Raw genomic sequence first — 288,358 nt, forward strand, 5'->3', positions numbered from 1 at the left:
TCTGCACCACAGCATAAACAATCTTCATGTCCCCACTTCTCCCACTCTGCAAGTCAGCTAGTTGGGAGACTTTAGATGTCTGGCTGCAGCACTGCAGAGGAAAGGATGTGAGGCCACCAGTATATCATAAATGTTAGTGGCTCCAGGATCCTGCCTGCCCTACCTAAACAACCCCAAATCCTTTCTGTGAGGTCACTTTTCTGTCTTCAGAGAAGTAGCTGGCTTGCTTTTTTCTATAACAGCAGCCAGGAGCTAGAGATCTCAGCTTGGAGTCCTACCTCCTAAATTGGCACTCTCTTCCAACACTGGATCTCAGAATCTGAAGAATCCTCTGGCTCCCTAGACACTGTCTAGGGTCATTCTGTTTGTGTTTTCCTCCAATTCAACTGACCTCCCATCTCCGTAAGTCCAGTGAAGATCGGAGAGTTCAAAGACATAATGTGGGTGCTGCTATCGGAAACATGGTGGTTCTCCAGATAGTTTCAGGATCTGAAATATCCTTATAGTTTTAGTTATTCTGAAATATCACTGCCAAATAGCCATAGCTTGAAACTAGTAAAAATACTTCTGAAATCCAGTGTGGCCAGATTCAGGGTGCTTTCAGGCATTTTATGGGGTTGCAGTTCCATATAATGGTGTCTTCTGCTCAAAATCCTCCTGCATTTTCCTAAAGTTTCATGTATCTCCCCTCTTTTTCACTCATTGCAGAAGGCCTGTTAAGGAGAAAAAGATGGAATGGCTGTATGATGCCTTCCACCTGGAAGCTCCTGATTTTGCGAACACCATGTAACACCAAGATTTCACACTGAATGTAGCACACATGTTCCAGCATAATAGCATTATGTATATTTAGATGCTGGATTAAAATAGTACACACACACACGAGAGAGAGAGAGAGAGAGAGAGAGAGAGAGAGAGAGAGAGAGAGGAGAATAAAATGCATTTCTTAACTCTTGTAAAACTTTTGAGAAGCACATTGAGGCCTAGAAAAATGGCTCTGGGGGGCCACATATGACTTCTGGAGAGTAATTTACCTACCCCTGAATTTACCTAAAATCGAGAATCTGAGCATTGCATTTCATAGTCAAGCTAGCATTTTCTCAGTCTGACCACCACACCTGCAATGGGAGGAAATAATATTGGCCTTCCTTAGAAAGATGTTATGAGGATTGAAATTGTGAGTGTGATCTTGATCATTTTTATGAGTGCTTAACTGAAGCACACATACGAAGCCTGAATTGTGGGACTTCTGCTCCTCCACACATATCGCACTTATTTTGATTACTGTATGATCTAGAACAACCCCTTTTTAAAAAAGCTAGGAGCTTCAGGACTCAGAACATAAGGTAAGGAGATGCCTATCTAGTATGTTGTCATATGCACACACCTAGGTCTTGCTTTTGCTGCTTGAAAGAGGAGGAAATGAACAGAGAGCAACCAGAACATTTCAGTGTGTGGGCTAACTCAACTCAGATCCTGATTTGGTGCTTTAGAAAATCGTTATGTACTTCTATTTGAACAGATTTGCAGGCTGTTTCAATGCAGATACCAAACCCAAGTTGGGATTCAGAGGTCTGAGTTGTGCCTCCCATTGACTAATTCAAGATATCAAGGAATGGCTATAACTTTTTTGGGACTTTTTCCCCTTAACATGACAACGTAGTGGTAGCCCTAAGAAAACGGGTAAGTTTTAACAGTATAGGCGCAGCAACTCATGTGGAAAGGATTTTCTCAATTGCTTTTGGCGGGTACAAAGCAATTTGCTTCTTGGTATTTGAATGAAAATTTGCCCATATCTTAGAAGTAGCCAAGCCTTGCTGCAAGCAAAGTTTCAAAAGGACAGATTCAGGGACTAAGGAGTTATGATTCAAAATCAGTGTAAAACGTTTTTCATAAGGAAAGCTGGTGGTGTATCTTGTGGTCCCTTCCTTGCCCTTCTTCAAGTCAGTGATTCCAGCACTAAATGCATCCCAGGACTAGAATATGGATCTCTCAGTCACTTAACTTCACCCTCTTCCACCCACATCATTACTGTTTTGGAAATGAAACCAAAAGTCACTATCTGGGGAGAAGGCAGAAGGTTCATGTGTCTGAACTTGAACAACAGCAGCTTTGTTCTGGCCCAGTGTTGCTTTTTGTGGCCATGGAGGAAAGCCTGCTTTGCCTTGGAAAGCACCAGAAATTATAAAAAGGAGCTAAATTCCACTCACTGTATCCGAATCTGATGCACATTCCTAGTATATGTTTACGGATGGATGCTTTCTGCAAAATGCCAGGGTAGCTATTGCACCATGACCGTGTAAGTCAACTGTGCCAACCCATGAACAGCATATAGACTTATACTGGTTCAGGGACAAAGGAGTTTGAAAAGAGGGGAGGATTCTATAAAGAAACAGAACTCCAAATGGGGATGGGACAGTAAGAACTTGCTATTCCCAAATATGTGCTGTGACCACCATCACCTCCAAAGATATAAAATAAGCTTTCAGAAAGCACCAGATTAGTTGTTTCATCCTGTTCCCCCACTCCCATCCTAATCTTTGTTAGGGAGCCTTGTGCTAATGGGCTCAAAGGACCACACTGTTAGTTTCAAACAACTGGAGCAAAGGCATTATAGAAAAGCAAGATCTTGCTCTCATTGTTTATGGAGAAAATTTATTGTTTTGGCATTATTTGTACTGGGCCACACTGAAGGGGCCTGTAAATCCATACAAGACCTTGGGAACTGCCAGGGTATTTGTAGTTTAGTCCAGGAGACAGCTTTGCCTACACACCCTAAAATCATATGTCATTGTTTTTCAGAAAGTCAAGGTTAAGGTTATGGAAAAGTCAGTTATTTTCCAAAAATCTGCAATACATCATGGCAGGCAAGTGATAATTACCTACCATCACTGCAAATACTAGCAAGTGAAGCTCTTCTTTCCATCAACCTCAATCACCTGCAGGAAGACACAGGTACTCAAGAGGTATTTGGGCACTTCAGTCTCCACCAGGCTGCAAAATGCTGTTTAGGCAGTCACACATTCAGAAAAAGTGGTAATGCAGCCTCTCCCCACCACACACACACACTGCATGCAAAATGCAAGAGGGATGCATTTCGATGCCTTCTGTGAACTTGAACTAGAACTGTGCCATTTTAGACTTCAGGTGGAGGTTGCTGTAGCATTTGGTCTGATCTAGCATGGTGATTCTGATGTCCTTAAAAAAGTAAGGCAATTTAGAAGTCTATTTACATTTTCTAGTGGGCTTTCTTTGGGTGTGACAGCTGCAAAAAGTGACACACAGCAATGGGTGAACATATGACCCTCATAAAAAGGCCAGGGGGGGGGGTCACCACACAGAGCTTTCAGCTCCTCTGACACCATCAATGTATTGACAACACAATTGTTCCACTTCAATCCTTCTATGGATCAAACTTCAGGTTAACAGACATACCAAGATGCAGGTACAAAGAAATTTAAGTACACACTTGGGGCGGGGGGGGCAGGGGTGAGAGTCATTAGGGTTCCATGAAGAAAACCTCAAATGGATAGAGTCTACAAATAAAAATGGGCATTTATGTTATCAGTACAATACACAAATGCAATCCACTAATTAAAGGTCACATTGGATGTAGTCCTGGTGGTGAGAATAATCTGTGTTCAGGATGGGTCAGGTAAGTTCCCTTTATTTTTTCCTCACTTTTTTGGAGTTTGCTGGACTTGATGCTAAACTGGGGAAGGGTCCTGAAGTCTGTCCCAAGACACAACTTGTGCCTCTAGAAGCTTTGAAACAGCATTCTCAGGATTCCACGTTGTCTTTTGCCTAACAGTGTCCTCCTCGCCTTCTTTTCCTTCCTCCCAGTTTCCAAGCCCAAGGGTATAGCTTCTTTCCCCATCTGGGAAGTATGGGTTCACCCTTGGTGTACTCTTGTAGCCTATAGAATGGCTGCTACTTCTTCTTTAGCTTGACTCCTCTCAGCAACATTCCCTCTTTCCCATTTGGCTTGACTCCTTTTTATCTCTGTGCTGCCTTGGTTTTTTCCCTGGTCTCACTAAATGGTTTCATCTGTATTTCTGGAGCTGGTTCCTTGCCAGTTCACTTTTCCATTTCCTCTCTTCAGCTTGTTTAGTTGACTTCTGGATCAGCTGGTGCCTTTCCAGGCAGCATAATTGATTCTGGTGACCTCTAGGAGCAGCCAATTCATGAGAGTTTTCTTTTTCCACAATCAAATGGAGGCATCAATCACAAGTCTTGATGGTGGCAATGATGATAGTAGTGTTAAAAACATCCTTCACCGATCTTAAAGAAGGTGACAGGAATGGTAATGGATGCTGTATTGACAATATAGTCAAGTAACTTACAGGGTCCAAGCTGCTGTAATGAGATAAATTATGAGCTGGCTTTGAGAGTTGGCCCACTAATGTTCTGTACCAGCTGTGAGAATTGGTAAATAAGATAGGAAATATGTACAATTATTATCACCCAAACCAGCACAACAGGCTGGGACCTACTAAGAGCTGTAAATCTTTCTTCTGTTTAAATTTCCTTAGAATGGCACCCTTAAAAGTTTCAGTAAGCATTGCTCAAGGATTCTGCAATCTTAAACAGGCTGAAAATGGTCTTGTTGACTTTGCCAGTAGCTTGACATATACTTGGAGTGAGTGCAAGATATACGTGAATTGATATGGTAAATAAATATATGGCAAACATGTAGTGGAAGAGAACACATTCTCAAACATCTGAATTAGTTGTACCATGTACATAGCAATGCACTTCTCCACACCTCAGATAAAAGACTGCCTTCATTGGATGCCGAATTGACACTTAAGAGCACATTAACACAGAGACTTGAATCAAACTGTATTTTACTTTTGCTGGATTCTTAGTTAAAGGGACATGTGTGTGCCTGCTTTCCTCTCTTCCAGCCAAAGCAAATGTGGCAGAGTGCACATGCAAATATTAGGATCTATTTAATGTTAAAAACCAAGCAAGACATCATAAGCGCAAAGTATATATTTATATCATGTAAAACAAAAAAGCAATGGAAAAATGTATTACATAAGAAAATAATGTAACAGAATTTTATTATGGTACCTAACAGAGGCATGCTCTTACATCTAAAGAAAATATAACATTCATAACAATATATATATTTGAAAAAGTTGTGTTTCGGAGTTCTCTAATAGAAAACATTTTAAAATATGGAGGCTTTTCAGCTAAAGGGAAAAAGTGTCACTTCTGACAGACATACACACCTGCCTGTGGTACAAAAACATCCCATGATTGCTAGTGAAGTTGTTTTAATATGGATTTTCCAGATGTGCAAAAGCTAGGTTACCTTTAATCACTCAAATTGTCTCTCCATCTCTTGCATTGCTTGAGTTCCAACACTGATTGGTACAATTTTTGATCCATACAATTTATAGAAATGGTACATATTCCAAAGCAGTTATGCTTCCAGACATACACAAGAATTCATAAGTTTCAATTGCATCCTGAACACACTAAACTTAAAAAAAACCCTAGAAACTATAAAGTTAGGACTGTAATCTGTTTAAATATATACACCAATCAATATAAAATACTACCCATAACACTTTGCTTTTTTACGTTTCAATAGAAAAAACATTAAGCCACTTTGTCAAGTGATAGATCTGAACAAAAACTTCCAATCAGCCTGGTTTGTTTTTCTTTTGCCAACAGTACAAGTAAACTCTAAGGCACATTTCCATCAAGTGAAGAGGCTTAAAAAGTAACTCGAATTAAGTACTGCATAAACAGCTTCGTGTTAAGAGAAATTCAAGAATTCCCAGTTTAATGTCAGTACCTCTCGAGCAGTGCTGCTTGAATATTGTATAAGCTGTGTAGTTTATGTACATCAAGGCAAAACCTAAAATAGGTTCCAACTTTGAAGCAAAAACCAAGAAAAACAAACAATGTTTCTATGCACCTCCATGCAATACCCAGAATAGGAATTCAGCAGTTCCTACCTGATGTTCAAATAGGTACAAATGGTCCTCCAGTATCAAACAGAAATGGGTAAACCAAAATGCAGGAACTTCAAATCTCTCACCTTACTTCATTTATAGATATGTATTTATTTAATAACTGTATGTACTGCACAACTGGCAGGTGTTGTTGCACCCGTTTGTATGACTTATCAAGTCTATTCATACTTAGTGTCAGTTCTGGGAAAAGGGTGGGAAGACAAAGAACAGAGAATACTCAGCAGGAGTGTGATCTGATGGGAGCTGTAGGCCAAAATATCTGGATGGCCACAAGCTGTCCATCCTTGTATTTGGCTGTGGCTTAATGGCACAGGCAAAGCTCTGGGTCTTATCTGTTAATTTCACTTTCTACATCAAGTAGAAATGGCCAAATAACTTCAACATTTTTTAAAAAAAATCTTTCCTAGGCTGAACATACCATGTTTCAACCTGAAAAGTTGTTTGAAGGCCATATTACAAACCCTTGAAAATAAGGACAACAAATTAATGGGAATGTTGACAGATTCTTAAGGTACTTACTGGTGCCAATGTATTTAAAGAATAATAGTAATAAAAAGTCATAGCTTATACTGAAACATTGATTCATGCTCATTTTGTTCACTTAAAAAATACTCTTTGGAAAAAAACATAATTCATTTCCTGTTAAAAATAATGGTATCGAGATGTACTTACTCCTCAACTGCAGAACTAATCTCTACAACTAAAATGCACTACCACTTGCTCGTGTCACCATCTAACACATATCTTTACAGTCTTCTATATGCACCATGGGCTTCTTTGTTAGTGATTCTGATGCACTGTAGCTTTAGTGTTTGCATTACTAGCATTGTAAACTCAGATGACAGTGCAGACGAATACCAGAAAACTAACAATAGGAAAGCTTCCATTTTCATCCATCAGGGACTGCAGAATTTCAAGCTATCAGTTTCATCAAAATTTAAAAGCTTCCCCAGGAGCTGTCCCTTGATGAAGACTCATAATGTATTGTTCGCTCCATTTAAAACATCATAAAAGCCATATGGCTTTTGACCACCTTTAAGTGACAATCCTAAAAACGCTTTAGGTGGATGCAGTTCTTTTGAAAAAAAGTGAGATTAGTGTTCATATAGGTGCATTTAGGAATAGGGTTCAGTAAGAGTTACACATTGTAAAGTTTGCCCTAAGAGAATCTTTGCTTCCAATTCTGGCACAGGTGTGAAAGATAAGCCGGCAATCCTTTAGTCTAATGAATACATTCAAAGCTATCTTTTTAAAAGTTACAAGCAAAATATAGAACTATAGCTATTCACTGGCTACACTAGTTAGGTATAAAAAAGTCAACCATCTCAGACTTAAATAAGACTAGTTGAAATCAGGAAATTTAGATTTCACTATTTAAAAATACAAAAACAAAAAAGACAAAACCAAAAACAGTTAAATTCCTAAACTACTGCTATAATAAAAAAATCTAAAATTTGAAAAGAAAAGCTAGAATAAGAGGCAATGATCAAGACTCATAATGTGTTTTATGTAAAAGGACTACTTTATGGTGCCATTAAATGTCAACAAGATAATTGAGAGAACTAGCCAGCAGCTAACAATGGACAGAACCCAACAGACATCACTGCCTAGTGTTTTTCATTTATTTCCATGTTGATCAAGCAGCCATGGTGTCTGGTAGATTGTGCCCAACAATAAAAGGTTTCCAGCCTCCTTTCGATACTTATCTCCAAATCAGTACTGACTTTTTTGCCTCAGATGTATTAGTTTTGGCTTGCTAGACCAGTATGTGTTTTTTGCTGCTTGCCATGGGCAACAGAGCAAACAACAAGCAGTCAGCTACAAGTGGGAACGTGCAGAGTTAAACTCTTCAAAATCCATATTAGTAGATGAAAGAATATGAGACAGGTAGCAGGATCAAAAGGAATGGCAGTCATCATCCAAAACTAAGACTGGGCTATCTTTCTTGCCACTTCCCCATCCTCTCCTTCTCCATTACCACCCTGGTGAACAGTAGTTGCAACAGCAAAAATTAAAAAAAAGATAATAAAACAAATCATCTAATTCTTCAGAGTCAACTGTGAAAGAGGTCAGCAGTATAACAGCAGCGATTGGACAAGGAAGAACAAAACATAGATGAAAAGAATCTGGAGTATTTTGTTCATTTACTTTTGTTCCTCTCTGATCATAAGCCAAGAAGCCTTTGCCGCACAGGCTTGTTCTCAACATCAGGTATGTGTCTTATCTCCTTAGATCCTTCAAAGATTTCAAACTCCATCTCCCTGAGGCCCCTATAACCAGGTAAGAAAGCTTTCTTTATCTAGCTTGGTGGCTGCCAATACGGATTCCATGTCATTAAGGATATCGGAACTCAAAGCTTCTTGTAGGCTTGGCATCAGTTCCTCTCCTTCTATATTCATCGCATCTCCTTCCAGCGTTCCAAGGTCCACATTAGTCCCTGGAATGGCTTCAAGGTAGTCTGGAAAACGGTTCTGATGGGAGGGGATATTGCTTTGGTTGATACTGTCACCTAGATACAATATGAATGTAAAAGCAAGAATGTTAAATATATCAAAAGCACCACATAGCATGTTATCTAGATATACTGAGGAGCTGGTCCCATACTAGCCAATGAGTGGAATATATCATGTTTCCCAAGCCAGTTTTGCCTGATCATTCTCTTCATTAACCTTTGTACCCTTCTGTGGTTTTTCATATACGTGGCCTTCAGCAGTACCACAGTTGTGGTCAACATTTTTGGCAAATGTGCCACAAGATGAAAATATGGACACGGTACATGCACGCATCACATTGCATTTATATTCCTCCCTTTTTCTTCTTGCAAAGAACCCATGGTGGTTTACATGGTTCTCTTCCTATTTTGTCCGAACAACAATCTTGTGAGGTAGGTTAGGTTGAGAGGCAGTGACTGGCCCATAGTCAGCAGTGGACTTCATGGCTGAGTAATAACTAGCACTCGGTTCTCCTGAGTCCAAGCCCAGCACTATACCACAATGACAACCTGGGGCATGCCACAAGTTTTGACTATATTTCACATTAACCTTAGCAACTCAGTTTATGTGAGTTCCCATCTAAAACATACAAAAGGTATCACGTTGCTTGTTCGACCTATGCCTTACTATCCCCACTGCCTCAGTAATCTACCAAGTACTAAGAAGTGAGCATATAGGTGCAACTATACTACAGCCAGGCCACAGAGCTTCCTGTTCCTGTCCAAGAATACCCCAAATCATTACTGCCCGTGCTAGGTGTGGCATCATGCTACAGGTTAAGCACCCATGAAGCACAAGTGTGCAGAATACAGGCATTCCTCACAGCAATAGTGGGAGCTCCCGTAGCCAATCATCATATTGAATAATAGAACCCATCACTTTACCAATCAAAACTTCCTATCACCCTCAGCAACCCTGTAAATAGCTGATATACATTTTAATGAAGGGTGGTATAACGATATTTTAAAATAAAAATACAATTTTAAAAACAAAATGCACAGGTAGCTTTTAATGTATTTAATGTATACCATATTTTCTACACTCTACTCCCGTTAACTGGAACTCCTACAACTGGAATACCACTTGCAAATCACGTGCTTGCAAAACCATGGACAGAGGCCACCAGAGCCAAGTGCCTCTGAAGGCAGCAGTGGACAGCAAGACAAATGCCATTTCTGCTATGTTTGCAGTTGCCTTGCTGGACTCGGCCTATTACAGAGACCATCCAAGCCAATTCTCCAGGGAAGGAGGGAAGGCCAAGATGAAGATCATGTTTTAGAGGTGCAATCAGCCTGTGTCAGCAGACCTATCTTAGTTGTCTTTAATTAAAAACCAGTGCCCATGTTGCATTTGTTCATCCTCCCTCCCTCCCTCCCTTTTCTTTTAGTGCTCTGTATAAACTTATAAATTTGAAGGCAAATTATACTGTATTGTTGTAAACTGCTAAGAAGCGTTTTCTATTAAAGAGACAGATAAAAATGTTTTAAATAAATTAAATAACCTTGTTTTTCCTGTTTATTACAGCTGCAATTTGGTATTTAGCTGTAGAATCATCTTGGCAACAGGCTCCACACAGGCATAGAGCCTGTATGCGTGATGCATAGAGACCACAAAGAAGAACTTATATTTTCAGATCAGGCTATAAATGCATTTTACCAAGGTTGAAAAGTCATAAGAATTCACACCAAAGCAGTCAGATAAAAAATTCCACACTTGGGGTGGGGACGGTGACAGCAAACATTATACAGCCCAGAAAAGGATAAAAAGAGATGATTTCACAAAGACAGAGTTGGGAGGGGTTTAGTAGGGCATTTTGGATGCAAGGCAGGGCAGAGTGTTGCCCATTGAACTAGTCCAACATTGCTAATGATGAATTGGAAGGGAGTACCTTTCTACTTGCCATTAGACACATGCTTCTAATGTTCAACTGAAATTTACCTTCCTGAAACTTAAAACAAATATATTCTTGCCTCTGGGAAAGAGCTGGGGCAACAGCATGAAATAATCTTGGCATTACTCCTCCTCTTCATTAATAGTTAGCCAGACTATGAGAGGCATCCAATAAGAGTTCAATGCGAAGGAAATGAAACAAACCTGTATCCATTTCATCAACACTGTTGAGGAAATCGTCTGGAGTTCTGGGGACACTGTAACTGCTCATGCTGAGGCCGCTATCTGTGCTCTCATCTCTTGAGTGGTAAGTTCCACTATAAGGAAAAAAAAGTTTTTAAAACATTTTTTGAAGAAACACTGCAGACCTCATTATCTAATGCATTAGGTTGTACCAAGGAAAGGTGAATTCTGTTCCCACCATAAAGTTATGCAATCTAAAACATGAAGATGGACAAAGTTTCTTTGGCTGTGTTCATAAAACCCTGAAAGAGAAGTGCATAACACTACAGAGATCCACCGGACCATCAAAAAGGTATCAGAATTGTGGAACAGAATAAATGCAATTCCATCTGTTATAATAGACTTCCCTGGAAATGGATAGAAGAGAAAAAGCATCTTCCTTTCCTATAATTTTTGGGTTGGAAATGAAGCTGGGCCATCAGAAGTGGATTTAGAATTTAGTTATTAAACTCATTCTGGGAAAGAAACCCTTAATCAAAAACTAAGTGAAGAATAGATCAGAAATGGGAACTTCATAGGATGCTTACAGTCTGTTTATCCTTGAAAACATTCTCTCCTCAAAAATACTGAATAGTTATATACAGTGAAGCTGCATGGTATTTATGACTGAGGTATATAGTTGGAAAAGTTGAAACTTAACCCATAATGTTATATACTTGACTTAAGAAAAAATCAGAGAACTTTACAAGTCTATCAATAGGTTTTAGATGATGCTTGAGTATAGAGATTTCCTGTTTCAAGCTTATCTGTACAACAATGTGGTCTAGAAACTTTTATAAAAAAATCAAAACTAGATTAATAGCATTATTAAAAAGAATCCACAGGCCACAGAAGTGAATGCCCGAAAAGGCTTGTGTATAAGCCTTGTAATATGATATGTAAAATCTTATCACTGTTTCCTGTGTCAATGCTACAGAGGATAAAAATAGAACCAGGAATGCTGCAGAAACTCCTTAAATAGAGCCCCACAGTAAACTTCATTGCTAGCTTTTGAAAAGCTTTTCCGAGTCAGTAATTCTAAATGGCCGTGCATCAATTGACTTGTGCCTGGGCAAACATGTTATGACTTTGAAGACTAACCCTTCCTACAAGTCTGAACAGTTGACTTCCTCCCACAGGAGACAGCTTTTAATCCTCAGCTTTAAAAAAAAGAAAGAAAGAAATCTGGACTTGCCATTTAAGGCAAGAGCCGTATACAGCTTGTTCTTAGAACAGACAGATCTTCAAAACAAACTGTTACATGCACCAAACAGACTCTGAAAATCATCATCTCTGGCAAAACAAAGCCACTAGTAACTATCCCTACTAACCTGTTAAGAAAAGGGTCTGAACTATTTGTAGTCATTGTTCTCAGTTCTTGAGACATTCCAGGAGATGATACTGGATTCTGAGAGCCATCTTGTTCCATACTGGGAAGCTGACTGCGAAGAACCAGTTCCTGCCGACCAAGAAATTTACAGTCATGAATCCACACAGTACTTGTAATTCATAATCAGCACTGAAGGACAAGCAAGTTTATGGCCACACAGGCACTATGTTAAACAAAAATGATTGTTCAGTCTCATACATTTTGCACTTACTCCCAATATACCTGCAGATTGCACAATACTCCATGCTGGGAAACATGCCTAGTAGGATGCTGCAGCGTTCTGTGCGTAGGGTTCCCATAAGTATCTATCCCACTTACAACTGTAGGAACTGAATGCTGAACCAAATAGGCCTTTGGCCTCATCCAGCACAACTTCTTCTATGCTCTTATTTCATTTCAGCTTTGCATCACATTATATCCAAACTTTTACATGTTTCATATACATGCATATTTCTTTTTCCATAACTTGATACTATGTCTTAAAGCTGTCTTTGCATAATCATAATAGCCACATGTACACATTCCAATAAATTTTATGTAATTGGCGGGCAGAAAGTCAGGGTGAATAATCCTCAAGTGAGATTGCAAAATCAACAGGTTCTTGAGAGATAGTCAACGGTTCAGTTTTGCAACTGAAATTAAATGGTTTCTGCAGGCAATGGATACATAAATTTACTGTTAGAAAATGAAACTACTCCACATAATGCAGCAAAATGCCAAAAGGTCTATCTGCATCAATTGCCCCTGAAGCTTGTACAGTTAAAAGGAATGATATTTTTGGATGAATGAGGCTTCTGAAAGATGCAAGGCATGAACACAGTTAAGAGTGTATCAGGCTTTGGCTTGAGAAAATTTTAAATTTTAGATTCATTTATGCTGTAAAGTCACTGAGGCCCTATTTGAGTTTCAGTTATCTTTCTGAAAACTAGAAAGAACACTGATCTTAAGAGGAGTTGTCTGTAGATGATTGCACAAAAACTGTAAGGCATTTTGCAAATGAAAGTGCTCAGTTCACAAATTACTAGTACTAAAATGATAGCTGGCCACCCTTAAGTGAGTTGAGGCATGCTAGGACAGTAGCCAAAGGGCCCTTGGCCTAGTTATGATGTCATGATCAGGCAAGCATTCATGTCTTCTCTATATTGAACTTCCATCTACTCTTTGACTTAGACTAAGCTAAAAATGCTCCAAGGAATAGAAAGAGAAGATGCACAATGTGAAGAGTTGTTGAAAACAAATAGTTTTATCTGTCTGCCACAATAGTCATAAGACCAAAAAGCAAAAGTTGGCCCAGAAATAACTCCGGAAGAGTGATCTTGTGGGCCCCAGTAGCGAACTACAGGGTTCCTTGGGTTCCCAGATTCAGGAGCATAAAAAAGCTCTGACCGCAGATATGGGGATCAGTGCTCACAACCCTGTTTGCTACCCTTGCACTCAGTATAGAAAGAACTGTGCTTGCTCTGTCTCCAAAGTCATAACAGTAATCCTGGAGAACGGGTACAAAGGGTGTTCAAAGGAGGGGGTGAGAGAAGGAGACAGAGTCTGCCAGGGTATTGTGTACCTTGGAAACAGCTCCAACATCTTTCCCTCCTTATCCAAAGCTCCACACCTAGATGGTCAGGACAGACCATAAGGTTAAGATAACCGAAATCTTGTCTTGCACTGCTGTCAATTGAAGGGCTGCCAATTACCAGGGTGATCTTTGGACTGAAGAGTTCATTATCATACGTGCAGAAGGGACAAGAGTTACTGGGCACCATTTTGATACTTACATTATGAGTCTTGCTTTGTTTCCCAACATAAATGACACACTTCAGGAACGCAGGCCCCCAAATGGGCATGTGAATAACAGAATGCTCCCCGCATTAAAACATGAAAATGAAAACACTAATCCAAAGGAGAAGCATAGAGAAGAAAAAGGTAAGAATCTCAATTAAGCACAATGTAGCGCAAGACCAGAAACTTCCCTCACAAGGCAACTATTACAGTAATCAAAGAGAGACTGGAGGAATTAGGTGGGAATCCAGTAGGACTTGTGCACTGGAATAGTGCGGGTTCTCATGAAAAGTTCCTCATCAATTAAAGTTTCCCAAGTTGAGGTTCGGAACAGGCACAGATGTGCAGAGTGTGCTGCAGAGACCATAGTGAAGAACAGAACTAATTAAAAATGGTGACAGGAGTTTTAGTTGAGAGCAGATGGGTATGAGCTTCTATGAGTGAGAAATACATATTTTGACTTGCTGCTGCTGTACCAGGTGACAAGACACAATATGAATCAAGAGACCAGTTTAAGTAAAAAATAGCCTAGCATTCATCACTATGTGTCCGTCCAACTGTACAACAGAGCACAGAGGTCTGAAGAAGAGGGGGGCCTTTGAGGCTTAAGAATTTAAAATGGGAAAAGTCCTGCTAATCCACTGCTAAAGACTTGCTAGGTCCAGGCAAACTACCATAGGATGCTCTACTAGTTATAAAGGAAGTTGCCTGGCATAACAGCAGAAAGTGTTATAAATGGGCATAGTCTGGCAGTTTAACAGGCACTACAGTAGTTTTCTCCTCTTCAAACCCTTCCCAAATACTACACTCTTTCCCCTCCCCTGTAGACTACATCTTCCTCCTTAGTCTATACTACATCTACCAAACTAATGCAGCATATCTAAATCCACAAATTCAGTAAATTCCATGAAGATACTGGAATCCATGAGCTGTCTCTAGAAGCTCAGGTGACGGCGGTGGTGGGGAGCGCCTTCCTTCAGCTTCGGCTGATACATCAGCTGCGTCCCTTCCTGGAGAACGATTGCCTGGCGACAGTGACACACACGCTGGTAACTTCCTGATTAGATTTCTGTAACACGCTCTACGTGGGGCTACCCTTGAAGACGGTCCGGATACTTTAATTGGTGCAGAATAGAGCTGCCAGGTTGCTGATGGGGACTGGGCGTTGTTCTCATATAACCCTAGTTCTCCGTCAGCTCCACTGGCTCCCGATTGAAGTCCGGGCCCAATTCAAGGTGTTGGTTATGACCTATAAAGCCCTAAATGGCTTGGGACCTGGAATATCTAAAGGAACACTTGTGCCCATATATGCCTTCCCACCCCTTGAGATCAGCAACAGATGCCCTTCTCCGGGAACCCTCTGTGAATGATATTAGGAGGGTGAGTACCCGGAGGAGGGCTTTCTCTGCGGTGGCGCCCCATCTATGGAATGCGCTCCCCAGAGAGGTCCGCCTGGTGCCGTCGTTATTTGTTTTTTGGCGCCAGGCTAAGACCTTTTTATTTAAAACTTATTTTAATTGTTAAATTATTTGGATTAATAGGATTTTAAAATTTTTAGCCGAGAATGCACCGGGGGTTTTTAAACAATTTTTAAAATTGTTACATTGTTATTATTTATGTATTTATGTATCCTTTGTGAACCACCCCGAGGCTTTGTTGCGATGGGGGTGGCATAGAAATGCTATAAATAAATAAATAAATAAATAAATAAATAACATAAACAATAACATAGATACTAACACATACTTTAAAAAATGAAGATAGAAAAAGCAGGGATAAAAGTAACTTACAAATTACTAATACTCACATTCTAAATGCATAGAAAGTTCACTATTTTCAAGCCGGGGTTGTGGGGGAGAACAGCTTATAAGCTACCACTCCTAAGTTTCTATTTCATCAATCAGAAGGTTTTTTTTTGGGGGGGGGGGTGCAGAATTTGGTCCAAGTATTAAAAATACATACTGTTCCATATGTTTCTAAAGTCTAAAACACTGACTTAGAAGTAAAACCATTTAATTACTTTTTAAAAAGTCAAACTTTTCTAATGGCCCTTGGGAAAATAAAGCTTAACACCCATTGGTAGTACAAACTTCTAATTCTGGATATTGCAAAGTGAGCCAAAACGACCTGTCAGCCTCTTGGAGAAGCTACTATAAAAATGAGGTTAGGTTTTTGAAAGCTATCCAATTGCTTTCTTACAGCTATTTAGGTTATGTGCACATGTGCATTTGTGTTTTAAGTTTGTATGTCTAAAAAACTTTACGGTTTGCCTCGAGATGCTCAATCCTTAAAATAGCAAAAGAACAAAACATCAACCAACATTCCCCTTGCCTACACTTGAAATTTAATTCTCATGTGGTATAGTTCTGACTTCTTGTGTGTGTGTGTTTGTGTGTGTGTGTGTGTGTGTGTATTACAGTAACGTGAATTTGCACAAAGGTCAGAGTAAAATATTTTTCAAATTCAAATCTCCATGCTTTAGGAAAGAATAGCCAGCCAATCAGCAAGTATTAGGCAGTGGAAGACACTGCGATGGGCTAATGCTAGGGAGCAATCTGGTGAAAAAGTCATCTCAGCCCCACCAAGAACCCAACTTGATGTTGGGATGTTCTCCACAAGTCCAAGAAAGTAGAGGGCAAGTCTAAGAAAGTAGATTTTGCTGGGTCCCCCCACCCCAATTTTAAAGATGACACTATGTATTACACTACAAAATATGACATTCTAGTGAAATTTGTTTCCAAGACACACCCTGGTAATTAAAAGATGCAATTTCATGCATCAATTATGCTTTTTATATATTTGACAAGAGGGGACAGAAGTCAACACTGCTGACATTTCTAGCCTCAGAATATATATCACCCCAATTCCTGTCATGAGCAGAGCCGGCTGGAGCTGGGAGTCAGACTAGATGGCCTGGGAGGCTCCTCCTGACTCGCTCTGTTTCTATGTTCTATGTTTCTATAACCTATACGGGTTTGATGGTTCTAACTTACCAATTCTATTATATTTCTATACTGAATTTCTCTTTAAGTCTAACACAGGCATGACATTAACTGTTTTTCCCGTATCTGCTCAGAAATCTCATTTCCTAAATCCTTGCTGTAAGGGTAACCAATTTCCATTGATTTTTCACAACAAACAGTTCTTTATTTGGAAATGAATCTCATTTTCTAGAATACAAAGCACTGCAGCTGAAAATACTGAAATAATTGTTTAGACAATTGAATAGTTTTGATAAATGAAATCCCTAAGATGAAAAAAAAATCTGAAGAAGTATATCTAATTGCATATATTACAGAAAGTGTCTATTCTCCAAAGCTATTTCTTGGGATCAGGGTGAACAGAAACTGAATACAAATGGCTTACAGTACAGCAACAGCCAAAAGACAATCCATGTTTGGATTACCAGGAAAGGGACTGAAGCTGAATTGCCCTCTTGCGTTCTCACACCTGACTCTTCATCTGTCAGAGCCACTCTGGACCCCTACCTGACAGAATGTTATTTTCTGGAATATAGGCACTTTTTTGCCCTTATGTTTATGGGAGAGTGTGTTAAAGAGTGTGATCATGTGGATGTTACTGTGTGAGAGTGCTTGATTTATGTTTATGTTAAGTGTTTTCCCATTTATCATGATTGAGAGAACCGTGAAGACTTGAGTGGGTAAACTGTCCCTTTTTGAAGTAGCTCACTGTATTTATGATCATTTTAATCAAATTGAATCCAATTTAATTTACCTTTGAATCCTTTACCACTGAGTTTATTGATATAGTATGGGTGTAAGAGCCAGGGGGATTTGAGCCTTTTATCTATTAGATAATTCTTCAAAGATAATAGCAAAATCTTCATTGCAGCAAGGTAAGGAACCAGAGGCATTGCTATCGAATGGGATGAATTTTCTAACCCTAAGGACTCAGAATCTGCCCCATCCTTAACCAGGGTTGATGAGCCAAAAGTCCCTGTCATTGCATCACACCTTCAAGATATAAGTGAAGATCCTTGGTAATACACCCTCACTGCTGGATTAGAGCTAATGACCCAAAATGAAACTCAGCGCATACTGGAATTAACCCTAAAATGGGATTTGGTTTTAAATTGCCAGAAGTTAGTCTTTTTGAACTTTCCCAAGCCAAAAGTTATGTTCCCACAGCCAGAATGTAAAACTAACTTTATGCAATTAAGTGCTGACATAACCCCTCATATACTTAACCATGATGTTCTATTAAATATTGAATATAGTTTATGATGATCATACAAGCTCTGTGGTGATATTATGGTTCTGGCAGACAGCAAAGAAGGTATATGATAAAAAAGACAACCTTTTAAAAATCAGTCTGGTGATTAGATTTTTTTTGAAGATTAGAACATTATTGCTCTATTTTGCAAGACTTTGGACCCTGTTCACAAAGACTGTAGAGTTATTCATTTGGAAGACCCCTCAGACTAGACCCATGGCCACCCTTTTGCCTAAAGAACAAGAGTTGATGGGAAGTTTTGATGGACTTCCAGTGCAAGAACAACAGTCAAATCCGAATGAAATTACCTACTTTGAAGAAACCATTAATGGAGAGATTCAATTAGAGTATGAGATCAGTAAACACATACACTTTGTGATCCCCTAGAATGAGGAGAACTTACATTAGATGAGGAAGGAAAAATCTTAGAAAAGGAACTATTTTGAGCAGAGGAACAGACGACCAAAAGTAATTTAGGAAACAATCTTGAAAATGTACAATCTTGTTAGAAAGATTTCACCAAATTACCCTATCTTAAAACCTTCAAGTATTTCTAAATTCCCTTCTGTAAAAGACTTGGATTTAGTACAGTTGAGCTACTTTCAGAATGAAAGTGTTGTAGCAGAAGTTAATTCATTACTCTCACCTTCTAGACATATAGTAAGAAATAAGCCCATTATAACTGAAGGGAGCCATAGAAGTGAAGGCAGTGCTGTTCAATGGGTTGGAAAAATAGCCCCTAAACCTGTGGGTGAGATATCAAGTAAGGTAGGAAAGGATTGACTCCCCCGCCCCCATTCCAAAAATCTCCTACTGATTTAAGATCTTGTCCTGGAATGTAGTGAGATGGCTCTCTAAGCTAACTGATGAGAATTTTAAAGACTTTTGTGCTCAGTTTCAAATTATCCTCATTCAAGAAATGTGGACTACCTCTCTCCCTGGGTATGTGCCATATTCATCACCAGTAATAAAATCAGATAATAGAGACTGGCCAAGCGATGATTCAGCAACCTTGATTTCAGTTGACTACAACCCAAATGGTGTATTGGTTGATATAGGAAGGACTAACAATATTGTAACCCTTCAAATTTTCTGGCCTTCAAATATAAAATCTTTTTGATCAATGTGTTTTGTCCCCATGTAATACAAAGGATGAGAGTTCTTCAGTCTGGTCTGATCCAGATTATGTTCTTACCTTTTTATTCAATACCTATGCAAACCCTTTAATTTTAATAGCTAGGGACATGAATGCCAGAATTTGGCAAAACAATGACAAAACTGGAGATAAATTGGTTTTAACCCCAAAATAACTAAGTTTCCTGTCCATTAGAATCTCTAAAGACTTAAGGGTCAATAAGATGGGTTAGTCTCTCTATATCCCCATTGTTAAGATCCATTTATATAACAGATAGAGATCCTGTATCAGATTTATACACATATATAGGATCAAGGGGTAAGAGTGTTATAGACTTTATGATTCTCTTTCACTCAGTTGTTGTACTCCCCTTGGCAGTTTTGGAGAGACGGTACAAAAAGATTCCCTGGTTAGAGTGCCTTTGCCCCTGTGGTATGGAACAGATAGAAACTACAGAGCACGTCCTGTTGAGATGCACATTCTACAGGGATATTCGCACTGCACTCATTTCCCCACTGATGAATCGCTTCCCGGGCCGTACGGAACAACAGTATATCTTTATATTGCTGTCTGACACTAACACAACAATAACATACAACAATACGTTAACAATAACAACAACTCCTACTTATCGCTGCAGGACCAGCCCTTCCTTCAGTTGCTCTATCAGAGAATTAAGACTGCCCTAGCACATTGGGATGGGAAAACCCAGGAGGAAATAAACTTATTCTTAATGCCCCCTAAAAAGTTACTCCTACGGGACCAACTCCTGACCTCATAAGATCCCTTGGAAAACTTTGACAAATTCGTTGATGCAGTTAGGCCTTTCATGGCTACCCCTAAAGACATTAATCAAACTCCTAAAAAGAGTCTGGTCTGATGCACAGTGTGCCACCTAAAGAAAATCAATAAAGAAACTGAGATGTGAGGATAATTGGGAAATTTTTAATTCTTATTTACATCTTGGAAGAGAGTAAAACAAATTATTGTGTCACAAATTAAAAAGAATGAGCATATGCAACATATATGGAGAGAGTTGGGCTTGACATTCCTAGAAAATGACTCATTTAGATTCTGGGCCCAGGTAGAAAAAGGAATACTAGCCCTATTGACAATCCAATTAGATCATCACAGTGGCACAGTTATTTTTCTTTACTTTTTAACAAGTGGGACCATTACAGACTTCCCTAATAAAATTGATTTCTTGATACTTTCCTCTTGTCCTTGTCCTACATTTATTCCTCAGATAAAATAAATGTTTTAATTAATTCCTGACCTGGCAACTCCCTCCCCCTCGTTGGATATGCTACCAGGTGACCTGTTTACAGCAAAACCTAGTTGATAATGCCTCATTCTTTATATGCCTAAATCATCATAGGAGAGCTCCTCAGGGTTGGGGAGTAAGCACTGTTTTGCCAAGTCATAAGAAAGGTTCAAACACTGAATCATCATTTTTTCATCCAGTTAGTTTGTTTAGTGTTATCTCCCCACTGTATTTTGAGTATTTACTACACAGATTAAAGTCCTGGGCCACTGAAAACTCAATTACTGCTTAGAAATAGGCTGGATTTGTTAAGGGCAAGTCTACATCAGACCAATGTTTTCTTGTTCATTAGTGAAGGATGGGAGAAAAGAGTTCACACAATTATAGAATTATACAGTTGGAAGGAGCCTAGAAGGTTATCGGATCCAACTGCCTGCTCAATGTAAGACTCAAATCTTCCATCCAGATTCTAAGTAGGTCTGACCATGCTTAGCTTCCAAGATTAGGTAGGATCACACACTTCAGGATATGTCTCTTTTGCACATTTTGATTCTGCCTTTATCTAACAGAAAGGGGATGCCTATGACAAAAGTTAGCTGCCACAAAGGCTTTTTCCAATATGAATGCTTCACACTAACATCTCTCTCAAGGTCAGACTTGGGACAAATAGCCTCCTCTCAGAACTAAAGGAGGTGCTTACCAGGTTGTCTTCTGGGCAACCCTTTTCTTGTTGATTTCTATGCTGCTTAAGAGCTGAGTGGCCTGGATTTCCCCCCAGTATCAATTCTAAATGTCAAGCTCTCTTATCTTTTATATGCTAATAATATTATCTCTATTGCACTGATTGGGATGAAGTGGCTATCTCTACAGTGCTGACTGGGAGGAGTAAGCTGAGTGAGTTCTGTACACAAGAGTAGCTAACAAATTATACAAAAACAAAAGTAGTTGTCTTTGGGAATAAGAAAAACCCACATCTGCGAATTGGATGATGTACCCATTGAACAACAACACAACCTCAGATACCAAGGACTTAGGGTTTAATGACCACCTCTCATGGACCCCTGAAATCAATACACTCTGATTTGCTTTTCTTAAACATCAAGGTGGGAGGCTGGTTAAACCAGCAGTTGAGGCATTTTTGAAGAAAATATTTCCACAATTTCTGTATGGTTCAGAAATATGGGAGTGCACTAAAGTGTCTATCCTAGAAGTACAGTGGTACCTAGGCTCACGAACACCTCAGTTCATGACCAAATTGGGTTGCGAACAAAAATGTCATAATTTTTTTTGACTCAGGTGGCGAACTCCACACTGGGTGGCGACCGCAATGGCTGCGATCGTGCTGGGGGTGGGAGGGAGATGGCCAGATCGCGCCCATCTTTCCTGCACCAGCGCACCCGTGATTGCACCCATCTTTCCTGCACTAGCGCAACCGTGATCTCGGCCGCCCCCCGAGCACGCTCATGTTTGTGCCAATCTCCCCAACCCACAGTGTGCCCGCGATCATGCCCATCTCCTCCCCCAGCGCACCGGAATGACAGGTGCATCCAGTGATGACGGGCATGATCGCGGTCATGCTGGGGTGGGGGGAGGCAGGGAGATGGCTGCAATCTTTATTGTGCTTTTTCACTTTGCTTCACATTTTTCTAATTAAATAAAAAATAGTTGTCTAGTTAATCATTTTTTTCAAATTGTCAGGTGGTAATGTAATTTGACAAATGCCTGATGTAAATCTTTTAAGTTGTGAGTTTCTGACCATTATTACTAATGTGATTATCACATTCAGTATTATCTACATTTAATTTCCCTCTGACCTCGATTGATATAACCTGTTTCCCAACTACATTTACACGCACTTGCAATTCAGTACATGTCATGCATCTGATGAAGTAGATTGTAGTCCATGAAAGCTTATGCCATAATAAGTGTATTTTTCTTTAAGGCTTCACAAGGTGCTTTCTTGTTCTTGTTGCAAGAGATCAAGAGGGCTAACCTTCTGGAAACAAGTTTGTAAACACACCATCATGACTGTGTTTCCATTTTTTGCTAATTTGCTTTTTACTGATTATAAAGCAACCAACCCTTTTTATCTCACCAATAAGTATAAAGGAACTTTATTAAGGAATACAATTACATAATATGAATGGAATCTCCCAAATTACTTTAAGCAGAACTGTATAAGACTCATAGTTTCCACAGACTTAGAATATTTAAAGTTATGCCAAAATAAATCTAACATGATTGTTGGCCCTAATTATTTTTAGATAGTCTTCTAAGCATGGACCCTAAAAATGATGAAGCAGGTGTTGCATTCCCCACTGACCCCAAGTTTCAGGGTTTGAATGCATTTCAAGCAGACCAGCAAGACTGCAAAATGGATGATTAGATAATTACTTCTGAGAAGCACACATGCAAAGAGTTCTCAAATATCTCCCAACACTTCAAAGAACTACAGAATCCCATCACTGTTGTCATTATCATCTTCACAACAGCTTTACTTTTTCTGAAATAGAACAGCACCAGTCATGACGTGGGTGCCCAAATGAAGTTCAGCACATCTGAAATTCAATTTCAATTGAAGTGCACATCTGATCCCCTAAGACCCACTGATTTCAAGGATAGTATGGTGCTCCTGACTTCTACAGGAATTAAGCTATTTTTTTACCATCATTTCAGTTTTACCATTTCTAAGGAGGCATTAAAAAGAATTCAGAATACTCGTCCATCTGAATATAAATGATAAAACATTACCTGCACAGAACAGCCTACCATATTTTCATTAATTTTGGGATACAGATTTATTGTTCACCATACTATACCACTTCAGAAGTCCAGAAACCACCAGTAGCCAAGAAAGCAAAAATAATAATGCAAATTTGCTTTTACTATGAAAGTTACCCAAACTTAGCAGGTGCAGTGATTAGACTCGCTCATTGCATCAAACCAAACTTAGTTTTGAGAAGCCTAATGCTCCTTTATATTCTTCCAAGCTAAACACACCCTACATGCTCCCTTGAACATGCAGACAAAATAGCAAACCCAGGCTCAGCCCAGGCTGGGGGGGGGGGGTGCTTTTGTGCTGCTCGTACATCCAGTGCTCCTATTGAAGCCCAGGTTACTCTGTAGAATGCACAAGCATGCTTGGTATACTCTTGAAGTGAAGGCATTAATATGCAGGTGACACCCAGTTCTATCTCTCCTTTTCATTAAATCTAGGTGAGGCAGTGACAGTTCTGAATCAGTATGGTAATAGACTGGAAGAGAGCCCACAAACAGACTCAGTCCAGGAAAGACAGAGGCACTGTTGTTGGGTAGCTCACCTGACCAGAGAAGTGATACTGAAATTGTTCTGGAGGAAGTTGCACTCGCCCTAAAGGGCGCACCTGGACCCAACATCATCACTCAAAGCAAAGGTGGACCTAGTGGCAGACAGCAGATTTTATCAGCTTAGGCTGATCTATCAATTCCTTCTTTACCTGGACAGGGAAAGCCCAGTAACAGTCATTCATGTTCTGGTAACCCCTTCTTCTAAGATTATTGCAATGTGTTATCTGTGAAAGTGTATTTCAGAATGATCCAGAAACTTCATCTGGCCTGAAAGAGAGGCACAAGGCTATTAGTGAGGACTGGCTAACACAATCATATCATGTCTATCTGTCCTGGCTGCCAGTCCATATGATGCCAGTCCATCCCATATTAAAGCAACAGCACTGATTCAAAGTGCTGCTATTAACATTCGAAGCCCTAAATGGCTTGGGCCCTGGTTAACTGAAGGACTGTCTGCTCCCGTGTATTTCTGTCCAGAAACAAAGATCTACCACAGTGGTTTTTTATCCCAGGAGCCCCTACCAATGGAGTAAGGCAGGGGACTACTGAAAATGGGACTATGGAATGAGCCTCCCAAAGAGGCTCACCTGGTACCTAAGCTGTGTTCTTTCTGGCACCAAGGAAATATCTTCCTATTTTCTCAGACATGGTAGGCATGTCATGAGAGGAACCAGCTGGAGGTGGAGGTCATACTAGATGGCCCTGGAAACCCCTTCTGACTCATTCTGTTTCTATTTCAGTTTCTGCTTTAAATCTGTTATCTTTGCAATGCTGCTATGCTTTACTTTGGGTTTATATGTTAGCTTTAAACTTTTAAAGTTTATTTTATTGTCCTGTATTTTATAGTTGTAAGTGAACTGCCCAGTAACCTTTGACTCTTGGGGGTTATAAAATAAATAAGGAAAAAGGAAATCACATATTAAAGAAGAGGTTTCACAAAGCTTGCTTATATACAACCAAATTATGGTTTGGTACCAATTCTGAATGAGCTCATTAGCGGGCTGGTTTACCTATATTGAAAGAAAGCTTGCATTAGCATTCCAATTCATGTGAACAGACTAACACAGAACAAGTGACATCCCTTCAATGCAACTAGAAAACATTCTGGAAATAGAGACTCACAAAAATGCTGTGGTCTTAACCAATTAAGAAAATTTGGGGAGGGTGTGTTTATAAGAAGGAACAATACATTCCCATAAATGTTTCTAATGTTCACATACATGGGCCACTCACACAATGAACTTCGCAGAAAGGTTTGCACCTACTCTCAATTGTACAATGTGTACAGGCTTGTGTCAGTCAACATACTTCCTTGAAACTGGTCATACAGGACTTTTACTTCTTGAAAAAGTGTACTTTTTCTTAGGGTTGCTTTAAAACAAGACTAACTGCTTGGTATTCAGTTCCACCAAGCCATGTTTCACCAGTTTGAACGCAATCTAAAAATTGCACCACAACTCAGCACATGCACCATATGCTTCTGAAGTATGGCAAAGGACTGAGCCACACTGGGAAAACACAGATCACCACACATAGACTTATAATCACACATATCTGAATTAAAAGCACTAACAGACAGTGTGCTAGTTAATTCAACACAGAAGAGCTCAGTCTTGCACTGAAGCCCTGAGTGAACACACAGCCTTACTGTTCACAACAGGACACATAACAAACAGAGTGGAAGAGAAATGGGTTTCAAGTCTCCATTTCGGTGCCACATCAGTTCCAATTTAATGATTTTATAAACAGGGCTTAGTCTGCTGGGCCAGTAGGTAAGTATGTGCAAAGGAACAGCACTTCCAGAAAAAAATTAAAGAAATACATTCCAAAACTTTTAACATGCAAGTCTACCGTTCCTGTTCTCACATTATTTCCATCAACCAACTTCAAATATGCAATAGTCTAATCTAGTTCAATTAACCGTTTCAGTGTTAAAGTGCATCAGCTCCTTGAGGTTAACATGCACTGGCTGTGGGGAAGACATGGAAGGTGACAAGCACAGAAGCAACATTTCCTCAATTTTAAAAATTAAATCACAGCATTAGAATGCTACGATCATAGGATCCTTTAGTATCAGAACCAAGCAGAACATTACTTAAACTGATACAGTAGCATCCTTCATGACTAGTATCCGTTCAATCTATGGTAGAATATTAGAATTTTAAACAGTTCAGCTTCCCAAGTAAGTCCTTATTAGTAAACTAGAATATTGGAAAGGAACATATTCCCTTTAAAAGGTAAGCTTTACTAGTAGCTCTTTTATCAAAATCAACACAATACGGGCCAACTTATTATTTCGAAAGAAACACATTATTTTCAAGGCCAACTGAAAGCTATTTCCTGTATTCCAGACATGTGCAAACTACTAAAACCATGGTAGCATGAAAACAGAAGAATATGTTAGGTTTCAGAGGTCCTCCGTTGGAATCTGATCATCACATCATCTTCAGACTTATTTGGGGTAGGGTTTGTTTGTTTTACATAAAAGAAAAGATGTTTCCACAAAAAGTTAAAGAGAAAGGCTAAATGGAATTCCATTTTTTTCCAGGATTTTTACCTGGAATGGATAGAAATGCTGACAACTCTTTTTTGATGATTACAATTCTTTTATCCAGGAAACACTGAACTATTCATAACAAACCCTCTTTTGATGTGCTAATTCTGTACATACAGCAAGTTTTCTACATGGGAGAATGCTTAAAAATGCTGTTCCACACCAGAAGAACAGTCTGAGGACTCTAGCATGTGGTTTTGCTGAATGTGTTATGGTCCTGACACAGGACCATCAGTATTTCCACATAATGCAGCCCATGTGTGTTATGCTCCTGAGCTACCAGAACAGTGACAAGGTACACTAAGTGGGTGCTCAAAAAGGAGGTAACCTGAAACTAAAGGGCAAACAAGACAAGCTAATGCAAATAAGGGTAACACCATTTCCACGTCATTAGCCAAACTAATGTGGGAAAAAGTCTGTTCAGATCTCAAGCAGTAGGGCAAAGAGTTGGCCTCTGCATGGGTTTACTTTAAAGGCCACTTTCATTGGCTGTAAAACCCTACACTGTGATTTCTATGGAAGAAAAAATGTTACTGAGGAACCAAATGCATTCAGTTTCTTTAACTGCAAATCCCACTGCGTTATACAAATGTGCAATGTATATGCTTGTCTGTTTTTATTTGCTTGAGTTGATGTGCACAAGCACAAAAGCTTTAAAAGGAAAACATCTGATTTATTCACATTAATGGCATGCATCAATGTGGGAGGGGAAGTGAATCACTGATTCTATGACATGCAGTATAATGTTTGTAACAGAAATGTTGGGGAAAAGAATTGGTGCTCTAACTCAGCAATGCATTGCCTATCCCACCTTCTTGTCCTTGGGCAGGTTATCTGACTTAGCTAAGCGCTCAGTTCATTCAGTTTTTTCTTTAAAAGCTTCAAAAAAGGTAGTTCTACAACTTTCCTCTTTCAAATTTGAACTGCCACCCCTTGTCCTCTTTTCCCAGTCAAATAGATGAACAGTTATCACCTTTCTTTGTGGTATCTTTATAGATTCTTAAAAAAAAACAAACTTGGTCAGCCTGTTTCCTTAAACTTAGTGTGAATTGGGGAGCAGTATGACATCTCAAGTCTTAAAAAACCATGATCCAGTTAAGAAATTATATGCAGGACTGAGAGAGGCAGGTGAAGGAATTGGACCAACTTTGTGACTCTAGCTAGATAGGGCTAGGACAGAAGAGAGAACAACTAACCAAGTCAAAGGTGGTAGTGTGGGGGGATAATTTATGAATGTTTAGCAACTCTTTCCAGACTCAGAGACCATACACATTATATGGAACATTTAAAAAGAGGGTAATCTGGGTGAGCTGTTTGCCTTAGCTCTGAGACTTCTTAGATCCCATAAAGCTGTTCCCCTGTGGCTTGTTTCTACAATGAACTAGTAATATACAGATGCTTAGATAATCTAGGTATTTCGGTTACAGTATATAGCCCCATGCCCATAGTGGTTGGCTGATGTATCTATGTAATCAGAAAATATTACCAATGTGACACAAAGGTTGGACTTGCATGTAGTAGAAGAGGATGGTTTTGCAGCACCAATCTTACCACAAAGATAATATGGTGACACTGAACTGCATAATGAGCGATTGGTTTATTTATCATGAACCCAAAGCCCCAAAATTCAGTCAACTGTCAAATTGTATTGTACCCCAACTAAACATACTTTATGACAGTTTCAATAAAGGCTACCACATGTCCTGATTCATTCCACAGAGGACATAACCCTAAACAGCAAATCTAAACAGCATAGCTATTCATTTCTTATTTTAAATGAAAAAGATTGGCAGAGGCCTTGAATTTATGGCAAAGCTTGACTCCAACCGCTAGAATGGCCACAGAATGCTGGATTAGATGGACCTTCATCTGAACCAGTTTAACTTTTTATATTCTTATAGTGCTAAAGTTAAAAGACAGCAGGACTAAAAGCCCTCACGATGATGAAGGCACAATAAAGATTTGAAGGTAAACAAGTAACACATGGAGTCATATCATAAGATGGGAGATTAAGTTAGAACCACAAGTAGGTACAGAAGTGATGGTGGAGGTAACATGCAGTATACAAAGGACAAGACTACAAAGAATTTTATAAATCAAAAGCCACCTGAACATTACACTGGACACAGAAAATCACTGAAAGGACCTCAAGCTTTGGTATAGAAACATAAACAAAAAGTTAAATCAGAAACATTTCTGATTTGAGGTCAGACCAATGAGGAACCTTATAGCCCATTGGGATGCATGAAATTTCAGCACTAGAGATAGTTACACATGTGAAATGTATAGGTGATATTGAAAGCAATCAGAGAATGCATCTTCTTTTCAAACAGGATCTATGTATCACCACACAGAGCTGGGAAGCAATTTTTCACATGTGGACTTGCCTACTAATTTATGATGTTATTTGCTTTTTAAAACTGAGAATGTACTTCAATTCTGTATATGCTGACTTTCACTCTGTCCTTATGGCACACTAATAATCTATCATGGACATTTTTTGTATAGTGGGTTGCAAGTCGGTACAAGAAGCTGCACTAGATGACATCTAGGTTCCTTCCATTTTCTGTTTTGTTTAAACCCTTGTGTGTTCCAGCAGGAAATGAAGTTGAGCTTCAGGTCTGAAGTGGGAAGGAAAAGGCAACAGCAAGGCCACAGACTTTAAATCATTTGGACTAATATCTTTGAAAATAGATGATGAATAGGAATCATCATAGAATAATCAGCTGGTATCAGTAGCAGTGAGAACTAGAGCCACAAATAAAAGCAGTATTACAGAAAAGATGGACATCCAACTGGAAGCTAACATTAGACTAGTAAGACAAATGCTCTAATAACTAATAACAGAAGCTGTTTTCCCCTCCGTACTTAACGGTGACTGAAGGAAAAATCACTGACCTTCGTTTCATCTTGGCCCTAAACCCTTCTGATAATACAGTGGGGGAAGACTGTCAGTTCAGAACAAGAACTTATCCTGACTAATTTTATTTAGTCTCAATCTGATAGCTCATGCTGACAAAGCAAATAAAAGCAAGGTGCTAAGAGCATCTCATCCTGGGCAGCACCAACATGGCATTAGCCAATCTTCTAAGATACAAAAGTAATACAAACACAGAAAAACTCTTGATAGATCCTTCACAACTATCCAGAGAAGCTACTGGGCCAGATTTCCATTATGTAGTTATCTTGCTTCTAGAATTATATTATTAAAATGACATGGAATGAGTGAAATAGAATAATGAAATGCTTGAGTTCTCCATCCACTGGTGCACAGCACAGAGACAAATAAAACTTCACTGCTGGACAGCAGATCTGTAAAGCAAGGCCCACAGATGGATGAAAACATGGCAGACTACTGAATTCTAGGACTGTCAAAACAGCACAGCTCCATTCAGGTAGTCAAACTTCTAATTCGCAGAGCTGGAATGACATGAAATGACACAAGCAAAACTACTGGAGTTTTGAATTTGGACCAAGGTTTAACACTGGCTCAGCTACTAAGCAAAGCAAGTGACCTGAGCCAAACTGGTGATTCTCACGCTGACCTAACGTTTCAGAGAAGATAAAAATGGCCAAATAACCCCATGTATCTTGGGTATGTTGAAAGAAAAAAAGGGATGGTAACAATGTGCTGAACACAACAAATCTCATAAGATGTTGTGTCCCTCTACCCCCTGCAGCCTGTAATAATAGTCTGCATGCAAATTCTGGGGGGAAAATGGGTGGGGAGTGGAGAAAAAGAAACATCATCTCTGCTATGGCGAAAGGAAAGGACTTTGAGTTGTACCAGGCCAATGTTACATGGCTGTTTAATATGCTTTTCACTAAACATCCATGCTGTAGGGCAGTCGCACTGGAGCCTTATGTGGAATATCAAATGAGACACACGTATGTAGCAAATCTGAAAGGAGAAAAAGCAGTTAATACCAAAGTGTCCAGTTATAGCTGATTTGATCATTCCAGTTTTATGGCTCTGCTCATGTAGGTCAGCAAGAAGTTCTAATGCTGCTGGAGAAGGAAGGATTGCAAGATTAACTGGGAGAACATCAAGTTTCTGGCACATGGAAAACGGTTGATGCAGTGTAGACTCTTGAAGTCAGAATAGAGATCTTGTCTTTATGGGCCAGCTGGAACATTTTAGGAGTGGTGAAGTCACATGTGCCCAAGAGAGAACTTGACAGAGCTTTCTCTTCAGGCCTATGCCAGCCCATCATTAGCAAATAAGACATGCTATCTGGAAACCACAGCATTACGTTTGAAAAAAACAGAGCAAGTGTAGAGACCTTTTATTTAACAACCTATTCCTTAAAATACCAGAAGCAAGCCTTTGAGTTGCACAGAGCTCCTTTTCAAGCATGCTGGGATTACTAGCAGGTTATAAAACATAAAAGAAGCTTTACGTAGCCCAAGCACCTCACGTAGCTGATCCAAGTAAAAAAAAGTGTTTCTTATTTTGCTGAAATGTTTGTTAGGAGCCTACCTGACGTTTTGGAGAATTTGCTGTGCTGGGATTGATATTCCGCAATGCCTAAGAGTAAAAGAAATAAGATGGATAAACATTACTTTTTGCTGCTCATGGTTGGGATGGGTAGGCTGACTTGAAACATACACCACCCTTTTAGCATTCTGAAGAGGCAAGTTCCTGCGACAGCCAAAGATGACAAAGGATAAGGGAGTTAAAAGCTGACAAAAGCTGCTGCACAATGGAACAAGACGCTTAGAAGTGCTTACAGAGCACATGGGGACATGTTGCTTCACACTTAGGGAATAAAGAGGAGACATCAAGGTAGCGAACGCTGCCTGACCTAACGTTAGTCAACTTCTCAAGAAGAAGTTACTGAAGAAAAGAAATCCAAAATTAGAAGCCTTATCTAAAAGCATGCTGGCATGGCTGCATATGAGTTTGTTTCAGGATTAATAGCAAAGCAGTTACAGGAAAAGCTTAGACATTTCAGCTGAAAAGCCCTTATTTTTTAACTTGCCTGGAGACAATCATAAATGCGTTTTGTTTTAAGGGGTGATACATTCCACAATGATCCAGCTTACACCAAGTAGTTATCCCTATAAATATTCCTTCAGTATAGAAGGTAGAGAGAGAGTTAGACTCCAGAATAAGGGCAGAAAAAGCAAGAGGTGATGAAGACAAAAGCCTGAGGAAGTGATCTCCAAGATTATGAAAATATTGTATGATGCAGGACCCATCACCCAAACAGAAGGGGAAAAGAAGTTTAAAAGGATTTTTTCAAAGAGGTTAGGATGTGTGCAATGCCCCATAACCTCACAAAAAGTGATGCCAGACATCTGAGATGAGGAGCTAATCAATCATTAGCGAAAGATCTAGGAGAGGAAGCACTGATTGAGAGCAACAGTTCTAGATAATAAACTTAATTGTCCCTTTGGTCTAACGCCTCCAGGATTAAAATAATGATGATGATGAAAGCAACAAATCTAGCTACTTTGAACCCTGTAGGAAAAAGTATACACGTTTTAAAAACTGTTTTATTATGCTATTACATTTCTAAATTAAAGTGAAGACACTCAATCCAGTTGCTCTTAAGAAAGCTCTTGAAAATTACCTGCAACAATATTGACATTGCCTAGCATGGTTGAGTTCCCTGTCCCCTCACCCACCACCACCTTCTGTCACATGAATCAGAGGAAGGGTTCATAATGGGATGTGTATATAATTAGCCCATTCACATGCACTCTGCTACAATCATTATCAGCTGTCAAAGGTTAGCAAAATGCTATGGTGACAATCTAACTTTCCCAGCTGCCTACAAGCAAGCAAAAATACTATATATTGTCTTTAAATAGTTCCAGGATTTGTCCAAGATGCCCAAATAAGCCCAGAGAAAGAATACATAATCAGGAATACTCCTGAACAGACTTGGGTTCTTTCAAGCTACAATTCATATTTAACTCACAGAACTAAAAGGATAGTGGCTTAGATGGCTTTTCAAGAGTTAGACAAATTCAGAGGACATTTCTATCAATAGCTGTAGGCTATGAGAACTAAATGGAAACTTCCTATGCAGCAGGATTTTATTTCTGAATACCACAGAGCAGGCATCAAGGCCAGGATCTTCATGGTTTGCTTGTGAGCTGTTAGAAGCACCTGATTATCTTCTGCTAGATACAAAATGATGGACCATATCCTTTTGAAGAACATCTTTGTTTTTATGGACTGTGTGAAAAAAGTATTTAGACCACAAAGGAATAGAGGCTGAAATATAGCAAGGCCAGGTTTCCATGCATGTCAAAGGTGCCTTCCACCAAGAAGCTGAAAAATTTGGTATGAACAGAATTGTCCATGCAGAGCATTAACTGCATAGCAGCCCAGTGGGTTATTGTCCACGTGGAAGTTGTAAGTGAAGAAAAAACTGCCAATGGTAGGGTACATCCCTTATGCCACAGATCACAGGAAACATCCCCTGCCCCCAGCCCCCAGTACTCAAACAGAAATATTCTAACAAAGTCACAGTCCCTGAGATACAGTCATAGCTATGACAGTCTGTTGGCTTGCTTCAGTGGTGCTTGCTTGGGATATTTATCCAAGAGGAAATCTATTTATGTAGAACAAACAAGTCAGAATCTTTATCTTCTACACTAAAGAAGCAAATTGCTGATACTTGCTGGAACTACAATGTTGATGAGCACAAAGTCACACATGCACACACAACAGATTATATTATAGTGGAAGTGTGTTTCTAACCTGTGGCCTCACCTGCCGAAGCAGTTCTTGATGCTTCAGTCGCAATCTCTCTTTTTCCATCTGCAGCTGTTGCAGCCTCATCTGCTGCTGTTGGCTGGAGTTGCCACCCCCCAGAACTCCACCAGGTGGACTTTGGGGGGCTAGTGGAGGTGGCTTCACTGGAGCATTTTGGCTGATTCTCTGGCTCATAGCTGTGGAGGCAAGCAATAGGGCAGACATTTTAAAGCAACTTAAGCCATAATTCAAAAAGATCATTACTAGAACACATTTCCAAGTACATCACCAGATCCCAAGATGCAGAAGCATATGTAATAATTTCATTTCTACATGTGACCTGCCTTATGGATAAAGTTTTGATGAAAGAGATGGCATGTAGCTGCTTAAATATAGACTGTTTTACTTCAAAATGGGTGAAACTTAGAATAGTAAAGTTGGAAGGGGCCAAGAAGGCCGTTGGCCTCATGCTCAATGCAGGCACCTCAAGCTTGTTATTAATTTGTATTTGCTTATCAACAGACCTGCTCAGATTCTGACAATCGGGTTTGAGAAGAATGGCTGCTTTGTTATTTCTTAAAAAATGTTCTAGCCCTCATTACTGTACAGCAGAGTTTGAACATGTTCTGGGAGCATCCACAGTGGCGTCTGAGGGCATAGCATCTGCACCCATCACTTTCTTACATTTTTGTTGTATCTCTGCAGTTCTTCCCAAGATTTCTCAAATTCCAATCGCCTGAAAATAATTGTTGCCAACTATATTTAGCAAATAGTTGATGGAAGTTAGCAAGCTTGTGCAAATATGTATATATTCCCAAGAAGTTTATCCAGCATGCCAAATATGTTTTATCTTAAACATGCAAAACTACCTAAATCCCTGGCTTTCAAACAGAAAGCTTGGCGGCCTTTGAAAGACTGAAAAAAATATTCGTAAGAAGATGCATACTTTCTTTTCCAGAAAGATGGTTCATGATAAATGAACACATCCTACCAACAGAAAACTAAGAATAAAACAAAGAATAAATCACCATGACCCTGTACATGGAAAAAGAAGGGTTACTCAAAATAGCTAAAGTGGTTGCCTTGAAAATGATAAAGACAACTTTTGTGACGAGGACAAGACTTTAATTCAGTTTGAAGTGACCATTCAGGGTTTTTAAGGAACACATGTGAGGACTGCAGCAATCAAGCTATGAAATTTAGTTAAGAGCTCTTAAGTCTTTGCTTAATGTGTTGCAGGTCAAGTTTGCACTTCAGGTTGTTTTATTTATGCTGACCATTTTTGGAGTGATCTAGTGGGCCACTTAAATTCTGTGTTCTTACCTGCATCTCTGTTATATATAATGGAAGTGAAAGCTGACACACCAAACACTAGTACTGTCCACTGCACAAATGAACTATCACCAAAATATCTGTGTCATGGCTGCTCCAAATCCAAACTGTAAGAAGGCTCTAACAAGCCACTAGTACAGTGCATTTACTCACCATGTGTCATGTCAAAATATAGTAGAAAGACTGTTTTCAACTCTAAATGATGTGATTCATACAATCAAGAGTCATCTACAGATGCATCTATACTCACATAATTTGGATCTAAAACTGTTACTTGCTTGTATGCTTTGAACCTGACAGTTTCTCTTCTTAGTACCCACCTCAGTGTAACTAGAAGACTAACATGTTTTTGTCCCTTTGCACATTTTATGATAGTTGAGCAGTTCACATTAAGTTGCTATGCAGAATATTCAGAAGCAGAAGTGGAAAAAGAAACAAAAAACAAAGAAAGCAAATAGTTATAAAATAAGCAAGACATGGAGTTCCTGTTTGTAAATATAAAAGATACTTTTTTGAAAAAAAGGACTTCTTATTGAATGTCAACTAGCTATAAAAAGGCAAATTGTATTAACTGCCTTACACTGGGTTGGCTTTGTGCTGACATTTCCAGCATTCAACACATAGAAGTACTTTAACCAATAAGGGATCATATAACTGAAGTATCCTGTCAGATAATATAAACCAATATCAGGTCAAAGGCTCAGTAAATCTCAAAAACAAAGGCTATGGACTGCTGAACAAGTCACTTTTGAAATTTAGTTGCTCATAATGACCAAGCATAAATTATGTAGAGGACATATACCTGAAATTCAAAGTGCCCAAATATACATGCAACCTTGTTTGAATGAATGAAAAGGAATTTCTCAGATCATGACCATAACATGCACTTTTATTTGGATATGCTAAATAGTCAGTCATCCATCTCTCTCTTTTGCCCAGTGAAACTATCTTCCGATACAGTTTCAACCAGAACAGAAGTGTCTACTAACAGGGGTGAACAAACTGAATTCAGAACTATGACACTGGAGAGAAAGCAGAGCACCGAGATGAGAGCTTCTTTGAAGGGAGACTCACTTCACAATTTGGTTTACATCAAGTCAGTTTAAACTAATGAAGCACTTGGACAGCAAGTCTGCTGTTCCGATTACACATTTTCGCCAACTGGGCTGCGCCTAGGTCATAGAAACAAAATACATTTACGATAAATATAGGCTCAAGTAGAAATTGTGCCAGTTTCCATTTCGGTTGTAAATAGACAACCATCAGCCAGCTCTACTGGGCTGTAGATCAAATCCAGGCTATTTATAGGTATGTGGCAAAAATAACCAAACACTTTCAATTCCTTGAACATATTTCCATCTAGTCCCAAGATGCACAATGATTAACGTTTATGAGCACAATTCCTCCAGGAACATCTCCTACAAAGACAAATAAAAGCACAAGGCACTAGCAAAAAAGTGCTCTCAGCCTAAGCACCTTTGCATTAGAAAAATGGAAGAGTCAAAGGTTTAATATCGTTTTAGGAAAAGGCAAGTACTTTTAGAAATGCAAAAGGGGAGATGTTCACAATGCAATCAGAAAAGTGCATGTGTGTGCATCTGAGATTGCAGTCTTCAGTCTGCAAATGAAGCAGAAGGTAGAAAATTAAGAGATTTTGCACAGGATTAAAAACTCTTTCAAATGGCCAGCCAGAGGTATAGCTTTCAGAAATGTATGTTTGTGCCATAAACTGAACATTCAACCTAGCAAACATTTGGCTGGTGAGAAAGGAAGAATCCATGACTAATTAAAGGAGAGAGTCTAGCACAACAAAAGCTATACAAATAAAGTTTTAGCTCTGTAACTTTCACATGAAGCAAACTTGTACTTTCAATGCCATTCTAAGAGGCTCAAACAAGGCTTTTAATGATGTTTAAATGCTTAGTTCATTTTTAAACACTACCTAAATTGAGGAAAGGAAAGCACAAAAATAACATCCATTACCAGCTACAGCTTGGATTTACCCATTTCCTTTCTTTACTTTCATGGGTATGGGGAAGCATTTAAATATGGGGCTCTACATCCACACACAGGGCAAGTGGCTAAGACCTCACAGGCAGAAAAGCAAGTCTTTTGTTTCTCAGAGGAAAGAGAGGGATTTAAGAGGAAAGAGGGATTTGGAACAAGGGGTGAAGGAAATAGCATTTTTAATACACAGTTCACCTCTCTCATATTTCTTAAAAGAGCTACACATTTTAACATATGCTGACAGAACACTGTCTTGTCAATTTTCTGCTGCATATTTGTATATTGGCTGTAGTGCATTCCATGTTTTAAGCATATTCTATAGTCAGAACCAAAGTACTAGAATGCCTTTCTATTCATATCAAAAGGGAACACAATATATTTTTATTCTGCTTACAGGCAAGAGCCACCAAATGGAAAAAACAAGTCATGAAACGTCTTGCAGAAACATGAGTGCTTGGAAGGCAGACCCACAAAATTCAATGGACATTACTCCTGAGAAACTATACAAAGGATTGCAGGCAAACATAAGAGATAAAGCACTGAGAATTCTCTTGCTCTGGACACTCAAGTTCTTTACTGAACTTGAATGCCAGGGATAAACAGTCTAGAAAGACAAAAGTGAATCTCCAAAGAGAAATTCATAGTGATCACAGGAGTTTGGGTTTACATTACAGTTATCCAGTATTACACCAAGATAGGCAACCTGTTCAAATACCACATGGGACAGGTTTGCACATCACACCAACCCACTCTGCCAATAGAGCAGAGCAGCTTGGCCATTGCAAGAACAAAATTGTACCCAACTGACAATCAGGCTCGACAACTCCCTCCTTCCTTCCTATCCACCAGATGACAATCCAAGAGACTTTGTAGCTCAAGTCACTCTTCCCACCACAATCAGGAACCATTCTGGCTGCCACAGCTTTTCCTCTTCTTTTTTTGCATTCATGCCTGCATATGTTCAGGCAAAGAGGGCCTATTAAAAAGAGCAAGAGTTTTGACAGGTAGCTTTCAGATATACTTGCTCTTGTGAAAAGTGGTGGGCTGCACTTTTGCATCTTCCTGAGTACCTAGAGTTTTGAGAAGGAGTGGAAACACTGGGGAAACTGGAAGCTTTCAAGGGAACATTGAACACTTTTCACAAGCAAAGATCACTTGTGTCTTTGCTTTGAATTGACAGTTCTTCTTTCGACAGTGCTCAACACAAGACCAATTGTAAAAACAAAGTACCAGTTGGGACCTTCACTGGTTGGCAGCTGCTGCATTTTGACAGCAGATATTGCTCAGGCACTTCCCTGGCAAAGTTTCCATTTTGGTACTTGCATAAATGCACCTACAAAATCATACAATTTGCACATTTAGGGCAGTTTTTAAAAAATTCCTTGGGCACTTCAGGACTCTCAGTGGCTGTCAAATTGGGAGAAAACACACACACAAGTTAAAATGGCTCTGAAATGCAACAGAGGACCCCAAGCCAGTTATGGTTACCCTATTATTTATTTATATTTATTTATTTAAAGCATTTTTATCCTGTCCTTTACAAGAGTCTCAGGACAACAATGCAATGTGATAGGGTAAATATACAATAGAATGTAAGCCTAATAAAACCAGTATTAAAATCATAATTAATTCTTAAAATACAGGGTAAATAAAAAGGTTTTGGCGTGGCACCAAAATGGACAGAGTCAGTGCAAGGCGCACCTCTCTGAAAAGCAGGTTCCTGAGCTGGGGAGCCACCACAGAAAAGGCCCTTCTCCAGGTAGCCACCCTTCTAATCTCCTTCAAAGAAGGCTTCTGAAGAACCACCTCAGACCCAGATCTTAGGGGTTGGGCAGGTGTGTAAGGAAGGAGATGCTCCTTCAGATACCTATGCCCTAAATCAGGGGTCTCAAACTCAAGTTACCTGGGGGCCGCTGGAAGTAGAGTCTGGGTGAGGCTGGGCCGCATCAAGTATTCCACCACCACGGTGGTGGTGGGCCGCTCATCCTGCGTCACTCCCGGAGGCCGGCCCGGGCGCTGCTGGCACTTTGAAGGCCACAGGGCCCCTCCCCTGTGCCCCGCTCATCCTGGCAATTGGCCCACGGGCCGCGAGTTTGAGACCCCTGCCCTAAATCATTTAGAACTTTATAAATCATCATTAACACTTGGGTACTGGTGGGGCAGCTGGCTCTGGTGAACTCAGCCAAAGTTTTTTTTGTTACTCTTCCAAAGTGGCTCACTCACCATTGCCCACAACTCACAGTGGGAACAGTCATCCAGGTCTGGATGATATGCCAACCCAACATGAGTGAAACAAATCTTACTATAGACTATGAAATCTCAGGATTGGTTTGTTAGAAAAAAAGCAAGCCAACATGAAGAAAGCAGTCTGGGAGGAACTATATCTCTCTGCACATGCTAGGTTGTTGTGTTGTGCGAACCAGGGCAGTGAATTAGCCCTTTTAGGACTATACAGTTCAGAATACCAACAGAAGAAAACACACATTTGTGAATGTTCCCCTAAATTCTCCCATGTCCAGAAAGAACTAACATGACAGAGAAAAGGATACTATTCCATACTCATACTATAAAGTGCAATATTTAACGCCGTTTATATCAGTAACAATGCAAAATTGGGGACTTTTTTAATTTAATAAGCATTTGATGCAGAGCAGACGTAGGCAGGTTCCAGGAATGTTTGCTTCTTTTACATAAGGCTTTCAGTGTTTGTATAATTCAATTAAGAACTGGTCCCCTTGTATTTGCCACAAAGAACACATCATAGAATTTATGACTAAGCTGTTGAACTTTGCAGCATCAGCACAGTACACCAACTTAGAATGAGTTTTTACAATTTGGCATTACTGTGCAAGAATAGCAGTGGTTTTCACCAACTTAGCTGTCATCTTAACATGTATGTACACCATCAAGTGTAACTAAGATGGAATACATAGCTTTTTACACTGTATTTGTAGAACTGAAACCTACAAATGTTTTGCCCAGTCATTAATGTTGCTTTAAGGTGATATTCCAAGAATATCTTGGTATCTATCAAACATCCCACAGCAGATGTTTGATAGTTAATTGGAATGTGATGTCAAATGGGCCTTGGGAAGTCTGAGCAACAACAAAGCTAGTGGAGGCAACAGTATTCCAGCTGAGCTATTCAAAATCTTAAAAGACGATGCAGTAAAAGTGCTACACTCAATATGCCAGCAAATTTGGAAAGCTCAACAGTGGTCACAGGACTGGAAAAGGTCAGTTTACATTCCCATCCCAAAGAAGGGCAATGCCAAAGAATGTTCAAACTACCGCACCATTGCACTCATTTCACATGCTAGCAAAGTTATGCTCAAAATCCTACAAACTAGGCTCCAGCAGTATGTGGACCGAGAACTACCAGAAGTATAGGCAGGATTTCGAAGAGGCAGAGGAACTAGAGATCAAATTGCCAACATATGCTGGATCATGGAGAAAGCTAGGGGGTTCCAGAAAAACATCTACTTCTGCTTCATTGACTATGCTAAAGCCTTTGATTGTGTGGATCACAACAAATTGTGGCAAGTTCTTAAAGAGATGGGAGTACCAGACCATCTTATTTGTCTCTTGAGAAACCTATACGTGGGTCAAGAAGTAACAGTGAGAACTGGACACAGAACCACTGATTGGTTCAAAATTGAGAAAGGAGTTTGGCAAGGCTGTATTTGCAATCATTTGCTAAACACTGACCCTAGTTTGCAATAAGTAAATCCATACAGGCCTTCATATAACCTATATGCAGGTCAAGAAGCAACAGTGAGAACTGGACACGGAACCACTGATTGGTTCAAAATTGAGAAAGCAGTTCGGCAAGGCTGTATACTGTCACCCAGCCTATTTAACTTATATGCAGAGCACATCATGAGAAAGGCGGGGCTAGATGAATCACCAGTTGGAATTAAGATTGCTGGGAGAAATATCAACAACCTCAGATATGCAGATGATACCACTCTAATGGCAGAAAGTGAAGAGGAACTAAAGAGCCTCTTGATGCGGGTGAAGGAGGAGAGTGCAAAAGTTGGCTTGAAACTCAACATTAAGAAAACTAAGATCATGGCATCTGGTCCTATCACTTCCTGGCAAATAGATGGGGAAGAAATGGAGGTAGTGACAGATCTTATTTTCCTGGGCTCCAAGACCACCGCAGACGGGAGCTGCAGCCAAGAAATTAAAAGACGCTCGTTCCTGGGGAGGAAAGCTATGGCAATCTAGACAACAAACTAAAAAGCAGAGACATCACCCTGCCAACAAAAGTGCCATAGTCAAAGCTATGGTTTTCCCAGTTGCAATTTATGGCTGTGAAAGCTGGACCATAAGGAAGGCTGTGCGCCAAAGGATTGAGGCCTTTGAATTGTGGTGCTGGAGGAGACTCCTGCGAGTCCCTTGGACCTCAAGGCCATCAAACTGGTCAGTCCTAGAGGAGATCAACCCTGACTGCTCTTTAGAAGGCCAGATCCTGAAGATGAAACTCAAATACTTTGGCCACCTAATGAGAAAGAAGGACTCACTGGAGAAGAGCCTAATGCTGGGAACAATAGATGGCAAAAGAAGAAGGGGACGGCAGAGGATGAGGTGGCTAGATGGAATCACTGAAGCAGCTGGTGTGAGCTTGAGTGGACTCCAGGGGATGGTGGAGGACAGGAAGGCCTGGAGAAATGTTGTCCATGGGGTCGCGATGGGTCGGACACAACTTGGCGACTAACAACAACAACAAGTATCTCAGTGCACTACACATTCATTTCTCACAAAATTTTATGCCCCCTAAATTTTATCTATAATAGGAAAAGAGGACGTGTGTCTTTATGTCAGCACCAGAGCTACAAGTCCATGAAACCGAGAAAGTGGTTTGAAGGCTGAAGAGCCATCCTCAATGACTGGGTGACAACCTTCCGTATCCAGTGCATAACTTTGCAGTTGCTACATTGTGAGGCTGTGGCGTAGTTCAAGCTACAGAATAATAAGGCTGCCCCTTGCTCCTGCAGAGCCTGTTGCAGTTACGGATGTGGAAAACTCCCAGCCTTTAACATGAATCCATAGAGGCAACTGACTTTAAGATTACAAAGGTATTCAGAACCTGGGATACTGCTGTTTTAAAAAACATTTTATTTCATCATACCTGCTGCAGCTGCATAATAAGAACAGATTAAGTTGCAAGTCAAAGCTGAGTTTTCTTTCAAGTTGAACAAAGCAGTTATTTATAGCTATAATACTGCAATATAATTATGTATCTATAATTAAGGCTGTGTTTATTCCTATTTTAAAAAATCCAAGCTCTACCCCTAAAATTAGGTAAATTTGCTGTTTGCTCCTGTTATTATTGAATAGAGAACCCTCACCTTTTCACATCCAGAAATCCCGTTTAGAGTCCTTCAAGCTACTGACACATTACTATTCACCATTCACACTTTAAGAATTTGCAGAGTCTTACAGGGTGGGAACTTACTTTTTATATCATACATGAAAGGGAATAAACTCAAGACTCTAAGCTCTACACAAGGTACCAAAATGCCACATTGAATACTTCACAGCATTCAAGTATATTAACAAATAATTATGTTATGGTTCTACAAAATTGCAGGTTATAAAAAGGGATGACCTCTTTGGCACATGCTGCCATCCTGAAATTCCTCAGTATTCTGAAAATGCTACCTTACATACTTCAATATTTAAGCAAAATGCAAAAATCTCATGGTTTCATTTCAGTTTCAAACAATGGATTCTAATTCATTATAATTCAAAATATGTTGCTGATACTACACACGAGGAAGAATGTGTTGGATAAACATAAGGCTTGTTCCTGGTTGTCTACACCAGCCTTCCCCAACCTGGTGGCCTTCAGAGGCATTTGGACTGCAATTCCCAGAATTCCCATCCCACAGGGCCATTGACAGGGAATTCTGGGCACTGCAGTCCAAATGTGTCTGGAAGGCACAAGATTGGGGAAGGGTGCTCTAAATTATGGTTTAGAGAAGATCAGAACACATTACACTGGAACCAGCCTATTGTTTTACAACATCCTCCACAAGCTGTAGTGACACGCAAAACATTATGAGCTACTGAATTCTCCAAATATGAAGAGTAATTCTGGAAACAAGTCAGATTGCTAGACAGAACATATGCACTTATCTGTATATAGCCCTATTCATATGTTGCTAAAGCAGCACATAGCTGCTGGATCCCCAATAGTAATGTTTGAAAGAATGAATTACTTACGATGGCGGCAGACTGACTGTTAGATCTCTGGCATGCCAGCAGAAGCTCATTTGTCTTGGCCACTGCCACTACAGTGGCAAGCATCAGACACATTCCTTCCTTCAAGCACTGAAGGACCACAATGGGATTCAAGGCAAAAGGAATACGCAGGTGCACATCTTTACCAGTAGCAAGTGACCTAGCATCGCTCCATTCATTTTCTTGAAGAGTGACCTGTTATGTCCTAGTTAAACTTGGAGAGGCTCACAAATGCACTTAGAGAGGATTTTTATAAAAATGCATGTTCCATAAAGAAAAGTGGGAAGGGGGGAAGGGGGAGAGAAAGACACCCTGTAACTTTATCCAGTTCAAATATTACAAGTTTATAAAGCAGGCCACTAAATCTCTGCAAACGATTTATATATACCTAGGTACCTGCTTTTAAAATGGCCAGCATTAATTGAAAGCTCTTCTCTAAAAAGCTGAATCAGAAGAACCTGGAATTTGCAAACAAGATGCCTTATTTCATTACCAGTGCTTCCATCCAGAAAGAACAAAACAGGAAAATAAGAACCACTTCTTAATCTTGCTAGCTGGCTATGAAGGAGAATTCCATAACGGCCAATCTCCAATTCATCTGATATCTCCTATTCTTGAACTGTGGAACTTTGCAGCTTACTGCGGTTAAAATCTCCATCTTATGTAGTAGATGTTTTCTAAGGATAGAGGAGTCTAGTTCTGTTAACTTTAACATTAATTCCCCTCCTTTGTTCTTTAATTAAGGAATCAGCTGGGACTGTTTTCAGTGATCACAATGAAAAACTTTCAATTCAGGTGAACAAAATTTTAAATTTCTTCCTAAACTAAAGCTTCTGAATCATTCTATTTTTAACCTAGAGTTGTAATCCTAAACTGTTGGAGGCACAAAGAATTGAAGCCAAATGGGATTAGACTAAGACAGTTTGGTACATCAGAAGGAAAATCAAGCTCCTCCACTACAAAATACAGTGCATGGCTCACCATGAAATTCATCTGCATGCTCTTAACCAAAAGCAATAGTAAATGCACAAGAGCACAGTTGTTCATTATACTGCAGTTGTACAGGAGAACCTTCCAAAATATTGTGGCCTATGCTTCACTCTTTTACCTTTCACTGCATGCATAAGCCACTGACTGAGATGACCACTTTGCCTTGGCCTTATGATAAGGCTGCCCCGGGTAATAAACGCTCTAGGCACAAATACTTTTATCCTAAGTTGTTCTTCCATTCAAGCAAGGGGTAGGCGAACTATGTCTACCATATCCACTAATGTTTCCCCATGCTATGTCCCATAACCCTTCTCAAGGGTCATTACTCCATTGCCACCAGAATTTTCAGGTGGTGCAGGGGAGAAAGGGAGGCACCATAGAAAAGGCCTATTTGTGAACATGAATTCTGTTCTGTTCACGGAAGGTGAGGATCCAAGTCACTAACTTTGGATTTCCATGGTGCACTGCAAATTGTCAGAGGAGATCAGTCAAGAACAGGCTGCAAGCAGAACAGTTTCCTTGGCACAACTATCTGAAAGTGGAAAAGCCACCATTACTGCAATGTACAGTTTCAAGGAAGCCTGCCTTCCATTTACCATCACTCTAGATCAGAAAAGCCCACATGTTTGTGTTTCTCTTTTGCTTTCCCCTTCAGTTGAGCTCTTTGACTGAGAAGGCCTGGAACAGATTAGAAATCCAACCACAAAATAATGCTTAAAAAATCTTTTGGCATTTACTCAAGCTTGTCTCGACTAAGCATACACAGTGGGCCCGAAAAGGGAAACTATGCAGTTCAAAAAACAGAACAGTTGCATGCATCTCTTTTTGTATACTAAGGCTTTTAACTTGAAACAGTGCACCAGATTGAATGCTTAAGACAAGTAGTTGCATCCCTCAGAGAAAGGAGGTATCATTTTTTACAACAAACCCAATATGTGTTTCCAGAATGGAGATGTATCCAGCTTGTGACCTTTGCACTAACTCTAGATAGTCTTTAACAACTGTCAGAAGTAGGAGTAGGAAGGAGGAAGGGAGAGGAAGCAACAACTGCATGGGAAAAAGGAGGAAAGCAAAACAAAACAAAATACAATTTCTTCTCAGATCATCAACACATGGCCAAGATGTAATACTTTGCAGCTTACTGACTCTTTCTTGGGAGAACTGCACTCCCCCATATTGCTTGCTTCCCACAGTAAAGCAGGCATAAGTTGCACATCTAAAAATATTTTAGTAACACGGTCACAGCCATGATATAACTGAATGATTGCTTTCTTTTGCTAAGATCATCCTCTGAAGACCTGTTCTTTTCTTGCCTTTCAAGGCTCAGCAGCGGCTGACTGGAGAAGAAACCTTTTTAGTTTTAGTGCCTCCATCTGTAGTACATTCCACATACAAGGAGTTCTGTCTGACATGTACTCCAATTAACTTTTTGGCACTAGGCAAAGACCCTTTCTTTAACATGCATTTAAAGCAATGGAATTTGGTTTTAATCCCTGCTGGCACTGGTTTCATTTTATTGTTTTGCTTTAATCTACTAATCTTTTAGTTATGGAATTGTTAAAAACTTGTTTCCTTGTTTCAGAGTTTGGCAAACTTTTAGGACAATTTTGGAAATTCATGAAACTGTTCTGGCCACAACCATAAAACGGCTGCCATGGATCGGCATGACTAGTCACAAAGAACACATAAGCTGCCTAGAGGCATTCATGGGAAATTAAGATGGCAGCCAGCAGAGACTCCTCCTCTGGTTTGAAGGAATCCCAGCATATAAAAACATTTGTAAAGTAATAGTTGGAAGGAACAGAATGCCATACACTAGTGTAAGAAGCCCTGAAAAGTGAAATGCTAAAGGCCAGATGATAAGCAATTTAAACATATATACATGTAGGTGTTTGCCTGACGCTGCTAGACAGATGACCAGGTGGTTCCTTAGCACTGCGTAGGTGTTGCAACCCAGGTGGATGAGATGGAATGTGCACCATGAAGTTTAAAAATCCTCTGTTCCTCACTATGAAGAAGTTTCAGCTAGGAGAGGGTGGAAAAGGGGACTCCAGAATTCTCTCAACTCATGCTAAGAATTTAAGAGTTCACATACCAGTCAGCCAGATACAAGTAGTGCATCAATGCAATTGTGTCACCCAGCAACCGGTGGACATAAGGAAACTGCCTCTGATGTGGGGAACATATACCCATCAGAAATAGCAGCCAACCTTGCTAACCTTATCCTATATTATTTTGCCTAGTTCTGGAGGAAGTGATCACACATGCTGGAGGCCCTTCATCCCGGATTTATGGCAATTTCACAGATGTAGTTTTTTCTTCAAGAAGTTCAGAGCTGTTTCCATGAAGCTTTAGGCAATAACCCATCTTCACATGTCTTAAACACATTTCTAGGGCCTACCTGTACACTGCACTGGCAAACCTTCATCTACACACATGCATCTATGATTTGTTTCCTTTAATCTTTATTAGTTAAGAGTAAAAAAGAAATTCATACTTATGTATGCAGGCAGGGATTAAATCTACAGTGGGATACACAATCCTACAATATTTCATAGCAAAACTATGAGTCCAAAATTTCCATGTAGGCCAAAATGCACATGTGCCCATTTTCAATAGAAATCTCTGTCTACCTGTCTGAATTCCAACCATATTACAACTATGAACATACTTAATTGTAAGCCCCAAAAAACAAAGTAGAACTTTTATCTGAATAAGCATGCACAGGGTGCAATGAACATGAAATTAAGAAGCCTACAAACCATTCATCTATCACTGGGAGGAACTGATAGATTCCCACAACTTTTCTAACAGTTACAAATCTGTTTTATATTAACTAAAATTAAAGAAAAGTAAACCAAAAGGATCGAGTACAGGCTTATAGGTAAACACATATTAAATTATAAAATTGGTTGCCAAAAAAGTAAGTTACAACTTAACATTTCATTGTGGTAAAATAATCCTTTATTTTTTAAAGGTATATTTGAATATATTCCACAGTTGAATAGTTACCATTTACTGCAATGGGGTTTGCCTGGATCTCTCATACATGCTACATATAAAAAGCAGCAACAATTGTGTGGCATTAGTGGTTGCCAGATTTCAAACAAACAAACAAACAGACAAGTAAAAAGTAGTGGAAAGAAAGTTCTTCATTGTAAAGCACTGTCAAGTGTGTCCCAAGCTTTATTCATTATATATTTCTTAATGAATTATTCTATATATATTTATAGAAAATACAAGATTATCTATGTTGCTTTTTTAAAAACAAATGTTCACCACAATTTTATATTAATGTGACCAATTATATCACATTAATATGCCCTCTAAAATCCTGCATCTTGGTATTACCTGATTGCTGACTGTTCATCAATTCTACATGCCAACCATTGGCTAAGCTCCTGAAAAGTTACAGAATGTTCACAATGATCTTAAGGAAGGACAGTCAAATGTTTGCTAGTGTAACTGCTGGGCAAGAAATGGAAAATCAGCCAAGAGAGAGGAAAGGCATGTACTCAGTAGTGACAGGGATGAAATCAGAGTTGTCTGGGAGACAAAGTACTAGAAATTACTTGGAAGACCAAGGGAAGCTGAAATCTGACAGGTTGGTGGAAAGAAGGCACACACATACTGATCAACTGCCCCTATTTCCATCACAGTATAGAGTAGCATAGACACCAAACCAGGAACTAAGAAATTCCTTGTTCACATGTTGTATTTATCCTAAACTCACCATGTACCTTTAGCTAAACAGTCATGAAATATCCCAAGACCTCTATCTAAAACAGGAAGGTAATGCTGCCTTTATCTTACAGAGTCAATGTAATAATTGACAACATAGGTAAGCAAGTCCAACACTTTATAAATTCTAAGTATTATTAGAATGGCCTGCAAAATATGAATCTGAGGTTGGGATGCAAGGAGGCAATGGACAGATGATGATGCCTGTGTAGAGGTACCTGGGGAGAGATTATACCCACTATAGATATAGGTTGGTTATGTGCTGTTAGCATAAGCGGGCAGAGGCACAAGTCAACTGGGGAGACATGAGATAAAGGTGAGTGGGTGGGGTTCCATGAGTTAGTTTTAAGTAGTCAGCCAAGTCTTGGGGCTACAGGCCTCCAGTTTAAAAAGATTATATTTATCTAAGTACAAAAGTGTCTTAAGTAAAAAAATAAGAGGAAAAAAAGAATCTTAAGCGAGAGGAACTTTTACCAAAGCGTGGGTCAAGCCTTGGATCTAGCCAAGATGTGGTCTTGTTCTTATGGTTTATGTAGTAAATTTCTCCATCCTGGGTCATGGCTTGTTCCCATCCATCAGGGAGCGGGCCTGTAACACAGAAGGAAGCAATTCATAGTAGGCTCTGGTTTGCTCCTGCTGAAAAAGTTAGCTTAATTTTAAAAAAATTAAAAAAAAGAAAAGAAACCTGAACTAATTTACATAGAACACAGCACATGTGAAACTACTAGTTTCAGTCTTTAATTGTTCTGACAGTTTGGGAGAAAGAGAGAAAAGCTGTGTTACAGAAAGTACTTCACATATCTGGAGGGAAAAATCTCAAAGAACCCTGTAAGTCACCTCATCCTTTATTTTCTTTATTCCAGGAGCTTATAGGCAGTGGTAACTGCCCACTGCAGGAGACAACTCATGTGTTGACAGCCTCATAATCAAATATTTCCATCTTTGTTTCTCCCTTATTTTATTTCAGAAAATCTTAATGTCTATTGCTGGTTCCCTGTCAAGTTTTCAGGGCCAATCCTACCAAAAGACAGAGCAAGGTAAATGCCTCAAGCAGCACTAGTATCCTGCCATTCTTCCTCAGCCTCCAGGCAATTCCCCCATTAGTGGACACCAACTAGTTAGTGCAGAACTAACTAATGAGTGCTACACAGCCTGTCCAGAAATCTCTATATTGACCTGCTATGGTAATAAACACTGCCCCATTACAAGTGGTGGGCATGTCGTGAGCGGAGCTGGCTGGAGCCGGGGCTCAGAATAGATGGCCTGGGAGACCCCTTCTGAGTCACACTGTTTCTATGTTTCTAAGTGTTGATGGAAAATTCAACGGCTGGTCAAGCTCACTTCCATATGCAGAACTGGGAATATGTAGGGAACCTTTTTATCCTTTGCCTCAGGCAGCAAAATGTCTTGGACCAACCCTGTTAGGTTTTCTCAAGTATTTGCCATGTTATATATTATTTTTCATTTAATAGTGGGATATAATTTGGAGGGGCTGTATAAACTTATTAGAATGCTCATTAGAATGAGCCTCTACAATCCCATGTGTGATACTGTGTTGGATCAGGGCTAGGAGACAGAGCCATGGTCCATAGCCCTTGACCAATCCTCTTTTCTCACCATCTGGGAAAAGTAATCACCTACTTCTCACAAGGCCGATAAGAGAACTAAGAGAAGTGATGAACTAGAAGATATAGAGTAAGCTCTGCGCTAATTATATAGTCTATTATTCATAGGAACACTTGTTTATTGGCTGGGAAGTACAGTGTTCTATTTTAATGGGCATTGGTAATGTTCAGCACTGAGACATCATAGAAGAACATGCTCTATTTAGTTCCAATGCAAATTCCAAACACTCGCATTAATTATGTAAATGTATGTAGATTATGAAGATGATTAATAAGCTTTCAATTCTGTTCACCCACAGCAGAGAGGGGGAACTCTTTAAGTTAGGAAGACCACCCAAGGGAGAACAAAAGAAAAACAGTGGAGAGGACAGAAGAGAGGAAAGTTTATTTGCAAAATTTTTATACTGACTTCCTATAAAATGCAAAATGGCAAACAGCAAAATAGGTGTTTCAAGTGCTATGACATACAGCCCTGCCCACAAACTTTGCACCTCCAAATGTAATCACTCTTATCAGGTTTCCTTCTTCCTTAACATACTTCTTCCTATTATAACTCACTGCCCTTTACAACTTGAATTCCCTCCCCATATACCCATAAAGTGCCACACATTTCTGTTCAAATTCCTCTTCAAATCTACCTTGAACACAAAGCTCTTAACTTTCCCAGATGTCACCCAGTGCAACAAAATCCATGTAACATTTCTTGTTCACATTAATCTCATACATCTGTCCTCTCTCCCATCCATTCTCTTTGAACTGTCACTTCTCTGATTGTAACCTACTAGGGGCCAAGACCCCATCTTTCTGTTTATGCTACAAAGCGTCCATGGATGACAAAGAATTTTTTTGAAAAAGTAAAATCCCCAATTTGCTTTGGAGAGTTTGACTGCCCCAAGATTACCTACTAGCTGCATAAATAAACAGGAATCAAAATGGATTCTACACTTCAGCAAGGACACCAACTGTTTCATATCAAGGTCCGCCATGTATAAGTACTAACCCACCACCTCAATTTCATAGGCCTGTAATAGAAGGCCATTAAGAATGTAAAGTAGCAGAACAGACTGAACATTGACCCCATCCTCTTATAAAGCAGGATAAGCCACTTGCATGTAAAGAAGGCATGCAGCAAAATTTAAGAAGAAATTGTCCTTTGAGTTTTTAACCTTTTTAAAAACCCAAGTGCATCTGCCTACCATCAGAAGACAGTATAATATAATGCAAGTGAAGTTTTCAAAGGTGGAGGGCTATGCCTGATGTTATAATGCTGCCCATTCTCAGTCACAAGTCATGACAAGTTGAAACAGAACTGACTACATCTCCCAAGTACAATTTCTTAACATTATGCAGTGCAATTACATTGTGCATCACTGTGTCACTGACTACATCTGGGGCCAGAATCGAGTGGTTTGAATTGTTAGATCTTCTGTACCATCCATTCACTTTAATACCCATATCTAGCATTCCTTCCCTACTCATGAGCATCAAAGTTAATTTTCAAGCTTAAAAGAAAAGCTAACTCTAATAGCAAACAACTTGTTAGCAAGGAATTGTCTTTTAAATGACTAATATGCATCAATCTGCATGCACAGAGTACAAGTCTTGCTACTACGAAGCCTTTTCAGAAGTATTACGTCATCCCAAATTCAAGGCTTTAAAAGAAAAAATAATTCTGCTGGTTTCTTTTACAGGATATATTAGTTCAGTAGTTTGCAAAGTGATCTTCTGCTTTGGTTCTGGGTGTGCTCTCACCCCCTTGCAAGCAACCTGAATTTCAAAGATATAAACCTTTCTATTCTAATAGCAGGTCTGTTAAGCAAATTTAATTGCAGCTGTTCTCTGATGTTTCTGCTATTGTCTCTCCCATTTGCTCTAAATCCTCACTATTGAGGGACCACAGCGAGAAAGTTGCAAACATAATCAATGCTTCTGGAAAAACGTTAATTGTATAGGTCATCATTATGTAAAATGCCACACTTCCTGAAAAAAATAAACATCAGAAATTAAATGAGAGTGATGCAAACTACATCTCCATTTTACAAAATGTGACTGAAAAAACCAGTTATGGAATTAGGTATTTCCAGCTACATAATTGGTAATTTACAACTTAAATATGCCCTATGAAAATAGCAGTACAAAAAGGTGAGGTTTGCACATAATGACAACCCAGAATAGGGCTGTGGATTATTCTTTTGATGCTGTTCTTGTTGTTGCTGAATCATGGGTTGTTGTTTTGTGCAAACTCTGCACTATGGCCTAACTTTAGGATATTAACCACAAAGGGAAAAAAAAGTTTTGTTGTAAGGTTTGTGAACTGAACTGTTTGAGACTAACCACCAATAGTTAAATCACAATATAGAATGAACAACCACCCAAGGTTCAACAAAACCTTATGATTCAACCCAAAGCTTCGAAGTCTGGTAGAAAATTACTTATGTGAAAAGCACTACTCAAGAAATATTAGTCTCCATTATTTTTAAAAACTAGATCACTATTTCACACACTGTCATGTCCCAGAAATGGCAAACAGAGAATGAAGAACTCTGTCTTATGGACAAACCTTAACCATTTAGAACAATAATTTGGTTTTGATTACTTATCTCATGAGACTATCATACTAACTCAAGAGTGAAGAAAGTTCATACAAACATATTGACATGTGAATATTTCTTCAAGCAAAGTGGCAGGCATCAAGATGCTATCCAGATGAATTATATTATGTAGGAACTTTTATTTTACATTCAGAGATATAGGTATGCCTTTTCCTATTTCTGTCTGCATGAAGGGAAGGACAAGCTACTTACTACTAACTAGTCCAAGCACTTTTCTTCAAAGCAAGGCAGCTCTTCTCCCCTTGCCCCTCACATCTGTATACAAACCTCACAGCAGGGGAACTACATGGACCATGTGGTATGTCAGGTACAAATATACAAATATTGTTTCCAAATATTTTAATATAACTAGGGGCGCATGCATATGAAGGGCCATATGTCATATTGAACCTCCTCTATATTTTTGAGACCTCTACCTTTGAACTCTGCTTGTGCAAAGATCAACCAATTCAGTCTATGCATTTCATTAACAGTCCAATGAAAGCCATACAATTCCACAGATGTTAGAGGTTCTTCATATGCAGTTGTGTAGCTGAATGATATAGACATTTCTCAGACCAAAATTCATTAGAAAATAAGTGCTCATGCATAATTCAGTGACACAGTACCTTCTGGTCCAGTGTAACTTGTTTAGATAAAACAGGAAACACACACACAAATGAGAAAAGTAGTAGCACAGACATTTGTCTTGTTCTGTCTCTCCAGCAAATGATCATCAGGGCACAAGAGAATCTGTGCTGTCTTTGGGTGTAGCTCACAACAAACTCTTCCACCATTGCTCATCCTCTGACATTCAGACGGTTTAAGGACTAGCATGGGTTGAAGGCAGGGTGGATGAAACAATGATTTTTTTTAACAAATTGATTTCTTAATTTAAATCAGAATTAAATAAAATGATTTTTGAGGAAAAATCAATTTAAAGATAGTTTTCTATTTAAGACATGGGATAGTCCAAAGGTTGTTCATCATGAAATAAGGATTAGTTTTTAATGACGCAGCATGAGGCTGTATATTCACGCAATGTTTGAATTTTGTTGTAAATTAATTCCATTAATCCATTCACAATGTCATGCTCTTTCAGAGGTGCTTGGTTTTACAGTTCTCAGAACTGTGAATTTGTGTGCCTGCAGAATTCACATGCTGCTTCTTAGCAGCAAAAATGTAAAATACACAGAGGTGAGGGGGGAAAACTTAAACCCGCTGCAAATCTATGTACACAGAATCAGCCCCCTTTAAGTGTGAAGTTTCAAAAAATTCAATGACTAGAAGATGATTGTTGGGAGTGGAAAAGATCTGCCCAAGAAGTGAAGTGTCAGGAGGAGGAGGGGCAAGCAGTAAAAATGAAAGTGAAACCTTTTGAGCAGAATACTTCACAAGTCTTTGGATCTTTTTGTGTACAGCCTGAGGTTTATCCTATTTTTCTGTGGAGGAGAAAACCTATAATGGCAGTTGGCTGTAAAAGAGACCCAGTTTGGGAATATTTAAATGAAGTTGGAAAAGCATGTATGTATGGAAAAGCATGACTGAAATCTAGTTTTACTGACTAGTAATTTAAATCATAATTTAAACTGATTTGATTTAAATCAAATCCACCCTAGTTGAAGGCCTACAGCTACATGTACTGGAGTATACTGAATAAGCAAATTCAGTCTCAGAACGCCGCATGTAGACAGTACTTCTTTAAATACTGTTCTAGATTCCTGTGGCACCCATCATGTTATAACCAAGACAACAAACCTGGAAGAATTGAGAACCAATGTGGTGTAGTGGTTAAGAGTGAGGGGCTGGGACTCGTCTATCTGGGTTCTACTCCCTGCTCAGCCATGGAGCCAACTGGGTGACTTTGGGCCAGGCACAGCCTCTCAGCCCAACCTCACAGGTTTGTTGTTGTGGGGATAAGACTGAGAGCTGGAACAGGAGAATGATGTAAGCCACCTTGAGTTCTTTAAAAAAGAAAAAGTCAGGATATAAATCTAATAAATAAAATAACAGGGCAAGATGACTAGACAGTGATCCCTAGGCAGAACAAGTCAATCAGTTTTAAATAAAGGGGATCACATTGCACTGTCATACCATCACTTACCATGCAGAGTCCCATCCTTCTACTTTTAAACATTTGAGTTGCACCAATTTTAAAACTAACCATGGCTAGTTTTGGATTTGGAAATTAGCCATGTCTAGTATTAACCCCAACGTTTCTCAGGGAACCATAGACTTCATTACTTAAGGGAACAGACAATAATATATTGTATAATGTATTGTAGATTTAGGTGGCATGTTTGCTCTTTTGAGAGATTGACTGTCCCTACACTGTTTGAGCCACCTGCCAGAAGTGGCTTGAAGAAAACAAATGCTAATGTTTTCAAAAGATGTATTTCTCAGGAAAAGTTCCTATCAGGAAAATCACTGTGTACGTAACAACCAACAAGATCACATGGGGAGAAATGATCAAGATTTATACTCTGACAGAAGGCAACAAGTAAGGGTTTAATAGGACAAGTGAGAAATCAGAAAAGGGGTAATGTTAACTAACATATAAAACATAAAAACTAGAAACAAACTATGATATAGTATTTAAAAGTAGACAAACATATCTCAAACAAGTTTATTTAAAATTACATGTATCTTACTTTTTACTGAAATTCACATTGTTTTAAATTAAAGTTCTAACTAGTTCGGAAAAACATCCATATATAGCAATCATAGGGAAGAATCTATATAGAACCTATCTTCTATGTGATGGATAATGGCAGACTTCACTTGGGTGATACACAGACTCTATTCAATACCGAAGTGCTTGCAGAAACATCCTTGAAGATTTGCCGATTCCTCCTTACCAGATGCTGAATTCATGATATTCTGTTGTACTGGGGGACTAGTGGGGGCTGTAACATTCATCTGGGAAAGAAGGGCCTTCCTTGGATCCTGCCATGTGGTTGTCTGATCAATGTGACTGAAACAAAACAGAATACAAATTTTAGACAATACACAGTCACAGGGAAGATTATGCTTACACTAGGTGTTCAGAAAATAAGCATTAAACATAAGTCCACAGAAGAACAGGCACCAGAAAACTAACCTTTATAAAGTATGGCCCAAATAACAGCAACAACAACTGTTATTGTTATTACTAAATTCATTTCTATACTATCCACAGTCAAAGCTCTCTGGGTGATTTACAAAATCCATAAAAACAAATGATAAAAATACAATACAAATACCATAAAATCAGAAAAAAGTTTAAAACTCCTAAAACAACTAAAAACAAATAATAAAACCAAACAATACAAAGAATAATAAGAGCAGTGACTCTTCAAACACTTGGGGATCCCTCTCAGGTGCACTGCAGTGAACTCATTTAGAGATTAGCAGAACATAGATTACTCAAGCCAAGCCATCCCCTGTCCAGGTAGGGGTGAAGCTGGGCCACCAGCCGTAGCAGGCAGAAGGTTCTCCTAGCCACTGGAGCCACCTGAGCCTCAAGTGACAAAGATGGTATACTGCCATCATGGCCTAGAATCAAAAGAACTATACAGTTAGTTCAGCATTTCCCTTTGGCTGCTGTAATGTTTCATGAACAGCAGGTCCCCTTGAATTGTTTTAAAATCAAAGGAGCATTTTCAAAAAGTGAGAGATCTGGTGCTCAACTTCAAAAAAGAATCTTCCTGGAAATTGGCAAAAAAATCCATAGGCCCATGATTATTACCTTTCAGGGACTTTGCCATATAATACCCATATGCCATCGAGTTATTAATGTTCCAACTGTTTTGGCTTAAGGGCAAAAGCAGAGGTGACACTTAGCTAAAACTTCAGGAATACATGAGGGAAAAGATGCAGGAGATGGCATTAGCTCTGAATGCAGGGTTGACAATCTTTGACATGCTTTTGTGTTTCCACCAAACCACCTAGGCGCATACTTAGCATTGTTACATAAAAGGATTTTTCATTATATAAATCTTACCATGGAGGGCAGAAAGAAGCATTTAACTGTTTAGCTCAGGGTGGATTTGATTTAAATCATGATTTAAATCACTCGTCAGTAAGACTAGATTTAAATCATGGTGTTCTACATAATTTGCACATATGCCTGCCTTAGCAATACATAGAGGAACTTCATTTAAATCAGGGGTGTCCAACCTGCAGCCCAGGATGGCTATGAATGTGGCCCAACACAAAATCATAAACTTACTTAAAACATTACGAGATTATTTTGCAATTTTCTTGGTAACTTGATTGTGCAGTTCTTGAGTGTGAACTGCGTAGATGACAACATTGTCTTGCAATGCCACGTAAGACAGACACACGTATGCCATTTGTACACATGAATGGCTTCAGTTTTATGGTGTGTGCAGCTTCCAGTGTGTTACCTTCCAAGCGCAGACAAATTGACACCTTCAGACATTACATGTGACTTGGCAAGTGAAACACAGCTATTATTAATACTATTTCGACATATCATTCCAAACAAGGAATATCACAAAAATTATGCACAGATTTTTTTTTCCTCATCAGCTTTCATTAGTGTTTGTGTATTCAATGTGCAGCCCAAGACAATTTTTCTTCTTCCAATGTGGCCCAGAGAAGCCAAAAGATTGGACAACCCGATTTAAATGTTCCTAAACTGGGTCTCTTTTACAACCTACTGCCATTATATGTTTTCTCCTCTACAGAAAGAATAATAGGATAACCTCAGGCTGTACACAAAAAGATCCAAAGAACCATGGAGCATTCTGCTCAAAAGGTTTCACTTTCATTTTTACAGCTTGCCCCTCCTCCTCCTCACACTTCACTTCTTGGGCAGATCTCTTCCACCCCCCACAATCTTCTTCTAGTCATTGAATTTTTTGAAACTTCACACTTAAAAGGAGCTGATTCTGTGTACATAGATTTGCAGTGGGATTAAGTTTTTCCTCCTCAACTCTGTATGTGTATTTTACAACATTTTTGCTGCTAAGAAGCTGCATGTGATTTCTGCAGGCACACAATTCTGCAGGCACACAATTCACAGTTCTGAGAACTGGAAAACCAAACACCTCTGAAAGAGCATGACATTGTGAATGGATTAATGGAATTAATTTACACCAAAACTCAAACATTGCGTGAATATACAGCCTCATGCTACAGAATTAAAAACTAATCCTTATTTCATGATGAACAACCTTTGGACTATAACTTATTTTAAACAGAAAACTATAGATAGAGTTTTTCTCAAACAGCATTTTTATTTAAAAGATTTGATTTAAATTTAAAAATCAATTTTTTATTTTAAATATTGCTTTTTATTCACCTTGGTTTAGATACATGCCTAAAAGGAAGGAACGGTTTCTGATAGCAGAATTTTGTGGAAGAGCAGATGCAAGAGGTGTTTTAACTCAGACATTTAGTTTGTGATCATTTGAGGCATTAACTTTTTATAGGGTATTATCATTCAGATGTCAAAATGCAGTGGAATACTTTATGTATGCTGTAAAAAAGGCCAATTACATTCAAGTTTGCTTCTGATGTTCAAATGACGTTCAGTAACCTTGTTCTTCTAAAGAGGTTCAATTACACTGAATCTGCAACCAGAAAGTGAAGCTAACTGATGCATAAAAAGTTGCTTTCTTTTAAACAATAAAGAACAGAAAGAAGATAATAGCACCAGTGTTACTAGTTTCCTCATTTCCCGTTTGTCAATCTGCTTACTCAAAATTCCAGGAACACTAACAGCAGAGGGGATTAGAGTTCCCATCACTTTAAAAAGCAGTTGTAACATCTGATGCAACACCATCTTCCAAAGAAGAACGACATCACAGGCAAGCCTCCTGAAGGCTGTGCCAAGATATCCAGACACACACTAGTTTTTTACATAGCCAATGGAGCCAACATAGTTTGGTAAACCTCAAAAGAATGGTGAATAAGACAGCACAGTGTACCTTAATCCCCTTGCCCCTGTACTTCAAGATGATCATACCAGTTTGCGGACAAACATATTTATTCATGCAAATGTGCTACAGTGGAGTTTGCTGTGTTAAAACGCAACTGCTTCTGCAATTCAGGGCAGATATAATGAACAGATAAAGTATAAATAACAGAAGTAAAATAAATATACTGACAGCCAGTATAACATAATAGCGATAGTGCTGGACTGGGACTTTGGAAATCCATGTTTTAGTCCCTCCTTAATGACTTGGCCCAGTCACAGTTTCTTAGTCTAACCTACTTTACATGGTTGTTGTAAGGCTAACGAGGAGAAGGATAATGTCTGTCACCTCAGGTTCCTTGTTTAAAAAAAAGTGGGTAAAAAATATAACAGCTAAATAATTAAAAAAACAAACCACTACTGGGCCACTAGGTAGAGGCATTACTGCACTCTTTGCAACACTCATTTATTAGCCAACAGACAGTGCCAAACTGTCATTTTTTATTCTGGTAAAAACTTCCCATTGTTTAAGCTTAACTTCGCCATAATGACTTTGCTGATGACTTAACACATAACACTGGAGCACAGCTCATGCACTGAGTGGTTACTTCCTGATATTCCTTAGTTGAGGCTGTGATAGAAACCTTGCTGATGAACCCACTGACAAGTTACTTGGCATTAGCTGCTTTCAGTCTTTATCACAAAGGGAGCAGCAAGCGGTCTACATGACTTTCCCTGTTCCTTTTTAATAAATACCATTAAAGTAGGAAGGAATCCTCTCCCTCTCTCATTTCAAATACACAATGACTAACTGGAAAAAGTGCCTCAGATACTACCCTTCATCACAATAAGTTTTGGAAAAAAATAGCTAAAAGTCAGAGCAGCTGATGAAACTAATAAACGTTTGTGGAAAACAACAATTTCTCCAAGATCATTCAAAACCAAATTAAATATCTTGGACTAGCTGATTTATGTTGTTTACAAAAACAGCTTCTGCTCTTCAGAGGCCTATGTCTGCCCCCTTAAACAGCTTTTGTCTTGTGTTGCACTTTTCATAACAAATTTCTCTTCAGAGAAAAAAGTAAATACTGGGAAGTAAGCTGTTTCATGACTGGCGAGATAACATGGATAGCTTTAGCTCAGCACACATGAAACAAGGATAGATAGTAGGTCTGAAATACCAGGAAGGCAGAGAATGGATACATTGTGAAGAAAGCTTATTGCAAGAACAGTCTCAAACTTACCACCATTTTTAAGTTACAGCCAGAGTGTCCAAACTTACCTGTAACTATGGCATTTGAGTGGTCGTTTGTGAACTTACACACATGTGGAAAATAATGTGCATGCACAGAACAGTCATAACGAACATTCTAGGGTTGAACGGAGCTTCAGGCCCAGCTCCTTAGAGCATGCTCTATGCATGGTTTCTGCTTGCCTCTTGGATTCAAGTCAGGTGTACTGGAAGAAATAAAAAATGTGAGGCTTCAAAGTGGGGTGGAAGGTAAGATTGCCAGCTCATAGATGACTTTTTGAAGAACCACAACTACAGGTAAGCAGCCTGTGGTCTCTGTGGATGAAGAAAGGCTCGCTCTGTTAAAAGCTGCACAAGCCCAGACATTACTATCAAAACAGTAGTGTATAGAGAATGTGGGTGGCTGAGTCCATATTATCATTCCACAATGTTGTAGAAGTGACATCTCTCTGAGAAAGGTGGAAAAGGAAGCTATGGCTCTTGAAAAGGGACTGGGAGGCAAGCTAATTGATAGCACATGGCTGAGACAACAGATTCTGCAAGATGTTGTGAAGACACCAGTTGACATTTCCCTCAACTAGAGTGGCAGAAAAAGAGATAAGTGTACCTTCAAAAGGATGATGTTCGAAAGATATAGAAGAGTGCCCTCTAAAGAATGATGCTTCACTTATCTCAAGGAGGCAGGCAGCGGAAGGATGATTAGAAAGGGATTATCTAAAGGGAAATTGAGAGACAAGCTTCAGAAGGAAGGTGCAGTCTGAGTGTAAAACTACCCTGCCATTACAAAATATGAGAAGGGGTTGATTGTGATGTGTATGTCATGTGCCAGCAAGTCATCTCTGAATTAGGGAGCTGGGAGTCAGACTGGATGGCCCAGGAGGCTGCTTCTGACTCTCTCTGTTTCTATGTTTATGGAAGCCTTATAAATGAAAGCTCTCTAAAACGTCCTGTCCATGGCAGCTCTGTTCAGCTCTTCCAAGTTCAGAGCTGTGGCTTCCTTTATAGATTCAATCCATCTCACTTTTGGTCATCCCTTTCATCTTCTGCAGTGAGTCATGATATATCCAAAGCATGACAGCCTCAGTTTTGTCATTTTTCCTTCTTGGAAAAGCTTCAGCTTGATTTGAAGTAGGGCCCACTTCTTTGTCTTTCGGTTGGTCCAGGTATTTGCAAAGCTCTACTGCAGCACGTTTCAAATGCATCCATTTTGTTCTTGTCATCTTTCTTTACTGTCTACAACTTCTTCACAACCCATACATTATGATTGGGAATACAACAGTTTGCATGCTCTTGATCTTGGTCTCCAGTAAAACATCCTTATACTTGATCTTTTCTAGTTCCTTCATTGCTGCCCTTCCAAGTTGCAGACTTCCTTCGAACTGGCGACTGAACTGAGGTATGTGAAATCTTTCACAGTTTCAATTTCTTCATCATTAACACTTAAGCTCTAATTCTTCTGTGGGCATGGTTTGTTTTCTTGATTTATTTCATTTCTATACCACCCAATAGCCAAATAGATCTCTGGGCAGTTTACAAAGTTATAAAGGCTTAACAGGTACATAAACAAAGGAACAGAAAAAACCCTAGCACAATAAAACAGCAGGTCAATACAATGACAACAACAACTACATATCCAAACAATTAATCAAGTTGGCACACGGGCACAGCAGCAGTATTCTTGATATTCAGCAGCAGCCCTGCTTCTGCACTTTCTTCCTTCCCTTTCATCACGAATTGTTTTAAGTGACTGTTGCTTATTGCCACTAGTATGGTATCATCTGCATACCTTAAATTAGTGATGCTTCTTCTGCCAATTTTCACTCCTTCCTCCGATTCTAATTCAGCTTTCCTTATGAGACATCCCTGCATATATTGAACAGACAGGGGGATGAAGTACACCTAGTCTGACACCTTTGCCTATGGGAAACCATTCTTTTTCTTTATATTCTGTCTTGCTGCTTTTTGTACGTAACTTGTATCATTGACATCAGAATAATCAAGTGCTGAGGCACACCCATTTCTTTTAGGACCATTCATAGCTTCTCATGAACCACACAGTCAAAGGCTTTGCTATAGTCTACAAAGCATAGACTAATCTTTTCCTGAAATTCTCTAGGGTGCTCCAGTAGCTAACATATATTTGCAATACAATCTCTAGTGCCTCTTCTCTTTCAGAATCCAGTTTAGATGACCGGCATTTCTCACTCCATTTAGAATACTGTTCTTTTTTTACTTCACTTCTAGCATAACTTTGCTTTCAGTGGAGATTAATCAAATTGTCCTATGATTGTTGCATTCTTTTGCTTCTCCTGATTGGGGATGAGAATATATTTGATTTCTTGGATCTTCTGGAACAGGTCTCATTTTTCCTTTTCTGTTGCTCTTTTGTTGAATGTGACATAAAGCACATAATTTAATGACCCTGAATGGTGATGTAATGGCAACAAGACCACTTTCATGGTGAGGAGCTTAAGGTCTGCCATATGCAAAGGTTCAAAGGGCACAGCCATCAGTTAAATTAATACTACCAAAAGGTTCCAAGCTCAGAGAAGCTGGCAGACTGGGGTTAGCAAGACTTTAATAACCCACTTGATCTGAGGGTATGAGAAGACAGAGAATCTCTGAATGGTATGATTAGCTGAGATTACTGCTAGAAGACTCTGAGCCATGAAAAGAATAAATCTTTGGCTTTCAAGGAAAGAAGGAATTCCAAGATTCTTGGTAAATCACAGGGTATCTGGGTCTTGTTGAGTTGGTGCTAAGGTGGTCTGAAAAATCTTTTCCTTGCCAGCGTTTGAGGCCCAAGTAAGAGGCTTGTGTGAAGCTGTCAGAAATTCTAAAACTTGGTTAGATAATCCATAGTGTCAGTTATATTCTGTGCCATGGGATGTAGTGACATTAGGTCCATGTGTGCGGCCCTCCCATTGTTCACTGGAAGGAGCCTGGAAGGAGAGGAAGATGAAGGAAGTATAGCTGAATAAAAGTAAGCTTGCTGAAAATTACATTTGCCTAGGACACCATGGAGTTATTAGGATGTATTAAGCTCCACTGTTACCCATGAAAATTGTGAGCAAAATACATAAGTATAAGTTAGAGTAACCCCTGGGTGGGAGAAGACAACCCCGCAAAATCTTGGCTATGCCCTGGTTCCCTGGAGGAGGAGGGTATTTTGTAGTTAAAGCATTGGTGAATAGATTAACTGTGCAAATACTTCACATGTTGAAAGATTTGTGTGACTTTGGGCAAAGAGTCCCCACATAGCATAAAAGGTTCCCAACTTCTTGAATAAGCTGCCAAGGCTGTTGGGAACTTCCACCAAGTACATGGTAAGTGGAGTAATGCAGTGATTAACATGGGCTCCAAAAGCTAAGGGAAAGACTTAGAAGAGGAAGGCATTTTGTCCAACTTTGTTTATATATGCAGAAGACAAGAGTGGTGTTGTCTGTCAGAGTTTGGATGGTTTGCCCCAAGGCAACAGATATAAATGACCACAGAGGTTTGGCAACAGCAAGAAGTTCAAACTGGTTGATAAACAGTGCTTAGAAATGGGTTGGTATGTAGAGTTTTTATACAAAGTGCATAGCAGCTACATATTAAATGGGGTGATATGTAGCTGTCATGTGCTTTGTAAAATCTCTCAGCACTTCAAAAGGGAGAACCTTGAATTGGAAGAGTTCATTGTTCATAGAGATTCTGAGAAAAAGGGATGAGACAAGGTACACAGTGATGTGGAAGTAGGCATCACAGAGATCCATTCATGCAAACCAGTCTTGACCCAGGAAGGGCCAAAAGGTTCCAAGCACAGTAATTGCAAGCCTTTCTGGATTTAAATAGCAGTTGACATGCCAGCCATCCAATATAGGGTGGACAATGCTGTTCCTTTGGGGAGCTAAGTGCTTGCAAGTGTCGCCGGTAGTTCTCTGGGCAGGGGAGAATTTCCACAGCCCCTCACTCAGTTGGGTTACAGTTATGCTTCAGAAGATCTGAGTAGGAAAGTAGAATAGAAGATCCTCATATGGAGGGTGATCTTCTAATAGCTTCAAGAGGCACAAATCAAAAACAGAGAGGAAAGGAAAAAGCGGAAAAAGATAAAAATAAAAGAGGAACTCTGTTCAGTATCACTAAGCAAGAGAGATTTTCTTTTTAAAGGATATCAGTCATTAAGATTTCCAACTGCTGTCACTCTTAGAAATGAAACAAAAGAAACTAAACCTAGATAGTGGACAAAGGAGATTGTGAAGCAGGGGAGGTCATCTTGCCTGAAGCTCAGTTTAATGCTAGAATGTTCTCATTGACTGTTTTGTGCAGGCACATGATATCCCCCCACATGCAAGTGATAGAGCACATAAAAAAGAGACTGTGGTTTGCAGTTATTGTTCTTTTTCTGCCTTACATACTTCACAGTGGAACATAGAACGGATTGCCAAAAACATGCAGAACTAGTATAAGAACCCAACAATACCCAGAAAACCAGCCATCATTGCTAGGCTATGACTTTAAGTCCAAAAAAGCAAAATGGATATTCTATGTCTACAATATCCTTGTTGGAAATGGAAAAGAACAAATCAAAGTAGCTGAAAACTCTTACTGCTGTTCTTTCCTAGTGGCAGAATACCATAATAGGCAACAACTATGACCTTTAGCTGTTGACATTAAAAAAACCTCCATTTGCCCAAAATGGGAAAACCTCACCACAACCTGAGCATCCCCAGGAACTGGGCAGACCTGATTATAAGGACTTTTAAAGCAAGCAGGGTATCAATGCATTTTTATCATCACCATTTCACTTACACCCTACTCTGGTAAGCTCAGGGAAGCTCATAAAAGATTCCTAAGACGTTTCCCTGCATTGGCAGACTGAGAATTACTTAAATTTTAGTAATCTTAACAGTACCATGTGACCACCATTATTTCGGGATATTGGAGATGGGACAGAAGAGGGAAGCAAGAAGTTGAATTAAGTAGTGCCAATATGATTCCTGGAGTAACACATCTGCATAATTCAAACAGTCCTCCCAGTCATCTTTGAAAGATCAGAACATGGTCAGGACCAGTCTTGGATTAAAACAACTGGAGGCCCTGGGCTAGGAGAGCTTGAGAAGCTCAAACTTGATAGCATATGATCATGAGAAACAAAACCTTGTTCTCTTCTTTATCTACTCAATGAAAGTAGAAATTGCTGAAATCTTAGCACTGATAATGATTGCTTATACATTTGTAACCTTTAATAAGCTTACAAGATTATAGAATTAATGAAGACATTCCCACATAATATCCATAGGGGAAATCAAAGATATGTTACAACATACACTATATACAAAGAACAGTTTCTTTAAAGCTTTTTTGAATGCAAACATGAATTATATAATCAAAATCAGTAAGTTGCAGTTTATCATTTTCTATGCAGAGAATGTTCAGAGCACACAAACTGATCTTGGGACATGGTTGACTATAAATCTATCTTTATGCTTTTTAGTCTACAAAATGATTTTTTGCCTAGGTATGGCCTTGATTTTTATTGTTACAAATAAAATTAATGGCCATTTTATCCTTTTTTTGGGGGGGGGCAGGACTGAGACCCCCCAGGATTATGATGCCTGGGCTGCATCCCACTTGGTGCATATGGAAATCTGGCACTAGTCAGGACCTGAATCCTCCCTCTGTCCCTGGATCTGTTCTTTCATTTCAGTGTTGCTTGAAAAAGCCATGATTTTCAAACTATGAGATACTAGGCATCTGCACCCTCTTGCGCTCCAATCAACACCTGCCAACAATGGCCAATTGCAAGAAAAGAAAAGGGAGGATGGAGAAGATCCTGAACCCTTCAACCACATCTGATAGGATTGTTAAACCATGCTGGTCCAATGCCACCTTTCCACCAATTCATTTAAAAATCCTGAAGAACATGCAAGGCAGAATTTAGATCAGAATAAAGATCTACCACCAAGTTGCAATGCCCCAGAACAGCTCTGCTACCAGATGACAATAAAATAGGACCTGAAGTAAGCCTTTACCATCTTATTCCAAAAAGCAGGAGATTCATGTAGGAAAAAATGTTCCAAAAGACCAAGGCTGTTTGCATTTACTTCACCTTTCATTATTCCCAGAAGAAATAAAAAACAAGAAAATGCAACAATACCAATCTGAGGGGTGGTAAGTGACCTAACAGCCACATGAGCAGTTCTCTTCTGTTTCTGCTGAAGTCATTAAACAGTATTCACGGCTGGCTACATGAAGCCACCTTTTGCAGTTGCTGACCTGAGATTTCCATGGAACAAACCAATGAACCAGTGTGAATGATCACTGCAGGTTAAATAAGCCATGGGGAGTGCCAGTTGCCAAATTACCCACCTGCATGCCACTTATCTCATCAGAACCTGGGCAACATGGCTGGTCTGAGGGGGAAACAAGGAGCTATGATTGGCTAAGCCACTTGACTTCAGACAACATGGCAAGCTGTACCTATCCAAGTAATTAGGCAATTACTATTTAGGAAGAGTTTGTGTAAACCAAACTATGCAAGCCATTGTCATCAAATCTTTGCTCTCCAGCATGGGTGGACAGCTTGTGACATAGGCTGAGGTCCACACCTGTGCACTCACCCTAATACATACTACACACCCACACTTACCTTTAACTTCCTGACCCAGATCACTAGGAGTAGAAGGGGCTGCAGTTTAGTAACAGAGCAGTGCTTTGTATTTAGAAGGCTGCAGGTTTGACCTCTAGCCTCTTTTTAGTAGGAGAGGAAACATTCTTACTTGAAATCCTGGAGAGCCACTGCCAGTCAAGTCTGGTAATACTGGGCTAGATGGACCAATGCAACTTCCTATGTCCCTAACCTCAATTTTTTGATCCAAATCACTTTGCTGGGGTAGGGAGAGGGGAGATTAACCCCTTCCATCATAGTATTCCTGTTTATGACTGCTGGGAGGAGGCATACATTTTCCTCAGTATGCTGTGAACAAAGAATTTAATGAGTAACTTCTTTTGTGCACCCTCTTTTGCAACACAAGCAGATACATTAGGCTGGGACATTGATGTGTAAGGAGAGTCATCCCTGCATCCCCATTTCCCAGAAGAATCGGGTATTTGTCACCCTGCCAAATAGCCGTTTGGCTGGCTGTTCAGAGCCCACTTCTGTCACTAGACAGAACACGTAGGAATATCCTTCTTTGCATGCCCTGTGCAGGAGAGACACAGCTTATGCAGATAGGTTCTGGGACAGGGGAAGGGGGTCGAGTATCCTGCTATCTTGTGGGGTGGGGCAGATGGAATAAGAAAAACACTCTTAGTTCTGGCCACCACTTGAATCCTTTGGTTCCTAGAGGACCAATAAAAACTCTCCATGTTTCAGACTTGGTTCATAAAAAATTGAGACTTAAATCCAGAAGTTGTGTAATATCTTGACCAGTCTTTCCTTTATTTCTCCCTTGTCTAGTTTTTAACCACCATCTAGTTCAGGACTGCCTATAGACAGTTTTCTAACCAAAAAGCTACAACCATTCTCATATCTGTGCAGAATGAAAAATAAAAACAGCTAGATGCTGCCAGAAGGTATTGCCACTGCTATAATCATAGCATTAAGTGTGCAATAGGACATAATTATAGCTATACACAAGTTTGTGCAGTTAATTTATCTGATTAGTGTTATACATTATGGATTTAGAATGGTATTCTTTTCCTTCCCAAATAACTGAACATTGGCAAGCTCCTACCTCTATGCCATTGCAGGATTCAAATTCCCCAATTTCTAATTGATTAATAGAAAAAGCAGGGAAGAAGTACATGCATGAAGAAAAGTAACAAGAGCATTTCTGCAAATCATTATCTGCCCTTCTGCACAGGGAGATCTTCAAAAGGTGGAAAAACATCTCTCCTTTTGCTTGGAATAGGAGATTCTGAGGAAGATTAGGTCACATAATCCCTTCTATAGTCAAAGTTGCATTTCTCTGTCACAGGAGATATGCCACCTGTTACACTCAACCAGTGCTCTTTTTCCTGGCTAGGCCAGTTCCTTATATTACAGGTTTTTGTTTTTAACCTAATGACCCCATTTCTTTTGATGGAAACAAGCAAGCAAGATAAACTACATTCATGGAACAGATGACAAAGAAATTAGTTTAAACAACTGAATGGTGTTCAGCTTAACTCCAACTATTTAATTTTCTCACCAGCATTCAATTCAAAATATTGCAATGGCAGGGCTGGCATTAAAATGCTCAGCAGGCTCACTGCCCAGATTTATGGCCCACTTACCAAGCCTAGGTTTGTTGTGAAATTGTTATTTATAAAGTCACATGCTAGGGCTTGTTCCCAAGCTCGCTAAACCTACACGCTTAATTGACTCTCTGGACAATGCTTTATTGTTGACCAATCTTTCTACAGTTCCTCACACAAAAACGTATGCTCTCGTTTGGGTTACAATGTTTGTACATTTGTTCTTCTCTATTTTCAGAATTGTCAATATGAAGTTCAAACACAAGACACTACAATTAAAGGAATGAACAACTGCCATTACTGATGCTACAGTAAATAAACTGCAAGTCAGTTTTCCAAATACAGTTCATCACTAGTGACTAATCCTACCACACTTTTCAACAGAATACAATATACAATGGAGCAATTCTAGCCTGAAATTTCATTGGCATAATGATAAGTGTACACACATACCTACATCTAAATTTGTGAGCATTTGAAAGCAAAGAATAAGAAACTGCAGTTCAAATATTTACTATCTGGAACCGGAAAGGCATCACTTTTAAAATAGTTTGGAAATCATTAGCCTATTAAACGAGGGTTCACCAGGGCAAACTGAAGAAACTTATCTAATTTTGTGGCACTATTCCAACTAGTTAGGCATTAACAGGTTCTCCTCCCCTTCCAAATACTAATGATTAATGTGGGATATTTATGACTTTTTTAATGGAAAGACAGAAAATAAATTTTCCCATATACAGAACCATGGCAGCAGACAAGCTTTTTCTGAAAAATATTTGGAGTACCAAGGATTTAAACTGCAGGTGCTGCTACATTTTTGCTTTGTTTTTGCATTCCAAGATGTAGGCTCGCAGTCAGAAAGCCTTGAAGCTTACGGTACATTCAACTGCTGCTGGTTCAGGCATGGAATCTTAAATCCAATTCTACCTTCCATGATCTAGATCCCAATGTATTTACACTTGCTGCACACAAGAACATAAATGCTGCTGCAGAGTTAAGCAGAAACAGAAATAGAACTATGACAGGGTACAATAGCCAGGTAATATCAGCTCACAGCAATGGGTTACACTGAGGGAACAAACCAAGAAAACAAGGTGAGAGACAATAAGGTAAGCTGCACAAGTCATCTTGGCCCAGAAGGAAAAAACAAACTCAAAGACACCAGCTCCTGGATCAGAAGAAAAACATACAAGCACCTGGTTTACATTATAAACACAGTCCATTCAAGCTCTCCATCACAGCTTGTCATACAAACCTGGAGAAGGTACCTTGTTCACAACAAGCCATCTTCATTGGGTCCAGACAATGTGTGAAGCCATCAATTACGTAAATTGGGCACAAAGTGGTTGAGCAGGGACTAAGCAGACACCATGGCTTATTAACTCCTTTTGTCTCTTGAAAATCAGCCCAGGGAGGACTGGAAGTTTAAGGCAAGTTTGAGGCAACCACAATACTCAAGTAATTCCTATAGTAAAGGCTGAATCAGGGAATTCTAGTGCCTTAGTATTCCCTCCTTCAGGCTGTCACTGCCCAGAGAGGAAAAAAAAAGATCACCTCCCTCCTACTCTAAGCCAATGTAACCATGGGTTCTTGAGAAGACAAGAAGGCACAAGCATGTGTGTTGATCAGGATTCCATGTGCCCATCTGTTCCCACGGTGATAAACACAGGGTGCTCCAATCCAGGCTTGTTTATTGTGACAGGCAAATCCTAAACTCTGTGTTGTTGGGAGAAAAACAGAGTGAATCCATGCATTTGTTTTGAAGTCAGTCCTACTGGAGTTAAATGGGATTTACTCACAAGTAAGTTCTTTCTCACAACTGTGAAGAACCGATCACACAGAATCCTATGCATAACTAAAGGTATAAGATGCATGCTTTTAAACATGTTAAACTGGAAGTTCGTTAAGCATATTTTAACTTTTAATTACTTTGTTCATTCCCCCCCCACCGCCCCAGCCAGAAACTCTTCTGTAAAACACTGATACACCCCAATATCTACAGACCTATGCCTAAAATCTTTTAAGGACAAAACTAGCAATACCCATGCTTTGTGGATCATTTTCAGCATAAGAAAGCCTCCAAATAAAGATCCAATTGACAGGGAAATACATAAAGGAGAGGGGGTCCTCCAGATATCCTTCAGGGCAAGGATGGAAAACATATGATGCTCCACATGGTAGAATGCAACTATCATCAGCACCAGCCCACATCATCAATAGTGAACAATGAGAGTTATAGTTCAACAGCATCTTGGAGGGCACAGCTTCTCCACACAAGAGCAAGAGGCATCCCTGCAGTAACTCTCAGTGTTCGATAGGCAGTTTTTCACTTAATAGACTATCACTGAAAAAGTGGATGGTAAAAAGGGAAAGCAGGCAATAAACACCCTTATGACTGGTACAATTTTTATTGATTTTTATAGAACTACATATCACTGAGCAGCATGTTTTTTGTATAATAAAGATGTAAACTGCCCATAGAGCCTATGGCTAATCAGGCTGCATATACATCTAACAAATAAGTAAAGACAGCTATGTTTGTGATCTCTTAGATTGCTCTGCCAATTTCGCCTTGAGTATTACATCAGCACATGCTTGAGAGAGGTCACTTTAGGAATATGTTATACTTCTCCAGGCTTGCATTTCACCTATGGATGTACTAGACCAGGGGTCAGCAACCTTTAACACTCAAACAGCCATTTGAAAACACCAGGAGCCGCAAAACCCTTTTGACATCTAAAATGAAGATAATACTGCATATATCATTTTTTACCTTAATGCTATGTATATCTTCATTATGATTTAGCTGCAGCTCTTGTTCAGTCACTAAAAACTGTTATTTTTAATCTTACATTATAAACTAGTAGGATTCCTTTCATATATTTTGAATAGGAGAACAGCTTCCTGCAGAGTCAAAGGCAGTGCTAAAGGGATGCATGCATTAAACAGCAAACCCCATAAGTTTGTCAGCAGTAAAAGCAAATGAATCTACCCACATATCATTAAACGTTTGGTTTTCTTCAGAAACTTTTCTTCGATTTATCCATGGTTGGCCTACCAAGGGGGTGGGGGGGCTCCGTAAATCAGCGGGAGATATAGGTGTGTTTAGTGAGTTTAGTGACTGATTAGCAGATAAACAGTCAAGTGCTGTGAATTGTGACATGTTCCAAGCGCAGCTTTTAACATTCAGATGAAGGAGATTACATTGGGACAAAGAGAATCCTTTCAGCAGTGTTTCCTTTAGTGTAACATGAGAGCCTGCAGGAAACTTGTTTAGCAGAGGAATGTAGCGATTTACTTAACCAGCTGATTTGTTAGTGCTGTGTTCCTGAGTGGAGCTTCTAGCAGATCAGCAGCGACGGAGCCGCAGCAGAGGGTTTCAAGAGCCACGTGTGGCTCCGGAGCCGGGGGTTGCCGACCCCTGTGCTAGACCATTGCCTGTGTGACAAAGGAATGGACGAGGGCTAATTGAGATGTTGCTTGTGGATGGGAAGTGTGCAGCCTTTTCTGGATGAGGATGAATTCTCTGAAAAACATTCTTGGGGTTCTCGTGGAGTAGTCATTGAGGCTCAGCTGGTTCCAGTGGCATGAAGTGTTTTCCACCAGTTTTGCCTACACCCATATCTAGACAAGGATAATCAATGTATGTTGTGGTAACCTCCAAGTTAGATTACTGCAATGTGCTTCACATGGGGCTGGCCATGAAGACAGTTCAGAAGCTACAGCTTGTGAAAAATGTGGTGGGCAGATTGACAGCTGGGAACAGAAAATCTCATCTAAACATCCTAGGCATTTAACAGTTCTTACAGGATATCTTAGCTTTATATCAGGTCCTGACAATTTTAATGTTACTTATTTCACTTTATTTTAAACTGTTTTACATTTCTGAATGTTACAGAACCTTTAACATTATGTTTTATCATGCTCAATTGCCCAGAGAACTTTAGCTGATGGGCAGTACAGGACCGTTATCAAATGAATGCCAATTTGGAATGTTTGTATTTGGTGCTGGGCATTCAGAATACGTTAGGGATTCTGCTGATGTGCTGCCTGCCCTATTGACCGATGCTCTTTTTAAAGTCTTGATCATTTCACGCAACATGAAGTTGACCCAGGAAATTAACCTCACTTTATTTATTGATAGCATTTGTATGCCTCCCAATTGTGCCACAGCACCTCTGGGCGGCTCACAACACGAGATAAAAAACACAAAACATAATAAAAGTCATCACATATTACATATTCAAAACAACAATAAAATACAGGAAAACGTACCAACAGAGGTCTATGGCAATTAGTTATTAAAATGTTTTTTTTAAAGGAAGGTCTTTGTCTGGCACCAAAAAGAGAGTAAGGAAGGTGCCAGGTGAAGTTCCTTGGGGAGAGCGTTCCAAGTATGGGGAGCAGCTGCAGAAAAGGCCCTCCTCCTAGCGGTCAACCTTTTCACCTCCTTAAGGGATGGCTCACACAGGAGGGCCCCCTGCGTAGATCTCAAAGGCCAGGTAGGCACATACGGGTACAGGAACTCCCTAAGATAACCGGGGCCTAAGCCATTTAGGGCTTTATATGCACCATGAATTGGGCCTGGCCCACAATTGGTAACCAGTGGAGATCCTTCAGTATAGGAGTTGTGTGGGACGCTCTAGGGGTTCCCGTCACCAACCGAGTGGCCCTATTCTGTACCAATTATACTTGCCGAACTGTCTTCAAGGGCAGCTCCATGTAGAGTGCATTACAGTAATCTACTTTCAAATATAAAGTCTCCCACAGGAGACCCTAAGTAGTTCAATGCTATGCCTCAAACCTATGGGGAATGAAAGAAAAGTGCAACTGGAAAAAAAACGCATGTTGATTCACCTTACAACTGAGCTTTCCCTATGGTACTGAGGGTGTCAAAGGAGTTCTTTTTCACCTCCACAATGTTACCTGACAGATGATGAAAGTTTTATTATGACCTGACCTTGAAAAGAACTGATCATAGCCTCAAAGCAAAACTCTTTAGTAAAAATCTTGCTTAACTGAATTTCTAAGATATTTTGAAGGCAAACTCTTTCATATCCAGCATCTACTCTACAGTTAATGCAACTCGTACCAATGCAGGAATCCAGAGTTCTATTGGGTCCAGTTGTATTGGATGTGTTCCTGTTGCCGCATCCTGAGAATTTGGACAAGATGCTTGGATAATTTGACCAACCAGTGGCATAGAATCATATAATAGTACAGTTAGAAGGGGCCTGTAAGGCCACTGAGTCCAACCCCCTATCCAATATAGTTCACCAAGTCAAAGCAACCCAGACAGATAGCTGTCTCACTGCTTCTTCAATGCCTCTAATGAGGGAAACATCACGACCTCCCTAGATCATTGGTTCCATTGCCATACTGCTTTAGCAGTCAGGAAGTTTTTCCTGATGTCCAGCCAGCATGCTTGACCCTGTCCCATCTTGGTTTGTCATTTAATACAGGAGGTTATAATTTTCTCCTTGCAACAGGGAGAGCTACCAGCCTCCTAAACAGGCTGTAATTAGACCAGTCTACTGAAGAAATCTTCACTGGAAGTGGAGGACAATTCTTCCTAGACTGCGCTCTAATCCCATTAATAGAACTGCACTAATTACAGCGTCCAAGTCATTCTGGATATGAAAGATTTGGCCTTCAATGTTTCTTGCAAACAAACTGCCCGTATATGCATACTTACCTGAAAACAGCAGCTTAGTGGAAAACTTATTAAATTGTGCTCAGAATGTAATCACATAAATGGCTTCTGTTTTCTAAGTGTATGGCCAACAAATGTAATGTCATAAAAGAAATAAGTCTTTGGCTCAGTAAGACTAAACACAATGAAATTAAATTTTGTCCCTAATTGTGAAGTAATTGTGAAGGGGACATCTGATCAACATATTGTAGTTCTTATACTGCTTTGCACTGCACTTCTGTTTCAGAAAGAGGTGTACCAGTCATATTCATACTCAGAGCATCCATATAAACTGCACATGTGAAGAATGATACATGCTTTTCCATGTGTTTACCAAAACACAGAAATAGCATACACACTAGCATGAATATGGCCCATAACATTCCATTCCTATCCATTCCTGTTGGTTTATGTTCGCTGGGAACGCTATATGTATAAGCTCAGTCCAGATGCTACAACAAGATTGGGAAGAGTTGTAATTTCAATACCCAATAACCTACTCAATGTTCAATTTGTATTAGTGGCCTACAGATGTCAATAACTGATACCTTGAACAGGCTATTCTTGTGTGCTCTCTTGCACTCTCTGATGCGCGCACACACACACACACACACCCACCCCAATCTGCAGGTCTGTTAAACTTAAAACATTTAGCATGTTTTTCATGAAGTTAAAATGGAATGTAAACATTGTATTTTGTTTAGTCTTTCCAGAACAAGAGCAATGTTCATTCACTGAAATAAGCTTCCCTGAAAGTTGAAAAGAAAATATTGCAACCTGCAGGACTGCAAAAACAATTCCCAGCATTCCCTGGGTTAACAGAACCAGTTAGAAGTGGTTTGAAGTCCACTGTTGATGTACTGTACTATATATGATTTGAGTCACAAGCAATATCTTCTGAACTTTGGAGTACTAGTCTTTTCAGAGAAAGATGTTTACTATAGAAGGAATGACCCTGATAGAGTAGAAAGTTAAGAAACGCCTTAAAAATTTAAATGACCAGAGTTTATTATTACTCCAACCAGTGTACCTCCATGTTGAATGTCCCCTTGTCCTCAATTTTATTAATGCCATAAACTATAGCCTCTGGCAAAGACACTAGATTCCTCCCTCACCCCTCCTTAAACATATACACACACACATGTATATTTCAAAATGAATCTCAAGATGAACAGAATTTTACAGGAGTTCAAATCTAGGCCAGTATGGCTGCTGTGTATTAAGTTTCATCCTCCCTCAGGTTACTAGAAGGGGGAAAAAAGCACTTTTCTTAAATCAACCATACCAGATCAACTGAATTCTTTGCTGGAAAACGCACTCCTAAGCTGTGGCTCAAATGAAATGAAAAAACATTCCTCTGAAGTCCTTTGTACAACTTGATATATAATTTTATATGGGGTTATTGTAGCACATGCCTTACCTGACACAAATGTAGAGGGAAAGGGGTTGCTTATGAAGTTGAATTGCTCTATTTTCCCCAATCCTGCCATATGACCTCTTTAGTTATTATTTCAGTTTCGTTAACTAGCTTTGGTAGTTATTAACCTATTCATCTCTACTTTGCATTGTGAAAGCAAAGAGCTGGAAGACATCTTAAGAGAGCAAAGTTTACACAGCAAAGGTTCTGAACTCTTTCTTCAGCAAAGCTGCAGGGTGGAGGAATCAATTAAGTCTGGAAGTCAATCCCCAACTTGTTCAACAACTCTGCATAAACAGAATGCAGGTTGTGGCCCTGAGGGGGGATAATGTAAAAACTTTCAAGGTACTAATTGGCTGTTAACATTAAAAGCCTAAGAAATGTGAACAGTTTTAGAGAATTTAAGCACTGTGCAGATGTTAGAGATACTCACATGACTGAAACATTAACTCAAGCTCTGATCATAAGGCAAAAATGCCAGCTCCCAGTTTTCACCACTCTTTCATCAAAATCTGAAGGCTCTACTATTTGGTCAGGTGAGACAGACATCTTAAATAGCAGTTTTTGGGTGGCACTGTGAGACAGACATAACCCACAAGGCACAAACTACTGAGTATTCTTGAACAAGCTTCATCAGAATGAATGAAAGGCACACAAAAATATACTTTGACCTACATTTTCATCTCGAGAGAGGTTTATGCCAATATAATGAGGGACAGACGTTCCACTATTTGACTTTTCTGCCTCAAGCCTAAACATTATGCAGAGTACACTCAAGCCCAATCCAAGTGGAGTGCTATAAGGTTCTTGCTATTAACACAGAATCAATGACAAATAGGTCAAAATGAAAAAAGAAAAAAATATTGTTTGTGTGCTTTCAGAAGCATTTGATTGGTGACTATGTGAAGCTGCATACAAGATTAGATGGGCCTTTGTTTCTATAAAAAGAGTGCCAATGGATAAGACTCTCGTTCCCCTATGATTCCTTCCCTTGTGTTCTGCTGTGTATCCAAGGGTGCTGGTAACACAGAGAAAGTCATGAATGACCACAGTACTGAGAGAAGGACTTGCACTGCCTATCCTCCACTTCTGAGTGTTGGCTGAAGCTTAAGCAGGCATGTTTTCCAGAGACAGCATGCATTCTGTCAGGTACTTCATGTCCAACAATAGGCATAGGGTTATTTTAGCAGCTTTGTCTGCAGTTTAGACATGCTGTTATTTAAATATAATAATCCACTTTTATTCCCTGAGCTTCTGAGTTATCTTCCCAGGCCCTCCTTACCTAGCATGCAGCTCAGAGTAACTGTACCAAATAAGGTTAACAATGTTTTTGTGGCTTACACAGTATCGGTAACAGACTGTTTCATCTCTTCCCATAAAACATGTAGCTCTTATCAACTAGAAGATCTACAGAGTGTAGCAATTATCCTTACGTAGCAACTTAATAATCTCGCCATTGCAATATTAGCTTGCTTAACCCCTTATGGAGTTTTAATTGCTATAGTTAATTATCTGAAACACCACACATTCTCCAAATTTAAAGATCACATTCAAGTCAATTGCCAAAGGCAAATGGTATGAACTGAACACTGAACAAAAACACTTAATTGTAAATTTGCTGAGCACTCAGACTTTCAAGTTCCAACATCAAATTACCGAAGTCCAAAATTGCTTAATTCCTTAGATATTGTGGGACATGCCAGTCATCTGAAAATGATAACTAGTACAGCATAACAGTCAAGTGTACTGAGTTCGAGGGGTACAGGTTTGAATCACGCTTGTCTTGTGACAGTCTGGTGAAAAATCAAGGGAGAAACTGTTTTTTCAGTTTCCTATATGTACTTTTTTAATCTAATGGGGAAAAACTAGCTAATTTTGGATTATAGTATGTTTTTAGATGCAGAAAGGGTTTAGGACAAGCTGTTCATATATTGCTGCACAGACTTTACTGATAGGCATATCCAGAGATGCCAAGTTATGCTTAATTTCAAAACATGATATTAGAGACACTATTCTGCCTCTTGCATTCTGACAATTTTGGTTTTGTTCTATACAGTCCTGTGTTATCTCATCACAATCACCACAGGTGATATAAAGCAAGATAGCCAGCATGTTGTTCTGTTTCATTCATTTTCAAATAAAATTCCTAATAGAATTTTATTAGGGAATACTGCCTTACCTATAAACCTTTCCTGCTGCCCTCTACATCTAAAAGAAACTCAGTAGCCTATGGGGTAGGCAAAGGAGGGCATGGCTACTAGAGACCACCTTTCAAAGTGAACATTAATTAAGGAGAATCAAATATAGAAAGGAAAACAGTGTTATTCTTAAAAGGTGCTGAGATTATTTAATGCTTGGTTATCATTTCTATTAGGTAAGACAGAATTCCCTAGTTAATAAGGTCACATAAGCTTTTCCTTCAGCACCCCAACAATTTCCTCACAAATAGGAACAGATGCTGCATACCAGTCTTCCTCTACTATAGCTCTTCCTGCTTCTTGATGACTCAAATTTTTCAGGGAATACTTAAGTTCCTAAACTGTATTAAGCATAACTTGTTTTGCTCCTTTAAAAAATCATATGTGGTATATTAAATGCAAAGTATAGTGTATTTCTGTGCTAATTACACATCTATTATGTTTACTGTAGAATTAAAAAATATAGTAAGTTTGTGAACAAAACAAGCTTCAACAACATAAAGATTCATAAACAGCCCTAAAAATTGTATCCTATCTTTCAGTTTCACTTTTTTTCAAGGTGGAAAATGAGGGGGGGTTTCCCCCCTGACAACTTCAAATGCCAGAAATGTTGCATCTCTGGTGTTTCATTTACTTTCTCATGCATATTACAAGGGACAAGAAAATGCTAGAAGGGGGTGGGGACAGAAACCCTTGCATAGGGTAGGGGCAGTGATGTGGGTTTTCCAGAAATTTTGAGTTGGAAAATTTTCCAGTGCAAATTGGATTGATATGTATAGTCTAAGTTACCCACAAAAATATGGAGTGGGTGATAGAAAGTTCTCAATGCAAATCAGGTAATGTGTATAGTTCCAACTAGAAAAGGTTTCAATACCATAATGAAGGAGAGGGGGCATCTGGCTTTCCAGATGTGTTTTGGTCAACAGTTCCTATCCTCCCCTGTCACTAGCTATACTAGCTCGAGCTGACTGGAGGGCTGCAAGCTGACATTCCTGCCCTACAGAAACCAATTTAGCATGTTTCTTTAGTTGCATTTAGTGAACAAGCTAAAAATGTGTCTTATGCTATTTTTTGCCCCAATGCATTCAAAGTAGTTGAGTAAAATCTGAGTAGTTGACACTTAGATTTAACATTTATATAGAATGTTTTACAGGATTTTTTGGGTAAAAAACTAAAGATGTTAGGCAGTGCCCAACACTGCTACTTTGCTATTGACACAACAGTAGCCTAAGTCAGTGGTTTTTAACTGCCAGTCCACAAAACAGCCAATCTGTGCTGGTGTGAATGGGAGTTGTGGGCGGGGCGGGACAGGGCAGGGGAGGTCATTGTGTTTCATTATTTAACATTCTGGATATTATTGTATTAACTTTTTTGATTTTGTACTGCTCTGCTATTAATATTGCATTTGAATTTGTATTTGCTATGACTATAGTATTGCATTTATATTTATTTTGTATTTTGCTATTGCAAATTTTTGATCAAGTATTCTTGAAAAGATGCAGCAGCAGATTTTGCAGCAGCCTTATTTGAATTAAATACTGCTTTCTAAAAAATTCAGTTGTATTTGATTGCATTTGAATTCAATATTTTATTCTTTTATTAGCATTTTTACTGCTTGGTTTCTGGTTATTTTAGATAATTTTATCTTTTTTGGTATTATATTTAAAAACTAATACACAAAATACTATATTATGTATATAATGCTTTTTATTTCTGCCTCAGAGGCCCCTGAAATAATTTTCCTATTTTTCTCAGTCCCCAGCTGTAAAAAGGTTGAAAAGCACTGGTCTAAGGTGACCTCTAGTTCAATGCCAACAGTATATCCACTCTAAATGTTTCAACTTTCTCTAGACACTGTACAATATAAATAATTCTCTACATTCACTGGTCATGCTGGTACACCATTTAAAACCATAATTTACTTCTGTGTTAAAGAATTCCTCAGTTAGAAAGTTCTTCAGTTAGAAATCCTTGAATGCATATATCTGTTGCTATTATATTTTCTGTTATTATCTTTTTATTATCTTACTTAAAAACAGTTTAGCTTATTCTTTTTATTCCTTTACACAGAATAGAACTTCAGCTCTTCTGCTTCTTGGAATGATTCAAATGTTTCACGGACAGATTTGTTTGAAGGTTTGTCATTTTATTATTTCTTAAAATGTATACTGCCCTGGAAACTGAATAGAAATATATTAAATAAAAGTACAAAGTAAGAAGCTCGATAAAGTTTTCTATTTTCAAAAATACCCCAAAAGTTGGACAGTGCTATTATATTTGAGGGGACTACAAAATAAATAAATAAATAAAAAATAAAGAACGAACAGTGAATGAAATGCAGTCTAGCCTAAAGGCAAACAAAATCCTAGGCATGCCTGAACTGCATTCACAGTACGGTCACAGTATAATATTTCAGATGTTTTTTCAATGGAAAAAATGAAAGCCATTGTGAAACAGCCTATACTGCCAAATATGCCTTGCAAAACGAGGTAAATAAATTGACTGATACTCTAATCTTTAGCTACACTAACAGTAGCTTACTGTACTTCCTAGTATCACATATGAAGAGTCTTGGCTGCACTTTTTGTTATGTATGCGTGCTGTAATGTGGGAAGAAATTCCAAAAAGAAACAGAAACAATGCAACCTGCACAAACTTTATATTCACATTAGAAGCATGTTTGAACCTTATGTGTAGAAACACCCTAGCTTATGCTTAAAATCTGCCCTAAGCTCGCTATATATATCCCATCACTACTTCCAAACACTTCGTGTATTTCAGGAGAGATGTTTACATAGCAATTATGGAAAAAACAACCCTGAACCAAACATTATTACTTAAGATATGCAACGCAAACATTTTCTCTCAAACCATCTTGCTGATAGTCAAGAAATAAAGCAATCTCCCTGACTCCATTACCAGACAAGTGCAACAAAAAATCCCAACTGCTTAAGACAGTGAGGAAAGAGATCTTAAGTTAGTCAGTATTTTGAACTCCCTCTTTGGAGAAAATGAAAATTGACATGTTTGTCTAATGTGCTTATTTCTTTTGGTTTATTCAATAGAAACCAAAGTAGGAATTCTTCCTCATTGTTTGGGATGTCTCTCTATAAGCCCAATTCTCAGGGGTATATGTGTATGCATCCACATATGACTACATTCCAGTTCTAAGTTGTAGAGCAGAAGTGGGCACTTTGTGACTCTCCAGATATTTTAGCATACAAATTTCATCAACTCTCACCAGTGTAGCCATGCATTTCCCACCCGTTTTGAGACGAATGTGAGCCAGGGATGTTACAAGCATTCAGGAAGCCGTACTTGCAAAGGCCCATACTTAATGCAGTTGTGTAAGCTGTTACCACCCCCTAGGCAAAGCCACCCCGTAAGAATACTTTGGTGTAAGGGAAAGCAACGTTTGGGTGCTTCAAGGTTCAGGCAGAACATCATTCCCTCGTGCAGGGATGCTGGGACATCCAGCACCCACTACAGTCCCTAGACTAGAATAATTGAACAGCAGAACTGGGAAGGGCCAATAAGGCCATTGGGTTCAAGTCCTACTAAATGCAGGACTCCAAGATAAAGCTCTCCATGTTAAACAACTGGCTTTCCAGCTGCATCTTGAAAACCTCCAGTTTGGGAAAGTCCATGACCACCATGTGCCATGGGTTTCATTGCTGTATTACTCTAACAGTCAGGAGGTTTTTAATGGTGCTCAGTTGAAATGTGGCTTCCTGTAACTTGAGCCCATTATTCCATGTAAACACCTATGCAGAAATATTGCAGGAACCATTATTCCTGGAGTGGTTAATGGGTGGCCATGCCCACTCTGTTCTGGCCCAGCCTAACAAACAGTATGCAGCTCCCTAAAGATTACCTTCAAGTAATTGAAGCCCTTGGCAGAAAACAATTCCCCACTCTTTCCCCAGAGAGAATGTGACACTCTATCCAAGCCTGGAAATACTCAGAATGCTCTACTACATTTCCCTTCCTTTTGCTGCGAAATACATTTCTGGGAAGCTTTGGGGCCACTGAAGGTGCAGACTCTGCACATGCCTGCTTAGAATACTCATGAAGATCCACAAAGTGGGGAGCAAACTGAAACTGCATCTATTGACAGGTAGCATGTTTGAGATAGGTCTGACCAGGTCTGTCTGGTCAGTGATTACTTTGAAGTCTTTAAATGTGTGAATTCATCCAACAGAAAAACTTGCAGCAGTCTGTTTGGAGAGTTTAAGGTCAAAGGATTACGGAGGCAGAGAGCGGACAAGAATCCTCACTTTGCATACATGGCATCAGTAACCTTATTGATGCCATGTACGGAAGATCCAACTCAGTCTCATACATAAATCAGCATGTGAACAGTAACAAAGGAAGGTGTTTGATGGATTTTCCAAACTGAATAATTACCATTCATCCAGAATATATGAATGTATGAAAGGTCCAGACAAGAGCAATTCAAGGCATTCCAGGGTAAAACATTTAACTAAGTAGGCCCATAAATAGGCCACCAGAGACAGGCCAATATAAATAAAGTCAGAAGTAAACTGTCCAGATAACCTAAAGAATAGCAGGGCCTGATTCTATACTACAGGTGGGGCAGACAGGACCAGTGCAAAAACGAGACATTTTATGCTCCTCAAGGAAGGAACAAAGGAGCAATATTACAAAAGTTGTTCCCTTTTCAGTTGTTGGCATTTATACTGGTACTTAGGGGAGGGGAGGGAAGAGTAATAACCTGTGGCTACTGGTACAACCCAAGGGAGCTCCACCTCCAGTTTTGGAAAATCTGGTTCAATGGACACACCTGCCTGAATTCCGGTTCTTCAGAAAACAAGTTCTTGTTATTCCTGAATGATCAAAGAGACTTCCTTTAATAAGATGTTTTAAGCCTTAATTTATTCAAACACTAGCAATTATAGTGACTGCACATTGTGAAAGTGATGCAGATAGGAGAGAACTTAAAAGAGACCTTTTCTACAAGCGTTGATCAGTATCAATGAATAACAATCAATAAAGTATCTGGAAGCTATTCTGATAGATGGGAACAAACAAATTGAAGCTTAATCAAGGTAAGATGGAAGCTTATGTCACTTTCAGAGAGCCTTCAGGTTCCTGTGCTGAAAGCCGGCCAAGAAATACTTTAATAAAATGTAAATAAAAACAAAATAGAAATAGCCATGGATCAGTAGATATGCCAATCTGAATGGAAGTGAGCAACTGATTCTAGACAGGGCTGTACTCCTGAAGTACTACTTACATAGCCTGAGCTTTCTTTTGGACTTAGCGTGGAGGACCCATGTCTTTGCACTTCCCTCCCCAGGCAGGTACGTATGACTTAATCACATTTGCTTATTAAGCATTTGAAACCACTTTTATTTCAGTCTCCCTTTCATTAATTTATTGAACTGAAAGTTTTAACTGCTGCTGGATTTTAAATTTAAATTGTAATTTATAGTATGCATGTTTTGCTACTTATTTTTTCCATAAGGTACCTTGCCTTGTGAGGGCAATGTGCTCTGAAAGGCAAGACAAATGCATTAAAAGCCAAGTTGGTATTTACACTATTAGGATTTCACCTAATAAAATGCAGAGCTGAACAAATCCATTAGCACTGTATGGAACAGCAGCCTGTCAGCTTCAAGAGGTTAAACAAATCTCCAACATAGTTATTTGGCCTCTTCCCAAAACACAGAGAAGGCCCAACACAACACACTGAAGGAAAGAAGCATGTTGTTGGGTAATAGGTCTTGGAAATTAGTTGCGAGGCTAAAGTCAATCCTGTACTATTTTTTCCACAGAAACTCTTCCTCAGTACTCATCGTGCAACATGTATATTTGTTATTTTGTTAGACAGTCTCATCTTATAGCAGCTGATAGCTCTGTCACTCTCAAAAAGGACAAACTCAAACCGGATTTCACCAGTTCTGTGAATGCAAACAGGCAAACTACAATTCAGAAGTAGGCTGGTTCAGTTCTTAGAACAAACAGGCTAAATGAATGGATCCAATCTGCAATTATTTGGGTGTATGAAAACAAACACAATTTAAGACAGAGGTCCTCAACCTTTTTGGACCTATGGGCACATATGGCAAAATGAGAAACCGCCCGCAGCAGATACCACCACAAAATGTATAATCAGTGGATTATGTTTTGGCATCTACTTGTCACATCTATGGTTTTGTGACTATCGCACCCCATCTTTTAATAAAGAATTATCTAATTCTGCAAATTACAAGCAGCGCAATACACCTATACACCTAATGCTCCTTGATTCTTTTGAAGAGGTTACTGCAAAGATATATTTTGCACTTAAAACAGTCTTTAATATTCAGATATACTTTTGAACAATATCTATTTCACTGGAATTAACAGGACGGAAATGGATCCTTTGTGCCCTTTTGACAGCTAAAAACTGGTATTACAAAATGAGAGGAAGAAACACTCACCTCCTATAATGCAATGGATTAATACAACTCCTCTATATATGAATGGTGGCGGGCGGGAGAAATACTTCAAAAGGTATTTATCTAAATATTTTTTAAAATGGAAACAATCAAAACAGTTGCCCATGAGCACCAGTCTGGAGACCCACAACGTAAGGACGAATTTCAAAATTCATAGTATACTTTCTGTTCCTCAAATGTTGAATTTTACTGATACTCAATATGAAGACCTTATGCAAAAACACCATCAAGTATGAGTTAGCAGAGATGAACAGGTTTTCACTACATACTATCAGGAAGTTACATTATTGCCAAATCATGTCTACTTTTAATGAGTCTCAATTGAAAGAAAAATTTCTATCCTTTTCTGAGGTACAAAGTCAGAGCCAATACACATCCAAGACTATCCAAGAGGGACCAGGACAACAGAACTTGAGGCAAGACCTAGTCCAAGTCCAAAAGCAAGGTTTAATGGCAAGTCCAAGTTGTTGCCCTACTCTGTGACTATGTCAGGAACTAGAAGTATACACATGGGCAGAAGAAAGTGCTCATGAATAAGCCAAGGAACAATAACAGGAAGACAAACGGGTACCCCGAGGCAGGAAAACCAGACAGAATATGCAGAATGCAGGACAGACAGGAAGGATCAGGCAAGATGCAGGAGCTGGATCACAGCTTGTAGGAAGCACTGCATTGTTGAGGCAAGGTAGCAAGGCAGGATATATGGTGAGGCAGGATACAAGAGGAACCAAACGCAGCAAGGGTCAGGCAAGGTGCAGGAGCTGAACCATCACAGCCAGCAAGAAGACCCATGCTACAGAGGTGAACCAGAGAGGCAGGATACAAACAGCAAGGAAGAATCTGGATCAGGCAAAATATAGGCACTACAGCAAACAAGGAGACTTATGTTGCTGACGTCAGTTCCGGAAGAAAGAGTTTCTCCTTATATAGCTCTTTCCCAGAGTTCCCAGCTGACATTCATCAAGAGGCTGAAGCTCCAGTAGGGCCTGGGGCTGACACTGAGAAAGTGGTAGTGTTCTGGTTCTGGTACCCAGAACAGCCCTTATCCTGAAAGCTGTAAAGTCAATTAAACTCAGTAGAAGTTAATTCTAAGCAGAAATATACAGGACTGTGCTGCAAGTATCTTTAAAAATAAGTGGCATTCAAAACAAATTAACTTATACTGAAAGTACTTTGCTGTACATGTCTACAAAGTCCCATACAGTTTAATGAAACTTCATTCAGCTATGAAGTATGAATAGCATACTTCATTCTGCTATTATTCTCTTAAAATTAAGGTACAGCAATTAAGCACATTTGCTATGTTCACATGTCTTCATAAACCATAGTTTAATGTGATGGGAACAAGCCTAGCCCTCCCAATCCAGTGCAGTCACAAAGAGGAGCTCTGAAACTTTTGCTTTCTGGCTTGAAATTTTTTTAACTACAGCTGATCATGTTGTCCAAGCTGAAAAACCAAGGTCAATCTTAAACATGCTTTCTTTGAAACAAGCCAAATTAATAGTCAATATCAACCAATATTAGTTGGTTTGGATAACACAAGCCAGAGTTAAATCTAAACCAGAAGTAAAAACTTCTAAAAACAACCATACCAGGGGAGGAGGGCAAGAACAATTCCAGGAGGAAGCAAAGCTAATGTTCCATCATGATAAAGTATGGTTTGTGGTGACATCTGAATACAGTCATTAATTTAAAGAAGTTTTTTAAAAGTAATAAAAGGCAACTGTAGAGAAAATATCCAGCCTTCTCAAGTCTGAGCATTATAAACAACATATCAGGTGCTGCTTTCATTATCACTTCTTATTTGATACAGGATGAGAAAGAATGCTAGAACCCAAGAGATTATATTTCTTATTCATATATAATTGTCTCTGTGTTATGCTCAGTTCACAAATAATTAGAAACATAGAAACAGAGCGAGTCAGAAGGGGCCTCCCGGGCCATCCAGTCTGACCTCTGGCACCAGCCGGTTCTGCTCACGACATGCCCACCATGTGGACGTCCAGCCTATCCTTGAACACCCGCACCGATGGGGCCTCAACGACCTCTCGTGGAAGCCCATTCCACACCCTCGGGGTCCTGACTGTCAGGAAGTGCTTCCTGGCATCCAAATGGAACCTTGGCTCCCTGAGCTTTGCTCCGTTGGAGGCGTCCTGCCTTCCTCTGCACTGGAGAACAGGTCTCTACCCATCTCCATGTGACACCCCCTCACACACCTGTATGTCGCCAACATATCCCCTCTGAGTCTCCTCTTCTCCAGGCTGAAGAGACCCAGTTCCCTCAGTCTCGCCTCATACCCCATCCCCTGCAAACCGGCCACCAACCTTGTGGCCCTACACTGCACTGACTCCAACCTGGCTATATCCTTTCTGTAATGAGGGGCACAAAACTGAACACAATACTCCAATTGCGGGCGCACCAGAGTCGTGTAGAGCGGTAGTAATACCGCTCTTGATCTAGAAGCCACACTTCTGGCTATGCAACCAAGGGTGGCATTCGCCCTCTTGGCCACCGCATCACACTGCTGACTCATGTTTAGCCTGCAGTCAACCAGCACCCCGAGGTCCCTTTCACAAGTGCTGCTCTCCAGCCACTTGTCCCCTAACCTGTACTTATGACACCTATTCCTATGCCCCAAGTGCAAGACCTTGCACTTATCCACATTGAATGCCATTCTGTTGTCTCCTGCCCACTTCCATAGTCTGTCCAGATTCTTTTGGATCTGGAGTACCTGCTCCTCAGTTGTGGCCACTGCTCCAGTTTTAGTGTCGTCTGTGAATTTGATCAGCAGACTGTTCACCCCTTCTTCCATGTCATTAATGAAAAGATTAAACAGGATCGGCCCCAGGACAGAGCCCTGGGGGACCCCACTTGTCACTGGCCACCATCCCAATGATTCCCCGCTAATGGTTACCTTCTGCTTACGGTCAGTCAACCATGCCAATCCACCAGACAGTGCTTTGGTGTATCCCAAAACTCCTCAGTTTCTCCACCAGGATATCATGGGGCACTTTGTCAAAGGCCTTGCTGAAATCCAGGTATACCACATCCACTGCATCCCCTCCATCTAGCCATCTCGAAACCTTCTCATAGAATTCCACAAGGTTTGTCTGGCAGGATCTGTTTTTGCGGAAGCCGTGTTGTGTGGCTGTCAGCCTCCCTTCCCTATCTAGCATCACTAGATCTCTCTCTATTATGAGCCTTTCCATTGTTTTTCCTGCAATGGACGTAAGGCTAACCGGTCTATAATTCCCCATGTCCTTTCTACTACCCTTTTTGAAAATTGGGACCACTGATGCCACCCTCCAGTCCTCTGGAACTTCACCCGTTCTCCACGAGGTCTCAAAAATGGAGGCCAGTGGGTGTGAGAGAACCCCTGCCAACTCTCTAAGTACTCTCGGGTGTAACCCGTCAGGGCCTGGCGCCTTTGTAATGTCCAATGCCCTGAGGAGCCCCTTGACTTCAAGGGGGGTGACTCTAATCAGTGCCCCTAAGTCCCCAGCCTCATCTAATCTCCTATGCGGATATCCCCTATCCTGCTTTGGGGAGAACACAGAGGTAAAATAGTCATTTAGCATCTGTGCCTGTTCCCTCATATCAGTCACTGGATCTCCTTCCTCCTTATTTAGTGGTCCCACCACTTGTCTCCCCTTCCTCTTCCTATTTACATGCTGAAAGAAGCCCTTTTTGTTGCTCTTGATATTCTTGGCAAGTCTCAGCTCGTAATCAGCCTTAGCCTTGTGAAGAATCCTTCTGCAATGGGCCTCCTCCTCCCGGTATACTGTTCTGTCTATTTCCCCCAGTACCCATTTCCTACGGAGGTTCCTCTTTCATCTAATCCCTCTAGCCACCTCCTTTCGCATCCATGGTGGCACTCTCCTCCGCCTCCCCACCTTACTGACTAGAGGTATCGTCAAGGCTTGCACCTCCAAAACCTCCCTTTTGAGTGCTATCCACCCCTCCTCAACTCGCTTACCTTCCAGTAACCTATCCCAGGAGACTTTCCCCAGTCTGGCCTTCAGTTGGGCAAAGTTGGCCCTCTTGAAGTCCCAGCTTCTAGTGCTCGACCTGCTGCATGTTCCCAGTCCCCTGATCTCAAAGCAAAGGATGGAGTGATCACTCGCATCCAGAGCTCCCCTAATCTGTACTTCATCTATCAGCTCCTCCCTATTGGTCAAGACCAAGTCAAGGATGTTTCCCCCCCCTCGTCGCCTCTTGGACCTACTGTGTGAAAAACCCTCCCTCTATAGCTTCTAGGAAGTGACGTGACCTGGCTGTCACCACTGAGTGAGTCTCCCAAGTAATATCCGGGAGATTGAAATCTCCCAGAATTACTGTGTCTCTCGCCAGGTATCCTTAGAATCTGGTCTGTCAGGACATCATCCAGGGTCTCAAGTTGACCTGGAGGGTGATAACATACCCCCACTGTCAGGTCTCTTTCCCTGTCAAAACCCCTAAGTTTCACCCAGACTGCCTCTACCAAATCCCCATCTGTGCTGCATTCTATCTCACTGCATCCTATCCCTTCCCTGACGTATAAAGCCACGCCCCCACCTCTCTTTCCCTTCCTGTCATTTCTAAAAAGGTGATACCCTTCTATGTTCACGTTCCAGACTTGCCTTTCATCCCGCCAAGTTTCTGTGATTCCCACCAGATCATACCCTCCTATTTCCAGGAGAGCTTCAAGCTCTTCCTGCTTATTACCCATGCTCCTAGCATTGGTGTACATGCACCTCAACTCCTTCCCACAGCTTCCTTTCCTTGGAGTTCCCAGCTTCCTTCTTCCTCCCATCCTCCCTGGTACCTGGCCCCTCTCTGTAGGAGTCCTGTCAGTCCCTGCAGTATCTCTAAAACCCTGCTCCCAGAGCCCTGATCCTCCCCCCACACTTGTCCAGTGCAGACATGTTACTGGGGGGTCTGACCCCCCCCCAGCTCAGTTTAAAGTCTTCCGGATGAAGCTCGCTAGAGCATCTCCAAAGGACCTTTCCCCCATCCTCGTGAGGTGTAATCCATCCCTTGCCAGAAGTCCATTGGCAAGAAAACGAGTGCCGTGGTTGAGGAACCCGAAGTGTTCCTTCTGGCACCACACCCTAAGCCAGTCGTTCACCTCGGAGGCCCTCCTGTCCCTTCCTGGCCCAAATCCTCTGACAGGTAAGATTGACGAGAAGGCCACTTGGGCCTTCAGCTCCCTGAGTTTCTTCCCAAAGGCCTCAAAGTCCTTGATGGTCCCAACCACACCCTGCCTGGCCACATCATTTGTGCCCACATGGATCACCAGGAGTGGCTGGTGACCCCCGGAGTGAACAAGATGCTCCACTCTGTCCTTCACATGCCGAATGCGTGTGCCCGGCAGGCAGCAAACCTCCCTTGTCTCCAGGTTGGGGCGGCACACCGCTGCCTCAGTGCCCATCAGCAGGGAGTCCCCAACAACAATCACCCGCCGCCGTACCTTCCCGATGCTGGTGGGCAGCTGTGCCCTGGCCCTCGCCTCTCCCGCAGTGGTCCCCTTGCCGCCTGATGTCCCAGGCTGTGTTGCCTGCTGGTCCTCCGAGGCCTCATCAGCCCCAGCCTCCCCAAGTGGAGAGAACCTGTTTCCCAGCTCCAGATTGGTGCCAGGAGGAGGCCATGCTGGCCTCCTCCTCCTGTGGGTGACATACCTCCATGTCTCCGCAGCTGCTCCTCCCATGGCCTCTCCCTCAACCCTCTGTCCAGAGGGGGGCTGCTCCTGGGGGGCCTGGAGAGCTTTCTCGGCCCTCAGGCACCTCACCTCCTCTTCTAGCAGTGTCACCATCTTGCACCGAGGGCAAGTGTATCCCTGCCTCTCCTGGGGGAGAAGGGCGAACATGTCACAGCTGTCGCAGCAGACAGCAACACCCGTGACTCCTGCCAAGGCCATCTCCTGGTCTGCCATCGGGATCCCTTCCGAGACCTTACCTTGGTCCCCTGACTTGTTTCTCCGGCAGTTCCTCTCACTCGCCCAGTTCTCCCAGACGAAAACCCACTCGCACACACACACAAGGATAAAATAAACTTAAATTTGGAAGAAAAACAAAGCACAGCACAGCACAGCACAAACAAAACAATCAAACCTCTGAGTCTCAGGGAAGGGAGTCTCCGGACAGCCCAGGCCGCAGCTAAGGGACGACACCCCACCCCTCTGCTTCCTCCTGGCCCCTCTAGTCTCTCTGGCCCCGCCCCCTTCCTCTCCGCTGCTCCTGGCCTGCTGCTTCGCTGCCCAGCTCCTACCTTGCCTTCGCCAGTCCCCTGGCCACCCAGCACTCTCTCCCAGCCTGTGCCTCTGCTGCTCTGCCAAGAGACCAGAGCCAAAATAATTATGAATCAACCAAATAGCAAACCTGTCTATTTTCTAGATTTTTACTTTAAAATGCTGTTTTACCTAATTTAATAACCCTCACTTCCAGAAATGTAGCCTTCAAGTAAGTGAACTTGCTTAATATCGCTGTACAGATTAAACAGATGCTTCTTGTCTTTGCGCATAGTTCCACAGCACTGAATCATGTGGGCTGCATCAGCGATAGGTATTGGCTTACACTTTTAAGCTGTAAAGCCTAGGTTTGCAAATCAAAGTACTTTATCAGGGACCTACAGGTTTTGGCTGGCTTTAGTGGCAAAGTCAAAATTTGTAATCACATCCTCTTCCGTCGCTCCAGATTCCACACAGAGAAGAAACATAAGATCAGGGACCATTCCTGCTTCCTTCCTCCAGCTCCAAGTTTGGAACTTGTGAGCAGGCACAAGTAAGGTCCACCTCGTTCTCCCAGGCTTTGGAGAAGCTTAGAAGACAATCTGAAGGGACAATCACCTCCACCTCCCCACTAGCTTTAATATGGAAAGGAAGGGGAGATTTTCTTGATATTTTGGTAGAGGAAAATGCAATACTCACCAGGGTGAACAAAGCAGCACACCGCTGAACTATAGTTAGGCTTCTAAAGTAGGCCTGATTAGTATGAAATTGAAAATTAAACATTTTATTCAGAGATGCTTAATGATTTAAGACCTATCCTGAAAAATCAAAATGCTTAAATGATAAGCATAGGAACCAACCACATTAACTACTCCTCTGTAGTTACATGAAAGGGTTCAATGAAGAAGAAAGAGAGAGGAGGGCAAGAGGTTTGAAGACAAAATGTCATGATTTATAACCAAGTGTCATGCTTTATGACCAACTCTTGTTTGCCTCTTAGAAAGGTCAAGACCTAAGCAATGGCAGCAGTAGAAAGCCTTCTGCTACACTACACTGGCAGCCAGAGACATGAACAAACAGCTTCCTTTCCTTAGAGTAATAACATCCCTTTGCAGAGTTTGAAGTTTTGTTTTTTCTGTACAATGAATCAGCCCTTAGGGCCACAGCAAACAAGATGGTAGCAGACATGTTTGTCCAAATTCAAATCTCCTTCAGTCATCTAAAACTTTAGGTTGGCAGAAAAATACCACATTTTACAACAAACTCTCCCTAAAATGAACATCAGAACTTGGCCTAGGAAAAAAGCTATGTGGGAAGAAGTTCTGCATCCCTCCACCCACATGACCTTTTGGTTCTAAAAATCTGACCTTCCCAGGCACCCTTGTCTGCACTTTATATGATTGGTTTTTTTTTTTAAACTGATGTATGGCTATTGCTTTTTTGTTTGACCTTAAGCCTGGAACCACTACAAATATGCTTTCTGAGAAGGAACTCTGGAAAGACATTACTAAACATGATATGCTAACAAAACACTTTATGCAACTGTTAAGCACTAAAAAGCTTTGAAATGAAGGATTAATGCAATTGGAAAAATAAAAATTAATCTATTCAAGAAAATGCTTGTTTCTTTCAATCAATATAGTAAATCACTTTTCATGGAATTACATGTACAGATTAGAATTCTATAGCTTCTGATTTCAGTCCTTAATAAAACATGTAAGCTTTCCTAGTACATGGTTGAGTAACTTCCTCTCAAAACAGAATTGTACTGACCTGCATGTTACGCTAAGTGCAATCTCAGTTTTCCTTCCCTGAAGAAAAACCTCTCCTGTTTGCAAAAATAAATGATTGTAAAATAACATAGTGTAAGCGGACAAACTTAATCAGGATTTTACGGTGGGCTACTCCCCAAGGTTACAGTCCGGAGCACTATGTTCTTGATTCCACAAAGAAGATTTCAGATTGCTTCCCTCCTTGCCCCAAACATTCTTCCTGTGCTGCATGTCAAACTGCTTCAGAAACACAGCATCAAAAGCTGTTTGCAGAGCAGCATGGGGAACTGCTTGTTGTTGTCAGTCGCAAAGTGTGTCTGATCCATCGCTACCCCATGGACAACATTCCTCCATGCTCTCTTGTCCTCCACCATCCCGCAGAGTCCACTTAAGCTCACACCGACTGCTTCAGTGACTCCATCTAGCCACCTCATCCTCTGCTGTCCCCTTCTTCTTTTGCCATCTATTGTTCCCAGCATTAGACTCTTCTCCAGGAAGTCCTTCTTTCTCATTAGGTGGCCAAAGTATTTGAGTTTCATCTTCAGTATCTGGCCTTCTAAAGAGCAGTCAGGGTTGATCTCCTCTAGGACTGACCAGTTTGATGGCCTAGAGGTCCAAGGGACTCGCAGGAGTCTCCTCCAGCACCACAATTCAAAGGCCTCAATTCTTCGGTGCTCAGTCTTCCTTATGGTCCAACTGCTACTCAAAGTCAAAAGTCCAAATGAACATGCCTAAAGGAGCTCTTTGGAATGTAGACAAAGAATATAATGACAGAAAGCAAAACATGAAACTTCTTCCTCATGGCCATCTACTGCCTACCCCCCCTTTAATAAACATAGTGTATTAAAACAATAATTTCCAAGGCCTATTTAAGCTGACAATGTATAACCTTATTGCCCCAGAGTAGTCATCAGTCACCATGGTCTAATACGTATATGTGCATGTATACAGCTATGTCATGCTTATTATGTTTTACTTTTCATTATCAGTCTTCTTACAAGCCTGTTACCAAGCAGAAAGAGAAGATATTCTTTAAATAAATAAAACAATAGCAAACATTATGTGCAGTACTGATACTAGAAAAATTTCCTAGTATTGCTGTACTTTGAAGTATAATACATTCAGCTTTTATATCCACTCATTTAGTGAAAATCCCTTTATAGTCTTCTCTTTCTAACAGTTATGCCTGCAGCACTAACACTCACTCCAAGGATATTATCAGTGTTTTTAAATGCAGTGTGGTATTTAGCATGTCACTCCTTCCTCCAATGCCCACCCACAGAGATGCCAGGGCTCCCCCCTTTCCTATCTCTGCCTCAAGACTAAAACAACCAAGCAGATTCTCTCCCATCTCCACATACAGGAAAGTTGTTTTGCAAAGCTGCATTTTCAAACCAGCTTTTTCAAAACTGATTTCTTACACCAAACCCAGGAAAAAAGATTAAAGGAAACTCTTTTGCTTTATGTGCAACCAACAAGGATTTTTCAAAACACATATGCAGAATGTTAATTTCAAAACTTATAATTTTGTGAGAACTGTTGTACACCAGCTAGAAGTACTGAATATACAATACCTCCAAGTTAAGTTCTCAGTGTGACAAAAGATCAGACTGATCCAGCCCTTAGTCTAACAAATATCTATGCAGCAGAAATATAATGCAGATAAGGGAAAATCTAGGAAATACCTCTATTTGTTTAACATTAGTAGCCACACAAATTACTTGCTTTCCATGGGAAACTGAAATACCAAATAACCACTTTGCAACTGGGACACATTCCCCAATTTTCTTTTTTTTCCAGTGAGCTCTCTTGGAGGGAGCTCAAGGCATAAAACTTGCCTAGAGCAAGTTTCGCTTTTTTCATCCTAACATACCTCACATGGGTTGTATGCAGTGGAAATAGAATATGCTTATATTGGTAATGCACTTCCTTGGGGGAAAGTGAGATACATATTAGATAGATGAGAGGGCTTCTTCCTGAACAAAGTAGGTTGCTAAATGCCTTCTCACTTTAAGTCTAGGGCAAGAATGGGCAGCTTGTAGCCCTATGGAAATGTGGCCTACAATACTAGTCAGCCCTAGCCAGCAATGAACACTAAAAAAATAGATCAAAACATCTGGAATTACCCACTCCTTATGTAAGATGAGTAGAAGTGGGGAGATATGAACAATCCAACATGATTTAAACTACTCTGAGACAGCATGCATTTAAAACCCACACAAACACTGTGATTTGCCATCAGCATCATGCCACAAGGTGGCAGAGTCAGAAGATAAACATAGTCTATAAGCCACCTAGACTGGCAATCTGATTCTGCACAGACTAGAAATATGTATAGAAAACTAGGAAAGCTAAACAAATTGGACTAAATACTGGGACAGTTCACAGAATACAAAAGCTCCTCATGGTCCAATTTACATATGAGGAGCTTGCTCACTGCCATTATGAATATGCAACCTCCAACTATTTATTTATTTAAAGTTTTTATATGCCGTCCCCTTGCTATATAGCCTCGGGATGGCTCACAGAAATAAATAAATACAAAACAAATAACAATTACAATTAAAACCCGGAAACACACTGGCTGCACAATTAAAACCTATAAATATTAAACATTATTAAAATATTGTTTGAATAAAAAGGTCTTGGCCTGGCGCCGAAAAACAAATAACAATGGCACCAGGAGGACCTCTCTGGGGAGCGCATTCCACTAGGGGTTCTCATGTCATCTGAACCCAGCCAGTAAGGGTTAAACAACCCATTAACTTAACCCTATAATGCACCATGGTTAAGTAAGAGTTATTTAGCCTTCAAATAACCTCTACTGTCCAGGTTTGCAACACAATAACCCCCAACAGATCCCATACTGTCTTATCATCCAATCTGGCTGACTTTCAAGACAAAAGTGGGGGAAATAAGCAACATGCCCAAGATTTGGTCTACTACATGCACAGTATAAAAAAGGATGACCTAAAGCAGGGGTCTCAAACTCAACTTACCTGGGGGCCGCAGGAAGTAGAGTCTGGGTGAGGCTGGGCCACATCAAGTATTCCACCACCGCGGTGGTGGTGGGCCGCTCATCCGGAGGCCGGCCCGAGCGCCACCGGCGCTTTGAAGGCCGCAGGGCTCCTCCCCCGTGCCCCGCCCATCCCAGCAATTGGCCCACGGGCCACGAGTTTGAGACCCCTGACCTAAAGCCAATTTACTACGCATGTACTGAAGAGGTGGTAAGTTCCCAGTATTCCAAAAGCTATATGCAATCTTTAAGAGGCCAATAAACTCAGGAGTAACGTCAGTTTCTAAAAGGCAACATTCATTGATTTCTTTAGGTATTACTTTAAACTAAATGGGATTTGCACCAGGAAATTAATTTTGAGGACCAGACTGAAAAGGATTTGCATCCCATTCCACATCAAGAAACCCAATAAACAGGCTTATTTTGAAACAAGATTTCCATTTCTTCATTTCTCCCATTTTTGCTGTTATGAAGGCTGAATGTACCATAATTATGCATAGGAAGTATAAAGAAACTGAACGCTTCACTTAAATAACTCAGTTTAGTGTAAACTTCCCAGCTAATATGAATGTTGAAGTACTATGTAAGGTTGATAACTTATCATTGAGCTGCTGAATTATATTTGTCATTGTTCTTAAAGCAAAACTTCATCTTGTGGATGAGAAACAAAACAATGCCAAGTTGCAAAACTGCACAACTACATGAACTAAGAAAAAAGCAAATATGAAACCATGCAAATGTGCTTAATTTACATAGGCTGGAGACACAACACAGTCTCATCTGGCACAAGACAGCTTACTTACTATTTGTCTATACAGTGCAGTATTGCCTATTTTGATTGGCTGATTGGCTTTGATTGGCTGCTCAGGGATTCTATCACCGGATCCCTTTTAACTGAGATTCCACAGACTGTTCAGCCACTGAGCTTTGGCCTTCCCACAGAATCATTTACTCTGGTGCAAAATTCTAATCTATACTAATGAGTGCACACTGCCCCCATGACATTCTACTGTCCTTTTATGACACATGACAAATGTAGTTGTGCATTTATTTCATTAAGGTTTTCTGATATAAGCCATTCTGCTTCCTTAAAGGTCAGCTATCTTGCCTGTTGTCCTTGGCTTGCATAATTCATGTACTGAAGGCAGAACACACCTAGCAACCTCATAAAGGAGTCATAACTCTAGGGTTGCGTCAACACCCCCAAGGGCACCCACAGATATCAACTGAAAGCACTTCACAAGTTCGTTTCAGGAAGCTATACAACAGCTCAAAAATAAAATAGGAAGTAATTGACAAACTCTTTGGAAGAATAGTTTCCTGCAGAGAAAGTTAACAACATAAGACAGCTGGGGTGATCAGTAACCACTTCCTCAGCATGGAGCATGATTAAGGGGTATTCCAAGAGTCTGCGCAGAGATTAGATGCATCAGCATATGAATACAAGCCATCAGATTTCTCTGCTCTAGAAAATTTAAGCAAAAGCACACCTGGAAAAAAAGCCTTCCTCTTCAAGACATGGTCTGCAAATCATCTGCTGCCAATTAAAGCTTGCTTTTTGCCTTAAAGGATGAAGCAGAGCTCCCACTACATAGTTCACTGCAATGTCAGCCTACAGCTGGCTAACAGGAAGCATTCTGAAAGGAACACAGATGTCTCTGTTCAGTTTGCCATTTGCATGGTGTGTGTGTGTGTGTGAGAGAGAGAGATTGAGACTGAGATTTTAATGGATTTGCATCTCTCTCAATGTTTGCCCACTAAAGTCACAAACCAACTGTCATACCAATACAAGCCCCATCAAAATTAACTGGAGTTCAGTGATACAGTATTTGGTTGCATTCTTAGCAATCAAATAGATTTCCACAAGCAATAACAAGTCTTTGTTCACTGTTTTGCATTTAATCCTATTGCAGTAAAACAACAAATGCTTGTAGTTCTCCAGAAGATTCACTATAATGAAGGCCAGGCCAAAGCTGTTCTAGGCTCCTTGAATACTTTCTGGGCAAGGTTGGGTCAGTCAACAAAAAGCTCCAGTGCCTTACTCTACCATGGCATTTCACCTGAAATTCAACTTTTCTACACTCCCCCACCCATGGAATATATAAACTTTATTATTTTTAATCCATCCAGAGAACACTGATTATTGAGTGGATTAAAAATATCACAAGTGCAGAAGAACATGAAATAAAATGCAACATTCAAAATTATGTTTCAAAAACAAAAGTTGTATACCTGGTAGCAGTAACTAATGAAAATGTCCGAAAAGGAAAGACATAGATGAGTTTACAGAATTAGGTAGTATGTTCCTTAAAGGCTGACTCTAACTAGAAAGTTTATTACTTCTCACCATGGCCAACCAAGACAAGGGCTCAGAAACGTTGCTTTCTATTTTGTACTTTGTTTCCTTTTCAATCAAGGAGCATAAGACAGTGACTGACTAGTCCTGCCCTGCCTTTAAAGAACCCTTCTACAAATCCAAATCTGCTTATCAGGGGGAAAATATCAAAACCACAAACCTGTAACAGTCTTGGGAAGGCTGCCAATTTGAGCAGAGATATGATGGAGATGCGATCATTTGCATTAGTCCATGAGCAATCAGTGCTTGTCAGGAGTAAGAAGGCAAAGGGCTAACTGCACTGGTGTTCTCAATTTCACTTAAGAGGAAAGGTGACAGTGTTTAGATATATTCTATTTCCCATCCAGGATGAAACTCAAGGCAGCATACACAGGGACTCCAGGAAGGTCTCACGCACTTTTAAGACCTTGCTCCAGGACTAGAACTACTAACGACTTGCAAGGTACAGCCAGATCCCAATAACTTGCAAATGTTACTAGTATGCAGTGGCTGTCATCACCATTATCATCATCACCTAGGATACTGCACTTGCAAACAGCAATATTCTCCATGCTGACCACTCATTTCCTGATGCAGAAAGATCTAGAAAATACAGGGAAGGCTGTCTTTCCAAACAACAATTATTTACTCCATGTTAATATCAGCAATAGCATCGTTTGCTGCTGTAAAGTTTGCACCACCATCACAAATAGTAAATACACTAAAGCTAGTAGGAAGATTAAGATGGTTTGAGCAGCAGAAAGTCCATATTGCACTCAACACTTGGAAATTATTTAAGCACATCTATAAAATTTTCCATTTTGGTTTTTTTTTTTTTTTGATTCAGTAAGCAATCAGAACATTTTTTAAGGTTTAAAGAGAAAAATGTTGCCAACAATGTTTTTGTAAATGTGCAACACAGATTAACTTACTCAGCAAATGCTAGATCTGTATGTCACATATATTTCAAGCTAAGAACAACCAGAGAAATGAATCTATTTCATATCCACTTACACGGGACAACACTGTTTTTGTAAAGAACGTGCTACCCAACAATTTCTTTCCAACAATATAGAACATAAGAAGAGCCATGCTGGATAGAGCAAATGTTGATCCAGTCCAGCTTTTTGAACACACAGTGGCCAAGCAGCTGCCCAAGGGAAACCCACAAACAAGACATGAGTTCAAAAGCACTCTTTCTCCCATGTTCCCAAGCAACTGCTGCACACAGGCATACTGCCTTTGTTATAGTAAGTAGCACACAGTTACAAGGACTAGGAGCCCATGATAGCTATACCCTCCATGAATGTATCCAGTTCCCTTTGACAGCCATCCAAACAAGTGGGCATCAGTGCATCCTATAACTCCTTTTTATCTATGCTGAATCTACCACTTTATCATTCATGGGATGACCCTGGGTTCTAGTATTATAAAAGTGGGAGAAACATGTCTCCCTATTCATTTTTCTCCACACTGTGCACAATGGCAAAACTAGCTGCACACTTATTAATAAACCACTGACCTTCTCTTTCAAGCAACCTATAGAAGCAACAGTGAACCACATGCTAGATTTCCCAGTGGTTGCTTAACACAAAACAACCACTGCTAAAATGTGAATCCTAGCATAAATCGAAATAGTAAACCAATTGTAAAGTATTGGTGTAAAGGCATCAGTTAAGTTTCAACTGCTACGAAGTCCTAATAATTTAAGACCTCCACATAATAAACCACTTCTCCGCTTGCTCAGAGTAGCCTCTTCCCAATCAAGAATAAAGGCCTCTGCAGCTGGAAAGATCCATATAAGCAGCTGTCATAGTATCCCACTGCATTAAGGAAGCTGCAGACATTTTTCTTTCACTTTCTCATTAAGCAAAGAGAAATGAGACATAGAATTACGCACACAGGCCTGTTGCAACACTATGTGATGTTAAAGAACACTGAGTCTGGCGGCTGATTGTTAGCAGAAGTCCACACAGCTCCAAACTGGAATTGGCACTGGAACAGTCTACTGATGGGGAGGGGGGAGGAAGGAGGGAAAAACAAAGGAAGCCCCTGACCGGCATACCTAAAGGGTTGATTTTAAAACTTCAAAATGCTTGCTATACTTTAATGTGAATGAAGAAAAAAAAATTTTTTTCAGCATAGACATGAGGATATAAATATCTTCCATAGAAGAAACATGAGAATGCCATCAGGTGTGTTTCTGTGTTTCAAAAGAAATGTACATCCTACTTTTCAGGTGATTTCAATCTTTTTTTCCTGAAAAAAAACCCAAACTTACAAAGACATGTCTTACCAGTTAGGTAACCCAGGTTACAAAGTAGTAAGAAATAATTATACAAAAATAGAAGGTCTGGTACATCTCCACAACACCAAGAGAATCTATAAGGAGAGTTAATGTTGTTCAGACCTAAGCAGAACTTTCAGAAGTTCTCTGATTCTCTCAAGCTACAGCAGCACCCAAGGAAAAGCAGAAAGAAAAACAACTTATTAAGCTGTTTAAATCTCCCCAGATCAGCATGTGACCCAGCAGGGAGAGGTTCAAAAAAAGTACAGCCTTTATTTTTTCTTCCTAACAACCTGGTTTGTTTCTACTCTTTTTCCCCTTCAAGACACATCCTTCACAGCTAGCAGCTCTTTCAATCATTTACTTTGGATGTCTGCTTGAGAACAAATGATCTTGCTCATGCAGATGAGTTTGCCAGACTTGTGTGTACTTTTCAGTCTCAGGCTTTTTATTGTTCTTACTGAAACCTGACCCTTTGAAATAGATACCAAGAAAAAAAAAGGGGGGGGGGAGAACCTCTCCTTGCAGGAGCAGGGAAAACTTTTTTTGAAGCAATAATAAAACTGTCGAAAATCTGGCCATGATCAAATGCTTTCCCGTTTTCACCAGAACGGGAACTGTTTTAAAAAGCAGCTACAAAAAAGGTCCATTTTTCTCATTTTCTTTATGGAAAAGTTTGTATTGTTTAAAAGAAGTTAGCAGGCTTCCCAAGAAGTTTAAAGGCTAGATGGCAAATCATGTATATTTGATTTGATTTAAATATGAAGACTGCAACTCAGGTGGAAATAAATCCAACTAAAATCACATGAAAACAGGAAGATGCCTTAGACTGAATCAGCCTATTAGTCATTCTAGCTCAGTAATGTCTACATTAACTGGCAGCAATTTTGAGGGGTTTCAGGCAGGGGCATTTCCCAGGAGACCCTGAAGACTGAACATTGGAACTTCAGCTTAAGAGGCATGTGCAGAATCAAAGTCCTTGCCCATAGATCTGAAGTTTTAAATAGTTATCTTCCACCTTTCTGCCCAACAGATTTCCAAGAACTTGGAAAACCAACATCTTTTTTTAAAGGCAACAATGACTGGTGGATGCTCTGGTGGGAAGATGTTGTAAGATGCCTGTGTTATTCTAAATACATCTGGAATTAGCAGATATGCATATGCTATATCCAAGTTCCTACCTATCCTATGGACCAACTTTTCCCCCAAAAGCTATTCTTCACTGCTTAAATACTTGGGGGAAAATGTTGCATTTTTACAAAGAGCTTGCAAAGCAAGCCAGTATTATTCCCATAACATGAGCTGGGTGATACAGGTGAACTTGGGATCCCTACCTCATAGCTCACTATGCTCGCCTATGAGATGGCCTGGTCATTACAATAAGCCATGGGCTATTGTCATGGAAAGGAACAGCAGGGAGCCTTGGGCTCACATAGTCACCCTTTCCTTCCCTGTTCTATAGATTACAAACTTTCACTTCTGCGTCCTTGATTTTTACTGGCAGTTAACTCTGTTGGCCAAACTGAACAAACCTTGATTGATCTTAAATACTATTTGAGAGCATGGGACTTCAAAGCAATCCGATTAAGCCAGAGTTTTCCCTAAATGGAAAAATGACAAAACTGAGGCTGTCATAATTTGGCTTCATCAAAAGACTCACAGGAAAAGACCATCATGCTAGGGAAAGTCAAAGACAGAAGAAAAGGAACATTAAGTATGAGATGGACTGCCTGCATAAAGCAAGTCACAACCTTGAAATTACAAGAGTTCAGCAGGGCTATCATGGATAGGACCTACTGGAGGGCTTTCATTCATAGGATCACCAGAAGTCAGAGATGACCTAATGACACAGAACAAGCAGTTTCAAAGCGTGGGCAACAAAGTGATATGCAAAATGGCTCTGTCTTGTTTAAGGATGAGTTTAGACAATAGTGTACAATTCCCCACAAAAATATGCTGACAAAAATGAGTGTGTACATGCTACCATTTTCTCAGTGTATTGTAACCTGATTGGGTTGCAAAAACTGAGTACTTCTCAGCACCGATGTGGATATTCTGGAAAGTGTTAATTGGAACAATTTTCCAGATTTAAGCTAATCCAAGTAGGATTAGCTTGAAAGCAAAATTTCCACTTTTCAATGTTCTGATGTCCTGAGAGATCTAATTTAGCATTTTTATTATGCTTGTAATTAGTAAATAAAGCTTTAACAACTACTCCTTTTTATCTTTTTGCCCCACTACGCATGCCCTAAATATTTAAGAAAAAAATTAAAGCACTCTCAATATGTTTCAAATGTTCTATTAAGTAGATTTCTTATTGGACTATTGTAAATTTTTTAAAGAACAGCATGCACTTCATTTACACTGTTTAAATTTAAGAAAGAATTGAAGGTGTTGAAAATTGTTGACAAACTAATTAATTTTACCATTCCAAAGTTCAACTCTCTCCCATTAAGGTTGTTTGGGGCACCTGTACTTTTGCTATCACTATTTATTAGTTCTATTCGTTTTTATACCTTTATGTATTTTAACAAGTATGAATTCTCTCATATACATGCTAAGGATAATCACAACCCCCCCCCCCCCAAATTAATTACAACTTTGAAATTGTCAAGCTTTTTTAAAACTGTATTTGAAATAGCCATTCATTCATTTTTACCAATAGACTTAAGAAAGGGGAGATATTCCACAGAAAAATAAAATACTGGGAATTTTCTACCCCATACCACTGCTGCCTGGTGAAATTTAGGAGCACTTAACTCTCTCTGAATCAGTGGAACTGTAATATCTCATAGATTCTATTCATTATTTGCTTCTACTGTGCACACAATGGACATAGATTAAACTGCATTACACCAAGTCAAAGCATTAGCCCATCCAGTCTTTTGTTTTTCCTGACTGAAAATAGCTCTCCGGGATCCTAGGCAGAGAGCTTGCCCATCACCTGCTACTTGATTGTATTAAATGGAGAAGACAAGAATCAAACCAGGGGCCTTCTACATGCAAAGCATTGAGATACTACCTATCTCCCTATAACATGTGAATCAAGTGAGGCTGTGCAAGTCTTGGATCAGTGACTAGACTTGGTGATGGGTTGAATGAGGGCCAATACACTGAAGCCGAATTGGCTAGGGCTAGGTAGAAGCCCTGTAAGCAAGTGGTCCCCAAATCCAGGAGACAGGTTCATTATCTGTTTTAGATGGGGTTACACCTCTTTTGAAAGGAGGTATTCCTACAGGGTACTCCTGTTCCTGTAGCCCATGGCAGCTTGGAGTGCCTTTTCCAGTTTCTCTGCCTCATGCTTCTTCTAGAAAAGGATCACTTGGCTGCAGTGATACAGACATTAGCAAGACTGGATTAATGCAATGCGTTATGTGGGGCTGTCCGTAAGGCTAGTCCAGAAGCTGAAGCTAGTGTAGCATGCTGCAGCAGCTTGGTTGTTGCCAGAAAGTGCCCTTACTCAGCATCTTCTGTTGAATAAGCTGCACTGGCTGCTTATTTACTACCAGGCCAGGTCCCAGGTTTTGCTTGTACCCTGGAACCAGGACACCTGAGAGGGATACTTCTCCCTTATAAACCTGCCCAATCAGTGAGGCTATCGGATGGTGCACTCCTCATGGTTCTGCATGCACATGGCCTGATTTGGAGTTCACTCAGAAAAGACTGTCAGTATGGCGGCCTACTTTCCATGGAACCCCTGACTCTGGAGGCCAAATAGGCACCAACATTGTTGTTTTCAGCATCAAGAAGTCTTCACTGAATGACCAGCCACAGTTTTTATTGTTTTTAAAAGCAACAAATTTTAATATGGTGCTTTGTAACAATCTTTTGTTATTCACCACTCTGGAACCTGTTTAGATATAGGGTGGTTATATAACTGCTATAAATAAAAATATCAACAACTGTAATAAACTGAATGGCCCTGTGTTAACTTTGCTTGGCTAAGTTTTCTGAACAGCCCAGAACTGTTTCAATTTCATTTTGAAGTGTGGCATTCATTGCTGACTATTTTAGTGCAAACTAAACCACTTTAAACTAGTTGAAAATGCATTCAAAGGTCTGCTTACTGTAACAGGACAGACTGGTTGCCTTTCTCCTTTGAATGCTTCTACCTGAAAACAATTTCCCTGAAGTAAAAATAGTCTTGGTGATTCAAATAACAACACAAGTATACAGAGACAGGGTGATATAATGGTTGAAGTTGGTCTGGATGGGGAGAAAAGCATTTAAATGACCATTCTCCCATGAAACTCACTGGAACCCTTTGGCTCAGTCACTCTCTCTCTAGAATACCCTCAGGGGTATTGTGAAGATTAAAAAAGGGACAGTACAAGGAGATTAGAAGAGGAAAAACAGTAGTGGAACACCAGAAACACTTAAACAAGCCTATTTGTTTTATTCCAAGCCAACTAGATATAGGGGCAGTTTACCTGCATCAACAAGCCACCATTTTTAAAATTACCCATGGTATTTGCCACTGCAGCCATGCAAGACACTGTGATGGTGTGCTGTGTCTTGTCACGGCATGTGAACTCAGCCCACCATGTGTTGTTGGCATGGTTAACAAACCATCTACAACTCTAACATTTTAGGGTTGTGGGTGGTTTATGGATCATGCCAACAACCCAGCCTAGCCAGCTTCACAGACAGCAAACCTTACAGCAGTACACCTTTTTAAAATGTTGGTTGGTGCAAAGCAACAAGCCCTGTGGGTAAGTTAACCCGCAGTGGCTTGACCTTACATGAAACTAGGTAATCTATCTGCTCAACATTTGTCTTAAACAAGCAGAGATGGGACACTACTGCCCACCAGCAATTTGTTAGAGTGCTTTCCCTGCAGATTGACATGTGGATGAGCCAATTCTCTCTGTCTTTGATGGACATTCTTTTAAGGACAATTACCTTCTACCTTAGAAAACTCTATAGCATAGAAGCAAAAGAATCCCCAATGAATCGTCTCTCTCTGCTGGCATAAGCAAACAATTGTCTAAAGGAGTGGTGTGGTGAATAGGGGTGTCTTAGTTATTAGTAATCCTACACTCAGGACAATTGGTAGGTATTATAAAAATACAGAGGTTTTATCACTGAGAGTTAAGCAAAGCTACAGCCCCTACGCATGTGTATTTCTATCCATTAAAGATGCATTAAAACGTGGCTTCAACTGTTTTTATGATAACGTAGTTTCTCTGCCTTGAGTGACAGGATTTCTATCATGAACTGTGACCATTGCAAGTACACCAGCACAAAACAGTTTGGAACATCGACAGCCAGCCATTATTAATTACACTGAGCTTTAGAACAGTATATTCTCTCTCCATTGCATGTCACAGATGTTTCACATTACATCCAACTCTTAACAAGACTGGTTAAGGGTACTCCCAAAGTCTGCATTTTCACCGCACAGCCTTCTCCACAAACCATGTTTAGTGGTTACATTTGCGCTGACCACCAGTTTAGGCAGAGTAGTCCTTCCTAGTTTTTGCTCATTGAATTAATCATATTAGATTAGGCCAGAGCTAGGTAGAATGCTTGTACCAGACTAGCCAGATTTAATGGAACTTTCAGGCTCCATATCTTTGAGGTCCCATTCAGTCATATGATTTTATAGGCATAGAAGGGATGTATCACATACCTGCAATCAAATAGGTTCAAAAGCAGGAATGGGCAAACAAAGCCTATGCACTCTTGTTCACATTTAGAGAAGCATGGCTTTAAAAAGTATTGCTATAATACAGAATGAAATTTAAAAAGTGGTGTCAAAAAGTTGAAGATCAGAAACCAAGGAATAATCTGCTTCCTAACTCATGATCCTACAACCACACAACCTATCCTAATGCTAAAGCTCTGTAAATACATGAAATTGCCTTACACAGCCTAACACTACTAGTACTGGCTGGCTGTGCATCAGACAACAAAGAGTAGTAGTGACAGGCACTCTTTCCCATCATGCTACACAAGATGCTTTTTGATGGAGACTGAAAGTGTGGCCTTCTGATTATGGATTCAACAACTGAGCATCAGGTCCATATAACATCACGAGTATTCCAAACCATGAGTGGGTTCATAAGTGATATGCAAATTGCTTAACACACATTCAGTTTATACCATTCTCTGCTAGCTGATTCTTTACCTGATAGTAATTTTCAACATGATCTGCACTGCTGAACAAGGACAATATTGAAGGCATGGTTTTATATGAGCTAGTTAAGCACAAGATGTAAACTCTGCCAGAGAAAAATTTACAGCCCCAAGATTTGTCACCACCACCACTTCCCCTTCCTTGGTTAAATGTACTTACTTCAAAAAATATCTCTGGCCAGACGGTGTCTTTGCCATCTCCCAACCTGGTGGCAGGGGCACATCATCAGGGATTTCAAAAGATGACTGACGGAGATGCTGAGAAGAAGGTGTAGCTCCAGGAACAACACCGGAAGGGGTAAGTGCCCCTGGAGAAACTGTTCCCAACTGCAGCGAGGCTGGAGAGGAGTGAGCACGGACATGCTGAGGAGTCAGGGCTCCTGCTGTCCCTGCATCTGTGCTGGCCTGCAAAGGATTAAGCAATTCCTTAAGATGTAGCGAGATACTCACCGCATGTTAAATAACCACCCCTCTTCAACCTGAGAATGGTGAAAACCTGAATCACTGCTGCTCTCAACCGAAGTGAGTATTAGACTGGTATCGCATTAACAAAGAATTTAATGTTAGTTAAAAATAAGGGTTTTTTTCAAATCCATGTTTATGTGCAGGATTGCAACTGGCCTAATTTTTTTAAAGCAGCAATTCTTCTATGTGAATATGTATCTTAAAAGCTTTCAGGCAACCCTAGTTTTTTTTCCAGTTCCAAGTACAGGTTCTGACTCCTCCTTCCTCTCCCGCTGCTTTCCCTTCCTTTGTCCCACAACTTTATCAAGGACTTCAGAGGCAGCTGTGAAAGCTATTTAAATAGTATTACAAAACGGGACAAATGAGGTCCACATTGCAAACTGTAATACATGTCTGGGTTTGCTGAAATGTGTTCCAGATGACAAAAGATTTGTGGGGCGGGGGAGGAAAAGAAAGCAAGGCATGATTTAAAGCAGGGCAGGGCAGATAACTGTTTTACAAACTTTCCTCTTGTTACTGTATCTCTGAAGCAGAAATTACAAACACTGCCATTTTAGAATCTAGCAGGAAATGTGGTCCCCACACCCCTTTCAGGACAAAATAGCTTTCTACTGTAAACTGTACACTACTCCTTTTCCTAATCAAAAAGATTACTGAAGCCAATGTATTGAAATATTCCCTGCTCATGCCACCTTCCAGGAAATGTCCTGAAGGCAATAAAGGGAAACCTAACAACAATTTCACAAAAGCCCTTGGAAGAATGGCTTTCCTACTTTAAAACTAGGAGGAAAAGTCAGCAACAATACTAAGATTTAGCCTTCTGTGAATGGAAAGACGGCTTGTGTCCATGAAAGTGTCTTCGAACTAGCAGTGAGCTCTACTAACAGAGATGGGGATACAATTTTTAACCAGTTAATCTTTCCCTGTACCATTTTCATACTGTTCTGGTGGGGCTGCTAACCTACTGGAATAGATTGGGGGTGGGCCTACAAGGGGAACTAGTGAATTCTCTCCCCCTTCAAATAGTGGAGATCTTTTAGGATCAAAAATTTGTCTGAGAACAGAACAGTGCAATCAAATTCCCAATCAGTTCAGCAGTCCTTGTTCGCACTTAACCACAATCCAGATTATATTACCGATATTTATGGTTTCAAGTAGGTTACTTTCTAGATGTAGTAACCTACTTAAAGGCAGCACATACAAATCTAGTCAGTTTTCTGAAAAGCCAGTTTCGTAAAGGAGAAAAAAACCCACACAGGCATGTGGCAACAGGGAAGTTAGTAAAAAGAACGATGTGTTAAACATGTCATAAGTGCTAGGTTAACTGGATGGGAAAGAGTGATAAATTGAACTGCTTATCACTTGTGTTACAGTGGCCTTCTCAGCACAGAAGCGCTTAACCTAAGAGATGATCTTATCCCTAAGTCTGGGGCTAAAATTTCTAGTTTCCATTAATTTTCTTTTCAGCTTTCAACCTGTATTGTTCCGTAACAGGAGGCTTAGCACCATTGTGCAGCACACCAGTGTCCTACAGAACTGTTGTGAGGTTAAAGACTCAAGAAAAAAGATATGTTAGTTTCAGTGATCATAGAAGAAAAAGACTGGACAGTAGCAAATTATACCAGCAACAACCAAAACTCCCAAGTATAGTTAAATGTGCGTCTACAGTCCTTCCTCTAGACATTTTGGACTACAACTCTCAGCATTCCTGACCACTGCCCATGCTGAAAGGTCTTATGGGAGCTGAAGTACAAAATTCTGAAGGGCACCACATTGGGGAATGCTGTTTTCTAACATCAAGAGTATTTCTAAGTACAGGACATTTCTGTCATATTAAAGTGTAATTCATTCCATTTTTTCTACATAATATAATTGAATAGAGAAAAGTGTTTCACCATGTTAAGGAGCTCAGACCAGTATACATTGGTTATCCTAAGCAACATCTCAAAATTATTTATTGTTGAGACATGGTGACTTTTGGCTAATCCCTCACTTGAGTTTCATGACAGCTAGGATTCAAAGCCAGCTCTCCACAGTTTAATTCAACATTCTAACCACTGCCACACACCAGCTCCTAAACTCAGGTGAAACTATACAGGAAAAGTGTCAAGTTTTCTCACAAACTTTAGCAGAAACACATTAACAACTGCACAATATACCTTATTGGTTAACCTAAACTCTCAGAAAACATTAGTGATGAAAGCTGCCCACTTGCAACTCAGCGATTAACAGCTTACTCACAGAACAGATACTGACTAGTTTGTACGTATGTTCAGATTGCTTCAAGATCTGAAGAACTCCTCTGTTCACAAAGGTTGCTGAACTTGGGGAAGGAGGAACAGACTCATCCCTCTAAATGTTAAGAAGCAGTGCCAGTTCCCAGTATTATTAAAGTATTAGGCATTAATAATACTAGTATATTATTATTACTACATTGCATTTCTATTGCATCTTTCCCCCACTTTTTGATTGTCTTCTGGTATGTGTACTGATAAAATGTTTTGGAAGTACACCACAGTTTTGATGATAGATGCATAAACATATTCTATGTAAATATATATATTACTAGCAGAACACACACACACACAGAGAGAGGGAGGGAGGGATCAGCACAAGGATGCTTGAACTTCAGTGATAATTTCAGATCAGAAGGTAACACAAAAGCGTCATGGGGGAATTTTCAAAGATAATATCAAGACAAGATGTAGGTAGCTGTACTTGGACCTGAATACAGTGTGTATTTCCTATAGGCAGAGGATCTCCGAGGTCAGTGGCTGGAACTTGGGACACTAGGTCCACCCATATGTACCTACCTGTACTTTAGGATCATCTTCAGAAGTCCTTCTCCAGGAGCCAAAGGATGTAAAGGGGGTGGTGGCCTTTTTGGTAGTGGTGCCTCATTTATGGAATTTCTCCCCAGAGAAATATGCCTGGTGCCAACACTGTACATGTGCCAGCACCAGGCAAAAACTTTATTTCCCCAGCATTTTAAACCATACATTATTAATATCTACAGCCAGGTCTTCATTTTACTTTCTCTTTTGGTTCTCATTTTTATCAGGATTTGGTATTTATTAATTTGTTCAATTATGTTATAAATTGTTTCATTTAGTTTTACTTATTGTTTAAGTGGAAAGGTTTATCAATTGTTAATCTGTTTTTATATATTGTATTATGTTTGGATTTTATGGAGTGTTAACCATTCAGAGAGCCAATACAGCTGAGTGAAATGGGATACAATTTTTAAATAAATAAATAGAGACTGGATTGCATCAGGCAGAAAAATACTGCTGCTTTAACTAGGCCAAGGTCCTAGGCATTTCTACCAGTGCTGCCTGATCTAGACATTTATTACTGAATCACAGAAGTTGATGTTGCACATCCCCTATACTCTTCTGCCCCTGAAGCCAGCTCCAAAGCCCAAGAACATGTAACACAGTTTATTAAGTGATGCTCCAACCTCAGTCTACAAAGCTTCAGTTGACCACCACCCAACCAAAACCAAATTGTTTGAAGGCAATCCCCATCTTGTGTTAATGGACTGTAATGTTTTGAAACACTAAGTTTTTAAATGAACACTCACACAAACACACAGCTTTTGTTCTTTGCACCATGTATGTCTGCACAGCTTTAAATCCCATCATATGTAAATAAGAGCACAGTTCTCTAGTATAATCAGAATATGGAAACTATTTAGGTAAGTATTTTAGCTTTTTCTATGTAGCAAGGGCACACTGATCCTAGAAGTTTTAAATGTTTTCTATACATAGTAATGTTTCTTCCAGATATTGGACCTACATGGAAAGTATGCGATATGTCTGTATTATGTTAAAGTTCAAAGACAGTAAAGCAATAGTCTCTGCTTGTAGCTCTAAGCTTCAAGACTAAGCTTTTTTCATTTTATATCTGACAAGTGAATTAACACTTGGGCTGAAGGCTTGTGGCAACAAGGTTCAAGCTGATTTTTTAAAAAGCCACACATACTGCCATTCCCCTGTTAGAGATGTGCAATAATGGAAAAACTGACATAATTAGAGAAAAATCAGAAGCTGTTATAGAAGAGTCACCCTGTTCTATTTGCTGCATAGATTACATGACAATAACTTCTAGTGGAAAGACTTATTTAACAACACATTTCAATTCTTACATAATGTCTTAGCAGAAAGATGCAACCTCAATTAACTCTTACTTAAGTATTTGCTTAACATCTTATCTGTATCAAGATTTAAATAACCAGGGCCCAGTTCTAAGGGTCTTCTGTTCATGCTTTTGGGTTGCAAACTGTGGCCCTGGCACCCGGAATCAAGTTTAAGAGGCTGTGTACAATTCCTACCATCCCTACCGCAGATGGTACCCAAATGTTAAAAGCACAAAAATGATACCTAAGGTAGTAACCAAGTTCTGGCATCAAGAAGTTGTGCAGAATGCATGCTGGAATGTATGACCATTTTCATTGTGAAGGCACAAGTTTAGCACAACTCTACAACTTAAAAGTTCTTGGCCAATTCCATATCCCTCACACCTTAACAAATCAACCAAGAGTTAATTGTGAAATCAAAGTCTTTTGCTCTTCCAGCTAATTAATTTCCAATACAATTTCAGAGACAATGAACCTCTCTCCTCCAGCAAACACAAGGACTCTTTGACATGACAGTTAAGTATGTTGATGAGGTGAAAATAGGACCTGGAACAGTAGCACAATATCCAAGGTGCCACAGCTTTAATTCTGCATCCAAACTTCAATGAAGTGACAGATTCTCCATACTTTGGGAATAGAAGTAGCCTAGGAATGCCAGAAAACTCATACAAGCAGACAAGAGGGCTAAAGTTCTCCCTACCCTGATATATAACTTCACTACAGAGAGAAGTCAAGGAAGAGCAGGAATTGTCACAAGCATCCTTTATAAACAACTCAGGAAAACTGACAGAATGGAGTAAACCAAGGGTGGAGAAAATGTGCCCTCCAGATATTGGGACTGCAACTCCTATCAGCCTTAGCCAAGACAGTCAGTGGTGAGGGCTGATGGGAGTCGCAGTCCAAAGCATCTGGAGAACCACGTTTCCCGCCCCTGAAGTAGACTCTCTCCCATGACAGAAATTAAAAGGCAGCTCTGAGGAAAAGCAAAATGAGACTACCAGTATTGCTGACCTCCATCAACAGAACCACACATCAAGAGAAGAAATACATGAGATAGAGAATCAAGGCAGGATAAAAGGAAGTTGACCAGAAAGTGTTTAAGGATTTATGAGAGAAAGCAATAAAATAAGAGGAAAAATCAACTACCCCACAAGAAAAGCCGACATGGAAGAAAATGAGGGGGGAAATTTACTTCAGAATGAGGCCTAGAGCATGCATGCTTTCTTATAATTAAGAACTCTGGTGTAAAAGTGGAAGTAACACAGAGGTGTCTACATTTGGCTCCCTTGCTCATCATGTCTCTAAACCCACCTTCCTCCTTGAAACAATAGCACTGTCACCAATGACACCCCATCCTATCCTCACAAAAAACCATGGAAAGAATGGGAAAAGCAGCTGCTTCCTCAAAGTGAGAACCAGAAACGAGGGAAGAATTGCTCCACCCACGCAACCACCAAGGCCAGCCATGCATTCAAGGGTAAAAGGAAAGATTATCTTGCCCTCCAGAGACCCAAAGATGTAAGTGTAGGATTCCATCTTCAACAAGCAAGCAGCAGGTCTGGGGAAGAAAGCAGGATTCTTCATTATCTCTCCTTCTGCCTGCAGAGTGTCAAACTACAACTGAGGTGATTCAGGTTCAAATTCCCACCCAGTCATAATGTTCACTGGGTGACCTTGGGCTAGTCACTGTCACCCTCACCAACTTCAGGAGGAGGGGCATATGCACTAAGCTCCTTCAAGTGTTATGAATAACAATTTTATATTTCTCATAACCAATCACAGACTTCTAGTACAACCCAAGGACAAATCCCTCCCTCCCAGTAAAACTAGGAAAAATCATTTGGGACTACAACTCCCATAAACCCCATGCAACATGATCAAAAGTCAAGAAGGCTGGAAATTGTAATCCAAATAATTTGAAGGGCACCCAGTTGACCAGCCAGAAAGGACTATAAAGTGTTTTGTATGTTAAGATGCACTTGTTGCTTTCTGTATAGGCAATTTCCCAACAGACTAAATAATATACATATGTTTTGCTGCTTTTAAGTGAATGATACACAGGACTAATCTACCAGGAAGTCATACCCTGTGCCCTGGAAATCCTGTTCCTCCAGGCTCAAGACCTATGTAGGAAACATAAAGATACCAACCATTTATACAGCAGTGTCCATTTGGTCACATAAATGGCATCTTTGAAAGGTGCACACATGGAAAAAACAAAAATAGAACTGAATAGCATACAAGTGGTTAACTCTGCATACCACTCATGCTACAAATATACTCACTCCAGGGGCAATAGAAACATAGTGCATGAAGTCCTGGGATTCGGAAAAGTGTGAAAGCCACTTACAGTGCAATGCTACACATATTCAGCCAGAAAATGGGCCTACCACTTCCAGCATGCCCCAGCCAGCCATGCTAGCTAGAGAATTCTGGGTGTGGTAGGCCTTTCATCTACCTAAACATGTGTAGGATTCTTACTGAAAAGAAGTCTAAGAAAGTGCAATTAATTATCAAAGTAATAATAAATCTTACTTATTTGACCATGATTTTTTCCTTGCTGTGTGCCTCTGGTTTGCCTTTCTTCTCACCATCCCACAACTCTAGTTGTCTCCTCCTCTGAACTTTAATACTAAAATTCTCTTGGGCCAGAGGCCTATCTTTTCTTGCTTATGAAACTCTGAAACGTTTTACAAAGTAGTAACACAAATAGAGAGATAACGTGATGAAAAGAGGCTGTTACGGCACACCTCATAAATGCGGTGTTAATATATCCAGCAACTTGGATATAGTAACTCCATGTACCCAACAGACCGCCGCCCTCCAACAAGAGCTCAGCTCAAACTTTTGCTAATAGGACACCGGGGCCTCCCCTGGCCCATAAGTCAGAGAGAAGAAGCTGCCCTTCCGTACCTTCCACCTCAAGCCTTTACCCACCCAGCTGGCTGCACGGAGAAAGCATTTACGAGAGCCTGGCGGGGTAAGCACTGGGCTGGGACTCAGACGATGCAGGCTCTAGTCCCCACTTTGTTGGGCTGGCCACCGATTCTCAACCAAACTGAGAAGAGGATTGTGTCCTCCACCTTGCATTTCTTGCAGGAAGAAAGGTGCGATAAAGATATAATAAATATGCGCCATGTGTGGATGTTTGGGGCACAAGCCCCTGCAAGCTTGGGCAGAGGAAAACTTTTATCACTCCCAGCGTGCAGAGGTCTTTTTTTCGTCTAAACTTGCATAGAACTGTGTTATTTATACCGCCTTTCCCTTGAACGTTCAAAGGCGGTCGACTCTAGATTTTCCAAAGCTGGTATCTGGACGGATGGTCTGGGGGCCAGAGGGAGGGAGGCGAGTCTCGCCAGTTCTCCCGGGCAATCCTTCCCCCACCCCATTCCCTCGGGGGCGCCCCCTAGAGGCGACCGTGACGCCCCTCCTTCCCCCGCTCCCCCTCACCTGGCGGGAGTGGGCCTTGGGCTCCGGCGGCTTGAAGAAGGAGTCGGGCAGCTTGCGGAGCCTCATGGGCAGCGTGTGGGGCACGTTGGCGCCCTTGGGGTTCATGACGGCATTGAAGAGGGCCTCCAGGTCGGTCTCCGAGTCGCCCCGGACGTGGACGATCTGGTGGCCGGCCGGGGGCGGCCCGGACACCGCGCCGCCGCCGGCGGGCTGCGGCTGAGGCGGGGGCGGCTGAGGGGGCTGCCCCGAAGGCTGCTGAGGCGCCGACGGAGGCGGCTGCTGCTGCGGCTGCTGCGAGCTCTGCCCGGCGGCGTCCATGGCTGCTTGGCTGGCTGCCCTCCCTGCTTCAGCCGCTTCTCTTAAGCCTCAGCTCCGGGCGCTCCGTCCTGCATGCCCCGCTTCGACGTCCGCGGCTTGTGGCACTCACTCGCCTCGCTTTACTCCCGCGGCTGCCTCCCCCAGGCAGTAACTCGGGACTCCCCCGCCTGCTGTAGAGTTCGGCCCGGGGGGGGCGGGCTGGCGGCGGGGGGATCGATGCGATCTCGGTAGGGATAAAAAGCGATTCCGCAAAATAAGTCGCACACAAACACTCCCAAACAAAAGTTCGGAGATGCACCCGCCCGAGCCAGCTCCGCCCAGCGCGGGCCCGCCCGCACCAATTTCGACGGGACTTAATTCAGCCCAGCCGGAGCTAGGATCCTCCTCCTCCTCCCCGCTTCCTGTTCGCGCCCGACCGTACTGAATTTAAGCAAGGGCCGAGGACGAGCTTCTCCACGCGGGCGCTCCCAATCTGTTCCTGTCACTCTCCTTGCTTTTCCTCCCAACAGGTAGAATCGCTTCTGTGACGCCTCCAGTTGTTTCCGATTGACTCGTTTCCTAATTCGCAGTACCCGCCCGCTCACTATTCTGTGGTTCTAATAAGTTCGACAACCACTTGTTTTATAGTTATTGCCCCCCTCCTCTCCAAAAAAAAAGTTTTCCAACCCTCCCACAGAAACGAGGAGGAGGAGGAGAAATTGGGACTATTTTGCCTGAACCACACGGAGTGGGGTAGGGGGGAGGAATCGAGACCACAACTCAACCGGCTTCAAAGCCCCACCGGGAAACGGGGCGGGGGGGAGAAGGGAAGGAAGACGCTTCTCCCTTCTCAGTGATAGCAGGGCTTTTATACCCTCAAGCTGTGCTAAGCCGTAGTTAAACGTAGAAGGATCTTTGTAGGATTTTACCCATTGCACACCAGGCTGAGAAAAGGTTCCCAACTCCGTGCCTGCTCGCCCCACAACACGGTGCGGTCCTGTGGCTACTCAGAACTGCTCCTCCTCCTGTGGGCAGCGGAGCTTGCTCTCAGGTAGCATTCGACCTCGCCTTTATGGCCGCCTGGGAGTGGAGACTGGCGGAGGAAGGACTGCAGCTCTTTACCCTACCGGCGAGAGCCCAGAGGGGCAGGACCTCCGGCCCAGAGTCCCAAGTCCAGCTCTCCTGAGTCTGTCTGGCCCTCGTCAGCTCCCCAGATGGCCCCAGCCCGTTTTCCTGGCCGCCCCGGTTTGGTGGTTTCCGATGAATTTGGGCTGAAAGAGGGTCAACACCTCTCGCTAGAGCTTGTCCGACACTGAGATATCAGTAGGCTCCATAAAGCACTTTCTTGCGCGATTACCAGGAGCATAACTGAGAGCTTATCCTAAGAGAGAGCTCCGTAGGCCTAGAGGTATTTTGGGGAAATGATGGTGGGGAGTTGGAGCTGTTGCTTCGCACGTTTCCGCCTTGAAAATGCACCGGGTTGGAAGAATGGATGCGTGCGGTTGGGTGTAAGAGAAAATTTTGGGGGAAATTTAATTGAATAGTAATTAATTTGGGAGAATCGGTCAAATCAAGATTCGGGAAAATTAATGTTAGAGGACTTTTTAGGGGACAATCCTATGGCCCCCAGACAACATCTGAGGGTCCATGGCAAACTTCATACTCCCAGATCTTCGACAACACTGTTAACCATCCCTTCTTCCCAGATGGTACAGAGGGGGCCACAACTCCGGTTCCTTCTGTATTAAAATCCAGGAGGATGGTGAGGCAATGATTATCTCCAGGGCTCCTCCTGCCCTGCATAGGATGAGTGTAGGCTTCCAAATTTTGGGATTCAATGATCTTTGCAATCATAATTGCATCCCTAGAAGTGATTTGGGGAATATTTTCTGTAAGCTGGGTGTTCTGCAGGAAAAGAGAATTGTGGGTTCAAAGGAGTGGTTTTCTGTTTTGTATCTTTGACCCACATCTATCTTATACTCAGTTTTTGGGCAAGTTTATTTCAATTTTTCGTGACAAACCACACCCCAATGCTTCTCAACTTTCAGAATGTGCACAAATTCAGAAAGTTGCAGATCCATGTTAATCTAAGGATAGCAATGAGATAATGCATGCAAAGCACCTAGAAGCATTATACAAATGTTAAGTATTATTATTGAAAATTATAAGGGTAAATTCAGAACTATTGGGATCAGAACTATTATGTATAATGGAAATTGGAGATTTGAACTGGCTTTCTCTGTACACACCCCAATACATAGTTTTGTCAAATGATTAATTGAATATGATTGTATTTTAGATGTTTTAGTATGCTCTTATGTGATAGTAGTGTTTCTTTTGGTTAGGGATTGTTTCACTCTTTGTGCATTAGTAAACTTTTGAATACATAGGTTTAGAATTTGTAACAAATATAGAACACCCTTTGAAATAGATTCTGTAATCTCAAAAGGACTTAGTTCCCATATCTGGGCTAGACACAGAAGTTCAGAAATGCTGCCTTTCTTAGGGAACTGTCCTGTGGCCCCTAAGGCATTATCTGAGGAGCCATTGAATAATGTGGATTCCTAGCTCTATGTCAGAGAATCAGAGTTCTGCCTCCTCACAGCTGGTATAGAAAGAGCCTTGCTGAGCTAGGGAAAGCAACCTCAGAGAAGGGTGAAGGGGGCATTCTTTGTTTTGTAAGCCGCCCCAAGGCTTTTTGCGAATGGGGCGGCATAGAAATGTTCTAAATAAATAAAATTCTGTGGGGAAGGGGAGGTGACTGGAGAGACCAGGATATAAGCCTCCTTCCCTTCCTGTTTGAAATATTGTTCACTAGGTAGCCAAAAAACCGACATCTGACAAAAATGCAAAGCAGAAGAAGTGTGGAAGCAAAGATCACCTCTCCCACTTCTCCCACTCAGCACTGGGTAAGTGTGAATTTTAGAGTTTGAAAGCTTCTGCTCATCTCCATGTTTGTGCCCATGACAGTTAGAAAAACACCTCACACAAAAAATGTATGTATTGAGAACAATACAGGATATTTCCACTGTTCTATAGTTTATTAATTTTTATCATTATTTACAACAAATAAGACATAGTATACTGGCCAATTCAACAACAGTAAACTGTTAAGGTAGTATACTCTACAAATATTGGTATGGACATACCATTTTAAACATTAATACAAATAGTATGCTTGTGAATTAATACATACTCAATGTGTATATGTAACTGAAAAGCATGAACTAATATTTAAAAACAATCAAATATTTTTTATTGATGAAGAGCAGTCAATTACAGAACAAAACTCCACCAAAAGAATGGTACAAAACATAGATATGTCGTTTGAAAGGATTCACAATGAAATAGGCAAAGTTCTGTTCATGGTTATTGCATGAAGGATAACAAAGGCCACGAGCATCCTACAAAAGAAACAAATAGCATTAATATAATGTAACAGTGGGAATATTTCACATAATATTGTGCAGCCTGATTTAAATGGACTTACACACCCTCTTGTTTATGTTCAGACATAATACAGAACCATAGTACATTATTTTGTACATTAGCCTCAAGCCCATGCACTTCCTCCTCCCCTTGTCTGGCACAGCTGCAAGGAAGAAACGGAAAGCATCTGCTTCCATTTACGCTTAATTGTAATGTGCAGTTATGCCCAAACTAGCAAAAACTGTGGTTAGTGTTAACCATGGTTTATTCATGGACTCAAGGAAATGATAGTGATCTTATAGGTCCTCTAGTCCAACTCCCCCTGCTCAATGCAGGATGTTCAGAGCAGGAAACAACTACAGTATCCTGACTGATGGCTGTCCAGCCTCTTCTTAAATACTTCCAAGCAAAGGAGGGCCTACCACCTCCTGAGGCAGGCAGTTTTCAACAGCTCTTACCATTACATCATTTCTCCTAACAGCCAGAATCTGCTTCCTTGCAATTTCAACCTATTGATCCAAGTTCCACCCTCTGAAGCAGAGAACATGCCTTCCATTTTCTGTGCAGCAACATTTTAGATATTTGAAGACCACTGTCATTCTCCCTTTAATGCTCACCTTTCTAGGTTACAAACAGCCCAGGTCTTTCAACCATTCTCCACAGGACTTGGTTACAAGACCCCTTACCATCCTGTTCAATCTGTTCTACGTACGCTTCAGTTTATTGATCCATTTTAAAACATGGTGGCCAGAATTAGACTGAGCACTCCAGATGTAGCCTCACCAGTGCAAAATAGAGGACACCTCTATACTAGCCTAATACTGTATTAGCATTTTTAGTAACCACTCTTCACTAGTTGTCCATGTTCAGCATACGATAAACTAAAGCACACACCTAGAGCCTTTTCCCATGCAATGCTACCAGGACAGAGCTTTAGATTCTTTATACTTTAATGCAGGGCTTCCCTCTGTTGAATTTTATCTTGAGTTTTTTCCCCCATTCCAGGATTCCAGATTGTCAATTGTTTTGAATCTTCATTATGTAATTGGACTAGTTTGTACCCTCAGTATTTCATGTTTAGATATTTTCAGCCCCCTTATTCTTTTTTTCCTCAGAATGTCTAATAACGGCATCATATCCAACTTTTATCTGAGGTCTTTGAAATCAGCTTTCCTAAACTCCAGGATACATGTCTGATTATACTGTTTCTTCATCCTTTGCCATCACAAATTCCAAGATGACAGGATTTACTTTAAAAGCTCTCTTGACCAGGCTTGCAAGACTCCTGGCAAACACATTTTTCCTAGCCTTTGTGAAGTTTATCCGATCTCCTTCTGAGAGTCCATTTTGATAGCACGGGTCATTAAAAAAGCTAACCAAACAGGAGCCAATTTCTCCCACTTAGGACTTAACAGCTAACTATGGTTTAGTTGAAAATGGAAGCATGATTAGTCATTGGCATGAAGGAAATATAATAAAAGAAAGAAAATGTTTAAAAATTAAGTGTATGAACATTTAAAAATAGAAACAGTGAAATCAGAGTGAGCAGTTCTAGTGTGTGCATGAAATACCACGTGAGAAGGGGCTGCACCATTCATTTATTTATCATGCAGTTCCATTGTGTGAGTACAGCAGTCCCAAATGCAGAACTGATTAAGATAGTGCTACTTCTTAAATAAGTTTTATTTGAGAAATTATAATCCTAAAAAAAAAAAAACCCCAAAAAGAAAACTACAAACAACATCCATCATCAAAAACATCGAGCCCTCTGGGTCAGCCCCCACACCCTTCTTTTTCCATTTATGATAACTTAAAAACATATTTAAATCTATGCAAAATCCCATTTCTCTAGCCAGTAATAAAAGATTCCCAAGTTTGATAGAAGATAGTGCTACTTCTGTGGAGCTCCTTGTTACCATCTGAGTATTAAAAAGCTTTGAATCAATACACTACACACCCATCTATAGCCATACTGCAACTTTATAGTCTTAAGTATTTACTTTCCCAAAGGTCCAACTGAGTTCTTACATCTACTTGAATATTCTTATCACTAAAGGAGTTTTCAGATAGTTCAACAATGATACATTCAATATGGAATGCTGGAAATTTTTAGTTGTATGAGAGTTTCTTTTCCATGAAAAACATAAAAAGAGCCCAGATGTGTCAAACTAAATTCTATAGTCCAGTATTCTCTTCTTACAAAAGCCAACTAGATGTCTATGGATATCCACAATATAATCCACGATACAACTGTAGATGCCCTATAGCAGCTCCCACTTGGTACCTCACTGATGTTTTGGATTTCAGCTCTGATCAGTCCCTACCAACATAGCCAGCAGTCATGCATACTGGGAGCCCTATCTACCTACCTACCTACCTATGTTGCCCAATGACAGAGGCTCTGAGTCTAAAACATCTGGAAGTCATCAGGTTAGTAAAGGCTGATCTACAGAATGCTGTGTATCACCACAAAGACTATGGAATACAATCAAAATAATTTTCTTTAACAATTACTATAGCATTTTCATAGCCCAGTTTTGTGCATGTTTGTTTATTTATTTAATTTTTATACCATTCAACAGCTGAAGCTCTCTGGGCGGTTCACAAAAAATATTTGGATGTAATACCAAGGAGATATATCCTGAAGGCATTAGGCATGAAATTACAGCTTCAATGTACAAAATACTTCAGTTATTAGCTTGTCAATGATGCTGTCAAGCTTTAAGTTTTAGAAATAGTAATCCAGCATGCTAAATAGCCTCACAGCATTGCACCAATCTATTCAGTGTTTTCAGAATGGGATTTGTGCAGAATTCCTATGATTACTGTTAAGTCCCACTGTTAGAGCAGTATGGCAATGGAATCAATTACCTAGGGAGGTTGTGGGCTCTCCCACTCTAGAGGCATTCAAGATGCAACTGGACAACCACCTAAGAGTGATGGTTTGGAGTCCTGAATTGAGCAAGGGGTTGGACCTGATGGCCTTCTTGGCCCCTTCCAACTCTTCTATTCTGTGAGTCTATGAATTACTTCATTACTGACTTCCTAGTAAGTGTTCATCAGTGGAAGCTGCCAGTGCTACAAAAACTCATATGTATCTTTATCCTTGCCAAAAGGATATTCTTGTATTCAAAAGAATATTCTTTTATCCAAAAGATAACCAGAATAACAGGCAAGTTTGGCCTTGGAGTACAAAATGAAGCAGGGCATAGGCTGGTAGAATTTTGTCAAGAGAATACGATGGTCATAGCAAACACTACTTTCCAACAACCCAAGAGCCGACTCTACACATGGACATCACTAGACGGTCAACACAGAAATCAGATTGACTATGTGCTCTACAGCCAAAGATGGAGAAGCTTTATACAGTCCGTAAAAACAAGCCCAGGAGCTGACTGTGGCTCAGATCATGAGCTTCTTAAATTGAAGAAAGTAGGGAAAAGCACTAGGCCACTCAGGTATGACCTAAATCTTATCCCTGATTAATATACAGTAGAGGTGACAAATAGATTTAAGGAATTAGATCTGATAGACAGAGTGCAGAGGTTCACAACATTGTACAAGAGATAGCAACTAAAACCATCCCAATGAAAAAGAAATGCAAGAAAGCAAAATGGCTGTCTGAGGAAGCTTTACAAGTAGCTGAGGAAAGAAGGGAAGTGAAAGGCAAGGGAGAAAGAGAAAGATACACCCAATTGAATGCAGAATTCCAGAGAATAGCTAGAAGAGATAAGCATGCCTTCTTAAATGATCAGTGCAAAGAAATAGAAGAAAACAATAGAATAGGGAGGACCAGAGATCTCTTCAAGAAAATTTTGGAGAAATGAAGGAAATGTTTCATGCAAAGATGGGCATGATAAAGGATCAAAATGGCAGGGACCTAACAGAGGCAGAAGAGATTACGAAGAGGTGGCAAGATTACACAGAAGAACTATATGAGAAAGAGCTTAACGTGGTCACTGACCTTGAGCCAGACATCCTGGAATGTGAAGTCAAATGGGCCTTAGGAAGTCTGAGCAACAACGAAGCTAGTGGAGGCGACAGTATCCCAGCTGAGCTATTCAAAATCTTAAAAGACGATGCAGTAAAAGTGCTACGCTCAATATGCCAGCAAATTTGGAAAACTCAGCAGTGGCCACAGGATTGGAAAAGGTCAGTTTACATTCCAATTCCAAAGAAGGGCAATGCCAAAGAATGCGCAAACTACCACACCATTGCACTCATATCTCATGCTAGCAAAGTTATGCTCAAAATCCTACAAGCTAGGCTCCAGCAGTATGTGGACCAAGAACTACCAGAAGTACAGGCAGGATTTCAAAGAGGCAGAGGAACTAGAGATCAAATTGCCAACATACGCTGGATCATGGAGAAAGCTAGGGAGTTCCAGAACTCCCTAGGGTTTCTTGGTCTTGTGAGCCGTCTTGTCTGCCCTATCCTTCTTAGCCTTCTTGTGGCTAGAGGATTTATCCAAGCCGCCATGTTTCCTCTTCTCCCTTTGTTTACAAGGGGGAGAAGAAGGTTGCTGGGCCCCCATAGCCAAAGCACCATCATCCGATGGGCGCAGTGGAGGTGCGGCTGAGGCAGAGGCAGGTTTTACAGCCTGCTGGTCGGACTGCATAAGGGCCTGGTCCCAGAGCAGTTTCCGTAAGCGGTTCTTCCGATCTTACGGGCCTGCTTAGTAAAGGCCTGGCAATGGCCACACTTATCATTTCTGTGCCCCTTGCCTAAGCAAAGGAGACACAGATCGTGCAGGTCCACAGGGGACATGTTAGACCCACACTTGGAACATTTATGAAACGCTGCTCGCTGCGCCATCGGAAAGGGAAATAAGATAGCAAAGAGGGAAAGATAATCTTTCTCTCTCTCTCTCTCTCTCTATATATATATATATATAGAGAGAGAGAGAGAGAGCGCGCGCACGCGCACGCTAAAGAATGAACGAGAGAGATAATCTAACGGGGGAGAAAAACTTGGAGATACAGGAATGATTAACAAGAATAAGGCACAATAGAGAACAATAGTACGAGAGCAAAAAGGCACGAGGCACAGCGAACAGCGGTCACAAAAGACTGAGAAAATGGCGGACACTCCGCTCTATATACAGTATGGAGGGGGAGGGGAGGGGAGTTTCCCACCAAAAACCGTTAGCTTTCTGATCTTTCCAGCCTTAGGCACTGTGCAGGCGCAGCACCCATATGTGTGATGCACAGAGGCCATGGCGAAGAACATCTGCTTCATTGACTATGCTAAAGCCTTTGATTGTGTGGATCACAACAAATTATGGCAAGTTCTTAAAGAGATGGGAGTACCAGACCATCTTCTTTGTCTCTTGAGAAAGCTATATTGGGTCAAGAAGCAACAGTGAGAACTGGACACGAAACCACTGATTGGTTCAAAATTGAGAAAGGAGTTCGGCAAGGCTGTATACTGTCACCCTGCATATTTATATGCAGAGCACATCATGAGAAAGGCAGGGTTAGATGAATCACAAGTTGGAATTAAGATTGCTTGGAGAAATATCAGCAACCTCAGATATGCAGATGATACCACTCTAATGGCAGAAAGTGAACAAAAGAGCCTCTTGGTGCGGGTGAAGGAGGAGAGTGCAAAAGTTGGCTTGAAACTCAACATTAAGAAAACTAAGATCATGGCATCCGGTCCTCTCACTTCCTGGCAAATTGATGGGGAAGAAATGGAGGTAGTGACAGATTTTATTTTCCTGGGCTCCAAGATCACTGCAGATGGTGATAGTAGCCAAGAAATTAAAAGACGCTTGCTCCTTCGGAGGAAAGCTATGGCAAATCTAGACAGCATATTAAAAAAGCAGAGTCATCACCCTGCCAACAAAAGTGCGTATAGTCAAAGCAATGGTTTTTCCAGTTGCAATGTATGGCTGTGAATGTTGGACCATAAGGAAGGCTGAGCGCTGAAGAATTGAGCCCTTTGAATTGTGGTGCTGGAGAAGACTCCTGCAAGTCCCTTGGACTGCAAGATGATCAAATCAGTCAGTCCTAGCGAAGATCAACCCTGACTGCTCTTTAGAAGGCCAGATCCTGAAGATGAAACTCAAATACTTTGGCCACCTAATTAGAAGGAAGGACTCACTGGAGAAGAGCCTAATGCTGGGAACAATTGACGGCAGAAGAAGGGGATGGCAGAGAATGAGGTGGCTAGATGGAGTCACTGAAGCAGTCAGTGTGAGCTTAAGTGGACCCTGGGGGATGGTGGAGGACAGGAAGGCCTGGAGGAATGTTGTCCATGGGGTCGCTATGGGTCGGACACGACTTCGCAACTAACAACAACAATTCAAGTACTAGTCTGTTAATCATAGGCAACAAACAGTTGCATGCAGGCTAGTAAGCAGGTTACCTGTGTACCTAAGCACAGAAATAAATCAGGTTGCTGGAAGAGAGAAGCTCCCTCCCTCTGCACCCAACATAAAAATGCATTGATCTGCTGTAGAAAGAATAGAGCTTTGTAGTTACTAGCAAGCTACCTATTTCTTTCATCTTATTTACAATGCTGAGTATGTGCCATCAATTTCAAAATAGGTTTTCATGGGTAAGAAGTTAAAATTTTCTATTTTCTACTTTCAGGGCATGAAAGGCTATGCCACAATTAATCCAACATCTCCATTCTAATACCTATATTTGAAAAGTTTATTTTTCTGCTTTCACGCATGATGGTGCATTTTTATGAGATGCAAGCTTAACTGAAAATTTGGGACAATTTTTATATGCAGCCCAATGTCCATCCATTCTGTCTCATATTTTAGGACTGTTACACTCTTTTATACTTTGATCATGCCTAACATATCATGCCACATAATATGACAGAGGATCACGAAATCATAAAATAGTAGAGTTGGAAGAGGCCTGTAAGGCCATTGAGTCCTATTTCCTACTCAGCACAAGACACCAACTTAAAGCATCCCTGACAGATGGCTGTCCAAATGCGTCTTGACTGCCTCCAGTGTGGGAGAGCCCATAACCATCCTAGGTAATTGCTGTACTGCTCTAACAGTCAGGAAGTTTTTCCTATTTCTAGCTAGAATCTGATTTCCTGTAACTTAAGCCCATTATTCTATGTCCTGTGCTCTGGGATAACTGAGAAGAGATCTTAGCCCTCCTCAGTGTGACAGCCTTTCAAGTACTTGAAACATGTTGTCATATCTTAGTCTTCTCTTCTACAGGCTAAAGATGTCCAATTCTTTCAATTTCTCCTCACGGGAATTTGTTTCAGTGCTCTCCTCTGAATGTTTCCCAGTTTGTCTGCATCTTTCTTGAAGTGTGGTGCCCAGACTGGACACAATACTCAAGATGGTGCCTAGTTAATGCTTAATACAGTGGAACCAGTACCTCACATGACTTCCAAACTCAATTTCTACTAATGCAACCCAAAATAACATTAGCTTTTCTTGCAGCCATATCACACTGTTGGCTCATATTCAACTAGTAATCAGAACAATTCCAAGATCCTTCCGGCTTGTATTGTCAAGTATTTCCCATCTTGTAACTGTGCATTTGATTCTTTTTTCCTAGGTGTAGAACTTGGCATTTGTCCCTATTTTGTTGCTTTCAGCCCAGCACTCCAGGCTATCAAGATCATTTTGAATTTTCTTTCTTCTATGGTATTAGCTGTCCCACCCAATGTTGTATCATCTGCAAATCTGATCAGTATTCCCCGTACTTCTTTGTCCAAGTTATTAACAAACATATTGAACAGCAATGGGCTCAGGACTGGGCCCTATAGTACCTTGCTTGTTACCTCTCCCCAGTATGAGAAGGTGCCATTGAGAAGCACTTTGAGTCTGATGCTGTAGCCAACTTTGGATCCACCTGATAATTGTTCCATTTAGTCCATATTTAGCTAGTTTGCAGAACAGAATGTTAGGAGCACTTTATCAAAAGCTTTACTGAAGCCAAGGTATATTATGTCCACAGCATTCCCACAGTCCATAAGGGAGGTTACCCAGTGATGAGATCAGATTAGTCTGGCAAGATTTCTTTGAGATAAATCCATGCTGGCTTCCAGTAATTACTGCATTGTCTTCAAAGTGTTTACAAGCTGACTTCTTTATAATCTGCTTCAGAATTTTTCCAGGGATTAAAGTCAGACTAACTAGTTTGCAGTTCCAAGAATCCTCATTTTTGCCCTTTTTGAAGATAGGGACATTAGCCCTTCTCCAGTCATCTAGCACTTTATCTGCACACCATAATTATTCAAAGATAATAGGCAGTGATTCTGGGAGTTCTACCAGCTCTGTTATGACTCTAGAGTGCTGTTCATCTGGCCCTAAAGATTGAACACATTCAAAGAATTTACGTGTTCCTTGCCTATTTGTTTATTAATCTCAAGCTTCAATCTTGACCTTTCAATTTGTACTTTGTTTCTAGCAGTGGGTTTGCAGACCTGCTTTTGGGAAAAGACCCAAAGTAGGAATTTATTCCCTCAGCCTTTTGTTCGTTAGGTGTTATCAATTTTCCCTCCTCACTGAGAAGTTGAACCACCCTTTCCATTTTGTCTTTTACTGTGCATATACCTGAAAAAAAGCTTTTTTAAAAAGCATTCCTTGCTAGATTCAGCTTATTCTCATCTCTGGCTTTCCTGATATCATTCTTGCATTTCTATAGGTTCATTGGGTCTACTGCTGCTATTTTAGCATTGTTTTTATACTGATGTATCATTAATCATTGATTTTAATGTACTGTTTTTACTTGTACAGTTTGATTATGGAGACAGTCCAGAGTCATCTTGACTACTGAGCAGTAGAGAAAATAAATAAATAAAACATTAAGCATTATTTGTGATTTTATTTTAAAATTACATCCAAGCAAATTTGGATACATAATATTCCTGTTGTGGTGAGATACTTACATAAGCATGGACTTTAAAGACAGTAGATACTATATTTATCTCCTTAGTTTCAGGATTCTTTTGAACACTGAAATTAGAAAAATATAAACCAACTGTTAATGAGGACATCTAAACTAGTCAAAATATACATTTTATGGTTTGCAATACTTATCAAAGAAGTGAAAGAAAAATATTTGATTGGCTGAGTGGATTGTTAACTAAACAAATAATAGAATGGTAACTAAACAAATGAGAGAATGCAAGATCAAAGAGGAAACAATAGGATAATAAGTAGAAACATGAAGTACACCAGAAAGGATGAAGAAAAAAGCTACCAAAAGAGAGATTGGAATGCTCAGCAGGGTAAGAAAAACATTAAGAGAACCAAGGATGAATACTGTTCCCCTATGCTATTATACTGGCAAGCTTCTTTTGGGGCCCATGGGGAATCAATTTTATAAGAAGAGAAGGAAAGATAATACTTTTTTATTCAAGGTTATTCCAGAATGGTTCGATTGATTGGAAATCCTTTATTGCTTCCTTTATTGCTCCTACTATTTGTGGGGAAGGTAGAAGAGGAAAGTTACATGTCTGCATACAACAGTACCCACCAGAATGTTATGGATGGGCATCCTCCCTACCTGGGATTTAGTTTCTTACATAATGGATACAGCAAAAAAATGGTCTACGTATTTATGTTCAACTCTACTTAACCCTAGTCATATGCAACATGTGATGCAAAAGTTACAACCTGCCCATAGCATCCCAGTCATGTCAACACAGAAACCATTAATCAATTCATAACTGCCATTGCAGATACTTAAAGTATTTCCAATTGAATAAAAATGCTTTCTTACATACAGAAATATGGCATTGACCCTTTCAATTCAAATACTCTCATAACTGAAATAGATATGCACAGGGACCACATCTCAGCAGCTTAAATTTACTGCACTGACCCACAAGCTAAATTTGGGATACTGGCATTGTCCCAATCCTTTTAGGGCTTTAAAGGCATTTAAGAATTTCCTCTTCCCAGATGAATCTATCTTGTTAATAACATATCCCTCAAGCCTTCGTTTAGATTCCTCTGCCTTCAGAAGTGAGGCTAGCAGTAACCTGTGTTATTGGTTTTTCAATTGTGGCATCCTGACTTCTTTGGAATGTTCTTCCTAGAAAGACTCACATGTTACCAAGTTGCAGTCTTCCCAGTACCAAGTGAATGCCTTTGGCTAAACCTTTTAGATGCTAACTTTTATATCTGTTTTTAACTGGCTTCTTAAACTTTTGTACTACTACTAGTTTTATGTGTTATTGTCTATTTTTTATTTTAAAATTGTTAGCTACTTGTAAGTTGCAGCTTGAACAGCCAGGTAAAATAGCTCTAAGTATTGGTGCAGTCTGTGCACGATAGTTGTGTGACTCCCTGGTTTAGCGATGCTGGAAGTAATAGGACTTCTGCTTAAACATGCATTAAGATTGTGCTCTAAATTGCATTCACATCAGGAACAAATTTACCTCAATAAATCTTTATATAAAGCTTTTGTTGTCTCCAAGTATGGACCAAGTTCATCTTCATATTGACAGAGAGCTCCTCCAAGGCAAAGATGTTTAAAGAGACAAAAAAGAAACTCCTCACGGTCTGAATGGCTGAATAAGTCATAATGGTCTGAGTCTTCTAGAAGAAGTACCTTTCATGAGACATGGACAAACAATGTGATATAGGTTATTTTTCAAATAGTATAAACTCTCTCTCAATATAGGAAGAAAGATTCACATGTATTCCCAATCTTTTGTGTTTATAAATGTACACACACTAGATTTGGTAATGTGGATATAGTTTTATTTTAAAAATATTCTAAAAGACCTTATATAGAGCCACTTGGTTCTAACTCAGAAACAGGGAATCTGGCCCTCCAAATGGGATTCAAGTCCAGTTCTCATCAGCCCCATGCAACTTGGTCAGGAATTTATGAGAACTGTAGTCTATCATCTTCTGGGGTATCCCAGGTTTCCCACCAATCTTCCAACAGATGCAAGTCACCAGGCTAGTGAAATAGATAGCAGGCAACCTGGCTTCATTTTATCAGTGAAATTAATCTGGAATGAGTTTCTACTGGTGAAATAATAAACATAGTTCAGGACACATAGGGTGTTATCACTGAGAGACAAGGAAAAGTATGCTGGGCTGCAGCAGACAATCCAGACCCTAGCCTGACTGCACTGCTCTTGTCTGGTTTGGAACACATGTTAACAAGGCATAGCCTTATTAGCAAGAAAGGGAAAAGCCACTGTTGCTATAAAGAGTTTATTCTGAAAATTAAATGTCCTATGCATTTGATGTTAACATGCTCCCTCAAGGGCAATTAAAGTATAAACCAACTCATTCAACCAATATAGGAAGCTACCTTCCAAGATTGACTCAGAGTCATTATTTTCACATGCTAAGCATTTCCTGAACCTCAACTACAGAGTGCTGTTGCCCTATCAGTCATGCTTTGAGATACAAGTGTTGAAAGAAAGACTCCCTGTGGCTCTGTGATAGATCTGGTTTCAATGGGAGGTACACAATCAATTCTTGAGCTAAAAATGTTAGCAGCAGGTACCAGGGTTGTTGGTGTCATACTGCACTGAGATATGTCGTGGGTTTTACTGCCCCACTTTGGCACAGTCCTGGTATCAAGGAAAGAGACAGAAGGGACCAAAGGAAAAGGAAAAGTGGCTATCAAGGGAAAGTTAGAAAAGTAGAGAAGAGGATAGCAAAACATTCAGGAAGAAAAGCAAAGGCCAGATGATACAAAACTCTGGCTTTGAAGAATGGAACAAAAATAAAATCTGTTGATTCTGCAGAAGTAAACAAGGAACTGAGTGGCTGAGTTTCTGGCTTTGCCCCTTGACTGAGACACTGGTGCCAAAAACATTAATCAAAGGGAGGGGAATGCACACATCATGGCACAAGCACAGAAGCCTTGAGAAAGAACTGCTCATCTCAGGCTTTTACAGTCTATTATACAATGGTTGAAAAATACAGTTATCTGAAACCAAATGCTTGCATAATAATAATAATCATGATATGACAAGCAAAGAATAAATGTTTTTAATTGCTTGTGTACAGAGGACCTTCATAGGCATTAGATCAACCAACAAACATTAACTATGATAACTATGTACAAAGTGCCAAATTCTGAAGCCAAGCAGGCAACATCCTCTTTATATTCTCTGTGAGCTTGCTGAGAAAGTATCAGACAAGCATCAGACTCTGCTGGGGTCACAGAGTACTAGAGTAGATAGATGTTGGTCTGATCCAGTAAGGCAGTCATTATGTTGTCACAGGTGAATAAACATTCACAGGTGGATTAAAAAGCAATTGTGTACTTTGTTTTCTTTCTGCTTGCTTGTGTTAAATACGCTATTTTTGTTTTTAGTTGACAGAAATGAAAGGTCCACACCTTTATCAAGAATGTCGGAACACAACAACTGGATTCATACACTGTTGTATAATCATTTGGTATTGCTAAAACGTCCCACTACTATTACATGAAAAAGCAAGGTGGATTTATAAAGAAAATGTAGAACTCTGAATCATTAATTTTTCTTATTTTAAACACAAAGGAGGAGATAATAAACTACATCCAGTTCCATTTTAATGGACTGTTCTTCATTGATTCTAATGGAAGATGACTTTTTGCCCAGAAATATATTCCTATGTTTTATTATGTTAACTAACAGGTTCTTTTAAAGGAAACCCAAAGTTATTTTATTTGTACTACACTACACCAGTCTTTCCCAGCCTCCTGACTTCCAGTGCCCATGCCAGCTAGAGATAATAGGAACTGTAGTCCATCACATCCAAGATACATCAATTTGGAGAAGATTGTATTACACTAATATTCTAACTGTGAAATAGAAGGTACAAAGAGTAAAGGCAACAACTCCAACATGTAAGCAGATGTTTTTGTAATCCTTTAGAAATGAAACTCAAGCATCAGTGAACTTCTATATGGAAAGAAGGGTGTTACATAGGTAATCCTTCAAAAAGAAACCCTGGTGGTTTTGCAAAGCAAAATTCTACTGCTGAAATACAGCTGAATTTTATTTTCAGTCCTGTCTGTCTGTCTGTCTCTTTGTTTTTGAAGCTGGAAATCCTATTTCTAGTTTGGGAAAAATCAGTAGAAAATATAACAGAATGCTAGAAATAGCCAGGACAGCCCAATGTATGCACATTGGCAAAAGATCAAAATGAAAGAAAACTCCATATTGACCTTTCTTAGCTCATCTGCAATGAGAATCCCATCATGGTATTCATCCAAACACTTTACAATATTTCCACTTTCTCGAACAACTCCTTCACAGTATAATCGGTCAAAAAATGACATTGAAACTTTTGTACATAGAAGAGTCTTGACCTCAACTTTTCTCACATTGGTATCTGCAAGATACAACAGAAACAAAGGAACAGACAATACTTTTCACTTAACTTCCATAGCTACAAAAATGTCCTAAAACTGAAAATATCATTTCTGTGTGTAATATTTTACACTTATAAAATCTATGCCCAACTTAATGTAAATATATTTAAGAAAGACATCTCTGGTCCCAGAGTGTCCTAGTGATTCAGGATTTTTGGATTCCCATTCCTGAAGCTAGATACTCCTACAACTGTGGGGAAAAGAATCTTAGATCTGATCCTTCCCACCTTCCAACCCAACTTGCAATACACTGCTATAAGTATGTGTATATAAGTTGCCCTATATCTGAAGTTTTTAGGGCAACATATACTAAAACCAATACAGTAAAGACTATAATGAAGCCAGCCATATTACTTAAAATAAGAAGCAACAGTAATTTTGAAAGAAAAAGACAAAAATCAAGAGAAAAAAATCTGAGTTTCTAAAAATATAAAGGGCAATTTTAAAATATAGTTTAAAATACTTCTAAATTTCCTAATGTCTAATTCAATGTCCACATTATTATTATTATTATTATTATTATTATTATTATAGCATTTCTATGCCGCCCCTTGCCGAAACCTCGGGGCGGCTTACAACATGATAAAATACATTGAAATACAATAGTACATAATAAATTACCATTAAATATAAAAATACAAAGAATACATTGATTTACAAAAATAAAATTAAAATTATCAGTATAAAATAAAAATATAGGAGGAGAAAGAGAAGGAAGAAGAAGTTGCCCTGGCCAGATCATATGTTTTAACAATTGAAATGATGTTTAAATAAAAAGGTCTTGAGCTGGCGCCGAAAAACCCATAACGACGGTGCCAGGCGGACCTCTTTGGGGAGTGAATTCCATAGGTTGGGCGCCACCGCAGAGAAAGCCCTCCTCCGGGTACTTACTCTCCTAATCTCTTTCATGGAGGGTTCCCGGAGAAGGGACTCTCCCGCAGATCTCAAAGGGCGGTCGGGCATATACGGATGTAAGCGCTCGTTCAGGTAGCCAGGACCCAAGCCGTTTAGGGCTTTGTAGGTCATAATCAACACCTTGAATTGGGCCCGGGCTTCAATGGGAAGCCAGTGAAGCTGACGGAGGACTGGAGTCATGTGAGCATAACACCCCATCCCCGTCAGCAACCTGGCAGCTCTATTTTGCACCAATTGAAGTGTTACTTTTCAATGTGAGGCATACAATGAAGTAGTACGGGATGAAGCAATATAGAATATAGGAATACAGAATAGATAGAATTAGACATTACAAAGTGGTAGAGGGGATTTGGAGATAAATTTGCATCAGTAGTCCCAAGTACTTTCTAAAGTATTCTATCTCAGTGGAGGGCCTTGGATGAGTCACTATCAGCCTATCCACAGGATAAAATGCTGCTGACTTCCTTAACGGGAGGCCTAAGAATAGAATAAATAATATAAACATTAGGCAAAATTCATTAAGAACTTCAGTGAATGCTCCCATTAAATGAAAAGGAAATATGCAAATATTCTCCTGGTGATCATATATATGATTGTTCAAGCTTAACCCTTTTGGAGTGGCTACAGAGCACAAAAAAGGCCAAATTCAGCTTGCAAACAATGTAAATGTATCTATTTGCCTGCTTTGTACCTGCTATGGATGCCATTTTGTTTAAATTTATTTGAATGTACTGAGAGAGGCATGTTAACTACCCTGATATCAACAATAAGAACGCCTTCCCAAGAGAAAGAGTTGACGGGAGAAGAGGGTGCTGTGGTTTTTTTAATGGCTCCTGCTCCTGTTGCTTTAACAATTTCTTCTACATGTATTACCATATTACATATACAGCCTGGAATATCTCCTAGTTAGGAATTATGTGCTACCTGTCATTCACCAGGGTGTACTTTGGTCCCCTAAGGTACGTCCCACTTGGTTTCATCTGGATGACACTGCTGAACAAGGGACAGAGGAAGCTGCCTTATACTGAGTCAAGGTACTGGGCCATCTACCCCAGTATTGTCAATAGTGACTGGCAGTAACTTTCAAGCTTTTCAGGCAATTTTTCCCCCATAGCTACCTGGAGATGTGGAGGACTAACCTTTCCATAAACTGCCCCCTCCAAGAGCAAAGGATAAAATAAAGGTTCCGTAATTGTTAAATTTTGGTAGAATGGAATTTATGTTAGTAACTAATACCTGTTTTGATTCATACTATATGCAGGTAGCAAGGCTTAAAAAACACAACTGCAATTAATGTCACCTAGCAAGAAGATACAAATGTGAATTTTGCTATTCTTAATATGGAAGTAGTAGTTGCAGTAAAAAAGAAAGAGGAGTTAAAAGAGAAGGATATCCAAAATACTCACTACCTAAAGTAGTCCATTGTCCAGAAGCTGAAAGCAATTTCAAATTGCTATTAACATCTGGGTGATTAAAAAAGGCCTACAAATAGAGATGCAACAATGATTTTTAAGTTAAACAGATTCTGTTGTTAAATAAGATTTGATAGAAACATTGTATAAGGGGGATCAGTTTCATTTCTACCTCTAGCCTCTCCAAATGTTTGAAACTGGGATTGCTTTCCAAGTTTGAATTCACATAATTATTCTTGCAAAGCACTCCAATAATGAAGTCTATAATGTAGCAAGAATTTATAACCATATCTATTTATAAAACAGAAAGATCTTCAGAGGCTTCTCAACAAATCAAATCCAGATTTGCAAGTTCACAGAAATAAAATAAGTTTTGTGGTAAAATAATGTAATTATGAGAATAACTTGTAGAAATACTCCTGTGAAAGAGAATCTAATGTGGCAACAGCAACACAGATCTCAAGTAAAAGATGAACTAATATATCGGGGGGACAAATCTGAATGAGCTATTTCAAAGCAGCTAATAAAACCACAGCACTTTTCAAAACAAAAACCTCCCATTCCTGTTATTTTATATATGAGGCTCTGTAATGATGAATCAGATCACTGGTCAATATAGCACAATACTGTGTGGTTTGTCTGGGTCTTGAAGTGCCAAGATGGACATTTTTGCCAAGTCTACTGTCAGAAAAACATGTAAAAGATATCAAGAATAGAAACTTAGGTATGATATATGCAAAGGATACAGTTTATCAGTGAGCTGTGGTCTTCCCAAAAGATAAATTATAAATGGCAGCTTTAAAAAAAGTTATATGCTGGTTTTCTATTCAAGAAGCAAGCATGTAACAGACTAAAAGTACATTTTGAAAAAAATAACATGTTGAGATCTTACATTTATCAGCTGGAAATTACATCCCTTTGAGTTTTTAGAAGTTTTCCTCAATAACTATCTTCTAAAAGGAAGGAGTGATGAAATGTACTGACTTCTTTACAGAGGGAATTACACAACTGAATTATCACTACTAAAAATATATTTCACTGATTTTATCTATTGAGTCAACAGATCCTAGAATAGGGCATCTCCACTAAAGATATGTGGGTGAGGAGGAGATGGTTAATTTTGACTCTGAACACCTTCTTCTGTATGGGTAGAGACAATAAAATTTCAAACAACCTAAACCTGGGAATAAGTCTCAGTGAAGACAACAGAACTTACTGTTGGGCAGCTGTCAAGTTTTAGAATGGTTTTTCCAGTTATTTGGCTTAGGGCACAATCCAATCTGGAAGCCTATAACCTCCCAACTCACAGGACTGGAGGCATCCAAAACAGGGTGGAAGGAATATAAAGGTAAAGGTTACCTCTATGCTTTTCCTGCCTTGCACAACATCGAGATGGCTGAATTTGGCTATCTAAACTGACATCTTGGAACACAAGGGAAGACGGCTGTGTTGTCACCAGGATGCTTCATACAATGCTGGTGTCTGTTTACTCCCATTCCTGCTCTCCAAACCCCCATCTCTTAGGTATATCTTCCAATGTCAGAAATGCAGCCAGAGATCTTTCCACTACAAGATAGGGAGGGCTCCCTGAGGTCAGAGATCCATAGGGTCCAAGTGTTTTTCCAACTTTGTAACTAGGTCTCCAAAATAGCCCATGACATAGATTGTGCTGCCCTGATCAGCTATGTAGACATAGCATTTCAGCTTCATTGTCCGTTAGTGAAAGGAAGGGTGGGGGGGATGATTTCAACCTATCTACCCTCTACTGGCCCCCACTGCTTCAAAATCTGCTCTCCATCATTGAATTCCATCCTAAATTTAAATCCTATATTGTCAAAATATTTATTTTGTTTAAATGAGTCACACTGTGATAAATATAATTTTTACACGGAAGGTAGACTGTATGTAAAATTCCTGGTTGTTATTCTTTTCTATAGATTTTATTTAATGTTTTAACCATTTTCTTGTTTTATTAATACATGGTACACTACTTGACTTTTTTAACAAAATTGAAAAATGTGCTGTTAATCCTTTAAAGTAAGAAATAAAATTTGGGTAATTACCATAAGAAAGTCATCTTTCTGATAGTCTTTGAGAGTCTGATCAAAGCTGAAAGCCTGTGCTGTGATTCTCCCATCCATGGACCTATAAAAGTCAATGTCAGGGTTAGTCTACACATGCAGCATAGTAGGGTAGTCAATATGTAATGCTTCTGTGTTTTCCTACCACTGCTTCCATTTTTTTTCTTCCATATAACATTTATGGAGAAAAAGATGAAATAGTCACACCATACCTTTTTTATTGGTAGTGGTAGCAGCCCCCCATTTGTTTTTATTTGCAAGGGTTCTTTACTCAGCATCCCCCACCTACACCCTCATTCTGCCAAATGATTAAGCCAAGGCTAAAATACCCCCAAAACATTAAACTCAGGAATGATTGTGGTTACAGCAAATGAGTTCTTTTATAATCATATATGAACAAAAATATACAATACACTCATACATACAATCACAGCCTAACCCTATAGCAATCCCACTATGGTTGGTGGGGGTGGGGGGTGGATTACACTCTAGTAAGAACATTGGGAACTGCAGACTTGATTTAAATTAATTTCAGAATTCACTTTCTTACAAATGAGATATGTGTTTCTAAAGTTGGCTTCCTCGGTCCTGGAAATATTATTATTATTATTATATTCAGAGACATAATATTCTTATAATATTCATATGCAGAATATAAATAAGTATAATTGTGAGTGTGTCCCATCTGAAAATTCAGGTGGTGATAATCTGGGAACATGCCTTCTGTATGATAGCCCAGCATTTATGGAACCCTTTCCTCAGTGAAGCTCACGGAGTGCCAGCAGTGTCATCTTTTTGGCATATTTATTTTCCAAAGCACTTGGAGCCATTAGTTTATGTGGGCTGCTTTTGTGATGGCCATTCTAGACTGTTAGGATGGGGAAGGAGAGACAATACTTGAAAAATACGGAGAATGAAAAATTTCTCAGGTTGCATCACACTGATCGTTTAAAATGCTTGTATTGGTTTGGCTCAGGATGTAGTGGTGATTAGCCCACAGACCCGTAAAAACACACCACATATCATAAAACAAGTAAAACATTCTATCGAAACACATAAATAAAACATTCTACACACAAGCCTGTGCATTCCTATACACAACAAAGATGACAACAAACACTGAACCTTTGAAAATGTGTGTGTTTAAATGCTGTTTAAATTCCTAATGTGGGTCATTCATTACTGAGTAATTTCCAGATCTGGGAGGCCCTTTCTGGCCGCCTGTCTCCTAGCAAGATCCTGGTCGTGAAACGCCACTTATCCTCAGAGAATCTCCGAGGTGTCTGCAAGCAGGTACGATTCCAACCCGCAACCTGACAACGAGCCTGAACCCCATTCCCTCAGCGCGGCCTCCCATCCCTGCCCTCCCGACTACAAAGCAGCCCCAGGAGGAATGGCCGGCTCGCCCCACCATTTGAGGAGGCGGTCTCGGGTCTCTCTGCTTTCGAGGGCTGCGAAGGTTTTCTGAGGGAGGGGGCGGAAAGTGCAGCGCAACTCCACGCCTTGGTCCCCGCAGCCGGACATGGCGGCTCCTCCAATATCAGACGCGGCACGGGGTTACCATGGCAACACTCCCTTGTCCGCCGGTTGCTGTCCGGTGTTACACATTTTCCCTTCCGCATGGAACTATCAGTCTGGTGAGAACGGTTCCGTTTCTGTTCCCCAAAAGCAGAAGTTCTCTAGGACAGGGTAGGGACAGGAGGAGGATCCGGCCACAATCCTGTACGATCATACCTGGGAGTAAGTACCATTGGACTCAGTGGGCCTTGCTTATGAGTAAACATTTGTAGGATTGCCTTTGGTGGCCGTTTTTAAAATTTATTTATTAGATTTACATCCCACCTTTTTCTTAAAAAGAACTCAAAGTGGTTTACATCATTCTCCTCCTCCTCCACTTCTCAATCTATCCTCACAACAACAGCCCCGGAGATAGGTTGGGCTGAGAGTCTGTGACTGACCCAAAGTCACCCAGTTGGTCCCAAGGCTGAGTGGGGACTGCAACTCAGATCTCCTGAGTCCACAGCCACACTTTTAATAAGTGCACAACAGAGCTCTTAAGACCTCTTCCGAATTTGTTTGTAAAAGGTCTAAATCTAGTCCCAGATTTCCTTAGTCGCTAAATGTTTCACCATGTTGGGGGTTTGGTTGTGGGTCTGAAAGGCTGTGGATTTTGTCAATCAGCTGCTCCCTCCTGATCCACCTAAACACCTCCAATAGACCTCTTCCTTCTACACCACCTTGGGAAGGAGGTTGCCACAGAAGTTCTTGCAGTGGACAAGAGCAGCTGAACAGTCCGTAAAGTCGGATGAAAGTGGAGAGTCAATGTGGTGCACTGGTTAAGAGCCCAGGTCTGGACTCTCAGATCTGGGTTGCATTCCCCCCTCAACTATGGGCCCAACTGGGCAACTTGGGGTCAGTCACAGACTCTCGGCCCAACCTACTTCAAAGGGTTGTTGTGGGGATAAAATTGAGTGGTGGTGGAGGAAGAGGAGAATGATGTGAGATGCTTTGAATTTTTTTTTTAAAAAGGGGGAAGGCAGAATATAAAATTAATTGATTGACGTAGTAGGCTACGTCAATTGGAAGTAGGCTAAACATGAGTCAACAATGTGATGTAGCCGCCAAAAGGGCAAATGCTATTTTGAGATGCATTAACCGAAATATTACTTTCAAATCACAAGTAGTAGTAGTTCCTCTATACTCCTCACTAGTCAGACCTCACCTGGAATATTGTGTCTACTTCTGGGCACCAACATTTAAAAGGATGTAGGTAAATTAGAAAGGATCCTGAGGAGGGCAACGAAGTCCTGGGTTTGGAAACACTGCCCTATGAGGAGAGACAGAGAATTGGGCATGTTCAGCCTTGAGAAGACTGAGGGGGGACATGAAATCCCTCTATAAGTACTTCAAATGCTGTCACAAAGAGGAAGGTCAAGATCTCTTCTTGCTGATGCCAGAGTGTAGGACATGGAATAATCAATTCAAGTTGCAACAACCCAGATTCAGGCTGGACATCAGGAAAAGCTTCCTCCCTGTCAAAGCAATACAACAGTGGAACAGACTGCCTAGAGAGGTGGTGGGTTCTCCCACACTAGAGACATTCAAAAAGAAACTGGACAGCCATCTGAGTGGGATGGTATAACATGGTGTCTTTCAACAGCAGGGGGTTGGACTCAATGGCCTTCATAGCCCCTTCCAACTCTTCTATTCTATGATTCTAAATAGCCTAATTAAATTTGGTAGACTTTCATCTGAGTACCAGCATTGGATAACTTTGTCTTGGTAGGACAACACTTAAGAATAAATTGATCAGGATAGGGTATTAGTTTTTTCTCTGGAGGTGCTGGCTTTGATGGCCCACATGATCCACCCATCCTGCTCATCATTGTGGATTTAGACATCATCAGGTTGTCACAGGAAGCAGCTCCAGGTATTTTGGTAACACAGGAATCAGCTGTAATAATGGCACATGCACAGAAAAGTGTTTTAGCACTATGGCCAAAAGAAATAATTTAGGAGAGTAAATGTTAAGAGAACCTTGAAGATATGGATCAGCTGCAAGAGACCCACCCACTCAGGCTACTGCAACAGCTGCCAGGTTAGCCAATGTGTAAGGAAGACAATGAAGGTGTCTTCACTTGCCCAACTGGCTGTTCTAGATTTTTAGGAAAGGGCAAAGATGTAGTGAGTGCAAGTGAATTCACACCTGTTACCAAAAAGGTGACTTACACATAGTCACAATGCTCAAATGGGATTCCAGGGAATGACCCCCATCACAAGCAAGATTTTTCTACTTGCTGTTTACCATCTAGGCCAGAGGGTGTTGCCATCCTGTTCCTGGTTCCATTCTCCTCTGCAAGTCTTTCAAAGGGCTGCTACCAGCTAGGTAGCATTCTTTTTTCCTTGCAGGTGACTGAATTAATTGTGATATTTTGGATACTGAAGTTCTCCTAGTAGGCATCTTTGTTAACATGATGCTGTTTTTAATAATCATGGGAGACATGTACAATCCATGGCCTACAAGTGATCCATCAAGGGTGTCTTTCCCTCCATTCTAACCCCACACACAACAGAACCGGTCTCTTGCCAGTCTACCAATCAGCCAAGTCATCTGAGAAACAAGGTGTGCAAGAATGACTCTCCTGACTTGGAAATCCAGTTCTGCTGGGAAACAAGCTATCATCATCATCTGTTTCATTTCTATACTGCCCCATAGCTGAAGCTCTCTGGGCAGGGTGAGGAGTCATCTCCATGTCCTTGCTTCCCAGCAGAATCAGGAAGGGAGGCGGCACAATCTGAGTGTGTAGAAGGAGGGAGGGGAAATTGAAACCTGCCCATCCCTACACTTTGATAGGGGAGAAGAGTGTGTGTGCATAAAGGGAAGAGTGAGTGTATGCGTGCATGCATGTCAGCATATGTGACCCACAACCCATTGTGAGCCAAAACCTGTACACCCTTTTTTTAAAAAAAAAATTTATAAAATGAAAATAGAAAATACTTTTTATATTTCACAAATTTAAATAAAAAACCAGTGAAAGCTAAATATTACAGAAATGCCTACCCAAATCTATCATAAAAATAATAACTAAGTTGTATAACAGAGAAGTGCAAAACCTAATAAAGGATTAAGTCATTTTTTAAAATGATAGTGTGATGCACAAGTTAAATCACAATGACTGAGCTACCAGAAAAAAAACTTGTACCAAATTATATGTAAATCACGTTGTGGCTCACCTGAACTCATCGTACCTGTCAAATAGGCACCTACTGAACCTCCATCACCAGCCATTCCACCTGGCTGCCTCAGAGACAGAAAGCCCCCCTACTTTTGCTTGGCTGGAACCCACTGCTGCTTGGCTCTTCCCCTCCAAGAATTGTCTATATTAGTAAATATTCAACCTAATAAATGAGGGGAACTCAAGAGGAAGTCCTGCGTAAGTTGAAAGTGTACATAAATGGGTTGTGAGGTCCACTGACTATGACAGAGGACACAATGAGCACCAGCAGACATTTGACTGAAGATGGGAGGAATTTAAAAAATTACCAGTAAAATATACATTGGGTAGTTATCAATGGATGTGTATGGCAACTAGATAATACTTGAAACAAGGTAAGTTCTTGAATAGTTTATCATTGCAGAAACTTAAAGCTATCCTTGGGTTATTAATTAATATTGTTGTTTCTCTTGAGACATGACACAGGAAACGGCCTTCTGGAAAACCTATGGCTATTATGATCTTAGTATATATTTCTGCAGTTAGAAATGGGAGCATCAAAGCTAAGATGAAAAATGAATGATTAAACTGGTGGTGTAGTGGTTAAGAACATGGGACTGGGACTCAGAGGATCTGGGTTCGAATCCCCGTTCCGCCATGGAGCCAACTGGGTGGCTTTGGGCCAGTCACAGACTCTCAGCCCAACCTACCTCACAGGGTGGTTGTTGTGGGGATAAGATGGAGGAGGAGAATGATGTAAGCTGCCTTGAGCCCTTTGTAGGAAAAAGGCAGGATACAAATTGAAAAAAAAAAAAAAAGATTTGAACATAACTGATGATCATTTTCTACAACATAGCTTTTACAAATGTAGTAGAAATTTATTAGTAGTTCATGAAAGCCATAAAGTTAGGAGATGAATTCATACATAATTTTAATCAGTAGCAAAATAACTTCTTTTACTTTTAATTAAAATTTACAGTAAATTTACAAACATCACCACTTATTCAAAAGTGAGGTATTTCCATTCTTAAAAAAATACAATACATTTTACAATAAAGTGCATATATTATTTTTGCCCTAAATGTAAACTAGGGAACAAGCAGTCAATACTTGTGTTATTTTTGTTTATTTTAAGGTTTTTAATAGCATTTAAGGCATGTTGCAAATAATTATGTTACAAATATAGCAGCTGATAATATATTAAAATAAATCCAAGTTCAACAGCCTTCATTAGGCCAAGTCAGTATTTTCTGTGCCCTAGGGGATGAGTAGCATCTGTTATGCTCTTGTACCTCTGTGCTGGAGGCATGATGTCCATGTATGAGGGAGCTGCAACCTGGAAGAATAAATAACACGATGAAGAAATGCATTCATCACAACACACCACAAAATATTTTGTCAATAATACATTACCTTCTTTTATAAGCCAAGTACAGCAATGAATTTGTTTCCAGGACAGAACTAATTATGTATTTACACAATGAAATGAAACTGAAATTTGCCAATGCTCACCAATGGCACACACACACTTCAGAATGGTCAATTTCACTAATTTATTTTTCATACTTAGGCACCTTAATTCTTGCCACTGTGTAACATGACTCTAGGCTTAAAAGTCAAACTTATTATGCTTAAGGTGACTCCAGGCTTAAGATTAAGGTCATACAATCATGCGTATACGAGGACATGCAGGACACACTTTCCTTCCTCTTCCTGAGTAGAATATCTGTGTTGCAATCCAGAACAGTGTTCAGGTTGCAGGCAAAAGGGGCAATGGGAGGAGAGGGGGAAAATGGGTGAGGAGAGTAGTTGTTGGGAGCTGGGTTTCCCTCTCAATTCCTTTCAAACAACAGTCTTTTGCTGATCTCATTATTTCCAATATGCAGCTAGCAAACTCCAGAAGAGTCTCTGTGCATGAACAGAGTGATTCATTAAACCCAAACTAGAAATTATTTCCGAGAACCCTTCTTTTCAGTAAACTTGGGCTTCACCCCTCTGGAAAAGGGCTAGCCTCCTAGGTTTACACAAGCTCTTTAACTGGGTTTCTCCTGATGCCTGGCCTCCTCCTACTCCTCTTCCATGTATCCTCCCTGTACTTCCAAACCCTGTCAGTTGTCAAGGTCTGCCTCAACACCTGAGGATGAAGGCCATGAGATAACCTCACCTTCCTCTGTTCACACTCAACTCCCAGCCTTCACAGTCTTCATCTAAGGAGTTGGTGCCATCCTGGCCCTAAAGTTCACTATGCAGCTTTGAGAAGCACTTCAAGAATAACTGCCTCTTTCATTCCCAATAGTAGCCAAGGGTAACTTTTTTAGAGTCCAATTGAGACTATTTAGGTATTTGTAATTGGTGTTTTACATGTCAAATACTCTATGTATTTGTTTACATTTGTAGCCAACTTCATCACGAACGCTTGGTGCAATCAACAAGTCAGTAATGCTAAGGTTCCCACTATCCCTGTTTAACTCCAAGCCCCAAAGATAGCTTAGACAGATAGAACTTATGATTCAGAAAGTAGGCAGCACATGCTCCACTAATGGCCTTATTTTGCAGCCCCTAGTGCCACACCACCAGCAAAATTTACTGACACAGTAAAAAGCCCCACAACAGTTGGATATCAAAATTTGGTGGTATGGTGACAGCAGCAACAAGGGAATTACTTTGCTTTAAAACAAGGTATATGGTGAGTGTGTACTTCGTTTTCAAGAAAAATCGTGTTTCTGAAAGCGTGCAAGTTTTGCTGCCATGCTGCTGAAATTTGGCAGCAGTATCAACACTGCAGTGGCAAATTCAGTGGTGACAAGGAGATGTGTGGTCTCTTGTGCATCCTTGGAGTAGATGAATTGGACCTTAGGCCCATCAAAGCTGACTTCCTTGGTGTAACTACTTGCTTGCAATTGCTGCTTCAAATCACATTTGAAATCTCACTGGAAAGGGATGTGGGGAATTTTGAAGTATACTTTAGCTCACTATAATTTGCCCCAAGTGCCCAGTTGCTATAAAGTATTATAGGATGGATCGAAGTAAAATCTATTCCAACATTCTGGGTCTAACAGTAGCAAGTCAAATGTCTTTGGAAGTTTGCAAATAAAGTCTTGACTTTTGAATGATTACCTTTCTTGACTCTTTATCAGATACAAATCATATGCACACACAACTTGGAAGAGCAAATGTTTATGCTTACCAAAGGGGAGATAGTTTGTAAAACACTTGCAGATGATGGGGTTTGGTTGATGGTTTCACGAACATCTAAAATGGTATAAAATAAGAGTTTATATGGTGGAAGGGAAACGTGATGTACAATCACTAAGTGCATAGTCTCATAAACCTCTGAACTGGGAGGCTCACACTTATCCAGCACAGAGTGGAAGGACTGCCTGATGCAATTTTTGCTTGCCTGCTCGTCATGCTCTATATTTGTGTAATACAAAACAGCCATTTCTAGCAATACCATGTCAGAGGTGAAAGGAAAGAGTCTGGACTGTATCCTGTATCTGTAGCCTTCATCCTATATCCTCACCACCACAGTCTCCTCCCATATCCATCCACTTTACTCCTCCCCAGAGTTCCTTTTGTGCCCTCAGAGATCAACTGTCATGGTTCTATCCATGTTGGCTATGAAGGGCAGAACTCTGAATCCCACCTTTGAGGTTGGAGCATCGTCTTTGAACTTTGAAGCTGTGAATCTGAACTACTCTATGTCATCTCAGATTATGTGCAGGGGCATGGGATCATTCTGGCATCCAAAGCTAGTGTACTCCCTTTGTCTACAGAGGCTGAAACTGCAATAAAGAAGTGCTTACGTATCAAAATATGCTTTATATAGGACACTAGCATGTGTGTCATGGCTGTAAACATTGTACTGGAAAAAATGAATGTAGCTGGTCACATTCCCACATTCTGTACCATAAACCAAAGAAAACAGTCAGGAACAGTCATTCCACTGTTCATAGCTTGGAAACTAACAAAACAAATGTTATATCCGAAACACTTAAGCCCATTGGCCTAGAGACTGTTCATAACAAGCTTTTTATCTGACTGGATAGAATAAAATTAAAACTGAAAAATGTCAACACATTATGAACAGTTGGATTTAATTTTACACAAGCAAAACGCCTTGCCAAATTTCACATCAAGTATGAGTTTTGGGCTTGAACTACTGCAAGGTATTATTTGTTGAAAGGTGGGAGGCAAGACAGTGCGAAGTTTAAAAAAAAGATTATTCTGTCTGAATTATTTGTTTACACTTAGGTGGCTTGACAAACTGATTATTACACTGGTGCAGGTCACAGCATGACCAACCGTACACTTACTCTGCAGCCTTTGATTAATGCGGTCAAGTGACTGAAGAACTTTGTGCTCTTCGAATGACAGGGAAGTCATTCCTTGCCGTGGGGGTCTGTTCAGCACAACAGTCTGTTTGTGCAGTTGGGCCGTGTCCAAACCAGTCAAGATTTCACTTTCAGTAGCTGACATGTTCACTAAGTTTTCAGCTAACAGAAACTGTGTAGTGCTATCTGAAACTAATAACAGGAATGGATTAGCTATTAGGTTCAATGTAGTTTCATAGCCTTCATTTATAGCTCTTGGCCCTGCTAACAACATTTCTTCATGTTATCTCCTGAATCCTATTTATTTACATGGTACCATCATCATGACCGCCCATAAAACAAGCTAACTACAATCCTGGAATCATAAGGGTGGTTTTTTGAGGAGGAGAAAACTGGATACACAGAAAAAATAGAAATGAAATACTTTTCCTATTTTTCTATTAATATTATTAATAAGAAGTGAATTATGCACACTGTATTGTTCATTTTGATACTATGAAGCTGATCTACCTTAATAGTGTTTTTGTAAGAAACAGAAATGCCACCAGAGTAGTACTAGCATGCCTGAGTGTGTGTACTTCAAATGCAGCTTTAATCCTTGCAGAATTCCATGATGTACTACTCATTTTTAAAATAATGAACTAGATATGAAGGATAGAAAAAACTTTGTTACCCTTGTTCTGTGTAAATCCAAAAAGTGCCCTTGATCTTGTGACAACGCTTGTTCTCTCTTACTGTCCCCAACTAGTGTAATATTTTTCTCCTACCATTTGTCTGGTTTCTTACCTTGGCTTATTAAAATGCCCTGTTAAAAACTTGACTCATTATTCTGACCTTCTCCAGCTGATCTGGAAGATTAGAAAGCTAACGGTTTTTGGCGGGAAAAAACTCCGCTCCCTCCCCCCACAGTATAAATAGAGCGGAGCATCTGCCATTTTACTAAGTCTCGAAGACCGACATTCGCCCCCTAATAGAGAATGACAGTACCACAGCAAGCTACATCAGTACCGTAACATTAGTATGGAACCGATATAAAAGAAGTCCACTCACCGACACCATGCGGGGCTGGTGGGTGGGTGGTGTGAATGCACAGATGGCCACTCAAAGAACATCAGTTACAGGTAAGCAACCTGCTTTTCTTCGTTGTGGTCTCTGTGCATCACACATACAGGTGATTAGCAAGCTTACCAGACTCGGAGGAGGGAGGTGTCATCATTGAAGAATGGCAGAAAGCACCGCTCTGCCAAAGGAACAGTCCTGTCTGGCGCGCACATCAAGCCAATAATGCTTGGCAAAAGTACACGGAGCAGCCCAGGTTGCGGCTCTGCAAATATCTTGAAGTGGAACACCTGCCATAAAAGCCAACGAAGTCGCTACTGCTCGTGTAGAATGGCCCCTCGGAAGTGTAGGTAAGTCCATCCGAGCCAACTGGTAGGCCAACACAATGGTCTGCACAATCCATTTAGATAATCGCTGAGATGAGACTGGAGAACCTTTGTCATTATCAGCATATTTAACGAAAAGTCTGTTAGAATTCCGAAAGGATTCTGTATGAGATCTGTAAAAAGCAAGGCAGCGCCGAACATCAAGTGTATGGAGAGAGCGCTCAATCGGAGTCAATGGAGATGGAAAGAATGCAGGCAATGTGATATCCTGATTCAAATGAAATGATGTAGCCACCTTAGGAAGAAATGTTGAGTCCATTCAAAGAACCACGTTTTCTTTGTGGAAGTTCAAAAATGGTGGGTCTATGCGTAGAGTGCAAAGCTCACTGGCCCTTCTGGCTGAAGTAACCGCAACAAGGAAGGCAGTTTTCCATGATACAAGACGTAGATCCACCGTCACCAGAGGTTCAAAGGGTGGCTTTGTTAGCGCTTGGAGTACAACAGAAAGACTCCAAGTCGGCATGACCGGGCGAATTGATGGGTGTAGATTCTGAAAATGACGAATCAGAGGTTGAGAAAAAAACCGATGAGCCTTGTATGGTACCACGGAAATGTGAGATAGCAGCCGTGTAAACCTTTATGGACGAAGGCTTAAGTCCCAAACGGTGAAGTTCGAACAGTTTGAATGGTAAAACGTTCTCAATGGATGCTGATTCAGGAGAAAAGGAATGACGGTCGGCAAAGGAGGAAAATCTTTTCCATTTTGCTGAGTAAGACCGGCGTGTAGTAGTGCAGATTCGAGAATCGCTCTATCAGGATGTAAAAATGTCGAATCCGAGATGGGTACTGTTGATCCCGAAGGAGGAGTCGGTCGCGTATGCAATTGAGGAGAGGGTCCAGTGAATCGAGACAGTAACGGAACCGATAGAGAGACCGAATCTAGCGAATGCTCCACGCTGTCAGTTTGACCAAGGCTAGGTCTGGGTGTTGGATTGTTCCATTGCACTGAGTCAATAGGTGAGGGACCGGTGGAAGTCGATGGAAAACACCTTTGGATTGAAGGAGGAGAGCAGTGAACCAGGGTTGCCTCAGCCACCATGGGGCTATTAAAATCCCTGTAGCATTGTCCTGGACAATCTTCGATACCACCTTCATCAGAAGGGGAATTGGAGGAAACGCGTAGAAAAACAGGTTGCTCCAATCGATCATGAGGGCATTTCCCCTCGAGTTCTGTCTGATACCCGCTCTGGAGCAAAACAGTTTACATACCCTGTTTGTTCGGGTAGTGAACAAGTCTCTGTCCGGGTATCCCCACAACTGGAATAGTTCAGTGCAAATTGTCCGGCCCAACTCCCACTCATGGGTCGTTGACATCTGCCTGCTCAGTGTATCCGCTTCTACGTTGTTGGTCCCTGCAAGGTGCACCGCCAGTAGCATTATGTTCCGTGGGATGCACCAATCCCAGATCTGCATTGACAATCGGGCCAAGAGGGGCGGAGACCTGGTTCTGCCTTGCTTGTTGATGTAGAAGACAGCAGCCATGTTGTTGGACGCAATCTGCACAACTTGGCTGTGTATAACAGTTTCGAAGGATTTGAGAGCGTTGAAAATCGCCAGAAGTTCGAGGAAATTGATGTGTCTCCCCACTTCCTGTCGGTTCCAAGCTCCTTGGACCCGAAGTCCTGCACATGCCGCACCCCATCCGATGAGGGACGCATTGGTGTACCATGTCACAGTTGGATGGGGCTGATGGAACAGAACGCCTGTAGACAGCTTGCGTGTAAAAGTCCACCATATCAGGGAGTGAAGGACCGAGGATGGGATCCGAAGAAGCCTGGTTTATAGGTCCCATTGCGGGTGAAATGATCTGTTGAAGAACAATTGAAGCAGCCGAAGTCTGAGTCTTGCGTAAGGCACAATGGCCACTGAGGCTGCCATGTGCCCCAGTAGTCTTTGTATGGTGACGGCCTGCACTGTCCTTAGTCGTCAGATCCGATGGATGTGGGCACACAGCGTGGCTCCGCGGGATGGAGGAAGAAACGCTCTTTGTAGAATAGAGTTGATACGTGCCCTGATGAAATCGATGACCTGTGTCGGGATAAGTGATGATTTCTTAAGATTAATGCATAGTCGAAGGTATCAAGCAAAGTACAAGTTGCACGGACAGCCGCAAGGAGATTGGCCTTAGTCTGTGACACAATGAGCCAGTCATCTAGGTAGGGGTAGACTTGTATACCCTGAAGCCGTAGGTGGGCGCATACTGGAGCCATGCATTTTGTATAGACTCTCGGTGCCGTAGCTAGACCGAACGGGAGCACACTGAATTCGAAAATATCGGATCCAACAGTAAATCGCAGGAAGCGTCTATGGGAAGGATGGATAGAGATATGAAACCAAGCATCCTTCAAGTCCAATGAGGTGAACCAATCCCCTTTTTTCAGCAACAGAAGGATATTCTGTAAGGTGGTCATCCGGAACTACTTTGGTTTAATGTATCTGTTGACATTCCTGAGATCCAGGATAGGTCGAAGACCACCGTCCTGTTTGGGGACCGTAAAATATCGGGAATAGAATCCGTGAAGCTCATCAGTGCAGGAAAGTTGTTGAATCGCACCTTTACAAAGAAGTTGGTAGACCTCATTGCACAGAACCGAAGATGGTGGCATAAATCGGATAGGGCTCGATGGTGGAACAATGTTGAATTCTATTCTATATCCGAGCTGAATGATGGACAACACCCACCTATCAGATGTAACGGTCTCCCAAATGGGGAGTCGGTTTTGAAGCCAGTTCCCGAAAGGGAGAGGGGAAGGTGGGGAATGGAAAGATGGATTGGTTCGCCAGGACTGTCAACGAGGGCGTTTCTCGGAGTTGAAGTGCCAGTGGCCCTGAGAGAAGCGCTGTTGAGGCTGTTGCCTTCTACGCTGCTGCCTCTGCTGGTAATGTTGGCAGGGTTGGTACTGTTGGCGTCCATAAGGCCTGGACCATGACCACTTATGTTCAGTTTGTGGGAGCTCCATGCGACGCGCTGTCATGCGGGATTCGTGGATGGCTTTGAGTTTTTGATCGGTCTTCGAGTGGAAAAGACCAGTGCCATCAAATGGCATCTCCTCTATCCTCTGCTTCATCTCTTCAGGAAAATTACAATTCCTGAGCCACGCATGCCATCGTAAGGAGATAGCACTGACCATGGCCCAAGAGTCAGTGTCCACGTGATGTCTTGCTGTGGACAACTGCTGTATGGCCACTTGCATCGCCTCTTTTATAAAGACCCTGGCTAGATCTGCCTGTTGGTCCGGAAGGGAGGAGGCAACGTTATCCAGCTTCTGCATTATGAAGTACTGGTAACGTGCCAGAGTCACTTCATAATTCGATATGCGCATGCCGAGTCCTGCAACCGCATAGACCTGATGTGCAATCATATCAACCTTCCTCCCTTCTTTAACTCGGGGTGTTGTATGGCCCCGAGCCTCCCTGCCCTGGGACGACTCGACCACCACAGAGTTGGGCTTCGGGTGGGGCTGCAAGAATGGAATATCTTCCTCTCTGACCCGGTAAATAGACTCGTACCAATGAGATGTTGCTTGCGGTTGTGCCGATTGGTCCCAGGGCTGGACCACTGCCTGGTGGAGCATGGTAATTAGAGGCAAGGCAATGGTTGCGGACTGTTCTCCCCGGACAATATCATAAAATTGGTGCTGGGGCCGGGGCGATGGTAGGCCTCTATTTCCAGCGACTGAACCAGACGAGAGACGAGTTCCGAGAAGGAAACATGAGGCTTGTCTGGGGATCCAGGGTCTTGGGAGGTGATGGCCACATCCGGGGACGTGGAGTCTACTTCTGACTCGTCCGAGTCCTGGTGGTAGCGGTAGTGTTCGCTAGACGAGGAGGTCTCAGGAGAAGGCGGAGGTCTTTGTTCCGCATGGCTGGACATGGACGGCACCTCTCTCGGGATCGACGGTGAACGACGGTCCCGAGGGTAATAGGCATAGGGTGGACAGCCACTCCAGCTGGGAAAACCGCCATAACCCGGCGTAGGCCAGTCATCCCCCTGGCGTTCCAATGAGTAGCTCCTATGCCTAGGCGGCGACTGTGCTCTCTCAGGTGGCCCAGCAGTAGGCATCGGAGTCGGAGAACGCTGTCCTGGTGGGGAATCTCTAATTTCTCTGTCGGAAATGGATGCCTGAAGCGGTGGCTTCGGTGGGGGAGACATGCTCTCAGGCCGAAGCACAGGCCTGGGGGATCCCGGCGGAGTCACCTGCATCGCCATTTGCAGGGCCGGTCCCAAGTGAGTCGGTACCGTAGCGGTGGTCGGTACAGAGAACCCCGACGAACCCGAGCCCCGGTGCTTGGAGCAGTCGAGTTTCTTGCCCTTATGGGCCGCCTTAGCCACCTTGCCTTTCCTCGGCTTCTAATGCATGGAGGATTTGTCCGGTTCCGAGTGCTTACGCTTCTCCTTTTGCTTAGTTGGAGGAGAAGGTAGCTGTTGCACTTCCGTCGAAGCAGCGCCTTCATCTGAAGGACACTGCAGTGGCGCGGCCAATGCAGAGGTGGGGCACTTAGAGGGCGCGGCTAAAGCAGAGGCGGAGCGCTGCGGTGGTACAGCTGAGGAAGGGGTAGGCCTTGGGACCAACTGGTCTGATTGGAGCAAGGCCTGATCCCAAAGCAGCTTACGGAGACGATTCTCCCTATTTTTCCTGGCCTGTTTAGTAAAGGCCAGGCAATGCCCGCACTTGTCGGTCCTATGCCCCTCGCCAAGGCAGAGGAGGCGTAAGTCGTGCGGGTCGGCGGGAGACAATTTGGAACCGCACTCACTGCACTTGCGGAATGCCGCCGCTGTGCCACTGCGAAAAAGAAGAAAGAGATGATAGTACAGAGGGTAAGAATAATATTTTTGTTTTTTTGTTTTAGATAGAAGAAAGAATTACGACGAGGAAGAGGAAAAAGAACTGGGAATATAACGAGGAACGAGGTTAGTAGAAAAAGGTATAACCGTAAGGAGCACAAGGCAAAAAATCTAGCAAGAGACGTTAACAGGCACGAGGCACAGCGAACGGCGGTCGCAGAGACAGTAAAATGGCGGACGCTCCGATCTATTTATACTGTGTGGGGAGGGAGCGGAGTTTTTTCCCGCCAAAAACCATTAGCTTTCTAATCTTCTGGCCTAGGCACTGCACGGGTGCAGCACCCATATGTGTGATGCACAGAGGCCACGACGAAGAAATGACACATACACCAAGCACTGGGCAAGTTCACACATCACACCAACCCATCCTGGCAACAAGTCAAAGTAGGTTGCTTGTTGTCCAGAAAGCCACAGGACAGCCAACAGACAAGCAGGATCACCATGGATTGTTTACCGCCCCTTCCCTGCCATCCTCTAAGTATCCCAGGGAATACCACTGTTGGACTGACATGTCTTCCCTCCCCTTCCCACCATGATCATGAGCCATTTTTGGATCACCATGGTTATTTTGCACATAACTCCTTCTGAGATTCTAGTCCAAGTACACCACCCCCACAACCACTGATTAGCTCAGTGCCTATTTTCAATTTTTGGTAGGGATGCACTTTAGAACTTTCCTAAGCACCAGGAGCTTTGGGGAAAAGTGCAAGCTGTACAGCAGCCTGTGGACTGCTAGGGAGAAAAAAGGTAGAAATGCAAAGAGTATACAATTCACAATACCCCCTTTCAGAAACAAATATCACTCACACCTTTGCATTCTCTTGGAAACTTTCATTTTGACGCATGTCAAGGAAAAGCAAAGGGGGGACATACCTTTAGGGCCTAGGCAAGGGTTGGTATCTGTTGAACAAACTTATTTTTGCACGCTGCACAAAAATTTAAAAAATGATCTGATGACTGTAAAGCCAGCTTTGCAATTTCAGAAAAAAAGGGTAGAGTGCAAGAGTTTTTTGCTGCTCTTGCCAAGCAAGTTGCTAGCCAATCCCTGGGACCTATGATAGGGTTGATTGTCCAGGTTTGAATAATGTGGTATCTCATCATGTGCTCAACAAGATCTAGAACAAGCTATGGGTTGTCCAGTTGGTTTGCTGCCTTCAAACAAGCCACAAGGCAGGAATTGCTCTAGGTTCACATGACACAAAAAACCATCATGAGCAGCCACCCAACACATCAGGGAGTGAGTATACAAGATACAGCAGCATTACCTTCATCAGAATTACTGATAGCACACCTGGCTTGCACTGGCTCATATGCACACTGAGATGGAGCCTGCTTCAAGGCCTGTAATATATTGTATATTAAAAAAGGGATATTTAGCATCAAACAACATCACAATAGTAAGCAAAATGAATTAAATTAAAATTAATAAAATAATACAGGCAAATCACAATCTAGAAGTACTGGAATTATTCTGTAATCTAAAGCAAATAAAAAGGGGGAAAAACAAAAAAAAAGTCTTTAATAATATGCAATTGTATTACAGAGGACAACAGCCTGTAATTGTGGGAAATGATTCAAATTATTAGTAGTACTCAAAAGTTATTTCAGCTATTGACTAAAGAGGACTGTAATGCTTGTACACTAGAAACAACAGAGAAATGTCACCATATTGAGATTTAAAACAGCCTGTTATTGTAAGGGTTATTATGCTTCACTGCCACAATGAAGGTCATATTTGGGAGGGGTGTTTTCTACTTATCATAGGATCATAGAAGTATAGAATACTTATTTATTATTCATTTACAGAATAAATTATTTATTCCCTTTTTATTCAAATTATTAATTCAGTTTACCCTAGATGCTCAGGAAAGTGCAAAAGTGCACGCCCCCCTGTAACACTGCCACCAGGAATTCAATTCCAATCTTATTAACTTCTCCCACTATATTGTGTCCAAGCTATAAGGCTCCTTCCTTGGACTATGTGATCCTGAGGATGAGACACTGCTATTCAAACCTATGATGCTGATTTAACAATAAACAAAATAAAACTTTATTTGTATAATAAGTGTATTGTTTTCAAGATGTTCTGTAACTTATTTTCTTAGTAAATAAAACAGTGTTTAATAACAACTTTTGACAGCGGTATCTCACTCTTTCCCTTTTCTATCTTTCCTCACTCTCAAATCTTCCTTTTTCTCCTGAATGTAAATTTGGCCAGGCTTTATTCAATTTCTCTCAGTTCAATCTTTCCCTTCTGCACACAGGTTTCTGTCAGCGTCTATCGCTCACACCCTTATAATACTTGACAATATTAGGTAATAACTCTCCCTAAGTGCTCATATGTCCTCTAAGTATTCCATTTCCTTTCTTTTCCCTTTGACCTCATGAATCATAAATGCCTTCCAGAGCACTATCTAGGATTCTGAAGAGAAGGCTGCCTCTTCATTTTCTGCAGAAAGCTGACTGATTCCAACTAACTGTGACTGCTGATAGACCACAACCTTGACTGTTAACTTCTGACGGACTGATAGCATTTTTTCCTTCATTCTCATTCCTCACACACTGCCAAGCCCTGCCCACACACTCTCAATCACCAACCAATCCCCTCACTCATTCATCCCCCTCTATTACCCCTCTTCCCCTTTTGAAATTGAGTTTTAACAGTTATCAAAATGTATTTCTCCCCAAAATGGGCTGGAATGCACTTTTGCACTTTTCCCAAGCTCTTTCCCAAGTCTCATGAAAAAGTGCTAAGTATAAAGGATCCTGAGGGCAGTCGAGGCAAGACACAAAAGTGAAAGGGGTGATTTGCCATCCCAGTTTGCAAGAAGAGATGCCTTGTGGCTTTGCCTTTCCTTGTCAGCTCCCCTTTCAACAGCTGTCAAGAAAATCCCTATCTGGAGTTTCTCTCAATCAGTGTCCGTCAGTGCTACATCCTGCACTTTGACAACATCCAAGGACACTGCCAACCTGAAGTGTCCTGTTTTTGTGCTCACAGAATAATAAGCCTGTGTAGTTCCATAAATGCTGCTAAAGTTTTGTTTTTATAGTACAAACATATTTTTATGCATTTAAAAAAAACAGCTTGCCAACCACTGAAATCACCACCTCCAGTGTGCCTCCTGGGCACTCTCAAGGGGCTGCTACTGGCTGTCAGAGCAGAGATCGCAAACACTGGCTGTCAAACCATGTTGTGCAATCTGAGGGGAAAAAAGATAAAGTTGGAAAGAAGCTGCAGTGAGTGAAAGGAGTTCATGACCATAGTAGAGGGCACTCAGCAAGTGACAGTCACCACAAAGTGACACTTGGGCACTTATGGGCAGCTGGCAGTGGCCTGAGCAAGCTTGGCAAGAGAAGCAAAGGTACTGCCGCTTTGGCCAAGACCCTCATTTACTGCTTCTCTTCACCTACAATGGGGATGGCTGCTCCTAGATTTGGAAAATACTATCAGTGAAACATCCCCTACAACCAGCCATGGGATTTCAGAGAGGCTTCTTTCCATTAAGAAAGCAAGTCTATGGAAAGGGTTCAGTTCTGCACACTCAAACAACCCATCATGGTTTATAATCCATAGTGGGCTGACATGTTTTGTGAACTCTGTCTATATTTCAGGTGCAAAATACCCAATCTCCGCATTCTGCCAGGTCAGTGTGGTTGGAACAAGACGTCCAGAGACATCCACAGAATTATTTTACTATTTCTGACAATGTCATTCAATAATTTATTAGCTATACCTTTCCAACATTATTGGGCTTGTGTCCCACAGATGCTGTCACTTGTCTCCTCTGTTCTAAAAGAGCCTTGCGTTTATTTTCATTATTTTCATTACCAAGTTTTCTTCTTGCAAAAGTAACTGTTGCTGAAAGTGATAAAATGCCCACTTTGAACACATGCTAGAAAAGTGGCACATACATTTTTAAAACAAATTAACCATAGAAACATATAATGAACTCAAAGGTACCCAGAAGTAAAACTGAAAAAGAAATGCATAGATTGCTTGAGTCTGCCACTAAATTCAATCAATAATATGGAAGAGGCTGGATGCAAATCTGCCTGTATGTTACCTATATGGTTTGCTTCAGGGGATTCATTTGTAATTTGTAAGGGAGACTCAGATCAGAAAAAAATGCAGGAAGGAAATAAAAGAACTTTACAACTTTGTAAGAACCTGCTTGTGCTTACCCTCCATACATCCATACTTTTCCTTGGTCAGGAAAGATGCCCCAGATTGCATGGTCCTGTATTGCCTTATGAAGCATCTAGTCTGTGTGCCAGGAAAGGAATTCCTCTTCCCATTTAATCCATCCTGTCTGGCATGGGTCTCATCACACAAGGTCTCCTCTAGCAATACTGTAAGGCTCATACGCCAGGTTATCAGAAGGAACATCTCATCTCTTATGTACCTACCTGGACTCTAAGATCATCTTCTGGGGTCCTTCTCTGGGAATCCCCTCAAAGGAAGTAAAGAGGGTGGCCACCAAGGGCCTTTTTGGTTGCGGCATCCCAGCTCTGGAATGAGCTTTCAAAGAGGTGTGCCTGGCACCCAGTCTCTACTCCTTTTTATTTGCCCAGTATTTTAACAGTTAACTTTTTAATTTTAGTTTTTAAACTGTATTTCTGCACTTCTGCTTCTATACCTTTGTCCTGACTGACTGCAACTGCTGTGGTTTTGTTGTTTTAATATTTTATCATTCTATCGTTCTACATGCTATTTTCGTCATTGCATGTTTTTAACTCGTGTTAAATTTCCAGAGAGCCTTGGGCTATTGAGCAGCATAAAAATGAAATAAATAAGTAAATAGGCTTCATCAGACAATACATCAAAATCTGACAATATTTCAGTTATGGAAAAATATTGTCAATACTTCAGAAATTTCCAATATCAAAATGTGACAAAAAGAGAACCTTACTGCTTGGCTGAGAAGAAAAAATTGCATTCACCCTAACACCTGATTTAACTGTGCCCATCAGATTGCCACCATCAATAGTGATGTGAGACAGATTAGGTCTACTGGGTTGTAAGTCGCCGTTGTTTGAATTATTGCAGGGTGTGGCACAATACTGTGAATCTCCTGGAGGAAAGAAAGAACACAAAACAAAATTTTAAATTGTGAAGATTGCTAATACCATCCAACCACAAAAATTAATCTGTGTTTTCCATTTGTGCTTGTTCTTTATCATATACTTCTGTATTAGTTCAGGCCCAAGAAGAACATTTATGCAGTAGTCCTAATTCACCAGCAAAGGCATGGATGAATATCCAAGTTAAAATGTCCATTCAAGATATGCAGTGTTGAGGAACAAAGTACACTGCATAGGACTCTACCAGATGACAACCGAATTACTCAGTCAGTGCAGGAAGCTGTTTCAGAAAGCACTGTCACATCAGTTATCAGTTACTAATATATGAAACTACTCAGCCTGTTTTACCAGTTGTCCTGCACTAGCCAAAGGATTACATGGATAATTCCATGTAATGGCAAAGGGTAAATGTGATAATACTTAACACCTACCAAAGCCCTACCTCCTTCTCATACCAAGAGAACATTTATTGCAATACGGTGGCTTTACAGTTTTACAGATACTTCTCTTTTCCAAGGTACACTCATATGCAATCAATATTACAAAATTTCTATGTGGTAGATTGTGAATAGAAATTATCTCTCTGGGACATGTGCCTTTTGGTTAGTACCAATGATGTTAAACCCACCCTTGCATACACGTCTGGAGAGTTTTGAAATTCTCTTAAAAATGTTTACATTGTTTTTTTAATAAGACAAAGAATGGTGATATAAATGATACATATAGTCTTTTGATTTTGATTTAATAAAAAAGAGGTGGCTGAAGAGGACAGAAGAGGCAAGATGGAGAAATGGACAAATTGTTAATAGTCCCCTGCTGTTGGAGGGTATAGAAATGAAATAAACCAGCATTTGCTTTATGTACAACAATCTTAAAAAACTATGAGCTGTGGCACAACTCTGGGTAAATAACCTTCAGTAACGTCTCTTTTTATATTGTGTCCGACTTCCCTTCTTTAGTATTGAGAGAGAGAGACTGGCCACAACAACAGAATGCATTGAATGGGGGGGGGGGCCCTCTCCTGAAAATGGAGCAGGACTCACAGAAAGCATAAAAAACAGCAGCTAAATTATTATTTGGAACTAGATGTATGGAACACATCTTCACAATCCTGAAAAAGTTGCTCTGCTCCCTGACTATATTTGGACCCAATTTTCTATAATCTTTAAAGCACAGTCTAGTCTAAGTGCCTTAGCACCAGAACACTTCAAAGACCACTTCTTCCTTCATGAATATGCCTGGACATCAGAAGTCCTTCTGCAGTTCCTTTTCCTGTCTAAGATAAGGTGGGAGGGAGTCCAGAATAAGCTTTTCTCAGTTGTGGCTAATTGATTTCTTTTCCACACCACATGACAATCTTTCATCCAGCCAGCCTTTTAAGTCCTTCTGGACCTAAACAACTGGGTTTATTTGGTATTTAAAAAAAATGTATTAGATGGGCATCAGAGGGGGCTGTTGCTGATCTCTCTTTGTTTTTATTACATACATTATTCTTTGTCTCTCTGTTTTAATATTTTTTTAATCTAGCACATTTTACTCTTTTAAAATAGTTTATCTACCATTTTTTCTTATTTTTGTGTTCTTTTTTATTTTATGTTGTACATCATCTTCATATGTGATTTAATGTGGGTAGAAACATATTTTAAATAAACATATAAAACCACTTTCAGAGGCTGGGTACCTGGTCCAGCATCAGGACCCAGCATACTGCAGTGTCTGTCATAGTGGCATTACTGCAGCCCCCATCCTTCTCATCAGGTATGGCCTAACCGCTCCATTTTGCTACTTGAAACATAGAAATAAACGGTATCCCCTCCCATGCAACTCAATGTGCAGTATAACCACACTAAGTTACTGTTGACACATGTTCCAGAAAATCCCAAAGCACTTCCAGCAATGCTGGGCGGTAAATGTACAATACAGTAATACTAAATTAAATAGGAACTATTTACTCCCTTCTCATGAAACCACAGATCTGTTGCTTGAGGCAGCAGACTGCTTTTGCCATCATGGACCCACAGGACAAAAGCAGCTGCTCAGCTCCAACGCATAATAGCTCCAGCGCTGCTGCTAGGTAAACCTGTTTGTAAAGGCATGTGCAAGGCTGACAGCAGCACTAATGCCACCATGAGGGGACACATGTAGCACTGATGGCCTTCCAAACATCACCAATGGCAGTCTGCCCACACCCCCAAAACCTGCACCCAAGCCTTGCTGTTTATACCTAACAATGAATTACAAATGCTGTCCTAAATTCATCCCCACCAGGGATAGCTTTGCTTCAGTTCAACTTCTTAAAATGAAAAGGGAGCTTCCTTTCTCTTGTCAACCAAGAATCCATGGTTTAATACACTGTGACACTATTTCTCAGGGCCAAGAGAGCTAGCCCACCCATACCCCCTTTTAAATGGGCTTCAGTATCTCCAAGATCAGACACTGAATATGATTAGGTATAAGATAATTTGTCTGGAAACAGTTCCTTACCTTGATTTAGAAGGGGAATATGTCCAGCCCTGTCTATTGGTACACCACTTCCTCTTATTATTTCTGAGATTAATATAAGATTAGCACAATGAATTTTATTCTTCCTAAATCCCTCTGAATTGGCTTTTGTATCTTTGATCAAGTATCTTTGATTTTTCATATAATTTTTACTCTATTGATTAAAAAGTTCAAACATACCAGCTGCACCATCCCTTTGACCCAGTGCACGATGTACTCCTTGCCACAAGATTGTGATTTCTTCATCAGTTGGTGTGCGATCTGGACTTAATCCATTTTCTGAGTACATGGAGCCTTTTTTGGTAAAGCTGCTATACTTGCTAATTGATTGAGCACACTTGGTCCTTTTCAAAGGCTCATACATGAATATACTGTAAGAAGGGCTCATAGTGGCCATGTGAGCTGAAGTTGAAGGATTTTCTGTAGAATCGCTTCCTAAATCTTGACTTTCAGGCAAAAGATTCCTTTCATTTAAAAAGTGACTCTTTTCAGTATCTGTGTGAGCCATGCTGTCTGATGGATTTTCATCCAGTCTTTTGCCTGGGGTAGGTTTACATGGAGGGTGAGGCATTATGATTCTTCCCTGAGTTTTCATGACCTTGGTGGCTTCACTAGCAGACTGTGGTCGAATAATAGTACCTTTTCGGTTTTTATTTATTAAAGCTGCTGATGATGAAGCTTTGGCAGATTTTGGACGTTTGATCATTTTTGTTCTACCTTTCCGTGGATTGCTTCTTAAGCTTTTAGGGTCATAATTATATGGAAAGGGTTTAATTTCTTCACCTCTTGGTGCCATCCATGCCTGTTTAGCAACATGATATCCTGCAGATACAAATGCATTCTGTATCCCATTATCTCGTTCTGAGCCAACTGTAGTAAGTTTAGCAGATATTTGAGAATTCTCCTGGTGATCTTCTGAAAAAACAGAATTGATCATACAAGGTGGGATGCTTCTAATATTAGTTCTAGAATTGCTAACTCTAATTTGAAAACTGGGTGGTTGGGGCTGTTTCTGAGGTATTTCCGTTATAGTTTGTTCTGAACATTTCTCATCATAATTTGTTCCCACAACTTCATTAACTTCATCAAACCACCTAAGTTTTTTAGAGTTCTTTTGAATGTTGGCATCTTTTCCTTTTATTTTTGCCAATTCAACACTGTCTCGAGCAGATGACACAGGCTGATTCCCAAATTTGACCCCTCTATTTATAACTATTGCCTTGAAATACCGAGATTCATATTTAGATTCTTTTTTCAAAATGCTTTTTGGCAATTTCACTACTTTTTTCTCACTGGGGGTATTCCTCTGTTGGTCATAGTCAGATAAATTGTCCATGAGGTCTTCATGAGGCACAGATAACATTTCATTCACTTTTTCCTCCCCATTGTCTTTCTGTTGATCACTATTGCTTTTACATGTCTCTTCAATAAAAGGTGTATCAATATTAACATGGTCAAAGTATTTTTCATCTTTAGCACATGTTACATAGTCTAAATCTTCAGTACACCTTGCTGCATGAGCACTTTTCCCCTTCTGCATGCAATTAAGCAAGAAGCTGTCACTGTATGGAACAGTAGTACTCCACTCTCTAACTGGAAAGATTGAAGAGGGTACCGAGTGTTGAGTGGAAGCCTGCACTGATGAGGTTGCATTATTCTGGGGAAATTCAGAATTCTGTTCTTGCACTGAAACCACTGGAGAAGAATCAGGAATAGCCCAAGCTTCGTCTGATTTGAGTACAGGTGTGTCAGTGGTTAAAGGGTATTCTGCACCAACTATTCCTGGAGATGGATTTTTCAACAGAAAGCTTTTGTCTTCTCTCTTAAATTCTGCAAAAGTTAGATTATCATCAGAAGCACACGTCTCAGTCTCTCTTTGTTCGGCTGTACTTGAACCAGATGATTTCTGATCAGGATTGCATGTATCCTCATCAGAAGGTACAACATTGTATTTAATTAAAATATCACGAAAAGGGGAAGTTGTCTGAAAATCTGAGGTATTTAAATTTATGAGCCAGTTATTTACATGCTGATTTTTAGAAAAAGTGATGTCAGTTTCATCAGAGAAATGTTTATTTCTAATCTGTGATCTCTGTGAATTGTGGAGTGAAGAATCCTGCTGTGCAGTCAAAGAAGATGTTTCACTGGGCGTTGTACAACTTTCATTTGGTTCTCCAGCCTCAAGACTGTCCACACTGCAAACACTTTCTGAATGGACTATTTCATTCACTTCTTGATGAAACTCCTGAGACAGAAAAGTAAGCAATCTATGAATATACTAAAACAGACTTATTTATTCATGTTTGAAATTCAGTCACACTTTTGGAGAAAATTGGGAAAGTACCATATTTTCCCGTGTACAAGATGATACTTTTTCTTAAAAATATTTACCTAAAAATGGAGGGGTGTCTTATACACGGGGGCTTGCGGCAGCGATTGCGGACGCACTCGGGGGGGGGGAGACTGGCGCAATTGTGGGCGCATGTGCACAGGGAGGTGGCAGGTGCATGCACGCAGCAAGTCAGCAGCTTGCTCATGGGGGGCGTCCTATACATGGGGCGTCTTACAGATGGAAAAATACGGTACTCTATTTTGTGAAAAAGAGATTTTCAAATGTGCAATTCAAAGGAATAAGATGCTCTTAGAGAAATGTTTCACTATATCTATTAATATATGTTTCAATACTAAAAACAAAGTAATGGGAATAATTTCATAAGAAACAATAGGTTTCTTCAATAGCTGTATTTATACAGTCGTTTTTTGAGTATCTAGGACACAAAATGCCATCTTGTATACAGCAACAAGTGTGTTAAAACTGCCATGAAAAGTTAATATCCCTAACTGGAGACTGTACTTGGTCACCGAATTCAGGGTGATTTTTTTAAAGTTCTCTAACACCACAAAGCTTCATTTTAGGTTCTGCACAGAGCCAAGCACAAAATTTACTTTTCTAGGTGCTGATTTATTAGATTACTAGGCAAAAGCATGGACACAATATTTATACCTTTAGTGTTTATAGCTTTAAGAAGTTCCCCCTCCAAAAATGCACTTCTAGATGGATTCTGCAAGCTTAGACAGATTACTTATGCAATCTCCTGAGACAGACACAAGCTGATAAGTGTGGCACTTGGCAGTTTCAGATATATTGATTTTTGGAAATAAGCATTAAAACATGAAGAATGCTTTCCTTTGCTATTTTAATTTCAGCCTTTAAAAATATTTTATCTCCCTCTGATTACTTAGAAATGAGAGCTAAACTTATTTATCTAGAACAAAAATATTAGCTGATACCACTTCAATAACTGCATGCTGTGAAAACTGAATTGTATTTAAAGAGTTAAAAGATACAACAGAAAAACACTTTAAAATAGCAAAATCACAAATATGTAAATACATATATTGCTACAATATTCAAGATCAGAAAAGAAAGTAGAATTATTTTTTAGAGATATAAATAGTGAAACTATTTGTACTAGTGACAGGACCTGTATTGGTTCTTTTATAGACCTTAAATGAAAGGAATTTTAGGAATCTTTATAATCCTACTGGGCCTGTAAAACAGCAAAATAAGAGGTCAAAGGGCCTCAATATATAATCACAGAAATGTGGCATATAATCTGTGCTTTGCATTTCTCCGTGCAACTGTTATGTGCAGTTAACTGAAAACAACAGAAATTAAAAGCAAAAAGTCTATTTGTGTTACAGTTTGCATTTTCAACAACAGGATCATAAAATCAGTTTCTTACCACTCATACCTATGTAATTAAAAATGGAACCAGGAGTTTTTAGCTGCAAAATAAAAGCACCGCGGGCTGAAATACTATCAGTAATTACTCTGTTGTATTTCCAGTTGTCTTTCTGTATGTTTGCATTAATAATAAGAAGGGAAGGGTCCTAAACACTGTAATTCTGATTTGTAAAACTACTGATTCAGTAGAAAAGCCTCAGCGGCCCCTAGTGGCAATTTAATTATATAAAACTAATATAAATTGTAGTATTACTTGTTATTGAAGCAGGATTCCTGATTCAATCTAAAAGAATGCATTGAATGCACTATAAGACTTTCATTGATAGAAGTACAGTAGCATTACTACTGCCTAACAAGAACAATTTTCTCATCAAAAATACTTACATCACCAGAATAATGCTAAGGCCTTTAAAGTCACAATACTATGCAAATTTAGACAGAAAAAAGTCCTACAACTCCCAATATTCTTCTGTCAGAATGGGATTTTAAAAAATTGATTCAGTAAGTGGGTGACTTTTGGCTAGTCACAGACTCTCAGCCCAGCCTACCTCACAGGGGTTGTTGTGTGGATAAACTGAGAGCAGGAAGAGGAGAATTATAAGTTGCTTTGAGTTCTTTGCAAGAAAAAAGGGGGGTATAAATTTAATAAATAAATGTGCAACTGGAATTTTTTTAGCCATCTTTATCAAATACACACTTAAGCTATCCAGTATGAGAACTGACAAGATAAGATTTGCCTATCACATAATTTCTCAAGGAGGACGTAGGGGAGAATAAAACTGTGGGAAAGGAGGGATCCAGTAGGACAATTCAAAGGCACCAAAAACTACAGGGGAGTCCAAAGGGCAAGTACATCAAAAGAAGGGAATAGGAAATGTATTAAATATCTCCCCTTTGGTGCCCACCACCTTTTCAACACCTCCCTGAACACACTGTCCAGCTACTAACTCTCAGACCTGTTTTTTGCACTTCCTTTTCAGAGCAGTTACTGTGTTCCCTCAGGTTTTTAAAAAGTGCAGAAATATACATAGATTTAATGGCCAGAAAGTAAATAGAAGGGGAATTTGCACATCTTCATGAACTGCTACATTACTGCAGGTGCACTAATTTCTCCTCCATCTACTTCCCAGTTATTATATTTCTATATATTAGTCTTCCATTTACTCCCAGCTCTAAAAACCCTCAAATATTCCCAACAGTTAAAACAAAAGTACCCATAGAAGGTGGAAGAATGGGACAGAACAGACTGTCCACACCAGCAGTACACACACCTCCAACCACAATGGATCCCCAAGGAGCTGTGAAAAGTGGGGTGAGGGGAGTTAATATTTCCCCTTTCTGGCACTGCTGGAGAGCCACCAAAATGCTGAAAATCTGAAAGACACTGAGATGTGTCAGTTCAAACCAAAAGGATCACATCCCAGGCTGCCTTGGTTGCCCTGTGCTGGGAGAGAGACAAAGGGAGCACAAACGTTTATCTTCGTGGACCTCTCGGTGGTTTTTGATACCATCGACCACGGTATCTTTCGGGAGAGGCTGGCTGGGTTGGAAGTTGATGATACGACTGTGGTGGTTGGTGGATGGTGGCTCTGCTTCTACCTGGCTGGCTGTCTATAATTGGTGGAGCTGGGGGATCGTTGTTCTGTCCCATGGCACTTGTGCCATAGAGTTCTGCAGGGCTTCATTTTGTCCCCTATGTTCTTTAACATCTACATGAAACTGCTGGGAGATTTGGGCTGAACCAATATGCTCTACCTCTTGTTCTCATCTAATCCAGGTGAGGCAGTGAATGTTCTAAACCAGTGCCTTGGCTTAGTAATGGACTAGATGAGGGCCAGTAAGCTGAGGCTCGATCTAGACAAAACGGAGGTGCTGCTGCTGGGCAGTCCATCCATCCAACTGGGAAATTTTTAACCTGTCCTGGACAGGGTTGCACTCCCCCTAAAGGGCGAGGTTCATAGCTTCTGGATGCTCTTTGACCTGAGTTGTTGCTTGTCTCACAAATGACCTCAGTGGCCAGAAGTACCTTCTATTAGCTTAGGCTGATCTTTCAGCTACGCTCCTACTTGAAAAAGTAGACAGTTATCCATTCGCTGGTAACCTCTTGCCTGGATTACTGTAATGTGCACAACATGGGCCTGCCTTTGAAAATGGTCTGGGCACTCTAGCTAATTCAAAACAGAGCACTGTGGTGGCTAATGAGAACCAGTCCTAGAGAGAACATTTATTTATTTTAATTTTTATTTATTTATTTTTCGATTTCTATCCTGCCTTTTTCCTCCAAATGGCTCAAGGCAGCTTACATCATTCTCCTCCTCCATCTTATCCCCACAACAACAACCCTGTGAGGTAGGTTGGGCTGAGAGTCTGTGACTGGCCCAAAGTCACCCAGTTGGCTCCATGGCTGAGCGGGGACTAGAACCCAGATCGTCTGAGTCCCAGTCCCATGCTCTTAACCACTACCCCACACTGGCTCTCTCCCATATCACAGCTGTCCGCCACCAGCTGCATTGGCTGGCTGTTGTCGCTAACATACAGAGCCTTAAACAACTTGGGGTTGGGATATCTGAAGGAACGCCTATCTCCATATATCCCTACCAGACCTCTAAAAGTCTTCCACAGAGACTCTCCTTTGCAATCCCCCTTAAGTAAGGGGGGGAAATGGCAAGGAAAAGGGCCCTTTATATCTTCCCAAGGAAGTACGACTGGCACCTTCACTACTCAGTTTCCAACACCAAGTAAATACTTTTTTATTTACTGTTTTTAGTAAAATTCCTGATCCTATTTTACTTATTTCTGCTTACTTTTATCAATCTGTGCACTTGTTCTCCTGTTCTGTATTTTATATTGATTGGATTTTATGCTGTGCTGGATGTAATAGTTTTAATATTTTTATTCTTTTATGGTTTATGCTGCTGTTTGCTGTTTTTCTGAGCTGTCCAGAGAGTCCTTGAGCTATGGGGCAGCATCCAAATGTAATAAACAAACAAACAAACTCCTTTGGCTCTTCCAGCCAGCCCTTTTCCATGCTCCTGACTTACACTACCTGATCTCCTTTCTCTTTTATTTTTCCCCTCATATTTTGCTACTGTGCACAAATTAGCCAACACAAAACTCTGTCTTCTCAATTTCCTTGCACACTGCCTTCTGCTTCCCTTTGTTAGCTGAAAGATACATATTGACCAGCAGGACTATTCATACTGGAAAGCTGTAAGAGTACACTTACAAAAGACTGTCTAAAATAAAATTACAGGGGCACTCTGCACATTTTAGTCACTGAAAAGCAAGGTAGGGAACCAAAAATGATTAGCAATCAGAATGGGGAAGGGGCTTGAACAAGGAAACAAGACAGGTTCTGCTGCAAACTGTCCCGGGATATATGCCAGAGCTAGCTGGATGACTGGAGAGGAAGGAGAAGCAGAACAAGCCACAGCAAGCCCAATTTTCTGTTGTTTATTCACAGAGTGGCTTGGGCACGACCAGCTATAAGTAGCATGTGAAAGCCTGGTAAGGAGGTGGTTTCTGGGAGCAGCAACATTGGGACAGCAATGACACCTCCTTGCGAATACTGGAAAATGCTTGCGCTGACACTGAAGCTGGTATACTCCCATTAAAGGCAGTGGGCCTAGGCATTCCTGCTTAGCTGGTTTATGAGCTTCGCTTTAAAAAAAAGAAAAAGAAGTTTCTTGCCAGGTTACCTGAAGGTTGTCAAAATGCTGTTCTTGCAGCTGCTGTTGCATTTCATCCAGGTTTTGTTGGAAAAGAAACTGGTCACTATCCAGATTTGTCCTACAGTTTTCATGTGTTACTCTATCAAAACCAGCTTTTTCTGAGCTCTGTTTCCAATGAAAAGGAACATTTCTGGTAGCTGAGGAAGTGGCATCAGTTGTTCTTGTGGGGAAGAAACATCATAGTTACTACCAGCTTTTTTTTTTAACTTTCATGGCTAAGGTTTCACATTAATCACGTTTAAAATAAACTGCCATATCTAGAATGTAGCATTTGGCACATCAAAACTATCTAATAGCTATACAATATTATACATGGTATTAGTAAGAAATGTATTATAATGAAAAGTTTGTCTCAAGCTATGAATAAAACCAGAGAAATATTATTATATTGTTGTTGTTATATATGACTGCATTGTTATATTTGATTGCATTATTGAATACTTTTGAAGAATTTTTTTTCTGTTGACCAAACAACAAGCGTCAGTTACTTAGTGTTCTATCAGAGGGTTGAAAATGTAAAATAAACCTCTGTCAAGGTCCGAATTTGTGTAGATAAACCTGGAGGCAGATGTTTTGACACCAGATGTCTTAAAAAGAAGTGTAGGTCAAGATAATCATGCACAAAAGTAACCATTTTTTTCTGTTATGATGTTTTCTGTTACTAACCAGTGCCCAAAGCTAAACATATAAATTCACTATGCATGATGACTGTGGCAGCTGGTCCTGACGGGAGAAGGGCTCACACTCTATACTGTTAGTGTGCACCTACAATAAAGAGTCTTTTAAAATATAAACCACTTGCTGGTATTGCCTGTCAGTCTTGCAGTCAGACAATGAACAAGAGGGACTTTTTCCCCCTCAGCACTTTGGTAAGACTCTACTTAAAGACTCAAATCACAGCTGTGAAAGGAAGTCTAACTGCTGTGGAGCAGGGCTTGTCTGTGTGGAAACTTTGTGTCATGCACAGTTTGTGTGATGTGCATCTGTTTGTGTTTGTGCATGAGAACTTGTGTACATGTCTGAATGCATGAATGTGTGAATGCGGGAAGTGCCTCTCTGAATGTATATGAACGGCTCTACTGGCATATGTGCCTCTCTCACAAAGATTACCCAGGAGGGAATGCAGCTACCAGGGTGAAAAAGATTATCTAACCCTGCTCTATGTCAATGGAGCATAAACATGGGTGTTTATATATATTTTATTTATTTATTTATTTATTTATTTATTTATTTATTTATTAAAGCATTTTTATGCTGCCCCATTCACCGAAGCCTCGGGGCGGCTTACAACAATAAATAAAATGATTATAATATTACATCCAAAATAGAAACATTCAAAATATAAAAATCCAAAATATAACATTAAATTAAAAATACAAAAATACGATATAAAATAAGCCGCCCTGGCCAGATAAAATCCAGTAATATTAACAGTTAAAATGCCGCTTAAATAAAAAGGTCTTTGCCTGGCGCCGAAAAACAAATAACAAATATATATATATGCACAGAGATTTTGGAGGGGAACAAAGTCCTCCCTTCTTTATTTTGGGCAAAGAAAGCTCTCTGAAGAACAGCAAAAAGTGAGAATAAAAGAAGGAATTCAGTGATGATACTGTACAAGGAAAACTAAGAGATAAGGACTGTGCAATAAGTACACTGAGTGCTGTCTTGAAATGGAGAGGTTGGGAAATGTATGTCCGATATGACTAGTATACTTGCAAAAGAGAAGAAAAAAAGGCAACCAGGCCAAAAACGTTAAAGGTGGCTCCATAAGAAAGATACATTAAAAGGCATTTAGAACTTATAAATCTATCTAAATGGAAGGAATAGTCTTATGAAAGGAATGAAATTTAATGAGTAATTTCAAGTTATCAAAACAGCGTAGTATGAAGAAGGGAACTCAGAACATATTCTAAACACAGTAACCAAAATATCCACAAAAGCAATTTTAGAGGAAGGGGATGCAATATTTGAGACAATTGCAAATAAATCATACGTATAAACATGCAGATTTCCAAACCTAACTAATCACCATGGTCAGATTTTTAAAATGAAAAAACAACAACTCCCCCCCCACCCCAAAATATGTTATTCAAAGTACTTTCCTTTCTGAAGTCTTATGTTGTATCTTTGTGTCACATATTTTACCAGTAAATCCCCCAAACTGACATTCAAGTTTTCCTACAATGACTTGCATGCTTGAATTAAACAGAATATATACCTCACAGTGACTCTGGTTGATGGCAATGGTAATCCTGCTCCCTGAATTTTCTGAAGAGCCTCATCCAATTTAAGTTCTGGTTTTCTTTGCACTAGAAGTTAAAAATAGGGATATTGTAAAATGTTGAGTTTTTAACATAAAATTTTGTTAACTGCCCAGAGAGCAGGTAGTGTGAACATGAAATAAATAAAGCCACAGGGATCACTTTCCCTCCCCCACATGCAGTTCTAAAAGCTGTGCCCATGCCATACTCTTCTACTCAGCATTTGTTTCCTGCTTCACTTACCTTGACAACACAGCTTTGTGAGTTTTACAGCTCATTGTATCTTGCTTAAAGACACACTTAAGGTACACTTAAATCCTGCTATTTTTCTGCTGTTCTATCAATTTTTAAGGCAGCCAGTAATTATGGTATTTTTATAAATAAATCCATAAATCCATGACACTGATAGTGGGCAATGAAAAAGAAGAAGAAAGGGAAAGACAATCATGACTTATGCTTGTGGGATTGAAAAATAGCAAGGAGCCTGTTACATATGACACAAAGGTACAATCTAGGGCAGAGTAGTGGTTAGAATCCTGGACTGGGACTCAAGAGATTCACTTAATCATGAAGCTGCCTGGGTAATTTGGGCCATTGTATAGGGCCTGTGCTGTAAAGTCCAGGTCTTGGTTTCTGGCTTCTTAAGTATAGAACTTGCTTAGCATGTGTAAAGTGCTGCACTCTAGTTACCTTGTTTAGCTTAATTAACTGGAATTTTAGTTATTTTTTTCAGGCCCCAAAAAAGATGCCCAAAGAAGAAGCACATACTATGCTCTGCCTGGGATTCCACCTTATCAGACCAGTTAACAAGCTTATGCTTTGTCATACGATTAGCTTAATGAACTCATGATACTACCTCCTATCATTTTGGCACATGGAGGGGGAATATCTTGAGCAGCCAGGATGGGAAATATTCACTGTTATGTCTTGTGGCATGCTAATGAGGATGGAAAACTTCATGTGTTATAGAGCCCATGATGGGAAGCTGCATATAGTATACATTTTGGCTTGCTGTCAAGGTAAACAAATAGATTCAAACTGCTTAGGTCACAGCACCTGTGTAACAGCCATTGCTTTTCTCACAGTTAATCTATATAAGTTGGCCATTTTCCTTTGTGTTTTGTTTGGATGTCAACATCCTTGAGGGCGCTTTGCTGATTGTATGTTCCAGCTGATTGAAGCATGCCTTGTAGGCTAGTCCAGGCTGAGCATTGTAAATGACTTGCTACTAAACCCTTTGAAAAGCTAGCTACTAATTTGACTATTGCAACAATTAAGCCTCCTTGTAAGCAAATCTGATACAGCATATCAATTCCTTGGGATCTCTCAATCCTTTAGCCCACAATTGGGGCAACACAGGCAGTTACAGCCTAACTAACTTACCTAAGATGGTTGCTATGAAAATAACATGGAAAGGAGGAGAAGGATTGTGTAAGCTATTCTGGGTTCCTTGCTGGAAAAAGACAGGTTATAAATAGAATGAATGAATGAATGAATGAATGAATGAATGAATGAATGAATGAATGTAGAAGCAGCAGCTCCAGTTCATTTCAGTAGGCCTGTAAAAGAACTTCCTGGGGGACTGAACCATTAGACATTTATTGACAGACAGGAAATAAAAAGTTCTGACAACAACTGGGTAAGATCAGTGCTCATGAGAAATGACAATATTCTTCATTTTAAAAGTCATGCTTCCTTAAATAACATTCACGGTGTCTTGGTGTGCAATCCTATGGGAGTGCTACCTGAACAACAGAAGCCTCCACATTCAGAGGCTTCCAAGTAACTAATACCCCACCAGACTTTTGCCAATGAGGCAGGAGGACCAATGGAGCACCCCTCTTGACTGCATTTCTTTGTTAGATGGGCCTCTGAACCTGTCCAGCTGAATTGAGCTGCTGGAGGTTAAGATGGGAACTCAACAGCTTCTGACTTCACAGCTCCTCCACTTCCACCTATTTGCCCACCCTCAACACAGCCATTTCCTCTCCTTGAAAGTCACAACTCCACCCTTAAAAGAGGAAGCTGCCCTGGAGCTTTCCATGGCAAGTGGGAAGTATAGAGTGTGTGTACTGGGAAAATCACCATTCAGATTTTACCCTGTAGTGTTGTAGTGTCTACTAAGCCTCAGACGGAAAATCTCCAGCTCTTAGTGGCCCCTCAGATTCCATGTAGAGGACATAGGATTGTGCATTTAATAATTTATCATAATACTGGTTGTATCCAAGCTATCTCTTTTTGGATGCACACAAGCGGTGAGGGGGATTAAGGCTGTCAGAGATGATAAGAGCAATGCTATCAGAAGGCCAGACTCTCTCACTAGTCTGGTCTCCTGGCAGGATCACCAAAGATGGAATGGTCAAAGCTATGACACCAGACTACCCTCCTGAGTCCCTCCTGAGTAACTGTAACATCAGCACCGAAGGGCAGCTACTAGGCTGCAGTCATAGCAAAAGATGACACAGGTGGAGGATATTTCACAATCAATAATAGTGATGTTCAAGCTAGTTTTGGTTAGTACTGTAAGGAAGGCAATAGTAAACCACTTCTGAATATTTCTTACCTTGGAAAACCTGTGATGAAACAATCCAAAATGAAAGAAGAGATAGTGCCAGAAGGTGAGACTCCCAGGTCAGAAGCCACTCAACCAGCTACTAGGGAAGAGCAAAGGACAAGAACCAATAGCTAATGACACAACAGCTCAAAGCTGAAAGAAGTCTAGTGGCTGACATGCACAAAGGCAAAAGGAAGGACTGAAGCTAAACAACACATACAGTTCGAATATGGAACATGAGAAGTATGAATCAAGGTAACCTTGAAACCATAAAGCAAGAAATGGAATGATCAAACATCACAGTTCTTAGTATATGTGAAGTAAAGTTGACTGAAATGGGACATCTTCACGAAGACAAATTCAAAGTGCTTTACTCCAGAAATGACAAACTCAGAAGAAATGGAGTGGTTCTAATACTGAAGCAAGATGTAGCACAGGCAGTAAGGAGCTATAATGCAAAGTATAGCTGAGTAATATCACTCAGAATTTGAGGAAATCCTATCACCATAACCATCATTCAAAGTCTATGCTCCAACAACAGACAAAGCTGAAGAGGAATCCAAAACTTATATGCAAGCAACCAAGAAGAAACTGATAACACATCAAAAAAGGACCTACAGATAATACTAGGCAATTGAAATACAAAAGTAGAAAACAAAGCAGAATCCAGCATTGTAGGAAAACTTGGCCTAGGGATCAGAAAAGAAGTAAGAGAATGTCCCAAAGAATTCTGTGAAGCCAACCATCCGTTAATTGCAAATATATACTTCAGACAACAGCAGACTATATACATGGATAACACCAGATGGTCAATATAGAAATCAAATAGACTGTACAACTGGAAGTAGGAGATGGAGAATCTGGACAGTCACTGGCAAAACAATGTTAACAATTACTACAGACAGCTGAGAAACAAAAGCAAAAGATAACAGAAAAAATACAACTTTACAGCCACTATCATTTAAGACAGAAAAAACTATTATAATGACCAGTGCAAAGAAATGAAAGAGAACAATAAAGGTGGGAGGGACAGGAGACCTCTTGCAGAAGATCCAATAAATTAAAGGAAAATTCATACCTAGGCTAGGAATGTTGAAAGACCAACAGGGAAGGATACTCTTTGACCAGAAGAAAATAAAAAGTGGAAATAATATGTGGAAGAACTATACAGAAAAAAGATGGCATACTTCTTTGAAAAGAATCCTATGAGGAAGAGCCTGCAATATTAGAAAGTGAACTGAAAGCTACTTTGAAAGCAGTAGGAAGGAATAAAACAACAGGAGTAGTTAGGGCACCAATCAAACAATTCTAAGCTGCAGAGACTGGATGAGTCCAAATCCTACATTCAACAGATATTCCAATCACCAAGAAAGGGGATGCAAAGGAATGCAGCAACTATAGGACTACTGAATTAATTTCCCATATATGCAAAGTAATGTTCATGGTGTTGCAACAAAGAATTTTACTGTATATAGAGTTAGAAATGCCTCACAGTTAATTTGGATTCCGAAAAAGGTATGTAAAAACGTATCAGAAATATAGGAAAGCCACAGGAGCACACCAAAGAATGTCAAAAGATCATTCTATTGCATTATAAACTACAGCAAAATATTTGACTGTGTAGATCACAAGAAGCTATGGAGGATTCTGAAAAAAATGAGGATAGGATATAGAGAAACAGATTGTTTTCCTATTGGCAAAGGTGTCAGACAAGGGTGTCTTTTATCTCTCTCTTCCATCTGTACACAGAACATATCATAAAGGGGATAAGGAACAGAGGAAGGAGTGAAAACTGGTAAAAGACACATCAATAATTTAAGATATGCAGATGATGCCATACTGTTGGCAGCAATAACTTGAAATGACTTCTGATTAAATTCAAAGAAAAGAGTGCAAAAGCAGAGGACTGCAGCTGAATATTAAGAAAACAAAAATCATGACCAGAGAAGGATTGTACAAATTTAAAGAAAACAATGAAGAAATTGAAATAATGAACAATTTTGCATACCCTGGCTCAATCATTAATTCTAATGGATACTGCAGCCAAGAAACCTTTAGAAGTCTGAGATTTGGAAGGAATGCAAATTCCTTCCAAACTAGAAAAGATCATCAGGTGTGGAAAGCAAGGTCAAGATCATTCACACTAGTGTATTCCTGATCATTATGTATGGGTGTGAATGCTGGTCATTGAAGAAAGCAGACAGGAAGAGAATTAATGCATTCTAACCATGGTGCTGAGGAAGAACTTTGCAAATACCCTTTGACTGACAGGCAGATATATAAGTGGGTCCAAGATCAAATCAACCCAGAACTAGCCCTGGAAGCAAAAATGATGGAACTGAGGCTTGGCTACTGCCCCTGGACATGTCTCGCTGCTTTGGTTCAAGGAAGGAGAAAAAAGGAACAGCAGTAATTTGTGCCCTGTGGAGGTATACCTCTGCAGCCAAGGTATAAACAGAGCCCCTGCTTTAGGAAAAGTCTTGTTGCTACCAAGATCTCCCTAAAGCCAGCAGCCCTCCCTGGTGAAATGTAGTAAATGGAAATGTTTTCTGCCAGAAATCCAGTAAGAATATATTTATGTATTTGGAAAACATGTATAATATATTCAGTAACTGAAAAAGGAGCCAATAATCTGAAACTTTCTTATAGGGGTTAGGTCAGTCTGCCTGAATGAGTGTCCTCCAGATGTTTTGGACTTGAAAGTGTATCACCCCAATCAACATGGCCAATGCCAGATATTCTTGGAGTTGCATTCCAAAACAATTGGGGAGTGCCAGATTGCTGAACTTAAAGAATTAATTCAGGTATGAATGTCCATGAGCCATTCTAAAGGAGAAGCCAAAAGGCAGTTGGACTTAGCTATGTCAGTGAAAGGGAACTTGCTTACCATTTTACCTCTCTTTCTGTTGCTACAGATCTCTCTTAAGAGATTTTCATTTTTCAATATATATTGTCTGATTATAGAATAATACTTTTGCTTATCAAAAGATTTCTTTTAAAAAGATTATTACTTACTGTGGGTTCATGTGTTTTGGGTAATTTTAAGTAAAATAATAAGTATTATACTAAGTATATTGTAAACAAGTAACCAAGAAATTGTGACTCCATCCTCCCTGTCTCCTCACAAATTTGTGGTGAGATCAAAATGCTATATTAACTTTTCTTTCTTTCTTTCTTTCTTTCTTTCTTTCTTTCTTTCTTTCTTTCACTTCATTCATTTGATGGAGGGACAGAAAATATTACTTCACATCTGGAGCTGATGCACTTATGACTGTGAGACTGGAGAATATTTAAGTGAAGTACCACATTTCACAGTTTCAGCCTTTTGACAAGACTGTTCTAGCACTGTTATATGTGCATTACAGTATGCACTCACTCCAATTAGAGACTGGAACAAAACTAAAGGGACAGAAAGTGCTGGAAAATACACAATGGTTCAACTGTGGAATTACCGAAACCTAGCAGTTTAAAAGCAGATTCCTGTACTTAAATAAAAACAGCACTGAAATATACACTTTTATTGTATTTCATTGGGCTGTCCAGTGACTAAGATAAAAAATTAACTTTGCTCACATACAAAGCCAACGTCAATGAGATATATTTGAGATTAAATAGCTGTAACAACTTGCACCCTAGAAGCCACTCACAGTTAAGGCTTAGCATCTTTTCAACCCTCTTCCCACCTCACCCATCCAGCAAAGAACCCCTATTTTCAAAACAACAATCACAGACTAACAGGGAAAAGGCATTGGTTAATACTTGACAATGAAATAAATAGTGTAATGCCTTTTGAAAAGAGGTACCAGCCTGGACTCGCCCTGAGTAAAATCATAACTATCTAAACCTAACAGTGGTAACCATGGTTAGGTTAGCACAAGGTGCAAAGCCTTTTCAAAGCACTGACTCCCCATTTCTCCTTCTTCAAATATTGGTGATGTGCTGTTGTCTCCTTCCCAACCAAAGGTACAATCAATACTGTCAGTCTGGATAATACTAATCTTCAAGCTATCCATGTAATTTACAAACCTCCTACTCTCTTGCGCTGTGAAGATGAAAGATGGCCACGCTGGAACCTTTCAGTTGCTTCCTGAAGTTTCAGTTTCCTTTGCAGCAAAACCTGTTCTCTAAATTTTCGTTCTTTTTCTTCATCCTCTTTCCATTTTTCTTCAAGTGCTCTGTTTAAAAACAACTATACCTTTTAGTAAAAATAACTTCCATGACACTGCATTAGCTCAGTACTGCTCCATATTAAGATGTTAGACTTATCTGGGAACAAGTTTTAAACAAAAAAGTGTTGTACAAGTGACAACATTGTGAATCTAGTATATATTTTAAAAGATACCAATGTTGCTGAGTTTGTTTTTAAAACAAAACCTACTACACGGATAAACACCTAGTTCCCACAAAGTTTAGGCATACCTTGGTGTAGGGTGGGAAAGGGCAACTGCTAGCCCTCCAAATGCTTTGACCAACAATTGTCATCAGTCCCAGCTAACACAAGCAATGGTGGATTATGGGAATTGAACGCTAAATATCTGGAGGGCCACCCATTGCCCTTCCTAGTTTTAAGTGCTGCATAGCCCATATGGCATGCAAAAGCTGTTAGTGTGCACTGATATGGAATGTTACTATTCCCAGCCAGCAACTACAAGCCTGTGGCACTACTGAAATAGCCCTGCCCCAATCACAGGTACTATAAGTAGTTGCCAAATAGCCACAGCACCACACAGTAGCACAATTTCTCAGGTATATTTGGGATTTCATAGTGGTTAGCCTTCAGGAGTTATATCAGGAAAGCAGAATTATGGATCATGTCCATAGATCTACTTGTGGAGCTTATTTAAGCTATATTTATGGTGTAATCCTATGCATGTTTAGATGAGAAAGTAACACCTTCCCCAGCCAACATGGTAGACATTGTAGGTCAACAGGCACATAAATAAAACACAAGTTGCTTCATCTAAATAGCCAGTGGCAGGGGGAGGAATTTAATTCCAATTTGTGTGCTTGACTAAAAAGGAACACATTTTGTAGAGGCTTAAACTGATAAAAGCAATATTCTGGAAAAGTTAATTTCTAATACTCAAGTGTTTGTATTAATTATGGTAGGAGAAGAGGGATTAATGTTAATTTTAGAAGTGTTCCACTTTTTACTTGCTTGAGGTCAAAACCTATGAAGTCTAAGTTCCAGTAGACTGTAATAAAAATATCTGAAAAATATTGTTATATGTCTCTTTCCATATGAAAAAGAGAATATCTAACTTCTCTCACTGTTTTGCACAACCAAAGGAATTTAATCTTTAGCTAATAGGAAAATCTATTGTATCCATCTGGTTTCAGGGTCAAATGTAGCTCAAGACAGCCATCAAAATAAAATAACTGGGAAACAGAGTTTATCTTGACACAATTGGCAAGTGCCCCTTCCACCAACGAACTGCAATACACTCTCGTTGTTTATGGGTTAAACAACCCAGAGTGTCCAGGTTTGTACATCAGACAACAACCTACAAACTGGATGTTCTTAGATTATAGCGTGAACCAAAGCAGCCTGCTCATTCCATGCATCCATGGAAAATCATGGATTGAGTAATGCCACTGTGATAGAACTCTGTCAATGTCTTGGACTTCTGAGAAAAGATAAATCTTTAGTTTTCAAGTTAAGGATAACAAAAATATTAAGTGTGCAGCCTGATCCTGTCTTTATTTGAAGGTAAGACCTAATAAGCTTGACAGGAACTGGAACATTAATGGAGTATTGTTTTGATATGCTATGACTTGGGAACTCAAAGCAAAACTCAGGCATATTTGCTCAGAAATAAGTCCTGCTTTGTTTCATGGATCTTGTGTCCATGATTGTGCTGTGCATTCCACTCCACGTATAAAAGTACTTAATATGATCACATAATACTAGCAATAAATGCCATTAAAAATATTCTTGAAGAAATCAGATTCTTAATTCCTAGCACTGCAGCAATGTAATTTCTGAAAGCCATACATTTTAAGTATTCTCCATCCAACTGATCTAACAAATAGGTGACTATTATTCAACCATCATCCTGGTAAGTGTGGTTATTTTTCACCTTGCTGGAAGGGATCTTGGATGGTACGTGGTAAGTATGGTGCATAGGTAAGCCTCTGAGGGCACAATCCTATGCATGTTTGGACAGCATAGGGCAGACAGGCGGTCTATGGAATGTTGGGAGTTGTAGGCCTTTCTTCCAACTAAATGTGCACAGGGTTGCACCTGAAGGCTTCGCTGGCATGGGCCAATATCTCTCTTCCCAACATCTATCTTTTTCCCTTCCCAGCAGATCAGGACAAGAGGCTTCTAACTGCAGTATCATATTAAAGCTGGCCAGCCAGGAATGGTTTTTTGATGCAAAGAGATTTAGTTCAAAAAACATTTCAAGAGGCATCCAGCAAGTTAAAACCTTCTAATTATGGATTTAGTTTTGTCCATACCAGATGATTCCTCTTGTCCCTTCTCCCCCAAATATAGTTGGTTCCATCTTTGGGGAGATTTATGCTGCCTAAGTGCCAAACAGCAGGAATGCCAGATGCTACTAAACTGGTCTGCTCCTTTTATTTATTATTATATTTTTACCCCACTCTTGACTTGACATTGGATCCTGGGCCTGAGAATTCACAGCTCTCCTCCTCTGACTCTCCCTATTCCAGTTTCTCCTCCTTCCCCAACCAGAGGTGGTACTGTTCTCACCACTCATTTGGCTTATCTCAAAGACTGTTAACCCTGGCATCTCAGCTAAGCATTTTGATTCTACCTGTTCTTCCAGATCCGATTCAGAGTCTGAAATATCCACTTTGGAATCCTATGTTTTGGGAGAAATGGGCCCAATCCTTACATTCACTCCTATGCATTACTTAAGAGTAAACCCCCATGGACATAAATGGATTTATTTTAAAGTATAACCTATACCTTTTTAATACCCTTTCTGAGTCTTTCTTTTACTAAGGCATTTGAGCCATGAGTAATTGCTCCCACTTTAGTGGTTTTAACTTGTTAAATGCTATGAGGTTAAATTATTACTCATACCTATTTTTATTTTTTCTCTTTTTACTTTGCTGTTATAGTGTTTCACATTAGCTTCCAATGGATTAGTGTTATTGTATGATTCTTTTAAACATTCTTATTGTTTTAATTGATTGCTATTTGCTACCTCAAGCTCCTTTAATGAAAAACAGACTATAAGTAGATAAAATACCCCTTGCATCATCCCCTCTCCAAACCTGTGATTTTTCACACATTTCTGCTTGTTGACACCCGTAAACACAATATCTTTTGTACTGCAGTGAGTGTAACATACAAAAGGAATACCAGCAGTCATTTACCAGTGCATTACAGAGACAGCTCACCTACTCACTGAATCTATTGTTACATGAAGTATTCGATTTCACTTCGTGCAGACTGATGAGTGCTATACAGGTCTAGATTGCAGTGGGGTAAAGCAGTAGCAAGTGAATAAAAGATACCTTATCTTCAAGCTATGATTTAGTGTTTATCTCAAAAGGTCACCAATGTATTAGGCTTGATCACTGTTATTTTAACCAACTACATTGGATCCAGACTTAAGGTGTATGGTTGGCTGAAGCATGCTGGGACTTGTACATCATTTTTCTGTCTAAACATCCTTACGGTTACACCTTTAATCATATATAGAACAGACCTATTTAAATCACTGGCACTTAAGGCTAGCATGACTAATCCAAGTTCCATTGATTCAACAGGTCTATCCAAAGTATGACTCAGTCTAGATCCAAACCATTGCCCATGTAAGGAACTGAAATACTTGACTATTACTGTATAAATATGGAACATTACTTGTATATTTCAGGACACACTTGAAATTCACCATAAGTAAAGAACCACAATTGTTTTTATGAACTTGAAGTCCAAATGTATATTTGAATAAATACGTATTTTAAAATATCAAAGCATACTCTATATTTGCATACCTCCTCCTTTTATTTGTTTCTATAGAATGTTTTCGTGCTCGGTTATGAAATAGTCTTTGATCCTTTAGCAACTCATGGCGCTCTTTTGATAAATCTCTCTCAAGAAGAACCTTTAGATTTCTGATCAAGGCATTAAAGATAATGGAATCTGTAGCAAAAATCCTAGAAACCAGATCAAGTGCTTGATTATGATTAGACTCTAAGTCATCTAGATTCTGTTAATTACATGGAACCTTTTATAGAAAGCAAGCTTTTTTGGTTTTAGCCCTGATGTAACATTATGTTACACAATAGTTACTTAACCAAGATTGTAAACCTATGGTCTCTAGAAGAGTGTCCCAAAGGCTTGGGTTTTTTGGATTCCCTTTCCTGAAGTCATAAACATTCCTATGACTTTGGGAAGTAGACTTCATGATGTTATTTATTTTTTGATTTATATCCTTACTTTTTCCTACAAAGGGCTCAAGGCAGCATATATCTCCTCCTCCATCTTATCCCCACAACAACAACCCTGTGAGGTGGGTTGGGCTGGGAGTCTGTGACTAGCCCAAAGTCACCCAGTTGGCTCCACGGCTGAGTGGGGACTCAAACCCAGATCGTCTGAGTCCCAGTCCCATGCTCTTAACCACTACACCACACTGGCTCTCTATCAATCCTTCCTCCTCCTTCTCCCCCAGTAGTGTCCAAAAAGAGGGCATTCCAGTGGGTGGGGAATAAAGAGGCAGGGATCCATAGAATGGCCTCTCCAGCCCTGACCCTGCAATTCTTCTGGTCAAGTTCAGAGGTCCACTGAGAGAAAAAACTAAAAAGATGAGGACAGACAGACAACTAGTGGGCAGCCACGCAGTAGGGCTGCACTCAAAAACATTCATGTTCCATTCATGTTAATTTACTATTAAAATACTACTTTATATGCCCCATAGTACACTTCTTTGGAAATAATTCTCACAGCTATTAACAAGATTTCCCTGTAATTCCATGCAGCTACAGTGATCTGTTGTGCAAAGTAACAGATGCCTAGCTTTAGTCTCCTGTCCCAGTTCAGCTGCATTTAACAGCCTTCAACTGCATCTTTCTGTACGTGTGAAAATAAACCTCTCAAGTAGTAACAAAGAATGGGTCTAAGACTGCAGACTTATGCCCACTTATTTGGAACTAGCCCTATTGAACTCAGTGGCACATATATGAGAATAAATATGTATAAGATTGCACCAATGTTAAAAAAAACTGGATGTTAGTAAAGCTATAGTAATGTAATAAGTAAAAACAGTAATGCTGAGCCAAACTAGCAGTACAACATTCTGTTTTCTGTGAACAAAAATTATTCTGGCACAAAGATAAGGTGCTAATTACCAGTATGGCATACTTCCAGGAAAATGTGGACAGAATTGCAGTCTATGCTTCCTAACTATTTGAGTCAGGTGCCTCAAGGTGGTATAATCACACCAGAAAAGATTAATCCTTCTATTCTCCCCTCTCAACATACAGTAATTTAGGGTTAAAAACTTAAAGCCTGCATGTTTAGACAGAAAAAAGTGCTACAATTCCCATGGTGGACTGAGGAATGCTGGAAATTGTAGGATTTTTCTGCCTAAACATACACAATTATGTCCTTAATATACTAGAGAAGGGTTCTGCAGCTATGGGTTAAACCTGACCATTCAGCAGTTTGAAATGCACTTCAGGGAGAAAGACAGGATTATCATCATAGAAAGGAGAGGCTGGTGACTCCTATGTCCATGGGGCTGCTTATCAATTGCAACTTTCATTCTGAGTCTTGATAAAAGCTGTAAACTGCCTAGAGTTTGGACTACTGTGTGGTATAGAAATAAAATAAATTATTATTATCATCATTGTAATTATTGTAGTAGTATCCATGGTGCTCCATGGTAGTGAACCTACTGGGGCAGGGAGGTTCAGTCCCATGGATAGCTCCTCTAAAGCTCAAAATGAAAGCTGCAACGGATAACACAGGAGTCAACAGTCTCCCCATGTTTTTACTAAAAGATGTATTTAATTAATCCAGCTGGTAAATAACTATCGACCACCCAGGGCCTCGCAGCTCTTTCCCACCCCTTCCCTGTCACATGGAGTCCACCCGTCTCAGGCCCGGAGGCCCGACTGCTGTGAGGATACGTGCAGGGGGGGCCAAAGGCGTTCAAGGAGCGGCGTCCCAGGCCCCGCGGCGGGGCGCTTTCCGAGAGCCCCTTCCTCCAGCACGGGGCGCCGGGGCCGACCTCACCCACCCCGCCTGCGGTGGCTTCGGTGTGGCTCCCGCTCCCTCGTCCGTAGCCGGAGTAGTAGCTGTTGCCGCCGCCGCCGCCGAGCTCCATCCGCCCCTTCAGCCCCCCGCCGCCATCCTCTTCCTCATCCTCACACAGGCCCGCTCCGTCCACAGCGCCCGCCCGCGGGGAAGTCGGCGTCTGTTTCCGCGCGTTCGATCGCGCCCGCTCGCCGCCCGGATCTCACTCAGCGCCCAGCGGGGGGGCTCCGCGGAGCCCTCGCCGCCGACCCCGCAGCGCCCGCGGCGGCCCCTCGCCTGACTCCCGGGCGCCGCCGTCGCGACGCCATCTTAGCAACCGGGGACGCCGCTTCCTTCGCGACGGAAACCAAGGGCGACGCCGCGGCGGCGGCGGGCCAGGAGGCGGGGAAAGGGCAGCGCCTCGCGACGGAGGCGCGAGCGAGGAGGCCGCCCGGGCTGCGCGTGTGGGGGCGTACGCGGCGCAGTCCCGCGGCTCCTGCTCGCGCGCCGGGGCTGCCTCGTGGCGAGGCTTCGGCAGCCTGTTTATCTGAGGGCCGCGTTGCGTTGAGAATGTAGGGCCTGTGAAATGCATCAGCCTCAAATGCGGGATTGTTAGGCATCCCGACTTTCTGCACAAACGCTCCTATGACGGTTTTAAAAACAGCGTATATTTCCAAGGGAGTTTGGTGACTCCCAGGTCAGTGGGGCTGCTTATCCGCTGCTGCTTTTATTCTGAGCTTTGTAGGATTATAATCGTAGGGGTTCATCTATTTTGGGGATGGAGCTCAGAGCCACGGACAGTTCCTCCAAAGCTCAAAATAAACCTCTTCGAGAGCTTTGGGTATGGGGCCGGAGGAACTGAAATAAAATTAACTTTAATAAGGCGTTAATAATGGAACAGTCTATAAAAGCTTTAAATAAATAAGTAAGCTTTAAATAAATAAGCTTTAAATAAATAAGCCCCGGTGACCTAGTAGCCAAGCAGCCAACTCTGACAGATAGAGATATATAGATGAAATGAAAGTAGGAGTGTCCCTAATTTAAAGGCTCCACTAATTTCCAGTTGCTGCTCACCTAACCTTGGGAAACAGAGATACCCAGTGCAGAGCATGTGATGGAAGTTTTAAAGTTTTGACTATGTGGTGGTGTAGAAATGTAATACAGTAATTATACCAAAGCTATCTGTCCCATCCTTGAGTGCTGCAGCCCCCTCATCACCAGCCAAACCTGTGCCCAGATGGTGGTTAAACTTAGGAGAAATTTGCATTTTAATTAAGAAGCTTATTCGCCAGGCAGTCGTTCTCCGGTAGGGACGCAGCTGGTGAATCAGCCGAAGCTGAAAGAAAGTGCTCCTCACCTCCTCGCCACCGCTGTTGCTTGAGCTTCCAGCGAAAACTCTGGATCGAGGAGCACTCCCAAGCTGCGGACCTTGTCCTTCAGAGGGAGTGTAATCCCATTCAGGACAAGGTCAAGGTTCCCTTCCCCAAAGCCCGAACCGCCTACCAACAAGACCTCCATCTTGTCTGGATTGAGCTTCAGTTTATTGGCCCTCATCCAGTCCATTACCTGGGCCAGGCACCGGTTCAGTACAGTCACTGCCTCACCTGGATTGGTGGAGAACGAGAGGTAGAGCTGGGTATCATCAGCGTACTGATGATTTCGCAGCCCACACCTCCTAATGACCTCTCCCAGTGGTTTCATGTAGATGTTTAATAGCAAGGGGGACAAAATGGACCCCTGCGGAACTCCATGGCATAACTGCCATGGCGCAGAGCCATAGTCCCCCAGCACCACCTTCTGGAATCGGCCATTGAGATAGGAGCGGAACCACTGCAAAGCAGTGCTTCCAACCCCCAGTCTCGCTAGCCTATCCAGAAGGATACCATGGTCGATGGTATCAAAAGCCGCTGAGAGGTCCAGGAGAACCAACAGGGACGCACTCCCCCTGTCTTTCTCCCTGCACAGGTCATCGTACAGGGCGACCAAGGCAGATTCAGTGCCATACCCGGGTCTGAAGCCGGACTGAAATGGGTCCAGATAATCAGTTTCATCCAAGAGTGCTTGGAGTTGTCCCGCCACCACCCGCTCCAACACCTTGCCCAAAAACGGGATGTTGGCCACTGGTTTGTAACTGGAGGCCATCTCTGGATCCAGGGATGCTTCTTTAGGACTGGTCGGACTTCCGCCTCCTTTAAAGGGACAGGTACCCGGCCATCCCTCAGAGAGCCGTTGACAACCTCCAGGATCCAGGTTCCTATCCCGTGCTTGGTGTTGTTTAGCCAAGATGGGCAAGGGTCCAATAGGCAGGTGGTGGGACGTACTTGTCCAAGCACCTTGTCCACATCATCAGGCCACAATAACTAAGTTTCTACCCTCTGAACTCCCTTAGTGCACTAATAGGGAGTGTAGCATGAAAGCACTAGCCTTTTGAAGCAGAGGGAAGGCTGCAATCTTTCCTTCCACAAGTCACTCACTGTGCATTAAGCAGAAAGACCAACATGGCCTACTGCCACCATCACTGGACTTTCTTGGAGTGAGCCTGACTCAGCAAAGATTGTCCAGCCAGTTGATAGTGGACAATTGCACTTGTTCCATGGAACATTATAGGCTTTGAGGCCCTGAGAAGAGGGCCACTCAGGTATCCGTGCCAGAGCCCTTCCTCGTCTGTTGCATCCCCAAGCTTTCCTAGGCCCCTTAACCTTGGGGAGAAATAAAAGTGACCATGCTTGCAAGACACTCCTTAATACACAGAAATGTCTATACTAGGGGCAAGATAATGTATAATTGTACAGTTTGCTGGATTGCTTGAATGTGTCTGGACCTCCTTGGCTCTGTACTAATCAATTTGGGGCACATTTAAAACTTACTAAGGTTCAATGGGGCCTTTGTGATTATGCCACAGCTTCTTATGCCATAGGAAGAGCTTCCTCCCTGACCAAGGCAGTATGGGGATGAATCCCTATAATTGCATTTTTATGCTGGAAGCCCCCAAGGAGCCCCTAACCTTTCATTAGAAATAAACTACTGGAGGACCATATAGGAAAATGCACCTGCTTCCAAATGTATCTATATGTAGCACTGCATGCATGTATGCCCAGAAAACATCTGGGTTGAGATTGTGTAATAATTCATTTTTATTGTACAGCCAACATTTGACCAAGAAACTTATAATTACATTATATAATAGAAGTCTTACTGTGATCCGTGGCACTTTATTGTGTAAGTTCCTGTGTACTGGACTTTAGATTACTTCCAGATGATCAGTTAGTGAAATCAGCAGGTCAGATTGGTGCTGTTTAGTTAACAAGAACAAATGCCTCTGAGCTAGAATAGGGATTGGTAACTGTCATTCTGTAAACTGAATGTGTTTCCAGATGCCAACCCTCTCTTTCCTTGTCTTCAACACTTCTTGAAACAGCTCAGAAGGGAAAAAGCAAGTTCTGAGCACGTAAGAGGAGAAACATTTCTTATGCAGATATGTTCAGCTTACTTCAAAAGAAGGTAAAAGAGAGGATGGTCTTCTAAACAATGGTAATCCAGGAAAAAGAGGATCCCTACCTACTTAACTGGCAGACTCCCTTCCCCAACTCTACTTCAGGTAATAGAAAGGTCTTGGAGGCAAACCACTCTATCAGGAGGGGTCTCTGCAAGCACACCTCTCAAAGTGGTTCATTCCAGAGGTCTGGAGGTTATGGACAGAGCATGGTTTTGATGATAGCTGGCAATTATCCTTGTTTATTTTTTTTTAAAATCCTCATAGTTTATTCGGGAAAACATTGGCACTGACCCCAAGCTGTCAAAGTAGTTATTTTCACTTTTTAATTACATGGCAACTGTTCTACCTTAGTAATATTTGCTTTCAGGATCCGATCATTTTATGGTTTATAATTACTTTGTGGATCAAACCATATATGGATTACATGAAAGCAAACTTGTGTATATTTTCTGAAATCCAGACATAAAAGGGTTGGCTTGCTGGCTAATGTTTCTGCTGTACACATTCCTGAATTCCTAAGTGAAGACTTCATCAGTTAGTAGACAGTCTTTTCCGAGGCAGTTTGAAACCTTCCGAAACCTTTTCATTTCTTGAAATCAAAGATGATCTATCTCAGTGCATCCTCACTGATCTTCCTAAATATAATATTTTTCATTGGGGCTGATACTGTGTTTGCTTATGTCAAGCCATGTTCTGCAATGGTAAGGTTTGCAATGTATTGCCTTGATAAATTATGGAATCATAGACTCAAGACAGCCAAGTCTGTTTCAACATTATTTGTCTGGGAGGGCTATTGCATATATGAAGTGGTTGAGATCCTGATGGAAAAACCCTGCTAAAACTGTGCTAAAGAAATTTGTAAAGCAAATAGTAGATTAAAGGCTCCACTCAGGTTTTGCTGTTGACATCTGTGAGGACAGGGCTTTTTACCAGGTCATTAATCAAAGTGGCACAGAAAGACCTACCTTTTAATGAATAATATATGGATTTTGTAATCTTTAGATTAGCTTCTAGACACATTCACACAAGTGAAAAACCAAAATTAAATATATGTGCACATTTTACTTGTGTAATAATGGGGGGAAATATCCTGATCCTTTTAATCTGATATGGTTTTACAGTAAATATACAGTAAATCTGGAAGTTGAAATGGGTTGTGATATTTTATTGTGTGATACTTTATTGTGATATTTTATTTTTTATTATTTTGTAGACACAATTGCATTTCATTGTTATAAATTTCTGGCAATTATGTTTTAACTAAAGCTTTGGAAGCTTTGGAAGATATGGAATAGGGTCTGGGTACTTTATTACCTTTTTATATGCCTGAAGAGTCACTTAAATCTGTTAGAATGGTTGCTTTCAGCAGTTTCTGATCCACAACAGCTTTATCCTTTCAGGAGTATGTCATATAGAGTATTACATATACAGTGTTAGGATGTGAGCAATGCCAGAAGTAGAAGATAAAACAATGAATTTCTATAAAAAGAAAACAACAGAATTGACCATGTGTGTCCATGTTCATTCTAATCCTGCACAAATACACTGTACAGCATTCAATGAGCATTAATTCCTACTAAGGATGTTTAGGCTTGTGGCCTTAAAACACTAAAGGCAAAATCATATGCATGTTTAAACAAAAAATTCCTACAACTCCCAGCATGCTAGCTGGGGCATGTTGAGTTCTTCCTCTAAACATGTGTGGGATTGCACATTAAATCTTGTCTTAAATGGGAGAAAAGAAAAACCCAAGGCATAGAATCTGTTACTGACTTTGAAAACATTTCTTTATATGGGAAAGGAAAAGAATTCAAGGAAATATTTGGAAAGCCAGCAACATTTTTTTTTGTGTGCTTTGGGAAACTGACGAGTTCAAGTGTTCAGATTTTAACTCTTTCTCTGAATTTTCAACTTTGATGCTAAAAAGGAAAGTTTAACAGTAGTCATCACCAGCATTTAAATTCTAAACTGAAATAGCTGGGTGCAAAGCCATACTCTAAATGCTACATATTGTGCCTTAGCACGCTATGGCTCTAACCCAACACATCCAGGGTCTGCGCTTGCCTTTGACATTCTGAGCAACCATTGTGCATAATGTGCTCCGCAGCTGAACCCTGGCATCCTAGACAGACTGTAGAGGTCCCCAGGCTCAAAGCAAGTTTTAGGACTTGCCAGTTTGGGGAGGCTAGAGTTTTGCTGGCTTGTACTCCTTAGCCCTGACAATCTAATGATGCATTAAATGAGCATAAACTTATTTATTCATCTTTTCTCAGGCTTTGACTTGTATGAATTTGACAGTGGTCAAGGCATATTACATGACTGGTAAACTAAATATATTTCAAATATGACTGGACAGTCCATTGCTTTCTTGATAGATTTCTAATCATGTTTGAGTACTGTACATGTGCAGGTTCCTAAATCTTGTAATCCTTACGTCTCAGCATGGTCTGGGCACAAGATATTTAAAGTCCACCAACCACAAATGCACAGACATAGGATTGTATGTGAATAATCACTATATAAATGGAAAATCGAATATGGTAAACATAGGTCAGAGTGGCTGTGACCTTGTTTTCCTTCTCTGTGTTGAATTAATCTGTGTGATCGGAACATCAGTGTATTAACATGGTGTCTTCTAGACAATATTCATATGGTAGCAGGAACAATTTTTTAAATGCACAAAAATTTATTTAATATTTGGAATATTTCTAAGCCCCTCTTAAGCAAAGACGCTCAGGGTATCTGATAATCACAAATCTGGATAGTAACAAATATTCTGACACTACCATGTTTTCCCCCAGATAATAATTTCATTTTCACACTGATTTATTAAACAAATTTTTCTCGTGCAATTTTCAATTTATTTATTATATTCTTAATCCACCCAATAGCAAACATTCTCTCAGTAGATTACAATCTATTAAAAGAATAAAACATAATATATATAATTAAAAGACTACAATGCCAATATGTAAAATAGAGAGTTGTCATGACTAATGGGTGGTATAGAAATTAAGTAAGTAAAACAATGCAATTAAGTATAAAATGGCAAGCATTCCATTAATAGACAGATATAAATAGCTGCCATATCATCTAAAAAGCAATAACATGTTTGAGAAGAAAAGAAACACCTTTATGTCTCAAAAAATTAACAGTGTAGGCACTAGGTGGGCCTTCTTGAAAAGTTCATTCCATAAGTGGGGTGCTACAACAAAGAAGACCCTTCTTTATTTCAGCCAACTGTCTATTTTCCTTCAACTGGAGAACCTGGAGAAAGGCCTCTAAAGAAAATATGAAGGTCCAGGCAGGTACACATAATCTTGATTGCCTATGTTCCAATACTGCGAGATACTACAGACTCAGTTAATTGTACCAAAACAATTGACTTTCCCTTTAGCGATCGCATAAAATTTCCCTGTAGGGAATGCAACCATTGACCTGTCTCGACCAGTACTGTCTGTTGCTCCAGCACCAGTTCTGCAGTCACACTTTTTACAGCCCTGCTACCTGGCCTGTTGCTGCTAGAGGACTCCTCTAAGAAAGAGCATCTAGAGCTACCGGAAATGGTTGCCAATGGCCCATCCACACCTGAAGAGCAGGAGCAAGACACTGAGCAAGCTTGCAGCTCCTGGGGGTGTCATCACCCCAAGCAGCCGGCTATTGTGCCTCCTGGGAGAAGGAGTACCTGCTTGCAGAAAAGGACTGCTCAAGAGAAAGGAACTCCTCTAACCAGAGAGTTCTAATACACTTAGCTGAGTTTTCAGTGGGGTTCAGAAGACTGGTATTAAAAGTCTTGAGTAGCTGTCTAGTCAGCACGGGAAACAACAGTTTCAGTGTTTTCTGCCCTGGTTCCCTGGACCTTACCTTGATGATAGATACTTTGTGCTGCTGACCCTTGGACCTCTGCCTGACTCTGCTTCTGGGCTATGTAATCTATCAGTTTAACCGTGCTGTAACCTCTGCATCTACTTTGATGAGTCCTGCCTGCAGGCTCTCTTCCTGGACTGAACTCTCAGTGCTTGGCAGTCTGCTTGTGTTGTGACCTTGCCTGTTGGATTGCCATTTTGGTCAAAGCAGGATAGCACTTGAGTTTCCTTTTTTAACTGGCAATCTCATGCATTGAATTGCCAAAGTATAGCTCATTAAGTTATAGCTGTAACTCTTCTCTTTATAGAAGTGGCTTTGCACAGTGGACTGGTTCACACCTTACTGGAACCCATTTTCCCCATGAGTTCATTCATTCATTCATTCATTCATTCATTCATTCATTCATTCAATGTTTCATTTGATTTATACCCTGCCTTTTTCTTTCATAGAATTCAAAGTGGCTTACATCATTCTCCTCCTGCTCTTCTCAATCTTATCCCTTTGAGGTAGGTTGGGCTGAGAGGCTGTGACTGGCTCAGAGGCATGTGAGGAGTGAGGACCAGACCCAGGTTGCACAAGTCCCAGACCTGCGCTCTTAGCCACTACACCACACTGGTCCTCTCACTGAATGAATCCTAGATTGCATTTTCCCTTCATGACTGCAGTGAGGGAATCAGAAGTCTTTGCTGTAACAAACCACAGTTCCCTCTGATGTCCAAATTCAGGGGACTGCAGTTTGTTTAAAAACTAGTGAGAACAAATGAGTATCAAATTCAACAGATCAATTCTTGTATAAGAAAAGTGTTTGCAAAACTGTGTTTCTCGCAGGTACAGCGTTTTGCAATGTTTTGCAATGGTTTACATGTTTTACAATGACTAATGTTTTACAATGACTGTTTACATGTTTTACAATTGAAAAACAGAAAGTGTGAAGTATCCCTTTTATTTGCGTTTTATTTTATTTTTTGTTTGTTTTATAAAACCACAATCCGCAGTCCCAAATGAGACTCATCATTTCAGTGATGCTAGTTCTTTCTTTCATTTTGCACACTGTTTTAAATTTTCTTTTGTTTGATATTGCAGGGTAATTTCACAGCAAATACTGTGGAAGAGCCAACCAATGCAGGGGGAAAAAACCTCTCAGCACTTAATTCTCAGGAGAAGAAAAAATGCAATGTGCCCTGTGATTTTCAAGCTAAAATGTTAAGAGAAGAAAAGCATTATATGTGTCGTATGTACATTTTTAATTTAGCAGCTCTTCCCTGTTATTCGCTGTTACAAACCAACTTATATAATATCCCTAGGATCACACTATCATACTTATTTGATGGTGTTCACATACCTGTTCATTATGCACTGATTATGAAGTACAGTAATGACTTGTATATGTGAATAAGTGATTACCTATTAATCTCTGTAGCTAAAACTTTCATATTACTCTCTCATACCACTCAAGTTAAGTACTTTTTAGTGGACAAAGTTCAAATATTAGGCCAGGAATTGTATGTTTATATACAAAACTGTCCTTAGGAATAGCTCCTGGAGGAGGAGGAAGAGGAGGAGAGCTTCAAATATACTATCCCAGGGATCCTTATATTAAATCTGTAACATAGCTCAATACTTCTAGGACTATATTTAAGATGGGGAAAGAAATTGGGGCTGAGAGCACAGTGATTTATGGCTGATTTGTGGTTTTTTATTACAAAAATCAATTTGTTTAAATTGTATATCTGAAACACTTCTGAGTGGCAATACCCTGCAGACTTACTAACTAAAGCAGGCTTAATACAACCTTCCATTTAACGGCAATATTTTATTCCACATTTTTAACTCATATCTACTTATTTCTGAACCTCACTAGTTTGCCTTGTGGGAAATGGGTATTTTGTGATGGGTGATGCTCACCATAGCAACCATTTTGTGAGGGTCCACAACACTACCAAAATTTTAAATGTGCCCACCATACCAAAGAGCTTGGGAATTCCTGGTGTGAACTAAATGCATTGTGAGAACTTTTTCATGGCATGTAACATGTAGTGGCCCAGCACAAGTGGAACCAATCAGAGAAGACTTTCCTGCAGAATTTTCATCCTTGTAGACACTGTAGGAAAGAAGGTGTGATTGTCCTCCTCCACAAGGTTATGACCTGTTAAAAATTCCAGCAGCTCTGTGGAGGCACCCACAGAAGAGTAATACTTGAGCCACTGCTGTAATTTGTAAAAGCACCTAAGATGTGTACTTCCCCTGGCCCCAAGAGAGTGACTTTTACAACTTGGTAGCCACATGGAATTGTTTTTCTGAAAGCTTCAATCACATTTTAGACCAACCTATGCAGGGGTCTACTGTGTGGTGGCTTTGTAGTCAGGCACCTTTGGCAACTTAACTCATGTGGGTTCCATACTACCTTGAAAGCCATTAGACAAAGAGAAGAAAGAAGACATAAACCCATAATAGAGATACTCATGTGGGAGTGAGAAAGGAAGCTACACACACTTAGGATAATATAGATGACTTAATATTACTGGCAGTGTACAGGAACCATTTTAAAGGCTTGAAACAAGCAAATATGTGCCTCCAAGCTTGCTTTTTTGATCATCCCATCACCAGCACTGAATACCAGAGAACATGATTCAAACCCCACAAACCACCCAAATCCCAGTCTACCAAAGAAGCCAGCTGGCTCCACTTGATCCATTTTCATGCAGTGCTAAAGAAAACTCCTTGGTGTCCTATTTCATTATTTAAATAACCTCAAAATAATTGACAATCTGTGTTTTTAAAGGAAATTTGCAGAATTCTCTGATTGAATATGCAAGAAGTACCAAAAAAATGATACGGAATATGATGGATGATCACCAGTCTTCTCTGGATTATCTTTCCAATCAGGTACCATTTATTACTATTGACAGAATACATTTCTTTCTGTAGAAGGCTAATATTACTGAAAAATCTTCTTCAGCTCAGCTAAATGTCAAAACCTGGCTTACTGAATGTCTTGCATCAAAACATCTTGTACCACAGGCCTTCAGCAGTTGGTACTTGTTCTCTACTCTGTGCAAAGCAAACTACTGTTCTCTTTCTCAGTGTTAAAGAGAAACAAAACAAAACCAAGTTGTGCAAATAGATATCCAGATTAGTAGTGATTCAGAAGAGAGCCTCTGAGAGCTTTGCCCAGAATACCCAGAACTAGTCTGAAATGTTTATCCTGTATGACCATGGGTAGTTCGGGATTTTGAAGCTAATATCCTTTAAAATATGGAGTTTAAGTTATGCACATGATCCAGCCAGAATTAAGCACTCCTTGGTCACCTTAATTTTATTACAAGAGATGAAAGGCTGAACTGCTAGTGGCATTATTAATGCAATATATTAATAAGGCAGCATTACTAATGTGGTATACAGGATTAAAGAAATGGCATGGGTTGTGTAGGGATTTAAGGTTTTGCATCTCTGCTGGTCCCAATCAGAACTGCCCCATGCTGTGTGTTTGTTCTTCATGATGAAAGAAAAGGTCCCATTGGTGCCAAAGGTACTTTCCCACCATCAGTAGGCTTGTGGGGGTAGGTGGGTGTCAGATGCTGACTGGGACCACTTTAAAAATCTTTTTAAAAAGCCCCTTCCCTCACAATACAGTTCCAGTCCTTTTAGGAAGGTGATGTGTCCTCCTTTACAGAGGACAATCCTCTATTCAAAGGAATCATCTGTTTGAAAGTCTGCCCAGTTCAGAACTGGTTTAAGGATGGAAAAACCTAAGAAGGGGGAGCAGCAGAAGACATGAAGGTGCTCATCAGCAGTTAGTCCCTGGACTTCGGACTGAACAGACAGGCACATGCTTCTTCCTCAGCATGAAATGGCCTTTATTGCTACATTTTAATAATTCTATATTTGCATGTATTACATGTACTCTTTTGCTCTCCTTTTTGTGACTGCTAAGAAGCCACCCTACACACAGTACAAGTTGTTTGCCTATAAAGGGTGCTCACTAAATTTGTAAATGATTTAGATTTATAGAACAAGTACACGTGGCCAAACCTTGTTGGCCTGTAGTTTGGGCGATGGGACACCATCTAGTGGGGGTTTCTACTGAATAAACATGTGTAGGCACATCTTTCTCTCATTAAGATCAACGGGACATGCAGCCTCATGATCTGTATCTTGATGCAGAATTAAGTCCTGCTTAGTTCAGTGGTGCTTAATTGCAAATGCATCAGACTAGGAATACAGACTTAGACATACTTTGGTTGGATCATGTCCCATGTTAATATTTTGAGGCCCTGAGTCTGATGATTTAAACATTCCTCTTCTTGTAAAACACACAGGTCAATGAACTTATGAGTCGGGTAATGCTTTTAAACGCAGAAATGTCTAGAAAACCAATTGAAGTATTTCCTCATCGAGCTGTTCAGTCTCACGGTAAAGACATTTTCTCCCTAACATTTACAGTTTCTCTTTTAGCTCTCTAACACTTCTGGAAAAGCAATGGAAAGATAATAAAACTGTAAGATGTTAAAGATAATAAAACTGTAAGATGTTAAAGATAATAAAACTGTAAGAACAACGGCAAACTTTGTACCCACCTCCCCACCATCGATATATTATGACATTGCTCATGTATATTACTGAGCATAGTCAAGTTTGGTTTGTAAGGGCTAATTCTCTGAGCTAGGAATTTCCTTCTTCCTAACATCTACTTACATAGCCCCTTAGAATTGTTGTAGAATTAGTACTAATAATTTCTATAGCATTCATAACATGTTCATTCCGTCTTAAATCTTACTGTGTCCAGTGCTTTGTAATCTTTGGTTTATAGCTTGATTTACTTATTTTGTATTGTTCTTATGCATTGCATTTTAATTCTTTATTCCTTTATTAATTTATGTAAACTACTCTGGAATTGAATTCAAAGAAGGACTGTATAAATGTCTAAAAGAAAGATATAGATCCTCATAGTGCACTGGAATCTAACTTTCCAGACTCCCCAGAAGCAACGGATTGGCCAAGCCTTAGACTTAAAGCACTTGTTTGACTCAGGAGTATTGAACTAGCCCCAAGCTAGTCCAGCTCATTAGTGGTCCCAATTCAGCCTTCCAAATCATCACACCCCCTTCCCCAGCATCCACCCCCTTTCTCCCAATCATCAATTGTTTTGCACATTTTTCAACATTCTAAAAGTGTGAAATGCTTCTTCACAGACTTAGTCACTGGCAACAAGGAGCCATACCTTAAAATATGTGGATAATTTGGCCCTGCCCGTTTTGCCTTGGGTACCACCCACCACTGGAACATGGCATCCGAGAACTCTGAAATCAAATCCAATCATCAAGCATAAAGAAATTCAACTTCAATAGTTTAAAACACTCCATATATTCCTTTCCTATGGTAAGATTAGCAAAAAAGGGTCACTGGTGCTGAGGGGCAGTGAAAGTGAGCTCCCCTGGCCTTCATCTTTATGAATTTTCTTGAGAGATAAAGCCTTTTCTGAGAATTCTCTGAGAAAAACATGTTCTAATCCTGAAGAAGCAGTTGGGTGCTTACTGACCACTTGCTATGTGTGAAATTAGTAGCAAACAATGCTATTTGGAATAGTGCAAGGATCTGCTGGCCAAATGACACATTACACAATGCAGCTGTGCTTGACACTAGCTTTCAGAGAGGCCACATAGCCCAGCCTGCCACAAACTGGTGTTCTCTAGATGCAGCTCCCATAATTCCCAGCAATGGGGGTAGGGAATTAAAGGAACTGCAGTCCAACATTTCCAGAGAACTCCAGATTGTGGCAGGCTGAGGAAAGCTGGGTGAACCTTTTCCCATCCAGCCACTTTCTTCAGAAGTTTCCTCCTCACCCAGTCACCTCTTTATATCATATGCATGGATCTGTTAGGGGATCACAGTTAAGGGTAGGATCAATGGAAAAGTTACTGTCAGAGAAATGGCTAATTCATACTTCAGTTTATATTTACTTGCCTGGGAGTAAGCCCCATTGAAAATGATGGAATTTTGGTGCAAAAGGGTATTGGGTTGTGCTTTCAGTGTTTCCTGTTGGCATTTTTAAAAATAAAGTTGAAGCTGAACTTCACTGGATAACATTGCCCTGCAGGTTTGGATTGCAGCGATATTAAGGATACTATTGGCTCTGTTACAAAAACGCCAAGTGGTCTCTACATAATCCATCCAGAAGGATCAAGTTACCCCTTTGAGGTAATATGGATTTTTCCTGTTGATTACTTGGTTGGGAGGTCTTTTCCTTTTCCTTTCCTTTCCTTTCCCTTCCCTTCCCTTCTCCCTTTTTCCCCGTTTCTTTCATCAACATTAAAGCAATCCCAGTTTCCATAGCAGTGGAATAGCACTTCTTATACTGCTTTGCTCCTTCAAACCTGTTCTCCACTCTACATTATAGAAACTTGGTGGTAACTCATCCAGCCCACATGCCTGCTGCCTCTACATGTAGTGGGTCTATTAAACCTATGAGAAAAACAGAGTTTTAATAAGTGCCTTTGCTTCTTCACTACATTGTGATATTGCAGCCAGCAGGGCCTTTCACAGCCATGCACACAATACTTGCACCAGAGATCAAAACTCCCTCTTGGGTTCAGTTCAGCATTGTTGTTTTTGCCAGATCAGCCTTGTGTGACTAATAAAGACCAAGAAAATGTGTTTTTAATACAAAAGTTCAGATCTTTAGAATAAGGACTGAGCAGAGGGAGAACATGAAATTAAAGTTGAGTTGGTGCTTGCAAACTAAATGGGTACTTTAGCTGCCAATGTTCTGAAATGATAAACAATCTGCTTTTGAAAGGTGCACAATTAATTGAACCTTTAAAAGGCCACTTTATAATAGCTCCAGCCAACTGCTTATTGGTATGATAAGTGGAATAGAAATCCTGCCATAAACACAGGAGGATTGTTTTCCTCTGTCTCGATCACAGTGGCATAGGGTACCCAATTAGGTGTTACCAAAAAAGGACAAAAGGGATTACCGATTTGCATAAAATTTGCACAAGCTAATTGACATGAATCAGTGAGAAGTTAGAAAAATATAATTTAAATAGACGTAAACATTCGTAGTGGGGAAGACTGTCACCAGGTGATCTGTGTACATTTCTGGTAAGTTTGCTATCTGGGTGCTAGATGTTGATGGGCAACATAAAGGCCCTTGATCTCCTTCCTCCCTCTTTAAACTGGAGTTGTATTGGAGAGCCTTCAGTTCTTCAAAGAGAGGGCAGCCTTCTGCGAGCTCTTTCAATGCTAGACACTCACCTTTAAAGGGGGACCCAGGGCCACCCTATAAGAAGTTACTGCATCATCTTGAAACAAAGACATGCATTGAATGAGAAGGCAAGTAGCCTCTGCTAGAAACTGTGAGGGACTGGGGTGGGTGGATCTGTCAGTTTTGCTTTCTGCTGCAATCGGCATTTTATTTCTCAAGTTCTTTCTATCCCAGATAGGAAGGACTTTGTTAATTTTGGTAAATTCTTTGAAAATGAGCTGAAAAGAAACTTTCTCTTCACCCATCTAAACTATCCAAGTTAGGTAGCTGCTCTTATTCTCAGCATAGAGAGGAATATAATTACCTTGCATTCCGTAGAGCCGTTAAAGACGCCTGCAAGAAAAAAAGAAGTGGTCCTAATTATGGATGAACACACAGAGATTTGATCCAGGCTTTTAAGATCAAAGTACTCAAAGCCATGGATCTAAGATGGATAAATTTGTTTTAGCTTTCGCCTACACTTGATTTTTGAAATAACAAAGATGATAATTTAAGGTCAGTTTTTCCTCTTTTAAAAAAGTTTCCAACATTTAGGAATTAGTGCCAATGTCTACAGAAGCTGAAGTCATCAAATAAGTTTGCTTATGTTTGCTTGTAGCACTGGCTGGAGATCAAGAACCAAAGGGAAAAGGAAAAACATGGTTATATAATGTGCAATAATAACCAAGATGGAGGAGTTAACACTGAAAAGAAAATTGGGTAACATTTCTGATTTAAAAGTGTCTAGGGAAGGAAAATCAGATACAGTTATGTCCAAAAGCCCAAGAAATGGGTGCGCCTGAGGAATAAAAGGATGTGGTGGGAAGCTGGGATTGGGAAATGCTCACATGAACAGAGCCTCCACAATTAAATTTTTATGGAAGGCAGCAGGAGGAGAAGGACATTTGGGCAGCAAGTCAGATTGTCCTTGGGGATCGAATGCAACTTTTATTCCAGCAAGTGCCCATGGACAGCAGTGTGCTGGGGCAGATGACAGACGGGTTTGGGGCACCAGTCATACTGGAAAACCTCTCAACCCCACCTCTGATGCCAGTGCAAGCTTGTAGAATTCAGAGAACAGGGCACAGGGAAAATTGGCTATTAGTCCCTACAGAAATGAAATTAACAACAGTTGTGACTGACACACATGGGTGAAGGAAAAAACAGCATTCCAGAGATATTCAAATAGGGCCTCCTCTTGAAAAAAGTGATATATGCATGCTCAAAAGAGCAAATGGTTAAAATGTTTTACTTGAACAATAAATTAAGCTTGCAGATTGCTTTACCTACCCAATGAATCTATTTATGCTATCATTTATCCTGACATAGCAATCCATAGCAATCCACTTCAGTACTTGGATTTGTTTTCATTGGCAGTTTGATAATGATCAGGATTCCTCATAACAATAACCCATCAGTTTAAAAACTTGCAGGTCTACTGAGTACCATGTGCCTGTCTCTCCTGCTTTAGCATACAACCCATGTTTAGCTTCTTTGTAGGCTGTGCAGCAAGACATGCAAACCCTGACCACTGGGTTGCTGTAGGGCTAAATAACCCAATGGTTAACCTATACTTGGTTTTTAATCCAATCGGTTGCCATTGCATACAAACATAACCAGTCTAAAATAAGAGAGATTCCAAACAAAACCTGGAAATGTTACAATGGCCCTCTTTGATTAATATGCAGTATTGGTTTTGTCACTTGATTGAATGTTCAAACCCTAATGATGGCTGGAATATTGACTAGTTTTAGATGTTAGTTGGCACTCATATATGCTGCTTGGCACATTAAACAACATTTTTATGCTCAGTCTGTGCATTTCTGACACAGATAGAGCTCATCTAACCAAAATCTTAGGTTTGGCACTTGTAGCTATTCCTGTCATGCCCAAATTTAGAGATGCTATTAATCCATAAGTTTTAATCCAACTCAACTTTTGAGTTGATGATAATTGATTCTAAGAACCATATAATCCTTCATTTCTGGAACCCATATTTGACTTTTTATTTCATAATGCTCCCCTAAAAACCACGGACACAGTTATGGTGTGATCTAAACTGACACCTCCATCAGAACTGATGACTCGTGCAGTGATGTCCAGAGATCTGGAGATTTTGTGACATTCTACCCATTTAAAAAAATCCACCGCTGGCTCTGGCTGTGTGAGTCTTAGAGAAGAGTCTGGGAATTGGGTATACCCTGCAGTAATTTTCTTCTTGGAGTTGATAAAACAGCCATGTGATGCTTGGAGCACAAATGCCACAGTAGCTGAAGGTGATGGCTTTGCTGAACCAACTGAGAATTCCAGATCCAAATTAAAAGCAATTGTTCCACTATATCCCCTTCTGAATAGATCTGACGATGCTGCCTTTTCTGGGGTGGTGACCTCTCACTTGAATAAACCATTCCAAGATTTCTTTAAGCTAGGAAAGTTCTTTTCCTTTAAATCTATATTTTATATACAAATGTCAGTATTTATTTTGCATCATGGGTGCACAGTGTGGATGGAAGAAAACCATATTCCAGCTTTATTATTAACTGTTCTTATCCAAGAGTTTTCCCCGCCTTTATTCATTTTAGGTATTGTGTGAGATGGATTTTAGAGGAGGAGGATGGACAGTGATTCAAAAGAGAACCGAAGGGATGGTTGGATTTCAAAGGACCTGGTCTGACTATTTGGATGGATTTGGTGACCTTGCAGGTACAAATTACATGTATGGGTGCACACGTACACATAGTCGTCTTTTTTGTAGTCACCCCAACCTAGCTAAGTTGGACTCAGGAATGTGGTCTGCAGGCAAGGGCCGAGCCCAGTCCAGCAACTGGAGGTGGCATGTTGCTTATTTATCATTGCTACATCTGTGTCACACACTTTCATTCAAAGAGCCCAGGGCAGTATGCATCATCTCCCCCCCCCCCCACTGTATCTGCACAACAGCTCTTCGAGGTAGGCGATACTGAGCGTCAGAGGCCGGCCCAGAGTCCCCCAATGGCCTTCAAGGCTGAGGAAGGGCTACAACCTGGATCTCTGGAGTTTACACTGCATTGGTTATGACCTTGAGAAGAATGGTGTGACTGTTCTGAATGTCTGAATCTCTACTTTCTGAAAGGTGGGACCTGAAGAGGGTATTGGAGGGTAATGCCAGAAAGATATTAAAAGTGGGGAAGTGTTGGAAATAGTTCATCCAGTGCACACATTTCCTGTCCGTGAAATTGAATGTTCTTTTACCTCATTCAATTACATGGTCAGAGCATATCTATGTCACTTTTAAGAAGAAATCCATGGAATAAACCTCACTGATGTTTCCTACTGCATCCATGGAGCATTTCCCATTGTTGCTGTCTTCAGGGGCAGGTTTTCATTCAGCTGAACCAGCACTCAGAGTATCAGAATATTAGGGTGTTTTTTGGTGGAGTGTTTTGTGGCAAAGTGACCAAGGGTAACTTAGAAGGAGAGAAGGCTTAGTTTCTGATCTTTGAAAGTTTATTTAAATTCTGTTTACAGGGGAATTTTGGCTTGGGCTCCGAAAGATTTTCCACATAACAAATCAGAAAACTGCCAGCTTCATGCTCTATGTGGGCGTGGAGTCTGAAGATGATTCGTATGCATATGCATCATATGACAGCTTTTGGTTAGAGGATGAAGCCTGCTCCTTTAAAATCCATTTAGGACGTTATTCTGGAAATGCTGGTAAGACTTAGATATTCAAAGCAGGTTCTGAAAATGGGAAAAGGAGGTGACAAAGACATTCTATGTGCATTGCATATTCTAAAAGGGCGTTGCAAAGAAATGACCTTTGGAAGCCATAGCAATGTAAGAACCCAACATAGAACACAAGTTTGTTTCCCTAACTTCTCCATCTTTGTTTTGTAATGGCCAAATTATATGCTGTTTATGTTTTCTGATATTACAGTCCAATGGTCAAAACAGATGTGATGCCATTCACACAGCTAGTTTGGTAGGTGGGCGTTGTTGTTGTTATGGTTTTTTGTTCTTGTTTTTTTGTTATTTGTATGCTGTCCAGAGACTTTTTAGTAATGGGGCAGCATAGAAAAACTTCAAATAAATATATAAATTCCACTAACCATTGGCTGACTCACCCAATCAGCAATCCCATTAGTTGCCTTTTGAGGTAAATTGCAAGAGAGGGGACCTAACCTGGACTGAGAGCCTTAGATGGAGGAGGCTGTAAATCTTGTCTCCCTAACTGTGGCCCCAATTCAGATCAGGGTTCTTTTCTTTGCTGTTTGCATTGGAAAAAGCTCACACTGAAGAACATGGGAGCTTTCTCTAGCAACGCATATAATATGGTCAATGTTCCCCAGTCCAGGTTGTGGGGGACCAAGATTTATAGTGTACTTCCATCCCCATGTGAATGGCCCAATCTAGATTAGGTCCCCAGTCAAAAGGGTCCAGAGATTCCATTTTCCCTTCCATTTGTGAACTTTCCATGAAGCAGGTGAATAATTTTTACGAGCATATAATCAATGAATATGAATGCTGTTCCAGTACATCTGTGTGTCATAACCTTTCCCTCAAAAGAAGCAACTGATGAACATTGCCAAAACTGTTTTTTTTTAAATATTAGCTGTTTAATAGTTAGCTGAATTAGACAAGTGCTTATGAAAGAGAGGTTGCAACAGGCATAACAGATACAAAAGGAAAGTCTTTGCTGAATAAGATGCAGCCTGAGGTCCAAATTCCCAAATATCCCACAGGTTCAAAAAGGGTTGGGGACCCTGGAATGGACACCTGAGATTGTCATGATAATGTAAAGCTGGGTTGTAAGGCCAATACTTAGGCCAGCTAGTTTGGAATAATCTTCATCAGAAACTTTACATGCAGAATAGTGCAAAGGCAGAAAATGAAGGAAAAGATCACTAAACGCTCTGTTAAAGGCTCCAGAAATGGAATCCTGACCATTCTGTGATGGTTCCTTTCTTCATTTCCCTATCACAGAGCAGCCAGTATAATTCTTCTCAAAGTCCACACTTGGTCTGTTGCTTTTCACCACAAGACAGCTCAAGCATTAACATTCTTGCAGCAATTCTGTCAAAGTTCCTGTTCAAGCTGTTCTGTTCCAGAAGAGAATGCTGGGGTTGCCATCGGGAACACATATGGGTCAACTGTTATCACAAAATTTGGCACATGGTTAGCACAACTAACAGAAGCCTCTTGGTCATTGTTTCATTTCTCCCATTTCACTGTGTGATTTGCAAGGATTTGGGGTGCCAAATATTCACAAAACAACTGCTCGAGTATGTCAAGCCCAAGTTAATTAAACCAAGAGCTTGAACTGTAATAATTTCTCCTTCTTTTTGTACCTACAATTTAGGTGATGCATTTCGGGGATACAGAAAAGAAGACAACCAGAATACATTACCCTTCAGTACTTTCGATGCTGACAATGATGGTTGCAATCCAGTTTGCTTACTTCAAGAACAGCCTGTAAAGAGCTGCAGTAACTTTAGTGAGCAGACAGGCTGGTGGTTCAGCCAATGTGGTCTTGCAAACCTCAATGGCATTCATCGGCTCACAAGGAGGAAGCTGAAAACGGGGATTCGGTGGGACACCTGGACAGAGAATGACAAACCTGTCAAAATTAAATCTGTTTCAATGAAAATCAGAAGAACATATTTCAGATAACTGGATGATGTCATTGAAATATATATCTTCCGGAAATCAGGCTAAGAGCTCAGACTAAAATGCACAAAATTTTAGCTTACCCATCCATTCGTAGAAATGTTGGAGACATTTTGCACATTGTATTACTTTGCAATTCTGGGTTCCGCGTACTTATAAATTCTCCATGATGTAGCTGCATTGGCAATATTCTCCCTTCACTGCTGGATGTCACCAGTGGTTTATCACTTTAGCACTTTTATTACATGGACGGGTAAGCCAGAAGCACGATCGCTACAATTTCGATTTTTTCAAATTTTCTCTTTTTTACCTTTATGGTGGGTCAGCAGATCTGGAAAATGGCTATAGTGGCACTAATTTTAAAAAATAGAGGGGACTTTCACACAGTCAGTATTGGACAGCAGTTGCAGAAGGTATCTCAGTAAATCCCCGGGCATGTAGGAAACAAAGCTGTGCAGCAATTCTATTGTGAACAAGGACTCTTTCCCTGAAGAAGGAAAACAGCCACCTTTTTATTTATGTACAGGCACAGCCTTAGCAAGGGCACAGGTGCAGTCACTGGCCATCATTCCAAGGACAGCCAACAAGTGGAGGAACGCTTAACCCATCTGCCAAAGATGAGTAATTGGCAAAGTGCGGGGAAAATGCTCCATAAAGAGGCGCACCATGCATCTCCATGCACAGAGGTTATGCCGGCTAATTTCAGTGGTCTAAACTGCCATAGCATATTAAAATAATTTGAGATTTCATCCTGATCAACAAGGACTGCAAACCTGAACAACTTCTGGAGGTGCCACCTGTACCTGTGTCTCCCTTCATCTCAGAAACCCCAGCAACAGTTTGTCAACATATATTCTGTATGACAGGAGAGTATAACATCAGGCCAGGGGGCCAATGCATCCCACTTGTGCTCCAATCCAGGGCCACACCCAATTGTTCCTAATTGCCCATCATTTGGTGGTTTTCAGGGGGTTTTTGGTGCAGTTTGCCCCCTCACATTCTAAAGGGTTGCAATTACTCTCCTACGGCTTAATTATTGCAAGAGCTTTAGCTCAGATATGCTGGTATTTTGGTCTTTCTCCCCAGTCTGCCCCTGGAATATGGCGCCTAAGAGCATCTCTCAAATCAAGATTAGCCCTGCTGCAAGGCAAGACCATTCCCCACCACCCTTCACTCTAATTGGCAAGCTAGGTACCCTCCCTGGAACTCTATGGAAATGCCACCAATATATCCTTGGAATACAGGTGTGGTCATTTGCACTTGGGGAGCCAGCCTTGAAGGGAACATTCTCAGGAACATGACCTAATTTTGTGTTCTTAGTTGAAGGTAATATGAGCTAATTTTTCCCTAGCAATGAGGCTGTAGGGAGACTATGGCATAAACCAGATTCGAAATAAAAACACATGTCTTGCAAGACAGTATATTTGGGGTATGCATATCATTCCACAGAAAAATACTCTGTTTGTGATACTCACAGTTTTGTCATCTGGCCAGATAGACACAGAATGCACGAAAATGTACTTTAAGTGTACTTCACCTCCCAGAAGTGCTAAAACAGGGAAAGGGGAAGAATTCATGGGCTGGGGGGAGGGGAGAGAGAAAATAGAGGTTTCTGTTCTTCAATTTCAGTGATTCATGGGCTGAAATTGATACATTTTTCTGAGTATGGAAATAGAGCTAGAGTATTTGATGGTTTAATAATCTTGGCTTTGCACTTTGTCTACAAATTCAAGTTGTTGAGTGAGCTGCAGTAGGTATCACTGATCTGTTTAGAATCTAGCTGCTAAGATGTATGCATAAAATATGCATTTTTTATCACCAGAGTTAAGAGTACATCCAGATGCTGGTATGAAGAATACTGTTACATTATTTTATTTCAGAAAAGTATGTTAAATAATAGGAATTGCTTTTTGCACTGTTAGTTTCTAAAGCATGAAACCATTTTTTCCTCTGTCTGCTTTAACTAGATATTTTCCTGTACTAAAGAATATTAACGATATTCCCAATCCCTTAAAAATAATCATTTTATCTGTAGTTGCTTTGTATTTTCAATATGTGGAAATCTTAATTAAAGAAAAATGATACAGCATGAGTCCTGCCTGTTTTTTTTCTTTTTTATGTATTTTCTTGTGTTGTAAGCCACCCCGAGGTTTCAGCAAGGGGTGGCATAGAAATGTTATAATAATAATAATATATTAGTAGTGCTAATGACTGAATCCACATTTGGGGGAACTTTCTGAATCCACATTTGTGGGGAATTTTCTTTGTTTGCTTAGAATAAATGTTGAGATGTGATTTCCTAACTGTTCTGTTTAGCTGCTGTTCTAGCACTGGTGAAGCCTGGGGTACAGAGTTCTATGACTGATCCAGGATTTACTGATCTGGGAGTTGTTGGAGGGAAGATTGGCTTTAGAAGGCAATTAGACCTTCATGGATGATAAGGCTGTCAATGACTACCAGTCATGTTGTCTACATATCACCTTCCAATACTGGAGAGAGTATACCTTTATATTGTCCACCAGTTGCTGGGGAACATGGGTGGGAGGGTGCTATTGCACTCTTGCTCTGCTTGTGCATTTTCTGAGGGCAGTTGATTGACCACTGTGGAAAAGGAAAGCTAGACCAGCTGGATTCTTTGTTTGATCCAGTACAGCTCTTCTTATTTTCTTAGAATCTTGTTTGGAGGAACATTGAGACATGGGGATGTCCAAGAAAGTGGGGAACTTACCTATATCAGTCTTCCTCAGCCTGTTCCCCTCCAGATGTTTTGGACTTCCATTAGTCTTAGCAAGCATGGCCAATGCACAGGTATGCAGGGAATTATGCTCTAAAACATCTGGAGGGAAGCAGGTTGGAGATGGCAGGAAAGGTCACTTTCTATCTGCTCCCAAATATGTAGCATAATGTATAGTGTGCAATTTAAAAATTGCCCTCGAAAGGTCAAAAGAATTTACAGATTTGCATAAAATTTGCACATGCTTATTCATATGCCTTTTGTGCATTTAGATTTTTAAAAAATAATTTAAGTAGAAGTACAGTATACTCCCCATATAGCAGCAGGCTGTGACATGGTGTCTCCACCTGCCCTGTCCAGGTGCTAACTTGATAGGTGATGCTTCAGACAGTTCTTTAAATCAAAATTGGACAGGGCAGCTGTTGCAATAGAGGATACCTTCAAGAAAACAATCCTCAGTCCATCAAATAGAGAACTGTCCTATGTCTAAATATGAATAATAAATGGAGATATAGCCACATTTTCCATTTCCACAGAGTTCGTCATGTACTTTTTATAGGTGCTTGCACATATTATAACAAAAACATAAGTGAACAGTCTCAAATACAAGATGTCTTTTAGTGCCACCAAGCAGCTGAAAAAAATGTTTCTGCCGCAGTTGGGAAAGTGTACGGCCAGACTGCATCTGACGTGGCAGCAGACACTCTGTCTTTTAAACATCTGGAAAGAACAGAGCATTTCAGTCCAAAAAGTTTCCTTTTTCTCTGAAAAGCCTTTCATCTGGGTTTGCAGTCTCTGCAAATGTACTTAGATGACTAGCATCGGTGTCCATTTGCATTTCTTAAATACAGTTCACTGAATCCTCAATAAAGTTTATGTATATATTATCATTAATTGCTCAGTGCAATGTACTTGCACCATTCTGGATTAAGGAGCAGATTTTTAATATGGTGCAATGCAATATTAGAAATGAGGATGACTTTTATTTTGCAAGAATTTCCAAAACTATGGATTAATGTGCAACTGGGGTGCAGAAGTGCTGTTGCAGTAGGAAACTGCACTGTCGTTTGGGAGACTCCTGCTCTTAAACTAAGCAGGCAGGTATACTGCAAGCATCTGCCCCAGTTAGACCTCTACAGGTTGATAAAACAAAAGTATTCTGCTTTCGATGAGGTGCTGTGAATTCTCTCTGAAAGCCATCACTCCCCACTTCAGTGCCCTGCTTCATCCTAGAACTACAGTTCCCAGATCTCTCGGGTTATAAGGAAGGAAAACAAAAACAGAAATAAAAGACCACCAACTAAAAGTCATTAAAAGCATCTCAGATATCATTAAGGTGCAGTAGAACACATAGTACTCCACCCAGACTCCAAAAGACAATGAAGATCACATCAAGTGAACATATCCAATGATAGTGCCATTATTTGGATACCAAAAGGCTCCCTTCATAGTTGCAAACCTAAACTCAGAAGGTTTTATGTTCTTTATTGTGCATTGCCATGGACAAATTTTTGTAGAAAAGTGGCTAGTGCAATTTAAATAATAAAGTCTAGTGACTTCTTAAAGTCTAACTAATGTAATATTGCAGAAGGTGATGAAATGAGCCTTACTCCCAAGATTTGTGTTAAAATAGATGTGCTAGTTTCCAGGGTGCCAGCAGATTGTTGCTTTGGCTGCAATCAATTCGAAATGCTGGCCAAGTTCTCCCAAGCCAAGCTTGCAAATGAGCGTTGGGGGGTTATAGGAATCCTCTCCAAGGAGAGATGAGTTTTAAAACTCTGAGCTGGAAAAGAAATCCTGGCTGCTCCCACTTCTTTCCAAAATCTTCTCAGCTGCCAAAAGCTCCTTTAGACCCCCCACTTCATAAAAGTGGCAGAGGCAGCAGCAAGACAACAGGTAGGAGATGTTGGAGATTTTGCTAAATGGCATTTCCTGTGCTGCACTTAGTGTAATGGAAAGGTCCAAGAAAAGGGGAAAATGTGCCGCCATGTTTTTGTCATACATTCTGAAGCCAGCTTTCCTTTTCAGGTGTGGCAGCTACATTTCTGGAAGAGAGGGGTTGTTTGGGAGGGAATTCACAGAGCACCAAGCAACCTACCTATTCAGTGGACGAGAATATGTGTGAGCCAGGCCAGGGGAAGGGATGGGCAGTGACCCCCTTCCTCATGAAGAGAGTGTGTTAATTTATATAGGCCATGGAGAAGACAAGTTGAGAGAAAATTCTCGATAAGCACCAAGCATTAAATGACTGGCATATTTTTGCTTCGTAAGAAAAAAGGATAGGAGACCTCATCCTGCATCATGGAGTGACTGGCATGCCCCTAGCTCATGTTCTTTACTGTAATTTACACATAAGTAATCCTACTGTTTTGTCTTTCTAGGACATTACTGCAACGTACCTTGTCTAAAACGTCCCTAGCTTTCAGCCCCCTGTCTTATGACGTTTTTCCTCTAAACCAAACATGCCCAGTTCCCCAGAATCTCCATAGGAATAATTTTATAGGGTACTTTTATGCCTCAAAGTATAGGCCCCCAAAGACGGAACAAAAAGTGGATCAATACAAATAATCTTGGGCTCTTCTTGGCTAACCCCTCCATCAACCAGAATTAAAACCTATTGAGAGAAATATGATCTTTAAAATTTAATAGGCCATAGATGAGTGCCATGCAGAGAAAAGGTCAATGGGCCAAGTATTGCTATGCAGTTTTCTTTGTTTTGTATAGCCTTAGGGTGGATTAAACCTGAAATTATCTGCACTAGCCAATATCTAAAAGCCATTCATATGTTAACTGAAGCCTCCTGGGAGGAAATTTCAGCTAGAAATGTGCAGCAATTTTCTTGCCTGAGGCATTTGGCCTGGGGTCAAAAATGACCCCAAATGCTACTAATGCTAGTTTCTTTCTGAGGCCAGAAGAGTAGACAAAGAGATATTGTAAGATATAAAACAAACCAAGTATCTGGCCATCTAGATAAAGTGTAAGGAAAAGGAAGGCAAGGAATTTGGGATGTTGATAGGTAATGGTGTAAGTCTTTGGCCCCAACCTACCCCTACTCCATGGTATGCCCGTTTTCTCCCCTTTAAAGTGTATTCAAATCTATGGAAAGAAAGTTGACATTTTTTCCCCACACCAGCTGTGATAGGGGCACGGAAGGAGCCCAGTCTTGGCATTTCCAGCTTCAAGATCACAGGATATTGGGGCAGGGACTTTGTATTTTCCTCCCCCTTCCCCCCCCCCAACCCAATGTCAGGCCATAGGATTACACTCTAAGATTGTGGAGTTTGTTTGGTTAAATATTCAGTTTTAGTCATGCATCAAAATCAACACCAAATGGAAGAACCATAACCAAAACAACTTCTTAAGAGCACACATTAACTGCAACCCTAGTCAAGCATTGAGGACAATATGCATAACTTTCCTGTTGAAGTCAATGAGGCCGAGCCCTTAACACTGTGAAATACTTACTGCGTAACAGATTTCATTTTGTAAACTTTTTGCAGAAAGAGAAAAATGTGTAGCACCTAAAACTCATGCTTTAGAACAATTGCAGCATCCATTTCCTCCTAGAATTAAAGTAATGTTCTTAATGCGGAGGGTTATGTGGACACCCTCAATGGATGCACCCTAAGCCGTTGGAGATTCATAGGATTTATTTTTTCCTGCCCAGAAACCATGAAGAAGCCTCATCCTGTGTTGCATATACTGGGAAAATCAGAAATTGGGACTGACTTTCAGCCTAGGTGGCCTGCCAGCCAGCTAACTGTAGCATGCAGAGCAGTGCTTCTAGTCCCCCTCGGCTGTTTTCATTCTTTGTCATCAAGTACTGAAGAAAAAGAAGAAAAAATAGCCATTGTGATTAGAGTGAGGGCCGTATAAGAGCAAAAGGTAATTTAGATCTTTTTCAGAATATCTCTCTATTTCACCCTTTAGCAAGACTCACCCATTCCTGGTGTACTCATCTGAGTCACTTCAGAATAAACAAACTTGTATTTCTTACTGCAGGTGAGCAAACCTGCTTCATTATTATTATTATTATTATTATTATTGTTATTATTATTATTATTATTATTATTATTATTATTATTATGGATACCACCAAAGAAATAGAAAGGAGAGTGAAGAAAAGTCCAAGAGCCTGTTGTACTGAGTTTTAATATTTAACTTCTCCGTCCAGTCCTCCGTCAGCTTCACTGGCACCCCATTGAAGTCCGGGCCCAATTCAAGGTGCTGGTTATCACCTATAAAGCCCTTAACGACTTGGGTCCTGGTTACCTAAAGGAGCACTTACGTCCATACGTGCCCTCCCACCCCTTGAGATCAGCGGCAGAAGCCCTTCTCCGGGAGCCCTCCATGAAGGACATTAGGAGGGTGAGTACCCGGAGGAGGGCTTTCTCTGCGGTGGCGCCCAACCTATGGAATGTGCTCCTCAGAGAGGTTCGCCTGGTGCCGTTGTTATTTGCTTTTCGGCGCCAGGCCAAGACCTTTTCATTTAAACGTCATTTTAATTGTTGATTTTATTTATTGATTTTAACAACTTTGGCCAGGATGTCTCCAACTGTATTTTATTGTACTGATGATATTTATTTATTTGTAAGCCGCCCCAAGGCTTAGGCAAATGGGGCGGCATATAAGTCTGCTAAATAAATAAATAAAATAAACTCAAGGGTTTTGTTAGGCTGTATTTTCAGGATTACTGATTGGGAGACTGTGATCATGGAACATTTATCCTAACGCAGAGGAAGTCTTGAGTGAGCAGACCTTTGTGGTATCTTCCACATGAAGCTTTTCTCATGTACTTGCCCTGTCTTGTTCCATGGATGTTTCAGGAAGCCCAATTCCTAAATCACACCTGTTCTTTTCAGAAGCTGGAATTCTGTAAGGGCAGCATCCTATGGCTGCTAGGATAATGTGGAGTCCTGGCATCCAACTTCAGAAAGGTCAGAGGTGCAAGCTCAGAGCTGGGATGCTGAACTCGGTATTCAATCTTCACCTCCACGCTTTTCCATCGTGAGAGGATGCTCGTAATCCTTTGAGTTCAGAGGGTTCAGAGGGCAGCCACACTGAATCATGCTGACCGCAGAGGAGGTCATTGTCATGTGGAAAATTAAAATGGCAGTTTCTCAAACCAGCCTCCTCAGGAAACAAAGTGAAGCTGTAGGGTGCGGTGTGGGGGAATGATTTGCCCCACCCGGGCTACAGCGCTGATGTCAGTCAGGGCCAGCCCGAACATTAGAGTTAAGTGGCTGCGTCATTCCCTCTAATGGGAGGGCAGGCCCAAACAGCCATCATTTTGATCGTGAAAGGACAGCAAATTGTTAGCTGTTCAGTTGGCTATTACTATAATTTCGCTGGGAAGAGGTGCTCAAGTGATTTTCATTTTATTTATTAATTTATTAAGGGCATTTCTAACCTGTCCATTACTATACATCTCTGGACAGCTTACAATAAATTATCCAATAAATACAACATTATAGGTACATCATAACAACCCATACCTGAGGATAAAAGCATAATTTGAACTTTAAAATACCGGGTAAATAAAAAGGTCTTGAGCTGGCACCGAAAAGCATCTAATGTCAGCGCCAGGTGAACCTCTCTCTTGGCTTCATGCATCACCTGGCTGGGTTTGGGTTGCCTGCATCATGACTTGGCCATGTGTGGCATGACTTACTACTTCACCTGACGCAGCCAAATGCCTTGGGCTGGCCTTGCTGACCATCCCAATGTGACTGGTTCCAGAATGGTTTCTATTCTTGTCCCAGAGCTTCATGCTCACCTTGAATTTACTAGGCTATCACCCAGTTTCTCCCTCATCCCACCCCCCCCACACTGCCCAAGCCACTCAGAGGGCTAAGAAAAATCACTATCCCATCCCCACCACCCTTCCTTGTCCCCAAATCCCCCCACTCTCAAGGAAATCCACAGTGGTAGAGTAAAAGAAACCTATCTCTATTCTGGCAGTGTTAGAGAGGGGGAAAGGCTGTGGGGGATGATGCCCTTGGGAACAAGGCAAGGCAGTATGAAATGTCACCATGTGGCCACTAGCTACTAATGGTAGTCCATGCTTTGGAGCTTCTTAAAGTTAGTGTAGCTTTATGTGCCAGTAGCTGGTAATAATCAAGTCAGTAGATGGCAGCACAAGCAAAGGAACTGAGTGTTTTGATTATGGGTGCTTTCACATTTGTCTCACATGAGTTTTAATGGGGGGGGGCAGGGGAACAAATATGGATGATAATCAAGGCATAGCACAGCATGAGATATTAATAGCAGTTTCATGTTATTAAAAGTTAATCCACTTTGTTTTTTTAAGAAGAGCCTTCCATTGTTTCACAGTAACTGCTATCTAGTTTGATGCTGTAACTAGGAGAATTATAATCAATGTGAATGATTGGTTTATCATCTATTCTTGACCAATAATTGACTGGCTAGTGGAACAGATCTGTTCTGACTGGTCAAATGCACATCTTTGAACTGGGACCTGCAATTAAAGTGCTGCAGTATATCCTTCTTCCTAGTAGGATTGTCCAGCCAGCCATTTCCTCCAAGAAGGGCTTCCTTCTACCCCTCATCCTCCATGGCATGTTTTAATTTCCTAGTTGTAACTCTACATCCTAGTGAGTGTGTTCATTCTTCATCAGGCTGTATTTTTTGTCTTACTGCGGGTGTGTTTTGCTCCCTGAGGGGTATTTCTTTCTGGTTTCCTTCAGCCAACCTCAGGGTTCCTTTCCTCCAGCATGCTAGTTTCTTTTCTTTTTCTCCTTTCTCAGTGAGCCTGTTTCACCTGCCCTCCTTTTATCACTCCTCACTTGAGTTTGCTATCAGAAGTAGTGATAATTCAGAAATGTCCATCAGTATATGGATGGAAAAGGGCCAGTGACAAAACCAATATGATTCATGGACCTGTTGGAGTGGGGGAAAATAATATGGTCTTGATCATTACGCTACAAAAATTATTTGCTTTTGAGGACCAGAGTGTGAAGCTTCAGCCCAGTACCTCTACAGAGGTGCCTCAGGAAGCTGTCGGATCTGATTCTGATGAGAAGGAGGAGAAAGTTGGCTGAGAAGGCCACAGCTGATGGAGTTAGGTGGGGATATTTTGGATAGCCTTGATGACCATTCTGAAACTCTGGGGACAAAGCTGCTCAAGGAAGAAGGTCTAATGCTAGAAACCCCAGAGTTAGGTATCAAATGAAGAGGGGGAACAATGAAAACTTGCTCCTGAGTCCAAATGATTTGCTGCCCAAGAGACAACCCAATAAAACATCCACCCCAATAGCTGGACATGGTTGGCCCAGTTGGCCTGCACAAGGGAGCTGTAACCATTTCCCATGAATCTGGTATGAACTTATACCAGTCTGTTTCTTTTATAGCTGTTGCTTGTAAAGCAGCCTATTGCTTAGCATGAAGCAAGCCTGGATCATTTGTATTGTTTTTGCATAAATAAAGTCGGCTACTTCAAATCATGACTCAGAGACTTGTCTGTAGTGAGAAGCAAAGCAACGGCCCTTGGCACAACAGTGACAAGTAGGACTTTGCAACACTCTTGCCCCTGGGGGAAGCAAGTGGAAGCAGGCATCTCAGAGATCAACAGCTGAATGGAAAGTGGAGGTCAACAGCTGAATGGAAAGTTGAGGTCAACAGCTGAAGATGCCACTCTCTTGCCATCCACAAACTAGAAGCATTTGTGGAGCCAAAATCAGAAGGGGGGTGTGTGGGGGGAGTGTGGCCGGGTAGGGAAGTGGTGAGTTGCTAGAAGGGAACACTGGGGACTGGTTGGGCAGGGTGTGTAAAGTGGGATGGTACTGACGGGAAGAATGGCATATGTGTTTCAAGGAACCAGTTATGCTCTTCAGTAGAACAGGAACTGGTGGGAGATAGTCAGATGTTTGGGGGAAGTTAGTCATACCTTTTATCGGTCACTCTGCCTCATTACTCTCTCAATCAGCAGTATTCTGGGGATTTGTGTTATAGCTCCCAGATTTTGAAAGTCTTGCCGCTGAATGCCAGGCTGGTTCATGGAGAGATGTCTTTGTTCCAGGATTTCATCTGGCAACTCCAGCAGACAAGATGACTCAAGTGGCATGGTCGAAGTCTTGTGATAATAGGAACAGACTAAAGCTCATTTTGAAGGCTCTTCTGCAGTGGTGACAGCACTATCTGTCTGGTTTGGTTCAAGGTTTCCAGGTAGATGACCTGAAGCAGATGCACATATGGAAAGGACAAGACAAAATTGAGCCTGTTGAAGCAGAAAAGCAAAACAAAGCCAGTTCAGTCAGGACCCTGGACAGATCTATTTGGCTGCAGCTTGCTCAGGAAGAACTGTTGTCCCAGCAACATGCAGAAGTCTTCTGAGAAAGGCTTTATGAAGGCTGGCTGATCCAAGCCTGCTGTTACCCCACTCCCTCTGAGGAACTGTCTATCCCATAAAAGGCCATCGTTTGATTCTGGAATGGCCCTCATGTTTGAAATAGGCTATTGTAAGACCAGAGTTGGTCAGCTGGGATAGGAATTTCCTTACTCCCACTGTACTAGAGGATTTCCAGCTAGTCTCTCATATTTCATTCTTGGGAAAGAGGTTCAAGACCAGGATGCCTTTTCAAGTCCATTTTTTCTAAATGGAAGATTACCAAGATCCATTCAATCTGGCTTTAGGGAAAGAGTTTTAGAGCAGAAATAGCTTTGATCACCTTAGTGGATAGCCTGTCCTGGGAATTGAGTACAAAATCTTGCAGCATGAATTCTCCTGTTCAGGGTACCAGACAGAACCTTTCTCTTCCATTCCATTCTTTCTCTCCTTGGTTTTCCTTTTCCTATCCAGTCAGTTCTCATTCTGAGTCATTCAACTTGTTCAATCCTTTGGGACTGTGTTTGGTCCCTCCACCTTATTTTGTCCCCAAAACTTTCTTTTCATCCTTTTACAAACCTTGGGGATAGAGCTAGAAGCAACAGCAAGGCCTTCCCACCCCTTGTCAAAATCTACTCATACTGGAATTCTCTGAACAGGATTACTGTCTGAAGGCTAAACTACATGCTACATTAAATGTATAATGTATGGCTTTTTTCCATTGATCTCATAGGGTAATTCTGATTATCTTATTCTTGTAAGCCATGCTGGACAAGTTGGACCTTGGTCTTATTTACAAGTGCTTCATGTGCAAAAACACACACCAGATTTAAATATTTACTGGTGAGCTGATAAATGCTGAGAATTTCAGTGAAACGTTAAGAAAAATGGCTAGTTGTAAGAGCTGTATAGTAGGGCATGCAGCCCAAGAGGCACTGGTCTCTTCTTAGCTGGAGGTACTTAGGCAGAAGTTGGATTCACATCACTTGGGAATCTCACAGGATTATCCTGCTTTGCAGATCTTGCAGTGAGCAGGGGTTGAGGGGTTGGACTAGAAGACCTCCAAGGTCCTTCACATGCTGAATTTATGAAGTTTCCTGACTGTAAGATTTGCATTTGCTTTGGACTTTTAAGAGATGTTAGTGGACCATGGGTGTTTGCCTAAAAAAAAAGAAAAAAAGAAAAAGCTTCAAGTGCAGTTTGGGTACCATTCTTACAGTTAATACGGCCAACTATCTTGCTATGTCCCATTATTCCCCTTTTTAAAAAATTCTAACCTTTGTAACCCATAATTTTTTATATTTATTTCTAACCTTTGTAACTCATAATTTTTTTATATTTATTTCTAACCTTTGTAACTCATAATTTGTAACCCATAATGACTCTGAAAGCTGCATATTTTTGTGAGCCGCCCCGAGGCTTTGTTGCAATGGGGGCAGCATAGAAATGTTTTAAATAAATAAATAAATTAAATTACAATCAATAAACCCTCCATGTGAAAATTTCATTATTCAGTTAAAAAAAAACAAGCTTTAGGAAATGCATACACTTCAAGTACAAAAAACTCTTTAAATGAAAAAAAGCAGAAAACAGGACAAAATGGACTTCTATTGAACATATACAAAACTGGAACAGACCAGAATCAGATCCATCCTAGACTTGATGCAGCCCTATGTTTTCCTATCATAGAGTTGGGCTTTAAAATTTCACCTTTGTTCTAAATGAAATGCTCTAGAAGCAAGCATTCCAACTTCCTGGAACCATTTCAATGAAGCCTCAGTAATTCAATGGTATAGCTATATTGCATTCCCCTGCATGTTTACTTGGCAGTAATTCTCTCTTTTAATGGGGCATGCTTCCTAGGATTGCAGCCTCACTTCTAGCTGAGGCATGAACTAAGGAATCCAGAATGAATTTCAAGATGTTAAAAACAACATGGAAGCTATTTACAGAATGCTAGAAATAGAAATATGTTTCTCAAGTTGCCATTTTGGATTATATCAAGAGGTAGAAATCTTTACATCTTAATTCAAGTCAGGAGTTTAGATATTTTTATTCTCCAAAGTTCATGTAGACAGGGAAAATATTAAGTCTACTTAGATTTGATTCTGAAAAAGTTCAAAAGGGCAAATGCTGGGAATTGTAGGGCTTTTGTTTGTCTAAACATGCATAGATTCATGGTCAGTTTCTCTTATGCAGAGATGCAGTCAAGTTTTTTTAAATGGGGAGAGCCTGATAAAAGTATCCCTGATTTTCTGCCATAAATATAGACACATGATTAAACAAAAAGACCTCAAGGCTAGAAGCACAAATGGGCAAGAAGTGAAGACACTAGGGAATTCATTTGTTTTCCCAGCTAATTAGCAGAGCTGTGCTGTCACATTCATAATGAGGAAAGGTGTCCATAGCAAGAGACAGGACACAGTTATGGCAATATGGTGTCAGAGAGGTCTTAAACTTCTGAAAACAGCATGAACAGTGCTGATGTTCCAGAGAAGCAAATGAAACTAGGTTGACTGAGTTCACCTGACCTTTTCAATCATCATGGAAAGGGTAGATTGCAGCCTTCATGTGCATTAAATAGAGGGTGATCATGAATTTTGGGGTGTCCTGCACTGCCACCCCATTCAAAAGATCAATTTTAGCTGCTCTTCTCTAGAAAGAGCAAGCTATGGTGACTTGCAAAGATGCAAGACACTCAGTAATTAGGGTTCTCCTTTGGTGGGGCAGCTGGCTAACTTTAGGCTTACTGGGCTTTAGACACACATATTATATTTTGAACTGATTAAAAAATACACTGAGCATATGCAGTTCTGCATTTTACACTCCCTTAAATCATAGCACCAGCAGGCCTACAGGAAAAAAATGAAATTTGCACCTGCTGTCTTGGCCACATTTAGCTGGAAATAAGGACCATTTTGTTGCCAAATACATTTCTACAGTAAAAGCAATAAAATGAGGAACTGGAACCTTGGACAAGGCCATGCCGGTCCATTCATGGATGCCAGGACTGTGCGTTCTGGCATCTATCACCTGCTACTGAATGATCAATCATTTGGCACCATTCCCAGCTCTGCATCCCGGAGCTTTGGCTTCCGTGTCTAACCCTCACTGCATTCCTTCTCCCTCTTATACGGAGAGCTCCAGAGTGAGCATGTGAAGGGCCCATTGCCTTCCCGACTGGCAGAAATGAGAGAACTGAGGAGGACTCTAGTTGAAGGATGTGAGAATCAGCCACACTCAAGCTTGCCAAAGTTATCTGAATTCTGTCTTGAAGCTTGTTTCAAACATGAGTCCCTTCTCAACTGCCTATTTTTCTAAATGTATACATCACTTGTAGACATCTTTGAAATGTACTCATTTTCTCCCACATATTTGTGCACACATTTAAAGAGTATGTGTTTTCCATGCACATTTCTCAAAGGTATCCATGCTGTTGAATATGTGACTCACAGTGCAAGCTCAGAAGCTCATGGACTTCGACCACAGATTACATCTGAGTCCATGGGTCTATGCAGCACCGTTTGTAAGGGTGTTGCTTAGGGTTCCTCCAAGAGCTTGGAACCTGGATCTGTACTCACAGTCCAACCATCGTGACATCACTGCTCAGGCCTGATTCTGCCTATCTATCTATCTAGAGATAAAATTTCACATTCCCACGCCTAGGACTACCTTAAATCCAATTTATCAAATTTGGCTTAAAAACGAACTTAAAAAGCCACGGTTCATGAAGCCCTTCATTCTGGTAACATAAAAGGGACTGTATCCCAGGGGCCTGGGTGGCCCAGCATGCTGTTCCTACAGTGACAAGCCGAGATGCCCATGGCAAGCCCTCTGACAGATGATGACTATGATAGCACTCGTGTTCATGCACAACTGGTACAGAGACACACTGCCTCTTACAGTGGATGCAACAGGTAGCCATCATAACTGGTAGTCAATTGTAGCCTGATCCTCCAAAATCCCCTTTCAGAATTGGTTGTCGTCCCTACATGTGCAAGTGAATTTTATAGTTTTGCTATGTGTTGTATATGCCTACTTGGACCCTAACAGCATCTATAGAGGGCCTTCTCTGGGATCCACCCTTAAAAGATCCAAGGAAGGTGGCTACAAGGGGAAAGGCCTTTTCAGTTGTGGTGCCCCAACGGTGGAATCTGAGAGGTGTGCCTGGTGCTGACTCTTTATGCATCTGGCACCAAGCTAATACTTTTTTATTTTCTCAGTATTTATATTATTTTATACTGGTTTTTATTCATGTTGTTCTTGGTGCCACTGTATTATTTTGGCAATGATGATGATGATTATATATGTGCTAATTGATGTTTGTTATCTATTTAATTTGAGTGGATACTGTTGGTATCTTATTTGATATTAAATGTATTGATCTTCTTTTGGTGTACACCAAAAGCTGATGAAATGGTATATGAATTTAAATTAATAAATTGTAATCTGCTTAGAAAGCCATTGGACTAATACATTGGAATTTAAGTTTAATAATAGATATAGATAGACAGACAGACAGATAATAAAATACAATAGAAAATAAAATAAAATAATAAAATGTTTATCAACTTTCAGATTCCCTGGATGATCAAAACATCTCCCTACTGACTTCCCCTATACTATACAATGAGTTATATGCCCCTTTCATGTCCCCTTACTTGCCTTTTTCTGACACCAAAATACATTAATAGTGTAACTTTCCTCATAAGGGAACTGCTGCAGCCCCTTAATCATTTTATTTGCCATTTTCTGCACTTTTCCCATTCTATGTTATCTTTTTCTGAGTTGTGGTGGTAAGTAACATATGTTTATGACTCTGATGGATACACAAATTACATCTTCTCTTTGGCTCGTCAAAATCAAGGCTAGATATGTTGCTTATCTGCCTTTTATTTTCTCCTCCTTATTTCCTGTCAGACTGAAGCCATCTAGTCTCCCAGCGACCTTCTCCATTCTCTTCTTCAAAGTATAAACTAAAGAACTAGGCAGGCCAGAGCCCGAAGGTTGATAATGTGTTGAAATCACAGCTCCATAATTATGCACAGAAAGGACCTTCAAGAGGTTTACAAATACTGTGTCTGGAACATTAATCATCCTGACTTATGACACACAGTTTGTATGTCTCGACGAGGGAATTTGAGGAGTTCAGCCTTATTATGAAAGACCAACAAACATATTTAGCAAGTTTTCACCAAGGCCAGTTTAATATTCCTTCTCCCCCAACCCAATCCCAAAATAACTGGGCAAAGGAAAAGAATAAATGTGTAGATCATTTGCATTTCAGGTCACGTCTAAAATGATGCACAGACTCATTCTTTTGCCAGAATAAGGGGACGACAACAGTCTGTCTACCTTTCTATCCACCTTTGCATCCACGCATGCATCCACACATCCGTTCATCTAAATAGCATGCATGCGTGGCTCCAGGCCTAAGGTGCTACCTGGGTCATGCTGGGAGGTGCAACTCGTTTTTCTGTCTAAACTTACACACAGTTGTGCCTTTAGTCATGTTCAGAGTTTTCCAAAGGTGCTTCTGCATAGTCATTCTTTCTCCATTGTTCTAAACTTTTTCATGTTTCTGACTTTATGGTATTTCATTGCATTTATTGTTTTCTTTTATGGATTGTTGTAAACTGCCAGAGAACTTCAGCTATGGGACTGCACAGAAATTGTTCTAGTAATAATAATAATAGAGTAGTTCCATCAGATAGAAATATATTTACACAGAGTTTGCATCCAGACTCGAGCCAGTTTAAGGCAGATCCATTGGAAAAAAATGAGGCTCAAGTTAGTCAAGCCTAACTTGTCCCCTTGTTTTTGATGGGTCTACTTTATCTTACACGGACTTCTAAAGATCAGGACAGAAGATGCCTGCCTAATATTAATACGGAGCGCCTCCCATGGAGGTGGATGCTGCTGCATTATATGCCCTGCTTGCAGGTACCCATCCAAGAAGCTGCCCTTAAACTGAGCCAGGCCATTTCTGTCTGGCATAGGAAGGGCAGCAGCTGGCATGAATGGGCAGCAGCTCTAGGCAGATGTTTTTCCAGGCCTGGAAAGCAGGTGCTTTACCATGAAGCCACAGTCCCTCCGTGCTCTATGATGTTATATTTTGCCAATAAAGACCGTGTAGACAGCAGTGATAAAGCCTTTGCTAGAGAATTAAAAGCAACTATTATCACTTGTATGCAGCATCTGATCATGCGGAGATCACAATACAGGTTGGGTAAGACATCTCCTCCTTGCTCCACCATGTGCAAATAAAGGCATTGTAGCACTAAAGGCATTGTAGTTAGTTGTTTTTCTCTTGACAGAAGCTCTCTCCCTGGCCTGCGTTAGTGATGTCAGATGACAGGATTACATTGCAGGATTGTTGGAAGCCAATTTTCATTTTTAACCCTCCCCATCTGCAAGACTCAACAATAGCAATACCTAAATGCTCCCCACTTGAGCTCAGTAAGTTGCACTCCCATGTTTGAGAACGTAGCATAGCCCAAATCCTTAGGTTGCTGAAAAAGTATGCTGGGGTTGGCAGCCAGAGCTCATGAACTTGGCCTTGGTTCCTGCTCACAAATGCCTGGTGTGCGTGTACTCCCAGGCAGCCACTCCCAAATTACTTTCTTAGTCTATGTTTGTCTACCCGATCCACAATCCGCAAGACCTTTTTATTTAAACGCTATTTTAACTGTTAATGGTTTATTTTAAATTGACCAGGCTGTGTCCACTATTTTATTTTATGTATTTTAATTATTTGATGATTTTTTTTTGTATTTTATGCAGGATTTTATGATTGTAAGCCGCCCCGAGGCTCATGCAATGGGGTGGCATATAAGTTGTTTAAATAAGTAAATAAATAAATAAATAAATCCTGTGACTAGCTTTGGGCGGGGATACTGTGGCCAAGTGTCTTCTTTTACAGAACTCTGTTCTCCCTTTCATGGTGTCCTTTACTTGAAGGGCTGTCCTGCTCACATCCAGTTCAAAGATACGGAACCAGCAGAGGTGAAGCAGGAGACCTAAAGCTGCCAACCTGCAGTTAGCAACTGGACAGAAGAGAGAATACGGGGCACTCGAGTGTCCCCGTCCCCCACCCCCCCAGCCACAAACCTCCCACTGGGAATGGGTCTTGCTATTCATGTTATAATAATTATTTATAAATTTGCATCCATAAGCAACCTCCATATTGAGATATGCAGTGGTATATACTCTTTGTAAATAAGATAAGATAAATATGCAAATTAGCCGATGCACATTCTAGGACACCTCTTTCGTCCTCTCTTTTACGGATGCATTTCCCCTGTTTTGAGGAAGGATCAGTGGGGCTCAGCGGTCTGAGGAAAAACCAAGTCATGCCTGAGGGCTGCCCCCCCTGCCTCAGATTTCCCTCACTGCTGCCACCCCCCAGCGCACATATCACACCCCACCCGTGCATACGCACTTTTCGACTGTGGCGTTATGGTTCCCAATGCCGGCAACCTGCCAATGAAGGGCCAGCGCCAGCTCTGCATTTTGGAGTGTGCTCGGGCCCCTCCCTCACCGGGCCTGCCTTCTCCCCTTTTTAGCCACCAGCCGCACTTGCTCCTTCACCTTTTAATCTTCATCGCTTGCTTGGCCTTTGCAGGTGCCTGAGTATGTCTGTCTTTAGTGCAGCCATGTTAAGGGCGCAATTCTTGGCACGTTTAGACTGAAAGTCCTATAATTCCCAGCATTCCTAGCTGCCTGGGGAATGCAGGAGTCGGTGTGCCCTTTTCTGCCTATGTATAGGATTATGCCCTTCCAACATGGCATTCTAGGGATGCCAATTCAATCCTGGGAGATGGACCGTCCTGCCATCCTGCCAAGGCAAGACTCCATTATTTGGGTGGGAAGGGGAGAAATTGCACTCCTGGCTCTGGAAAGATATAACTAAGAATAAACCCCCATTAAAAGAGTTATCTTGAAAGGCAGCTTTAGCAATGCTTAGTGGAAAATTTGTTATCACAAGCCATGACAAATGTACTGCCTTAATAAACAGGCCTTATCCAGCCCTGTGGTGTACCAACTGCATGATTTTGTATGTTGAAGGATATTAATCTCCTTTGTTTTTAACACAGAGATTGCCATGGCTAAAATTATCCATGCTGGGAAAATTCATGTTTCTTATTTAGCTCTGAGCAGCTAAGATGTTTCCTGTGTAACTGGCCCATCTTTTTCCCATGCGCTACTCTGACCCTTACCACATGTTTTTGTATAAGGTTGAATGAGGGTAGATATACAATTTAAGAACAAACAAATAAAGGAAGGACCATGGGAATAAAATATTAATATTATCTGTTTTGGTATATGTTACAAAGCAAAACCATATATTTTGCAATATTTGTCATGGCAAAGTCCTTTCAAATCATGCCTCAGTAGTTTATTATTGTCCCCAGTTTTCCCCTAACCCCTTTATTGTGCTCTTCATCATGGATCTCTGAAAACTCAAAAATATAGTATTTTAAACATGAAAACAAAAACAGTTTTTCTTGGTACGGAACATTTTTTCTCTCTGTCTCTCTTCCTGGCATGGAGCGAACACAAGGCTGTCTATCATCTCACTGAAGGGATAAGGAATGCTCAGTGAAATAGGAACTGCAGTTCTCCTGGGATTCAAGGAATAAGTGATGTTTTGGTAAGCCATCAACTTGTATCTCAGAAAGCCCTTATGATGAACATATACCAGAAAAGTAGGGGCTAACCTGGATATCAGCAGACTGATGTCAGATGATGCAAGTTTACAGAGTTGTGAACATAAGGAATGCATTTCCTCTTTTCACAAAAGCTGAATCATAGAAACTTCAAAGGAGACTAGCATGTGCATAATGGGAATTTTTCTCCCCCTCAATTCCTATGTCATGTGTGGGTTGTCTTCTCATGGACATATTTCCCTTGATGATAAACTGAAAACATCAGCACGTACCATTCTCCAGATTCTATTTAAGGAGGTTCTCAGGAATAAAGGTCACAGGTTTTGAAAGAGGAAGCAGAGAGGCATGCTGTGGGAAATGGATATTTTAAAAATATCAACATACCATTAGAATAATTAGGAATGCACTGCAAAACACACAAGATTGTTCTAGCCATCAAACAAGTGAAGCTTTTTGATAGACCAGATAAAAGAACATACTTATTCATTCAGGGCAATAATTAATAACATGAGGAATTCATTGCCACTGCCTTTGCCACTTTGAGTACCATTATTCTTTCTACAAATAAAATTAAAGGATAGCAAATAAATAAGAAGTGCTGATAGACACCCTTGGATGGATTTAGAAGGTAATTGACAAATTCATGAAAGTGCTAAGGTTGGTCAAGATTAACCTTCAGGATCACTCCCTATTCTCTAATTTTAGACTGTAAAATTTCTGAGGGCTGAACTATTTTTGGGACTGTGACCTGGTTTCCACAACACAACAACCTATGCTGCTTTGTCAACCTTGATTGCTTCGGAGTATTTTGTTGTGTTGTATAAACCAGGCAAATAGCCTAAGCCTGGGTTGTTGATGACATACAAGCTGCCCTGAGAACTCATGGCTTATTGTTGGCTTGTTTGGAGTGGCTTGTTTTCAGAATGGCTTGTCATGATGGCATAACAGCTTGTGCATTGTTTTTCTGAAAGGGTGACAGCGGTGCCTGGAAAGAGGGACAAGAAGTCCATCCACTTCTCCAGTGCTTCATTTGAGACTGAATGGCTTCATCTCCTTTTAAGTGGAATTAGCATCATGATTGGCTTAACTCTGGGTAATTGCAGTTTGGGGTCATGATGTTTGGAGAGGGGGATTTTACCTTCCCCTCTCCTGTTATCAATCTGAAAATGTCCCCTCCCCCACTGGAGGGGAGAGTCAAAAAGAAAAAGAAGCTCATTTTTTAATCCTCCTTGTGGGGAGGGGATTCTGCATGAAGCACAAGGGAGGGGGGCTTACCTTCCCTCTTCACTCTGGTCCTGAATTTGACCATCTTGTCCTAAAATGTAAGGCAAGGCCCCTCAGCTCCAAAGGTATGGCATTAGAAGGCCGAGGAAGGGCCTTTTCAAGGCAAAACAGTGGTGGCAGGAGGCACCTCAAGGTGCTCAGCAAAGGCCCCTGAGGTAAGTGGTGGGAGCAGGCCAGGCAAGCCAGCCAGCGTTCAAAGGTTTGTGGGCAGGGCAGCAGCGTGGCTCATCGGGCAAACAACCGACCCAGCGTGGCTTGATTACATCCCGGCCGGCCCTGCGAAGTCAAGCAGCTGAGGAGCTTCTTAGTGACAAAAGACTGATGACAGCCCATAATATTCAGGAGATGTGTCTCAACAGCAGCTATATAAATACAGTTCATCTTTCTTTTGCATTCGGTCTTTTATGTTTCTTCTGCAATCAGGCCTTTTGAAACCTCAATTTCTCTTTTCTGCCAGATGTGACATCAGGGAATTTTGTTAAGTTCTTACATAAAACAAGCCGAATGGAATCCTCACCCACGGACATCAGCCTCATCCAATAGGCACAGCTACTCCACCATGGAAAGGGCTGTGTTGCCTCTTTCTGCCATGCAGCTGTTAAAATAAAGCTGTCAAAAGCAAAGCAAAGCAAAAAAAGCAACCCTATTCTGGGATCTACTTTGCATTTTGGGCAGTTATCTATAAAGCTGAAGTGGGGGAGGGGATCTTGAATTTGAACCAGAACCCATCTGCAATGCAAATGCAGTATAGTTGACTCCCCAGATTTGTGGGGGATTAGGGGCTCAGGACTCCCCATGAAAATGGAATGACTGTGAATAACTGAGAATCACTCTAGGCCAATATTGATGGCTAATTCATGAATAATCCAATCTGTGAAAGTTAAACCTGCAAAAATAAAGGTTCATCTGTAAGCAGTGCAATAAAGTTCTCATATCCTCAACTTTCTGGAATTGTGTGGCTTGGTTCCTTTGCTTAAGACATAAGAAAATGTTTGCCCTCCATGCTTGTTCATACATAGCTCCTGCTCTCTTCTTCCAGATCCCTGTGCTATAGATTGTTTTAGGCAACAATTGCAGGGAAAGGTCTGGTAGGTAATCAAGTCTGCTGTGTGTCAGTGAACAAATTAGCAGTGAATAGAGGGGTCTTTGGTCTGCTTCATCTCAGTGGTTTGTCCTCCCAGGCGTCCTTTAAGCCAGGAAGATATTGTTCTATTTTCCAACTTGGGAACTAAAATGGAAAGGACAAGAATACTGAACAATATATATTTTATCTATTTATCTCTTTATTTATACGGTGACTTTTCCTTTCAAGGGAGTCAAGGCAGCTTATAAAATCCTCCTTCTCCTTTCAACTTCAGAACAATAACCTTGTGAGGAAGATTGGACTGAGAGTCTATGACTGCCCCAAAGACATACAGTGAGCTCCAAGGCTGAAGGGGAATAAAACCCAGATTTTCTGAATCCCAGCCCTGCATTCTCAACCATTAGATTGCACCACATTTGCCCTTTTTTCAGTTGAGCCCTTCTATGTTTTTGTGACAATGTAGAGGAGAGGCATTTGTAGCACAAATAAGTATTCTCCCTAATGCTATGCAGCTTCGCAGAGCATTTCTACATGAGACATTTATTGCGCACTCATCATTCATTACACATAATTCTTTACAGGTTTCTTGGACAATGCCATGGCTCATCCAGTTTCATTTCTGTTTTTAAGCAGTCTTTCTATGAAAGCCTTTTTAGAGAAGGGAAGATGTGATATTATTAACGGAAGTGAAAGAACACACAGTCTGCAATCATGCTATTCTGTTAGTCTACAGTGCCACCTAAAGGTTACATAGTGGAACAGCAAGAAAAGAAACACTGTGATGCTTGGATCTCAACTTTGCAACAACATTTATGTAGATACAGTGGATTAACATCCTCATGTCTGTGTAAAAGTTCTTTCAGGACTAGCTAATCCTGGTCCTCAAAGGCTTATTACCAGTCCTGAGATCTGAGCACAGAAATGCACAGCCAGGCCCAGCATCAGTACCTGGCATGGTTGGGTACCTGCTGGGCTCAGAAGGACCCTTCCTTGAGACTGACGCATCCTGTTGCAAGGATTTCTGCCACAGTTGTGACACAGTTGCTGCTTGACACAGCACCCTCTTAACTTTCCACATGCCCATTTCCCCAGCAGGTGGTTGTGTGTGTTTCTGAGTAAGAGCTAAGCTTGGCCAATGCTCATTTTAGCTCCATGCCAGCCACTTAGCACTTTAATGTTGAAATATGCAACAAGAAGATGTCAACTCTGCAGGGAGGATTTTTTTTGTATACTGATTGCCCATTGGAGGATTCAAACAGGCTTTTATGACAAAGTGAAAAAGCAAACCTCTTTCTGTAGTCAGGAATGAACCACTTGATTGCAGCAAGGGAGGGAATGTTGGAGGTAGCCTAGCAACAAAGTAGAATTCCATTCTATTTCTCCCTGCTTGACACATGCTTGGTTTAGCAAGGGCCTTGTCCAGCTGTTTTCCTTTCCTCACAGCTTAAGTTCCATTTAAAAAACTGCACTCAAAAAGTCTGTAACCATCAAGAATATATTACCTAAGAAACCATTTTCTACTCTTGACTTTCAAAAGCGTCTACTTAGAAACAAACCCAGGTGTTCATGAGTGTGTTGGATGGACTCCATTGCTGTTATTGTACTCCACATTAATGTCAGGTTGCATTTTATTAATTGCATTTTAGGGAACTCAACATGGCGAATGGCCACTGCACCAGATGAGCAGCGGCCTGGACAGCTTACATTCAAGCAACACCACTACTGCCATCTGCTGGAGGAATTTGAAAATAAGTGCCTGGCAGTGGGATAGTGGGAGCAACCACAGCACAGAAGCAGAGTTCCAGCTGGTGGAGGAGCAGGGGAGCCTCGGAATTCGGTGCACGACTCGGACCCACTGGCAGCACTATGCCAAGGACCCTTTGGAGTCTGATGTTGGCCCTGCACAGAAAGCTGTGATATGCCAGGTCTAACTAAAAGGCCACCAATCCCTATCGATCTCAGATGGGAGTCTTTCAAGGTCCTGCGGCTTGAAATGCTTTTAATTGGAACTGAACTGGGAATCTTTTCAGTGCACGTGTGCTCTGCTGCTGAGTTCTGGCACCCTCCCAGGACTGAGCATTACGGAGCTCCAGTCTCCTCCTCTAGACTTCCAGATCCCTTCCACAACACACAAGAGCAATTCCCTGCCAAGCCCAAGTGCAAATTGGCCACTCCTGGCTCACACTGATCCTGCATCTTAGGTGCATCAACCCAGCTGACCCTGCCACCTCCTTGCCATTATTTTCTTAGGTTTAATGCTTCACAGTCTGCTAGTTTCTTCCTTCCTTTGCCGCCAAGAACAAAGCAGAATTGTTGATGCTTCCGTAAAGGAATAGGCCGGCTGCATGAACAGTCAGGGTAATTAATAAGGAGCTACTCTCTGTTGAGCTGCCGGCAGTATCATTCAGTGCCAACATATTAGCCTATTGATTTTTCACTGCATGAATCTCTGGGGGGCACGGAATGAGTCACCACTTACATGGCAAGCAGCAAGCAGCTGGAAGCCATCCCACCAAAGCGAGACCGAGTTGATTCTTAGCATCTTGACATTTGAAACTCTTCAATATACTGATAAACATTTGAGCCGAGAGAGGCAGCACATAGTTTACACTGTCATCAAAAAAATAAACCCGCCTTCCTCAGCTGCCAAATATGCTGTGATCAAACAGAATGTTATTTGGAACATCTTACTTTTGTAGGATGCCAAATATAGGCTTATATAAAACTCCAGCTCTTCCTCCTCCTGCATCACTGTTTCAGGCTCCCAATAATTCTGTAAACAAAAAAAAAAAAAAAGGTCCCTGGCTTCAAGGAGCTTGCAATTTAAATGGTTACAACCTTGCATTTTACAAGTGCAGGGAGCAAGGCTGTCCTCAGGGGCTGGCACAGCTGAGCACCTACTGAGGTTCATATCCTAGCAAGGAAACTAGATCCCTTGGCCATATTGCAGCTCATTCTGGCTAAAACTGCCCATCCATTCATTCCCTTCAATGATGCTGCAGCCAGTGCTCAGCCCTGGGGCCAAATACACAGCTCAGGGGTCCCAAATGACCACCCAGAGAGCAGCGGACAATCAGAGCATTAGCTGCAAATGCCTGTACCATGAATAAAAGGCATAACATTCCATTATTATTATTATTATTATTATTATTATTATTATTATTATTATTATTATAAGATTTCTATGCCGCCCCTTGCCGAAACCTCGGGGCGGCTTACAACATGATCCCCGTATTCCTGCAGTCATGACGATACTATAAGTGAGCTTAAAATGCAAAACTGCACATGACTTTAAAGAAAAAGAAAAGAAAGCTGGCTTTGGCAGGCTGTAATGCACCAGAAATATACACACAGTTTGAAAGCATGGACTGGTGTCTGACAGGATGGGGCAGAGGGTGGGGAAGAGACATGTTAGCTGCATGCATCACAAGCAAAACAATATTTTGGAGCGCCTAAGGGAGAGCTCCCTACAACCCTCCTAGGATTAGCAGTGAATGGGACCAAGAAAAAGAGGAGCTGCTTCTTCCCACTAGACTGTATTTGTGCAGCCAGTGAGGGGAAGTGCTCCAGGGACCCCCCAAGCTCTGACGACAGTGCTGGCAGGGAAAGCAATGGAGACATGAAAAGGACATGACAATGCTAGCAAAAGATGTATGTATGTATGTATATGAATAAATGCAATTACTTCCACTCAGGCTTCAGCAAAACCTTTTTGGAGGTGGAGCAGAGAGCCTGGGATTGTATCGGATGGGCCACCCTGGAAGGATACTAAGGAGTTCGTCAAGGTTCCGCAGGTAACACAGGGAACATTCTCAGTGTCCAAAAGCCAGGATAGCTTCTTGAAGCCAAGCCAAAGCCCTTGGCTTATTAAGAAGAACACCAGAGACAGTGGCCTTGAGGCTGCTTTTCTACCCATCCCCTCCTTCCCCAGAAAGCAGAGTCAGAGCCTGGATGTGCTGACAGCTTCCGAAGCAGAGAGAGAGGAACTCTCCGAAATCCCTATTAAGGGGTGTTGTCTTTTGTTCTTGGCTTGGGGAATGGAAAGGGAAGCTCAGACCCATGCAGCATCCCCTGGCCTATTCAGGAACCCATCTTGCCACAGATAAGGGGAGCTTAAGCTTTCTTTCAATTGTTTATGTTGCTGGGTGGACCAAAAAAGCACAAGTAAAGCATTCTGTTTAGGGAAATTAGAAACTATCAGAATAGAGTAGCTAGAAATCACTAAGAAAGAATGTGCTAATTCCTTAGGTAACATTCACAGTAATATTAGTTTTAACTAGTTTAGTCTTAGGCTGAACCTTGCTTGTTTCCATATATCTCCACCCAGCGAGAAGCAGATGTTGCGTGATTAAAACTCTTTAAGCAGACCTTATGCCCAAGTGCCTTTTTGCAACCTCTTGCAGCCTACTTACTGTATATGCTTGTACTCCTGTATGTGAATAGACTGTCTCAGTCACTTTGCTACTGGCTAGTCGGCTCCTGTGTTTCCCTCCTGGCTCCCCAGGCAGAGGTTTTCTAAAGATCATGGGTTGAAAAACCTTGACACCCACATATTTAGTTATTTATTTATTTAAAGTGCCTATATGCCACCCAATACTAAAGTCTCTGGATGGCTTACAAAAAACAAAACAGCTACAAACAATACACAACACACTGCATCCAACCATTCATGATAAAATTTTGGGAAAAGAGAAAGGTCTTCACCTGAAGCCGAAAAGAATAAGGAGATGGCGCCAGGTCATCATCCCTGGGATGATATTTCATCATTGTATTCAATAAACTGTATATAATCTTTGATACAGGTGCTTTTGTTTCTTCCTAAATATCCTTCAATCTAAAGTGAAGTACTTTTGAAGGATCAGCCCCTGGGATTAAGGCAAGAAGGGAGAACAGAGCGCTCTGCTCTGTAACATTCGGTTGCAGCGCCAGCTTTTCTGTTCTCTTATCATTCTCCCTTCACTCCTGTATTAACATTGTTGCTGATGCATTGTCCCGTTATTCCCCACACCATTTGTTGAATGTTGGCAATTTCCCTTGTACACGGCGTATTTTCCTTTCGCAGCTGCCAACCTGCTCATCCAGTCATTCCTGCATTTACTCTACAAATGTATCTCACCTTTTCTAAAAATAGACCAAGGTGGTCCAAGAGGTACAATAAAATAATAGAAATGAAATTATCTGCACACAAAAGAATCAGTTGGGGCAGCATAAAAACAATGAAGTAAAACATTGTGCATAAATAATATGCATAAAATATGTTCCATAAAAGCAGTGGTAGGAACGGCAAAATGTGCGGCATGAACATAATTTACAGATGTCACATGGCTTATCCAAAGGCATTTCATAACTGAAAATAGTAGAAGGCCATCCAAGAGTGGACAAGATGCGTCTCCCGTGTGATTCCTGTGTGCCAGAGACTTTGCACATTTATTTATTTAGAATATTTATATGCCATCCTTTCGTAGAGCCTCAGGATGGCTTACATAAATAAATAAGAATAGTAGTGTAATACATGATACAAATAAATTCCAGATCCACCCTGGCTGCAGATTAAAACATAATATAGCTAATATTAAAAGTTATTAAAATATTGTTGAAATAAAAAGGTCTTAGCCTGTCGCTGAAAAACAAATAATGACGGCGCCAGGCAAACCTCTCTGGGGAATCACTTTTATCACTTCCAAGAAGGCAGATGATCAGGATCAGTGATGAATGGCTTTGCTATATACCCTTAGTAAGTGCCAGGATCTGAGCTGTTCTACTGGCCAGAACCAGAACAGCCACCGTTGTATCCACAGAATCGATCGCAGGCCCTGCTGGAGCTCTCAGCCCCCTAATGAGTGCCAGCTGGGAGACTTGGGGGACAAAGTACCTCCAGGGCTGTCCCCAGTAAGATGGGTCTTCTCGCTGGCTGTGAGGTGGTTCAGCTCCTGTCCCCTGCCTGACCTTTGCTGCATTTGGTTCCAGTTCTGTTGCGCAGTCCTGGAGCCTCTGTCTGGTCTCCTGCTGTCCATGTGCCGGCACTGGAACCTGGCAAGAGAAGGCAGAGCGCCAAGAAGGAAGAGTTTTCTAATGGGGCAATTCCAGTGCTTCTGCCCAGGTATTGTTGCAAACAGGATGCACACCAAAAATACATGCAAAGCAAGCTGGTACAAGCTCAGCCTTGAATGCGTGCAAGAAAAGTCTTTGGTCCTCAAGGTCCTGTCACCATTACAGCCTCTTTTCAAATATGGCCCGGCCTGATTGAAATATAGGCTACCCTCCCACTACCCCATTAATGCTATTTTGAGTGATATATCATTGAGCTTGAAAGAGACACTGTGGTTTATTGCAACTTGGTAACATGGGCTGTTAAAAAAAAAAAAAAGCAAAAGGCTGTAGAATTAAATTGTACATCAAGAATGTGTATAACTGGACACAAATATATACTAGACTTTGGCTATATTAAGTGGGAACACATGTCCCAGCCTTAAGGAACTTTACTAGCCATGCTGCAAGGCCTGCAGGCCATGGCTGGTGAGAGCTTACATTGGGTTTGGTCAGTGCTTTTTTTGTAAAAAAAAAAAAAAAGGGGGTGCCGGAACTCACGTCTTGGGTCGCACTTTTACACAATGGTCGCCGCCAGCAGTAAGCACTCAGCGTGCCACCACACGACCGATCCCAAGCCGAGCAGCATCCCAAGCTGAGCAGCACCCTCACAATCAGTGCCGACAATCAGCGCCGACACACAAGCAGCCTACAGGCACTAGGTTAATAATTTTTGCCCCAACCTGCGACGCCCGACAGGGCGATTCACAATCACTTGGAAAAATCTGTCAAAAAAAGGTGCCGGAACGCTGTTCTGGTGTGTTTTGTGACAAAAAAAGCCCTGGGTTTGGTTAACTAAACATCGTTGGACTTCTGTCCTGAAACCATTTACTGCAAGGTTGTTTTGCTGCAGGCAACAAGGTTTGAAGCTTGTGCTGTAGCTAGAAAAAGGGGCACAAAGATTGAAGACCTTCTTGAAAGCCATCTGATTTGAGGCACGAGGGCAACCAGCTGCATGACATTAAGTGCCAGTAATAATGCTGCATGTACTATTAATTTCTGAGAATGGAGGGAGAAAAAATGGTTTATTTATTTAAAGTTTTTCTATACTGCCATTCATTACAAATCTCATGACAGTTTCCAAATGTAAAAAAAAATAAAATCCAAGAATGAAACAATTAAACTCCCTTGTGCCAGTACTTGATGCTAAAATAATTAAAATACCATTTAAAAATTTAAAAACCTTGGTAAATAAAAAGGTTTTGGCCTGGCACCAGAATGAATCAAGTGATGGTCCCAGGTGCACGTTCTCTGAGGAGCAAACTCCATAATTAGGCAATATAACAGAAAAGGTCCCCCTCCTCATAGCAGCCCTGCTCACCTCTTTCAGGCCTCCGCAGATTATCTTAAGGTAAGGACTGGCTCATCTGGAAGGAGACGTTCCCTTAGATAATCAGGACCTAAACCATTTAGGGCTTCATCTGTCATCATTATCAGCTTAGATCAGGCCTGGGCTTCAGTTGGTGGCTGCTGTAGCTGATACAGGACCAGCATAAGGTGTTTATTTATATGCTGTCCTATTCACAAAAAGCCTCAGGATGGCTTATGGCATAAAAGAAAATATAACATAAATAAAATTCCCAACCCACACTGGCTGCAGTTAAAAACATAGAAAAACAATGTTAAAACTTATTAAAATATAAAAATAAATATAAAAATATCTTAACCTGGTGCTGAAAAACAAAATAACGATGGCACCAGGCAGGCCTCTCTGGGGAGCGCATTCCATAAGTGGGGCGCCACCGCAGAGAAAGCCCTCCTCTGGGTACTTTGCCTCCTAATATCTATCACAAAGGGTTCCTGGAGGAGGGCCTCTGCTGCCGATCTCAAGGGGTGGGAGGGCAAATGTGGAAGAAGGCGTTCCTTCAGGTATCCAGGTCCCAAGCCATTTTATAGGTAATAACCAGCACCTTGAATTGAGCCCAGACTTCGATGGGAAGCCAGTGAAGCTGGTAGAGGACTGGGGTTATATGAGAATAACGCCCAGTCCCCGTCAGCAACCTGGCCGCTCTGTTTTGCACCATCTGAAGTATCTGGACTGTCTTCAGGGGCAGCCCCACATACAGCGCATTACAGAAATCCAACTGGGAAGTAACCAATGCATGTGTCACTGTCGCTAGGCAGTCTTCCTCCAGGTAGGGACGCAGCTGATAGATTAGCCGAAGCTGAAGGAAAGCACTCCTCGCCACCGCAATCACTTGAACTCATCTACTGGTGTTCTCATCTACCGGTCCCAGTGAGCAATCTGGCAGCTCTGTTTTGAACCAATTGCAACATCTGGCTAGTCTTCAAGGGCAGCCCCATGGTAAGTGCATTGCAGTACTCCAAATGGGAGGCTACCAGTGCATGAGTTACTGTTAACAGGGCCTGCCTGTCCAGGTAAGGACACAGCTGATGGACCAGCCCCAGCTGAAGGAAAGCACTCCTGGCCACAGAACCTACCTGGGATTCTAGTTCTGTGCTATGGTGTACGAAGAGGAAATATTACTTATTTTGCTTGAGACTGCTGCAGCTAAAAAGATAAGAGCAAGATAATGTGATTTGCCAGAAAAAATATGCATAATACAGCCTGTAGCTGTGCAATTCTAAACATGGCTACTTAGAAATAAGTCTCATTATTCAGTTCAATGAAGTTTACTATTGAAGCCTGTGAATGGCAGCTTTTATACTGCAAATAAATGGCATGAGTAACTTGATATCAATATAATTTTATGTGACATTATGTATTTCACTAGAAAGAACTGATCTGAAATCAAAGATTTCTAAAGATCTTTAAATGTTAAAGATTTAACATTTATACTCACCAAATGAAAACCTAAAGTTCTTTTTCTTTTATTCACTTTCACTTCACCCATACACTTCCAGAAATGCAAGAAATGTAAATATTGTGGTACTTTGATGTAGGAAATAGAGTTCTCAGTGGAATAAACTAACCCTTAACTTCTTTTATGTTCCTTACAAAAGACAAAACATTCCCTTAACAAGACTCTTCTTGTAATCAGTGTTGCCAGATCCTGTCTCCAACATGCTGATGGTATTTATATAGCTAAACTGAGAGAAGGAAGCTGTTTTTTGTGCTGTCAAGTTGTCTTTGGCTTATGGCGACTCTATGAATGAAAGCCCTCCAAAATATCCTGTCCATGACATCCTGGCTTTTAAATTACCTGTTCTAAATTCAAGGCTGTGGCTTCCTTTACGGAGTCGACCCATCTCTTGTTGGGTCTTCCTTTTCTTCTTCTGCCTTCGACATTCCTGAGCACGATTGCCTTCTTCGTGGAGACGCCTTCTCATGATGTGCCCAAAGTATGTCAGCCTCAGGCTGTGGTTTTGCTTTTCGGGAAAGTGCTGGCTTGACCAGATCTAGGATCCACTTGGCTGTCTTTCTGTTGGTCCAGGGTTTTTTGCAAAGCTGTCCTCCAGCACCATGTTTCAAATGCATCAACTTCCTCCTGTTAGCTTTCTTCACTGTTCACTTTTCACACCCAGATGTTGTGGATTAATTAATTTATTTATGCTATTTACTCCCTGCTTCCTTAAATGGGTTTTCCAAATATCAGTAGGGAAGAGGACAGCAGGGGAAACATGAGTAGCAGGCCTGTATCACAAATCCTGACTTGCAAATCCTTCCTTTTTTACACGTATATCTTAGCTTTCTTCCACAAGGGTTGAAACGGGATACATATTTCATGCCCATTTTGTCCTGACAACAACCTTCTAAAAATGTGAAGGTCACCTAGCATTATTTTATTTGTTTGCTTAACTATTTTATCAGCTATCTTGGACTTATCCAATACTCACGTTGGCTAGCAACCATGAACACCAACCCAGAAGGACAATCCCTCACCACCCCGCCTACAAGGCAATTAAAGCAAAAACAGACATGTCAGAGGCTTTGGATAAAAACAAAAGCCTTCCTAAACAGGAGGATTTTTGCCATACTGCATATACAGTACCTCAAGAGAGCAGGCCAACAGATGCTCCCAGGGCAATGTAGGTGCAGCCATGGAGAAGGTCCTTTTCTCTACTGGCCCAGCATTCACCATAGCTGGGCTGCAAAAACTAGCCTTTCCATCAGAAATGAGGTTGAGGGCAAGTTCTCATGGGAGAAGGCAATCACTAAGATATTGTGGACCTAAGACACTTAGGGCTTTGAAGGTCATCACCAATCTTCAGGAGGTCCTATAGAGTTCATCTCTTGGAAAGGCTGCCAGAGAACTGTTCTCTGGTTGAAAGTATCTTCTGTTTGAAGGGCTGTCCAGCCAAGGTCAAAAAGCAGAAATAAGTACACGGGCAGAAGAAGGAAGTGTAAGAACATCCTCAGTCAGGATCAAGACAACACAGACATCCAGGTCTCAAGATTGACTCCATAAAGGAAGTCACAGCCTTGAATTTAGAACAGCTAAGCAGAGATGTCTAGGATAGAACATTCTTAGGGTCACCATAAGTCAGAGATGACTGTATATAACACCAATTAATGAAAGGCCTTGAAGAGAGCACTGAAAGTAGCTGTGAAGAACACACAGGCGCCAAAGAATGGATCCTTTTTTGCAGATTTGTTCCCTTCCATGTCCACATGGAAGTGTCATCACATGCAGAAAAGGGCCCTAGGTCTTCACCTACCGCCTTAGCCTTGAGGTCCAGGTGCCCAATGGCCCTTCCTTGACATTTTAAGTGTAATGCACATAACTCAGAGATCTTGATCCATGCCTAAGAAATGGCCACTGGGGGGCAGGAGCAGGTGAAATAAAACACCATATCAGTGATGTGTCCCCATAATGCCTTTCTACATATGACAGTCCTCCACATACCAAGGGGCTACTGTCTGAACATGCATCAATAAACATCTTCTGTCAATAGGACTGAACTTTTGCCTGTAAGAGCCTGCTCCCACTTGGTCTTTTCCTTACTGCCTGGGTATGATGGAAGTTGTAGTCCAAAACATTTGAAGGGAGCCAATTTGGGGAACGCGGTCCAATGAGACAGCTACTTTTAAAGCAAAAATCATGTCTCTGATTTTATATTGAAGATAAGAAAATAAATCTGAGGTGAATCATTGAATGGATTTGCCAGGAAAGGGGCATGTCTGATTTTCTCGGTCTTGAAAGAATATGAAAAGGATTCTGGGTTGTTCCTCAAAATTCATAATGCAGGAGTAAAGTCCTTGATCCTCAGTGCTTGATAAAAACTGGTTTGCGTGGAAGGCAGAGTGCTCAGCTCTGGAAACAAAATTAAAGGAGTGAAGAGTTCAAGAGAGGAAGGATAACAAATGAAGAGGAAAAGTTCAATTTGGCCAGATCTGATGAGAAATTCTTCAGGCACACGATGCAGACAAAGTCAAGCATTTCTGAGTGCCATTGATGGCAGCAGCAAAGAATTCTGTTTCAGCCTCCCCTGGAAATAAATTGGAATTTAATAGTGCAATCCTATCCATGCCTACTGAGAAGTACATCACACTGAGTTCAACAGGTATCAGATTGTAGACAATCTAATTTCTGGACCCTGTTTCCTCCCTCTTTTAGTGTTTGTGGGATTACATTAAAGTGCTTATTCAGTCGGGTGCTTCTCCCCACAGTTAAATCTGTTGGAGATCTTGTTTCCCATATCTTTCTAAGTTGCTTATTTGGGGGCTGGAGGCTTTGCTAGCTACTTTGAGCCCGGCATTCCCTCCCATGCACGCATCCCACTGCTGCATGAACCCCAGTCACATGCTTTTGACCCAGCCCCCCCTTCCCCCCACTCCCAAGGGCCACACACAGTTCCTGGTAGGGAAAATAGGCTACATATAGGAAAAGGAAGAGTTGGGATGGTTTTAGCTCTTCCTTGGAAAGAAAAGGGTGGTTGTGTAGACATTATCAAAGAACTAAGCATAGAAGAGGGTGAAATAGCAAAGGAAGGAAGAACCAAGGCTAGTAGAAGCTGTTTGTCTACTAACAGTGAAGGTTTATTTTAGATTTGCCACTGTTTCTAGGGGAGTAATACATTTGGACAGCCATGTGCATATCAAGGAAACAAAGGAAAAACATCAGCAAAAAGGAGGATTACGATTTGCGTAAAAACTGCAGATGCAAAATTTTTACATAGATGGAAATACAGGAAAAGGTATAATTAAAAGAGAAATGCAACGCTTCCACCATACAGTGTCCTGGCTCGGTTTGTTGTCTAGGTACTCACCAGGAATGGGAAGCTTCACAGCCTTGATTTCCCTTCTTAGGGTTCTTTATTTATAACCATGATTCGGTCCAGAAAGACTTTCGAGCAGCCAGTTTCGTCCAATCAAGGATTGTCTTCTGTTCATTAGGACACACAACCATCCCTACATTGTGTATACAGACTTTTCACTGAGGATGCGCAACAAAGGTGACTGTTCAAATGGTTAAATTCTGGCTGATTTCAGATCCATTATAACTGCAGACCATTCAGCCCACTTCTTTCAATAGCTGGTGGCACTGAAGGCAAATTTGAGTGTGCTCTGCAACCCCAGCTGCACAGTCGGTCTTTGCAGCTTGAAGAAACGTGCATGCTACACACATCTGTGTATTGTGTTTTGCTCTGCGGGGTTAATCACTCTGTGTCATGCAGCAGCTGAAAACGCAAAGGCACCTTCCAAAGACTTTACAGTCTAATAAAACATGGCACTGGGCAGAACGGAGCCTTATACAAAATGCTGGGAGTGGAGCAATTCTAAAGGAAATACGCATGTGAGTAATGATTTAGTAAAAAAGTGGCTGTAAAAATGTCCCTTGGAAATATAAGTATGCATTTGCACAAATATAAGCTTTGTATATACCCTCATAGAGAAAATGGAGTTGGAGAGCCTAAATGGGCTTTCTTTGAAGTAAGCCTATTCAGTTCCATAGTGATCTTTCTTATTTCTGATCTTATGCTTCCTTGGTTCTAAGTAAACACACTTAGAATTGTGCCGTGAGCTATTAGCATGCGCCTAAAGATCTTTTAAAATGATTTAAACTAACAAATTATTAATGGACTGTTTAACATGGTAAATCAATTTATATCCCTTGCCCGTCTGTCAAAAAAATGGCACGCAAGGTTGGTAACAATAACATTTTTATGAAGGTGTAGTCTAAGAACAAACACGGTAAGAGCAGGCAATGAAAGACATGCAGAGTACTCACGCATTAAAACTAACTCAAATTAGACCAGCAATACGGATTATGGGTTATCACTGGCCTCCTATAGACTTCACTTCTTTCTCTAATGGGGCTGCCCTCATGGCACTTCATTTCCCCTTCACTACTCTTACGCAGAAATCTACAATTTCTTTACTTTTTCTCCTGGCCCTGTTAAAGGCAGTAGAACTGCCCTGGAGTTCGCAGGTTGCAGATTTCAGCTTAAGACAATGCACATGTAAGTCTCAGAATGATTTGCCAGCTTCTCTAACAGTTTCTCTTGTTAAGAACACTAACCAGTTACCTTACAAGGACAGAATTCCTCAAGCTGTCTTGGGGCCTGTATTGTCTCACTTCCATCAAATGGCTTGATTGTCTGAGCGCCAAACCCAGGATGCGTTAAGTCTTACTCTCTTTCGGGAATAGAAATCCTCATTGCTTGCCTCCTGGAAGTTAATTACTCTTTGGCTACCATCCACAAACATTTAGGCCAAATAATTCATATTTAAACCCACAAGGAGCCAGGCCCTGAAATGTGCAAATGAGCGATTATGCATGTAATGCTGTTGCTAGCGCATTTGACAAAATGCTCATGGCTCAGAGAAAGTGGAGACACCATGGCGTGATTGCTTCAGGAATAATAGCATTTGTCTCCTAACAGAAGAAGAACACTGATGTTTCTTTCGCGTCAGGCTCCAGACACGACCTCCTGCTTTGCCATTGGCTATTTGCCCTCTTGCTCACATCTTAAAAACAATATAAAGCAACGAGTGAGTCTGTAACAAAAGGCTGAGGTGGATCTTCCCCTTCTGCTCCTGTTTAGGGCACCAGCCAGCCATTCCCTCCTCTTGGATACTCTGGTCCAGCCCATCTGAATCACCATCTTTCTTTTCCGATCGACAGTTAATGTACTGGACTGCTAAGCATCCTCAGTGGTCTGTTTTGGGAGGGGTTTTCTTCCACAAGGCCTTTTTTGTTCTTCTGTTTTCATGCTTATGGATACTTCTGTTATTGTTATGCACAGTCAAGTCATCTCTGACCCTGTGAATGACTGCCTGCTAAAATGTCCTGGCCTTGACAGTCCTGTTCAGTTCTTGTAACTGCAAGGCTATGGCTTCCTTTATGGAATTGGCTGTTTTCCTAGCTGGCCTTCCTCTTCCTTCCTGCCTTGGGCTTCCCCTAGCCTGACTGTCTTCTCCAGTGACTCTTGCCTTCGTACGCTGTGCTCAGAGTATGACAGATTCCATTCTGTCTTTTTTTAAAAACTTTATATCCACTGGTACTCACCACCTGGGTTCGTTATTAGAGGAAATGATAGCACAGTCAATGAAGCTAGAATTTTTATGGCCAACACGTTGACTGCAGAGGATAACAGAGAGCTGAATGTAGTGTACATACCGTGTTCCCCCGAAAATAAGACCTACCCCGAAAATAAGACCTAGTACTATTTTTGTCACTTGCTAAGATATAAGACCTACCCCGAAAATAAGACCTAGCTGTGTTTATTCCCAGGGCCAGTGGGGAACATAAAGAGCCTTTTTAAACTTTATTTTTTAAACTTAACTTTAACTTAATGCACTGTGTGGAGGAAACATGCTGATGCAGCTCTGCCCCCTCTGCTCCCTGCGGAGGAAGCAGAGCCGCATAAGCCGATGCTTCCTCTATAGCGCCAGCTCCTGTCACAGGTGGAGTGATACCAAATGTACATGTATTCATGCTGTTGTACATGAGTAAATGTGGATTGTTGTACACATTAAAAAATAAAATAAAAAATAAGACCTACCCCCAAAATAAGACCTAGTATGTTTTTGTGAGCCATATATATAAAAAACAGTGTCTTATTTTTGGGGAAACACGGTAGTACTCATTTCAGTATTAAGAGCAATTGCCAAACTAAATGGAATTATAAACGCTGTTCCCCAGAGTTCAATTTCATATTCCTTTTAAGGTTTCTGCTCTGCATGCTGACTGTGGTATTTTTCCCTCTCCCTCTGAAAAATCTTTTGATACAAATGATTTACTTTTATGCAGTTGGATAACTTATTGTGTGTATGTGTGTGCTTTTAAGCAAAATGAGTATTTTATGATCAAAACAACCCCCAATCATGGATATTTAATATGTGTTAAATAGGACCAATACCATTTTATAAGCAAATACTGCTGCATTGAGAACCAGTGTGGTATAATGGTTAAGAGCATGGAACTGGGACTCAAACAACCTAGGTTCTAGTCTGTGCTGGCCATGGAGCCGACTTGGTGACTTTGGACCAGTCACAGACATTCAGCCCAACCTACCTCACAGGGCTGTTGTTGTGGGGATAAGATTGAAAGCAGGAGGAAGAGAATGATGTAAGCTGCTTTGAGTTAGTAAGAAAAAAGGGTGATGTAAATCTAAGAAATAAATTAAATAGTCTGGAAATGCAGTGGCAAAGAAAGCTTTGTAAACAATGTTAACATAATGTCACTTTGGAATTGGTAGCAGCTTTCTGTCCAAGAGGTGTACCTCTCTTCTCACAGGATACTGAAGGACTTGGGTGGCTCCAGGTACTGAAAAGATCCAAGACTCAGGGCCATGGGACAAAACCCCTTCCAAGAATTGCATATGTTAATTTACTGTTGGGAGTGAGAGAGATGGTTGCTTTGGGCACTTGTTTTCAAGGACTGCTGGCTGGACTTCAGAAGAATCAGATTCAGAATGTGAAGCAGGACTGCAGGGAGCCTGGGATTGTGGGCCAAGCCAAGACACGGAGATGAGAGAAGCGGAGATGAGAGAAGTGGAGATGCTTATCTCAAGGCCAGGCTCCCCAGGTGGGCAGACAGCCTGTGGGAATAACCAAGATGTACAACACACAAGAGAGGCCTTTAGTCTCAGCCAACAAACCCAGATCTAATATTACACCCTATATTTCTATGCCTTCTACCTGATTAGCTTTCAGACCATGGTCCAGAAGGTGAACAAAGACAGATTTGCTGGCCTTACAAGAAAGTATTCCCAAAACAACACACTGATCCCTGGCTTGTCATGGCATCTTCATATGGCAACCTTTGAATGTCAGAAACGGACCATCCCAAAAATTATGTGGCAAAGACTTGAAGATTCATTTCTGCAAGCTCGTGCCTTTTGTTTTTGTTTTCAGTATAAATGCAGTTCTGATTGTCCATGTGATTACACAGTAGATGATAAATCTCTTTTTATGCACTGGCAATACAATGTCTTCCCTATTAGGCAAGCAGCCATGGTTTAATTAAATCATCCTGGTGTTTACGCCATGATATGGAAAGGAAACACACAAGAAGCTGTGATTCAATCAATTCTTCTCAAAATCAGCATAGCTGTATTGTATGGTTGGAGAGCTGGCCTTTGCTTTTTATTATTTTTTAAACAATAACTTTCTTCATTTAAATATATGTTGTTTCCTGTCTTAAAGGTCAATATTGAGACATAAGTCCTGGAGTTCAGAGCTAGATGTACCTGGTAAATATGTTGAGGATTGCAGCATCGCTCATCTCTCTTTCATCCCAGGCTACATGGTCAAGTCACCAGCAGAGGGATGATCATTCCTGGCATTCAGCAGTGGGGGAACACACAGTTCCCTGGAGAAGTAGAGTGACCTGCAAGTGACCCAGCACTGAGCCAGATTGGTTATTATGTGGATGATCAATAGAGGGGTTGCCGAAGGTGTTCAGTTCTGTTCAGAGCAGGGTTTGGGTAGTGCACAGGCAAAGAATTACCATTATATGAGCTGCAAAGCTCCAAGGTGATGCAGCCAGCATTCACTCAGGTGAAGAGAAGACGCAAACATCTTACGTTGCACTCCTAGGCACGTGTAGACAGAAAAATGTCCTGCAATTCCTAGCATTCTTCGGCCATCATGGGGAAAATGGAACCTGTTGAGCAACTGGTCTGGCAGTTCTTCAGTATCATCCTTCAAAACCATTGAAAGATATTTTTTGAATCTGGCATCCTCCTCCACAGCTCATTGCCCCTGGCCCAGCATTTGTTCCCCAGTGGAGAACCAGGAAGCCAGGCCTGTGGCTAGAGTCCCTGGCTCCTTATCATCAGATCTTATGAGCTCCTCATAGGGTGCCCAGCTGTGGTACCAGACAAAAAGAATTGCGTCATCAAAAGAGAGGACAGTGATAAGGTCTGCACATGCATATTCATGTACATATGCATAAGTTTAGAAATAATTATTATGATTTAAATAGAGATTACAGTACATCTCACCAGAGAACATCTGGACCTTGATCCTGTCCATCAACAGCTCAACAGCAGCCTGAACAGGCAAACAGACAAGTCCCCATTACGGTTTTGATAGGACTTGCTCTCTGATGCCCCAGTGGGCAGAATTAGATCTAATGTGCTTAAGTGCAGTTTTCAGTTGAGAGTTAGGAGAAAGTATGCCGTTTAAAATCACGACTGAAGAAGAATTACAGAACTTTACTGTCAACAATGCCAAAATCAAAATTGTGAAAGGTTTTGTATACCTTGACTCAGTTATCAATTCAAATGGAGACTGTAGCCAAGAAATCCAAAGATGATTGAGACTGGGAAGGCTAGCAATGAAGGAACTAGAAAAGCTCATCAAATGTAAGGAACGATGGGAAAGATGGATAATGAAGAAAGCTGACAGAGAGAAAATTGATCCATTTGAAACATGGCGCTGGAGCAGAGCTTTGCAAATACCTTGGACCAACAGAAAGGCAAACAAATGGGTCCTACTTCAAATCAAGCCAAAGCTTCCCTGGAAACAAAACTGAGGCTGCCATATTTCAGACACATCATGAGAAGGCAAGAGTCACTTGAGAAGACAATCAAACTAAGGAAAATCAAAGGCAGAAGAAAAGGAAGACCAAATCTAGATGGATTGAATCTATACAGGAAGCCTTAGCCTTGGACTGAGATGATCTGAGCAGGGCTGTCAAGGGCAGGCCATTTTGGAGGCCTTTCATTCTTAGGGTTGCATAAGTGTGAGGCAACTTGATGGCACATAACAGCAGCCATGCACTTCAAGAGTGGAGCTAATTGCCTGGAGAGACAGTGGCATCTCTCTCACTGAGGGCCTTCCAGCCAACTCTTGGAGATGCTATAATTACAGATGTCCTGCCTCAAGTGGGACAGAACTACTAAGAACCTACTAAGAGAGGGTCTGTACCATGGTGGTAGAGCATCTGCTTTTCATGCAGGAAGTCCACAGTAGAAAACTAAGAAAGAATCCCACCTAAAACCCTGGGCAACCAGTCAATTCTGCGATAGATGGACTGATAGAGCAACATCCTGCTTCAGTACTAGGTTTAGGCAAATCAGCCAAGCTTGATCGCACTGAGGTTCTTTTTTCCCAGTAGAAATATGGTTCTGCCCTCGTTCCATTATAGTTTTCATTTCCACCCTGTACAAATGTGTAGCTCCCATCTTGTGCTATTTTTCAGTTGTGCACAGTTTTGAACATACACCCTTGTTGACTAACCTGCATTTGTGCAGGTTTTAGACATGTGTACATTTTTCCTTGTGAATTCTGCCATGTGTGCATGTTATCAAACACATTTGGTTTAGGTTGGGTTGATCTGGCCTTGCAGAACGCATTACAAGGTCAGAAATGTGCCAATTTCCAACTAAAACTGTTTCAGTCTACATTGCATTCTGGGAGGTGCAAGCTGAGTAACCTCCTGTTAAAACGCAAACCGAACAAATTGTTCATTGGCCCCTTGATGGGACCTCAGGGCCCATGAGGCATTCTTCAGTTCTGTGCTTCCAAAGGTTGGTTGCAGTAGACGGGGCATCTCCAGTGTGGTGCCATTCAGACACTGTCCAGACTCGACTGCTTTGCTACAGTAAGACTGTGTGCCTGTAGAGCAGGGATGGGCAATACACAGGCCAATACACAGCCCATGAGGTTTTTTTTTGGGGGGGGGGGGTTGTCTCTCCTGCTTACCGCTGCTGCTGATGCAGCTCCTGATTTTGCTGTGGGGATTTTCCAAGAAAACACGGGGCATGGAGAGCATTCCCAGAAGCTTCCAAGAGGAAGATTGTTCAATACTGGAGGCTCATACAATTAGCGGCGAGTCTTCAAAGGATGAGTTCTCATAAATCAATGCCATTTCCCTACGAGTGTTTTTCATTTTTGGAAACCTTGCAAACGTTTGGCACATAGCTATTTAATAATCAGCAGTACACAGTTCATTTTCTGGGATATCATTTACAGAGGGAAGAGATATGACCACAGTACAGGGAGACTGAATAGAAAATGGGACCATGAACATGAGTCTGGGATATTTGACCTGCAGCATGCATTCATGAAACAGAGCAATTCAGAAGGGGCCTCCCAGACCATCTAGTCTGACCCCAAGTCCTAGCCATCTCTGCTCATGACATGCCTACCATGTGCATGTCCAGCCTATCCTTGAACACCCTCAGCGATGGGGCCTCAACGACCTCCCATGGAAGCCCATTCCATTCCCTCGGGGTCCTGACTGTCAGGAAGTGCTTCCTGGCATCCAAATTGAACCTTGGTTCCTTGAGCTTGGCTCCATTGGAGCACATCCTACCCTCCTCTGCAGGGAAGAAGAGTTCATAGATGTACATTATTACACATGTAATTGTATGCATGTTTACACCAAAAAAAGCCCTACGACTTCCAGCATTCCTCAGTCCAGGAGCTCTAGGGCCTTGTCCATGTCTAATGATACCTTGGGTGCTACTACAGAAAGATTTCCCCGCCTTCTTTAATTAGTGGAATCAGCAACAAGCGATCGACATAATGGCCTAAGAGGTTAATTAGAATTGCAAATCAAAATCTTGGCCTGAACTGTCCCAAACTTTGGCATAATCAGGTTGGAGAGGAAAGGAAGAACAGATGGAGAGGGAGCTCAACTGGTCTGTTGAAAGATTAAACTATTCATTTGAACTGAATGAGGTGTTCACTGCTTCTCTCGCATTTGACAAGCCGGTGGACAAGATCTTGCTACACACTAGTGTCCCTCTCAGAAACAGAACGCAGGACAGGATGAGGCATATGAAGAGCTGGTTCTATCTATTATTCTTATTAGCTATACTGCCTTATAGCCAAAGCTTTCTGGGTGATTTACAACAACACAAACATTTGCAATGGAAAATGCAAACAACATTGGATTACCACACAAAAATGTAAAACCAAATTTAAAACGCATATAAAGTTTCTGTAATAGTTTAAACAAATTAAATCGTAAGACCTGTTTAAACAGCTAACAAAGCCCCAATACACTAATTGAATAGGGGACAATCTTAACTTTAAGGCACAGAGTTGATTCTTGGAGGCTGGAATCATGTGGGGCAGGAAACAAGTTTAGCACCCCTTTGCGGTATTCTGGGCCACCAAACTAAACTAAACACAAATAGTGGAGCTGTACATGATAGTGTTTACTGACCCATACATATGTACTGCCCATATTCAAACTGGAACAGATAGGAACATGACAGATGATTTTAGCTTTCCCTCTTCACTGAGAAAGAGAGATAGAGAGAGAGGGGAGCGGGGAGAGAATATACTTTCACTTGAATCAATTAAGCATTTTCTTTTTCATCTCTGTTCCCACCGCAGGGTTGGACAAGTGGAACTTCTTGGAAAAAATGGGTAAGGAAAAGGTTCTCTCCCACTTTTCCAGAGCACCATTATTTTGATCCAAACTGGGGCTGCAGAGGCTTCCAGGATGATAGATAAAGCTAGGCAGCCAAAGCTTTCTGGGAGAGCTCCACTGCGCATCCTTTGACCAATGCTTGCTTTTTCCCCAAACACACCCCTTAACTTTCAGTGCTATAACAAGAAGCTCATCACTGGTGCCAGTTGCTACACTTGGAAATGCCGATGCAAGGAGCACTAAGGCCGTCCTCTTCTCTCCTTGGCCCTGGATGAGTGCACTATTGCTGACAGTGATTCTGTGTGTGTAAGGGAGGGAGGGAGACCTTTTACCTGCCAGTTTAACACATCTTTTGCTTCAGGATCCTGTGCTGGATTGCAAGTGGATGCTTGGCACATGGTGTTTTAGCCCCTGGGCCTGCCTGGTCTGGCCAAGTCACCTCAGTTCAGATCCAAGGGTACTTAGGAAGAAATTAAACCCCATGTGTCAAGGATGATACAGAGTTTATTGAACACAGTGATGAACCATGGATGCAAAAAGCTTGCACTCCCTGTTTCTGTGGTCTTATTGGTTCCTTGAATAGGCCAGGGATGCTCCATCAACCCCAAAGGTACCTGAGTAAGCTATTATCATTTTTCCCACCTGCTGAGAACCAAAGAAACATATTTGCAATGGATTTTATTTCAGAGGCTCTACCACTTCCTGGTATATGAGCGGGTGGGGAAGCTGATTCTGGAAGGCAAAGGTATCCTTATCTACAGATTCGGAAGGCAGTTATCTCTGGCCCTCTTCCAAAAGTATTTGGCATGACTTCAAGAAACTATCTTGGCTTCTACATTACCTGGGGAACCTTAATAACTTTCTTGATATTTTTCTGTAGAACACATTCAATACACAGCTTTCAATACACAAAGGCATGCCTGACTCTTTGTGACCCCATGGACAACATTCCTCCAGGTTCTCATGTCCTCCACCATACCCCTGAGTACACCGAACCCCAGACCCAGCTCCAGTGACCCCATCCAGCCACCTCAACCTCTGCCACCCCCTTCTCCTTTTGCCTTCAATCATACCCAGCATCTGGGTCTTTTCAGATGAGTCATCCTTCTCATTAGGTAGCCAGAGTATTTGAGCTTCAGCTTTATTACCTGACCTTCTAAAGAGCAGTCAGAGTTGATTTCCTTTAGGATTGACTGATTTAATTTCCTTGCAGTCCAAGGGACTCTCAGGAGTCTCCTCCAGCACCACAATTCAAAGACCTCAATTCTTCAGCGCTCAGCCTTCCTTATGGTCCAGCTTTCACACTTTTGGCAGGGTGATGTCTTTGCTTTTTAGTATGCTGTCTAGATTTGCCATAGCTTTCCTCCCCAGGAGCAGGCATCTTTTAATTTCTTGCCTGCAGTCACCATCTGCAGTGATCTTGGGGCCCAAGACATTAAATTCTGTCATTACCTCCATTTCTTCCCCATCTATTTGCCAGGAAGTGAGAGGACCGGATGCCATGATCTTAATTCTCTTAATGTTGAATTACAAGCCAACTTTCACCCTCATCAAGAGGCCCCTCAGTTTCATCACCCTCATCAATTTCCATGGTTTACCCAGAAAAAAATCCTCCAGCTCCACACATGACTAGCACGGGCATGCTGAGGGTTATATGTTTTTTTGCTGTTTAAACAGCCATAAGATTGCACCATTAACATACCCATTTGGTAGTGCTGGGTGGGAAATAACATCTCTATCTTCTAGGATGGAATTGTTCCTAACATTTTGCTGTATTCAACATTACTGAACCTGAGAGTCTTAGGTAAGATTTGGAGTTTTCCGCTGATTTCGTGAGGGGGTGCAGGCCTCAAATTCAGGGTGCAGATTATTACAGAGATTATGTTGCTGCTTAACATGTGTCCGTTCTCAAATATTCAGGCAAGCTACAAACTATGCCTACAACATGCACAGCATGATCTTCATCTGCAGTTATTAATCTTCATTACAATTAATATAAATGATACGCAATCTGATCTCTCATTATGAACACAAAATACTGTATGATATAACAATACACTAAAGCATCTGAGTTAATTGGTTAAAGAGGGTAATTATTTTATTAAGGCAGGTTTGCTAATATATGCAGAAATCATATTTCTATAGCTATCCTGTCATTACTTCAGGCATTGCAAAGATTGTCATGAAAAATTCACACCTCGAACAAAGAGATGTGCAGCCTTTTCATTTACTAAAAGAAATGACCATTTTTTAATCTATAAAATACAGACACCACTCTGTTTCTAACAAGATTCCCGAGCAGTGAACAGTAACAAGAGAAAAAGACTCCATGTGCAATAAAAATCATGTTATGCCAATAAAACCAATAAAACTGGGGCTGGTGATTCAGGAAAAGCTTGCTTAAATAAAAATGTCTTTAGCCAGTACTTAAAAACAACGCATCCGCAGGCAGGGAATTCCATGGAAAGGGAATAGATATACTGAAAGCGCCACTCTGAGTGGAATCTAAACAAACCAGAATTCCAGGCAGAACAACCAGATAGCCTTATTAGGCTGCATTTTTCAAATACATTCAGAATTACCACCAATAACTCACTCAGTTTACAAATTTTATACATCAAAATATTAAAAAGTAATTCTTCTATAAATTCATAGCTTTACAAAATTTAAAGATTAAATTGTTTAAAATATTTGTTATAAAATCATGCACACAAACATTTTAAAAAAGGAAATATTTCCATATAGAACACCATCTTCAGTCACAAATTGGAATCTGTTACTTAATGGCAGAATATTCCTGGCATTTATTTATGTATTTGTTTAGGAGGGATCTTCCCATTTCAACAATGTAAAAGCAATCATATTCCAAATACTCAGTTTTATATATAGCAGCCTGAACTGTACATTCTGTCTTACCATCCACACTGACAGGGCATTCCCCGTGTCCAGCATTTCATTGATATAAGAAACCTTTGCAAAGGGAGACTTGTTGAACTGCAGTTGCTCACACTGTGTACTAATGAAAAGACAGGTGGTTAAAGATATGATTCAGAAAGCTGTTGGGGCCTCCCAGAGTAATTACGTGGAAGAACGCAAGGAAAAGGCAGCAAAACTGGCAAAGAATCCAGATAGTCACCAGTCAGCAAGGGTGTACTGGAGGGGCCCTCAGGGGTCAGAGCCCTCCCCCCGCCTATTTTTGAAGGGAATCACTGGATCCTTGAAGCCGGGGTCATTCTCTCCCCCCACCCCCCACCTCTCAAGAGGCTTGATTTTGCTAGTTAGTGGCCGGCAGCTGCCACTGTGTTGGAGTCCCACATTTAATGGGTCAAGAAGAGGTCTCTCTCCTTCTGTCCCTCCTGGAATGCTCTATCTGGAGAGGTCTGCAGGCATGCACAGGTGACCCCACTTCTAAATTTGCCACTGTACCACCGCCAGCCAGACTGAGCATCTACCTGTGCCATTCGCCAGGCTAAAGGAAACCATTTTGGCTGTGAGCACATTTGGCAATTTGAGAAACTGTTCTGGGCACCACCAGAAAATGGCTGCCATGGGAGGCATGGCAGATGACAAGTGACCTGCTCAAGAAAGCAGCAACTGAGGGGTAAGACTTGGACCCGGAGACATGAAACAGCTCCTTTGAAACTGCAGTTTTCCCCACCATCAGAAACCCCCTGGGGAGCATGACCCCAAGATACTCTCGATGGAGCTTTTGGCCTTCATCACAGAACAGGGATTTGGCACAATGCTATTTAAATATTCTAATTACAGTCACCCAGGTCATGACTATGTATTATCCCTAGGCTACTCAATGAAGCACAGACTTTGGATCTCATATCCATCACACATCATCTCCAAAGGGAAAAGAACATAGCAAGTCAGCACAACACCAGCAAAACTTCAGGCATTTAATGTTGGCAGTTTTGATGATTTTAATCTGATTTATTATGTTGGACACATTTAAACTTTTCTTTGGAAATGTATGATGGATAGGACTGCCACATTTGGTCATTTTCATTGACTGTAGTGAGTGATGTATAGTAATAAAAATGTCTTCATTCCAATATAAGAATCTTTAGATAAGAAGATTTGTTACAGACTGACTTTTTGTTATATATTTTTAGTTGGGTCTAAATACTATATTTTCTGGTTTTTATTGATTTCTTAATAATCCGCAGCATAGAGTTCGCCTGTTTTGTGAAACGCTGATTTCAAGATGGAATGAATGAGCTTTTTTCCACAATGCATGTATTGGTTTCTTACTCACACTTGTTTGTGGGTTCTGTAGATGTGATCCTCCAGTTTTGCTTCTGTTTTATAATGTTATAATTATATTTTTTTCTAATTTTAGAGTGAGGAACATGGAGTTGTTATTTTCTCAAGTGAAAGAAAATGGCTGGGTTCACATGTCAAGGCAAATAATCCAGCTGCTTCCAAAGGGCACTGATTTTTGCCTCAATTTAGACAGTTCCATGGTTCCCTGGGCAATGCGATTTCCCCTCTCTCCACTCCATCTTTCTGCTTTCACCATACATCCCCTGTGAGTGAACTATCTTTCCTTACACTATTGCTTCGCATGAACTTCAGCAGTCTCATCCTGATCAGCTCACTAAAGTTTTGAAGGTGCTTCTCCATTTTCCCACTCCCGAGTGTACCTGCATCTCTGCAATGCAGAAAAAACTTGGGGTTTTCATTGACATTGCCACCACAATCCCACAACTCTTTCTTGCTTACTCTCTGCCAGCTCAGATCCCATCAATGAGCTTTCTGTCAAAGCACAAAAGGAGCAAGGTGGACATCAAGGGTAGGCATGGTTGGGCACCTGTTGAATGGCTGCACCCCAGCAGGGCCTACTGCCAAGAACCCTTTGACTGTGGCCTACAACCCCAGAGTATGGGGTTGCTATGGCAACCTGCTTGTTCACCTACCTCTCAGTATGGCCAAGACATCATTGGTGAGAGAAGCAGTAGATGCTACAGCCTGCATGCTCATTGGCTCCCTGCTTGCCAAGCACAAAAGCAGTAGCAATGATGAGAAAGAGGAGAAGGAGCAATAGAAACTGGTGACAGTGGTGGTGAGAAGGTACACTCAGTGAGGGAAGGGGTCCATGTATGTTGTCCCCAAACTGTGTCCCCAAACCTGGAGCCAGGACAGGCAAAAAAATTCTGGGCTAGTTTAAATTTGGTCTGTCCAGCTGGGCTCTTCATATGTTCATATGATCACATGCAGATATGAAAGGTTTCTGCAGTCCTACATGCATTGGATCAAGTCACAAATTATGATGAGGATATGGTTGGAGTATGCCAGCATTCATGTTCTTCTGACCCATGAATGGATCAGCTGTTTGTGGCAGTGGATAAACAGGCTCCATGTGCATGTGGATCCAGAACTTTTCAGGTCCTTCCTCACATTTGGTTTGAGTGTTGCCTGTATTATGTTAAAAACACCATCTTTTAGTAACTCTTTAGGTCATTCAGCAAAACTGCTTACTGACTGAACCAGTTGGGGATGTTCTTGACAAAAAGTCTTGCTCCATTTGCTGTGATACTAGAAATGGGTTTAGCAGATATCAGATGTTGCTTCTGTTTATGAGAACATAATGTAATGTTGCATGGTGATGTGTAATTCAGATTTTTTTTATTATATTGCTGATAATACCGAGAGTCATCCTAGACATAGACTTTGGGCAACAAACACAGCAATGTTGAACCAGTTACATAAGTTATCCTTCTATTATTATCTGTTCTGAAACTTGGATCACAACACCATTTTTAGAAGAGAAAAATGATGAATAAGAAGCAGGAAATAAATACAAATAAATGGAATAATATTGCAATAAAATAAAGATGCATTAAAACACCTTGGCTAATCAAAATAAAGAAAAGTCATAGAGCAAACAATTAGACAAGCCATCTACACTTTTGTCAACAACCACAGTTTTGGAAACAAGTTTTTGATTTCACTCATAATGATGAGATGTGTTAGTATTTCAGGGATAAACTGTTGTGTCCCCTGTTAGATATGTGCTTAACTTAAAGATGTTGTGCCTTCCTGAATGCAAAATAGTAAGGTATGCACTCCACATATATTTGGACATGAAAGTTTAATGTGTGTATTCTGACTATTTCTCCCTGCCATATAGGATGATGTCACATTTGTACCCCACCACCTACGGAGGATCTCAGACTACCTGCCACAGTACTACCTACCTACATACCTACTCAGAACTACCTACCACAGCCTTCTGCATCATTGGGGCATCAACTCCCACGACCCCGGCCACTATAGCAAAGAGGGCTGGGAGCAGTAGTCCAGAAAGCACCAGACTGGGAAAGGCCAGCCTAGTATAAGTGGTTGCTTTCATTTTGTCTCAATAAACCCTTGCAAAGAAGGATTGGCTGGGAGACAAAGTGATTGACCTTATGGGCATTGTGGGTGCTTCTGAATTTGCATTCAGGTTCCTTCTCCCTCCTAGCCAAGTCCACCACTGTGGTCCACTAAAGACGTGATGTTCCTGCTCTCTTGACTGTGGCTGAACACATAAAGATATGTGGTTGTCTTAGAATCAACCCAGTAGTATTACTCAGGGAGGTAAGCCACTCTTCGGAGACAGGAGGCAGTAGGAAACTGGGACATGCTGTGAGCTCACATTTCTCCACCCCTTCCTCTCTCCTCTCCTTTGAGTCCTTGTTGTGTTACATCATCTGCTGTTAACCTGGGTTAACGTTAACCAGAGCTAGTCCCATACCCAGAGTTTGAAAAGTGTGGCATTTCTTTCAAACTTGTTTTTGAAGAGATCTAGCAAGTGCTGACCCATTGTCAGTACTAATTCAGACATGATGCTACACTGGAGTTAAAATCAAGCAAGGAATGTGTATGGGGGATGGGAACAGGAAGGGATGCCTGAGCATGTGGTATCTTCGGCATTCCCTGGTCAGGCACAGGGGATTCAGAATGTTCCCCCTGTACTAGGATTCTAAGGCAAAACCCACAGTACTCTAAATATGTATCTAACAGCATTTTTTCATCTGTACTCTAGCATAGGTACAGGGGCCTTGGGATCCTAGCATGGAGGCCAGGGGAGTCTTTCATATCTGGATCAGACCTCGTGCACCTACTGTACAGTAGAAATGAACAAAATGCACAGATAGTGATATAAAGTCACCTCCCCCACTGTGGAGACTCTCATTTCAATACTCATGTCATCCTAAAAGGATGCATCTTCTCCAAGGACATCCAAAATACTTGCAGTTTTAATCACTACTTTATTTACTGCATTCCCATTGTAAAAATACTAGTGCATTCATTCAGGCTATATACACTGAGTCTACACTGGCAATTAGTAGTTGGCCACATTTGCTTCAAAAACTGTTTTGAAAATCAGTTATATTGTTCGAGCATGAATAGGGTACTAATGAGCAACACAAATTGGTGAGGCACAATCCGCCCCCCCTCTCTCTCACACACACACACAGTTGTTATAAGATCTATCTGGTCCAGCATTCTGTTCAGACAGTGACCATCCAGCTGCTTATGGGAAATCTACAAGTAGGACATGAATAAAATAGCACTGCCCAGTTGTGTTCTCCAGCAGCTAGAGTACAAAGACATACCATCTCTGAAATTGAAGATAGCATATAGCTATCAAGACTGGTAGTCATTAATAACCTTCTGCTCCATGAAGGCTATTAATGACTCCAATCTCCTTCTAAAGCCATCCAAACTGGTGACCATCACAACATTTTGAGGTAGTCGATTTCATACTATAACTACACACTATGTGAAGAAACAATTTAATCTGTCCTACATTTTCCCATGAAAAGGTAGGACTCTCTGAAGAAGACAATGATGCTAGGAAAAGTTGAAGGCAGAAGAAGAAAAGGAAGTCCCAGTAAGAGAGGGACTGAATCTATACAGGAAGCCACAACCTTGAATTTAGAACAGCTAAGCAGGATTGTCACGAGTAGGACATTCTGGAGGGCTTTAATTCTGAGGGTCACCATAAGACAGAGATGACTTACAACACATAAATAACTTTGAGCGTATCATCTCAAGCTGTGTTCCATATTCCACTGCTTTTGAGGTTGGCTAGACAGGACTTTTTAGCTGCAGCATCTAGGATGCGGATCTGATCCTCCTTGTTTCTATTGTCATTTTATATGTGCATTTTTATATTCATAGCTACAGAAGAACTACAGAACTATACCATCAACAATGAAGAAATTGAATAGTGAAAATCTTGCACACCTTGACTCAGTCATCTATCCAAAGGAGACTGCAACCCAGAAATTCAAAGAAGACTGAGATATGAAAGGGAACCAATGAAGGGAATAGAAAAGTTCATCAAGTGTAGAGATGTTTCACTGGAGGCCAAGGTCAAGATCATCCCCATGATGGCAGCACTGATTACTGTGTATGGGTATGAAAGTTGGGCAGTGAAGAAAGCTGACAAGAAGAAAATTGATGCATTTGAAACATGGTGCTGGAAGAGAACTTGGTGAACACCCTGGACTGACACAAAGATGAACCTGGGAGTCCAAGAACAAATCAAGCCAGAAGTTTCCTAGAAGCCAAAATGACAAAACTGAAGCATTCTTATACTGGGCACATAATGAGAGGCAAGACTCCCTGGGGAAGACAACCATGCTAGGATAAGCTGAAGTCAGAAGCTGAAAAGGAAGGCCAAATATTCAGCCTGTTCTGGATAGGATTGCAAGTCAAGATTCGTAGTTTGAGGACCCAGAGTTGTCACTTGGTGCACATAAACTTGGTAGCATGGAGCATATTTCATCAGCTTAAGCTCCATACCAACCACAACCCTATCTGGACAGAGAGAGCCTAGCTACTCTTCTCCATGCTCTGGTAACCAGCCTCTCAACTGGATTACTGCAATGTGCTATATGTGGGTCTGCCTTTGAAAATGGTCTGGAAACTTCATCTGATCCAAAACAGGGCAGCAAGCTAGCAAATTGGTACTGATTTATGAGAACATATTACGCCAATGTTCCTGCCATTGGAAGTCCAGGCCCAATCCAAAGTTCTAATACTAAAATCCAAAGCCCTAAATCGCTTTGGGCCAGGTGATCTGAGGGATTGCCCCATCCCATATGTACCCACCTGAATCTATGGAAATCTTCAGTGGTCCTTTCTGGGAGCCCTTTCCAAAGGAAGTGAGTTGGAGGGCTACCAAGAGGAGGGCCTTTTTGGTTGTGGCACCCTGGTTGTGGAATGAGCTCCCCAAAGAGGTGCTCCCAGCTCCCACTTGTATTCTTTTTGTTGCTGGGTAAATATCTTTTTATTTTTCCAGCATTTTAATAGTTTTAACTTTTTAACCATATTTCTAATATTGCATTTTATTCTGTACCAATGCTTTGCTTCTATGCTGATTCAGTTGCAACTGCTGAATTTTATTGTTTTAAGTTAATTTTTGTTTGTGCGTGTGTTTTAACTTTTGTTAACTGCCCAGAGAGCTACTGCGCAGTATAATAGATGAATGAATGAATAACTATGAGAAGGGTTGATTCCATAAAAGAAGCCATATATGCAAGAGCTGACCAGGGCTGTCAAGGACAGGAGATTTTATAGGACGTTCCTTCATAGGTTCCCCATAAGTTGGGGACAACTTGGCAGCACAAAACAACAATAAAAATTTGTATCGAAAAATGTTTTGGGGTTTTGAGGGCCAAAATGTTGGGTTGAAATGATTTAGAAAGGAATGTGTGATTGTGTTGCTGCTGTTGTTGATGCAATGTGCTCTGTTGCAGAGGTCCATGTGTGTATCAACACACATGTGGATCTCTTGCAATCTTCCCTTTTAATTGGAGGTCAGAGAGGAGAGTTGCTTTCTTCAGTAAAATTTATGCCCACTGAGAAATAGCTGGAAGGGCTCTGTTCCTCCTGCCTCCCATGAACTGGCTAAGACCTTAGGTCTATGTTTATTTTTATAATAAATTGTCTGAGATATGTGCCTCAGGCTGGATTGATGCCTTCCTCCCATTTCCCCTACAATCTAGGTTACTGACAGTAGGCTGAAAATCATAGGATCAAAACTAATTTCCTGTTTCTGCCTTTGCTGTTCATTAACTTAACTTTACACTGTCCATTGAGGAAGGAGAATTGCTGCAAAAAACCTGCCCACTTTTATAGCTCACCATATTTTTCCTACACAGATCCATTTGGAACTGGGGGGCAGATGTGCCATCTTGAGAGAGAATGGCAACCTCAGATTTCTGAAATAGAAAGAGGCCTGCGTCAAGTGTCAAGCTATCAGTGCTGAAGTGCTCATCCAGAAATACTCTTCTGTACGACAACGGATGTACTGATGTTCAGTGTTCCATTCACAGCATTACCGAAAGCAGAGTTCTCGATCTGTAAACACATAACATGAAGATGTTATATAAAAAGTGATGCTTTGCTCTCCTTCCACCCCTCACCACCATCCTATCCTTTTAAAACTTTGGAATAAAATATACCGCAAGTATTGAATGTATGAGAACTATGGAACTGAGTAAGAACTTTGAAATGAGAAAGCACACGTCTGACTAGTTTCCGTTCTCTTGAAGTTTTCAGATATTTCTTTTTGTGTTGCTGATATTCCTCTGCTTTAGTCTTAAATTCAATCAACTGTGCATGCTGGGTCAAATTTGTCTTAGAATCTGAAGACTTTTCCATGATCCAGCTGTGATCCTCTTCGGTTTGGTGAATAATTCTTCAGTTTATGCCTGCACATGGACACACACATGCCTGCACCAGGAAGTGCTTCCACCTGCATCCAGAACAAGAAATATAGGCATGCCAAGATTGGGCATCTCAGGTCACTGAACTACACTACAAAATTACACTGATTTTATACCAGTTTAACTACAACAGCTCCCCCCAAAGGAATTTGGGAAGAGTGGTTTTGCTTCTGTTAGATTTCCTAGCCCTTTTCTTGGCCCTACAGTACATGCTGTCACAGACTGGAATTAGGGTTGATTAAAAAAAAGATATTTGGAACCATGCATACAGCATAGCTTTGGATACTGTAAATATTTTCTTCAAACTTCTTCTCTTCCTTCCTTTCAACTTCTCCAATATATAACGTTAAAGGGAGGACGAAGGAACCAAGCCAGTAGCGAGAACACATACCAGTTAACATAATCCATTCTCCAACTGCTGGGTAGAACAATTCTGTGGTCCAAGCCAGCATTTAGCAGGGCACGATTCTTTGCCTTCTCAGGCTGAAAAGTAGGAACAGTTCCTCAGAGCTGCAAATCTTTGCTCCAAACCCCCTTCCTGCCTGGAGCTGGCACAAAAGGAATCACAGCAGCTGCTTCTCTGAGGTCATAAGAACAACCTTGGAGAAGGAGTAAAGGGGGTATTCTGTGGGGTAGAGAGGAGGCCAGGACCATGGGGTTGCAAGACACCCAGATGGCCCTTCAGCCTCTTTCCTTCCCCATGTGAGAAGCTGCACCAAGCAACCAAAACCAGGTGTCTATCTGACTTTCAGGACAAGAGGAGTGGGAAGGCAGAGAATGCATCTGGAGGCTGATAGGCATCCTCATTGGCTTGGGTCCTAATTACATACAAAATAGTATTTAAAAACCCACTAAAATAGATATAGAACAAAATAAATAAATCCTGGGCCATGGCTCCCTAGCTCCAATCACTCCTAAAGCCCTGCACTGCCAGGTATCCAATGTAGAATGCAGTATTCTCCTTGTTTTCAAGGGGAAGAGTTCTCTTTTTAACTTTTGGGCTCCTGTGATTTAATTTAAGAAAACTTTGTTACACAATGTAGATTACCCACTTGTGCCACAGCATTTCCTCTATATTAGTCTGTTTTTGTTTTGTGTGTTTGGATTTTTGAAGGGTATTAGCCTTGCTGATCTCTACCATGGATTTAAAATAAAGCGGAAGAGATACAGAATACCTACACTGAAAACTCCCTGAATTATTGGTATGATAACTAGTAACCTGAGCTCTATAATTATTAACTATTGGTATTATTATTTAAATATATAATTTGGTATCCATGTAGCTCATCATAGACGGACAGACAGATGGACAGACTGACAATAATAAGATAAATAATATAATAAATAATAATATAAATAATAATATGGGAAACAAAGCAGAGGTGGAGGATCCAGAGAGAAGGCTGTGGGATTTGAAAGCAGTGTGACAAGGATGCTCCATGTGAGACTTCAGAGGATCTCCTAACAAAAGTTTAAAATGTGTTTAGTCACAAGGCCATGCCTGAATGCTTCAAAAGTTCAGCCCTGTCCACTGTGGCATAATGTTTCACGTGTTGGACTGGGACTTGGGAAATCTAATCCGGGTTCTAATTTTCACTTGGCCATGGAGTTCACTGAGTGATTTTAAGCTCATCCTAACCCACATCACAAGGTGGTTGTGAGGATAAAGGGAGAGCAGGATCCTTGTTTTCCTTGAAATAAAAGCAGAAAATACATATAACACACACATACATAAATACAGTTAAGGATAAATTTATTATGATACAGGATGCGTGGAATACTCACAAACCTGGTTTAAAATTGCCATCACACTGTATGAATAATTCTCCACTGTTTTCTTTTTCAAACCCTGTTTTGAATAGTAATATGGAAATAGTCTTAGATGAATTACTCACAGATGGTTAACATATAATCCCATAAAAGCTGTTTTCATAAACTCATTGCTATGTCACTCTGGAACATGCTTGAATGTTGCTGAAAGATGTGTGCAGACAATCTTGGGTAATAATAGCGAAAGACTCAATTTCACTGCTTCTATTCATCAAAAGCTGCAGAGGGCTAAATTTATGGCATAAACAGTAGATACGGCACTGCAGTTACAGCAACCCTTGTTTTGAAAGCTGGGTTAAAAATAATTTAGAGCAGCTATGGACATCCAGATAAACCAACCTCCATACAATATAAAAAGAACACGTAAACAAGGGTGAGTGGCAGAAAGAATGCAACCCAGAGCCCAGCTGTCAGCTGGATTTGAAGCTTCCCCAGATGCAGTATCGGCCTTTATCTAAGTGACAAAACCAGTTAATTAACGAGAACTGATCAAGCAAGTCCATCCCATTCTCAGGCTAGGTGGCCCCTCGTGCACCACCAAAAGAGAAAATGCATCATGAAAAAGACAGCAAAGATGTTCATTTAATTTCATATATTACATTTCTTGACAAATCAATATCCAGAGTTCATGAAATGGGCACACACTAATTTATATACATCATGTACTAATGAAAATTTAGAAATAATTATTATAATTCTGGTAGATATACAGTTAAATCATGTGGGAATGACTTTGGCCAGTTAAGCTTAGTCTGTTTTCTGAAGTTGTTGATGGGCAATTTCAAGGTCTCTTCACCCTCTTTGAAGGGTTATTTTTCTGTATGCCATATAAGTAGAAGGGTGCAATTCAATGCAAGTTTAGACAGAATAAAAGGCCTACAATTCCCAGCATACCCCAGCCAGCCACTGAAGATGTTTTTGATGCCTAAATTTGAATAGGATTGTACTTAAAGTGATTTATAGTCCTGTGGTTATGGGCACATTTCAAATGTCATGATCTCATAAGCCATAGTTTATTAACCCCCGGGTGGGTTGTGTGGCTTCAGTCCTAGTCTTCCCCTCTTCCTCTCTCATGCCTGGATTTAGTATCTTTATCCCAGCTTTGTTAAAACATTTTCCTGTGCCATCCAAACCAGGAAATTGTGGTTTAAGTGCATTATATGAAAGGCTCAGGGTGGGAACACAGCTTGTTCTCAATCCAATAAACCATGTTTGATTGCTACACGGGGATAACAACATTGGTTGTCATAAAGATTACTGAGACAGTGCACATTAATTACGCAAAATGTTCTGTATCCTTGAAGTGCGCTAGACAAATGTTATATAGGGAGCTGCAAGAAAATGTTGCAGTGCAACATTCTCTCTCTCTCTCTCTCTCTCTCTCCAGGATGCCATGCACTTCATTCAATTCTCCTCCTTCAGGTTTTCTCCCTGCACCTTAACCGTCAGTCTGCAGTCCATGATCACTGAACATGCTTAGACTTCACTAGATTCTTCTGGGCTTTTCCCCCTCCTTGAGGTCATCTTTTGAAATACTCTGGTATGCCTTCATGTTCCCTCAAGTCTTCTGATACTTCCCACCTGTCCATGGGTGGAGATGTTTTGGCCACATACAGATAGATACTTGGAGAACGGAGATTTCTAGTAGGAAATGCAAAACTGTTGCCCCAGTCCAAAGAGGGAGAACCTTACTTGGAGGCAGTGCACATCAAGAACCACTAGAATAAGCCATGAGTCCATCTGAATATGTATCTCAATGCAAAATGTGTTCTGCCTTAGCGCTTTCACTTTCTTTAGGATATTTACTCAGTGGAAGCTTTGAGTACGCATCCTTGTGGACACAACTAGTTAAGTTCATGACAGTTTTAGATACGACTAGTACAAGATCAAGCTCATATAGGTATATGTGTTATGTATACATGGTTTTGTGCCTTACAGAAGTTTTAAGGTACCACAATAGAATAAGTGGGTTGACACATGAGGTTCCACCTGGCTCCAAATACAGGAAGCATGCAATGCTTTCTAGAATCCCCTGGCAAAACTCCCACGTAAACCCTTTTGAAATGAGTTGGATCTACATAAAAGCACAGCAGTGTGATTGCACAAATCCCATTCATTTCAATGGCTTTTGCGAGGGAGAAAGCCACTGGCATTGTTGCATGCTGAAGCCACCATTTTCTAAAGTAAATAAAACTTTCATTTAAGTCAGCTGTGAAAATAGCAGGCTTCCCTGCTCTGATATTTAAGAAAGATTTAGGGCGTAAGAGCAGCCCTCAAATTCTTCTCCTCTTGTTTGGAACTGGTTATTGCTTGAATAACATGAGTTTATAAACTGGGATTTCAGCAGTGTTCATGCAAAGATGTAATGCAAAGCTGTGAGCGATGCAATACCAGTATTTACTCTGAGAAAGGAAAAAAAAAGGTGGGGAGAGAGAAAGAGAAAAGGAGTGATTGCATCCTGTCCATATTAACTGAGCCATTTTTGTCTATAATCATATGGACTTTGTAGCAAAGGAAAGAGGCCTTTGTTCATTGGTTTAACTTTTCAGATGCAGAATGTAAAAGGAAATAATCATAAAAGAGTCTAATTATAGAGCCCAGTAATGGATTCTTTTGTGACTAAAAACACACCCATTATTTTCTTTGGAGTTAAATAAATATGAAGGCCATGAATAACACACACACACACAGCCTTTTATATAAATGCATCATAAATCTGAGGGAAAAATATCAAATGAAAAAATAATTCCTTCTTATTTCTCTGATCAAGTGAATACCTTCCTAAAATTGATTTTAAAATAGTAAACATCTCAAAGAAGCTATTCAGCTCCAGACTTTTCTTTCCCATTGGCCAATGCCAGTGATACCAAACCCCTGAAAATGGAAATGGAACCTGGAAACCAGAGCAGCCCTGAATACAATTTCCAAGTGATCCGTTTCTAGTGTTGGGCAGCCTAATAGTTCAGGAAATTTACCTTCTGAGAAGGAAGCTTGGTTCTTTAGAACTTTAACAATGCCTTGCACTCAAAGCAAAAGACTTGTCCCTCCTTCACATGTACATCATGTTTTCCTTAAAATAAAGGACCATTTAAAATTAAAACCTTTGAGAAAAACCTGTAAATGTGATTCACAGGACAGTTATACATGGGAATAAAAGTAGTGCAATTAACAAAGTGCTATTTATCGTGCTTAATTGGAGACATATTAATTGCCTAACAGATCAGTTGCATTGTTACCAGAGACATTGTTTGTTATGTGACAAGCATTCTCACACTCTGGCTCTAAATGAAGGAAACATCTGTGTTATTAATTTCAAAAAAAATCTGTATTATAATGAATCAAGGGGCCTGGCAGTGGAATAGGTATGGGATGTCTGGAACAGTTTGACTCAGTTTCCTCTGTTCCTTTAAGGCTTGGTACTTGCCAATGACAGGAAGTGCTTACAAATAGGGTCTGATGGCTCCGTTGCCAATAGGGCAGTGTATGTGCCCCGGGCAGGAGCCAGAACTTTTAAGGAGCTATCGATGGTACTGAACACGCAGCCGCACTTGGTTCAGCACCATGGATAGCTCCGTTAAGTTCAGATTGAAGCCCGGTGCTTTCACTGTCTCACTGATGTTTGAGCCACTGTTTTGTGTGGGTCTCTCCTTTCCACTTTCCCTCTCCAGCAGACTCAGATGAAACTTGAGAAGCACAGTTATTTCATTAAAATGTAGCAGGTTACAGAACAAAATAATGAAAGTAGCATTTTCCTTGAGATGTGAGAGAAGCATCTAGCCATGTAAAGCATAGAAGACAGACTGAAGCATCCCGTCTTCCCCACCCTTTCCTAAACAATCTAATTCCACCTTTAAGGTTGCTCCTGCTGCTTGAGGGCTGGACAGTGGGACAACTGGACATTTCATAATCAGTCTGCATGCTTCACCTGTTGTCTTCTGGGTCAAGGAATACCATTTCTATTGCTTCCTCATCCAGGTTGGCAATATCTGCCTCCTTTTCCAAGACAGATTGGTTCTCATGCTCTGCATCAGACAAAAGGGAGGTGAGAAGAGAAATCATTAAAAGGCTCCACGTCAGTGGTGTTTGCTATCAATTCAGCTTGTGCCTCAAGCAAGATATTTCAAGGAACATTCAAAAGGATAATTATGCTTTTTCCTAGGGCTCTGACTTCCTAAAATAATAGTAAAAATAATGTTATTTAATATTAAATGTATTATTATATTTAAATTTGTTTTGTTATTGTTATCGTTATAGTAAAATAGGATAGCCCACTAGATTCTGTACCCCCTTGATATAGTTCTTCAAACACCAGTTAAAGACATACTCCTCCATACCGGCTTTGGGAGTTGTAGGCAAGCTTTTATTTGTTCATCAGTTTTGCCATGATGGCTTTATTGCATGCTATTTGGAATTTGTAATGTTAAAGTTGTGAACTGAATGGAGTGTATTTGTGTACATGGGTGGGTTCCTTGTGAGGAAGGGCAAGGTATCTGAAAATTAAAATAACATAACTAGTTTCGAAAGTGACATGGCAAGTCCAAAGAATTTGGGAGCTGCCCTTCAGTGGTGTCCAGCTAGTACCTGTTCTACGTTTTGAGGAGCCCATGCACAAGACACCTTTTACGGCAGCCCTGCCCTCCTAAGTGGGCCTTCTCACTGCCAGGGCCACCATCTGCTCTTGCTGCTTACCCACCTTCTCATGGCTGCCTCTTGTTTGCTTGGCAGGCAGACAGCCAGGAAGCCAGTTGACCATGGCATCTCCTGCTCCTCCTCCTCACCATCACCACAGGCCACTCACTGTGAGAGGATGTGCACCCACATGTTGCCATGCTGAAGAGGAGAGACAGCTCTCAGGGACACTCATCCGTGGGTCCTCGCTCGCGCGAAGGCCCCCATGAGTTGTTCAGTACTGCCTACTCTTGATGCCAGCTCTGTGTCCAGTGTCTTGGATGTCATTCAGTTCAGCAGCTTTTGTTTTCTTCATGATGCAGCTGTTTCACTTTGCAAAGAAAACACCATCTGGGCTTTGGAAATCTTGCCTCAAGGTTATTGTTTGGGTAGATAAAGGGAAGGCAAGGCTTTTGCACTAGATCACACAACGCCCAAACAGATATTATTTTATATCGGTGTCTAGCAGTGATGTCTTCTCCCATTTTTACACTAGAGTAAGCACAGAAGGGCTGATCTGCATCAACTTTCACATTTGGGTTGTAGGTTGAGTTCCCTTTTCCAATAGTGAAAAAGGATGGTGCTGTCAAACACAGATTTAAAGTCACAGCCATTAGGCCTTCAGACTGAATCATGGAACAATCTGTTTTCTATCCTATGGCTGCAGCCCTAAGTACATTTGTCTGCAAGGAAGCCCTAATATTGACACTGGGACCTAACTCTGAAAAAGGAAACATACAGGATTGAGCCAGTAATATCTAATCCATAGGAATTATTTAATGTAAACACACACGCCCTTACATAAACATGTGCATATAAAACTATATCAGCTTTCCAGAGAAGTCATTTAGATGATCTGCAAATCAGCAATAATGTCATAAAAATAAATACTAGGCTAAAACATTTTGTCAGAATTAAAATAACTAAAAACCACTTTAAAGGTCAGATGGAATACCCTTTAGAAAAGCCGATCATAACTCTGAAGGGAAGGCATTCCACAGTTTAAGGGTAATACAGGAAAAAGTACTTCCACTATTTATTCTGCTGTTTTCTGTCTTTCCACTGAATATCCTTGAAGGAAAAGACTGAGTAGTAGTGCAAGGCGGCTGTTAGAGTTGGGAGGCCTCTCTGCAGAAGCATCCCCTTGGTCAGGCAAACCTACTGACCTTCATATCAGGAACATATGCAACTCTCTTGCCAATAAAAGAGGGGAAAGATCAGAGATATTTTCTGCCTGTCTCTTTCTACCATCCAATAAGTACCAAGAATTCTGTTAAGGCACAGAACTGAGAAGCTGGCAAACAATGGCATTAAAAGTATATATCAGCAATATAATTTTCCTATTAATAATATTATTTCTTACATTTATATACCCATCTTTTTTTCTGTGGATCTTAGGATGGCACAGAGGAGTTTGCAAGAAGTCTCACTTTCAGGAACCAAGCAAAGCTAGAGTGGCTTAGCTTCTGGATACCATAGCTCAGTGGTGTAGCATTGGTTTTGCATGCCAAAGGTTGCTATTCCAGCCCTGCCTTTCTCCAGGTAGGGGCGAGAAAGGATTTGGTCCAATTCCCTGGAGAGACACTGTCAGTTAGATCAGACTAACTAACATTGAACTGGATGGATTCACAGGCCAACTCAGTGGCCTGGTTCACATATAATCCTAGCTCAGCTGTGATTTGTTTTGCTCTACCCGGGGTTTGTCTGGCAGACAAGCAAACAAACAATGGCTTCTGCTCTCAGTCCCTGCATTATTTGTTCCCCTCTTCTTCTGCCTACTTTTGTGGCACAGTAGCATTGACTTGGAAAGTGACTGTGCTTTTCAATTAAAAAAATACCATCTATGAAATTGCTCATTGTATGAAGGAATCATAGTTAATCAAAGGCTTTCTCCATGGAGCTTCGTAATGAGTCATGTGCTCTAACACAGGGGTATTATGGATGGTGCCTTTTGGCGGATGGTGTCACCATCAGCTGTCACTCCAGCAAGGTGGGATTAAAGGGGAAGCAGTGCCTTTCCTCTAGCCCCACTTATTCTTTTTCCCCTTTCTCATGCTGCTTTCCTTGTGTGTCATATCCCTTTTGGTTGTCAGGGTGCATCCTAGGGCTGCTTGATGCTGCGTGCTCATTTGCACAGCCATGAGATAATGTGGGGTCCTAGTCCCGACGCTGGAGAACTCCAGGGCTGGAGCCATGGCCCCTAATTCATGTTCTCCATCCACCCTCACAGCCACTGTGTACTGGCTGCAGCCCTGAGGTTGCAAGACCAACCTCGGAGCCTGTGTCATGGGGTGAGCAGGGAGGGCAACGCACTGCCTTCCTATGGGGAACTGTGGCAGTACCTCTGGTTCCTCTAGTTGTGAGACAGCGCAAAATACTTAGAAGGCTGATATTAGCCGTCCATTTGGAGGGTGAGAAGAGTGCTGAGTCAATCCAGTCATCATCATCTCTATATTCCTTCCATTCTTTCTTGGATGCTTGAAATGCTGCAAATTTGGAGGGTTACAGACAGCCACACAGAATGGTCTCCTGCAGGAAGGAACTGTCATGTCTTTGCTGAATGCATGTAAGCTATTCCAAAAATCTTTTTGTCTGAGGAGGAGCAGGGTAAAAATGCAATAATAACAATAACAGAACAGGATAACCTGAGAACCCAGGCTAGCATCTTGAAGTTGTCTAGATAAACCATCCTGAGACGTCTAAGTATGGGACAGTATAGAAAAGTTATAATAAATAAATAAACAAATAAATTATACATGCCTGGCCTCTAGATAGCACATGTACACCCCAACAGTCAGAGTCCAGGGTGCTTTGTATGTGCTGAAGCCCGAAGGACACTCTATTACTATACAATTACTACTATGATGTTTTTAAAAATTTTAGTCTTCTTCAACCCATGCTAAAGATTCCACTCCAGGAACAATTCAGTCAATTCTGTATTGACAAGCCTGTCATGAAAAGCCATTTATGAGAATGGGACTTTATTAAGGAACCATTTGGCAACCTTGTTAGTTCAAGCAGGCAAATTTACAGATTGCATTATCATAAATAACAGGCAAGGGGAATGGAATTAAACTGAGCTAAAATCCACTCAGACAGAACATCAATAAATCCATCTAAATAAACCTGTCTTCAGTTTTCCAATGATCACAGAGAAAGATGTTTCATTAGGCTTTGCTTTACTAGCATTCAGGCACTAAATTCTCCAATGAGGAGGGGGCAGCTTCTACACCTCCAGTGTTCTCCCCATTTACAATTCCAACAGGGACTTGTCTGACAAGAAGTTTTTTTAATCTATTGTAATACTGGGCATATTTATTCCTCACCACCAGCCCCAGCCCTACACACCTGTGTATTTTTGAAGATACATTCATTGAGGATTGATCTTAAACTCAATGACTCCCTCCTCCTTGTCCAAAAGGCTATAATAAATTATGTAGTTTCCTTGAATTTCATTTTTTAAATAGAAATGTGGAGTACAAATCAAAGAATTATTCTGAAATGTCAGAGTTAAATACAGTGGTACCTTGGCTCATGAACGCCTCAGTTCATGACCAAATTGGGTCGCAAACAGAGATTTCAGAAAAAAATCACCTCAGGTCGTGAACTCTGCATCGGGTGATGATTGCGATTGCGCCCCTCTTCCTTGCATGAATGCGACTGTGATCGCGCTGGGGGGGAAAGTTGGCTGCAGTCGTGTTGGGGGGGAGATGGTTGCAATCGTGCTGGTGTTCTCTGCTTGAGCGCAACCGCAATCACGCCCATTTATGGCCGTAATCACAGTCACACTTGTGCAGGAAACATGGACATGATCGTGGTATTGCTCACGGGTGGGGGGGGGATGGCTGCGATTGTGCTTGAGGGGGGGAGATGGCTGTGGTCATGCTGGGGGCAGAAGAAGGCCACGATCTTTGTTGTTCTTTGTCACTTTGCTTCAAATTTTTTTGATTAAAAAGAAAGTTACAGAATGAATTAACCTTATTTACATTGAACCTTATGGGGAAATTTGACTTGGCTCATGACCAATTTGAGTTGTAACCAGAGTTGTGGAGTGGATTAAGTTCATGAGCCAAGGTGCCACTGTACCAAGAAGGAAAGAAGGAAGGAAGGAAAGAGGTTATGGGATGCTGAAAAGCACAATGACAGTCTGAAAGCTGAACTGTAACATTAGCTGGGACAGGGCTGGCCTTACCATGAAGAGATGTGATGTAATTGCTTAAGAGAGCCATCCAGGTGTGTGTGTGTTTGGGAGTGATGCTCTGGCTAGGGGTGAATGGGGGTGTTCTTTCAACTATCTTTTTGTATGCAATTCATTGAAGCTGATGGGAGGGGAAATGATTATGCCCCCCCATACTCAAGACAATAAGCATGAACCATACAAGGATTTTCCCAGCCTGCCCTTCTGTAGCACTCTTTGGTTTTCTATTGCCCCACGTATGTTTTGAATAATATATTGGAAAAGGAAAATTGCAAGCACTGATCAGCTAGTTTAAGGTGAAAGATGAGGTCAGTCTTCCCATGAGACATGTTTTAATTTTGAAGGCTGAGTCATTAATGCTGAGTAAGATGACATACTCAGACTCAATGCTAAAAAATAAATTTAGGTGTTAATAAAAACAGCAACACCATGGAGCTCTACAGAATGGTTGAAAATGCAGCCGCATCTTTGATTTCTGCAATGGGGTTTGTAGAATGGTTTTTTATTCATACATCTACATGTAGCCTTGCAAAGGTTTGTAGCCTGTCATTCCTTTGCATGAAGGACATAAATAGACATTCCCTCAGGCTTAAGGGAAAATATGGCAATTGTAGCAAGAACAGGATCTTGAGGCGTCTCAGAGCTGGGCCCTCCAAAAGTTCTTTGACCTTAGCAACCGTCAGTCCTGGACCTTGGCTTTGCTGGCACTCAGCCAGCAAGATTCACTGCTAGAAGGAATGATGGAAGATCAGTATAATGCAAAGCTGAGTTACAAAACATTTACCCAAAGCACTGCTTTTAAAGGGCACCTTTTAATCTACATGAGATACAGGAAGGGAAGTCTTGGATTTTCTTCCCAAACTGTAGTAAAAGTAATGTCTTGAAAGGTTTTGCTTGACCAAACAATACCATATGCTGTATATCATTTTTATCTGTGGGAAAGAATAAGCCACGAGCCTACCATCTGTGCTTCATTATTATTAGTTGTACAAAGCTGATTCAAGACATTATGTTCCAGATTAGCCATAAAGATTCCAGCTTGTTGTAATAGTGACTCTCCTCACATCTTTTACTAGCAGAATCTGACTTTGTGCAAATAAATGGGCAAAGAACTGGTACAGTATAAATTCCTGCTGTTCCATGTAATGCTTTGTGTATATATTTGAACAGTCAGGTCTATCCATCCTCAGGCAGAAAATCAGGAGAATAAAGGTAATGAATGCATATGTAGTTAAGGTAACAACTGTTCCTTTGGTCATCTAGCTCTACCTCTCGAGGGATCTAGGAACGTATAAATTGTTCTGAAGGGTTGGATCAGGAGTGGGCAACATGTGACTCTCCAGGTGTTTTGGCTAATAAGTCCTATCAATCCTAGCCAGCCTAGTGGTTGGTGAAGGATCATGGGAACTGTAGGTCAGAACATCTGGAGGTCCATAAATTTCCCACCTTGATCAGGCCGAGAACTTTTGAGCTGCCTCTCATAACTATTTTTGTGAAAATACGGACTCAGTTGCCTTATAGATCACTCTTGCTCTCTTTGACACTTGTAAAATTGAAAAGGTGTATTATAAAATGTATTTGTTCATTTATTATTTCAATTTATATGCTAGTACCTTAAGCCACGATTGGGCTTCCTGTGTGACTTACAATTAAAACAGGCATTCCAAAAGCAATAATAGTAAAAGCATTTACAAAACATCAGTAATAGAAAAACATAACCCAACGAATTAAGTTCATGACATTAAAAAGCAAACCACAATAAATATAAACTAAAATAAAATTACAAACCAGGGTCCTTTTAAAAACAGGATGATCATTAAAATCAACTGTTAAAATGGCCCAGGGTTTAACTCTCTATGCCTAATTGGCTGTTTTCCAGTCCTCACTCTCAGCATCTTGTTCCCTTCCTTAAGCCTTCATGAAGTTAACACAACTTAATTACAATGGAATGGCTTCCAACTACCGAATGCAGCCTATATATTGATAGAGCAATGCAATAGGACATGATGAGGGTGCTAGAATGGCACATTTTTTCAAAATAAATATCTCTTTACAGGCTAGCAGAAAATAGCAATATAAACTGCTTCCAGTGCACAAATTAAACTTTCCAGTGAAATGCTGGTGGGAGGGAAAACTACAAAGAACTTCTTGGAAAGGGAATGCTTATGATGAGACACTCAATATATCATGAATTCTTTGTACTAGGTACTTAAGGAAAACCATGTGAAGATGGATCAGGCCTAAAGGAATGCCTGCTTCCATATTTGCCCTCCCGCCCCTTGAGATTGGCGGCAGAGGCCCTTCTCCGGGAACCCTCTGTGAAAGATATTAGGAGGGTGAGTACCCGGAGGAGGACCTTCTCTGCGGTGGCGCCCCACTTATGGAATGCGCTCCCCAGAGAGGTCCGCCTGGTGCTGTCGTTATTTGTTTTTTGGCGCCAGGCCAAGACCTTTTATTTAAACAATATTTTAATAATTGTTAATATTATTTATTGGTTTTAAATTTGTAGCCAGGGTGAATCCAGATTTTATATGTATCTATTTATATGATTGTTTATTTATTAGGTTGGAAGCCGTCCCGAGGCTTATGAGAATGGGACGGCATACAAAAACTCCAAATAACTAACTAACTAACTAAAGTATCTGAAATATTTAATCTCAACACTTCATTTGCAGCTATTTGTTCCTGCCACCCCAAAACTTATATTTCTACCTGAGAGATCCCATTTATGCCCTTTTAGTTTCCCACCCCTTTAACCAAACAAGGTACCATAAGTTTTGTTTATGATTCCTTCAAATTTCTTTGCTGGTTAATTTTCAATTGCAGCTATAAATATTGATGAACAGTTTCTGGGAAAAAAGCATGGGGAAATGTCATCTTATGCTAAATTAATGAAGAACATGTTTGGCATATTTGTTTGATGTTCATTTTGTGAACAAAACTAAACGAAGTTATACTCTGTTTTTTGTGCTGCAAAAACTTTTCTAACGGGCAAACTGAATTGAGTTAGGGGGAAAACAATAAAGTGTACTTGCATTACAGGTAAGTAAATAAACAACTGCAATTGTCCAGAACAATTTTATGCATGTTTATGCTGAGAGTATGTCTCACTGGGTTCAGCGAGAATTATTCCCTAATACTGGGCAAGGATCTCTTTCAGCCCGAGGCCTGAATTCAATGTCAGAGTGGATCTCCAGGGCTGCACTCCTTGGTGGATGAAGACCGTAGAAAATTGGTGAATTAGATTTAAAGTGCTTATTCCCACTAAATAAGGCTACAGAAAGGTGTTTCAGCCTTGGACAATGGGAAATGTAACTTCACAGAAGTCAGTAAACCACCAAATGATTGATGGCTGGGGAAAGGGTTGAAGGCAGAGAAAGGAGCATAGGCATCTGGGGAACTCTGGGGGGGACAGGTTTGTCTGCGATTCCTCACTTCTGCTGTCATAAGTGTGTTTAACACTGCAGTGTTAAGCTGCCCCAAACTCAGCAGCTGTTATCCTATATAGGGTGACAGAAGTGGGGATGAAGATCGTTGTCCTGCGTATTTCATTAGATGGGATTCATTGCCCATCAAACAACAGTGTTTCAATGAGAGGGGGAAGGAGGCTGGGGCAGCTGCAGGTTTCCTCATCTCCTGGCAATTCCGGTCTCTTCCCTTCCCCACCCACTTTTTCTTCCTCTGCCAGGGAGCTTCCCAACATTTCCAGAGACATCCAGTGTGGTCCTTTCCTCGCAGCTACCAGGAAGAGGGTGGGTCAGAGCTCCAAGTTCAGAACGCTCTTTCCAAACTCAGATATGGGAATTCAAAACATCCCATGGTCTTCTGGGATTTCAACACGTTCATTGTGCATGCATGTAACAAGTATGTTGATCTAATGCACAATGCACCACATGTTCACAGCACTGTTACTGGAGTTAAGGATTTCATGGAAGGGTTAGTACAATCCTCTGTGCACTTAGGTGGTTGTAAGTCCACTGAATACAGAAGGACTTACTTCTGAGTAAATATGCGTAGCAGTGCCCAACGTATGTCCGCATATGTCAAAAACCTGCTTAGAACAGTTTTATTTTCCAAGGAAGACTTCACCTGGTGCTAAAAAGAGCAAAGCCTAGGTGGCAGATGCATTTCCCTGGGAATTGTTTTCCACAACAGGGTACGGCAGCAGAAAAGACCCTCTTGTTAGTAGCCACACAACCCACTTCTTTTGGTGGTGTTCCCAGTGAAGGATCTCTGAATATCTTCACACAGTCCAGACAGGTTTATAAGGGTGGACACACAGGAGTGGAGGTGGCAGCACCAATTCTGAGGAATAATCGCAGCCTGTCCTACCTCACAAGGTGGAAGTGTAAACATACTGGTTTGTCCAAGGAGAAAAAGCTGGAATCTTGGAATCAAGCATGTGAAGGAACAGCAGACAACCTTGGTCTCTCCAGGTACTGGGACAACAATGTCTAAGGCAGAAGGGCAAATGTAGCCCTACCACTGGTTCTTCTGAGACATCCTCTCCTGCTCCTCCTCCACCATCTCTTTTCTTCCCACCTGCCCCATTTTGATACAATCATGATGGCTGCATCTTAAGTACCAAATGACCAGATTTGAGAAGCACTAGAAGACCAACCAAGACAAAGGACACCAAAGCCATTCTACCCAACCCCAATGCTTCTCTCCCTGTCATAGAAAATGAGAGTGAAAAAACTTTAAAATATTGAAAGTACGAGCTGGACTGCTGTTAAAAGCAAAAAATAATACAAGCAAAAGTGCCAGTGGAGCTTTATATGTGCCAGGCCCCTTAAGAATTCATACAACAAGCAGTGGTCAGGAATTACTTTATTCCTTGCATTTTATTAAATTCAGTGTCTGCTTGTGTAATCCTAACCCCGAAGACATTATCTGCCACCACTATATATGTTGTCAGGTTTCATCTGCGTAATGAGGAAGCCATCTTCAAAATACAACACAACACAACACAACTCATCCTAGCCAGGAGTCATCCCAATCTCACAGTGAACAACACAGTGAATGACTAGCAATCTCACAGTGAACAAGATGGTGTGTGTCATGATGTGATGCTCATTCAGGCACAAGCTCACACAGATATCATGCGGGGCAACACGGTAAATTCAGAGTGAGGGAAAAAGGGTGATGCTTTCAAACCCTTTTGAAACAAGCCAAGAAAAATCACCAAAGGCAGAAAGGAACCCTTCAGCAGTGCCCTAAATATTCATGAGCATTTTTTGGCCAACTTGCAATAACAAGCACTCTCCTTCAGATATCAATCTATGCAGATAAAAGGAGCGAATGAATCCATTTAAAATTCAAGCTTCAGTAAAATCTTCACATTGCCCAAACTGTGAAGTAAATTGTCTCACACATCATGACACAGGAACATTTTAGCTCTCTCGCGGTCCAGGCTGTCAGTTTCTCATTACATGAAGCAGCTCAGTAATACTAGAAAGTCCTTTGCTCGAAATGGCTCTGCAAATAGTCAAGCAAAGTTGCGCCAAGACCAAGAAAAAATTCTGCTGGTGAATTTTGCTGGGTGCAGGGACATTAATTTGGAGAGAGATACAACTGTGAGAGCCAGTGTAGTGTAGTGGTTAAGAGTGCAGGATTGGGACTCAGAAGATCTGGGTTCTAGTCCCCACTTGGTCATGGAGCCAACTGGGCCACTTTGGGCCAGTCAGATTCTCAGTCCAATCTAACCCACAGGATGAGAATGATGCACTCTGAGCTCTTTAAAAGAAAAAAAAGTGGGATATAAGTCTAATAAATAAGTAAACAAACTGGATTAAACAGAGATGGTAAATAAACAGTAAATTAGGATCACAGAGTAAAATTTGACAAAGAGTGACCAAGAAGAACTAGTTCAGGATGACTGATTGTCCCGAAGGGCAGATCTTGTCAGATCTTAATTAAGTGGAGTAAGTCAAAGTAATTAACATGTGCTTACTATAACTTCATGATCAACCTAATCATTTTAATAAATGAATTATTTTCAGTGGACAAAGTTGGCAATGTTTGGGTTGGGATTTTAGTAAAAGCAAAATTTCAAAGCAAATACTGAAGTTTCTGGTAAAGAGAAAGGAAATAGAGGGGACACAGGAGCACACAGTGTGTGACTTTTTCGAAGACTGAACCACAATGTCATCTGCACAAGGGTAACTGCTTCAGCAAGTGAATGAGATAATAATGAGGTTCTGGTTGTACTATTGTTTCTGGCAAACTCAGAGAATGAGGAAATAATCAGAGGCTGATTTTTTTCCTTTGATGGAGTTCCTACTTCATACCTGCAATTTAAACAGTGACACTTCTTTGCAAGATTGTTTCCTTTTCAAATTAAAAGTTATTTCCACTGGCAGAATACCTTTCATTAATAGTGGGTGTGTTTCACCAGCTGAACCTTTAAAGTCAGAAGGAAGCGCTGCTACGTTCAGTCGCCCGAATGCTGTGAACAATCTGCAGGATTGCAGGCGGGCTGATAAACTGAGTCATCACACTTACTGGGTCGCTTGTCTTGCGATGGAATTTTAAACTTCAGGAGGTGTGTACAATTTGTGGTCCTCCAGATGATTTGGCCTTTGATTTCCATAGCATTGGCTCTGCTAATTGATGGGTCTAAGATAATTTAATGACCATTTATATTTTTGTTGGCGTTTCCTGCTCAGGAGTGGGGAACTTGTAGCCCAGGGTAGATGTCATTGGACTGTACAATCGGCCCCAGCCAGCAAAGCTAATGGTAAGAGCTGATGGGAGTTGGAGTCCAACATCATTTGGACCTACAAGTTGCCCACCCTTGCTGGAGTAGTTGGTTGACAGTCTTATGCTGATCTAGCTACACTAATTTGGAAATAGTTTCCACTGAAATTATGGAGACTGGGCCATAAACTTTTTATTTATTTATTAGATTTTTATTCCACCTTTTTCTCTTTTAAAGGCACTCAAAGCAGCTTACCTCATTCTCCTCCTCCTGTTCTCAATCTTATCCTCACAACAACCCTGTGAGGTAGGCTGGGCTGAGCATCTGTGACTGACTCAAAGCCACCCAGTTGGCTCCATGGCTGAATGGGCACTAGAACCCCGATCGCTTGAGTCCCAGACCTGTGCTCTTAACCACTGCAGTATGCTGGGTCTCAATATTTTTGAATTCTGGGAAACCAAAAATGGTGCCAGCTGCAGCCACATTGTCCTGATTTCAGTGGCTCATCATCATCATCATCATCATCATCATCATCATCATCATCATCGTTTTAAACATGCAGAGGACCACTGTGGACACTGACATTTGCCAAAGCATGTGCAGTTCTGATGCCAGGCTTGAGACCCATGACTGTGCACTCATGTAGAATCTGTTCTGTGATGTGCAGTCATTGTCTGAATCGAGCCAACTATTTGTCTTTGGACCACACTGGGCTTTGTGTAATTCGGGTTAGTGTGGGGTGGGTGTCTTCATACAGGCTCATACAAGGCTCAGACCTTCAGAGGTTAAAGTGGCTGATTGCTCTCTCCATCTTTGGGGAGCAATTTGTGCCTTTACCTTGCTTTATTTAGAGCTGATACTGCATGCAACCTGTTCCTATTTCATGTTTCACAGAGTTCTGTGACTCACTGTCATGTTAAAAAGGACTTCAGACAGGCAGAATGAAATCCCTTCATCCTCTTTGAAATTCTGATTTTAAATGGGTTTTAAATCACGTCTCACCAAAAAGAGGTAGGTTCTTTATGCAGAGACTACTGTCACCTTGAAATTTAGTAATTTGGCAATAACAGGAGCTTTCAAAATGAACATTAATGCAGCATGGCCCAGCTCCAGGCAACTGGGAGTATTATGTCCGCCTGGCGCCGTTGTTATTTGCTTTTCGGCGCCAGGCGAAGACCTTTTTATTCAAATGTTATTTTAATTGTTAATATTATTTATTTATTTTATTCTTTGGCCAGGGCTACTTAAAATTTTACTGTTATACTGCTAAATTATATTGTTTTATATTATGTTATTTATTTAAGATTGTGAGCCGTCCCGAGGCTTCGGCGAATGGGGGGGGGCATAGAAGTCCTCTAAATAAATAAATAAATAAATAAATAAATAAATAAATGTTCCCCTCTGATGAATTCACAGTCTCCCTTCTTTGCTATTCATTTGGAGAGCCAATGTGGTAAAAAGGATACAATTCTTGGACTAGTAAATGTGACTTGATCTCAGCATGGTTTCCAATCTTGGGTGGAAGGAAGACTACAGTTTTATTAAACCAGGAAGCAGGACTGAGGATCAGAATGTGCCACAGAAGCAAAGTAAAATGCAGGCAAACCTAACAATGGTTTGCCATCCATGTGTATGAAGCATAGCTCCCAGTCTAACATACATCCCTGTACTGAAGAGAAAATGGAAAAGTGTCTTGGATAGCACTGTGACCTGGAAGGATGGAGAGCATGCAGATGTGATGAACCAATGGTTTTCGTGTACCCAGCTTTCCCATGCCCTGTTGGTTTAAATTCCTTAATCCTCAGCACCACACCACCTTTAAAAGGAAAAGGTAGCTTAGCAATGCTGTCTGGGAATGGATGCGCACACACTGGAGCTTCTGTATGAAGGCATCTATATTCAGGGAAGGCCAAGTCAGTGGAGCACCTTATCCATAGCGGCTTTTCCTTGCAGCTTTAGAAGGCCCACCCATGCTGCTGAACCTCATCCCCCAAATAGGTTCATCAGCATGGAGCACCGTGCAATGCTCCTAGAAAGCCCAATATGCAATGGGTGAAGAACTGACAAAGAACTCAACAGTCTCCCCGTATTTCTTACAGATGGGGGAAAATACAGGTCAGAAAAGATCACCGCAAGGGAGGGAATGTAGCTTACTGGTAGAACGCATGTGGGCATAGACGGTTCCTGGTTCAGTCCCTGCCATCTCCAAACACAGTTAGGAAGGAACCCAGGAAAGCTGCAGTCAATCTGTATTGACATTCTGGGGATAGATGGACCAAGGGCAGGTTCTTAGGATCCCTGTTAGCATTTCTGCAGTACTCTGATTCTCCAAAACATGAAGTCCTGGTACAAACTGGGGTGAAAAACATTCATCTATTTGAAATGAAGGCGATAAATGTTGCCCTCATTCCAACTTGACTTTGTGCCACCAACTTGCAGCCAGGATTGTAAGACAATGTGATGTTATCTCACTGCTTGCCTGATTGGCTGGGATTGGGCTAGAAAGTTTAATGGCACCAACACTGGGCAAAAAGGAGGAGCTGTAAAGAATTAATGCCGTGTTTGCTCAATGAATCTCTTTCACCTCCCTTCCCATTTGAATGGCTGGAAATGGGGTGCAGTGCACAGCCCTCAGCTGGAGCTGTGTTGCTTAACAACACGGAACTCTTGCAAGGTCCCTTGAATCACTGCCTTTCTCAAAGCTAGAGGGGGTATGCCAGGTCAGTAAAACTTTCAGGCATAGCCATCCAAAGCCCTGTAAAATATCCTTCCAACCCCTACCCACCCCCACTTGTCAACCATGTTTTATGTCATCTCCTTAAATGAGCAAATATTCCTTTCAAGTGCATATCTGATGGTAAATTCTGGTAAATCAAAAAAGATGGTAAATTCTGGAAAATAGCAATGCAGATGAAGCCAAGTTTCCTGGGCTCCGTTTCCAGCACCCAACAGGCTACAGCACCCTTATATTGTAAATTTTAGAGCATTTGTTAGAGATGAAAAACAGTCCGTATGCCTGCTTTTTTTTCTTTGCTTTTCTGGCATACTCAATGCATGTCAAAGACCGGGATGTGCATAAACACTGTTAGAAAAATAGCCAAAGGCCTAGCAAATAACACACCAGCCTACCCAGAGCTAGTAGAATGCATTAGCATGCATCAGAGTATGTCGATTTTCCAGATAATTATTTTGTTAAAATATACAGTGCTGGGGGGTCTGTACCAGTCTGAATCTATGCCAGCTTTGACGTGTGTGTTTGTGTGTAGTGGGGGGGAAAAGCTCCTTCAATATGCTTCTAATTTTATCAAAACAAAATATGGCCATTGTCACATACCAGTAAAAATTCATTTTCCCAATTATGTCCCCACTGTACTGCCAGTAGCCATTGTGACCCATTTACATCCCAATCCTAAACATGTATTAGAATGCCCAGGAATGGTCAATGCATTTCTCCATGGTTTGGAAGACTGCATGTGCCTTGCTCAGTTTGCTTCTTGTGTGTGAACTGTTGGTGGGCACCTTCAAAGATTGCTGTTTCCACACTTTATAGCTCTTTATCTTAAACTAGAATTAGACCAGACAGTCCGTCAAATAAGGGGCATCTTCAAACAGAGGACTGTCTTCTCCCAGGCCTCCAAAATGGTGGACTTACTGTGAAGGATACCTGGCCCCTCCAGAATGTTTAATCGCAAGTGTGTTTTACTTAAATCAACAAGACTTGCTCCTTAGCTTGAGACTGTGCCCTTCAGTTACTCAAAACAACAGTTTTCTTGAGAAAAAAGTATCTCTTGTAAAACGTCCCCCCCCCCCCCAAAAGACTCCTTGACTCTTTGAATACATTTTCTTTGTAAGATAAGAAGTATTTAATGGAGAAACACTGCAAGGGTCTAAATGATATTTTCCTCTCCCTGAGCTCTGATTTCTTTAGATTTCCACTTCACCAATCTATGTAGTTTTCAACTTCTGTGGATTTCTTAGGGGAAAGTCAGCTATTGATTCTATCCTGAAGGTTGCATCTGAAGAAACATAAAAATAGATGCATCGCAGAGGAGAATCACAGGGTTTCCTCCGTGATGTGCCACAACAGACCAATAATATACCATTACATTGTCTCTGTCATGGACTGAATAACCTGCAGCATGATATCAGCTGAGTAAGGCAACCCCCGAACCATTCATTCCCTACCATGCAGCACTTTGCTGACCTTCTGTGATGGGCAAGCAATGAGGATGCAGCCCTCAGTACTTGCCCAGTTGGGTCTGGCTTGGGCGCTGCCCTTGGATGCACCACACAGAAAATTGCTGCTAGGCTCCTGCTGAGCAGCCCCAAGGCATTCTGGGGAAAGAAAGATGGCAGGTGTAACTGGAGCTGGGCCACCAGGAACTTCACAGAGGAACAGACTTACTAAGGAAATGCTAAGACATAAAGAGAAAAGACGCTTTTGCTTGTTCTGGGTGTTGATGCGTCACTTGTTTTCTGCCACCACAAGCCTTCCCATTCTCTGTTTCCCCTCCAGAAGTTGTATGCGCCTCTTACTCCACAGCTGCAGATCCCTGGACTTGCATTCCTATCAGAACCACATATTTTAAGGGACACACCATTTGGGTGGGATCAGGGAACCTTGTGGAAGCAGGATCAGGGAATCAGTCAAAATCAGGGAACCTTGTGGAAGCGGAAATGTTGGAATTTGCTGCATTTTCATAGCAAATTTCTATTTCCCCCATCTAGCCAAGTGGAACATAGTGCCATCACTGTTCAATACAATCCAAAATCTGCACTCCTCTACGTTGTGAAACATTCTTAAATATGAGCAGGGGGTTGGACCCTCTGACCCCCTACTGTTCTATGGTTCTATGTATATGTTGTAATGTTTCCCAATAATTCTCCAAATGAATGAAAATACCACAACCTAAGATATAGTGCATCCGAGATTCCTAGATTACTTGCCCAAATCTATTCCATTGAGTGACCAATGCTATTCAATTTTTGTGGGGTGGGGTGGGTCTGGATGGAGTCCATTCTTTCTTCGCATTGATTTGCTATTCATCCATCACCCTGCTAGCTCAAACCTTTTGCTACAGCCCCACCTGTGTTGTTCGCCATGAGAGGATGCTTCCAGCTATATTGTCACACTAAACTGTGAAGCACTTCATGCACCAAACATCATTCCAGTGGTCACTCCCTTCCACACTTGGTAGGCTGTGCAATTGAGTTGCCTTTTGGAAGTGCTCTTTCAAGCATCTGCAAATAAGATGGCTTGGGGGGCTTTTCCTTCTTTTCTTAGAGTCGCAAATTGGCTGGCATGCTGCTGCTTTGGGATACTGGTGTGGGAAGAGACAGCGGCAGAAGATCCACTGGCAGCAGCGAAGGTCAGGCACCTGCAGGTGGGAAGCTTTGGCACACCAGAGGTAGCAACCCCTGGCAGAGGCATGGCAGTTGTTGCTTGAGAGGAGGAAACTGTGGCGGGGATTAGGACGTCCAAATCCATCAGTTTTGCTGCCTCCCACACTCAGATGTTGTAAATTTCTAGTTCTTCCTATCTCATTTACGATTAACTTTGTGAACATGGGTAAGTTCTCATTGAGAAATGAAGCAAATGAAGTTTTCATTCATCTGGACTGGCCACATACAACAGAGGTGACTATTACCAGCGTGGAACAGACTGTCTCCGTGCTCTGGAAGACATGTTGCAACTGCCGGCCTGCATAGCTGTTAAAGATGAGGAGCTTGTCAGAAAAAAGAGTTGGCTACCCTAATTCAGCACCCCAAATGGGACTTAAAACACAGTGGATTAAAAACTAGATTTTAGCAGCTGAGCACTAGCCCTGTTCTTAGATAGATGAATCTATCAGTTCAACTTTCTCACAGATCTGATATTTAAAAAACTCAAATCTGTCCTCCTTTTTTCCTGTCCCACTCATGAAGAAATTTGCACCTTATGGCAACTTAGTGTTTTTTTTTTAATGAACTAAATGAAATTTTCACTCATTACTAGGTATGGTACAGCTACTAAAATTTTTATCTAGATTTCCTCAAATGCAAGAGGAACCTCATCCTGGTAGAGAACAGTTGACTCAAAACTGGAAATTGGAAAGACTAATTGGCTGGTTGTTTTTCTGAAGGCAGGCTGCTTTTCTCAGAATTCCCCTTTTCTTTTTCCAGCAGCTTGCTTTGCATGACCTGCTCTTGGAAAAGTCACATTTACATGCCATTAGTACATATGTGAGCAGTTGGCATGGGCATTAAGCACACATAAAGATTGCATTAAATTATGAGCAGAAGATCATCATCATAAGGTGTTTACTTTGAAATATATTCACATATTGTGAACTCTGTAAATCATAATGAGAGATATTACCAAGCATTGCTATAGGATATTTATTGCTAGCAGAAAATAAAATAACTTCTCTTCCCCGCATTCCTGATCCAGCAATTAACAGTTGAAGACTGGCAATTCTTTGTACATAAAAGCTAACTGTCGAGGTCTGTGGTTATCTGTTGGATTGTTAGTGTGTAGGTATGGTAAATTCTAATTGCGAAATACACTTAAGCAGTGGAGGGGTTTTGTGGGGAAGGGTTGGGGGGATGGATTGTGAAAGGTGATTTACTGTATCAAGCAAGCCTTACCTTGAGCAGGAATTCTTTACAACTGGACGCTTAAAGAAATAAATTTGTGGGATGCATTTTGCAGAGCAAAATAGCGAAACAGGGATAAACAACAACCACAACACAGTACATAATAGGAATACACAGGAGGTGTGGGAACAGTCTGTAGAGGCAGGGAGATTCTGTCCCTGTTACACATAGCCCTGATTTAAAGCTTTTCATAAGTAATCCAGAAGAAGGAATTAGAAGAGATTGCATAGATCAGGAAAGAATGCAGAGGATCTTGCAGCTGGATTACTGCAATACATTATATGTGGGTCCATCCTTGAATTAGCTTTGGAATCTTCGGTTGCTTCCAACAAGAGTGCTATGTTACTCACTGGGACTGGCCAATATAGTCATGGGATGCCAGTGCTTCCAATCCATTTCCAAACGCAATTCAAACTGTTGATCTTAACTTCAAAGGCCTGAGTGGCTTGGGATCTATGTATTTAAAGGTATGTTTTTTTCTGTACATTTGGCCTTGGACATTAGGTCATCCTTGAAGGCCCTCCTGTGGATGTCCTCGGAGAGCCTCCTCAGCCGCGACCCCCACCTCCCACAGGTAATGGAATGCCCTTCCCAGGGAGCACCAACCTGCTTACCTACATTCTTATCTTTTTGATGCCAAGCAAATAACTATTTCCACCTAGGCATTTCGGAGACCTAGTTCAAGGTTTGCTTGTTTTTAATGGTTGTTCTATTAATTTCTGTCTTTTGGATAGCATATTTTATTCTCTTAAATATTGCATTGTATTTTATACTTTTACTGTTGGAATTTGAACCTTTTAATGCACTCAGAAAAGATAGATTATTTACCAAGCGAAAAATAACTAAATAGCTGAAGCTATGTGGATAGGAAATTGCAATGGTTTATTATTTATTTATTAAAACATTTTTATGGTTGAAAGTTGGAGTAGAATAAAACTGATTGCAAGGGGAAAAACACAAGTTCTGTTATGAAAGAAGCTGCCTTGAGTGCCATTTTCCTTGGTAGAAAGGTGGGTAGAAACCAAATATATCAGAATATAAGGACATATGGCACAGGATGATAGATGACAAAGTCATCTACAGAAAAGGGTAGTAGAAAAATGATGTTTGCCATATTCCGTGAAACTGAACTAAATAATTATTAGGTTTGTTTCCAGCTTGAACAAATGCTAAAGAATAAATTGCATGAGATTCAGCAACTAAGATTGACTCATTGATCAATTATATTTCCATATGTTTCGCCTCAGGAACAGAGAACAGCTCTGATGCAAAAAGTGTTCTTGCTTTGTGTTGCAGGCATCTACTTGTGTGTAAATATGACTTGGAACAGGGGTCCTCAGAGTTTTTCAACAGGGGCCAGTTGACAGGTGCCAGCGGGGGGCGCAGGCCGCCAAGGCAGTGCCGGCGGGGGTGTGCAGGCCAGTATGGGGACAGGGCAGGGGTGTGTGCGGGGCGAGGCACCGGCTTGCTCGCGAGGAGATTGTTTTCTCCATGCGAGTCCGAGATGACCTCCTCGTGAGCAAGCCGCGCACCCGCGTGCACCTGCATGCGCGCCCGGCGAGCGCAAAACCTGTGGGGCGGGCCGGTTAAATGGGCATGGCGGGCCGGATCCATCCCGCGAGACTTACTCTGAGGACCCATGACTTAGAAGGAGGAAGAGTGAGAAGCACACTAGCACTTCCCCTACTCTCATTTTTTTCAAGCCTTCTACATATAGTGGGGATGCAGGTGGCGCAGTGGTTTAAACCGCTGTGCTGCTGGGCTGGTTGATTGAAAGGTTGCCGGTTCGAGTCTGCACAACGGGGTGAGTTCCCGTTGCTCCGCCCCAGCTCCTGCCAACCTTGCAGTTCGAAAGCATGCAAATGCAAGTGGGTAAAAAGGTACCCCTTCGGTGGGCAGGTAGCAGCGTTCCGTGTACTTCGGTGTTTAGTCATGCCGGCCACATGACCACGGAGACTGTCTGGGACAAACGCTGGCTCCCTCGGCTAGGAAACAGGGATCAGCACTGCCCCCAAGAGTCATACACGACTGGACTTAACGTCAAGGGGAAACCTTTACCTTTACGTATAGTAGTCGATTGTCTACAAAAAGGAAGTTTCTTTCTCTAGGGAGGTTATCCCCAGTACTTTCAAACCCTGGAACAACAGGAATCTAAACTCTGGGGGAGAACTCCCATGGAAATGAATGTACATTGAATTAATGTGCACAAAATTACCTTCTTTGAAGAAATAAGAGGCACAAGCTAGTCCATGTTGGCTTCTCCCACTGATTTTGACGGGAGACTTAGGATGTCATCCTATGGTCCCTAGATATCTAATTTATTTGGATTCCCAATTCTCACATTGGGGATCATGTTCCATCTTTGGAACTGAAAACCAGAGCGCCAGCCTCTCTCACTTCACAGCTCTGCCAAAAGAACTATAAACACTGTTCTCTGAGGTCAGGGAAATCAACCTTGGGGAGGGGTAAAGGGGTGTGGAGTAGGGAACTATCCAGCTGCTTCTTGGTCTTCTCTCTCCCCTTTCCAGATGTTCTAGTTAGATGGGTGGGAAAGCCTGTTCAATGAAAATGAAGGGCAGGAGGACAATGTTGCACTGGATATCCATAAGCCTCTGAGCTTATGAGTTGATGGACACCCCTTTTCAATGGCACATGCTCAACTGGCCAGCTGTCCCACTGAGGTCAATGAGAGTAGAATGTTCCACTTTGGCTGGATTGTGCCTATAACTTATTTATCTGTACATATATATATATATATATATATATATATATATATATATTGTGACATGAGGGACATTGTATGGAAGCTGACATGATTTGAAAACATCTACACTCTCACACTTAGACATTGTAGTTATCCTTACTTTTGTATGGAGTAAGTCATTGCAAGTGTGATATTGGGCATAGTGCCTAGAATGAACTTACGTTTGTTATGAATTATTATGATTTATAAATCAATCAAATGCTATTGTCTCTGGTGTAGTCAGTTTAAATATAGAAAAATACAGGATAGGGCCTTGTGTATTTTGTATCAGGCCAACTTTTATTGTTGCAGGCATAGGCACATTTGGCATCTATTCAGAACCCTTATTTAGTTAGTGTGATAAAGTTTTCAATATGGTTCACAAATGAGCAGGTTCTTTCAACAATGCACATTGCTTCAATAAAGGCAATTAACTGATTACCTCTCTTATTTTGGTTTTCTAATTTTTTGAGAAGATCATGGGAAAATGCTTTCTATTAAAACAGAAAACCTAGTACTCCCTCAAGGTACTTCATGATAGAACTTTTCAATATTCCAAATACATACTCTGAATTTAGCAAATTGATGAAGAACGTTATCTCTTTAGTTCATGAAGCATTAAAAGTGCTTCACTCATCTGTTGAGTCAGGGGCTCCGTACGTTCCAGTGAGCTGGTCTGAACTGCAGTGAAGAGGAAGGACAGAGAGGAGACACAGGCCCATGCAAATGGGGTGCACATGGAAATTCATCACATTCTTTCCAATGCAAAACCAAGCTAAGCTTGCAGTAGACACACTCAACTAGGAGCAAATTGAACAAAGTGAGGCACATCCATGCAAATCTACATAGCAAGGCACTGTAAGGGCACAATCCTGCACATGTTTAGATGGAAAGCAGTCCTATAACTCTCAGGATGCCCAGACAGCAGAGCAGGCTGTGGCATCTTGAGCAATGGAGGATTTTTTTTTTTAATTTAGAATAGCAGCCTTAGTGACTGTTGTCTACCAATGAGACCTTTGCTGTGTTGGTTCCACAAAGTTTGAATCTGAGTATCTACAATGGGGTGAAAATTTGCACTGGTCCCAAATTGCTGTATGTTTCTCAGCCATGGTTTAAAAATAATATAACATGTTCCTTTTTTATTTTAGCACCCATTACAAAGCCATCTGCATTGCTGTTCTGTAGGGGCATTTAAGCTCCATGGCAGTAGTAGTGTTGAAGGGCAGGATAATCATTAGGTTCAGCAATGGGCCCATTTCAGAGCAACTGGCAGTAGGGTGGCCATGTGGCTTGCTGCTGATGGACTTCAAGTCCACTTTCAGGATGAAACAGGGAGTAGAGGAATTGAACTTGTCCATCCTCAGTGAGCATGGGGACAGTGGACTGAGCAGGGCACCTGGTCACAGTTTCCCCCGCTCCAGTGAGGTGTGTCATTCCATTCTGTTTAGTTGCAAAGTTGTGCCCGACCCATCACAACCCCATGGATAACATTCCTCCAGGCTCTCCTGTCCTCCACCATCCCCCGGAGTCCACCTAAGCCCACACCCACTGCCCCAGTGACCCCATCTAGCCACCTAAACCTCTGCTGCCCCCTTCTCCTTTTGCCATCTATTGTTCCCAGCATCAGGCTTTTCTCCAGGGAGTCCTACCCTGCATGAACTGACTATAGCCTCTACAATATGCCTCAGAAGCCTTGCAGTTCCTTGCTTCCCTTTGCAGCCATGTTGGTGAGATAAATATTCCATCAAGGTAGTAGGGCTGAATACCACTGAACTCTAGCATGGATCAGTCGCACCTGCTCTAACATTTTCTGGACCTTCACAGCATATAATGAAAGGGTCATGTTCATGACAGTGGACTGCATTTTATGTACTGAAGTTTATATAGAGAACTTGCTAGAAAATTGAATGAATAAATAAAAAGATAGCACATCTAAGACTTTGAAGTTAGGATGGTTATGTGTTTTACCTCAGAGAATAATTGAGTTCTTCCACACAGCCCTTGGGCATTATTGTGAACATTTAAGAAGAAGTTGAACTTCCAATCTTTTTTTACAGAAAGCTGTTCAGGGTTTTTAGCAGTACTAACAAATCTTGCAAAAGCTATTTGATTCCTCCCTCCTTTTCTTTCTTTTTTTCTTTTTTGTAAGCTGTTGAAAGGTAGCTCAAGGCAGACTGAATACCTCAAGTTTTGGGGTTGGTGTGGGAAGCAGTATGCAGAGATACACATTAGAAAATAGTATGTATCATAAAGCTGAGTCCTGAAGTGGAGTCTGTGAAAACAGTTTTGCTTATGGGCTGTGGAAGAGCTCATAAACATCTCTGAGCAATTTAGCAGATGCATAAAATTTGGTCTGCATTTAACAAGCTGATGAGCTGCAAAATCTACTTTAGATGGAAGAGGGAAAATACATGTGGAACAGTAAATGGGTGGGAACAAAGAGGGACTTAACATTTGGAAACTGAGATCCCCAGGTTAATTAAGGGGGGTATCTCAAATTGCCTCTACCCTTCCATTGGTGCTTGTAACATCCATGAAACCAACACCTACTGCAACAGAAAGAGTACTTTCCTAAGCAACCTGAGAAATAAACATTTCTGCTCATCCCTGGTTCTTTCAAGAATCTCTGTCTTCCCCTTGTGCTAGTGGCAGTTCCCATGAGTACATGAGCAGAGTTGAATATTGCCCAGTGAATAATTCAGATTATAGATCCACAACTCAAGGGAAGTCAAAGATGTTGGATAATACATTCTCTTTTGTCCATTACTGAATGTCCTTTTGTTGTTATGTACCATCAAGTCATCTCCAACTTATGGTGACCACATGAATAAAAGCTCTCCAAAGCATCCTATTCATGAGAGGTCCACTCAGTTCTTCAAATTCAAGTCGGTGGCCTCCTTGAATCTCAAGGAGATTGGTATTCCTCCTCTTCTTCTGCCTTTGACTTTCCCTTGTCTTCTCCAGGGAATCTTGCCATCTCATGATACGTCCAAAATATGACAGTCTCAGTTTTATCATTTTAGCTTTTAGGGAAAGCTCTGCCTTGATGTGGCCAAGGACCTACTTGTTTGTCTGTCAGTCCAGGGTATTTGCAAAGCTCTCCTTTAGCACCATGTTTCACATACATCAGTCTTTCTCCCATCATCTTTCTTCACCGTTCAGCTTTCACACCAATACATGGTGATTGGGCATTTAGCTTCTGATCTAGTTTCTCTGTGATTCCTATTTAAAAAGCAACACATTAAATGTAATCACACACTTAACATAATGTGCTGTTTGGCCTTCAGCTATTATATAAGTGGGAACTGATTTCTTGATCATCATGGTCGATTTTGTAAGGCAGGGATGCAGAACCTCACCTCCTGGAATCTCCATATGTCTCCATGGTTTCCCAGACATGCCTCCTCCTACCAACTGCACCTCTTTTCTCCAAGCCACCCAGCATTTGGCAGTTTCCTGCAGTTTTCCCCATTCTTAAAAGGTAAAATGCCCCTCCTAAGGCTGAGTTACTAGCACTATGAGTGTGAAGCTAAAATATATGGGTATGTTCAGTATTTCAGTCCTGTTCTTTTTGCCTGTGCTTCCACTAAAGAGGAATCTGACCCCTGAGAACTTCCCTGAAGTAGAATTTGGCCTTTGAGCTGAAAGAGCTTCTGCATTCCTGCTTTAAGCTACAGAATTGCACTCAAAGCGTAGTGAGTGCCCCATCCTCAATGAGTGCTCCTAGTAATGATGGTCCTTTTTTTGGAGATGCCACTGAGTACAAGGGTCTACAGAGGACTTTGTAACGTACACCTGGTTGGACAGACTTAGACATCTCCCACGATCTAGAAGCTTGCCTTGTTGGGATTCCCCTTTAAGGGAGCTTTGTAGTCAACTGTGCTTACCAAACCACCATTGAATCTTTGCATTCAGCATAGGAAAGCCTCAAGAGCTTCCAGGGGAGCAATAATATTTTGAGATGGGCTTGCATGTGTGCTCCCCATCCAGCCAGCTGTAGATATATGCAAGAGAACATCTGCATAGACCTTTCTATTTATGGTCAAATGAACACAAGCAGAACCTCCATTTGGGCTTTTCTGCTCAACCTGACAAGGTCAGGAACAGGAAGGGCAAATCTGGGAATGCTGTGGCCAGGATCAGCACACACGGCCTCATGTTCATAAAAAACATGTGTGCATCCACTTCAAGCACAACTGAATGGGACTCCTGTTTGTTTCAGACTTTTCCAGTTGGAAACACCAACTTGAAATAGACAGTGATTGTACTGTACACTTGGTATTTCCAGTTGGATAAATATGCGACAGTAGCCTGTTCAAGCATTATCCCCCACACCCAGGAATTTGTTATGATCTTTTGATAGCATCATCAAAGTTCTTTTAGTGGTGGAGGGACAGGGGAGCGATGGCACGTCTTATGGCAGGGTCGAAGTTGCACTCAACTCAAGATTTCCATTTGCACTAAGGTTACTTTATAACACTGCAGGTTGGGTGCTAGTTACATTTGCACTCCCTTTTGATGGTCTTTGCTAGAGCTCTAAAAAGTCACACTGGCAGAAAATGACTGCCAGGACAGAAAAGAGGACCTTTTTGTGAAAAATGAAAGCCAACAAAGTATTCAGTGTGGCGATGGCAATAATGTCACAGGACATTAGCCTGCAAGAAGTGTAGGTGTAACTAAATGCCATAGCACCAGCAACTAGCAAATGTAAAATGAGATTTGAATCCCTAGAAGGAAAGTTCATATTTCATGGGAGGTGGGGTAGATTAGCTTCTGAAAGGGATCCGCAACAGTGGAATTCTTATGCATAAACAACCAAGTTTGGCTGGCATTTTTCTCTTCAGTACAAAGAGAATTTGAATATTTCATCAATCTTTCATCTGAGTCAGTTGCTGGTATGGTGGTAGACGACCTTGGAGTGGCAGAGCCCCTGCTTTGCAGGCCAAAAGTCCCAGGTCAGTTCCCACCATCTCCAGGTAGGGCAGTAAAAATGCCTGTCTGGAACCCATAAAGCGGCTGCCAGTGTTGTCAAAGCTGGGTTAGATGCCTCTAGAGTCTGACTCTTGTCTATGGCAGCTTCCTGTGTCATCCACTCAGCTGGCATCCTGGGTTTGTTAGTTAGGTCTCTCTGAGGACCATTCCATAAACTCGTAATTAGCAATTAGTTTTATTTGATTAATAGGTAGAAAGTGGAGTGGTCAAGATTAGAACTTCAAAATGGTGGTGCGAGGAAAGGAAATTTAAACCCGTGCTTCCAACATGGTCCACACCAAGACTATTCTCCTTGATTTTTGTGTTTGCACTTGCTCCTGAGAGTAATCTGTCAACTGGCACCCATGGATCTTTGACTGGTGGTCAGTCACTCAGCCAAGGCAAAATTGCATGGCCAGACTGCATGTTAGGCAGGCAATGGCAAAGCTTTGTTGGTTGGGGAAAGCTGGAACCTGCAGTCTGGCACATCTGGAGGTTGCTACAGCTGGAGTAGCCTGCAATAACATGGTGCCTTCCAGCTGTGTTGGGATATAATTCTTTTCAACCCCAGCCAGCAGAGTCCAACGCAGCTGCAGGGCACCAGGTTGGGAAAGGCTGGGCTTGGGGAAAGTTTGCAAAAATAGAATGAATGTATTGAATCTGATGCTTCTGCGTGGATAAAAACAAACTGACAGCAAGTTGCAGCAGTGGCATGATGGTGAAAGTCAGGTTCCTCTGGAGATCCAGGTTCTAGTCCCCCATGGCCATCAAGCTTGCTGAGGACTTTGGGCCAGTCACTCACTGTCAGCTTAACCTACCTCATAAGGTTGTTGTTTTGAGGATAAAATGGAGCTAAGTAAGTTGCCTTGGGTTCCCCACAGGAGGAAAAAAGGCAGAATATAATTGCAATGTTATAAGAAAAACAACAATTTTATACTTGTGGAATGACAATATTAGATGTAACCCCAAATTATCCAAGAATGTACAGAAGGGATATATGAAAAAGAGCAACACTTGGTTTGTGAATAAGCATGAAAAGGAATCCTATTTGTTTGTTAATGTGTATGGCCACTAGAAAAATGATGGCATCCATGTTTCTGTTTCTGGCATTTCAATAATTGTTCAAAGTTAAATCTGGAGTAACTGCTGAGATTAACTGAGAATCTCTGTGATGACTCACTGGGGAACAGAATGATAAGAAAATAGCCATCAAACTTTCAGCAAAACGTCATGTCCACAACTGGCTTGCTGTCATTCCAGTTACAAATATACAGCATAGTTCTCTTAAGTGGAAAAGAAACATTTTTCTATCAGATGCATTTTCCATTAGAAAGCCTGAAGTACTATTTTAAGATGTTGATGCTTATTCTAATGTATTTTTGGTAGTCCTAAGCACCTGTGAGTTAGCAGCACTGAACAGAGTGGGAATCCTATACCTACTTATACAGATGGCTAAATCAGAACAGTTTTTTCTTAGTATCTTATTTTCCCAAACTTAAATCCAATTTGTCCCAAATGCTGAGATTTGAGAGAGAGAGAGAGAGAGAGAGAGAGAGAGAGAGAGAGAGAGAGATTCATTTTTGCATGTATGTCTCTTAATTGTGCATTCTTGTTTGCCTAATATACTTTTTTTGCAAGTACAAACTTTTTTTGCCAAAGCAAATAAAATATGTGAACTTGTGAGCATTTCCTCATAATATACAAACATTTGCATGTATATGTTGACTAGAGAACTGTACTGCAAAATTCAGAGAAGTACAAATGCCAAAGGATAATTGGGTATTGGTTTGGAAGTGCAATATTAGGTACTTTTGCATAAAAATACAAATCAAAGCATGTCTCCTCATCCTTTCCCTGGAGTAAACTCCACTGAACTCTGTAGGGGTTGCTTGTGAGCAGACCTGGATAAGCTTGGACTGTAGCAGCACAAGCCTAAACATGTCTCCTGAAAAGTAAGTTCCATTATATCCAAATAAATGGCTTATAATTGCAGCCTAACAGAAGAATCAGAGATGGGAGATTATAGGGAGAATTGGAGATTCATTGGAGGAATGAATCTACATCCATTGTCCTGCCAATTTGCTGGAAGAAGCAAGAGGGCTGGGCAGCTTTCTCCCTCCCACTGACCACAGTGGGGCTTACATTTACTTAACTGACCCTGCTTTGCCAGTGTATCACAGGACTCAGAGCAGTAGATGGGCTATCCTGCTCCATACCTCCTCTTCTGCTGTTGGGCTGGCAAGCAATCTTAGATGGCTTGGCTGAGGCTCCCCAGCTGACCTTATGAAGATTGTAGGAGGGATCCCTTAGACTGCAGCCTTGTAGGATGGATGCTTGTTGGACGGAGGTTTTCTATGTTAGAGCCTTCCAGGTCAGTGGCAGGAACATGGTGGCCTTTGAAGCTTCTATGGATGGTCTTGGTGCATTTTGAACTAGATGGACCACCCAAACCATCTGGCAAGGATGGAGGCCAAGAAGCTTATGGGCACAGCAGATCCATAGCCCCATCTTTCCTTGGCTCTTTGCCTATTAGCACATACCCCTCTTTCCCTCTTCCTCATCCTCTTCCAATTCAAAGCACCAATTACAGGAGAGAAGCCACCATGGAGCTGTCTGTTACAGCTGGGACAGAGGTGGGTTGGACATCTGAGCAAGGATTTCTTCTTCCAAGGCTGTAACTCTGCCTCTAGCCTTGGAGGGAGGAAGCCCAAGTGTCTTATGGTCAATCAGACACTGACCAGGGGGCATAACATTTTGCTCTTAGGGTACAATCCTGTGGATGCTGAGGCAGAGAGTAATCCTCTACTCGGAGCATTCTCCAGCCAATATTCCCCAGCATCTTTAGTCTCCTTATTTCCATGAAATGACAATTCAGACTGTACACATGTATTAAAAAACACATCTTCATTGTTACTGAATTCAGGAACTCACATTTTGCAAGTGTAGTAGGCCTTCATTGTTACTGTAGTATTTTTCTCTTCAAAGAAATTCTATTTTATATATTATTCCTCAGTTCTAATTCTCCACATATAAAATGGAAATCCATCTTATTTCTGAAATCTAAATTTCACAAGTGTGTTATCTGATCCATTTTGATTGTTTCATTCAAATTATTTGTTCTAGATTCATTTGAACTTAACACAAGGAATTGGAAGAGAGAAAGATGCAAGACTGAGCTTGGATCAGAGAACAGCTTGGAAAACAGTATTAGTGTTCATACATTTCCAGTGCTGTTGTAAATACCTAGGCTTGCTTGCTTGCTTGCTTGCTTGCTTGCTTGCTTGCTTGCTTATTTA

The 288,358-nt window shown here is 41.0% G+C and overlaps 4 protein-coding genes across 11 annotated transcripts; 1 reads left to right on the plus strand and 3 right to left on the minus strand.

Moving 5' to 3' along the window:
* Nucleotides 1-4,980: 4,980 nt before the first annotated feature.
* YAP1 (Yes1 associated transcriptional regulator) lies at nucleotides 4,981-113,063 on the minus strand. Of its 8 annotated transcripts, none has more exons than XM_044441529.1 (9): nucleotides 112,490-113,063; nucleotides 104,597-104,841; nucleotides 54,376-54,491; nucleotides 47,776-47,889; nucleotides 32,989-33,179; nucleotides 30,754-30,801; nucleotides 11,926-12,053; nucleotides 10,577-10,689; nucleotides 4,981-8,499 (listed from the first exon to the last, which is right to left on the minus strand). In XM_044441529.1, the coding sequence occupies exons 1-9, from the start codon at nucleotides 112,805-112,807 to the stop codon at nucleotides 8,261-8,263; spliced, it is 1,512 nt and encodes a 503-aa protein (XP_044297464.1). In that variant the 5' UTR covers nucleotides 112,808-113,063; the 3' UTR covers nucleotides 4,981-8,260. The 8 variants fall into 8 exon arrangements, with proteins under 8 accessions (XP_044297464.1, XP_044297465.1, XP_044297468.1 ...); XM_044441530.1 differs by having other exon boundaries at nucleotides 33,001-33,179; nucleotides 112,490-113,062; XM_044441533.1 differs by lacking the exon at nucleotides 47,776-47,889.
* Nucleotides 113,064-115,813: 2,750 nt separating this feature from the next.
* On the minus strand, nucleotides 115,814-135,488 carry CFAP300 (cilia and flagella associated protein 300). The gene is made up of 7 exons (XM_044441538.1): nucleotides 135,360-135,488; nucleotides 133,931-134,012; nucleotides 131,865-131,937; nucleotides 129,334-129,500; nucleotides 126,590-126,762; nucleotides 125,093-125,159; nucleotides 115,814-116,190 (listed from the first exon to the last, which is right to left on the minus strand). Exons 1-7 carry the CDS (start codon nucleotides 135,470-135,472, stop codon nucleotides 116,059-116,061), a joined length of 807 nt encoding a protein of 268 aa, XP_044297473.1. The 5' UTR covers nucleotides 135,473-135,488; the 3' UTR covers nucleotides 115,814-116,058.
* A 4,177-nt stretch (nucleotides 135,489-139,665) lies between these two features.
* Nucleotides 139,666-179,476, minus strand: CEP126 (centrosomal protein 126). Its single transcript, XM_044441818.1, has 12 exons — nucleotides 179,280-179,476; nucleotides 177,144-177,263; nucleotides 173,196-173,344; nucleotides 166,573-166,663; nucleotides 164,319-164,481; nucleotides 157,053-159,117; nucleotides 154,199-154,360; nucleotides 153,023-153,147; nucleotides 150,554-150,629; nucleotides 142,980-143,189; nucleotides 141,851-141,915; nucleotides 139,666-139,999 (listed from the first exon to the last, which is right to left on the minus strand). Exons 1-12 carry the CDS (start codon nucleotides 179,474-179,476, stop codon nucleotides 139,904-139,906), a joined length of 3,519 nt encoding a protein of 1,172 aa, XP_044297753.1. The 3' UTR covers nucleotides 139,666-139,903.
* Nucleotides 179,477-183,462: 3,986 nt separating this feature from the next.
* Nucleotides 183,463-200,354, plus strand: ANGPTL5 (angiopoietin like 5). Its single transcript, XM_044442488.1, has 8 exons — nucleotides 183,463-183,582; nucleotides 187,832-187,979; nucleotides 189,531-189,634; nucleotides 191,068-191,161; nucleotides 192,846-192,946; nucleotides 196,577-196,697; nucleotides 197,502-197,687; nucleotides 199,333-200,354. Exons 1-8 carry the CDS (start codon nucleotides 183,484-183,486, stop codon nucleotides 199,641-199,643), a joined length of 1,164 nt encoding a protein of 387 aa, XP_044298423.1. The 5' UTR covers nucleotides 183,463-183,483; the 3' UTR covers nucleotides 199,644-200,354.
* The last annotated feature ends 88,004 nt before the right edge of the window (nucleotides 200,355-288,358 follow it).

Source organism: Varanus komodoensis, unplaced genomic scaffold, assembly GCF_004798865.1.
Source record: "Varanus komodoensis strain SLA01 unplaced genomic scaffold, ASM479886v1 scaffold4, whole genome shotgun sequence".
NCBI classification, from domain to species: Eukaryota; Metazoa; Chordata; class Lepidosauria; order Squamata; family Varanidae; genus Varanus; species Varanus komodoensis.

Bases quoted from the DNA above. Each gene is read 5' to 3' on its own strand.
- YAP1 (XM_044441529.1), bottom strand. From the start codon at position 112,807: ATGGACGCCGCCGGGCAGAGCTCGCAGCAGCCGCAGCAGCAGCCGCCT. The intron at 12,054-30,753 runs GTAGGCTCCTAA...CTTGGTCGGCAG, and splicing joins CAAATTCTCCAAAACGTCAG to GAACTGGTTCTTCGCAGTCA. The intron at 8,500-10,576 runs GTTTGTTTCATT...TATTGTATCTAG, and splicing joins TGTTGATGAAATGGATACAG to GTGACAGTATCAACCAAAGC.
- CFAP300 (XM_044441538.1), bottom strand. From the start codon at position 135,472: ATGTCCGGCTGCGGGGACCAAGGCGTGGAGTTGCGCTGCACTTTCCGC. The intron at 129,501-131,864 runs GTAGTGAGTATT...TGTATCTTGCAG, and splicing joins TGGACAATGGACTACTTTAG to ATACCAATGTGAGAAAAGTT. The intron at 125,160-126,589 runs GTAAATTTGTTC...TTCTAATTTCAG, and splicing joins TTATATAAAGATTTATTGAG to TGTTCAAAAGAATCCTGAAA.
- CEP126 (XM_044441818.1), bottom strand. From the start codon at position 179,476: ATGGAGCTCGGCGGCGGCGGCGGCAACAGCTACTACTCCGGCTACGGA. The intron at 177,264-179,279 runs GTATCCTCACAG...TGCCTTGATCAG, and splicing joins GCCTTTGGCCCCCCCTGCAC to AAATCTAAAGGTTCTTCTTG. The intron at 166,664-173,195 runs GTTTGTAAATTA...TTTAACTTCTAG, and splicing joins ACAGCGCAAGAGAGTAGGAG to TGCAAAGAAAACCAGAACTT.
- ANGPTL5 (XM_044442488.1), top strand. From the start codon at position 183,484: ATGATCTATCTCAGTGCATCCTCACTGATCTTCCTAAATATAATATTT. The intron at 191,162-192,845 runs GTAAAGACATTT...ATTGCCCTGCAG, and splicing joins TCGAGCTGTTCAGTCTCACG to GTTTGGATTGCAGCGATATT. The intron at 192,947-196,576 runs GTAATATGGATT...TATTCATTTTAG, and splicing joins GATCAAGTTACCCCTTTGAG to GTATTGTGTGAGATGGATTT.